The sequence below is a fragment of the Phodopus roborovskii genome, unplaced genomic scaffold (genome assembly GCF_943737965.1).
Source record: "Phodopus roborovskii unplaced genomic scaffold, PHOROB, whole genome shotgun sequence".
NCBI lineage: Eukaryota > Metazoa > Chordata > Mammalia > Rodentia > Cricetidae > Phodopus > Phodopus roborovskii.
The window spans coordinates 216,418-466,054 of NW_026125770.1; the positions used below are offsets into that span (position 1 = coordinate 216,418).

Below are 249,637 nucleotides of genomic sequence, written 5' to 3' on the forward strand. Positions count from 1 at the left end.
AGAGAAAAATATCTGACAATTGTGAACAATCAGTTCAATCACTACAATGTCTCTGTTTTGTTCTCACTTGCAAACTCATGTGGAAAAAAGTCCTGGAAATTTACTGGTAAGGGAACCATGTTTCATGGTAACCCTTGTCTTTATTTACATAAAAACCTCATTCAGATGGATTGTTATCTCTAAGCCCAATCCTTCATACTTACTTTCTTTTACATGAAGCAATTCATGTTGCAGGAAAACTTTGAAGACTTTAGAACCCTCAACACAATGGTTACAGGATTGAGTACTCATTTAGAGAAAATATTCAAATATGGAAATCTGTTTAGAGATTTGATTTAATTTTAATCATATGATTTCAGTGTGTGGGTTTGTGATTGTTCATGGTTTCTCACAAGAAGATTACACACTTGAGCATTCCTGTAGGAGGAACTACAGTATGTTCTCAGAAAACTGACATAGGCCATGGCAATGAACTTGCCATAAATTTGTTCATCCACATTTCTAAACATGTACATATTTTAAATCCTGTTTTGTCATCTTGAAAACAGATAATAGAGAAGAATTCATGGAAGAGGAAACCCACATCATGTAAACAATTTTATGAACATGTTAGACATCATACTTGACTTTAATCTTAATAAATAAAATTTATTCATGTGGATATGGTCCATTAGTAAGTTCACTACACCCAAGAAAAATGATAAATGAGTTATTATTGGGGAACAACTTACACAGATGATAATAAATAACTACGGAGGAGTTCCAGCTTAGAAGGGTCCATTCCCTGCCGTTCTGATTTGATCTGCAACATGGGAGAGCAACGTGAGAGACAGAAAGATGGAAAGGGAGTGAGAAATAGATGGAGGGGGAGTGAGAGAGTTACAGACAGGTTGTGAAGGAGAGAGATCCACCCCAGGGTTCTCCATCTTCTGTTCATATACACAGAACCAAAGGCACTACATAAGAAATAACTTCATGAGATGATCTGAGCAGAAAGCCTGGATTCACAAGAACACCCTCCCCTCTAAATGACCGGTCCACTAGAGGTTCTGATTGGTTCTTATAGCCTAAAGTGACAGGACCAGGCAAGCAGAAGATACACAGCTGCTTGAGAGTGGGATTTCTAACAGGGCAACCAAATAATCCCACCATTTGTATACACATAGAAGCCCACAGGGCTTCCACCTAAATTACCCTGAGACCCTGAGTGTGGGGTCATTGGTCTGTGCCCGGCTTCTTTTTGCTGGCAAGAGACAATGTGGGGTGGACTTTTCAGGTGTTGGTGGACTCAGCAGGAGATGTGTGTTGAGAAGTTTTCTCTTAGCTGCAAGTCTGGAGACCTTAGGCATCTGTTCCTTGAGTAGGTAGATAAGGAGGGTTGAGTGAAGTTTCAGCCATAACAGTGAGTTGCAGGTAACACCATTCTGATCCCCAACCTCAGTGTACCTAATTCAAACCCTCATCTGAACTCACCTCAGTTCAGATTCTGCCCTTAAAAAGCTGCCTTTAGAGGCTCAACCGGGATGTGGAGCAGATGCAAAGGCATCCACTTTTAGATCCACCACCTGATCCCTTGTTTTCTATTCTCCAGGGAAACCCAGGACAGTTATGCTCTGATTAAGTATGGATTCATTATTTCAGTATTATTGAAGCATTGCATCAGAAACTCTGGGTTTCAGTTTTCCTTTCCACTCACCAGGATTATTAAGTTTACAGGGGTCTTTGCTCTTATGCTCCTGCCCACATGACAGAACCAATACAGAATTCTTGTTGCTCCCTGGATTCTTTGACCACACATTTCACTCCAATCAAATAGTCCAGCCCTCCAGATATGAGAGAGCGTTTCCATTGTGTTGTACTTTCCAATTGATTTTCTCACTTCTTTCAATTAGTCACTCAATCTCTCCTGCTCTAAAGAAGCTTTCACCTTTGGAGGTGCCTACCTGCCTCCAATTCCTTTCCACCACTACTCTCTGGAATATATACTCCCAGACACTTCTATGAAGCTCTTTGTCTCTATCCTCCTTAATGTAGGAATGAGCTGCTGAGTCAGATGATTGGTTTCAGCTTGCATCTCTCTCACTGTTAGCACAAGGAGACCCAGAAGATGGAATGAGCTCATGACACAGCAGTTGCTGCTGGCAGTTTAGAAATTAAGTTCATACCTACTTTGCAGCCACTCTGGTGTTTGACTTGGTGTCATTACTTATTGGAAAAATCAATGGCTAGGATTGTTTACTAGATGCAAAATCTTGTTAGCCTCTAATCAACTTGTAAGACTCAGGCATTATGGTAACCTGACTCTGTTACATGGGAGAGTCCACTGAAGAATTTTCTCTGCTCAGCCCAGAGTTCCATGAATACTAGTGTGCCCACAGGACCCAAGATCCCTATAAAGACAGATTTTGCCCACTTACACTCCCTCCCTCTTCTCTCTTTCAGGCTCTTTGTTCTCTTGCTGCTATTTCTTCTCTCTCCCCTCTCATCTCTTTGTGCTCCTGTCTCCCATTCTCTCCTGTCACCTGTCTATGTGTCTGTTTGTCTTTATCTCTTTTTTTGTTTGATTCCATTTTTTCCCCTTACTAATAAAACTTCTCACTCAAGTTCTGGCTGCCTGGCATGTTTGTACCCCACCTTAGTCACCCTCTCCTTCCATGGAATCTGCAGTGGTCCTCCATGCAGGACCACCATTAAGTTTATCTTAATATTGAAGCAAGAGGTCATTGTCATGAGATATTCACCCTACTGGTACCCAAAGATAACTGAGTAGACATAACTGAATTTACATAGTGGTGGTTCAGCTGTAATGTGGGGCAACATATTTCTCCATTATATCTGTCTATTTTAAAAGTCAATTGTTAGTAGAGGGAGGATGTGGGGATTCAACTCTTTGCCTGACTGATATCCAAAGTGCTGACCTGAATTTTAAATTTTCTTTTACTACTTGTGTTGATGCCATGGCTGGTCTGGAACTCCTGGGCATATAGTAGCAAACTTAACTGTCTCATTCCCTGTTGTAGCTGGGATTGCTGGATCATGATTAGCGGTACTCCACTACCCAGTTGTAAGGTGAACTTGTAGAACAGGATGATACTATTCATACGCATGTCATAGTTAGTGTTTCATTTTTTTCTTCAACCTTTTAAAGGATTTTCCTCTATGTGAATGTATATGTTTCTTAAATATGCCTTTCTTGTTTAAAAATGCCCTTGTAGCTTTACTTTTTCAGTCAGAAAATACTCACCAATTTGAAATATTTTTAGTTTTTCAAAGTATGTAGGTTACTGTTTGCTAAATTCTAGTGACTAACTATCGGTATCAAAAATGATACGGTTATGATTTGTTTGTTTTTTTTTTTTTTGCAATATTTGTGCCTCTCTGTGGATGTTTTCCTTCCATATGCAAGATTTCTTATAATGATCACTCATCTTGCGCTCTCTATTTGCAAAAGAGAACCTTGCAGGACTGATAATCCTGCCTCTACCTCCTAAGTGTTGGGTGGGGAGGGGGGGGTAAATGTGTTTCACTTAGCCTCTTACCCTCATTATGTTTTTTAATTTGTATTTGAAAGAGTCTTTCTATTTTGCATAGCCCAGATTCAAAATCTGGCTGTCTCACCATATTACCCATCTGAGTCCTGGATTCACAGGCAGTTTGAACTTGAGAAAAATATGCTGGCTGACCAAGGTTATGTACAAGGAAGAAAACTGGGTGAATAACTCCAAGGTGAACTTCAGACTGTTTTATGTAAAAATTTTATTATTAAAAGAGCTGGAAATAACTCTAGGCTGGAAAATTTTCCCCAGGGTCTATAGCTGTGCAGCCTGTTCCCATTCTTAGTATCTGGAAATCTGATAACCCAGTATGGATTGTCCCTTATGTGCAGAGTTCTTACCTGTTCCACATCTTGGAGTTAACCCCAGTGGTGTCAGGCCTAATGATAACTGGCAGATGGATGTTACTCATGTTCCTTCCTTTGGCCAACTACAATTTGTACATATATCTGTGGATATCCATTCTCAACCCATATTTGCCTCTACTCATACTGGAGAAAGGCTTAAGGATGTTAAGAGCCATTGTTTACATCCATTGCTTATATGGAAATGCCCAGACAATTAAAAACTGATAATGGACCAGCTTATACTCGTCATGGTTTTAACCCTTTTTAAAAAAAAAAAAATTAATCACACATAAGACAGGCATCCCTCAGGGCCAGGCCATGGTAGAGCGTGTACATCGCACAAGTAAAGCCTGTCTATATAAAACAAAAAAAAAAGGGGGGGGGAGTTTACAGGGTATCCTCATAATAACATTTCTTTGGTCCTTTATATTTTAAATTTTTTAACTATTCATGGTGCTGCTCGATCTGCAGCCGACTGGCATTGGCACCCTTGGTCATCTGACTATGGCTCAGTTATCTGGAAGAATGTAACTAAAGGAAAATGGAGTGGCCCCCAACTCAGTTCTAGTATGGGCCCGAGAGTCATTTTGTGTCTTTTCACAAGACAAAGATAACTCTGTTTGGGTGCCTGAGTGGCTGATTCGCCATGTGAGGAGGGAAGGTGATTGTAACAGCCAGAAAGAATGTCCGATGGGTCCTCAAGAATCTACCCATCCTGATGCCTGCATGTCTGAGTAGCTATATGTGGCCTTGCATCCTAACCACTAATTATAGTTTGAATCAAGAGTCTATAAATTTACACATTTATCCAAAGGACAAGAATTTCACCTTCATCTCAGGCACTGTATTCTGGTTCCATTCTTATTGTTGTAAACAATGCTAATAATTTTGGAGAAAGTTTCAATTGTTCTCAGCAGCTCTGCCGACTGTAACAGCTGTCTTGGGGACGTACCCAGGTGTGCAGCAGAGAGGAAAGCATATTCTGGGAACATGGCTTCCAGTGCTGCCTTCACCCCTGAAGCTACAGTTTCTACCATAGCCCTCTGCCAATCGGTAAATACTGCAAGCACAGTGGATCAACTATCAGGTGATTTGGCTTAAGCCTTAGCTACCCAAAGCACACTATATTATCTAGTACAAATTGGCATTTTTAAACTAAATTTACAAACTAATCTCCTGTAGGAACACTTGAATTTTTGTGAGAAACTCATACAGCTTCTTCTTCTGTCTTTCACACATATCTGTGTTAATTCATCATTTTTCTCCAGAAATCCTGGAGTGATGAGTTTTTCAGTTATACACATGCTTTAGCCATGAAGATCATTAACATGTATGAAACATTAATTACACTTGCCAATGCAGAAGGCCTTTTACAAGGACTTCAACTTGTAAGCAGATTATTGGGGGTTTGTAGCCCTTGCATTTGGTCTACTTTGCCACAGCACTAAACAGGCCCAGGCCAACTTTCTAACAAGACAGAATCTGTCTTTGGCTCGAGGTAAAATGCCTCTGCCCACATGAGGCTAACAAACTATTCACCAGGGACAGTAAGGGAGAGGGGGCAAATATCCAACCTAAGAAAGGAAGGTTATGGGCCTGGGTGACCTCTCCAATGACGGGTAAGTAATTATGCTGACGTCTTCTTCCAAATAAGGCAGGTATTAGTTTATATTAAAAGAAAGGGAAAACTGTAAGACCCAAAGAAACTTGAGCAAGCCTGAAGCTGTTGGAGGGAATGCATTGCACCATGGCTGTTGTTGGTATTCTTCCCATTTTGATAACAAACCTAGAGACAACACACTCCTAGAGAGCTAACAAAATGCTATCACCATTCACTAAAATAAATACATAACTAAATAATGAAATCACCACAAGGGGCAATTACCACCAAAAGGTGGATCCAGTCTCCACTCATCCTGGATTAGAAAAAGGCAGATTTGAATAATGAAATAATCAGATAGTTAGATCGTCTGTCACACCTGAGTCATACACGGTGGCACCAAACAAGGGTTCACAGAGTATATGTGGAAATGATTTAATAATTACTTATTTAAAGATGTAAGTCGTTGAACTTTTTTGTCTCATCAATTCCTGGCAGGCGTGCTGGACATGATAAAGTATGCTGTCTTCATTGATTTTTAAAATTCCATAAGATAATAAAGAGATAATTGTACTGTCTTGCCTAATGAACTCTGTTGACCTGACATCACCACCAGCTCCTGAATCTCTGTTGTTCTGTGGCAGGACCTGAGATGATGGGCCCACACCTTGCACAGCAGCATCCCTAGTACTCTGGGTCATGCATAGGTCATCCTGAAACTGCTGAGTCCATGTCTACAACCTTCATATCCTTGTCCCTGATAGAAATTTGCACCCTAAACAGAATCAATGATGTCATTGTCCATCAATTAAATGATTTAAATAATTAAATAAGTCAGTAATAGATAACTGTCACCATAAAGAGGTGACATAGCCTTTAACTGGAAGGAAAGACTGGCCAGACTCCAGTCATGAAAGATGTCATCTTCATCAATTCAAACAATCAGTCATAAAATATGATGATATTGCATTATAACTCCTGAAGAGGGAGCTTTACAGGACTCTTCAAGGAATAGAGGATTATTGGTTTACATAAATATACAAATCTTTACATTATCTTGGGTATTAACAGGATTTGTCAATTTAAATACATTAATTATGTAATTAGATGATCTGCCACACTTGACCCCACTAGGTGGCAACAATCTCCAGGTGTCATGGATGATATAATCATTGTTTTATATAACTAAACCATCAAACAATGAGTTGATGTAACATCATTAACGTCCCTAAGGTGGCTCCAAACCAGACTCGGGAACAACGCTGCCTCAAAAAAGATGGACTGCAATCCAATCATCCCTAAGTCTACTCTAACAAATGTATTATCACCGTCCTAAAGGAAGTTGACAATGGAAAACTCACCTTTTGATGAATAATTGTGAGTCTTATTATCATTTAAACCATTATATTACTTCTTAGGAGAGAGAGACCATTCATAAACAGAAGTCTTTGAACTGTTTCTCCACGGACTATGTTCTCTTATATTAGGTAATCTTGAAATGGGTAACCAGTAAAAAATGTTGGCCAACTTTCAGTGATATGGCTATGACTTACTGAGGCAAATCACATGCCATCATTAAAAAATTTAGGGGATAGTGTTGTTGGGAGATTGTAGTGTGCCATGATAACACTTTATCTAAGCTGCTCTCTGGTCCATGGCCCATGATACCAGGATATAGAATGCAAGCAGGATTTCCAGACAATATTTATGATCAAACATTCTGTCACATTCTAGAGCACTTTCTACATGCTAAAAATAGCATACCCACCCATAGACTAAACTTAACGTCACTCACTGATTTTCTCACAAAAACAAAAACAAAGCTGGATCCTGTTTTTTTTTTTTTTTTTTTTTTTTTTGATTTACACATATTTACGAGTCTCTCAAGCTAAAACCTGCCTATAGTAATATAAGCATGAAAACGAAAGCATCATTATGCCATTCAAGTAAATTGATAAGTATTTCCATCAATTTTTGTGTTTCAATTTTCTCATTTCTAGAATGGAAACAAAACAATGGATTGCCTCTACCATAATCTTCTTCTCTTTATTGAAAATAAAATAAACTCCTCTTCATTCTCTGACCTTTAGAGGAGCTTGATCCCATGGTTTCTCAAAGTTGTTTAGGTTTTTATTTGGCTGATGACTAAGGATTGTGAGCACTGTTTTATTATTCTTTCAGTCATTTTGGATTCCTCAATTGATAGTTCTCTATATAGTCCTGTACCCGCTTTCTAATATGGTTATTTTGAGTTATTTATTGTTGGTGGTGTGCCATGTTATCAGCACGACCTAGTTCATTAGATAAGATTCTCTGATCATGAGATTATCAAATGATTTTTTAAAATCGGTATTGACAGTGTCCTTCATGGGTCACTTCTGTTGCAACCTCTCAGAAAGTTAGGATGCGAAATATTACAGTTTTTTAAAATCGTTTAATCATTCGATCATTAAAAATAATATTATTACATAATCAGTAATCACTAGATAACCCAGTGTCCCTCATTCTCTGGGCACTGCTTCTGGTACCAATCTCCTGTATGTGTCAATCATACACCAGCCAAACCCACAATGGATGACACCATCATTATTTACATAACGAAATAAGTAAATAATTCCATAGTCCTGCATACTTAAATTTCATATGATGGAGCCAAACTCCAGCAATGGTCAAGGAAGTATTACTAAGATAATTAAATATTGCCACACGATTAACTCCCAGGGAGGATGGCCAGACTCCAGTCATGAGGTACAACATCTTCATCGATTTAAATGATTAATATATAAGGATAAATAATTGAACAATGACATGGTGGTGCATACTTAAATCCCACATGGAGAAGTCAGACTCTTCTGTTTGTGGAATAATGATTTATTTTAAAAACTTAAATTGGCAATCAATTAATTGGCCTTTTATGTTAACTCTGACAAGATGGCACCAAACTCTTGAACCTATGGCTGATGTAATTATCTATTTCAATAGCTAAATAATCAAGTAATGAGATGATGTTACATCATCAACTGCTAAAACCGTACTCCAAAAGGCTCTTATGGTCCATAACATCACATTTATATTAAATATGTTAATTAAATGATGGATTATAATTTAACTTCCTAATTTTATAGTTAAATAAGTCAGTGTAGTATTAGATGATGTGATGGTCTGGCATGATTGACTCCCATAAGGATGCTCAAAACTCCAGTGATCACTGAATACATAATGACAGATTTTCATAATAAAATGAATAAAAATTAAACAAGTGGATGGTGTTTTATTCGTGACCCCTATGAGATTGCTCAAAACTGAAGACATCATTGAGTTTTTAATCATAGATTTTAACAAAAAAAAATGAATGAATAATGAGACAAATTTTCATACTTCACCCCTAGAGGGATAACAAAATGATATCACCATAAGTTTAAATAAATAAATAATGAAATCACAGGAGACAATGAACAACAACAAAATGGATCCTGACTCTACTCTTCCTGGAGTAGAAAAGGACAGATTTGAGTAATGAAATAATCAGATAGATAGATCATCTGTGACACTTGAATGATACAAGATGGCAGCAAACTTCAGGGTTCACAATGTATAAAATGAAAGAATATAATAATTACACCTTTACATATGTAAGTTGTTGAAATTTTTTGTATCACCAATTCTTGGGCAGACATACCAGACATGATAAAGTAAGCTGTCATCACAGATTTTTAAAATTCCATACGTTAGCAATCAGACATGATAAAGTAAGTTTTCATCACAGATTTTTAAAATTCCATAAGTCAATAATCAGATAATCATACTGTCTTGCCAGATGAAATATGCTGGCCTCACATCATCACGAGGGTCTGAATCTCGGTTGTGGTACATCAGACCTGAGATGATATGCTTATACCTGGCGTAGCAGTAGTAGCTAAAATGTTGATATCAGCTGAAAAGATGGATGCAGCAGGAACATGACCAGCAGAGCTGAGAAAGAGCAGTTCTTCCATGTTCTGGGCCGTCATCCTTTTGCAAGGTCTTGATGATGGAGCCAACTTCCTTGTGCCACTATTTCGTCTAAGCGTAGATCACACCCAATCTTCAGATATGGAAGAAGAACAGGGAGCCAAACACCCAGACCTCCAGGCCTGCCTTGGTATAGTATTTGTACTTCTCGGAGGGCACCATGGAATCTTCATGACTCAATCATCCACCATCCCTACTACTCTGGGGTATGCATAGATCATTCAGGAACTGCAGTGTCCATGTCTACAATGTTCCTAACCTTGTCCCTGACAGATATTCGCACCCTAATCATAATTGATGATGTCATTGCCTGATGTTTAAATAATTTAAATAATTAGATAAGTCAGTAATAGCTAACTGTCACAATGAAGAGGTGATATAGCATTTAACTGGCAGGGATAAATGTCCAGACTCCAGTCAGGAAGGATGTCATCATCATCTATTGAAACAATTAATCATAAAATGTGATGATATTGCATTTTGACATCCCAAGAGGGAGCTTTACAGGTCTCTTCTTGGAATAGAGGATAATTGGCTTACATATGTATACAAATATTTATATTGTATTGGGTCTTAACATGAACTGTCAATTTATATAATTTAATTATGTAATTAGAGGATCTTTGGCACCAATTCCAGGTGTCATGGATGATATAATCATTGTTTTATATAACTAAATAATCAAATATTGTGTTCATTTCACATCATCCACTTCCCTAAGGTGGCTCCATTCCAGACTCATGAATATTTTTGTCATGATTAATTCAAATATTTTAATTAATTAATATTTAGATGGTCTAAAATACTTGACTCCCACATCGTGGTACCATAATTCCCTGAGCATTGATAGTCAAATGTCCTATTTTTATAATTAAATAATAACATCATCAGTTGATGTAATGGTTTGCCATACTCGACACAATTGTCTCTCCATTGACTCCCACAAGATTGTGTGAAACTCCCCGGTTTATCCCATATTTAACCTTAGAGTTTAGTAGTAAAATGTGTAAATACTGAAATGTCATTGCGCAAGCAGGGTTTTAGATGGTATCACATATTTAATGTTGGACAGCTTCCTCAAAAGAGATGGACTGCAATCCAATAATCCCTAAGTGTACTATAACACATGGATTATTATCATCTTGAAGGAAGTTAGCAATGGAAAACTCATCTTATGATGAGTAAGTGTGAGTCTTATTATCTTTTAATCCACAAGGTGGCATCAAATTTCAGGGATCACTGTTTATATAATGAAACATTTTAATAATTACATCTTAAAATATAAATGTCTTTGAATTTTTTTGTATCATCAATTCCTGGGCAGAAATGCCAGGGATGATAATTGGAAAGTCCTGCATACTTAACTTTCATGAGATGGAACCAAACTCCAGTGATTGTCAAGGAAGTAATACTTAGATACGTAAATAATGCCTACCTGGGAGGAATGGCCAGACTCCAGTCATGAAGGACCACATATTCATCGATTTAAATAATAAATATATAATGAAAAATGATTTTATAATGACATGGTGGTGCATACTTCAGTCCCACATGGAAAAGTCAGACTGAACCCTATCTCGAATAATGATTTATTTTAAAAATTAAATTGATAATTAATTAGTTGGCATTTTATATTAATTCTGACAAGATGACACCAAAGTCGTAAAACTATGGCTGATGTAATGATCTATTTAAATAGCAAAATAATCAAGTAATGAGATGAGGTTACATCGTGAACTCCCAAAATCTGACTCCAAAAGGGACTTATGGACCATAACATCATCTTTATTTTAAATACGCTAATTAAATGATGAATTATTATTTAATTTCCTAATTTTACAGTTAAATAAGTAAGTGTATATCAGATGATGTGATGGTCTGGCATGACTGACTCCCATAAGGAGGCTCAAAACTACAGTGATCGCTGAATTTATAATGACAGATTTTTCATAATTAAATGAATATAATTACACAAGTAGATTGATGGTGTTCTATAGGTGACTCCTAAAATATTGTTCAAAACTTAAGAGATCATTGAGATTTTAATCATATATTTGAACAAACAATGAATGCTGAGAGAATTTCTCCTAATGCAACCCTGGAGAGATAACAAAACGATATCAACATTGATTTAAATAAATAAATAATGAAATCACAAGAGACAATTAACAACAACAAGGTGGATCCAGACTCCACTCTTCCTTGGGTAGAAAAAGACAGATTTGAATAATGAAATAATCTGATAGTTATATCGTCTGTCACACTTGAATCTCACAGGTAGCACCAAAATTCAGGGTTCACAGATTATATAATGAAACAATGTAACAATTACAACTTTAAATATGTAAGTCATTGACCTTTTTTGTGTCATCATTTCCTGGGCAGAAATGCCAGACATGATAAAATATGCTGTCTTCACATATTTTTAAAATTCCATAAGTTAATAATCCGATAACAATACTGTCTTGCCTGATGAACTGTTTTGGCTGACATAATCACCAGGGCCTGAATCTCTGTTGTGGTGCAGCAGGTCCTGAGATGATGGGCCCATACCTGGTGTAGCAGCAGTAGCTAACATGTTGATACCAGCTGAAAAGATGGCCGCAGCAGGGGCATCACCAGCAGAGCTGGGAGAGAGCAGTTCTTCCCTGTTCTGGGTCGTCTTCCTTTTGTGAGGTCTCAGTGATGGTGCTGAACTCCCGGTGCCACTACTTCTTCTCATCTTAGATCACAACTGATGGGAAGATGCGGAGGAGGAGCAGGGAGTCAAACACCCAGACCACCGTGCCTGCCTTGGTGAAGTCTTTGTACTTCTCGGAGGGCACCAAGGGATCTTCTGGACTCAATCATCCAGTATCCCTAGTACTCTAGGTGATGCATAGATCATCAAGAATCCACTCTGAATATACAGCAAACCAACTACCAACATCAAACTGAATGGAGAGAAACTTAAGCCAATTCCTCTAAAATCAGGAACAAGACAAGGCTGTCCTCTCCATATCTCTTCAATATCATACTAGAAGTTCTAGCTAATGCTATAAGACAACAAAAGGAGATCAAGGGCATCCAAATTGGAAAGGAAGAAGTCAAACTGTCTCTATTTGCAGATGATATGATAGTTTACATAAGTGACCCAATAAACTCTACCAGGGAACTCCTACAGCTGATAAACACCTTCAGCAAACTAGCAGGATACAAGATAAACTCAAAAAAATCAGTAGCCCTATTTTTTTCAGGCGACAAAGAGACAGAGAAAGAAATCAGAGAAACATCACCCTTTACAATAGCCACAAGCAACATAAAGTATCTTGGTGTAACGCTTACCAAACAAGTAAAAGATCTATATAATAAGAACTTTGTGACTCTAAAGAAAGAAATTAAAGAAGATACCAGAAAATGGAAAGACTTCCCATGCTCTTGGTTAGGTAGGATAAACATAGTAAAAATGGCAATCTTACCAAAAGCAATCTACAGATTCAGTGCAATCCCCATTAAAATCCCACCACAATTCTTCACCGACCTTGAAAGGATAATAATCAACTTTATATGGAAAAACAAAAGACCCAGGATAGCCAAAACAACCCTATACAATGAAAGAACTTCTGGAGGCATCACCATTCCTGACTTTAAGCTCTACTACAGAGCTATAGTTCTGAAAACAGCCTGGTATTGGCATAACAATAGACAGGTAGACCAATGGAATGGAATTGAAAATCCCGATATTAATCCACACACCTATGAACACCTGATTTTCGACAAAACAGCTAAAATTATACAATGGGGCAAAGGCAGCATCTTCAACAAATGGTGCTGGCACAATTGGATGAGGGTGTGTAGAAGACTGCAAATAGACCCATGTCTGTCGCCATGCACAAAACTCAAGTCCAAATGGATCAAAGACCTCAACATCAATCCAGCCACATTGAACCTCTTAGAAGAGAAAGTAGGAGGTAACCTTGAACAAATTGGTATAGGAGACCGCTTCTTGAACATAACTCTAGGGGCACAGACACTGAAAGAAACAATTAATAAATGGGATCTCTTCAAACTTAGAAGCTTCTGTAAGGCAAAGGACACAGTTGACAAGACCAAACGGCAGCCCACTGACTGGGAAAAGATTTTCACTAATCCTATATCCGACAAAGGGCTGATCTCCAAAATATACAAAGAACTCAAGAAACTAGTCAACAAAACACCAAATAACCCTATTAAAAAATGGGGTACAGAACTGAAGAAAGAATTCTCAATGTAGGAAATCAAAAAGGCTGAAAGACACTTAAGAAAATGCTCCACATCCTTAGCTACCAGGGAAATGCAAATCAAAACAACTTTGAGATACCATCATACCCCTGCCAGAATGGCTAAAATTAGAAACACCAGTGATGACTTATGTTGGAGAGGATGTGGAGAAAGTGGAACACTCCACTGCTGGTGGGAGTGCAAACTCATACAGCCATTTTGGAGATCAGTATGGTGGTTCCTCAGGAAAATGGGAATTAGTTTACCACAGGACCCGGCAATCCCCCTCTTAGGCATATACCCAAAGGATTCACATCAATGCAACAAAGACATCTGTTCAACTATGTTCATAGCAGCACTATTTGTAATAGCAAGAACCTGGAAGCAACCTAGATGCCCCTCAATTGAAGAATGGTTAATGAAGATGTGGCACATCTACACAATGGAATACTACTCTGCAGAAAAAAATATTGGTATCTTGAAATTCGCAGGCAAGTGGATGGCACTTGAAGAAACCATCCTGAATGAGGTAACCCAGTCACAAAAAGAGAAACACAGTATGTACTCACTCATGTATGGATTTTAGAACTAGATCAAATGATCACCAGCCTATAATTCACGTCACCAGAGGAACTAGGATACAAGTTGTATTCTAAGAGATTCATATAAAGTCCCTCACAGAACTGGGAAAGGACAAGTCCTCCAGACCTCAGGTAAAGTGGGGGAGGACAGCTAATGGAGAGAGAAGTAGGAGAAAATGAGGGGGAGGAAAGGAAGGCATGTGCGACCAGGAGGACTGAGCCTGGTTAGGAATGGAAAATAGGAAAGAGAGAGAGAGACAGAGAGAGAGAACATAAAAGAGGGAGCCAATATTGGTTTGAAGACAAAGTTGAACATAAAGAAAGGTCGAGGGAACTACAAGACTGCTCCCAACTAACAATCTCAGCTCCCGTGGAAAGGCTATCATAAATGCCCTTCCCGGAGAGTGAGATCAACAACTAACTTCTCCATGGAGTCCTCAACTAATGCCTGTTGAAAATAGGAGCAAACACCCATACATAAACACTGAGTCGAACTAGAACCCAGAAGCAGATGGAGAGGACCAGACCATGCGGTAGAAACACATAGAGACAGCTTACCTGAACAAGGAGGAGCTAAGGGCCACTAGACTGATAGCTGGGAAGCCAGCAGGGGACTGACTCAGGCCCCCCTGAATATGGGTCTCAGCCAGAAGGTCTGAGCAGTCTAAGAGACCTCAGACAGTGGAGCCAGGATGTATCCCTGGTGCACAAAAGGACTTTGCAAACATATGCCCCATGGAGGGATAACTGCCTTATTCTAGAGATAGGAGAGAAGCCCTAGTCCCTACTTCACAGGACTTGTCAGATCTACATGACCCCAAGTGGATGGCATTCCCCTACATATGGTATTGTGGTGCGGTGTTGGGAGGGGAGGGTGTTTAGAGTGCATGTGAGAGGGCAGAGAGGGCAAAAGGGAGGGAAGGAGGGAGGGAGGACTGGGGGGGAGGGAGGGAGGGAGGGAGAGGGAACTGGGATCGACATGTAAAATAATAAATTAAAAAAAAAAAAAAAAAAACGCTTTGACTCCAAAATTTAAGTTGAAGAACAAGTTACTGGGGAAAAGGATTTCTATTTTTGTTTCCACAGAAAATGAAAAGATGTGGATTCCTTCCAGACTAATGTGGTTTGATCACGCCAGACCGCCTGAAACAGAGTACAAGTTGATCCTACATTCCAAACAGCTGGACAAAACAGCCCTACAGACTACAGTTAGGATATCTGAATCTTCTTCAAATCCCCCAAGACAGCGCCCCTTACCAGCAGGAAGTAGTTTGGAAAGAACGACGCCCAAATTCCCAAATATTGTGTATAAATATTTTTTTTCATTTAATTGGACTTTGTTATATAAAATTAAATAAAAAAATAAAAAAAATATATAAAAAAATCTCATTATCAAGAATTGGTATTTAAAGTATCCTTTCCAATGTTTCTCAGTTTCTTAGTTGTGGTCATCCTTGTAAGACTGAACATTTCTCTAGAATCAATTTTCTCTTCACACCTATAATGTCTCCCTCTATTGTGATATCTCTTTTCTTGCTTTCATCTATTCCACACCTGACTCAACCATCTTGGTCACACATGTTCTCCTTTCCTACCCTTCTCTCCCTTATCTTTCTCTCTACACACTGTCCCCTCATTCTCCTGACATGCTGGGAAGTTGATGATGCTTTCTCCTTCTGTTGGGGACGTTGTAAAATTCCCTTGTATAGTTTCCTCCTTTATCCTAATTTCTATAGTGGTGTGAATTGTAGACTGGTGATACTTTGCTCTATGTCTAAAATCCTCATATGAGTGAGTATATCCCATGTTGAGCTTTTTGTGAGTCAGTTATCTCACTCAGGAATTTCAAGTTTCATTCATTCACTAAAGTATTTCAAAATTCCATTTTTCCTCATTGAGTTTATTCCATTGAGTAAATGTACCATAGCTTCTTCATTTGAGGAGCATCTATATTGCTTCCAGATTCTTGCTATTACAAAAAATGCTGCTATGAAAGTAGTTGAACTGATGTCTTTGCTGATCATTTGGATATATGCCTAAGAGGGGAATTACTGGGTCCTGTGGTAGAATGATTCTGGTTTTTCTGTGGAACTGTCATACTGATCTCCACAATGGCTGTATAATTTTCATTCCCACAAGCAGTGGAGGAGTGTTCCCCTTCCTTGAATCTTTTCCAGCATAAGCTGTTCATGGTGTTTCTGATTTAACCATTCTGACAGGAGTATAGAAAAACATATGAAAACATCAATGAATATTTATTCAAGATTTTGCTGAAAAACACGAGGCCCCTTGAGGAACATTATGGTACAGGTCAATCCCCAGAGGATATTTAACTTAAGAACTCAAACAAAGGTGGGGCATTGGAAGGGGGCTTCTTTTAATATTGAAAGACCTAAAATGTAATGTTAATGATGGACTGACCTGGAAACCAATATCTGTTCCTTGGAATTTGCTAACTTCCTCTCACAAGGCCCTGAGATTAGAAGAATTCACACTGCCCCTTCCTTTCCTGTGAGTCAACAGGTGGTAAGTAGGGTCCTTAGGAAACAAAGAGATAGCTATAACTCTGGTTTGTCCAGACAAGATTAATTAGCACACCCTGAGGCCCTAAGGTCTGCTGACCCTAATAGCAGACCTTCTGGCCTCCAAGGGTCATGGCCTCAATGGACAGAGGGTCCCACCACCTCCATAAGATAGTGGGTTTGCCTTTAAAATCACCTGGGACCAGCGGAGGGGGCTTCTCTCTAGCCTTCCTGCTGGAGGAGCCGGTTTGCGCAAACGTTTCCTGTTCATTAAAGCCTCTTGTGTTTTGCAGCAACTGGACTGGACGTTGAGTTCTTGGGGTATCGACTTGTAGTGAGATAGTCCTTCTGTGGCACTGACCAAGCCCATTGGGGGGTGGAGCCATGGGCGGAAGTGACCTGTGGGAGGAGGTCAGAGGGGACCAGGAAGGCACTCTCTTTCTGGCGTCACGAACAGGAGAGGATCAGGTTGAATTTCCTGGTGTTCATCTGTCTAGGTTGTAAGTTATTTCTCCCTGAATAAACATCAATTTAGCCTATTTGTTTATCCTGATCCTTATTTACCTCAATATCTGGTCAACTGAACCTCGAAGACTCCTCATTCTGACGGTCTTACAATATGAAGGGAAAACAGAGATTACTTCCTCTAATGCTAAAGGCCCTTCATAACTGCATATACTATCTGCCTTCAGTCTCCCAATAGCTGCTCTTACTCCTTTCCTTCAGGGTGTGTGCAAACCTGTCTAGGCCAAATGTATAGTTATTTATATAGGAGACATTTATCATCAAGACACAGGCATCCTGTTCCAGGAAAGGGAATGTCTTAAGGACAATAGGAGTTACCTGACCTCTTTGAACTCATGACAAGTTGGAATGCATACCCATATATGGGTTGAGAAAGTTAGACTGGCAGAATATATTCCAGGACTGCCAAAACCACACAGAAGCCTTGTAAGGAAGTAGATGATGAGATCTACCTTTAAATGCTTGTTGGTGGTGCATATGTTTAATCCAAGGACAAAGGAGGCTGCCTGAATTTCTGAGGCCAGCCAGGTCTACAGAATGAGTTCCAGGGCTGTACAGATAAACTATAATTTGAAAATGAAAAACAAAAAAAAAAAAACAAATGAGATAAAGGAAGCATGAGTTCCACCTTCTAGTGGTAGCCAGCATGTATACAGGGTATTGAAGGAGAAAGCTATCCAGCTTTGGCTGCTAACCCATGATCTAGCTACCAAATTTATTCCTTTAATGCTATCACAGCCTACTTCTTTGGAATTTTGTTGTATAATGGCCAGCTGACACATCCATCCTGATAAACTAAAAAACCTGCTGTACTCCTCAGATTCCTATTGGTAGGGAACCATTGTTAGACTAACTAGATCACAGCTTGTGAGGAAGTCTAATAAATCCACTTTATACATATATGGTGAGATTCATCCTATATTACTTTTCCTGTAGAGAACCTTGAATAATACCGTTGGTTTTTGTTTTGTTTTTTATCTGCTCACTGAAGATGTATTGGCTGCAATAGTGCTCACAAATACATACTTCCTAGTTCAATTCCTCTCTAAATATACAATTTTCCATGAAGAATACTCTTCTCATTATTATGCATTTGCTTAGTGTTTGCTCTGAGTTTCAGGGATAAGAATCTACATCCATGGAGCCATCATCCATCTTACTGACAAGAGAATGACCTATTATCTTTTTTGAGATCTGGTTCCAGCATTTCTTTCCTGATTGTCTGAATATCCCATGACAACAAGGTAAAAAGCAACTTTAGTTCACCTAAACTCAGTGTTAAACCAAATATCAAATATCACTTTTTGTATCCCTAAATCTCTGTGTAGTAAATAAATATTCTGACCCCCACCTTAGAACTTTTTCACCAAGAATAACTCAACCCACTTAAGTAAGGAGAGTTAGCTAGCCACACTTTTCTAGAATGAAGAAAGGAAAATGCCTGTGGAATGCAGGAACATAGCAGAGGTCAGCCATAGGACGAGTGCTATAGAAATGCACATCTCTGCTAATGTATAAAAGTCTTTGACAGGGGTAGAAGGCATTTAGGATCCATTGTAATGTGTCCTTAAGCACTCTGCAAAAATCTGCAAGGTGCTCTTATCACTCAGGCCTTACTAGACAATCAGGCCCCTAGGTGACCTGGCTGTCAGAAGTGCAGGGCCCTTTTGGTCTGGATTTGAAGGGAAACTGGAGCCAGTGGTTTTGTGTACTGTGCTTTGAGGAAGGGAAAATTGGAAATCCACAGCATGGTGAGCGAGGGGCTGATGTTCTCAGATGTGTAGTGGGAGACAGTGAGGTGCTGGATCCAGTGTGGTGGGTATTCTCTGGGTCCAGGTGGGAAGCTATAGCCAGACTACCTGTGTCCTGAGTTGTCATGCAGTCCTTGCAATTCCCAGAAGGAAGAGGCAGGCCTCTAAATAAATGCTCTGTGGGCTCTATCTGCTCTGAGCACTGGGAACAGGAAGGTGTGTGTAGAAGCATCTATTTAGTCAACTTCTACATACTTTTGGTGCACCCACTGAAAGCATGCCAACAAACTTCCAGAGGCCTTTTAGTTCAATACCATACAGAAATTCAGCACTTTGCTTTTTAATTTTATGTGTAAGATCCATTTATTGTTAATTTTCTGCAGGTTGTAAAAGGCACCCCATGTAAGCATAGCACTTCAGTACTGAGCAGTGATGTAGAAGAATAGATGTTGCAACACAAAGGATTTACAATTGCTTTGGAGATAATATGTCTCAAAAAGTAGAATTTAACTGAGGTAGGACTGCTTCTAAAACACACAAAGATACGTATACGCTGACAAGTCCTAATAGAATTTTGAATCCCAAATACACATTTGTTTACCATGATTTTCCTAACATTTGACTCCAAACCATTACAAAGAAGCCACTGCTGTTTTACAACAGCATCTAGTCCTTTGCCTATAACAAGCTGCTCATAGAGATATTGCAGGGTCAAAAGTAATCTTAAGGCCTAGTATGCCATATAGTTGCAATTTTCTTCTCCAGAAAAGCATGGTTCTTCTAGAGTGGCAATTGGACACCAGATTTTAAAAAGTAAACCTATGATATATGAGTGGCCTGGTAATGCAAACCTTTCATTTAGGCTCTCAGGCAGGAAGTGGAACATTCTTGGTAGATAGTAACAGCCTGTGTCCTAGGCCTTGGGAGTTTTTCCTAAGGGCCTTTTGTATTAACCATAAAAGAGAGAACTTTGTCTAAAACCAGCTATTTGCTTGGGAGAGCTGGTAATTGTATGGAACAAAGCCTTTGTGGATAGATTGCTACAGAACAGTAGATCTAAACTGCATAGAGCTATATTTCTCAGTTCCAAGGCCACTGTGGGCTTAGTCAGCAATAATCATGAGATACCCTGTGTTCTCCTTGTGCTGCATTGTTTTATTGGTGTTCTCCTGAGTTTGTCCCAGGTAGTTTTTCAAGGTAGTCTACCCTTTCCTTCCAATTCCTCCCTGGAAGTGGTATACAAAAGTCTATTCTCCTTAAGCTTACTTGTCATGGGACAAATCTCCCCATCCCAGCTTTTTTTTTTTAAATAAATCTTTTCTACCTTCTACATTTCCTATCTATATCATTCCCCAACACCTTCACCTCAGGATCCTATATGTGAAGCAGGTCCCTCTGTTTCAGGTATCTGATGTCCTTAAGAAACAGTACTGGGATCACATTTGCTGTGTAATCCCCCTATCTCCCTAAATAGCTATACTGTCTCCAGTATCTACTGAAATTGTTCAATGCATAAAATGGAGCTTGAACTTAAAAGCCATTTAAGAAGGATAGCATATATGAAATGCAAAATATGTCTTGACTGGCTCCTCTTTGAGTGTTTTCCAGAGATGGATACATGTTATGTTAGATGTATTTGTTTTTGTAGATCTCCTCTGTGGGTGAATTGATTTCTCCCTGGGAAGGCATATTAATGCTAGAACAGATGAATTTTCACCTGTTAGAAGAATATTCATGAGGCAAGTTCTTATGTTGATGCAGGTGGCATTAGTTGCAGTTTGAGTCTCTCCAAAGCAATGGCCTTTCCTGATACTGAGATTGATGACTAACTTATCCACCATCATAAAGCCCTCATCTAGTAACTGTTGGAAACAGAAGCAAACACCCACAACTAAACTCTGAGCCAAAATAGAATCCAGATACATAGAAACAGGACAAGACCAGTTTGCAAGAACACATAGAGACAACTGACCTGAACAAGGAGGAGTTAATAGGCCCCCAGACTGATAGCTGAGAATCCAGCATGGGATTAACTCAGACCCCCCTGAATATGGGTCTGAGCCAGAAGGACTGAGCAGTCTAAGGGACCTCAGACAGTGGAACCAATATGTATTTCTGGTGCACAAAAGGAACTTGTGGGCACATGCCCCATGGAGGTATACTCTTTTAACATAGAGAGAGGACAGAAGTCCTTTTCCCCACTTCAAATGACTTGACAGATTTAGATGACCCCTCCTGGATGGCATCACCCTACATGTGGAGTGAGGGGGGATTGGAGGGGAGTTTGGTCCCAGTGCATGTGAGGGGGGAGAGAGGGAAAAATGGAGGGAGAGAGGGAGGGATGAAGGGAAGAAGGGAGAGTGAACATCGATCAATATGTAAAATAAAAAGAAAAAAGAAAAAGCTCATGTGGAGGTGTTTTTTTTTGAATTAGGGGAAAGTCAATGGGAAATGGGGGAAGGGAGGGGGAGCAACTGGCCTCTGGGGACAGGAGCAGTAGAAAATAAAGGTGGAGGAAGGATAGTAGACAGAGAAACAGACAGAAAAGCAGAGAGAGAGAGGAATATATATATATATATATATATATGTATGTATGTATGTGTGTATATATATATATGTGTATATATGTATGTATATATATATATATATATGTAGGAGAGAAAGAGGAAGGTGGGCAGGACCTTTTATTTATTTATTTTTGTCAGCAGCTGTTTTCTTCTTTTATTATTTTTTATTTAAATTGAAAACAATCTTATTTTACATACCATTCCCGATTCCCTCTCCCTCCTGTCTTCCCATTTCCCTCACCAACTGACACCCATATTCAGGTCACAAAAAAAAAAAATCGATAATAGAAAGCAAAGAGACTAATGCTTAAGAACTTAGCTTACTCTCCCACATCCGCCCACTCCCTGCCCCTTAAACAGCTGAATTTTAGACAGCAGTGTGAAAGCTGAGAAATAAACCAGTTGAATCTGAAAACGCTTCAATACCTAGATCTGAATCTTGGATACAGGGAATGATGGTGTAAAAGAGGAAGCAAATTAATATTCTCTCCATTGCTTCCAGCCAATCAGACTTCTTCTATGACAGACTAAAACAGATGAGTTCTACACTGACAACCTATAGATGGACAGGCTGAGGATAGAGGGATCACAATGAAACTAGGAAAATGAACTGCACACAGCAAGGCAGCATGTTAACAGCAGTGTCTTCAAAATGTGTGTGAATGTCAATGTATTCCAGCAAGAAAACCAAAATTGGTTGTCTGGGCAGGACCTTTTAAAAAAGGAACATAGTGAATGTGCACAGGTGGTGCTCTTGGTGGTTGTCGCTGTGCACATAGCATGTCAGAACCCCAAGAGCTGGTCAGCACAGATGCCCAAATACTAACACTTATAGCAAAAGTACTTAAAAGCTAAAAATTAAAAATGGAATATGAACTTAGGCAGACAGATCAGTCAGTAAATGTCTTGTTGCAGAAGCATGTGGCTCTAAGTACAATCCTATTTATGCAGTGCCACTAAAAGGCAGGGACAATATTGCACATGTGTAATGCCACACTTGGTACGTAGAGATGTTTGGGGCCTGCTTGGCAGCCAGCCAGTGCTTCTAGGCTGGTTGTTTCTTTTTGAGGCTATGTGTCTAGGGAGTTAAAAGATAGATGTTAGATGATTGATAGTTACATAGATAGTTAGATAGATAGATATATACATACATAGGTACATAGATAGTAGAGATAATTGATGATTATAGACAGATGAGTAATAGATGATAGATAGATAGACAGATAGATGATGAAAACTATCCCTATGAGAAAAAATGATTGCCATAGAAGCCTGACAGCTTGAATTAGATTTCTAAAACTCCTGTAAAGATGAGAGGAGAGACTGACTCTTCATAGCTCTCCCCTCCCCTCCAAATGTACCCCCTTCCCTACACACACCCCAGTCACAGTGTAGCAAAGTTTTAGGAAAACAAGGTGATAGCCTGGGCCTAAATACACACACAAACACATGCACGCATGCACACACACACACACACACACACACACACACAGAGAGAGAGAGAGAGAGAGAGAGAGGAGAGAGAGAGAGAGAGAGAAAGAGAGAGAGAGAGAGAGATGTCCACTACATATGGGGACACAAAGTGGATGCCACAGAATACAATTAGGCCAGCAGAAGGGAGGAAGCAGCTGCCTTGGCATTTCAAGGCAGAGAAGGAACATGGATCATCACATATTAAGATAGAAAGTAACCACTCCAAGCAATTAATGGTTAACAGTGGTCATTGTACAACTAGGGTGAAAGAAACAAAAGAGGACAGTTGAGTAATCAGAACTGGGAGAGGGTTCTACAAATACTCAGAAAGTTGAGTTTGTATAAACTTTGCATAATATACATATCAGCTTGGAGGTGTGTTTTGAGACATCTCTGTCTCAGGAAAAAGGCTTCAGCTAGTTACCGGGTTTGCTAAAATGTGTTGGAGTCAGTTATTTAGAGTTGATACCAAGGTTCGAGAATTTTCAGTTCCTCAGTTCAACAAAATCCAGCTGGTCAATGAAATTAACAACTCCCATTGTTCTAAGGCAGACTTTGCTTCTCTCCAAATGATACAACATGAAGTCACAGGCTCTATAGACAACAGCTGCACTTCCAGGACATCCGTTATAATTTGTTACTTTTAAAGAAGTACAATTTTCTTTAAGTGTTTATAGTTTTTTTGAGGGGGGTTAACATGTTAGAAAAAATAGAAATAAGGACGTTTACACTATGATTCACCATTGACTACAGTACATAGCCATTGTTTGTTCATCAACAGATGCAGAATAAAAAAAAATTAATGAGTTTGCTTTTTATTCTTTGAAGAAAGATGAAATGCAGGAAAAATTTTAGATCATTTCAAACAAAGTATGACTGAATATATCATTCATTGCACACTGATTTGTTAACTCAAGTTAGAAATGATCACTATTACAAATATACGCAAAATGTTATCTTAAGTTCTCTAGTACAGAGAGACTTATTCAATTTTAATATGAATTTTTGGGGATAATGGATTATCTTAACCATAGTGTAATTAATTTTTTAATTGAATCTTTAAAGGAATTTCAAATTTAAAGAAGCATTGTGCAGTGAGTTGACTTGGCTCAAATCCTATTAAAAAGGCATTTCAAATTAAATAAAGAAGTCTCTTACACTCTAAACATGTCTTTTCTAGTGCCTCACACCCTACATTTATAGAGAACCCAATATGTAATTTGCTTATTGTGAATTACCATTTACTTTCAGTTAGCCAGCCGGTGGAGCCATCACATGCCTAAAAGAGAAATCATACTGCAAATGTTTTCTTTCCTCAGAGACCAAGTTTGTTTTAGTTTCTTCACTAAAGTCTATAAATAAAGGAAATAAAACCTTCAAAAAAAAAAAAAAAGAAAAAAGAAAAGAAAAAAAAATTTACTGAAACCAAAGCAAAAATAGCTGTTTTATGTGTCTGTAATGTAACTGCAGGTTTTCAGACAATGGCATTTGTCTGTAGACTGGACATCAACTTTGTGGAATCTATCTTGGTAATCATGAAATTCTAATTTCCTGAGGAAACTCATTGTGGAAAAAGATTCATGTCTTCCAAATGAGAACATCTGTATTAAAAAAAAACATTGACTTCTTATCTGACCACATTATAGGAAAAACAGGAACTGAGAATGTGGGAGGGTTTTATGTATGTTTCCCAGGTCAATGAATTTACTTACATCATAATTTGCAAATTAAAACCATACATTAAATGGGCTGTATCACCTCTGCATTTTCAAATTACAATTTTGAGTCCTGTAGTCAACTATCCATTGCAGTTACCAGAAAAGGAATTCTGGTGGAGCATGTCTCCTGCATTCAAATCCAAATAGGAAGACTACTTTCTTGTGTACACTACAGGGGGGAATGGTAGGCAATCAGCAGCTGGACTTACCATGATGGAAAAGGTCCAGAAGGGCGCAGCATTAGTAATTTCATGATAGCCCAAGATTGGGATGGTGGTATTCGGTCCTAAACTCCCTGTGGATTTTGTTCACAATGTTCTTGAGTTATGCTGTATTCCTCTTGTGCATTATTGTCTGATTAGCCTCCTTCAACATTTGTATACCTCCTTTAATAACCAAATCCAGTCATTCACATTAGCAACGGACTTGCTGTTGAATGTGGCACAATTCTGCAACCAATCTGGGATATATCTGAGATAAATCTCTTCTTCCCATGGAAGACGGGTTTTGAAACATGCTATCTTGTAATTTCTGCACACCATGTCCTGTCTCTCATGTCTCAGGAAGATCTGTTAACTAAAGGAAGGATTATTCTCGGAGCCAGGGTTGTGCCTTAATTCCACTGGTTCTAAAGAGTTCTAATATCTGTGTTTTCTGATTCTAAACATCAATACAGGAGACCACCCTAATTGGAAACTGAACACTGAGTAGTGAAAGCTTCCCTCCCTACATTGTACACACACCAATTCTGTGTTTTCATTCACATGGAAGGAATGAATACATGTGGGAAAATAACACAGAAAGCCACTCAACCTGCACCATTATGCCCTTCTTTTAATGGAGACCCATGCATCTCACTGCCTTAAACTACAAGTTGTAATCTCACCATTGCCTAGAGTGTTCTTCCCTGAAGTGTTCTAAAGTTGTGTTGTGCACTTTTCTTTGGGCTTGGATGTGGGTTTTGTGCTTGAAATCCCCACAACCTCCTATGGTAATATATGATCAGCTGTTCCTAGAAGGGAAAGAGTGGCTTGGAAAGGTGTGTGAGATTCCCATGTTACCAGATTGAGAGTTGCAGCAGCTGATGCTGAGACCAGGGAGATGTTCCTCCCCCCAACTGGGTGTGAACCGGCAGCCAGAAACTGGTTGAGCTTGCTTCTTGCCTGGTGCTGTGTGTACTTTATATGCTTGTCCTTTTTCTTCCTTGAAATTCCATTGTGCATGGCAGCAGCCTTTGATCACATCACATTGAGAAATTTGCCGGTTCATAGTGTCATAGCAGAGCATCTGTAGCCAGACTGTGCTTAGAATATGCTGATATTGACATTCCTTTGAATTACTGATACCTGTTTTTCTTGCATTGTCATCATGGAAGACATATGTGCCAACTTCAAAGAGCTCTCATCTCTCTAGTATGTTCCAGAAGTCCTGCACTTTTAATATTGAACATTTACGTTCAGGATTTATCTGGAGTTAATTGTATCGAGCTTGTAACTGGTATCTCATGTGTACAGTAGTAATCCATTACTAAAGTGTTTTGTAGAGAGTATATCTGATGTCATAAAAACATACCATATCTTAGGAGAGAGACATTAAGTCACGTAAAATATAATTTAGCTGATTTAGGGCTGCTTCCTGAATAGCCCATATTTATTTGACCTATATGCTTACCACACCTGTCAGAAATTGATATGGTAAGATGTAAATGATTGTTCATCAGGATTAGCAGGATTTACGCTGCATTTCCATAATGAAAGAGAAAATCCTGATTTTACAACCAGTGAAATGCCAACATAATATAAAAGAACATTACTCTAAATTGCTGTTCAAGGTTCATAACAGGGTCAAACCAAACAATAAATCCTGGTGTAAATGAAAGGTATATTTATTCTATAACAGTTTATCTCCAGCTTTTTTGAAAAACGGGTTCAAGGAAAGGTCTGGTATTTTGACTGATGTCACTTGAACCCTGTCTGTAGCATAACAGGACATTGCCCTCATTATCTTCTTGACTAAACATCCATAATTCTTGGATTGCATGTCTATAGCACCATAGAGTTCTAAAATTATGAGTCTATGCCACATAAGGCTGTGTCAAAGGCCCTGACCCAAAAAAAAAAAAAAAAAGTACATAAAATAAAAAAGGATTTGCATGTGGAGCATGGCTTCTTACTTTAGACCATAAGAAGAAAAATAGTGCACTGTATACACTTCAGAGAAAAACACTCTAGGCAATGGTGAGATTACAACTTGTATTTTAAGGCAGTGATATTGTGGTTAAATAAGGACCAGTATAAACTAATAGACCGAATAGATGTTTATTCAGGGAGAAATAACTTACAACCTAGACAAATGAACACCAGCAATTTCCACCGGATGCTCTCCTGTCCAAGTCTTGCCAGCAAGAAAGCTTTTCCCGGCTCTTCCTCAGACCTCCTTCCACAGGTCATGTCCACCCATGGCTCCACCCCCCAACGGGCGTGGTCAGTGCCAAAGAAGGACTATCTTGCTACACAGTGAGATGCATGGGTCTCCATTAAAAGAAGGGCATATTCTGCAGGTTGAGTGGATTTCTGTGTTATTCCCCTCCCCCCCGTATTCATGCCTTCCATGTGAATGAAAGCACAGAATTGGTGTGTGTACAATATAGGGAGGGAAGCTTTCTCTACTCAGTGTTCAGTTTCTGATTAGGGTGGTCTCCTGTATTGATATTTAGAGTCAAAAAACACAGATATTTATGATTCATAACAGTAACAAAATTATAGTTATGAGGTAGTAGTGAAAGCTATTTTATAATTGTTAGGTCTCTAGAAAAGGAATAACTAACTGCATTACAGTGACACAGCATTAGGAATTTAGGGAACCAGTTGTTTAGATTAATGAGTCCTAGGACTCAGACCAGCCTCACACAATTTAATTGAGGAGTTGTTTGTAATTTTATACAGCTGCTTACTCCTGGGAAGACAGTTTGCATTGCTTCCAGGCAGGACTTTGATTATTCTGTGAAAAGAAAAAAGACCACAGTGAACCTGTTTCTTCCAATCCCTCCAGCTTTTATGGTGGACTTACCCATGAAGATGGACCTGTGTATGAATGACCAAATGTAAGGCAGTAGTGGTAACAGAACAAAATGGGAGGGGTAAGAAGGAGTTCTGATTCCCTGCTTTTATGGTAGTTGGCATTAGCACTGAGAAATGAGGCAATCATTTTTTTTTTATGCCAGAGCCTTTACAGTTGAGTAAATATCATATTATGTAAATGTAACCCATGTCTTTTAAAATCAGGTTTTCAGTTCACGGAATTCGTGGCTCATTCCAGTTTATGGTTATAATGGATAAAACCTTGGTGATCATTGTGGTAGAATGGAAAAAACTTTGGGTTTATGACTAAGGGTGGTATAGCTGGGCATTGACATAAATAGACTCTTAGTTTTCTGAAAAATGATGATACTTATTTCCATAAAGTCTGTAATAAATTGCACTTTTACAAAGAGTGGTGGAGTGTTCTCCTTGCTTACCTTCCTTACCAGCATGAGCTGTCAATTACAAGTTTAATATTTGCCATTCTCAAAGTTCTAAGATGGAATCAAAAGGTAGTTTACATTTGGAATTCTCTAATGGCTAATTGTGTCAAACATTCCTTTAAGTGTTTCTTAGCTACTTGTCATATATCTGCTGAGAACTCTTAGCATATATCCATACCCATTTTTTATTTGGATTATTTAGACTTTTAAATGTAGGCAGGTGTTTTGTTCTACCTGCAGCTCTCCAACAAAGGTACTTAGGCGTATATCAATTATAAATGGCTATGGCTTATTACCAACTAGCTCTTCTAACTTAAATTAACCCATTTCTATTAGTTTATGTGCTGCCCAGGGTTTGTGACATTAGGCTGTTCATCTTCTCTAGCTAACATTCTGTCTGGTTCATGACTTCACTGACTCCACCCTTTTTCCCTAAATTATCCTAGCTTGTTCCGGCCACCAAACTCTTCATGCCCTGCAATAGTATTTTGAGCTTGGTTTTAATGACTGAGCATAAAACAAATTAATATTATACAGAAGACTTTTTCCACAGCATACAACATCTAGATTATTTTAGTTCTTTATATACTTTTAATTTGACTTCTACTGGATATGGAGTTGTTAAAAATTTTCCCCCATTTCTTAAGCTGACCCTTTGCATGATTGAGTGTCCTTGGTCTTACACAATCCTTGAAAGTTTCATGGGGTACCATTTATTAATGGATTTTCTATTCAGAAACTTGTTCTCTTTGCCAGTGTATTCAAGGCTTTTCCACACTTGGGTCTTGTTTCTGCTTCAGTGTGTCTGATTTTCTGTTGGGGACTTTCACACACTTGACTTGAGTGTTGTGCAGGGGGATCTATATGAATCTATTTCAATTCTTCAGGCAAAAATTCATATTCACTGGTACAATTTGTTGAAGGTGCTGTGTTTTTTTCCCCATTTTTTATTTCTGAATTTCCTTATCAGAAATCATGTGTGCACCTGTGTTTTGATTGAGGCTTGAGTCTTTAATTTCATTCCATTGTTGAACATGTCTGTTTTACTGCCAGTGCCATGGTATTCTTTAACTGCTGTTTTACCTATCTTTTTTTGTTATTCATATGAAGTTGCAAACTGTACTTTCTAAGTCTTTGATGAAGTGTGTTGTAATTTTTATGGGTATTGTGGTGAATTACAAATTGTTGTTAGAGGGATGTCCTTTTGACTGTGTTAATGCTACTGATCATGAGTATTGGAAAACTTTCCATCTGTTCATATCTTCTTCAAACTCTTTCTTCCTATACTTAAATGTTTTTATCATACATTGTCTTACTTGTTTGTTAAGAATTTCTTGAACATATGTTATATTGCTTGAGGATGGTGTGATGAGTCCTGTTTTCTTTATTTCTTCCTCAGTCTGTTTGCTGTTTTTATATAGAAAGTCTACAGTTTGTTTGTTTGTTTGGTTTTTGGTTTCATTTTACTCTACTACCCCATCACTTTACTGAAATTGTTTATCACCTGTTCTTTTTCTGCTGAGTTTTTAATACCATTCAAGTGCACCTACAGGCAACAATAGTTTAATATCTTCCTTTCCAAATTATACTCCATTGATATCTTTCAGTTGATTTATTGGTCTAACTAGTAATTCAAGTAATATGATGAGTAGATATAGAGTTTACACCCTTGTCTTGTTTTCCAGATTTTATCAGACTTACTTTAAGTTTCTCTCTGTTTTATTTTATGTTGTCTATAGGCTTGCTGTAAATATTATTAATTATGTGTATATATGCATCTCATATATACATCATAACAGTTTTATAATGTTTGATTTTGTCAAAGGATTTATCATAATGTAATGGGATGTTTAAAAAAACATCAGGTTTTTGGGTCAGTTAACACAATTTACTGGACAAGAGCAAACAGGACCTACTGTACATCTGACAGAGAGCTTATCTCCAAAATATACAGAGAACTCAAGTATCTAGTCACCAAGAAACCAAATAAACCAATTAAAAGTTGTATAAAAAACTGAAGAAATAATTCTCAATAAAGGAATCCAAAATGGCTGAAAGACACCTAAGAAAATGCTCAACATCCTTAGCAATAAGGGAAATGAAAATCAAAACAACTCTGAGGTATCTTACTCCAGCCAGAATGGCTAAAATTAGAAACAACAATGACAACTTATGCTAGAGAGGATGTGGAGAAAGGGGAACATTCCATCACTGCAGGTGGGAATACAAACATGCACCATTTTGGAGAACGGTATGTCACTTCCTCAGGAAAATGGGAATCACTCTACCATAAGACCTAGAAATCCCCCCTCTTAGGAATATAGCCAAATAATCCACATCCATGCAACAAAGACATGAGTTCACATATGTTCAGAGCAGCATTATTTGTGGTAGCAAGAACATTGAAATAACCTAATTGCCTCTCGACTCAAGAATGTATAAAGAAGATGGGGCACATTTCTACAATGGAATAAAATGCTGTGGGACAAAAAAAAAATCATGGAATCTTGAAATCCACAAGAAAATGGATGGAACTTGAAGAAACCATCCTGAGTGAGGTAACCCAGTCAGAAAAAAGGGAACATGGTATGTACTCACTCATATATGGATTTTAGACATAGTGCAAAGATCATCAGTGTATAATTCACTTCACCAGAGAAACTAGGATACAAGGAGGATTCTTAGAAATTTATATAAGGTCCCTCACAGAATAGCAAAGGGACAAGATCTCCTGAGCATGTGGGGAGTTGGTGGGGACAATGAGTACAGAGGGACCTAGGATAAATGAAGAGGAGGAGAGGGAAACCACTGGGAAGATTGAGTCAGGGAAGGAATAGATGAGAGAAAAAAGAGAGAGAGAGAGAGAGAGGGGGGGGGGGGGGGAGAGAGAGAGAGAGAAAGAGGGAGAGAGAGAATGAGAGAGAGAAACCATAAAAGGTGGAGCCATTATAAGTTTAAAGAGAAAACTGAACTGAGAGACATGTCCAGAGATCTACGAGACTGACCCCAACTAACAATTTGAGGAACAGTGTAAAGGCTAGTATAAATGGCCTTCCCTTATAATGGGATTTACGAGTAACTTATTCACCACAATAGAGCCCTCATCTAGTAGCTGATGGAAACAGAAGGAAACATCCAAAACTAAACACTTAGCATAACTGCAATCCAGATGCAGAGAGGGAGGACAAGACCAGGCTGCAGTAACACATAGAGACAGCTTATCTGAACAAAGAGGAGCTAATGGGCCACCAGAGGGATAGCTGGGAATCCGTGATGAGACTGACTCAAATCCACTAAACATGTGTCTATGATAGAAGGCCTGGACATTGTAAGCGGCCTTGGACAGTGGAACCAAGATATATCCCTGGTGCACACAAGGACTTTGGGATCACATCCCCCATGGAGGGATACTCCCTTAACATAGTTACAAAAGAAATTTCTTAGTCCCTACTCCAAATGACTTGAAAGATTTACATGAGCACTCCTGGAAGGCATCCCCCTACATGTGGAGTGTGGAGTGGTAGGAGGGTTGGTTGGTCATGGGGAATGAGAGGGTGGAAGAGAGGAGGGAGGGAGAGGGAACTGGCATCAATATGTAAAATGAAAGAAATACTTATGTTTTTTTTAAGTTTATTTTTATTGTGCATTATATATCTTGATTTTTTGTGTTGTAGTATCACTCCCTCTGTGCAATGGGGTCTCCTTTATTGGTTTGGATGGTCTTTTGTCCTGTTTTGGAATCTCTTCATGAGGATTTTACTGAGTATTTGTTCACCTATATTCACGTGAAAAATTGGTCTCTAATTCTGTTTATAATACCCACAACAAAAGAAGTCCATGTTGTGTAAGGTTAATGATCTCAAGGTCATCAGGCAGAGTGGCTATGATCAATTGAATTCTTGAAATTGGAATCCCCAGAGTCTGTCAACAACCTGTTGCAATAGCTAGATTGTTAAGAGCCAGAAACCCAAATTTCCACTGCACCCTGTATCAGGTTAAAGGTATATGATGTAGTAGTATCTGACATAAAATACGTATGATTATTTGAAAAAAAAAAAAAACCTGACTGTATGGAAATCTATGTACCTGTGTCATCATAAAATAAATTGGGTAAAGTCCCTTGTGTTTTTATATCATGGAATAAGTTCACAAGTAACATTTCCAAAACTTCTTTGAATGACTGGTAAATTCCAATGGTAAAAGAATCTTGCACTCAAATTTTGTTTTTTTATTTGTTTATTTACATACTTACTTATTTTTGTTTGTGAGGCTTGTAATGATTCATTTTATTTCAATATGGTAGATAGGTCTATATTCAAATTGTTCATGTGGTGAAATTTGGTAAGTGGTACATATCAAGATATATACATATATTCATATATACATGTATATATATATTCATCTTTAATATTCCTAATCTCATTGAATGAAGTGATTTTAAAGTATTTCTTATAGTTCTGTGGTTTTCCTTGTTGATTGTTGTTATGTCTCCTTTTAAATTTTCATTTTTTTAATTGTTATATTCTGTCTCTTAGTTTTGATAATGATTTATTTGTCTATATGGTTGATTTTCTCACAAAAATCGAATATGTTTTTCATTCAATAATTTTATTTTACTCTACATCTATTTTAACCATGATTGGATAGTTTCTTCCTGTCTAATCCTCTTGGGTTATGTTTCCTCATTATGTGTTTGGGGCATAGATATTAAGAATTGACATGTCAGATTGGTGTTTTCCTTTGAATATGGATTGTTTTTCCCCATTTCTTTTAATTAATTTTTGTTTGAAGCCTATATTGGTAGATACGAAAAACGCTCAAGAAGCTTACTTGTAAAGACTAATAAATACATATTAGAAATAAATGCTACAAGCAATAGAATCAGCTAGAGATGAGGAGGGTCAAATAGGAGAGTCGTATGGGAAGAAATTAAACAAGGAAAGCACATAATCACAAGTATATAAAGATTCCACAATGAAACCCAATATTCTGTATATAAAGTAACACTAAAACTTAAAATTAATGGTCATTGAGGTATATCATTGGGAAGTGGCACTTTATACCAAACTGTACAAACTGAATTAAATTCCACTCACCAAGTAAAAGAAGCTAGAAGCAACTCCTCAGAGTTTCCTTGGATTGTTAAAATCTCTATAATAGCATATATTTACAGGAATGTGCTTGATCACAAAAAAAAAAACAAAACAAAACAAAACAAACAAAAAAAAAAACCACACACATGTAATTAAATCTACACAAGAAAAAATCTTTTAATTAAAAATTTAAATTGGGAGCAGTAGAGCTAGATCAGAGGCAAAGATTATTTACTGCTATTGTCAAATACCTGTGTTCACATCCGAGTGTCCATGCCTGGTGGCTTATAAATTCCTATAACTCCAGCTCCATGTAATCCAATGCCATTTTATAGCTGCTGCAAGCAGTCACATGCATTGTATACAAAATTCACATAAGGAAAGCAAATATTTGTATTAAAAAGTTATTAAATAATGAACTCAACAAAGTATCAAGATACAGTCAGGCAAGGTTTGAAAGGGTAATGGGTATAAAATCATTTTCAGAGCCAGTCTAGAGGACCTGAGTTAAATGTCTGAGATGCATGTTGGGGAGAACAGGCCCCAAATGTTGTCTTCTGGTCTACAAATATACACACTAAGAAACACACACACACACAGCCTGTGAGGGTGTGAATACACCCTACAAGCTGAAAAAACCTTGAGTGTTGCTTATTAAAGTTTAATAACAATGTGCACCACAAATACTCCTTGTTGGAGAAAAGAATCACCAGTCAGAAAACAGAAAAGCCCATCCCAAAATTGTTGTACATGACAGACATAGTGCAAACAAGTTTTCTCCTGGGAAAAAATTGCAAAAGAATATGGCATTATAGGGTTTCTCTCCAGTATATGTTCCTATATGACTTTTAAGCACATCATGTATTGTGAAAGCTTTACAGCATTATTTACATTCTTAGGGTATCTCTCTCCAGTATGAGTTCTATGATGAGATTGGAGAGTACTGACACATAAAAATGCTCTACCACACTGATTACATATATAGGGTTTCTCTCTAGTATGTGTACTGATGTCTTTTAAGATGACAATTACGTGTACATGCTTTACCACATTGATTACATTTATAGTGTTTCTCTCCAATATGTGTTCTTTTATGACGTACCAGATGGCTGTGTTGTGAAAAAGCTTTACCACATCGATTACATACATAGGGTTTCTCTCCAGTATGTGTTCTTATATGGCATTTAAGGTGACTATTACTTGCAAATGCTTTACCACATTGATTACATTCATAGGGTTTCTCTCCAGTATGTGTTCTTATATGGTATTTAAGCTGACCATTACTTGTAAATGCTTTACCACATTGATTACATTCATAGGGTCTCTCTCCAGTATGTGTTCGTTTATGACATACCAGATGGCTGTGTTGTGAAAAAGCTTTACCACATTGATTACATACATCAGGTTTCTCTCCAGTATGTGTTCTATGATGAGACTGGAGAGTACTGACACATGAAAATGCTCTACCACATTGATTACATACATAGGGTCTCTTTCTAGTATGTGTACTAATATGTCTTTTAAGATGATAATTACTTGCAAATGCTTTACCACATTGATTACATTCATAGTGTTTCACCACAGCATGTGTTCTTTTATGACATACCAGATGGCTGTGCTGTGAACCCAAATCCGCTTTACCACATTGATTACATTCATAGTGTTTCTGTCCAGTATGTGTTCTTATATGTCTTTTAAGCTGACCATTACTTGCAAATGCTTTACCGCACTGATTACATTCATAGGGTCTCTCTCCAGTATGTGTTCTTTTATGACATACCAGATGGCTGTGTTGTGAATAAGCTTTACTACATTGATTACATACATAGGGTTTCTCTCCAGTATGTGTTCTTATATGTCTTTTAAGCTGACCATTACTTGCAAATGCTTTACCACATTGATTACATTCATAGGGTTTCTCTCCAGTATGTGTTCTTTTATGACATAACAGATGGCTGTGTTGTGAAAAAGCTTTACCACATTGATTACATTCATAGGGTTTCTCTCCAGTATGTGTTCTTATATGGCTTTTAAGCTGACCATCCCTTGCAAATGCTTTACCACATTGATTACATACATAGGGTTTCTCTCCAGTATGTGTTCTTATATGGCTTTTAAGCTGACCATCCCTTGCAAATGTTTTACCACATTGATTACATTCATAGGGTTTCTCTCCACTATGTGTTCTTTTATCAATTAAGAGATACCACCAGTGTTGTGAAAGAGCTTTACCACATTCACTACATTCATAGGTTTTCTCTCCAGTATGTGTTCTTTTATGTTTTTTGAGATGATTGCAGAGTGAAAAAACGTTACCACATTGATTACAGTCTTGTGTTCTAATATGTCTTTTAAGCATAGTATGTCTTGCAAATGCTTTACTACATTGACTACATTCATAGTTTTTATCTACCATGTATGTTCTTTCATGGAGCTGGAGGAAACTGAGACATGCAAAAAATTCTTCATACTGAAGACTTCCATACAGTTTCTCTGCAGTTTCAATGTTTGCATGCCTTTGCAGATGTCTGTAACATACAAAGTTTTTCACCCATTCATTGACTATATTAGCAGGATTCGCTCCCTTATGGCTGGTTTCATTCCTGCAAAGATATGTAGCATATGGAAAACTTTACCACATGCATGATACTAAATAAACTTAGTACATGTATAAAAAAATTATAATTTGGACCTAATTGTAAACCAGAATCAGATCTTGAGTTTTACATAATGCTTCCCTCATGAGGTATTGTTGTTTTCATTGAAGATACCTGTGACTCAGAGTAAGAGCCTTTATTTCATGGCTCCCATTTATGGCATCTATTTATATGAGAATTCTCACATAATTGGAAAGAACTGGACAAATTCTGGGCTTTGCCATATTTATTGCATTTATCAGTATTTCCATAGTATTAGTCATACTACATTGGCTAAATATACCAGTACAGATAGAAGTATTCACACATTCCAATGGTCATAGGGATTTACTGCAGTGTGATTTTTTTTTTTTGATATCTTTCAGATGGTGTTGAAATACTGATAAATTTTAAACTTGTTTCTCACTCAAAAAATATACTGAAAATAAGGACTACAAATTATCTTTCATTTCTTCTCATTGTCCGAATAGAGAGACTTAATGTTGATTCTTTCTGTAATCTAAGTTCACCTCACCTGGCTTGCATTTAGAGTAATATATATTCATTTTTTTTTTTTTTTTTATGTTTTGTGATACAGAATGTCTCTTTGTAGACCTGGCTAGTCTGGAATTCATTTTGTATAACAGGCTCATCACAAACTTACCAGGTCTACCTTCCTTTTCGTCATGAATGCTGGAATTAAATGCATGGGCAACAACTACCTGACTCAACACATAATATATTTATTGAAGTAAGATTAACAAATAAAAGGTTACACATTGAATGCACACACTTTAACCTTCTTTTCCTCACAGGCATATGATATAGGGATTAAGGGTTCTCCACAACAACCTTCTTGACACTCATGAACTGACCATTTCAATATCAATGGCAAAGTCACAAATATAAAAGTTATGCCTGCTTAACTATACTTTTTAATTAGAAGGTCTTGGACATATACTTATCACCTCTGAAACATGTAAACTGTTTAAAATATCTGAATATTAATCTAAACAGAATGGTCTATTTGCAGCATAGATCTCAGGGTGCTACAATTCAAAAGGTGGTATTTGTTAAGGCATTGTTTCCTTCTCATTTTAGATGAATGTGTTGCAAACACAGAAGAGCTTCCTTTTACTAGGGTACATGATGTTGTGAGGAAACGGGAACCATCACTATACTTTAAGCTGTGCTTATTTTCACTGTTGTTCTTCTTAATCTTTGTAATTTTTTAAGTGTGGCTCTTCAATAAAATTTCCAGGATACATTAAAATAACTTAAGAGCCAAAATTGCATAAATTTGCACATGAAAATTTACCTTCTGTGTCTTCTAAACATTCGACAATGATCATGCAAATTATGTTTATCCCAAATGTAGCCTGAAATAACAGAAAATGTATGATATACTCTTGCAAATTGTACAGAATTTAATTAATAACTTCAATGAAACTTAGAACGATACCTCACTCACCAATTTTCCAATTTATCAATCAAAATGTCAGAATAGTATCAATAATTAAAAACCAGTAGGTCTCTTATTTTAAAACATGAAGGAAAATTCAATCTTACCTGTAGCTGTGAGGTTCCTGTAGGTGTCCAGCATCACATTTGTGTAGAGACACTTCTGAGAAGGATTTAGCAAAGCCCACTCTTCCTCAGTGAAGTGGATATGCACATCATCATAGGTCACTGCATCCTAAAATAACACATACATGTGTGACAAAGAAGTATAATACTCACATTGTAAATGTAATCTTCATTGACAATATAGTCATATAATTCTTGGTGCTTCCCTCGCTTATTTTCTACATAGACATTATAATGGACTCACCCAGTCACATTAGAATTAAACTTAATAGGAGGTCCACATATATCATTTCTTGGCTGTTTAATTAGCATATAGCCCTGAGAAAGAAATCCCAATAAACAGATATAAAGGGAGAGGCAAGCTACCAGAAGAACACATCAGAAATAAATTGTATGATACGGAGAGCCTATCATAGAAGTAACCCAGGCCCTAGAACCAACATCTGCATTTTTTAGGTTTTCATTGCTGTGTAAAGATACAGCAGGACCAGGGCAACACTTACAAGGAAAATATTTAATTGAAGTGTGACACTTAATATTTCAGAGTTTCTGTTATGACAGGGGCATGTCAGAATGGAGGCTGCTGGAGCCCTCGAGGTTAGAGTCCTTACAGCATGACTCAGAGGCAACAGGGAATTCTGACACACTGGGCAGCATTCACAGAATAACAAACATCTTTGCCTAACCCTACAGTGATGTGCTTCCTGTAACAGGGTAAAGCCCTCTCCAACAAAGCCTCACCACATCTACTGACAGCTGGGAGACCTTCAAGGCAACAAACTGGACCCTCTGAATGTGAGTGACAAGTACGTGACTTGATCTGTTAGGGGGGCCCTGGCAGTGAAACCAGGACCCTTCCTAGTTGCTTGAACAGTGTTTTTGGAGCCCACACACTATAGTTGGATACCTTGCTCAGTCTAGATAAAAGACATAGTGGCTTGCTCCTTCCTCAGCTTTGTATGCCAGACTTTGTTGAGTCCTGAATTAGGACCTTACCCTCTCTTACTATTAAAAGTTGAAGGGAAGGGAGAGAGTTTGGGGAAGAAGATAGGGAGATAAGGGTTGGTATGTAAAATGAAAACTAAATTTTTAAATAAAATTAAAATACAAACAAGTTTTATTAGAATCATGCACACAAAGTGACTGGTTTTGCTCTCATTATTGTTTCCGTAACAGGGATTTTGAGCAAAAATTCATTCCCAGGTTTTATATATTCAAATTGTGTGTGAGAGATGTTTCCCATGTGTACTTATTACATACCATAGTAGAGATTGTCAGATATCCTGCATCTGGAGGTGAGGTTGTATTGAGCCTAGAATTTTAGGTTTTGGGATCTGAACTCAGGTCATCCCCAAGTAGAATATGTGATAAGTCACCTTCCAAGACTCATTGTACTTTTTAGGGTTAGGGTAACTGTGATTTCCAGATTTAAAAACAAGAATAAAACAGAGTACATGAATAAAAAATTAAACAATAATCATTGAGAACATGATGCATTAGTATGCCTATTCTGAATAAGATAAATTTGCAACATGAGTCAAATACAGTGCAACCTAAATTCCTGACAACCTCTAAAATGATATCTGATTACAAAGATTCATGCAAATGGGAACCAGTTAGAATCCCAATAGGATTATGAAAAACATAGTATATATATTGACACAGCATGGCTTCTATACCTGCAACAACCATGCAGTGATTGAGAGGTATACAATATTAGGGAAAGAACAACAGAGAGGAAGAGAAAAAGAAAACAACAATAAGAGTTATATACCATCAACTTTTTCTCAAAAAACCAAGAGAAACTCATCCAGTTAGCTGAGATCTTGTGCAATGTTACTCAGCTACACATGATTCCATGTGTTCAGTACTTAAATACACAGACTCTAACAAAAATAACTCAAAAGGATGCCTCAACTTTTCTGCATCTGACCCTCCATTTACTGATATTTGTTTCAAAGAGAGACACTGTATTGTCTAGATCTCTATGCAAATGGGGTTAATAGTCTGCTGTCGTTCAAAAAATTATATATTCATTTAATGAGCAATGTTACAAATTAATGAGCTATATTTATTAAATATATCCGAAAAAAATAATTGGCATCAACACATAAAGTTTTTGAGAAGTTTGGTCCCAAAAAACCCACTGAGTACATACAGTCACTTAATGTAATAAGGGGTGATCAAGAGGGCATAAGGACATTTCCCACAGACTTAAGAAATTAATAAAGAAATGTGTATGTAATGACAAATTGCATTCATTTCTGGCTAATGTTTAAACAGGAGAAAACCTGCAACAGATGGTTAATTTGGTGTTATTGTTGTTGTTGTTTTTTTTTTTTTTTTTTTGAGGAATTTAATGGGGACAGAATAATGCAAGTTGGGCCAATAAGGCAATATAAGCTTTCAACAGAAAAGATAGCACCATAATTATTTCAATGTGAGACAGCAGGTCACATTTTACTGGCAGGTCCTGAAGGAGAAGTGTCAGAAGATGAGAAAAGAAGGGAAGGCAGAACAAAGAAATGTCGAAAGCTGGAATAGGGATTTATTGCTTAAGCCATATTCTATGTACATTTCTTATGAGGAATTGCTTCTTCATGGGGAAATGGAAGGAAATGGGAGACTCTAGGACATCAACAGGAGTTACCAATCAATGGCACAAACTCAGGAGAAGAATACTCAAAAAGGGCACTACAAGGGGAATACAGGGATTCCCAAAAACATTACCAACTAAGCCCACAATAGCCATGGGACTAATAACCACAGATCCATGTGGTGGGAAGAGTTGTGTTCTCAGGATCTGAAGCAACCCCTCCACAAAGAAACTGGCACCAGACAATTGCATTTTCTCCCAAGCATCTTCCTTGTTTTAAAGAGGAGTTCTACTTTATTTTCGATAGCGCAGGACCTGATGGAAAAATCCTAAAAGCCTAGAAACCCTGGGTGCTATTGGCTCTGGGTTTCAGAAGGAGATATGTTCATTCTCCATGAATGAAGACCTAACCAGAAATTCTTGCTTCCTTTGTCCAGCTCTCAACACATCACTGTTTTCTTTCAAACAGTTGTCACCTGGGATCATCTTGCCCCTATGACAGAGCTATTTCTGTAGAAGAAAATGGATGTTTATGGCAAATCAGCACCTAATTCTCTTTGGAACCCAATAATGAACCCTTGTATAACTTGTAACAGCCCTACTCAAAGTTATGGAGGTGGAACTTGGGGGTTTGTAAACCATTGGTTTCTCCATTGCCATGGTTTGGAGCCAAATGTCTGGAGTATCCTGAGGGAAAAAAAAAATTGTAGTTTATATCCTATTCTGTAACATGCCTTTTTAGCACACAATTCATTTTATTTTTTTTAATATGGGGGCAGCATAATCTCAGGTAAATATTTTTTTGTGACTCACTATATTACAAGAATTGGTAAATCCTTTATATTAACAGTTCCACTCCTCTACATCACAGCTCAGTGGGAGAATGTAATCCAACACAAGAACGCCATTTACAGATGTGTGTATTTTCCCTTTGTTTTAAACTAGCACTTAGGATACAGAGACAGGCAGTTCTCTATGAGATTGGGGCTAGCTTGCTCCACACAGAAAATTCCAGATCATACTGTAACACAAAAATCCACATATATATGTGTGTGTGTGTGTGTGTGTGTGTGTGTGTATTAAATTAAGAAAAAGAATGCCATTTAGAGCATACAGAAAATTAACTACAAGTGTGAATACTCCCTTAGCCTAGAGACAAGGAGGAGGGCCTGTGCCAAACACAAATGTCTTGACAGATTTTGATGAATCCTTCTAAAGAACTCAGCCTCCCAGAGGAATGGATGTGGGATGGGATGGGGAGGTCACTGGGGGAAATAGGACGGGAGGAAGAGGGAACTGGGAATGATATGTAAAATAAGATCATTCTATTCATTTCTTAACAACAGAAGTTAAGTTATTTTGAGGGCAAAAAAAAAAAAAAAAAAAAAAATAGTAACTCCGCATGGATCTGACCCCTAAATGTTAGATGTGAAGGGCAAAGCTTCTGGAAGGCACTGGATAAACTGAACCTCTCCTTCTTTGGTAACTTGCCATCCCTGTGCACCAAAAGCATAATGGAGCTGACTACAAAGAAGTTTATTCACCATGCTGCATAATCGAAATCCTTTCCACTGAAGTAGCCTACAAGGAAAAGTATTCCTGGGCCACACCCTGGTTGGGGAAGCTCCTAGGACCACAATGTACCTAACAGAACACTGAATTTGGCAGCATATTCCAGCTCAGCATCCTCCTGGAAGGCCTGCAGAACAGACATTCATGACTCCCCATCCCACCCTCTGAATCCACTCACTCACCATGCTGCAGCTTCTTTTCTCCTCCATTCCCCACAGCTTCTGTTCTGCTCCATTCCCCACAGCAGTACTCACAGAAAAGCAATCAATCCTCTGGTGCCTGTTCTGATATAAAAGCAAGCCTGCAGCCTAGCTCCAGGAAGTCTCCAACCAGACCTGAGACTGGTGGGTTTGCTCAGTGTACCTGATTGGCTAGTGAGGCTTGATTGACAAGGGCTCTTCCTCAAGGGTTAGAGTGTTCTTAAAGACACACCAAGCCCAGCACCTCCTTTGGCCCTGGCTTTTACTCCAGACCTAGACATTTCAGAGATCTGTACAAACAGGAACCTATTTGGTTTTTGGGGTTTTTTTTTTTTGACAGAATTTCCCTGTGTGGCTCCTGCCATCCTATCCCTTGCTTAGTAAACTGCGCTGGTGAATTCCTTCCTAATTATTAATATTAATCTTGTTGTTGTTTGCCAATAGAATTTTTCATTAACTGTCTAATATTTATTTATTTATTTATTTTTATTTTTGAGACAGAGTTTCACTTTGTGGCCCTACTCTCCTGGAACTTAATCTGTAGACCAGGCTGACCTCTAAATCAGAGAGATCCACTTGCATCTACTTCCTCAGTGCTGGAACCAAAGGCAAAAGCCACCACTGCATACTCAGACATAAATTTCAATATCACTTTCACATGTCATCAGTAGATGACCCAGCTCTTTGCCTGCAGAGGAGAATTTCAAACTCTCTTACTCTCTCCATGCAATGTGCAGAGCTTGCAAAGACCATTACACAATTCAGACTGAAATGATTCTCTTCTTCAACCATAAACATATATAAATAAAAAACAAACTTCCTTTAAGAATAGAATGTGGATCTATGCAGTGGTTAGCCATAGAGGACAGGCCATGGTGGAGTACACCTTTAATCTTAGCACTTGGGAGACATAATCAGGTTCATGTCTGTAATTTCATGGCAACCCCAGGCTGCACCACATTGATCCAGTCTAAAAGAGAAAGAGAGACAAGTGGTGGCTCATTCCTTTATCCCTGAAATTGGGAGGTAGATATGGCTAGGAGGAGAAAGAAATATAAGGAGGAAGAAGACAAAAGTTCATTGTTTTCTGAGGGAAGACTCCTACTATCAGAATTTCCTGCCCCTTTGGTATGAGTACTTCAGTAGAAATAAGAGCTAGGGCTTGGCTGCTCTGCTTCTCTGATCTTTAATCATTAATCGCATATCTGAATCCACGTTTTGATGATTAAGAACAACTAGAAGTAGCTTTACAATTTCCAGTGCTGAGTGTCAAATCTAAACTGTAGTGTACAAGACTAGAATTTATGGCAATAATATTGATAGTACTAATCTTTACCAATTTATCAAGTTTATTGATATATTTTGTATGTATGAGTTTGAGAGAAAATGGTCTGTATAAGTATACAGGTTATGGGATGTAGATAATTATGTGAAGTTGAGTGTAAGTATCTGAACTCTGGTCATCCCCAAAAGATGTGCTGAGTCTCTTGCCAAAATACACAACATGTTTTATCTGATGAACCAAAACTCTTCCACAGATAAAAAATAAAACCAAAATAAATAAAGAATTAAATAATGGTTTTCAGAACATGAAGTATCAGAATTTAAGATACTATACATGGTAAGTTTGTAACAATAAATGAATACAATCCAATGACAATGAACAACAATTAATAACAAAATGCAGATTGCAAAGGCACAGTAACCATTTTTTTTTTTTTTGGAAATACTCAGAATACTCAATGGAATTATGAAAACACAGTACACAAACTGACATAATATGTATTTTATACTTACCACAAAGCAACAACAATCAAAATATGTATAATATGTGTAAAGGAATAAAAGAGATAGAGAGAATAACCCAAGAGCAAAGGTCAAAAAATATCAACTATTAATATAAAGTCCAAAAGAAACTTAGCCAGGAAAAGTGTGATCTTGACCAATGTTATCCAAATACCTATGAATTCATGTGTACAGAGATTAAATAAACACAGACTTCAACACTCCAATTAAATAAACTAAAAGTGACCCTTAGACACTTGTCCATGTAGCTATGGATATCTATTCCAAGGACAGGATATCCCTGTTCTAAAGCTCTCCATGCAAAAGGAGCTGATCTTCTGCTATGGCTCTGTAGACCTTTATGCCCCTTTATGGTTTCAGGTAAACCCAGCAGCACTAATGCACACTCCACAAACAACATGGGAGAATAATTTAAAATCAATTTCCTGCCAAGTGGTTTATGGCCCAAGGTGAAGACCCTGACCTAACTCCCTACCCCAAACCATACACATCTGAGATATCTATGCAGAATAGAGACTCATTTTGTACACCAGAATTTAACGTCAGTTAACACAGTATTGTAACTCTTGGTAGCAGAGAGTTAAAAACATTATATAATCTTGTATTGCTGAGAGACATCCGCATCACCGTTTTTTACTACTTTCTAAAATATTTATAAGGCAAACCTGAAAGTGGAATGGAATATTCAGAACTTCAAGAAATCAGACCTTCAGTTATCCAGCGTCGGCCCCCAATGCACACCAACAGCATTGCATGCATATGCACACTGGACAGTTATATAATAAGCAACACACCCTCCCATGCCAGGGCTGCAGAGTCTCCCCCAAACCAAGAAACACATGGAGAAGAAGGCTCAGAGGACAAGGGTAACTGTCCAGTTCACCACATGGAACAAAAGAACCCCAGTCTGTCTCATGGTCCATACAAATTTTGCAGAAATGACATCTGAGCAGACCTGCTTTGAAAACCCTACACTCAGAATGATGTAACCTGTGTTCTTCCTTACAACTCGATAGAGCATAAGGAAAAGAGAATCATGGAAAGAAGCATTCTCAGAGTTCAGCATTGGCTGGGACCACCCACTTGGACCTAAAATTTTGCAGCCCACTACCAGGGAATCAGAAATCAATGACTCAGATTGCATAGACCTTGTAGCTCTGCACTACCCACCCAGCAGAAAGCGGCCTAATCCAGAAAGTTTGTGTTTTGGTATACATTCTTCTACTGTCCTGGAAGTCAAGCTGCTCATTATGAAAATCACAGTGTCCTTTGTGTGCACATTTTGTTACATACTCATTGTTACTGGCCATAGATGGGAAATACTGCAGCCAAATGTATGACACCTTTCAATATTCACTGTGTTTAATGTGAAACTCCTGTTTAAGAAAAGTAGGTTGTGAATTAGAGAACACTGAGTATTCATGGCAGGGCTTGTGGGCAGAAAAGTGTATGTATGTGAATATGATGTAGTTATAATCTGAAAAAAAATATTTTGAAAAGCTGAAAATAGCTTCATGGCCATGTGCTCCAGAGACTAGCGGTTTCAATTAGAGCACACCAAGGATTCCTCAAACCTTTTCTCTCACACTGTACATCCAAACGAAAAAAAAAAAAAAAAAAATAGTCCTATTACATAGCCCCAAGAGTTCACCCAGACCGGTGGTTTTGGCTAAATACTGTAATTATAGCAATTTGTATACATGATAAGGTCTCTCTTCTATCCAAAGTCTTGATAGCCCTCATCTGTGGAATCCAAGGAACTGCCCACCGAGACAATGATGGATTTTCTAGGAATGATTATCTAATTTCACATTGCTCACCTCAACTACTGTTGAAGGAGGAAATCTCAGCTTCCATCCTGCCTCTCCCTTTCTGCATTGTGACTCCACCAGTATCCAAGTGGGACATGTACATACCCAAATGATCCAAATCCATGCAAACAAGACTTGTGCTCACCTATGTTCATAACAATATTATTTATAATAGTAAGAACCTGGAATCAACTTAGATGCCCCTCAACTGAAGTATAAATAAAGAAGATTTGCCACATTTACACAATGGAATACTACTCTGTGGAGGTGGGCAGAAACAATGGAATCTTGAAACTCACAGACAAGTGGATGGAACTTGAAGAAACCATCCTGAATGAGGTATCCCAAACACAGGAAGAGAAACATGGTATGTATTCACTCATATGTGGATTTTAGACATATTGCAAAGGTTCACCAGCCTACAAATCAAACTGCCAGGGAAACTAGGATAGAAGGAGGATTCTAAGAGTTTCATATAAGGACACTCACAGAAGCAGGAAGGGACAAGGTCCTCAGAGCATATGGGTGGGTATTGGTGGGTAGTGAGTGGAGAGGGACATAGCCCAAGGAAAATGGGAGGAGAGGAAAGATTGTGGGTCTAGAAACATTTGGTCAGGGAAGGAATAGACTTGAGAAGAGAGTGGAAGAGTGGAGAGGAGAACAGAGGAGAGAAAAGAGAGAATGAGACTATAAAAGAGGGAGCCATTATAGGTTAGAAGAGGAAACAGAACCTAGAGAAATGTACAGAGCCCTACAAGAATGACCCCAACTAACAATTTGAGCAACAGTGTAAAGGCTACCATAAATTCTCTTCGCTGACAATGAGATCAATGTCTAACTTATCCACCATCATGGAGACCTCATCTAGTAGCTGATGGAAACAGAAGCAACCTTGGACAACTAAACACTGAGCCAAAATTGAATCCATATGCAGAGATGGAGGACAAGACCACATTGCAGAAACCCATAGACACAGATGACTTGAAAAATGAGGAGCTAATGCGGCCCCATTCATATAGCTGGGAATCCAACATGGGACTGACACAGACCCCTGAACATGGGTCTCAGCTAAGAGGCCTGTACAGTCTAAGGGTCTTCAGAGAGTGGGACCAGGATGTATGCCCATTGCAAAGAGGACATTGGGGGAAAATCCCCATGGAGGGATACTTCATTAACCTTGAGACAGGAGAGGCATTTTATTGTCTACTTAAAATGACTTGAAGGATTTAGATGGCCCCTCTTGGAAGGCATTCACCTATGTGTACAGTGTTGGTTGGATGGGAGGGGAGAGTGGCTGGGGGCCAGGAAAGTTGGGAGGGGCAAAAGGAGGATGGGTGTAAGTTGGAGGGAAGTGGTTTGATAAGTATGATAATTTTTTTTTAAATTAAAAACATTAAAAAGATACCAATGTACTTTTCAAAAAACAAAGTTAACATACTTTAATAATTTAAAATTTTTACCTCTATTAACTTTGAAATATCACACCTCCACAGAACAACATCACTTCCAGCACAGGTTCTAATAGATCTTAATAATAAAAACTCACAGTAATCTAACAGGGAGGGGAAAGTGAAAACTGAAGGATCACAGATTCAGAGCATCTGACTCCTAGCATTGTTATCTCTACCTATTCTCAGACAAGTGATGTATTCCTGTCCTCACACTGCCTCTTCAGATTGACTGCTATAACTTTGATCCCTCAGACTAACCACTCAAACAAAATCATCTCATGTCATGCTCTTCTCGTTCCTCTACGTTATCTTCCTCTCTCTGTCCAGCCATGTCACTCCTATCTCCAAATCCCTACTGCTAGGATTAAAGGCCTGATTCCCAAATCCTGGGATCACCTTAGTGTGAGTCTTTTAGACAGACTTAATATGTATCTAACTAGTGAAATAGTGTGTGTGTCTTACTACAGATTTAGTGTGTGTGGATAACTGGTGACAGTGTTTGTGGCTACCTAGTGACTTAGGTATGTAGCTGACTAAATACATAGACATACAAAGAACTACTATCTTAGTGTGTGGCTGACTATTGCCTTGGGGTTTGTGGCTACCTAGTGAATTAGATGTGTGGCTGACTAGTGACTTATTATGGGTGGGTAAGTAGTGGTATATTATGTGTGGCTAACTAGAGACATAGTGACTGTGGCTAACTAGTAACATAGCTTTGTGGCTAACTAGTGACTTAGACAATGTGGTTAATTACTGCTTAGGCATGTAGCTGAATAGTAACTTAGGGGTGTGACTAACTATTGTCTTAGTGTGGGTGGCTAAGTACTGCTTTATTTGTGTGATGGACTTGTGGCTTAGTTTTTGTGGCTAATTAGTGACTGAGGTATGCGGCTGACTATTGGTTTTGGTGTTTGTCTAACTAGTGACTTCATGTGTGTGTCTAACTAGTGAGTTTAGTATGTGGCTAACAAGTGGCATGGTATGTGTGAGTAACTCGTGAGCTAGTATGTGTGGCTAACTAGTGGGTTTTTTTGTGGCTAACTAGTGACTTACCCTTAACTACATATGTAGCTAAATAGTGACTCCACGTAGTAATCTGATCTTTAGAAATTTGATAGATCACAAAGAAAATATCAGAACATTAACTAAGAAGAGACAGACTGATGCTTCCCATATGCTGTTATTTTGTAATAAGCTGTGTAACCTGACACATAGTTACACTCAATGACCTGCTTCCCAAACCTCTGTCCTGACATTATACTGTGTCATACAGGATTGAATATATCTGCAAACAGAGAGTTACCTATTGGCAAATTCAATATTCATTGGCTCAGAACAACCTTCATAATCTGTACACCTACATACTCTGGCCTGTGTTCAAACACATGACATAGATTAAAACATGCTGGGAAATTACAAAATCACTCCACCTACCACAGTCATATACTTTTTTCATAGTGGTGACTCCAGCACCCGATTGCTTACCCTGAATCCTCCTGCAGTGAAAACAATTTTCCTTATTCTGGTCTGAAGGCAGAAGCAATGCTCCATATGCAAATCCTTTTCCTGTGACTGCACTGGATAGTTGCCTACCTGACTCTAATGGAAAATTTAAGTCTCTGAGGTGTTACAGTAATTTAAGAATTTTGAAGGTATAGTACAGAAGACAGCAAGGCCATTTCTTTGGAGAGCAACGGAATGCAACCAATTCCACTTACATCAACATAAGAGATTGTCTCATAAACCTTCTTCTGACATGATGAAATTGCATATATTCTAGCATTAATATGCCTTCCCAGGGAAAAATCACTTCATCCACAGTGGAGATCTATAAAAACAAATACTTCTAACATAACATGTATCCATCTTAGAAAATACTCGAACAGGAGCCAGCCTAGACATATTTTTGCATTTAATATATTCTATCCTTCTTAAATGGCTTTTTAAGTTCAAGCTCCATTTTAGACATTGAAAAATTTCAGTAGAGACTGGAGACAGCATGTCTAGCTACTTACGGGAGATGAGAGGATTACACAACAAATGTGTTCCCAGTATTGTTCCTAAAGGCCACCAGATACCTGAAACTGAAGGACCTGTTCCACATATAGGATCCTGAGGTGAAGGTGATAGAGAATTAGATAGTAAACGTAGAAATTAGAAAAAAATTTATAAAAAACTGGGATGGGGAGATGTGTCCCATGACAAGCTTCTTAAGGAGAATAGATTCTTGTATACTATTTCCACAGAGGAAATGGAAGCAAAGGGGACACTTATGTGAAGTCAGTAGAAACCCATTCAATGGGACAAACTCAGAAGAACACCACTAAAACAATGCAGTGCTAGGGAAATACAGGGAATCTCATGATCAATGCTGACTATGCCCACAGTGGCCTTGGGACTTAGAAACATAGCTCTATGTAGTTTATATCTACAGATCTGAAGCAACCTGTCCACAAAGGCTTTGTTCCATACAATTACCAGCTCTCCCATGCAAATACCTGGTTTTTGACAAGGTTCTCGATTTTATAGTCAATACACCAGTCCCTTAGTTAAATCTTTCAAGGCCTATTACTACCTCTTCTAACAATGTTTCTCATCACTGCATGAGGACCTAATTGAAAGCTTTGCTTTATCAGGAAACTCATACATCATTGGTTTACTTTTTAAAATCTGGTGTCCTATTGCCACTCTGTTAGAACTATGTTTTTTCTGGAAAAGAAAACTGGAACTATATGATGTAATAAATTTTAAGGTTGCTTGTGACCCTGTAAAATTTCTCTGAGCAGCTTGTTATGGGGCAATTCTATGATAAGGGTAAGGGACTAGATTCTGTTGTAAAACAGGAGTAGCTTCTGTGTAATGGTTTGGAGCCAAATGTCTGGAAAATCATGGTGAACAACTGTGTATCTAGGATTCAAAATTCAAACAGGACTGGTCAGCATAACCTTATCTTTGTGTGTTTTAGAGGCAGTAATACCTATGTTAAATTCTCCTTTATGAGACGTAATATCGCCAAAGCATTTGTAAATCCTTTGTGTTACAAATTCTACTCCTGTACATCACTGCTCAATAGTGAAGTGCTACCCTTACAGGAGATTCCTTTTACAATCTGCAGAAAACTAACAATATATGGATCTTACACATAAAATTAAAATGCAAAGTGCATTTTTTTCTCGGTCTCTCTGTCTCTCTCTCTGTCTATCTCTGTGTCTCTCTTGGGTTGCAGATTACATCAGAAGGGCTGACCAGTTTGTCATTTATCTTGGGTTTAGTGAACTTCGTAAGAACCATGCTCCAAAAAAAAAAAAAAAAAAAAAAAAATTGATTCCTGAAATTAAAGAAAAGTATGATGTCTAAAATCTTCACCAAATTGTTTGCATGATTTTGATTTCCTCTTTCATGAGCTCTTCCCTATCACTTCATATCAAGATGATAGAGGAAGGATAGAGACAGGGTTAGAGATATAGACAAGAAAAATTATGGAACGTTCATTGCCAGGACCTATGTAAGGATTTTGATAAAATTAGGTAGTTCCTGCTACAAGAATAACTCAAGAGGCTAACATTCTTGGGAACAAGAGTGAGCAAACACAAATCCATGCACTGGTATTACATAATTAAAATTAAATCAAATCATTAACCACACATATTTTCACCTGTGAATATACAATATTATGAGCACTCATTCCTGTAACCCAGGTACTTAGGTGTTTAAAGTCTTAACAGTTTCCTCCAATATGAATTGCTTTATGTAATATGAAGCAAATGTGTAGGATTGGATTTAGAAAAAATCAATAATCTCAATGAGGCTTTTTAAATTGTTAAAGTAATGAGTGAAAGGGCCCCCATTGTATGGCCTCTGCTAAAGAGACCTCAGCTGGAGAGTGCCAGGTCCCAGCTAGATCTGCCTATCAGTGCAGAAACATCCAGAGTATCAAGCCAGTATTTGTCATCCATTGCCAGTCCTTGGCTAGAGTCCTCAAATGTATTTCCGGGTCCCTGTCTCCATGGGACCACTCTGAGTTCTTGCAGGGTGGATCCTTGGCCCTCATTGTAGGGCCTCTGCCAAAGAGGCCTCAGCTGGAGAGTGCCAGGCCCAGGCTACATCTGCCTATCTGTAGTGAGATAGTCCTTCTATGGCACTGACCACGCCCATTGGGGGGTGGAGCCATTGGCCGAAGTGACCTGTGGAAGGAGGTCGGAGGGGGCCAGAAAAAACGCTCTCTTTCGGGGGGACTCGGACAGGAGAGGATCGGGTTGAATTTCCTGGTGTTCATCTGTCTAGGTTGTAAGTTATTTCTCCCTGAATAAACATCTATTCGGCCTATTTTTTTTATCCTGATCCTTATTTACCGCAATACCTATCAGCTTAAGGAACATCCTGAGTCCCAGCCTCCAAAATCTTTAACTTGCATTGCCAGTCTTCAGCTGGAAACTGAACTTATAGCCCCAATGCCAGGCCCTGCCTGTGGAGAGAACTCCTACAGAGCTTGGACCACCCAGAGCTACAGACATCAAACTTCTGACCAACCAAAACACACTGGGGAAGAAGCTATGGGAAGATGGAAATACAATAAAACACCTAACAAAAGAATGACAAGAATAACAGCACCAGAATCTATGGAATCTACACCAAATAGACCGGAAAACAACAAAGCAGATGAAGTAGAAGAGAACAAATTAAAAATTACTGCCATAAAAAATGATAGAGGCCCTCAAAGAAGATGTGAGAAAGTACCTTAAAGAAATGGAAGAAAAAAACAAACACAAAATGGAAAAAATGAACAAATTTCTTGAAGAATGTACAGAAAGCCAGAAAAAAACAATTAAGCAAGTGAAGGAAATGGTTCAAGACTTGAAAACGGAAATGGAGACATTAAATAAAATATAAACCGAAGGAATGCTGGAAATAGAAAAACCAGGCAAACGATCGGCAACTACAGATGCAAGCATAACCAACAGAATTCAAGAGATGGAAGAGAGAATCTCAGGCACAGAAGATAAACTAGAGTAAATAGATTCATTAACCAAAGAAAATCAAAAATCAAACAAACCCAAACACAAAACATCCAGGAAATGTGGGAAACTGTGAAAAGGACAATCCTAAGAATAATAGGCATGGAGGAAGGTAAGGAAGCCCAGCTCAAAGGTGCCGAAACATTTTCAACAAAATCACTGTGGAAAACTTTCCCAATCTAAAGAAGGACATGCCCATGAAAGTATAATGAGCATACCAAACACCAAACAAGAACCCTCAAAATATAATAATCAAAACATCTAACATACAAATAAAGAAATTACATTAAGAGCAGTGAAGGAAAAATTCCAGGTAACATATAAAGGCAGACCTATGAAAATTACACCTGACTACTCCATGGAAAGCCTCAAGGTGAGGAGGTCCTGGACAGATGTTGTACAAGTACAAAGAGTACACAGATGTCAACCCAGGCTACTATACCCAGCAAAACTCTCAGTCACTATAGATGGAGAAAACAAAATGTTTAATGACAAAGCCAGATGTTCACAATATGTCTACAAATCCAGCCATACAGAAAGATTTGGAAGGAAAACTGCAACCCAAGGAAGTTAACTATGCTCACAAAGACTTAGGCAAAAGACAATCCACTTCACCACAAATCAAGGGTAAAGCAGGACTAATAAATTCACAACACCACTGCCAACAACAAATCTAAAACAAGCAAGCATTAACAATCCATGGTCCTTACTCTCCCTCAATATTAGTGGTCTTAACTTGCTTGTAAAAAGACACAGGCTAAGAGAGTGGATATGAAGACAGAATCCATCTCACTGCTGCATACAAGAAATGCATCTAAGCTTCAAAGATAGACATTACCTCAGGCTAAGAAAAGATCTTCCAATCAAATGGACGCAAGAAGCAAGCAGGTGCGGCTATCCTAAAATCTAACAAGTTAGACTTCCAACCAAAATTAATCAAAAGAGATGAAAACAGTCATTCCGTATCCATCACAGGAAAAATCCATCAACACAAAGTCTCAATTCTGAACAACTATTCTCCAAATACAAAGGCAACCACATTCATAAAAGAAACACTACTAAAATTCAATCCTCACATAAAACCTCACACACTTATATTGGGAAACTTCAACACACCACTGTCACCACTAGACAGGACCACCAGTCACAAAGTTAACAAAGTAACAAAAGAATTAACAGAAGTTTCATCTCAGTTGGGCTTAACAGACATCTATTGAACATTCCATCCAAACACAAAAGAATATAAGTTCTTCCCTGCTCCACAGGAAACCTTCTCTAAAATTGACCAACTAGTAGGTGGCATAACAAACCTCAACAGATACAAGAGAATTGGAATAGTCCTCTGTATCTTATATGACCAGCATGCTTTAGAAATTGGATTACAACAACAACACAAATCTCAGAAACCCTACAAACTCATGGAAACTGAACAATACCTGCGTCAAAGAAGAAATAAAGAAATTAAGGACCTCCTAAAATTCAACAAGAATGAGGACACAGCATACCCAAACTAATGGGACACCTTGAAAACAGTGGTACCAGAGAAGTTCACTGCACTATGTGCCCATATGAAAAAAAAAAAAAAAAAAAAAAAAAAAAAAAACCAGAGGCTAGTTACAATAGAGAATAAATACCCCAAATGAAAGCATTAGGACAAAAAGAAGCAAACTCACACTGGAGGAGTAGACACCAGAAAATAATAAATTTTAGGGCTGAAATCAATAAAACAGAAACCAGGGAAACAATGCAAAAAATCAATATAACAAAGGGTTGGTTTTTCAAAAAAATCAACAAGCTAGACAAAACTTTACCCAAGCTATTGAAAAAGCAGAGAGAGACCATGCAAATTCACAAAATCAGAAATGAAAATGGGGACATAACAATGGACACAGAGGAAATCCCGGAAACGTTCAGGTCATACTTTGACATACTGTGACCTTAATATTTACAACAAATGTATGGTGATCAAGAAGTATACAATATTTGGGAAAGGATAAAGGGGAGATGCAGAGACAACGACAAGAAAAAACAGTAGAAAATATAATCAACTTTTTATCAAAATTCCAGAGGAATCTCAGCCAGGAAAACCGAGATCTTGAACAATGTTAACCAGCTACACATCATGCTAGTTGTTTAGATCTTAAATAAAAAGAATTCACAACTCCCACAAAATTAATTCAGAAGAATGCTCACTCTCTTTTGCTTCTGTTCCTCCATGTACTGACATTTTTCCCAACAGAGATGTCTCATGGTTTAGAGCTCTCTCTAAAAATGGGGGTAATATCTTTCTATGCTTCTGCAAGGCTCCTTGTGGTTTAAAGCAAAACCAGCCCCATGATGCCCACACAAATATTAATACAGAAGAATGATTTAATTTCTGCTTCTGAACACATGTACAATGCCTATCCACCCACTATACACCATGCACACTTGATAAAACTGCAGATAAGAAATTCCTTTTTCCCAGGAACTCAACTTTCCTGAAACGTGCTATGGTAGCTTGTGAGTGTGGAAAATTAAAAGAGCTGTGATCATGTATTGCTGAAAGATGATTCCAATGACATATTTCCACTGGTTTATAAACTGTGTGTGACACATAAAGATAAACCTGAATGTGGAATGCAATATTCATAAATTCCATAAGCAAACTTTCCATTTTTCCCTTGGATGTTCCCAACACATACCAAAAGAAACCTTGTCATTCACATTGAACACCAATATTTGTTTCCCTTTGGTTTGTTTGTTTTGTTTTGTTTTTTCCTTTGGTTTTCAAAGCAGGGTGTCTCTTTAGGTTTGGGTGGGTCTCTTTATGTTTGGGACCCATGCTAAAACTCTCTTTGAAAATCATACTGGCCTCAAACTCACATAGAGCTTCTTGCCTCTCCCTCTCAAGTGCTTGAATAAAAGTTGTGTGCCACCACAGCCCAGTGTGGATACAGAGATTTCACTCACCCAAGGGAACCTACACTCAGGGAGGATAAGAGGAAAAGGCCCATTGCCCAGGTCAGCACAGGGCACATGTTCCATTCCTGTCCCTGCAGAAATGACACCTAGGCTCTGAAGCTTAAACACTGACCATGCTATTGGGCTGTGGATTTCATTGTTTCTTCTATACGAAAGTCAGCAATTCGGTTTAATTATCACATCAGTACTTTATCAAGATTATTGATTGTCCTTGTCTATGGACACCAAGAAATGGCCAGTCAGACATTGTGTAAACCATCTACAATTGATTATAGGCTCCACACTGATATTTCCTCCAAAGGAAAGCAAGAAATTGCACATGTTCCTTCCTTCTCCCACCTCTTTCTCCACTGTGCATACAACAGCTTCAAAGGTCTTAAATGAGCTCAATTCTTACACATTCCTGTGGTCATTTGCCAGGGGAATTGGAAAATAGTCAATAAGAACATTTATTTCCTTCTTAATGAACACTCAAAGCCTTTTCCTAAAGGAATTGTAGGAGTTTCTTCCCAACACTAGGTAGCAAATTCAGGAGTAGCTGTGATCAATGCAAATCTCAATGACATCACACTATTGGCTACACCCAGCTCAACATAACTTCCAAATTTTATCCCTCAAATCTGGTCTGTCTTCATTCACATGACATGATTCAATACACCCTGAGTGTTTAAAGAAGAAAACCACCGAATATATATTAGTTAGGATTTTTATTGCTGTGTATTGCTGTGTATAAGTTCTAAGACCACCACAACAATTTTTGTTGTTGTTTTTCAAGACAGGGTTTCTCTGTGACTTTTGAGATTGTCTTGGAACTAGCTCTTGTAGAACAGCCTGGTCCCTAACTCACAGAGATCAACCTGTCTCTGCCTCCTCGGTACAACTCTCCCAGTCACAGATTCCAACCCTAGTCTTGCCAGTGACAATCAGGGATGAAGCACTCATCACTCTCCTTGCAAGAAAGAGATCCCCCACAAATTTTATATATAAAAAAAAAAAACACTTAATTGGATTGGCTCACAATGTCAGAAATTGAGTCCATTTTCATCATAGGAGGGAACATGATTTGAAGAAGAATATGGTGCTGGCTACATCTTGATATGCAGGCCTCAGTAAGACATCTTGTATACTTGACCATATCCAAAGCATAGGAAACCCCAAAACCCATGACCAGTGATATTCTTCTTCTCAAAATGCTACAGTCAATGCAACAAAGCTCCTCCTTGTACTACTGCCGTTCCCTACGAGATTATAGGTGCAATCACATTCAAACCATCACAATGCAGCAATCATGGCCATTTTTTATGAAGGATACAGCAACTGATATCTGTAAGGAGTTTGGTTTTTCTGCCTGCTGCCTGGTCTTGTACAGCCACCACCACACCAGCCTCAATTAACACACAGAGACTCTGTATTTGATATAATCCTGTTTGCCAGTTACTAGTTTCTTATCGGCTAGCTCTATCTTAATTATTAACCCATTTCTGCTGATCTATGTATTTCTCTTACCGAGGAGCCGGCCGGCATACTGCTTTTTTCCGACTCTCCATCTTGGCCCCTCCTTCCTCCTTCCTATTTCCTATTTCCTCCTTGTCTCCTAGTCCCACCTACCTTGCTTTCCTATAGGCCAACAGTGCTTTATTCATAAACCAGTATGAGAAACATATACAGCAAGAAATCTCCCATCAGATATCCACCCTGTTTCTCCTTGCAGTGCATGCAATAAACTATTCTTTCTATTCTGGTCTGAAGGCAGCATCCATGCTCCACATGCAAATCTTTTTGCTGTAAGTGCAATGGACAGTCAACTTCATGACTCATATTGACAATTTTAAAACAATGAGGCCATACTTTTTTATCTTGTTGTCATTGAGATCATTTGTGATGTAGAGGTGGATTATATTTTAAATCAATGTATAGTGTTACAGATTAATGAGTTCTGTTTATTAAATATCTCCTTAAAAGTAATTGCTATCCTCAAATTAGGTGTTTAAGATGCTTGGTCCAAAAAACAAAACAAAACAAAACAAAAAAACAAAACAAAACAAAACAAAAAAATACAATCTTTCTACCTTCTGAGGGTATTCTGAGTTGTGTTTAAGATGAAACAATACATTGCCCTGGAAAGCAACATACTGGGATCAAAGCAACCACGGTCAATGAGAAAGCATGTCTCAGAAAATTAATTCTAAAATGCTGGGAGTAAAGCTGTTCTAGACTTTGCCTTTCCAGTGAGAAATAACTCCATAGACTAAAGAGGTAAAAAAAAAAAAAAAAAAAGAAAAGAAAAGGAAAAAAAAAATCTCTGTAATGATAGCATGCAAACTCCATAGACCAAAGAGGTTAAAAAAAAAAAAAAAAAAAAAAAAACAGGAAAGAAAAGAAAAAACAAATCTCTGTAATGATAACATGCAACCATCTCTCACTAATGTTCAAAGAGGAGAAAGCCTACAACAGAAAATTTTTTGACACAGGGTTTCTCGGTTTCCCTGTTCTATAGCCTTAGTTGTAGTGGGGCTAGCTCTATAGAGCACACTAGTCTCAAACTCACAGAAATCTGCCTGCATGTGCAATCTGAGGCCTGGACTAAAGGCATTCATCATCACTGTCTGGCTCATAAAACATATTTTGCATTCCACAATTGCTGCCACTTTTAAGTTCTTCCAGTGTCAGATGCCAGCTGACAAATTGAAGAAATTAAATAGGGTCAGAAAACTGCAAGTCAGGCCAGTAAGGCTATGGAAGACTTCAACAGAAAAGACAGTACCATACCATAATGATTTCATAGTACACCAGTGACATGCAACAGCACGTCACACTTTAATGACAGGTTCTCACACAGATGTGCCAGAAGATGAGGAAGACAGGAAGGGCAGAACAAAGAAAAGATAAAACATGGGGCAAAGAGGTCTTGCTTAACTTATGTCTTATTCTATGTAAACGTCTTATGAAGAATAGACACCTCTTTACTACTTCCAGGAGGAAATGGGAGGAAAGGGGAGAACACTAGAAAGTCAGTAGGAGTAAGAGTTGTGTTCTCAGGATCTGAAATAACACCTACACAAAGGCCCTGGCCCTAGACAACTGCATTCCCTCATAAGCATCTTCCTTGTTTTATAGGAGGAGCTCTATTTTATTCTGCATATCTCAGGGCATGATGGAAAAGTCTTAAGGCAAAGCCCCCTGGTTGTTACTAAGATTTTCTCTAGAAAACTGGCCCTTTCTGGCACAACAGACCCTATGGTTCACTGTGAACAAGCAATGTACCCTGAGCAGCTTCTAAAAGTGTTGTTTTGTCAAAAGGAGATGGGCCTGGGGGATCTTTGTGAATGAGGAGTTTCTCCTTTGTCATGGTCTGTAGCCAAATATCCTGGACAATCCTGGAGATCAAATCTATATTTTAGCACCCTAATCTCTAACAGGCCTTATTAGTACACTACTCATCTTTGAGCTATTTTGTAGGCAGCACTCCCTCAGCTAAATTCTATTTTGTGGGTCTCACTATCCCTACAAATAGGTAAGTCTTTCATATGAACAATTGTACTCTTCCACATTAGTTTAGTATTGGAGTGCAATCCAACACAAGAATGCCATACATGGATATGTTCAGTGTCCCAAGACTATAATATCACTCTCAGGAGTCAGAGGTATGTCCATCTCTATGAATTTGGGACTAGACTGCTATACAGAGCAACTTTCATGCCATGCTCAAATGCTATACCTAGAAAAAAGTTTGTTGCCTTCCTGGAACCAGGATGTATCCCTGGAGCATGAAATGACTTTGGGAGCATATTTCAAACGCAGAGATACTCCCTTAGCCTAGAGGCAGGAGGGAGGGCATAGTCCCTACTCCAAATGACTTGACAGATTTTTGGCTCCATCTGGAAGGCATCACCCTCCCTGTGGAGTAGGGACAGGAATGGGATGGGAGCCGAATTGTGAGGCATGGGAGAGAGGGACTTTGAACTGTGATCAATATGTAAATTAAGAATAAATAATACATATGTAACAATAAAAGGAAAAAGCTATATCAAAAAATCAAAAATAAATAAATATAAGTATGTACAGAAATAAAGAAAATGTCTTTTACAGGATACAGATAAATAACTAAACATGAATCTTGTACCTAAACATTAAATGTGTACTGCATTAGTTGTAGAAGACCCTGGAGGAATTAGCCCTCTCCCAGTTTGGCTACTTGCCTTCCTGTGCACCAAAAGATCTCTGGTGCTGACTATCAATGTCTTTCTACACAGAGCTCTCTGATAGAAATGAAATGCTTTCCACTGTGTGAAGTATTCATACTTCAATACCCGGATATGGGGAGTTGCTAAGACCATACTGTACCTCACAGAACACTGAATTTGGCCAAAGTTTCCCACCAAGCCACCTGGAGGGCCTGGCATCTCAACTCCCATGCCTCCCCATCCCATCCTCCCCATCTGAGCATAGCATCCCCTCACTCACCATATTGTGGCTTCTGTGCTCATCCATGTTCCACTCACAATTTACTACAGTAGCACACCCAGAACAGAAATCAATACACTGGCAGTTGTCCTGCTTAAAATGAAGCCTGAAGCAAGAGTAAAAGCCTACAATGTGGCTACAGGAAGTGTCCTGCAATGCCTGTGACTGGCAGGTCGGCCTGGTTTTGCTGACAGGCTGGTTGAGCTTGCACATGAAGAGCCCTTCCTCAAGAGTTAGAGTGAGCTTAAAAACACATCACAGGGTTCCTTGGCTCTGGCTTCTACTCAAGACCCAGATGTTGTAGACACCTGTAGAGACACAAATCTCAATGTCATTCACCCCTGTCTAAAATAGACAACCACATTTTCTTCCAGTAGTGTGTAGATCATCATCTCCTTTTCCACACAATGTGCAGATGTCGCAGATACAATTACACAATGCAGACTGGAATGATTAACTTATTCAACAGAGAGAAGGGTGCCCAGATTATTAAAAACTTGAGGGAGATGGTAGAGCATATAGCACAGCAGTTGTTTGTTCTGTGGCTTCTTGCTAAGATCAGGGGAACTGGGTGTACATTTTATATAGTAGTCACAGACACTTCAGAAAACCAGGAAAGAAGGGAAGGAGCCGTATCACAAAGAAATTGATATATCTTTCTCCTGTCAGATGCTTGAGTGATAGCTCTAATGCATTTGGGAGTTTTATTCCTGAAATTCTTGTGAAATGAATAATAATAAAAAGTGTTGTCTTCATGGTAATTTGAATACTCTGAGAGAATTGGTCTGGGAAGATTACTTCTACAAGCATTGTGATGACCTGGCACAGCTTCCTCAGGGTACAGGTGAGAAAATATTCAATGTTCTCTTCTTGAACAGTATTGTGTTCAGGTTTCTAAATCAGTGGAGCCATCATCCAGCCTTGAGATTGGAGAAAGACTTATTTTCTTCTTTGAGATCTGGTTCCTGTTTTCTTTTCTTTTGTTGTTCTGTTTTTTGTTTTTTTTTCCTACTTGTCTGAAGCCACAGTGACAACCATGAAATAAGTGGTTTCACTTCATCTGACCTCAGTGGGAAACTACAGAACATGTATCTCCTTTTCTGTGCTGAAATCTCTCACTAGTAATTAGGACAGGGAATAATCACATCATGTGATTGTGTAGTGGCCTATGCAAGCTAGCTAGCTACCTTGTTTTCAGGAGAAAGGAGTGAGTGCAGGAAGAGAGCAGTGTTTGCTATTGGAGTCAAGGCCAGTGCAGTAGAAATGCATATGTCTGCTAACCTAGAAAAGGTATTTTCTGGGTTGGAACTCCAGGTCAGGTATCATTGGGCTGTGTCTTTAAGACAATTCATTCCTATAGAAGGTGCTCTTGTCACTCAGTCATCACAAGTCAACCATACCCTCCTCATGAACTGTCAATCATATAAGGTACAGGGACCTTCCTAATGCTAGATTCAGGCTTTTATCTGAGGGAGAGCTGCCACCTTTCTTCTGTGTGTGCTGTTCTTCTATTACTGCTACAGGAAGTTGATTGTATAGCTTAGAAGAGCTCAGTCATTATACCATGGTGAGTGATGGGCTGTTGTCCCCAGGATGGAGGAGGACATTGTGCAGTATATGAGACATGTGGTGGGTCCTGCCAACATCTGAGTGGGAACATAAAGACAGATTTTCCTTCCTGTGGGTTTTCATCAGATCCATGAAACTCTCTGGAATCAATGATAGGACTCTGACTAAACCTTTGTTGGTTGAATCTTTTCAGGGTATTGAGAGCAGGGAGCCCTGTGTAGAAACATCTTTTTAGTGGACTTCAATGAGCTTTTTGTGCATCCTTGGAAAGACTGCAGTTCTTGGAGATATTTAACAATTTATATTTTACTTTATGTGAAGTGATGGAAAAGTTAAAAATTAGAGCTTATGGCAAGAAGGGAAAACTATAAAAAACAAGAATCTCTCCTAGTAGATAAGTTCCTGACATCAGAGTACAGAGCCCACATGCTAGCTATTTTCAGCAGATAAAGGAAAAAAAATAAAAATAAACAAAACCCAAACCTTGCAGGTGTGCTAATCAATGGTGATGCCCTTGAAATCAAACTTTGTATTCTATGAAATGCTGTAACCTTGAAAACCCTATGAACTGACAGTAGTGGTATCAAGCCTCCCTTTCACTTTTGTTATTAGGTGCCTTAATCTTCCAATATAGTGAAGTCCTAGCATAATTAGTTCTTCCCAATTCAAAACTTTTGATTTTGCATTTGGAAATAACTTCACTGAACATTGAGGAAACCCAGGAGGTACAAAGTTTGTGGGTTTTTGGGTTCATGCCGGATTTCCTCCAGCCACCCAAGACACTTAACCCTGAATAATTTCTACTAGTTCTCTTGAATGTCTGTCTGTCTGAAAAAAAATTTTTTCCCTCGCTCAACAGTGGACATCTCAATCTGTACATAGATCAAAAGCACCTCAGTGGATATAATAAAGGGATGACACCTGGAAAATTTTGAGTACACCTCAAATTTTTATCTAGGCATGGATACATTGGAGGGTTTGACCAATGAGCTATCTGAGTGTGAAGACTTGGTCAAGGACTGAGTTATCCTAATGGAGAGGCCACCTCCCATATGTAAAATATTTGACATTACAGAACCTCCTGTGGAAATGGGAGTAAGGTCATCTGAATCTGAGAGGAGCTAGTGTATGTAAGTCTCTGTGTTGGACCCTCTGTCTCTGATATTTATTTATGTGATGTATTTTTCCATTGTCTCTCCTCTATTGATGCTACCTCAGACAAAAACTAAGATAGGACTGACTTCTTCCTTTTTCTGTGTAAAAACATAAATTATTTTGCCACATCAACTCCCAGGCCAGGCTGGAATATTTTGGGAGTGGCTGTGAACTCAGGAGACCTGTCTACCTAGGTGGGAACATGCCTAATTTCCAACTGCCTGGTCTCTGACACCCACCGCTGGCCCTCTACTGGAGTTCCTGGCCCCTCTCAGAGATCTGCCTATCTCTGCAGGACCAGTTTGAATTCCTCCTGGCAGGATCCTTGACCCCCATCTCAGGGACTCTGCTAAAGAGGGCTCAGGTGGAGAGTGCCAGGCTCAGGCTAGATCTGCCTATAGGCAAAAGGAACATCCTGAGTTCCAGGTTTTTGGGAACTTTGACCCCCATTGACAGTCTGCTAGAGACTGATTGCTGACCCACATCACCGGGACTCTGCCTGTGGAGAGACAACTTAGAGAACTTGGAGCACCCAGAGCTACAGTCACCAAACCTCTGACCCAACTAAGCCCACCAGGGAAGTACCATAGAGAGAGGTAGAGGTCCCAACAAAACCTACTAGAAGGAGCTATGGGAAGAGGGCAATACAAGAAACCAACTAACAATGGAAAGACAAGCACTGCACCACCAGGATCTAGGGAATCTACACCAACTACAACACAACACAACAAAGCAGATGAAACAGAATTAAAAATTTTTCATCATAAAAATGACAGACTATCTCAAAGAAGATGTGAGTAAATCCCTTAAAGAAATGGAAGAAAAAATCCAAAGGGGGAAAAAAGAAAAAAAAAAAAAAAAAAAACAGTGGAAGAAATGAACAAATTTCTTAACAAAAGTAAAAAAAGGTACATAAAACCAAGAAAATACAATAAAATAGGCGAATGAAATGGTTCAAGACTTGAAAACTGAAATAGAGAAAATAAGGCAACAGAAAATGAAGGAATGGTGGAAATTGAAAAACTGGGCAAAAGATCGGAAACTACAGACACAAACAAGCATAACCAACAGACATCAAGAGATGGAAGAGAGAATCTTAGGCACGGAAGATTAACTAAAGGAAATAGATTCATTGACCAAAGAAAATTGTAAATCCAACAAATACTTAACACAAAACATCCAGGAAATGTGGGACACTGTGAAAAAGACCAAACCTAAGAATAATAGGCATAGAGGAATGTGAGGAAGACCAGCTCAATGGTGCCAAAAATATATAAAACAAAATCATCAAGGAAAACTTTCCCAATCTGAGGAAGGACATGCCCATGAAAGCACAGGAAGCATACCGAACACCAAATAGGCTGGACCAAAGAAAAAAGACTCCTCAACATATAATAATCAAAACACCTAGCATACAAAATAAAGAAAAACATTAAGAGCAGCAAAGGCAAAATGACAGGTAACATAAAGGCAGACCTATCAAAATTACACCTGATTCTCCATGGAAACCCTCAAGCCCAGAAGGTCCTGGATACATTTACTGCAAGTACCAAGAGTCCACGAATGCAAGCCCAGGCTACTATAACCAGCAAAACTCTCAATCACTATGGGTGGAGAAAAAAAGATATTTAATGACAAAAACAGATTTTCCCAATAAGTATCTACACATCCAGCACTACAGAAAGTTTTGGAAGGAAAACTCCAATTCAAGAATGTTAACTACGCCAACAAAGTTGTAGGCAACAGATATCACTACACCAGAAACCATGGGTATAAACAAGGTCAAATATATTCACAATATCACTGCCAACAGCAAATCTAAAACAAACTAGCAATATCAATCAATGGTTCTTAGTCACCCTCAACATTAATGGTCTTAACTCACCTATAAAAAGACACAGACTAACAGAATGGATATGAAGACAAAATCCACCCTTCTTCTCCATACAAGAAACACATCTAAGCTTCAAAGATAGATATTACCTCAGGGTAAAAGGTTGAAAAATATCTTCAAATCAACTGGCCACAAGAACCAAGCAGATATGGCTATCCTAATATCTAACAAGTTAGACTTCAAACTAAAAGTAATCAAAAGAGAAGAAGAAGGTCATTCATTGCAGGAAAAATCCATCATCACGAAGTCTCAATTCTGAACATTTATACCCCAAATACAAAGTCACCCACAGTAAACAAACAGCCAACATCAATCTGAAAGGAGAGAAGCTTAAGGCAATTCCTCTAAAATCAGAAACAAGACAAGGCTGCCCTCTCTCTCCATATCACTCCAATATTGTACTTTAAGTTCAAGCTAATGCTATAAGACAAGAAAGAAGATCATAGGATCAAAATTGGAAAGGAAGAAATCCAACTGTCTCTATTTGCTGATGATATGATAGTTTACATAAGCGACCCAATGAACTCTACTAGGGAACTCCCACAGATAATAAACACCTTCAGCAAATCAGCAGGACACAAGATAAACTCAAAAAATTCAGTAACCCTACTTTATTCAGATGACAAAGATGCTGAGAATATAATCAGAGAAACATCACCCTTTACAATACCCACCAACAACAGAAAGTACCTTGGGGTAACCCTTATCAAACAAGTGAAAGTCATATAATAAGAAGTTTGTGGCTCTAAACAAAGAAATTAAAGAATATACCAGAAAATGGAAAGATCTCCCAGGTTATTGGATAGGTAGGATAAATATAACAAAAATAACAATCTTGCCAAAACCAATCCAGAGATTCAATGCAATCCCTATTACAATCTCACCACAATTCTTTACGGACCTTGAAAGGATACTAATCAACATTATATGATAAAACAAAAGATGCGGGATAGCCAAAACAGCCCTGTCAAATAAAAGAACTTCAGGAGGCATTACCATCCCTGACTTTAGATCTACTACAGAGCTATATGCCTGAAAACAGCCTGGAATTGGCACAACATAAGATAGGTAAACCAATGAAATCGAACTGAAAAGCCTGATACAAATCCACACACCTATAAACACCTGACTTTAAACAAAATGGCTAAAAGAATACAATGGGGCGAGGAAAGCATCTTCAACAAATGGTGCTGGCACAATTGGATGAGGGTGTATACAAGACTGAAGATAGACCCATGTCTATCCCCATGCACAAAACTCAAATCCAAATAGATCAAAGACCTCAACATCAATCCACCCAAACTGAACGTCTTAGAAAAGAAAGTAGGAGGTACCCTTGAACAAATTGGTATAGGAGACCGCTTCCTGAACATAACTCCAGGAGCACAGACACTGAGATCAACAATTAATGAATGTGACCTCTTCAAAGTTAGAAGCTTCTGTAAGGCAAAAGACACAGTGGACAAGACCAAAAGGCATCCCACAGTTAGGGAAAAGGTTTTCACCAATACTACATCACACAGAGGGCAGATATCCAAAATACACAAAGAACTCAAGGAACTAGTCAACAAAGCACCAACTAACCCTATTAAAAAATGGGGTATAAAACTGAAAAAGAATTCTCAATAGAGGAAATCAAAAAAGCTGACAGACACTTAATAATGAGTTGAACATCCTTAGCTATCAGGGAAATGGAAATCAAAACAACTTTGAGATGCCATCTTACTCCTGCCAGAATGGCTAAAATTAGAAACACCAATGACAACTCCTGCTGGAAAGCATGTCGAGAAAGGGGAACACTCCTCCACTGCTGGTGGGAGTGCAAACTCATACAGACATTTTGTAGATCAGTATGGCAGTTCATCAGGAAAATGGGAATTAGGTTACCACAGGACCCAGCAAACTCCCTCTTAGGAATATAACCAAATGACCCACATCCATGCAACAAAGACATGTGCTCAACTATGTTCATAGTAGCATTCTTTGTAATATCAAGAACAGGGAAGCAACCTAGATGCCCTTCAATTGAAGAATGGATAAAGAAGATATAGCACATCTACACAATGGAATACTACTCTGCAGAACAAAATAATGGAATCTTGCAACCCGCAGGCAAGTGGATGGCACTTGAAGAAACCATCCTGAATGAGGTAACCCAGTCACAAAAAGATAAACCTAGTATGTACTCGCTCACAATTGGATTTTACACCTAGAGCAAAGGATCTCCAGCTTATAATTCACACCACCAGAGTACCTAGGATACAAGGTGTATTCTGAGAGATTCATATAAAGTACCTCACAGAAGTTGAAAAGGACAAGTCCCCCAGAGCACATGGGAAGTGGGGGGGGAGGTGAATAGAGAGAGAACTAGGAAAAAGCATAGGGGAGGAGAGGGAAGAACGTGTGACTAGAAAGATTGACTCCGGGTAAGAATAGAAGACAGAAGAGAGAGAAAGACTCGGTGTGAGTGAGAAAGAGAGAAAGAGATAGACAGAGAACAAAAAGAGTGAGACATTTGTTTTGAAGAGAAAAATGAACCTAAAGAAAGGTCTAGAGACCTACAAAACTTTGTTACCAACTAACAATTTGAGCAAATGTAGAAAGGCTACCATAAATGCCCTTTCTGGTTATTGAGATCAACAAATAACTTATCCACCATCATGGAGCCCTCATCTACTACCTGTTTGAAAGAGAAGCGAACACCCATACCTAAACAGTGAGTTGAACTAGTACCCAGACCCAGACAGAGCAGACAAGACCAAGTGGCAAAAACACAGAGACAGCTGACCTGAAGAAGGAGGAGCTAAGGGGCCCCCAGGCTGATAGCTGGGAATCCAGCATGGGACTGACTAAGGCTTCCCTGAATATGGGTCTAAGCCAGAAGGGCTAGGGACCTCAGACAGTGGAACCAGTATGTATTCCTGGTACACAAAAGAACCTTGAAGACACATTCACCATGGAGGGATACTGCCTTAACCTAGATACAGGAGAGAAATCCTAGTCCCTACTTCAAATGACAAGACAGATCTAAATGACCCCACCTGGATGGCATTGCCCTACATGTTGAATTGGGGTGGTGGGATGGGAGGGCAGGGTGGTCAGATTGCATGTGAGGTGGCAGAGAGTGTAAGAGGGAGGGATGGAGGGAGGTGTGGAGAGGGAACCAGGATCAACATGTAAAAAAGAATAAATACATAAGAAATTAACAAAAAAAAAAAAAAATCCCATGCCAGGAACTTCCAAGCTTGTGGTAATGCAGAAAACCAGGGTAAACAGCATGCAGCCCCTCCTGGTACAGAAGTCCTAAGCCATGATCTTCCAGGAGCCATGCTGTGTTGCTGATGCCCTAGGTGCATTGTACCAGCTGGTGGGAATTAAGAATGAAGAGGAATTCTGACCTATCTATCAGGGCAAATGACTAATGGTGCCCCTGGCCCTTCCTTCCTCTCCTCAGGAGGCAGTGACTGTGACTGGAGGGACCACAGAGGAGCATGCAGGTACGGGAGGGAGGAAGGGGGGAGAGGATGGGAGGTGGAGGATGATTTGGTTTTGGGGAGAAAAACTATGGTAAAGATTTTTATGTCAACTAAAAAATTACAACTAACAAAATATATGGTAAATAGATGTGATGGCTATGTGCAGACATGGTAAAATCAGTCTGAAGCAAAGAAAACAAAATAAGATAACAGTGGTCTAGTAAACAGTTCAAATGGGCCTGGAGATTTATAGGTCAACGCAACTCATCAAAGTAGCACAAAGAATATCAGAAGGAACTTCAGGTGTTACGAGTATGATCCCACTTCTCTGGGCAATAAAAGGTAGAACAGGAAAAAGGATTTGCCAGATCCAGAAGAGTAGAAAAGAGATAAAAATAAAATTATAATAATGAAAGATAACATAAAAGGAGAGCTGGTGTACCCCACATAATCTGTAAAAGGAGCCAAGTTAAGAGAGCAGAGGGTACAGAGAGGTTCAGGGGAAAGCACCATAGCAAGAAGGTAGAGTCAGGAATTAAATAAATAAGATTTCACTTCAGACATGCACCTCTGAATAAGATTCAGTGATAAGAAAAAGGAAAAAGAAAAACAGAAAAGGAGAGATTTATCTACACTAGGGATGTCTGAGAAAATCAGAGAAAGAGACTAAAGGTAATGTTAAATGATATAGAGGTTCAAAGAAAAGTAGTAAATAGGTCAGAGGAAGATGTAAACTGTTTGCTGTGGGCTCTCATATCTACAAATATAAATTCAAGACTAGTAATATGAGTTAAAAATCTTGACCATACCAGGTTAAGTTCCATTCATTTCTCTCAAGAAAAATATATGTACTTGTCAAAAAGTTCTATCTGTATTTCCAGTTATAAACCTGTTTATTGCAAGAATAGAGCTAAAACAAAAATGGTTTAAACATTTTTGCTGTCCAATGCTAACAGCCCTCAGCCCAAAATTTATCTCTGAGCACTGGTCATTAAATTCAGATTATCCAAAAATTAGATGTCCTTTTAATGTAGATGACATTAATACTGTTTTATGTCTAAAGCTGTTAAAAATTGAAACTAGTTAAACTGTTACAATTAGTAACAATGGAAATTAACATAAACTTAACAGTAACCCAGGTCATAATGGGTTTAAAGACATAAAGGGTGCTTAAATTTGATATTACAAAAAGAAATTACAGGATGTTTAATTGTTTTATAAGACAGTTTTTAAATGTTTAAATTCAGAAAGTTACATTGTATTTGTGCTTCTATTGCAATGTTAATGTTTGTAGTTAAATCAAAGGGCTAAAATTTAAGATCACAGCCATACAGTGTATATACTAACCAAAAGTTGAGATGATCATTTTTTTTATGATACAGAAGGCAATCCATCCTTGTTTTTGCTAAATTTGGAAGTGTAAGTTATTTAGATAAACTGAGTAACACAGCTGTTTTATGTTTCCATAAAAGGTGTTTCAAATTAAAATCACTATTTTTAAAGCTAAAACTGACAATACAAAGTTCTACTTTTAAAAAAGCTGGTAACCTACTATAAAATGTTACGAAACACAAGTTACCTGCCATCCTTATAGATTAACTGTTGGTTATAGTGAAACTAAGTATTAATGATTAATAACAGGAATAAACGTCACTCTGTCTCCTGTACATGTTCTAAAAGTTTAAGCTTAAAACAAGTAACTGAAAACCAAGTTGTCTATTCAGATCTACTTAGAAAGACTTTTAATACTACAGAGATCTGTAGAATAAGGCATTTAAATGCTAACTAAAAAGCTGTAATAATATCAGGCAAAGAATCAGAGAACCTAACAATGACCCAAGGTCTCTAAAGACAATTATGCGGCAGCATGGATTAGGCTGACACTGGCCAGGGAACAAGATGATCAAATACAATGCCTGCTGCCAGATAGGACCCAGCTCAGACTGTGTACAGGCTGCAGGGTACTGGACAATTGTCTGCACCATCTTTGCCTAGACAAAGTAAGGTCAGACTTTTCCAAGTCCCAGTTCCACAGAGAAAGAAAAAAGCAAACAAACCAAAAAAAAAAAAAAAAATTCTCTCACATTATGTACTTGGTGAGTGAAAAACATCTCCCCTGAATGCTATAGATAATTTGTTACAGTTAGTAATGTAAGGAATGGTCCCAGTCATTTTTTTTTAATAGATTCAAAAGTTACACAAAATATATCCTTCTCAGGTCTCTGATGGCTTGACTAAACAAAATTTTGTGAGCTTGGCAGTAAAGGCAGCCTTAATATGGCTCCTAAAATGGAACTAACAATATAAAGACATATAAGCATTTTTGAACATTTATTTATTAATTATGCATACAGTGTTCTGCCTGCATACATGGCTGCATGCCCAAAGAGGGCACCAGATCTCATTATAGATGTTTGAGACACAATGTAGTTGCCTTCTAGAAAAGGACTTCTAGAAAAGCAGCCAGTACTCTTAATCTCTGAGCCATCTGTCTAGCCCAAGACATATATGTCTTAAAGATATAAAAATAATTTACAATATAAAAATTCAGAGATTAACATTTAATTCAGTTCTGTTAAGATATCGAGCAGTGACTCCCAGTTGTTCAGTCACAAGCTCAAGGTTTTATGATTTATTTTGGTTGTCATCTAAGAGTAAATGTGAAGGACTTTTCATCAGGACTATACGTGGATCTCTCTTGACAGAAGAAAAATAAGCTCCTAACCCAAACCTGTATTTTTTGCTAGGACTCAAAGGCATAAATACATTCCTGCTGTTTTACAGATACCCAATATCTACTTTTTCAAAATATAGATTTTGGTACACATTGGTGATGATACTATATCTAAAACATTTATGTTCTTTTATACAACACAGTTTATAAAGGCTTCCGAGGAACAAATGTCGTAAAGCTTGGATACACTTCTTACAAGTCAAAAGGACTGCAAAAATGTACAACTTTCCTGAGGATGGAATTATGTCCCTGGTCTTGCTGTCCATCTTGATCAATACAGAGTTCCAAATATATATATGTGTGTGTGTTTTAACTTATGTTCCCACATTATACCATGACTTAGCAAATGTGTGTTCTAGCAGATGAGCATCAGTTACCGACTACATCCTGCTGCTAAATACTGCTCTGGACTTAGTGTCATAGCTGGTGTGAATCTTTAACAGGGTCTATAAACTAATGCCTCTGATAAATGTTCCATTTCCTGAATACCCCCCTTCTTTTATTTTATTTTATTTTATTTTATTTATTTATTTATTGTCTAGCATTTTACCCTTCTCATGCCCAAGAAACACTGCCGAAGTAAGGAGGAAGTAGTACAAGAAAGAATACATTTCACCTTTTCCCGTGTTCAGATGATATATCAAAAGATAACTCCTATATATAGGGGACAAGATGACTCATGTTTACGCCAAAAAACACCAGAAGTCTGTTACCTATTGGAGGCCAAAAATTTGGGCTTCTAATGTCCATAGCAAAGAGGGAATGTGGTGGAAAAATTAATAACCAAAAGGTATAAAATTAGGGCTTATTGCAAGAATGAAAAAATAAAGAGAACAACAATTTCTTCCAGTAGATAAATCCCTGACTACAGAGTACAGAGCGCACATCCTGTTCTCAGGAGAAGTAAAAACAAAGAAAATCCCCCTACCTTTCAGGTGTGCTCATCAATCTTGCATACATAAATGACAGACACTATTAACTTAGATCCATGATGACCTTGTAAATTAAATTTGTACTCTATGAACTGCCTGTATTTTGGAAACCTTATGAACTGAGACAAATGGTCTCAAGCTTCCCTGTCTGTTCATCCTATTAAAACCCTTCACTATTTTAGGCCACTACCTTACTTTTCCGATAGAGTGAGGTCCCAGCTGGTTTGATTTTTAGCAATAAAAACCTTTTGCTTTTTCAGTCAGGAATCACTTCCTTGGAGGCTAAGGAAACCAGTAAGCTTAATAGTAATAAGCTGCTCAAGGAGGCTTTATAGGCTATACAACTCCAGTTGACAGCTATTTGAAAATCAAAACACTATTTTGTCATGGATATGCCTCTATTACTTCCTGCTTACTTTTACAGTGTTTTCTGAGCTGCAAGTATACTAAAATGCTAGACAATACCAACAAAAGGAAGGTGGATCCAGGAAATTAAACATTTATCAGAGGCATGAGTTTGTAGACCCTGTTGAAAATTCACATCGGCTGTACTGGTTCACCATAAGTCCAGGGAGAGCAATATTGAGGATCAGGCTTTAGTCAGCAACTGATTCTCATCTGCCAGAAGCACAAATCTGCTGAGACATGTTCAAAGTCGGAACAGAAGTTAAATCGTATATATTTAATTGGAACTCTTAGTTCTTTACCTTTGGTGATCAATAAGGACAGCAAGACCGGGGAGAAAATATCATCCTCAGGATAGCTGTACTTATCTGCAGTCCTTTTGACCTGTAAGAAGTGGATCCAAGCTTTATGGCATTTGATCCTCTGAAGGCTATATGAACTGTGTTATAAAAAAAACTCCATAAAAGTTTTAGGTATATTATCATTACCAATCTGTGCTGAAATCCATATTTTAGAAAACAGTAGATATTGGGTATCTATAAAACAGCATGAATGCACCTATGCCTTTGAGACATATATCCAGGCAGAACAATGTATGCATAATTAATAAATAAATGTTCAAAAACGACTTTTATGTCTTTATATTTTGAGATCCAGATTTAGGAGCCATATTAAGGCTGTCTAATACTGACAAGCTGACAAAGTTATAGTTAGCCCAGCCAACAATACTTTCAGATCTGAGAAGGATATATTTAAATAACTGTTCAATCTACTAAAATAAAAAAAAAGTGACAGGGACCAGTCGATATACTCCTAGCCCTAACCAATTGTCTATGGCATTGAGGGCAGAAGTTCTTCACAGAGAGGGTCCATTTTTATTTATTAATTTATTTATTTATTTTTGTTTGTTTGTTTGTTTGTCTTTTCTCTGTGGAAGAGGGGCATGACAATTTCTGACCATATTTTGTCTAGGCCAAGGTGGTGCAAACAATTTTTCAGTACCCTGCAGCCTCTACACAGTCTGAGCTGTGTCCTACCTGTCCGCAGACATTGTATTTGAGCATCTTCCTCCCTGTTCAGTTTCATAACAATCCATACTGCCCTATAATCTTCTTTAGAGGCCTAGGGTCATTGTTACTATCTGTGATTCTTCATCTGATATTATTACAGCTTTTTAGTTAACATTTAAATGCCTTATTCTACATGTCTCTGTACTACTAGAAGTCTGTCTAGGTATATCTAAATAGACAATTTTGTTTCAGTTACTTGTTATAACCTTAATTATATAGAACTTGTATAGATGACAGAGTGAGGTTTATCCCTGTTATTAATCATTAATACTTAGTTTGATTATAACCAAAAGTTAATTGATAAGGATGGCTAGTAACTTGTGTTTCTTAACATTTTATAACAGCTTAAACAGCTTTTATAAAATTAGAACTTTGTATTGTCAGGTTTTCCTTTAAAAATACTGATTTTAATTTGAAACTCCTTTAAGAAAACATGAACCATCTATTTGACTCAATTTATCTAAATAGCTTACACTTAACCTAATTTAACAAAACAAGTATGCATTGCCTTTTGTATCATAAAAATGAGCATCTCAACTTTTGGTTAGTATATAGAGCTTATGGCTGTGACCTTCCATTTTAGACCTTTGATTTAAGTACAGACATTAACAATATAATAAAAGCACCAATATCCTGTCACCTTATAAATTTGAACATTTAAATCTGTTTTTAAAAACAATTACACATTTTGTAATGTCTTTTTTAATATCAAAAATAAAGCATGCTTTATGTCTTCAAACCCATTATGACATGGGTGACAGTTAATTTATGTTAATTTATAGTGTTACTAATTGTAACCTTTTAACTAGTTTGAATTTCTAAAGCTCTAGCCAAAAAGCAGTATTAATATCATCTACATTAAAAGGCCTACTGATTTTCTCATCATCTGAATTTACTGACCAGAGCTCAGAGATAAATTTTGATCTGAGGGCTGTTAGCATTAGAAATATTCTAAAATCTATCCTATCTTTGCCAGTATAAAGTCCTATATGTAACTTTAATCCCAACCAAGGCATACTATAACCTTAACTATCAGTCTTCAACTCTTTCAAAGAACACAGAAGGATAACATATAAACTCTAGAATTGAAAGGGACATCTTGCCTGGTCAGAACCGAAGTTCTTCTGTAATGTTCCATCTTCAGCCTATAGGCCATAGTTTGAGTCTGGCAGAATTCTCAGTAAAGGAAGAAATATAAAAGTGTCCTACCTGTGTTGTCAGGTTGTCAGTAGCTTTTCTCCACATCCATCAGACTGTCTAGCAGACTCTTCCATGAAGAAGGAACCATATAGCAATGTCCATCTTGTATCAGCAGTCAATTTCCTATAGGTCCTGCATGTCCAGTTCATACAGCATAAATCCAAACAGTCCAGGCAAGAACAATATTTTGCCCAAATGGCTGGTGTAGTCATATTGGAGGCAAACTCTAGAACTTTTCAACAAGTACATATAATTGTCTTTAGAGAAATAAATGGAACTTTTAAGCAATTAACCTGGTATGGTCAAAATTTTAACACATATTACTAAACTTAAATTTATATTTGTAGATATGAGTGCCCACAGTAAACAGTTAACATCTTCCTCCAACCTTTTTTGAATTTTCTTTGAACCTGTATACCATTTTACATTACCTTTAGTCTCTTTCTCTGATTTTCTCAGACATCCTTAACATAGGCAACTCTCTCCTTTACTATTTTTCATTTTTCCTCTTATCAGTGACTCTCACTTGGAGGTTTTGTGGCTGAAGTGAACATCTTATTTATTTATTATATCCTGAGTGTACCTTCTTACTGTGGTACCTTCCCCCAAGTGGCTCTGCACCCTCTGCATTCTTAACTCTTGGCTCATTTTTCTGCTCATGTGGGGTATAGCAGCTCTATTTTATTGATACTTAATAAGGATAAGGAAAAACAAATAGGCTGAATTGCTGTTTATTCAGGGAGAAATAACTTATAACATAGAAATAGGAATGCTAGCAGTTCCTGGTCCCAAGGATGCCTCCGGATGTACTCCTGTACCTGTGCTGAAAGCAATAGAGCTCTTTGAGCCCCCTCTTCAGACTTAGTTCCACCAGGTAACTCCTATCTCCACCCCAATTGGCATGGTCTATGCCACAGGTGCAAAAAAAGTGAAGATCTCACCAAAATCCCCATTTTAGTCTAAAGAAAATATTTTGGGCTTGATACAAAAACTATATACAAAACAGTGAATAATAAGTGTGCTCTAAGGAAAGGAAACCTGAGGACATATCAACTTAACACCTAACTATCTAGTATTAGGGTGAAGTCAAAACAGTGTTTATAATAGTGTTGTCCAAACCTGGAAAGCTTAAGTCTACTAAGAAATATATCTACCTAAGAAGAGAGAAAAATACTTGTGATAATTTAATATTCAAACTCATCAAAGACCTGATAAGGAAAATAACAGTACTAGGGTAGGCATGAAGTGAGTGTGGACAACTTCCAAAAGAAGCAGCAAGGACAGAAACAGCTACCTAGATAGTCAAGGTCTCACCTCAAGGTTGGTACAGCCAGTTTTTGCTAAGGCCTAGAGTACCTGACAGACCACAACAAAAGCAAGGAGGTAAAAAGGCTGTCTTACCCTGACTTGGCAGGGTTCAGTAGTCTTCTAAGGACTGAAATCTACTCAGCATTCTTTCTTTGAGTATCTCATCTTGAACCACAAAACTTTCTAGAGACTTCATTGAATCATTAAATCTCTTGCTTTCTCCAACTACAAGTGATTCCATATTTTTAATATTCTCATTCTTAGATATTATCTGAATGGCATGTAAACTGCCTTCCAGAAACAATGTTCTATCTGATAGCTTTCCATTATTGTCAGACATGGAACAAATTCCGCGAGTCTTTCCATCTAATGTACCAGTTTTTTAACCTTATTAGCAGCTTCGTTCAACTAGGAATGAGCTGTTTCTGCCAGCATGTTAATGCAGTGCACTGTTTCTGTTTTGGTTATGGAAGCATTTGACACAGAACAAATTCTGCCTTGTAGTTGGTAATTGTTATGTTCCATGTTTTGTATTCTAGATGTCAGCTCTCTATTTGCATCTCTAATATTCTGAATCTTTTTTTCATCAGGTTGATACCCATTGCCTTTACAAAAAAAAAAAAAAAAAAGTATATATTGGTTAAGCCATGATTTTCTTCTGTTAATTTTCCTTCTCTATATGAAGTAATGGAATTTCTAAATTCTTGCATCATAAGATTATCCACCCTAGGTATGGAACAATTGATGTCATATATTATATCATCTTAAATTGTGAAGAATATTGCATTTACCTTAGGTGTAATTCTGCTGTCCTCGAACTTTGATAGTTTTAGTTGTTGAAATCAGCTTGTGGTGGTAATGCCTGGAGGTGTCCCATCAAATCGCATCTGGGAGCAGACAATCCTTCTGGTCTTGGTCCCTGAAGAAATTTAACAAACTAAGGCAAGCAAAATTTTGTTAAACGAATGAGTGAAAAGAGCCTTGCACAAATTTCTGGGTACCCCAGGGCTAACAGGTACTGCCTCTTACTGGCGCCTTTTGGCTGCAGGAAACAAACCAGCTGGGCAGGCGCCATGTGCACCACAGCTGCAAATGCAAAGTGGGGAATTGGCAAAAGATGAGAAGCAGTGCGAGCTTTCTCAGGGCTGCGGTGGATGTAAAGTTGTAGGGCAGAGGCAAATGTCCCACAGGCTGTGGTATGGCCACCTGATTAGGCAAGGAACCTTGCCCATTCGGGGATGCTGTGGGAAGTGAGGAGCGTCTGCCGCCTTGGTGAAAACCAGGTCCGGTGGAAATCCAGATCCTGCTTCTGACACCAGATATTGATGTTCGATAAGGATTAGGAGAAAAAAAATAGGCTGAATAGATATTTATTCAGGGAGACATAACTTACAATATAGACAGATGAACTCCAGCTGATTCCTGGTCCGAGGAAGTTGTTCCTGTGCTGCAGGCAAGAGAGCTCTCCCAGTATCCTTCTCAAAATTAGTTCCCCCAGGTCACATCCGTCCCTGTCTCCACCCCCAATGGGCGTGGTCTATACCTCAGGCAGGGACAAGGTGATTATCTCACTACAAATACTGAATGATCCATTTAATTCATATGTCAAACTTTAGTCAACCAATGGTGGGGCAATGGCAGAGGTGTTCTATTAATATGTATAAAGAGTAAATAGGAATTGCTTCCCCTAATACTAAAGACACTCCATAACTGCACATATTATCTGCCTTAAGGAACCACATATTTGCACATATTCCCTGCCTGAAGGGTGTCTATAAGCCTGTATGGGCCCAAATATATTGCTTTTAGATAGGAGATATTCACCAAAAAAGGCCCAGACAACCTATGGTAGGAAAGGTAATATATTAGGGATGATAGATGTTATTTGAGCTCTCTGTACCCATGACAAGTTGGAATGGGTTCCCATATAGGATTTCAGACAGGAAAGGCAGGCAGAGTGTGTTCCAGAACTGTCAAAGCCACTCAGAGAAGCTTTATATGGAATTAGATGATGAGATCCATTTTTAACTACTTGGTGGCAGTGCACATGTTTATTATCAGAACTAAGGAGTCTATCAGTAATCAAAAATGAAATACAATAATAAAACAAAACACATAAGGAAGAATCAGACTCACCTTAATAGGAGTTGCACCATCTGGTGGTATCCTGCATGTATAAAGGGAATGGAATGAGTAGGCTCTCCTTCTGTTGCTCCTTGCCCTAGCTATGGCTACCAAGTTTATAACTTTACTAGCTTTAGAGCTTTCTTCTTTGGACTTTTAAGAGTATAACGATGACCAGGTGAGACATGCACCCTGGTGAATTAAACAAGTGCTGTGGTCTTCAGATTCCCATTGCTGGCAGCCATTTTTGGACTACCTGGACCACAGCCTATGAGACATTATAATAAATCAACGTTCTACATATATGGAGACATTCATCCTACCATGCATTTTCATGCAGAGAACCTCGAAAAATGAAGTTACTTTTTGCTTTCTTTTGATTTTAACATGCTACTGAACATGAGTCAACTAACACTATTGCTCACAAATAGAAACTTCCTAGTTCTGTTCCTCTCCAACTATTCAACTTTCTAGGAAGACTACTGTTTCCATTACTATGCATTTTCCTAGCATTTCCTCTGATTTTCAGGGATAAAACTCCTACATTCGTAGAGCCATCATCCAGCTTTCTAGGAGGAAAAAGTGATACTATCTTGTTTGTCATCTGAATTCAGATTCTCTTTCCTGATTTAAGTGCCAGTTATAACCAGGTAAAGAGCAAATGCAGTTCACCTAAACTCAGTGTAAGGTTACATAATAATTATCTTTTTTGTATCCCTAAATCTCTCTGTAGTAGTTTGGCTGCAAATCATGTCAAAGAAGAAACTCCTGATTACAAACAGCCCCTAGGCCCATGCCCATATCATAGAGCAGGTCTTTCACAAGCTGCTTAAGGGGGCATTACTGTAATGGTCTGACAGATGGTCCAGTTTTCTTCAAGAGAAACACATAGTTAAGCCAGATGGGCAAGATTAGCCCAGATGACAACTGTTTGAAAATATAAACACTGTTGTGTTGAGAGGTTGACTGAGCAAGCAAGACATCTGTTTATGTCCTGACTCATAAAGAAGTAACATAGCTCCTTCTCAAACCCATCAATGAGCTTAGCAGATTCATTATCAGCCTGGCGACCTAGACTTAGAACCTCAGGTATTGACAATGAAATAGATTCTGTCTTTTAACATAATGAAGATGCTTAGGAGAAAATGCAATTGTTTAAATCCAGGGCCTTGGTGGAGGTGTTGCTTCATATCTTGTGAACACTACTTTTCCCACCACATGGAGCTGGGGTTATTGGTCCCAAGGGCACTGAGGGCTTATTAGTAAAGTTCCTCAGATGCACTGTGTTCTCCTCATGATACAATGCATGAGTAGCCTTTGCATGATCTGGACAAATTGAAAGATAACCCCTACTGAAGTCCTAAAAGTCTCCCATTTCTTCCATCTCCCCCTGAAAGTAGGGAAATGGAAGCTATTCCTGATAAGAAGCTTACTTAGAATAAGACATAAGTCAAGCAAAACGTCCCTTCCCCAGGTTTTATCTTTTCTTTCTTCTGCCTTTCCTCTTTCACTCATCTTCACACACCTCTACCCCAAGACCTGTCAGTGAAGTGTGAACATCCGTTTCATGTTACACATATACTATTAAATAATTATGGTACTAATTTTTCTGTTGAAGAATTTAATTGCCTTCCTGGTCTTACTTGCTGTTTCTTTCTTTTTTTTTTTTTTTTTAATTTTATATAACAGTCCAATTAAATGAAAACAAACATTTATACGCAATATTTGGGAATTTGGGCATCGTTCTTTCCAAACTACTTCCTGCTGGTAAGGGGAGCTGTCTTGGGGGATTCGAAGAAGATTCAGGTATCCTGGCTGTAGTCTGTAGGGCTGTTTTGTCCAGCTGTTTTGAATGTAGGATCAACTTGTACTCTGTTTCAGGCGGTCTGGCGTGATCAAGTCACATTAGTCTGGAAGGAATCCACATCTTTTCATTTTCTGTGGAAACAAAAATAGAAATCCTTTTCCCCAGTAACTCGTCCTTCAACTTAAATTTTGGAGTCAAAGCATTTTTTTTTAATTTAATTTATAATTTTACATGTCTATCCCAATTCCCTCTCCCTCCCTACCTCCCTCGCTTCTCCTCAGCCCTCCCTCCCTCCTTCCCTCCCTTTTTACCCTCTCTGCCCTCTCACATGCACTCTAAACACCCTCCCCTCCCATCTCCCCACCCCAATTCCATATGTAGGGGAGTGCCATCCAGTTGGGGTCATGTAGATCTGACAGGTCCTGTGAAGTAGGGACTAGGGCTTCTCTCCTGTCTCTAGATTAAGGCAGTTATCCCTCCATGGGGGATATGTTCGCAAAGTTCTTTTGTGAACCAGGGATACATCCTGGCTCCACTGTCTGAGGTCTCTTAGACTGCTCAGACCTTCTGGCTGAGACCCATAATCAGGGGGGCCTGAGTCAGTCCCATGCTGGCTTCCCAGCTATCAGTCTAATGGCCATTAGCTCCTCCTTGTTCAGGTAAGCTGTCTCTATGTGTTTCTGCAGCATGGTCTTGTCCTCTCCATCTGCATCTCGGTTCTAGTTTGACTCAGTGTTTATGTATGGGTGTTTGATCCTGTTTTCAACAGGCATTAGTTGAGGGCTCCATGGAGAAGTTAGTTGTTGATCTCACTTTCCGGGAAAGGCATTTATGATAGCCTTTCCACGTAAGCTCAACTTGTTAGTTGGGAGCAGTCTTATAGTTCTCTAGACCTTTCTTTGTGTTCAATTTTATCTTCAAACCAATATTGGCTCCCTCTTTTATGTTCTCTCTCTGTCTCTGTCTCTCTCTCTCTCTTTCCTATCTTCTATTCCTATCCAGGCTCAATATTACTGGTCGCACATGTTTTCCTTTCCTCCCCCTCATTTTCTCCTACTTCTCTCTCCATTCGCTGTCCTCCCCCACTTTACCTGAGGTCTGGGGGACTTGTCCCTTCCCAGTTCTGTGAGGGACTTTATATGAATCTCTTAGAATACACCTTGTATCCTAGTTCCTCTGGTGGTGTGAATTATAGGCTGGTGATCATTTGATCTAGGTCTAAAATCCATATATGAGTGAGTACATACTGTGTTCCTCTTTTTGTGACTGGGTTACCTCATTCAGGATGGTGTCTTCAAGTGCCATCCACTTGCCTGCAAATTTCAAGATACCATTATTTTTTTTTCTGCAGAGTAGTATTCCATTGTGTAGATGTGCCACATCTTCATTAACCATTCTTCAATTGAAGGGCATCTAGGTTGCTTCCAGGTTCTTGCTATTACAAATAGTGCTGCTATGAACATAGTTGCACAGATGTCTTTGTTGCATGGATGTGAATCCTTTGGGTATATGCCTAAGCGGGTTATTGCCGGGTCTTGTGGCAAACTAATTCCCATTTTCCTGAGGAACCGCCATACTGATCTCCAAAATGGCTGTATGAGTTTGCACTCCCACCAGCAGTGGAGGAGCATTCCACTTTCTCCACATCCTCTCCAACATAAGTCATCACTGGTGTTTCTAATTTTAGCCATTCTGGCAAGGGGTAAGATGGTATCTCAAAGTTGTTTTGATTTGCATTTCCCTGATAGCTAAGAATGTGGAACATTTTCTTAAGTGTCTTTCAGCCTTTTTGATTTCCTCTATTGAGAATTCTTTCTTCAGTTCTGTACCCCATTTTTAATAGGGTTATTTGGTGTTTTGTTGACTAGTTTCTTGAGTTCTTTGTATATTTTGGAGATCAGCCCTTTGTCGGATATAGTATTGGTGAAAATCTTTTCCCAGTTTGTGGGCTGCCGTTTGGTCTTGTCGACTGTGTCCTTTGCCTTACAGAAGCTTCTATTGCTTGCTGTTTCTTATTACTATTTAAATTCTTCAAAGTTTCAGTTGTAATCTGACCCTGAACGAATTTAAAATGGCATTATCTATGTAATGCAAAAATCTGCTTTATGAGCCAGGGTTCTGGCGGTGCTTTCCTTTAACCCCAGTACTCAGGAGACAAAGGCAGCTGATTTCTGTGAGATTGAGACAAGTGTCATAAACACAGCTAGTCTCACTACAACTAAGACTATTGCACAGGGAAACCTTGTCTCAAAATCCTCCAACAAATTTGTTTTATGCTCTGTCCCCTTTGCCCATTAGCCAGAAAAGTATGAGTCCCCAGCACCATCCTCATACAACAGCAAATTGCTTTTACAAGCTGCTCAAGGGGCCATAACTAGGTCACAGTGAACATTAAAGCCTGGTGTGCCATAAAGTTCTAGTTTTTCTCTACAGAAAATTATGTCTGCCAGATGAAAAAGTTGAGACCACGTGACAAGTTTGTGCATCACAGGCTTGCTTTTGGTGTTTTATGGGAACATTCATTGGTAAACTGTAAGTTTTACTTCTGGAATTTATGAACATCTCATTCCACATTCAGGTTTTCTTACATGATTTACACTAAGTTTAGAAACAGGTAAAAAGTGGTGATGGGGATCTTCCTTCAGCAATACGTGATCAGAGTGCTATTAACATTTTCCTAACTTCCAAAACAATGTTATGATTCATGAAAGTAGAGTTCCTGGGAACAAATGGAATTTCTGTTCTACAGAACTTTCTCAGGTGTGCATGATTTTGAATGGGCAGATGCCACATGCTGTGTCATGATACATGTGGCAGGAACAGATATTAAATTATTCTTCTATGATATTTTCCATCTGGGCACCAACCGGTCCATGTTTACCTGAAACAAAAAGGGGACATGAGAGTTTGCAGTAGCAAAGCAAAAGATTAGCCCCATTTGTATGTAGGGTTTTAGACTATGGGACATATCTGTTGGGAAGAAATATCAGTAGCTGGAGGGTCAGAAGCAGAACAGTTTAAGGCTTCTTCTGATTTAAAGTGTTGGGAGTCATGAAGCTTAGTTATTTATTTTGCAAACAAATAAAAACATTGGTAGCTGGGTTACACTTGTCATGACCTCATTTTACCTGGCTGAGTTTCCCTTGGTTTCTTGAGAAAAGCTTTGCTATATTTTCCTCCATTTGTTTTTGTCTTTTTCTCTCCATCCACTTTAATCTTTCCTAAATATTGTATACCTTCTCGATTGCTGTAGAATTGTTGTGTAAAAGTCATACTGTGTCAGTATGCACTATTATTTGTAATCCTGTTGAGAATTACATCTGTTTCCAATTGTCATATAGGTCAGGAATTAGACAAGGTGTTGGGAATTTTATTTATATTCTAATGAATTCATGTTGCAAATTTACCTTCCATGGTATCTTAATGTTGAGGCATACATTTCCCAATGATTATTCATTGAATTCTTTATTTATTTGGTCTTAGCAGATGGCACAGTGCATAATCTTGTAGATGAACTGATTTCAGATCCCAGCAAACAAACTTAGAAGTGCATATATACCTCCTACTCCAGATGAAGGATTTCTAACAACTACTTCTCTGGTGTGTACCATAAACACACAAGGAAAACATTTCTCTTACATAAACTCTATATACAAATTTTGGTGTAAACATTTCTTGTTACTTATGAAAGACCCTCAGAGGGCATGGACCCTCTTGCCTGACTCAGGAAAGGTGCTTGCCCCACCCCCAAATCACTCATGAGATGTGGTCTTGATGCAAAAGCATGAGGTCTTTTATATTCCAGTGCACTGGGTTCCAGAGCCACATTCCACTTGGGGTACAGGACTGGGAACCCTCGTACAGGGTTTAGACCACTTTTATTGGGTTACAACAAAGCCCATGCATCATAAACCAATCATCTCATAGCATCCAGTGCGAACCAATCAATTTGAACTATCCCAGGCTGCGCTTAGCCCAAGAAGTCTGCTTTTTCTACGGCTTCTGGGTGGTGTGTCAAGGCTCATTTCCTGTGTTCAATCACTCACAGGTGCTGTCATAAAAGCCCTGTCATAAACAGTCTAGAATGTGACCCTTTGCCTACTCACTGCTAGTGGGCAGTGTCTAGGGAGCTAAATTTTTCCATCCATATGCTTATAGGGAAATGAGAACAAAACCAGTCGCTTTGTGTGCATGATACAAATAATATACTGCTTATTTTTAAATGTTATTTTAAAAATTTAGTTTTCATTTTAAATAACATCCACGGTTCACTTTCCTCCCCATTTTCCTTCCCCAATATCTTCCCCTTCATAAGCCACATCCAATCCTCACAGGTGATAAGAACTTCCTTTTGGAGTCAACAAATTGTAGCATACCAAGCTGAGGAAGGCTGTAAGCACTCCATCCTGTATTATCACAACAGAACAAGGTGTCTCACCATCGGGTGTAGGTTCCAAACAGCCAGTTCATGCATCTGGGATAGCTCCTGGTTTCACTGCCAGGGTTCCTTGAACAAATCAATACACATAATTATCACAGACATTCACAGGGTTTAGTCTGATGCAAGGAAAGCCCTCCAACTCTCAGTCCACAGTCTGTGAGTGCTACTAAAAGAGTATTAGGGGGTGGGGCATTGTGGGAGTGGGCTTTTCTAGTTAGAAGAAGTATGTCACTGGATGTGGGCGGAGTCAAGCAGTGATGTTTCTTATATACAGGATGCTGGCCAGTGTGTTGGTGAACATCCTGTTGGCTCTGTGTGAAGATTTAAGGCCACTAACCCCCAGTACCACATTCACCTGCAGGCTGCCATGCCCCACCCATAATGATGATTAACTGAATCTTTGAAATATTAAGTGAGACAACTCAATTAAATGTTTTCTTTTTAAGAGTTCCCATGGTATGTAGTATCTCTTCACAGCAATAAAATCCTAACAAAGACAGATGTGGGTACCAGGGGCTAGGATATTGCTGTGAGAGGCTGGCCCTATCATAAAATTTCTTTGATTATTTTTTTATGAGTATAGTTGATCTGCTAGCTTGTGTCTCCCATTATGTCTATTCATTTTGATTTTTTTTTCCTCAGTGCTATAGGCTTTTTAAAGGGCCAAGGAAATGTCTATGTGAACTTCCAATTCAGTTTCCTTCTAAGGAAACTTGATGAATACATTATAATGTCCATGCAATGAAATAATGTGGGAAGCACCAGAATTATATGACTATATTGTCAAAGAAGCAGACATTTACAATGTGTTTATCACACTTCCTGTTTAACACAGTTATGATGTAGGACTCTGCATCGACCCCTGAGAGAACTTGAGCAAGCTTGAAGCTGTTGGCTAGAACTCCTTGCCCCAAGGCTGTTTTGGTACTCCTCCTGTTTTGATAGCACACCTCATGAGAGCACATCTCATGACAACACACACCTCGTAGGGAGGAGCTAAGCCTAAAATTCCTGTAATTTTCCACTGTGCTGTAAATCAGTATTTAAGACCATTCTTTCCCCTCAGTAAACTGCATTTGGCATTTGGTGTTCCATCATTGCCATTGAATGAATGACACTCTGTCTTGTCTTTATTTCAATCTCTAGGCCTTTGCCCGATTTGTGGAACACATCCTGGCACAGGTGCTACAAGTGTAGGTCCCACCAAGATTGGGAAAGAAAGGATCATCTATGAGATCACCCTTGAAGTCTGGCCCGCAAAAGTAAGTGAATGAGGGTGTATTGAAGGATGAGTGCCAGTAAATGTAAGGAAATGCTCAGTGGACTATTAGTGGCCCTATTGAAAGACAGGGCAATAGGACTAAAGCAAGACAGGTAAAGAATTTATTGCAACAATTTAAAAGAAAAAATGGCAGAGATGAATAGGACTTTTGAGGAATTATAAGATTTAGAATCTGAACAATCTATCAGGGGAAAAGAGGGATCCCAACTAAGAGATGATAGTCATGCTGTAACTGATGAAGGGGATACTTTGGAATCAGAAATTGAAGCTGCCAACCACCAAGACACAACCCCTTTTGTGATTCTGATTCTTTTGTAGGTCCTCTGTACCTCGAGTGTTAGAGGAAGAGGCCAAAAATTTAATAACCAAGGTAGAAGCGTAAGAATAGGAAAGAAAAGTGTTTCCAGTGATTGAGACACTGAATCTGGAGGATACCATGGTAAGGGAGCACAGCCCATTAAATTTTAAGGATATAAAACAGCTTAAAGAGGCTTTCACTGTTTATGGGCCCCATGCTCCTTTTATTCAGACAATTTTTGATTCTTTTGCAGCATTAAATTGCACCCTTAGTGATTGGATGCAGTTCTATAGACTTGTGCTGAGTGGGGGTGGCTATTTGCTCTGGAGAGGCGAATTTCAAGAATTTTGCAAGGAAACCACACAAAGTAATGCTGCTACTGGATTTCCTGCTAGGAATTTAGATATGCTCACATGCACTAGGCAATATTATACACTTGCAGCTCAAATTCTGTTTGACACAACAGTCCATGCACAAAATGCTGTTGCTGCTACTAGACCTTGCAAAGCCCTGCCTAATAAGGCTGCAGAAGATCAACTATCTAAGGTATGGCAGGGACTGTGGGAGCCCTATTCAGATTTTTCAGACCACCTCCTACAGCTGCCAGGCCACATATTTGGTGATGTTGGAAATGTTGTGCCCATTGTTAAACAATTCACATTTGAAAATGCAAACAAGTTTTGTAAAGAGGCTTTAAATCCCCATAAGGCCAAAAGTCTTAATGAGTATGTATGCATATGTTGGGACATAGATTGTCATTACATTATGGGCCAGGTTATAGCTTCAGTCATGCAAATAGGTGGGAAGGATGGAGGAGCCAGACAAAAGAATTGCTTTGGATGTGGACAACCAGGATATTTCAAAAGGAATTGCTGTGGCTCCAGAATGTAGTACTCAGTTTCCTAAATGGTCAGCTGATAGACATACAGGTCTTTTTTCAATTTTTGTAATATCTCATAAATCTGTTAATCTTTGGGGAAGAGATGTGCTTTGGCCATGGGAGCAGTTCTTAATACTGAGCCTGTGAAAAATATGCTGGCTGACCAAGGTTATATACAAGGAAGAGGACTGGGTAAATTCCCCCAAGGTGACCCTCAGTCTGATGTATCTAAAAATTTAATTATCAAAAGCGCGTGAGATCGCTCTGAGCTGGGAAATTTTCCCTAGGGGCTATTGCTATGCAGCCTGGTCCCATTTCTATTATCTGAAAAACTGATGACCCAGTATGGGTGGAGCAATGGCCACTATCTATTGAGAAATTACAGGCTGCACATCAACTTCTAAAGGAACAATTAGAGGCAGGACATATTGTTCCTTCTACTTCCCCATTGAATACTCCAATCTTTGTTATAAAGAAAAAATCTGGAAAATGGAGACTCCTACAAGATTTCTGAGCTGTTAATGATTGCATGCAAATTATGGGAGCCACATACCTGGCTTACCATCCCCTGTAGGTATCCTCAAGGTTATCATTTGTTATTTATAGACCTAATAGATTACATTTTTAGCATTGCCTTGCATCCTGAGGGTAGTGAGCGATTTGCATCTGGCATACCTTCTATTAATTTTAAAAAGCCTTATAAGAGATATCAATGGGTGGTGTTGCTTCAATGAATGGCCAATGACCCACAATTTGTCAAATTTATGTATCATTGGCCATTGCCTCCATTACAGAGAAATTTCATTCCCTGTATATTTTACATTATATGGATGATATTCTTTTAGCCAGCCTGGATTCTAAGGAAATGAAAGAGGCTTTTGGAGAAATACAACATAATCTTCAAATAGCTGGCTTAAGAATAGCCCCAGAAAATGTGCAACAAGAATTTCCCTATCAATACCTGGGTCACCAATTGTTATATTCTGGTATCAGTCCTCACAAGATTACTTTAAGCCTGGATAAACTGACCAAAAATTAATCATTTTCAAAAATTATTGTTAGACACAAATTGGGTTTGATCTAGTTTGGCCCTAACCACTGGACAGCTTAGACCCTTATCTGATATTTTACAAGGACTTCTGATCCCACTTCTCCTCACTCCTTAATGCCTGCTGCATGAGAATACATACAATATTTGGCAAATGGATGTTACTCACCTGCCTTAAGCTAGAAAATTGAAATATATGCAAGTTTCTGTGGATACATATTTTAAGGTGTTTTTTTGCATCTCTAACCTGGGGAGAAAAGATTAAAGATGTCATATCTCATTGTTTACAGGCCTTTGCCTATATGGTGTTCCTGATATCTTAAAAACAGACAATGGCCCCACATATGCTAGTCATCGCTTCTTGGCCTTTTGCAAGGAACATCATATCAATCATGCATTTGGCATCCCACACAACTCTATGGGACAAGCTATCGTGAAACACACTCATGCCACACTTAAACAATATTTTAATAAAATAAAAAAGGGGGAATATAGGCTCTCCCCCAATTCTCAATTATCCACTATACTTTATAATTTAAATTTTTTGACTGTAGATAAAAATAACTTGCCTGCCATGGAGAAACATTGGAACAAACCCTCCCAAACATTGGGATGTGTCAGATGGAAAGACATAATTACACGACTATGGCAACCGCCCACCCCCACTATTAGCTAGGGTCTGAGGGGCTGTTTGTGTTTTTCCCCCATAAACAGAGAAACCTATTTGGATACCAGAACAACATGTTCATCCTGTGGATCCTAATCAGGAACTTAATCCTGCTGTACTGGAATCCCTGGCCCATGGAGGAACAAGTGGTTTGGGCCTTGGTGAGGAACCCCACATCCTGATGCCAGTTAGTCAGGAGAGAACATTCCCTGTGACTACTGGTTGCCAATGTGCCAATAGAAACTTCATTACTGAGTAATTTGACCTTCCTGACTCAGGGGAGCCTTGGCTTCCAGAGAGTGCTTAATTTTTCTCAATTGCCCAATGGGTGATTCTTGGTTTTATGCATAGCTTTGAGTAATGCCTCCCTTGCTGATTTTCACCCCAATGCCAGCATGAGCAATTGCTGGGGACTCAGAGGTCCTATAACATAAACTTTCAGCAGGAACAGGAAAATGCTGCTATGTGGCCCCTATATCAGGGCCCCTATGCTGGAAGCTCCCCAGGAAGTTATGGCTTGCATAGGCATTTGCCTTGGAGACACTGTGCTCCACCTTTAAAGGATCCTTGGGGGAGGGAAAAATCTTTCAATAGTTCCTCCACAACCTTCTTCCTGAGCAATTTATGGTCCCTGTGAGACACCAGTACTCTGGTATTTCGAGTTCCTGACCTCGCCCCAATGATAATGGAAGACCGACTTGGAGAAGAAATTATCCTCTACAGCCAAGAAGGGACTTTGATTTCACTGCTGTCATCATTCCTGTCATTGCTGTGTAGGTGATTGTTGCTGTCATTGCAGAGATTGCTGTCGCTCAGTTCGCTGTCAATATAGAGACTGTTAACCAGCTGGCAGGCAGAATCAGTGAAGCCCTAACTGCAGAGAATGCCCCGCTGGAATGCCCCTATTGGATTTGGACTCTCATATTCAGTTTTGACTCTTTGACTTAAATCAGCAAACTGCCTCACTTCAGAAACATTTAGGGGTTTTGGGTTGGTATAGTAGGCCTCCTGCTTTCATTCTGTCATTCCTCTTCTATCACCTTGTTTGGAATGCAAATGTATCTGTAGGGGTCAACAGCCTCAATGCTGGCAGGGCCTTGTCTTTTGTAAATTTTACCAGTGTTTTGGCTGACCAGAGAGTAGAGGTCAATAAGACCTGAATTACTCCTATTTCAGCAGATAGCAGGTGGAATGCCATGGCCCAGATTGGAGGTTGGTCAGAGATTTTGAATGGCACATTGTCTCTCAGCAAGTTTGAGCCAGTAGTGGTTGGGGTAGGGATTCTTGTGCAATGCATGGTCTGACAGTTCTTTTCACAAAAGAAACACAGTCTGGCCCATGGCTCTCCCAATAATCATGAGGTCTGTTAACAGATGCTACAGAAATGAGGTACCCCCATGACAGGCAACTTGCAGTGAAGCCCCCCAGCCTAAAACATGATGTTTCTGGGGCCCCTGAAGACCGGTAAGGGGTGCCACACTCTGTGAGACCTAAGCTAGGGGTCTCTCATAGAAAATAAAAAAGGGGGAATTGTCAGAATTAAGACCTAGACTAAGAATTTACTCCCCCTCCGTCTGCCCTCAGGGCAGGCAGCTGTAAACAGCTGGAAAACAGGAGACATGTTTTGTAATGCAAAATGCTATTGTTCCTTTGGCTTCTGCAACCCTGAATGCACACTAACCTGTTCTTGAAACCTGAGATGACTAACCACAGGCTCTGGTTCCCCCTCCTCCATCTAGTGCTGTGGTATAAAAGCTAGCCCCCAGAATAAAAGGAAAATAATGAAGAACCTTCTTAATATAAAGCAAAAGTCCTGTGTTCTTAACATCTACACAATCCCCAGCTTCTCGGGCTTTGACAGCAGCACAGGCGCCACACAGAGATGTGTCATTAGACAGCTACACACCTGGTTAAGTGCTAAGTCACTAGTTAGCCACACAAATAAGCCATTAGTTAGCCCACCCACACAAAGCCACTACTTACAACATACACTCAGTCACAAGTTAGTCACACACCTAAGACATTAGTTAGCCATACAGGCAGGAAATGAAGTATGCAAGGTCATCCATAAACAGGCAGCAGTGGGACACAGATTTAATCCCACCTCTTAGGAGAAAGATACATGTATCTATTAGCTCAGTGCCACTCTGGCCTATTAGAGAAAAAGCGATTAGAGAAAAAGGGAGAGAGTTAGGGAGATATCTACAGAGAAACATAGGGAGAGGAAGAGGGAAAGCCATTAATAAGGGGTTAGGGTTAGGGTTAGGAGCTTGGCCAAATGATTACCTGTGCATTTATTCATCTGTTTCTATGTGTTTCTGCAAGAGTGTAATTGATTCTCAGTGGTTTTAGATTGTTGGTTGGGTATTATCTACTTTATATCTACTACACACTTATGATTACTGTATATATTATGTATCTTTCTGAATTTTGGGTACTTCTCTTGGTAGTTATTTTGGTTCTGTCCATGTACCTAGAAATTTTAGGATGTTACTGTTTTTGATCACTAAGGAGTATGCCATTGTGTACATACTCCACATTCTCTTTATCTGTTTTTTAGTTAATACTCATATAGGTTGTTTCCAAGATCTGGCTATTATGAAAACTGTGGCTATGAACATAGATAATCAAATGTCTTTGTGGTATAATTGAGCATGCTTTGGGTATACTACTTCACATCCATATATTGTTTACCTAGTCTTGTCCCATTGCCACACAAGCCCCAAATAACACACAGAGACTTTGTATTTTATATAATACAGTTGGCCTGTTACTTGTTTCTTATTGGCTAGCTCTGTCTTAATTATTAACCCATTTCTGTTTATCTAAATATTTCCACATGGTTATCTTACTGAGAGCAGGCTGGCGTCCTGCCCCCCCCCCCCTTTCCTCTCTTGCTCTCCTAGCTGGCCAACAGTGCTTGATTACTTAACCAGTATGAGAAACATGTTTACAGCATGACATGTCCCATCACTGTTGATGTTTTATCTATGTGAAAACCCATATATGAGTGAGTACTTACCATGTTCCTCATTTTTTTTTACAGGGTTACCTCATTCAGGATGTTTTTTTTCAAATTCCCTCCATTTGCCTGTGAACTTCAAGATTCCAATTTTTTCCCCACACAGAAGTATTCCATTGTGTTAATGTGCCACGACTTTGTAATCCATTCTTCAGTTGACGGGCATCTAAGTTGTTTTCAGGTTCTTGCTACAAACATAGTTGAACAGATCTTTTTGTTGTATGGATGTGGTTCATTTAGATATATCCCAACTAGTGGGATATATCCCAATCCAGTAATTGACTGATTTTGATTTTACTGAGCAACCACCATAATTATCTCCAAAATGGCTGTACAAGTTTGCACCCCAACAGCATTCAAGGAGGGTTCCCCTTTCTCTACATCCTCTCCATCATAGGTTGTCATTGGTGTTAATAATTTTAGCAATTCTACCAGGAGTAAGACATTATCTAAGAGTTGTTTTTATTTGCATTTCTCTCATAGCTAAGGATGATGAGCACTGTCTTAAGTGTCTTTCAGCCTTTTCTATTTCCTCTATTGATAATTCTTTATTTAGTTCTGTACCCCGTTTTTTTTAAAATGGTGATTTGGTGTTTTGGTGACTAGCTTCGTGTTTTCTCTGTATATTTTTGGGATCATCCCTCTGTCAGATATAGGGTAATAGAAGACCATTTCCCAGTCTCTGGGCTGCTGTGTGATCTTACCAACTGTGTCCTTTGCCTTACATAAGCTTCTCAGACTTTCTGCAGTCTTATATACACACCAACAGCCAGTTATGCCAGCAACATTTGTTAAAGATGTGATCCTCCTCCCATTGTATACTTTTGGCTGTATTGTTTTGTCAAAAATCAGATGATTGTAGGTGGGTGGGATATTATCAGGGTTTTTGATACAATTCCTTTTGTCTACCTATATATTTTTGTGTCAATACAAAGCTGTTTTCAGAATTATAGTTCTATAGTACAGCTTCAAGTTGACAATGGTGATGCATAATGAAGTTTGTTTATTGTACTTGGTTGTATTGGCTATTCTCAGTCTTTTGTTTTTCCATTTAATATAGGTTATTATACTTTCAAGGTAAGTGGATAATTCTGCTGGGATTTTGGTGGGGATTGCAATGAATTTTTAGATTTCTTTTGGCAAGATTTCTATCTTTACTATATTTATCCTACATATCCATGGCCATGGTAGTTCTTTCTGTTTTATGGTATCTTCTTTATTTTACTTCTTTAAAGTGAAAGACCTAAAAAGTAATGTTAATGATGGACTAACCTAGAAACCAATATCTGTTCCTTGGAATTTGCTAGCTTCCTCTCAAAAGGCCCTGAGATAAGAAGAATTCACACTGCCCCTCCTTTCCTGTGAGTCAACAGGTGGTAAATAGGGTCCTTAGGAAACAAAGAGATAGCTGTAACTCTCTGGTTTGCTCAGACAAGATTAATTAGCACACCTGGGGCCCTAAGGTCTGCTGACCCTAATAGCAGACCATCCGGCCTTCAAGGGTCAGGTCCTCAATGGACAGAGGGTCCCACCCCCTCCCTAAGCTTGTGGGGTTGCCTTTAAAAACACCTGGGCCCAGGGGAGGGGGCTTCTCTTTAGCCTGCATGCTGGAGGAGCCCGTTTGCACAAACGTTTCCTGTTCATTAAAGCCTCTTGCGTTTTGCAGCAACTGGACTGGACATTGAGTTCTTGGGGGTATCGCCCGAACCTGGAAGACTCCTCATTCTGAGGGTCTTACAAAAGACCCAATATTCTTGCTATATAAATCTTTCACATGTTTGGTAAGCATTAGTCAAACATAATTTATGTTGTTTGTGGCTGTTGTAATGGGTAATATTTCTCTGATTTCTATCTGAGCCCCTTTGTCATCTGTATATTGTAGGGCTACTGATTTTTTTGATCTTCTCTTGTATCCTGCTTGTTTGCAGAATGTTTATGTCAGCTGTAGCAGTTCCCTGGTAGAGCTTTTTGTGTCCTTTATGTAAACTGTCATATCATGTGCAAATCATGATAGTTTGACTTCTTACTTTCCAATTTGCATCCGGTTGCTCTCCTATTGTTGTTTGACTCCTTTTGCAAGAACTTCAAGTAAAATATTGAAGAACTATGGACAGAGAACAGGCTTATCTTGTTCCTGATTTTAGAGGAATCACCTTAAGTTTCTCTGCATTCTGTTTGATGTTGGCTGTTGGTTTACTGATTATCCCTGTCTCTCCAAGACCTTTATCATGAAATGGGGTTGAACTTTATCAAAGGCTTTTTCAGCATCCAGTAAGATGATCACATGGATTTTCTTTTTCAGTTTGTTTATATGGTTGATCACATTGATAGATTTTCAAATGATAATGTAGAGAGCTGCGAAGTGCCATGCTTTAAAGATGGCACTGGCTTCCCCCTTCCACCTTCCAGATGGTGAGCGCTCTCTGTCATAAACAAGTCCTTATTTGGCTAAGCCTGTTCAGCATGCCTGCTTCCCTAAAAGAGCTTCCTATCTGCAGGGTCCACATTTCTCACTAGGGTTGGTCAGCACAAGGGGATTTAACTCTGTTTCCCTGGAGTTAGAAGAAAAAGCATGTTCAAGGATCATGATTAAACTGCTAGAAGAAGATCTCCCCTGAGTTGTGTCTTCCTTGTTGATTGAGGTTGGGCGTGACATGATAAACCATCCCTGCAATGCAGGAATGAAGCCTCCTTTGTCATTGTGGATGATTTCCCTGATGTGTGCCAGGATTTTATTTGCTAGTATTTTATTGAGGCTTTTTCATTCGAGTTCATGAGGGATATTAGTCTGTAGTTCTCTTTCTTATTTGTATCTTTTTGTGTCTTTGGTACCTAGGTACTTGTGGCCTCATATAGTTTGGTAATATGCCTTCTGTTCCTATTATGTGGAACTATTGAGGAATATTGGTATTTGCTTTTCTTTGGATTTCTGGTAGAAGTCTGCACTGCAGCCATCTTGCCCAGGGATTCTTTTGGTTGGGAGGGTTTTGATGACTGCTTCAATTGGTGACTCTATTGGTCTGTTATCCAGAGGTTCCTCCCTCCCACATCAGTTGGTGAGACACGGGGAGGCCTGGCTGGGACCCCAGGCCCTGCACCACAGTGCACAATAGGGACAGCCCAAGAGAAGGGACAATGTGCCTTCTATCCAATCCACCAAAACCCACAAAATCTTGGAGAAAGAGAATTTGAGAGAACTTGTGGGAGGGGCGGAGAGAGCTTGAGGATTCCTCTGAGCATGCCCTGCTCTAGGAGCCAGAAATGGAGAGCAGGTCATGAGCAGTGTGCTCATGTTTGATTGGGGGTGGTGCGTGGGGGAAGAGGTTGCAGTTAGGCAGGCAGGGATGGTATGCATGGGCTAATGTGTTTATAGGGTTTTCTAAATGGACTGTCAAAGTGCACTATTAATGGCAAAAGGCTACATTATCGGGCAGGGGAATAAGAGTTGTGAGGTGTGTTGCACATGGCATGGGCCAGTCGGTAGCTCCAGGAGGGCATGGAGGGGGCTTTTAGAGACAAATCAGGTGAAAGGGGAAGCAGATGGAAAGGAAGATGGAGGGGTGGGGGGAGCGATTGAAAGCATGCTTTGCCCATGCTAGCTAGGGCTAGCCACATCAGAGTCTCAAGGATGACAGTGTCTCTGCCCCTTGACATAATGATCTCAAGGCAACGAGATATGGGGAGGCCCCCTGGGACCCTGGGCCCTGTACCACAGTGCACTACAGGGACAGCCCAAGTGAAGTGACAATGTGCCTTCTAACCAATCCACCAAAACCCATACAACCTAGGAGAGAGAGAATTTGAGAGCTCCTGGGGAAGGGGCAGAGAGAGCGTGAGGCTTGCACTAAGCATGCTCTGTTCTAGGATACCAGACAGACCTGAAGCACTGCACCATCCACCACAACCAGAGCAGTACGTAGTAGAGCTGTGCATGAAGTGAAGGTGAGGGTGGCCAGGCCCAAGGGAGGGTACTGCAGAGGGTCTCTTTGCTGGGCTGTGGTGGTGGCCTGGAGCAGTGAACTCACCTAAGCCATGGCTCAGCAGGCAGTGGCAGTGGCAGTAGAGCTGGATGAGTCATCAGTGCGGTTCTGAAAAGATGACGGGGCTGTGAGTGGCCTGCACTTGTGATGGTGTTCCTGAGTTTGGAACCTAGGAATGAGTGGTGGAGCCACTGCTAGCTGGGCCTGTTTTGTGCCCACTCATAGAACCTTGGGCCCGCACATTTTCTCCCAGGTCTCCCTTTTGGGCAGGGGCCTCTTTCCTCCTGCTTGAGGCACAGAATGGACCCCATATATAGCATTGCAAGATTACAGCAGCCACACCCACCACTGCCTAAGCTCTTGGCACTCAACTCCTGCATGGTAGTCCTTATCATACCACTGGCTCTTTGCAGGCACTGCAATGGAGTAAGGGCCCCTGGCTGGAGATATGGGTATTCACCTGGAACCCATCAGGTCCATACTGATGCTCTGCAGCTCCATCCAGAGGTAAATCTGCTGCCAGATATGCTGCTCAAGCCCAGGCCACCAGGTAGCTACAGGGCTAAACCAAGTGCCATTCCAGGCCAGATCATACAATGTGGCCACCTTGGTTGAACTTGAAAGCTGGTTGCTCACTAGTTTCCTCTCTCTTTGGTCTGCAGGACTAAGGGACAGAGGAGGGGCACCGAGGCCCCATGTGTAGGAGGAAGCTTTAGCTTTGCACACTCGCATGGATTTTAGTTGCTTCTTTGGCCAGTGGTTTGGCTCAGATTTCTCCTAATAGTTGTAAACTCGCCATTGTTCCCTGGCTGCTCAGAAACTTGCATCCGGATTTTTTTTTCAACTGAGAGCCATTGGTGTTCAAGTTTTGGCAATGAACCCTGTGAATGCTACTGCTCTCTACATTTCCGCCAGCCGCCTAGTGCTCAACCATGACCCTGGAGACCCCAAGGCATTTCAAGAGATTATCAGTATCCTGCCTTACTTGCGACAGTCCCTCTCTTGCTGTGTTTGTGGACATTTGCTACAAGATCCTATTGCACCCACCAAATCCACCTGTCAACACAATGTCTGCAAAACTTGTAAAGGCAAGAAAATGATGATGAAATCTTCATGTAGCTGGTGCATAGACTATGAGCACTTTGAGGAAAACAAGCAGTTAAGCATCCTAGTAAACTGCTACAAGAAACTATGTGAATATATAACCCAGACAAGACTGGCACAGGACATAAGAGAAGCAGTTGACTGTTCTTCTGATATTTTAGCTTTACTCAATGAAGGATCATTGTTTTGTGAGGACACAGAGAAACCTTCAGACTCATCCTTCACTCTGTGTTTGACACATTCCCCTTTACCTTCAACCTTATAACCCACAGCAGATCCCCATGCTAATTTATCTCCAAAGTCTGAAAGCACCCTCAGCATTGCTATTGACAGTTCTGTTGTCAATGGTTTGCCTAATTACAAAGGACTTTCAATAGATAGATTTGGTATAAATATCTCCTCACCCGAACATCCAAATATGATTGACATGTGTAATACTGTTGATATAAAAACTGAGGACCTGTCTGAGAGCCTGTCACCTGTCTGTGACATGGTAACCACTGATTTGTGCTCCACAGTTATTGATATCTGGAGTTTGAGTGAAGAGACAAAACCTGGTGACTCTTTTTTGCTGAGTGATGAGGAAGTAATCCGCAGTTTGGAGACTGTTTCAAATACAGAAGTTAGATGTCCTAATTTGTATACAAATTTGGAAGCCACTGTATCCAATGAAACTTTTTTGAAGCTTTCTTGCAAGTCTCTTAACCATAATATTTTTATGTCTACCAGCCCTACACCTCATGTGTTAGCAAGTACAGCAGCAACTCCAAAGGTAGCAAAGTTGAATCGAAAAAGAACCAGATCTGAAATTGACAGTGAAAAAGTTCAGCCACTTCCAATTTCTACCATTATCAGAGGCACAACACTTGGGGCTTCTGCTCTTGTGATGGTGAAGCATGAAAGGAAAATCATCCTTCAACTTATAGCTACAGTTTCCAATGGAGGCATAACAACCAAGACCACCAAAAGTGTACTTTTATCTACTAAAAGCATGAAAAATAGTCATGAACATGGATCCTAGAAATCCCACTCTAAACCCAAGCCAGGTATTCTTAAAAAAGACAAGGCAGGAAAGGCAAAGATTCTTAGTCATCATGTCATGCCAGGAAGTCCTACCATGACTGTGTACAAAAAGCCTCAGGGAAAGAAAGGATGTAAATGTGGGCATGATATGCAAAATCCAAGTAATTTTACATGCAGCAGACAGTGCTGCCATTGTTACTCTAACCAGAGAGCCTGCGTACATTGCAGATGTTGTGTCTGTCAGAACTCCTACATGGCCAATGGGGAGAAGAAGCTGGAGGCATTTGCTGTGCCAGCAAAGGCCTTGGAGCAGAGCAGACTCACATTGGGCGTTAATGTGACCAGCAATGCTGTGCGCAACACAAGTACCAGTACCAGTGTACCAATGTCACAGGGACCCCAGTAATGACATTTGATGGGAGATGCCATTATGTAAATATGTTTCTCATACTGGTTAATGAATAAAGCACTGTTGGCCAATAGGGAAGGAAGATAGGAGGGACTAGGAGACAAGGAGGATAGAAGAAGTAGGAAGGAGGAGTCAAGATGGAGAGTCTGGAGAGAACAGAACCGCAGTTCCTCTGCTCTTGGTAAGACGACATGGAAATACATAGAAATGGGTTAACACTTAAGACAGAGCTAGCTGATAAGTAACTAGTAACTGGCCAACAACATAATATCAAATACCGAGTCTCAGTGTGTTAATTGGGGCTGGTGCGGCTGCAGGACAAGACTGGCAGCAGGAGAAAAAAAAACACACTCCTTACGTATGGTGCCCATTTAAAATTTAACAAAAGCTTAAAAAGGTTTTAGAACAGAGACAAGCAAGGTTTTTTGGTAGCAGTGTTTTTCTCGGTTGGACTCTGCTTTGTGAGAGACAATTAGATATTTGCGCGGCTCCTTTAAGGGACGGTTCCTGACTCAGCAAAAGCTGCAAAAAACTGCATGGCTTTATAGAATCACAGCTAACAATGTATTGGTGTGTATGAGAGATGGCAATGGCAGCGACCACATCTCCAAGCCGGCAGCATGCTTGCTGAATGGCAGTGCAGACCAAGGCCGTGGGCACAACTTTCAGTGCTGGCGGTAAAAACACCTGCCGCCATCTTTGGTAAACCACAGCAAGAACAAATATCACTTTCATTTCAGCAATATTGTTGTTTACCAGATAAAAGACTCATGGCCAGAAAAATATAAACATTTACAGTAAAGACAAAATCATATTAAGAAAAACCTCTAAAGGTTTTCATTGTGTTTTAAAATATACATAGACATAGTGAAAAAATTAAATGGTTTTAAAAAGACAAAGAGGAACTGGGTGTGGTGGCACACAACTTTAATCCCAGAATTTGAGAGACAGAGGCAAGCAGATCTCTTGTGATTTCAAAGTAAACCTGGTATGCAGAGTAAATTCCAGGACAGATAAGAGTTACATAGAGAAACCCTTTCTCAAAAAATAAAATGTAAAACAAACAGAGTAATAATAAAGCCACGTAAAGATGAAAAGCTCAGAGAGAATCTGGTTACTATATGGTGTTATATTGTCTTTGTATCTTTTGACTGCTTAGGAAATAACAACTGTTAAAACAAATGGTGCTGGATCAATCCAATTTATATATTTTAAAAATGCGTTGACTCAAAAATTTAAGTTCAAGTACAAGTTACTGGGGAAAAGGATTTCTATTTTTGTTTCCACAGAAAATGAAAAGCTGTGGATTCCTTCCAGACTAATGTGGTTTGAGCAAGCCAGACCCCCTGAAACAGCGTACCAGGTGATCCTTCATTTAAAACAGCTTGAACAAGCCAGCCTTGCAGACTACAGCCAGGATTTCTGTGTCTTCTTAGGATCCCTATGACAGTGCCCCCTATCAGCAGGAAGTAGTTTGGAAAGAACAACGCCCAAATTCCAAAATATTGTTTATAAATGTTTGTTTTCATTTTAATGGGGTTGGTCATAAATGGTTAATGATCACAACCAATATGTCTTTAAAGGCAAAAAGGGGATTATGGTATAGATATGATTACTTTGCTTTGGAATGTATTTTCATTTATTGATACAAATTTAAGGTCAATTTTGTGATATGTATATTTCTCCTCTTGTTTAGGTATTGTGTTTATATAGCTCATTTATAAATGTAATGTATAATGTATGTATAATGTATTACAGATTATAAATAATTTCCTAGGATAGTCAAAGCTTAGAGTTAAGTTAGTTAGGTTTTTCAAGATACACAGAGATGTATTTGAGAGAGATAGGAATTCTTCAAACCTTTCAAAGACCTGCAGAATATGGCATTTAAAATGGTTTAGGGTTAAAGGCAAGCACCACCACAACCTGGATCCTAAAACAGACTTTAGCATTACAAAGTTACTGCCATTTTTAAGTTCTTTCAGGGTCAGATTAAAACTGACACTTTGAAGAATTTAAGTAGTAATAAGAAACAGCAAGTAAGGCCAGGAATACCATTAAAGTTTTCAACAGAAAAATTAGTATAATAATTATTTAATAGTACATGAGTAATAATAAACAGAGGTTCACAATTCACTGACAGTACTTGGAGTATTGGTCCAGAACATGAGGAATAGAGGAAAGGCTGAAAAAAGAAAAGATAAAACTTGGGGAAGGGACATCTTGCTTATCCTTTGTTATATTCTTAGTAAGCTTCTTATGAGGAATAGATTCCTGTTCCCTCCTTTTGGGGGTAGATGGAAGAAATGGGAGGCTTTTAGGAATTCAGTAGGAGTTATCTTTCAATGTGACCAGCTCATGAGCAGCCTACTCAAGCATTGCATCAAGAGGAGAAAACAGTTCATCTGGGGAACTTCAGTGATTAAGCCCACAGTGCCCTTGGGACCGATAACCCCAGCTCCATGTGGTGGGAGTAGTAGTGTGCACAGGACATGAAGCAACCTTGACATGAACCACAAATGCCCTGGATTCAGACAATTGCATTCTCTCCAAAGCATCTTCATTATGTTAAAGGAGGGGATCTATTTCATTCTCAATACCTGAGGGTCGAAGTCTAGGTCGCCAGGCTGATAATGGCTGTACTATGTTCATTTGTGGGTTTGAGAAAGAGCTATGTTCCTTCTTTGTGAGTCAGGACCTAAACACATGTCTTGCTTGCTCAGTCAACCCCTCAACAAAACAGTGTTTACCTTTTCCAACAGTTCTCCTCTGGGCTCATCTTGCCCTTCTGACTGAACTATGATTTTCTCTAGAAGAAAACTTGACCATCTGGCAGACCACTCCAATAATTCCCCCATAAGCAGCCTGAGAGTGACCTCTTCTATGATATGAGGATGGGCCAAGGGGCTGTTTGTAAATCAGGAGTTTCTCCTTTGACATGATTTGCAGCCAAACTCCTACAGAGACATATGCAGATACAAAAAGAGATAATTGTTACATGGCTTAACATTGTGTTTAGGTCAACTGCATTTGCTTTTTACCTGGTTGTCACAGGCACTTAAAATCAAGAAAGAGAAGCAGGATCCAGATGACAAACAAGATAGTAGCTTTTTCCCCTCCTAGAAAGCTGGATGATGGCTCTAAGAATGTAGGAGTTTTATCCCTGAAACTCAGAGCAAGTGCTTCGAAAATGCATAGTAATGAAAACAGTAGACTTCCTAGAAGGTTTACTATTTGGAGAGAAATGAAACTAGGAAGTTTGTATTTGTGAGCAATATTGTTAGTCAACACATGTTCAATAGCAGGTTAAAATCAAAAGAAAGCAAAAACTAACTGCATTATTCGAGGTTCTCTGCATGAACAAGGATGGTAGGATGAATCGCTCCATGAATGTAATGCATGGATTTATTATAATGTCTCATAGGCTGTGGTTCAGGTAGTGCAAAAATGGCTGCCTAACAATGGGCATCTGAAGACTACAGCAGTTGTTTAGTTCATCATGGTACATGTCTTAGCTGGTCATCATTATACTCTTAAAGTCCAAAGGAGAAAGCTCTAAAGCTTGTAAAGTAATAAACTTGGTAGCGGTAGCTAGAGCAAGCAGCAACAGAAGGAGAGCCTCCTCCTTCAATACCCTTTATACATGCAGAATACCACCAGATGGTACAACTCATATTAAGGTGAATCTGATTCTTCCTTATGTGTTTTGTTTTATTATTGTATTTAATTTTTGATTGCTGACAGCCTCCTTAGTTCTGATATTAAACATGTGCACTGCCATCAAGTAGTTAAAGATGGATCTCATCATTTAATTCCACATAAAGCTTCCCTGAGTGGCTTTGACAGTTCTGTAACACATTCTGCCTTTCTGAAATCCTATATGGGAACCCATTCCAACTTGTCATGGATACAGAGATCTCAAATAACAACTATTGTCCCTAAGATATTATTTTTCCTACTATAGGTTGTCTGGGCCTTCTTGGTGAATATCTCCTATCTAAAAGCAATATATCTGGGCATATACAGGCTTATAGACACCCTTCAGGCAGGGAATATGTGAAAGTATGCCATTCTTTAAGGCAGATAATATGTGCAGTTATGGAGTGTCTTTAGTATTAGGGGAAGCAATTCCTATTTGCTCTTTATACATATTAAAAGAACACCTCTGCCATTGCCCTACCATTGGTTGACTAATGTTTGACAAATGAATTAAATGGAGCATTCAGTATTTGTAGTGAGATAATTGCCTTGTCCCTGCCTGCAGCCCAGACCACGCCCATTGGGGGGTGGAGACAGGGCCGGATGTGACCCAGGGGAAATAATTTTGAGGAGCATACTGGGAGAGCTCTCTTCCCTGCAGCACAGGAACAGATTCCTGGGAACAGGAACCTGCTGGAGTTCATCTGTCTATGTTGTAAGTTATTTCTCCCTGAATAAACATCTACTCAGCCTATTTTCTTCTCCTGATCCTTACCAAACGTCGATATCTGGTGTCAGAAGTGGAATTCGGATTTTTACCGGACCTGGTTTTCACCAAGGCAGCAGATGCTGCTCACTTCCCACACCAACCCCGAATGGGCAGGGTTCCTTGCCTAACCAGGTGGATATACCACAGCTTGTGGGACATTTGCCTCTGCCCTACAACTTTATCTCCACAGCGGCCCTGAGAAAGCTTGCACTGCTTCTCATCTTTTACCATTTCCCCACTTTGCATTTGCAGCTGTGGCGCACATGGCACCTGCCCAGCTGGTGTGTTTCCTGCAGCCCAAAGGTGCCAGTAAGAGGCAACACCTGTTAGCGCTGGGGTCCCCGAAATTTGCACAAGGCTCCTTTCACTCATTCATTTAACAAAATTTTGCTTGCCTTAGTTTGTTAAGGGATATTCTACAGGGAACAAGATCAGAAGGATTATCTGCTGCTGGATCCTATTTGGTGGGTCTCCTCCAGGCATTACCACCACAAGTTGAGATCAACAACTAAAACCATCAAAGTTCGAGGACAGCAGAATTACACCTAAGGTAAATGCAATAGTCTTCACAATTTAAGAAGATATAATATATGAGATCATTTGTTCCATACCTAGGTTGGATAATCTTATGATGCAAGACTTTAGAAATCCTTTTACTTCATATATACAAGGAATTTTAAGAGAAGAATATCATGGTTTAAAAAATATATACTTATTTTGGTAGTAGAATGGGTATCAATGTTATGATAGTATAAATGGTTTGATATTAGTGCAAACAATAAGGAAATTTTACAAACCATAAGAGTCTTAGTAACAGGGGTTCAAAATATGGAAAACGACAATAGAGAGCTTAAAAACAAAATGCATAATATTGAAAATAAAAATGAAGAGCTCAAAATTAGAAGGGAAAATACAGAATGCTTAGAGAAAAATTCAGAATATTAGAGAGGCAAATAAAGAGCTTACAGGTAGAATACAAAACATGGAACATAAAAATGACCAACTAGAAAACAGAATTTGTTATATGTTAAATGCTTCAATAACCAAAGCAGAAACAGTGCAATGCAATAACATGCTGGCAGAAACAGCTCGTTCCTTATTGAATGAAGCTGCTAATAAGGTTAAAAAACAGGAACACCAGATGGAAAGTATAGCAGAAGCTGTTCCATGTCTGAGGATAATCAAAACCTAGCAGAAAGAACATTGTTTCTGGAAGGCTGTTTACATGCCATTCAGATAATATATTAGAATGGGAATATGTAGAATATGGAATCATTTGTAGATGGAGCAAGCAAGAGACTTATAGATTCATGAAGTCTCTAGAAAGTTATGTGGCTCAAGATCAGACACTCAAAGAAACAATGCTAAATAGATTTTAGACCTTTGAAGACTGCTGAACCCTGCCAAATCAGAGTAAGACAGGCTTCTTACCTTCCTGCTTTTGTTGTGGTCTGCCAGGTATTCTAGGCCTTAGCCAAAACTGGCTGTACCAACCTTGCTGTGAGACCTTGGGTGACTGCCTAGGTAACATGCTGTTTCAGTCCTTGCTGCACCATTTGGAAGTTGACCATCTACACTTCCTGCCTACCCTAGTATTGTTATTTTCCTTCTCAGGTCTTTCATGAGGTTGAATATTAAATTGTCACTACTATTATTCTGTCTTCCTAGTTAGATATATTACTTACTACACTTAAGCTTTCCAGCTTTGGACAGCACTATTGTAAACCCTGTTTTGTCTTTATGCTAGTACTAGATAGTTAGGTCATAAGTTTATATTTACTCAATTTTCCTTTTCTTAGAGCACACTTCTTATTCACTGTTTTGTATATAGTTTTTGTATCATGCCTAAATCTTTTCTTAGACTTAAAGGGGAACTGTAGTGAGATATTCACTTTTTTCACACCTGCGGCATAGACCAGGGCAATTGGGCTGGAGACAGAGCAGGAGTTACCTGGGGGAACTAAGTCTGAAGAGGGGGCTCTGAGATCTATATTGCTTGCAGCATATAGAATCTCAAGGGAAAGCATCACAGTAAGATTTAAATAAATAAGCAAGATGTTAACTTTAGCCACAAAACCTCTGAGTAAGAGTGATTGATAAGAGAAAAAAATAAAAATAGAAAAGGAGAGAGTTGTTTATGATAAGGATGTCTGATAAAATGAGGGAGAGAATAAAGGTAATATAAAAGGATATAGAGGTTCAAAGAAATTTTGTAAAAAGTTCAGTGAAAGATGTAAACTGTTGGTTGTGGACTCTCATATCTATAAACATAAATTTAAGATTAGTAATATGCATAAAAAATTTTGACCATACCATTCTAATTGTTTAAAAGTTCCATTTATTTCTCTAAAGAAAATTTTATGTACTTGTTAAAAAGTTCTGGAGATTGCCTCCAATATGGCAAGACCAGCCATTTGTGCAAAATACTGTTCTTGTGTGGACTGTTTGACTTTATGCTGTATGAACTGGATATGCAGAACCCACAGGAAAGTGACTGCTGTTACAACATACACTTTGCTACAAGATTCCTGCTTCATGGAAGAGTCTGCTAGACAGTCTAACCAAAAGTTAAGATGCTCATTTTTTATGATACAAAAGGCAATGCGTCCTTCATTTGGTAAGCGTAAGCTATTTAGGTAAATTGAGTCACATAGATGTTTCATATTTCCCTAAAAGGAGTTTCAAATTAATATCAGTATTTTTAAAGCTAAAATGGGCAATACAAAGTTTTCGTTTTATAAAAGCTGTTTCACCTATTATAAAATGATATGAAACACAAGATACTGGCCATCCTTATAAATTAACTGTTGGCTATAATCAAACTAAGTATTAATGATTAATAACAGGGATAAACATCACTCTGTCTCCCATACATGTTCTAAAAGTTTAAGCTTAAAACAAGTAACTCATACAAAGTTGTCTATTTAGATATACCTAGACAGACTTCTAATACTACAGAGATCTGTATAGATAAGGTATTTAAATGTTAACTAAAAAGCTGTAATAATATCAGACAAAGAATCACTGGTAATAAAAATTAACCTAGGCCTGTAAAGAAGATTATGAGGCAGCATGGATTGTTAGGACACTGACCAGGGTGCAAGATGCTCAACTACAATGACTGCTGCCAGGTAGGACCAAGCTTAGGCATTGTAGAGTCTATAGGGTATTGAAAAATTGCTTGTACCAACTTTGCCTAGACAAAATAAGGTCAGAAATTTCCATGTCCCTCTTCCATAGAGGAAAGACAAAAAAAAAAAAAAAAAAAAAAAAAAAAAAAAACAAAAAAAAAACCCTCACATTATGTCCTTGGTGAAGAACTTCTGCCCTCAATGCCATAGACAATTGATTATGGCTAGGAGTATATTGACTGGTCCCTGTCTTTTTTTTTTTTTTTTTTACTATATTGAACAGTTAATTAAATATATCCTTCTCAGATCTGATAGTATTAATGGCTGGGCTAACCATAACATTGTCAGCTTGGCAGTATTAGGCAGCCTTAATATGGCTCCTCAATAAGGATCTAAAAATATAAAGACATATATGTCGTTTTTGAACATTTATTTATTAATTATGCATACAGTGTTCAGCCTGCATATATCAATGGCATAAGTACATTCCTTCTCTTTTACAGATACCCAATATCTACTTTTTCTACAATATGGATTTCAGCTAAGATTGGTAATAGTAATATATCTGAATCTTTTATGTCCTTTTATATAACACAGTTCATATTGGCTTCAGAGGATCAAATGTCATAAAGCTTGGATCCACTTCTTACATGTTAACAGGATTGCAGATAAGTACAGCCTTCCTGAGGATGGAATTTTCTCCCCGGTCTTCCTGTTCTTCACTAAAGGTAAGGAACTAAGATTTCCAATTAAATATATACATTTTAACTTCTGTTCCCACTTTGACCATGTCTCAGCCGATTTGTGCTTCTGGCAGATGAGCATCAGTTGCTGACTACAGCCTGCTCCTCAATATTGCTCTCCCTGGACTTAAGGTGAACCACTCGAGCGGTTGTGAATCTTCAACAGGGTGTAAAAACTAATGCCTTTGATAAATGTTTGATTTTTCTTAATTCCCTTTCCTTTTGATGGTATTGCCAACATTTTAGCATACTTGCAGCTCAGAAAACACTGCAAAAGTAAGCAGGAAGTAATATAGGCATATCTCTGACACATCAGTGTTTTGATTTTCAAACACCTGTCACCTGGAGTTCTGTTGACTATAAAGCCTCCTTGAGCAGATTATTACTATTATGCCTATGGGTTTCCTCAACCTCCAAGGAAACGACTACTGACTGCAAAAGCAAAAGGTTTTTATTGCTAAAAATCAAGCCAGCTGGGACCTCACTCTGTCAGAAAAGTAAGGTAGTGGTTTAAATTTGTGAAGGGTTTTTAGCAGGGTAAACAGAAAGGGAAGTTTGAGACCACTAGTCTCATTTCACAAGGTTTCCAAGATCAGGCAGTTCATAGAGTACAAAGTTCATTTGCAAGGTCATCATGGATCTAAGTTAATAGTATCTCTCACTTGTTTATGTAAGATTGATAAGCACACCTGAAATGTTGTGGGTCTTCCTGTGTTTTTACTTCTTCTGAGAACAGGGTGTGGGCTCTGTACTCTGTAGTCAGGGATTTATCTACTGGTAGAAATTATTTTTCTGTTTATTTTTTCCTTCTTGCAATAAGCCCTAATTTTATACCTTTTAGTTATGAATTTTTCCATCATATTCCCTCTTTGCTATGGACATTAGAGGCCCAATTTTTGTGCCTCCAATAGATAAAAGACTTCTGGTGTTTTTTTGGTGTACAGGTTAGTCACCTAGCCCCCTATGTATAGGAGTTTCCTTTTGATATAGCATCTCAAGCAGGGAAAAGGTGAAATGTATTCTTTCATGTACTACTTCCTGCTTACTTTTGCAGTGTGTTTTCTTGGGCGAGAGAAGGGTAAAATTCTATTCAAAACCAAAATAAAATAAAATAAAATAAAATAAAAAAAAAATGGGTGGGGGATTCAGGAAATGGAAGATTTATCAGAGGCATTAGTTTATAGACCCTGTTGAAGATTCACATTGGCTGTGCTGGTTCACACTAAGTCCAGAGCAGCATTTAGGAACAGGATGTAATCAGTAACTGATGCTCATTTTCCACAAGCAGAGATCTGCTGAGACATGTTTAAACTTGGGAACATAAGTTAAAACATATATATTAAATTGGATCTCTTTAATGATCAAGAAGGATAGCAAGGCCAATCTATACATGGATCTCTCGTGACAGAAGAAAAATGTAGAAGCTTCTAACCCAAATCTGTAGTTTTTGCTAGGACTCAAAGGCATAAGTACATTCCTGCTGTTTTACAGATAACAAATATCTATGTTTTCGATACAGATTGGTGATGATAATATATCTAAAACTTTTATGTCCTTTTATACAACACAGTTTATATAGGATTCAGAGGATCAAATGTCATACAGCTTGGATCCACTTCTTACCGGTAAAAAGGACTGCAGACAAGTATAACTTTCCTGAGGATGGAATTTTCTCCCTGGTCTTGTTGTCCTTCTTGATCACTAAAGGTAAGGAATTAAGAGTTCCAATTAAATGTATATGTTTTAACTTAAATTTCCAATTTAACCATGTCTCAGCAGATTTGTGCTTCTGGCAGATGAGCATCAGTTACTGACTCCAGCCTGCTCATAAATACTGCTCTGGACTTTCTGTGAACCAGCACAGCCAATGTGATTCTTCAACAGGGTCTATAAACTAATGCCTCTGATAAATGTGCATTTTGCTGAATCCCTCCTCCTTTTTCTCCATTTCCTTCTTTTCTTTTCTTTTCTTTTTTTTTTTTTTTTTTTTTTGGTTTTGAATATCATCTGCAAATAGAGTTTAGTTCTTCCTTTCCAATATGGATCCCCTTGATCTCCTTTTGTTGTGGAAGTGTGTAGGGGAGAGTCCACCTGAATTGGTCCCAGAATCTCCTCTAGCCGAGGCCTGGCTATAGGGGACAAAGCCTGGGCTGATACTCAGGATGTTTCTGCATGGATAGCTGGGAATTTTCCCTTTCCGGCTGTTGAATAAGTTAATTATTCTAGTCTGCATTGTGTAATTGTATCTGCAACATCTGCATATTTTGTGGAAGAGGCAGATGATGATCTCACACACTGTAGGAAGAGAGTGGGGTTGTCTATTTTAGACAGGGGTAAGTGACATTGAGATTTGCGTCTCTACAGGTATCTACAACGTCTGAGTCTTGAGTAGAAGCCAGGGCCTAGAAACCCTTTGGTGTGTCTTTAAGCACACTCTAACCCTTGAGGAAGTGCTCTTGCTGTTCAAGCTTAACCAGCCAATCAACAAGAGCTGGCCAACCTGACAGTCACAGGCATTGCAGAACACTTCCTGTAAATACACTGTAACCTTTTACTCTTGCTTCAGGCTTCGTTAAGCAGAACAAGTGCCAGTGCATTGATTTCTGTTCTGGGAGTGCTACTGTAGTAAACTGTGAGTGGACCATGGATGAACACAGAAGCCACAATATGGTGAGTGAGGAGATGCTATCCTCAGATAGGGAGGATGGGATGGGGAGGCCTGGGAGTTGGTGTGGCAGGCCCTCCAGGTTGCTTGGTGGGAAACTTTGGCCACATTCAGTGTTCTGTGAGGTACCATATGGTCCTAGCAACTCCCCAGACCTGGGTGCTGGAGTATGAATACTTCACTCAGTAGAAAGCATTTCATTTCCATCAGAGAGCTTTCTGTAGAAAGGCTTTTATAGTCAGCACCAGAGTTCTTTTTGTGCACAGTAAGACAAAGAGACAAACCTAGAGAGGCCTAATTTCTCCAGTGTCTTCTACAACTTCTGCAGTACACATTTAATGTTTAGGTACAAGATTCATGTTAAATTAATTGTGTGTATCATGTAAAATACATTTTCTTTATTTCTTTACATACTTATATTTATTTATTTTTGATTTTTGAGATAGCTTTTTTCTTTTATTTTTACATATTTATTTTTTTTTCTTATTTTACATATTGATCGAAGGTCCCTCTCCCTCCCTGCCATGCCTCCCAATTCGGCTCCTGTCCTATTTCTGTCCCCACTCCACAGGGAGGGTGATGTCTTCCAGGAGGAGTCAAAAATCTGTCAAATCATTTGGATTAGGGACTATGTCCTCCCTCCTGTCTCTAGGCTAAGGGAGTATCCCTCCATTTGACATGTGCTCCCAAAGTCATTTCATGATCCAGGGATGCATCCTGTTTCCAGGGAGACAACTTTTTTCTATGTATAGCAATGGAGCATGACATGAAAGTTGCACTGTAGAGCAGGCTAGTCCCAAACTCATAGTGACGTACATACTTCTGAATCCTCAGAGTGATATTATAGGCTTGAGACACTGAACATATCCATACATCCATACATGGCATTCTTGTGTTGGATTGCACTCCAATACTAAACTGTGATGTGGAAGAGTAGAATTGTTCATATAAAAGACGTACCAATTCATAGGGATATTGAGACCCACAAAATAGGATTTAGCTGAGGGAGTGCTGCCTATAAAATTACACAAAGATGAGTAGTGTGCTAATAAGGCATGTTAGAGATTAGGATGCTAAAATATACATTTGATCTCTAAGATTGTCCCAGACATTTGGCTCCAAACCATGAAAAGGAGAAACTCCTAATTCACTGAGAGCCCCCAGGCCCATCTCCTTCTAACAAAACAAGACTGTTAAAATCTGATCAGCAGACATTGCTTGGGCACATTGAACATTAGGGCCTGGTGTTCCAGAAAGGGCCAGTTTTCTACAGAAAATCATAGTCATCCCAGATGGGCAAGATAAACTCAAGTGACAACTGTTTGAAAGGGAAAACCCTTTTGTTTTGAGGGTTGGACTGAGCAAGCAAGACTCTCAATCATGGAGATGGATCAATGCTCATTCTCAAAACTTGAAAATTTATTGGCAGAAACAGTAACAACCTGGAATCTTTGCCTTAGGACTGTTCCATCATGCCCTGAGATATGCAGAATAAAATAGAGCTCCTCCTTTAAAACAAGGAAGATGCTTATGAGGGAATGCAATTGTCTGCGGCCAGAGCTTTTGTGTAGGTGTTATTTCAAATACTGAGAACACAACTCTTAGTTCTGCTGACTTTCTAGAATTCTCCCATTTCCTTCCATTTCCCCCTGGAAATCATAAAGAGGAGGCAATTCTTCATAAGATGATTACATAGAATAAGACATAAGTTAAGCAAGACCTCCCTGCCATAGGTTTTATCTTTTCTTTGTTCTGCCTTTCCTATCTTCCCCATCTTCTGGCACATCTGTGTTCAAAACTGTCATTAAAGTGTGACATGAGAGCATGTCACTAGTGTACTCTGAAATAATTATGGTACTATCTTTTCTGTTGAAATCTTTCATTGGCTTACTGGACCGACTTGCAGTTCCCTGACCCTTTTTAAATTTTTCAAAGTCTCAGCTGTCAGGTGACCCTGGAAGAACTTAAAAATGGCAGCATTAATGGAATGCAAATTATGTTTAAGAGCCAGACAATGATGATAAATGTGTTTAACCCCAGCTATCAGATTGCACATACAGGCATATTTCTGTGAGTTTGAGACTAGTGTGCTCTATAGAGCTAGCCCACTACAACTAAGGCTATAGCACAGGGAAACCAAGAAACACTGTCTCAAAAAAATATCTGTTGTAGGCTTTCTCCTATGTGTACATTAGTGAGAGATAGTTAAATGTTATCATTACAGAGACTATTTTTTTTTCTTTTCTTTATTTACCTCTTTTGTCTGTGGAGTTATTTGTTCACTGGAAAGGCAAAATCTAGAACAGCTTTACTCCCAGCATTTTAGAATTAATTTTCTGAGACATGCTTTCTCAATTACAACGATTGCTTTGATCTCAGCTTGTTGCTTTCCAGGGCAATGTACTTTCTGTCCTCTTAAATACACCTCATTAAATTAAGTGACTGTATGCCCTCAGAAGGGAGAAGGATGATTTTTTTTTTGTTTGTTTGTTTTGTTTTGTTTTTTGGACCAAGCATCTTAAGCACCTAATTTGAGGATACCAATTTCTTTTAAGGAAATATTTAATAAACAGAATCTGTAACACTGCACATTCATTTAAAATATAATCCACATCTACATCATAAATGATCTCAGTGAGAACAAGATAAGGAAGTATGACCCCAGTGTTTTAAAATTGTCCACATGAGTCATGAAGTTGACTGTCCATTACACTTGCAACAAAAAGATTTGCATACTTTCATGTGGAGCATGTATGCTGCCTTCAGACCAGAGTAGAAAGAAGAGTTTATTGCGTGCACTGTAAGGAGAACCAGGGTAGGATATCAGCTGCTGTGTCCATCAATAAAAAGGCTGTGATTGCTGCATTGTGATGGTTTGAATGTGATTGCACCTATAATCTCATAGGGAATGGCAGTAGTAGAAGGAGGAGATTTGTTGCAGTGACTTTGGCATTTTGAGAAGAAGAGTATCATTGGTGATGGGTTTTGGGGTTTCCTATGCTTTGGATATGGAAAGTATATAAGATGTCTTACTGAGGCCTGCATATCAAGATGTAGCCAGCACCATATTTTTCTTCAAATCATGCTCCCTGCTATGATGAAAATAGATGGAATTTCTGAAACTGTGAGTCAATCCAATTACAAGTTTTCTTTATAAAATTTGTGGGGGATCTCTTCATTGCAAGTAGAGTGATGAATATTCCACCCCTGATTATCACTGGGGAGTCTAGGGTTGGAATCCCTGATAGGGGGAGCTTTACCCAGGAGGCAGAGACAGGTTGACCTCTGTGAGTTAGGGACCAGGCTGTTCTACAAGAGCTAGTTCCAGGACCACCTTAATGTCACAGAGGAACCCTATCTAAAGAACATCAACAAAAAGATATGTGGTGGTCTTAGAACTTATACACAGCAATAAAAATCCTAACTAATGTAGGTTCAGTGATTTTCTTGTTTAGATACTCAGGGTGTATTGATTCATGTCATGTGAATGAAGACAGACTAGATTTGTTGGATAAAATTTGGAAGTTATATTGAGCTGGGTATAGCCAATGGTATGATGTCATTGAGATTTGCATTGATCACAGCTACTCCAGATTTTGCTACCTAGTGCTGGGAAGAAACTGCTGCAATTTCTTTAGGGAAAGGCTTTGAGTGCTCATTAAGAAGGAAATAAATGTTACTTATTTACACTTTTCCAATTCCCTTGGCTGGTATTGGGAATGAAATGACTACAAGGATATGGTAGAATTGAGTTCATTTAAGATCTTTGAAGCTGGTGTAGGCACAGTGCAGAAAGAGGTGGGAGAAGGAAGGAACAGGAGCAATTTCTTGCTTTCCCTTGGTGGAAATATCAGTGTGGAGCCTATAATCAATTGTAGATGGTTTACAAAATGTCTGACTGGCCATTTCTTGGTGTCCATAGACAAGGACAATCAATAATCTTGATAAAGTACTGATGTGATAATGAAACCAAATTGCTGACTTTTGTGTAGAAGGTGCAATGAAATCAGCCCCACAACATGGTCAGTGTGTAAGCTTCAGAGCAGGAGGAGCAGACCTGCCTAATTGTCATTGCTGCAGGGACAGGAAGGGAACATGTGCCCTGTGCTGACCTGGGCACTGGCCCTTTTCCTCTGAGCCTCGCTGTGTGTAGGTTCCCTTGGGGGAATGAAATCTTTGTGTCCACACTGGGCTGTGATGATGCACAACTTTTTTATTCAAGCACTTGAGAGGCAGAGGCAAGAAGCTCTATGTGAGTTTGAGGCCAGTATGATTTTCAAAGAGAGTTCTAGTGTAGGTCCCAAACATAAAGAGACAGCCTGCCTTAAAAACCAAAAGAAAAACTAAAGGAAATAAAACAAAACAAACAAACCAAAACGAAACTAATATTGGTGTTCAATATGAAAGACAAAGTTTCTTTTAGTATGCGTTGGGAGCATCCAAGGGAAAAACTGAATGTTTGCTTCTGAAATTTATGAATATTGCAATCCACAATCAGACTTTTCTTACATTTGCCACACACAGTTTAGAAAACAGTGGAAAATGGTCATGAGAATCATCTTTCAGCAATACAAGATCACAGCTCTTTTAACTTTCCACACTCACTAGCTACCATAGCATGTCTCAGGAACGTTGAGCTCCTGGAGAAAAAAAGGAATTTCTTATCTGCTCTTTTCTCAAGTGTGCATGGTGTTTAGTGGGTGGACAGGGCAGTTTCCACATGCTGTGGCATTATACATGTGGTTGGAAGTAGAAATTAAATCATTGTTCTGTATTAAATTTTGTGTGGGCATGATGGGGCTGGTTTTGCCTTAAACCACAAGGAGCCTTGAGAGTTTGCAGAAACATAGAAAAAGATTACCACCATTTTTAGAGAGAACTCTAAACCATGAGGCATTTCTGTTGGGAACAATGCCAGTACCTGGAGTGTCAGAAGAAGAGAGCGAGCATTCTTCTGAGTTAATTTTGTGGGAGTTGTGAATTCTTTTTATGTAAGATCTAAATAACTAGCACGATGGGTAGCTGGTTAACATTGGTCAAGATCTCGGTTTTCCTGCCTGAATTTCCTCTGGTGTTTTGATAAAAATTTGATTATATTTTCCAGCTTTTGTTCTTGTCTCTGTCTCTGCATCTTGGCTTTATCCTTTCCCAAACATTGTACACCTTCTTGATCACCATATATTTGTTTTAAATATAAAGGTCACAATATGTCAAAGTATAACCTGAACGTTTCCTGGATTTCCTCTGTGTCCATTGTTATGTCCTCCTTTTCATTTCTGATTTTGTGAATTTGCATGTTCTCTCTCTGAGTTTTCATTAGTTTGGATAGAGGTTTGTCTATCTTGTTGATGTTCTTGAAAACCCAACTCTTTGTTATATTGATTTTTTTGTATTGTTTCCCTGGTTTCTGTTTTATTGATTTCAGCCCTTAAATTGTTTATTTTCTGGCATCTACTCCTCCAGGGTGAGTTTGGTTCTCTCTGTTCTAAGGCTTTCAGTTGCACTGTTAATTCTCTATTGTGACTATCCTCTGTTTATGTTCATATGGGCACATAGTGCAATGAACTTCTCTGGTACCACTGCTTTCAAGGTGTCCCATTAGTTTTGGTATGTTGTGTCCTCATTCTTGTTGAATTTTAGGATGTCCTTAATTTCTTTTTTTTCTTCTTTGACACAGGTATGGTGCAATTGAACTTTGTTGAGTTTGCATGAGTTTGTAGTGTTTCTTCATTTTGTGTTGTTGTTGTATTCCAATTTTAAAGCATGCTGGTCATTTAAGATACAGGGGACTATTCCAATTCTCTTGTAACTCTTGAGGTTTGTTATACCACCTACTATTTGGTTGATTTTAGAGAAGGTTTCATGTGGAGCAGAGAAGAAGTTTGTTCTTTTGTGTTTGGATGGAAAGTTCTATAGATGTCTGTTAAACCCAATTGAAACCAAACTTCTGTTAATTCTTTTCTTACTTTGTTAAGTTTATGACTGGTGGTCTTGCCTATTGATGACATTGGCATGTTGAAGTCTGTCACTATAAGTGTGTGAGGCTTTAGGTGACATTTGAATTTTAGTAGCATATCTTTTATGAATGTAGTTGCCTTTATATTTGGAGCACAGTTAGTCAGAATTGATACTTTGTATTGATGGATTTCTCTTGTGATGAATATGGAATGACTGTTTTCATCTCTTTTGATTAATTTTGGTTTGAAGTCTAACTTGTTAGATATTAGGATAAACACACCTGCTTGTGTTTTGGACCCATTTGATTGGAAGATCTTTTCTTATCCCTTTACCCTGAGTTTATGTCTATCTTTGAAGCTTAGATGCATTTCTTGTATGCAGCAGTGAGATGGATTCTGTCCTCGTATCCACTCTGTTAACCTGTGTCTTTTTACAAGCAAGTTAAGACCATTAATGTTGAGGGAGTGTAAGGAGCATGGAATGTTAATGCTTGTTTGTTTTAGATTTGAATTTGGAAGTGGTATTGTGAATTTATTAGTCTTGCTTTACTCTTGATTTGTGGTGAAGTGGATTATCTGTTGCCTACATATTTGTGAGTATAGTTAACTTCCTTGGCTTGGAGTTTTCCTTCCAAATCTTTTTTATGGCTGGATTTGTAGATACATATTGTGAAAATCTGTCTTTGTCGTTAAATATCTTGTTTTCTCCATCTATAGTGATTAAGAGTTTGCTGGGTATAGTAGCCTGGGCGGGCATCTGTGGACTCTTTCTACTCGTAGGACATCTATCCAGGACCTTCTGGCTTTGAGGCTTTCCATGGAGTAGTCAGGTGTAATTTTGATAGGTCTGCCTTTATATGTTACCTGGAATTTTTCCTTTGCTGCTCGTAATGTAATTTCTTTATTTGTATGTTAGATATTTTGGTTATTATATGTCAAATGGGTCTTTGTTCTTTGGTCCAGTCTATTTGGTGTTTGGTATGCTCATTGTACTTTCATGGGCATGTCCTTCTTCAGAGTGGGAATGTTTTCCTCCATGATTTTGTTGAATATGTTTTCAGCACCTTTGAGCTATGCTTCCTTACTTTCCTATATGCCTACTATTCTTATGATTGGCCTTTTCACTTCCCACACTTCCTTTTTTTGTTAAGAATTTGTAGGATTTATGATTTTCTTTGGCTGATGAATCTATTTCCTTTACTTTGTCTTCTGCACCTGAGATTATCCCTTCCATCTCTTAAATTCTGTTGGTTATGCTTTCATTTGCAGTTCCTGATCATTTGCCCAGTTTTTCTATTTCCAGCATTCCTTCATATTACATTTTATTTATTGGTTCCATTTCAGTTTTCAAGTCTTGAACTGTTTCCTCCACCTGCTTAATAGTTTATTCTAGGTTTCTGTACTTGCTTCAGGACATTTGTTCATTTCTTCTATTTGTTGTATGTTTTTTCTTCCACTTCTTTAAGGGTTTTTCTGATATCCTCTTTGAGGGCCTCTATCATTTTTATGGCTATAATTTTTAATTCATTCTCTTGTACTTTATCTGCTTTGTTGTGTCCGTTCAATTTGGTTTAGCTTCCATAGATTCCGGTGCTGTTATTCTTGTCATTCTGTTGTTAGATGTTTTATTGTATTGCCATCTTCCCATAGCTTCTTCCCCGGTGTGTTTTGGTCAGTGAGAAGTTTGATGTTTATAGCTCTGGGTTGTCCAAGCTCTCTAGGTGGTCTCTCCAACAGGCAGAGGCCCAGCAGTTGGGCTAAAAGTTCAGACTCCAGCAGAAGACTGGCGATGCAAATCAAAGATTTTGAAGGCTGGGACTCAGGATGTCCCTTAAGCCGATAGGCAGATCTAGCCTGGGCCGAGAGAAAGAGAGAGGCAGAGAGAGAGAAATAGAGAGAGACAGAGACACAGAGTGAGAAAGAAAGCATGAGAGAGGGAGAGGGAGAGGAAAGAGAGATAATGGGAGCAAGAGAGACAGCAACCAAAGTTTCTCCACCTTCTGGTTTTATATTCTGTAACACCCAGTCACAAAAAGAGGAACATGTTAATGTACTGCTTCATATATGGATTTTAGACCTAGAGCAAATGATCACCAGCCTATAATTCATACCACCAGAGGAACTAGGATACAAGATGTATTCTAAGAGATTCATCTAAAGTCCCTTACAGAAGGGGGAAGGGACAAGGCCCCCAGATCACATGGGAAGTGGGGGAGCAGTGCCTGGAGAGGGAACTAGGAGAAAGAGAAGGGAAGGAGAGGAAAGCTATTATGACTAGGAAGATTGAGTCAGAGTAGGAATAGAAGACAAGGGGGGGGGGGGGAGAGAAAGAAAGAAAGCATGAGAGAGAAAGAGAGAGGGAGAGGAAAGAGAGATAATGGGAGCAAGAGCGTCATCAACCCAAGCTTCTCTGCCTTCTGGTTTCATAATGTACCAAAGGCACCACATATAAGACTGGGAAGAAACCTCCCCATATGACTGTTGGCTATGCTTGAAGCTCTGATGGGCAATGGAAGCCTGAGTTACAGGACTAAATGAGTAGAAAAGACACAGAACTTGAGGGCAGGTTTGGATCAGGGCTACCAAACATTCTAAACTCTTTGTATAGATACAGAAGCCATTAGGGTTTCCATGCAACAACCCAGCCTCCCTGGGTATGCAGGTGTTGGTTTAAGTATGGCTTCTTCCTCCTTGCCAGGGATGATATGGAGAGGAAGGACTCAGGAGTGGTGGGATCACTTTTTGTGGGAGATGTGGTTTACAAGTTTTCCCTTAGTCACCATCCTGTAGCCCATAGGCACCTGTACCTTGAGAGATGGACAAAGCAGGTTGTGTAAAGCTTCAGCCGTAATATTGAGCTGCAGTTGGAGAGAGGATGGTTTGACTCCTGGCAGTGTTTCGTAGCACAATTACAAGCCCCGCTCTCATGGTGTCAAGGGGGGCCCTGTCCTGGATTAACTTCGCTTCAGACTTTCCCCCTTAAAAGGACTGCTATTGTGTTTCCAGAGTAGTGGAAAGGGACAAGGTCTCCTGAGAAAATTGGGATCATTGTCTGTGGTGAGGGAGAGTTAGCAGAAAGAGAATGGGAGAAGCAGATGCGAGAGGAGGAAAAGAGGATCAAGAAGACTGAATTTTGGAAAGAATAGAGGACAGCAACAAAAGAGATACCATACTAGATAGAGATATTATAGGTTGTAAGAGAAATCTGGCATTAGGAAAATGTCCAGAGATCTACAAGGATGACCCCAAATAAGAATATAAGCAATAGTGGAGAGGTTACCTTAAATGCCCTTCTGTATAATGAGATTGATATCTACCTTATAGGCTATTCTAGAGCCTTCATCCATTAGTTGACAGAAACTGAAGCAGAAACCCACAGCTAAGCACTAAGGAAAACTTCTGGAATCCAGTTGCAGAGAGGGAGGAGTGATAAGTACAGGGGCCAAGACCAGGTTGGAGATGCCCACAGAATCACCTAAGAAAAACAAGGGGGAGCTCATGCATACCAGTCTGATAGTTGGGAAACCATAATATGACTGACCTAAAACCCCTACATGTGCATCTCATTTAGAAGGCCTGGTAAGTCTAAGGGACCTCTGGCAGTGGAATCAGGATGTGGAATCAGGATGTATCACTGGTGTATGAAAGACTTCAGGAGCCCATTCCCCATGGACAGATATATCCATCCACTCTGTATCGCTTAGAAAAGAAAATGGGAGGTACTCTTGAACAAATTGGTACAGGAGACCACTTTTTAGACATAACTCCAGGAGCACAGTCACTGAGATCAACAATTAATGAATGGGACCTCTTCAAACTTAGAAGCTTATGTAAGGCAAAGGACACAGTGGACAAGACCAAACCGCAGCCCACAGACTGTTTTGTGCATGGCAATAGACACAGGTCTAATTTTAGTCTTCTACACTCCCATCATCCAGTTGTACCAGCACCATTTTGATGGGAGATGTCATTCTGAAAATATGTTTCTCATACTGGTTAATGAAGAAAGCACTGTTGGACAATAGGACAAATAGATAGGCGGGACTAGGAGATAAGGAGGAAAGAGGGAGGAGGAAGGAGGAGTCAAGATTGAGAGACTGGGGAAACAAGATGCCTGCCCTCGTTTCCCCGGCAAGAAGAGACACCGTGAAAATACATAGATCAACAGAAATGGGCTAATACTTAAGACAGAGGTAGCCAACAAGAAACTAGTACCTGGCCAACAGCATTATATCGAATACAGAGTCTCTGTATATTAATTGGTGCTGGTGCGGTGGAGGGACAAGACCAGCCCTGGGCTAAAAACCTTACCCACCATTTGTTGAAGAATCTTTCCTCATTCCATTGTACACTTTCAGCTGTTTTGCCAAAAGTCGGGTGTTCGTATGTGTGTGGGTTAATATCAGGATTTTCTATTCGATTTCCTTGAGCTACTTGTCTATTTTTGTGCTAATACCAGGCTGTTTTCAGGACTATAACTCTGTAGTAGATCTTAAAGTCAGGGATAAAGATGCATCCTGAAATTCCTTTATTATACAGGTTGTTGTGGCTCTTCTGATTCTTTTGTTTTTCGATATAAAGTAGATTATTACCCTTTCAAGGTCAGTGAAGAATTGTGCTGGGATTTTAATGGATATTTCATTGAACATGTAGATTGCTATTGGTTAGATTGCCATTTTTACTGTTTTTTCTACCTATCCATGAGATTGGGTGATCTTTACATTTTCTGGTATTTTCTTTAAAGACACAAATTGTTATTATATAGGTCTTTCACTTGTTTGGTAATTGTTACCCCAAGATACTTTATGATGTTTGTTGCTATTCTGCAGGGTGATGTTTCTCTAATTTCTTTATCAGCCCCTTTGTTGACTGAATATGGAATGGCTACAGATTTTTTTTTTTTATTATTTAATCTTGTATCCTCATACTTTGCTGAAGGTATTTTTCAGATGTAGGAGAAACCTGGTAGAGTCTTTTGGTTGCTTATGTAAACTATCATATCATCTGAAAATAAAGTTTGAGTTCTTCCTTACCAATTTGTATCCCCCTTGATCTCCATTTCTTGTCTTATTTCTTTAGCTAGCCTTTCAAGTAAAATAATGAAGAGATATGAAGAGATAAGGCAGCCTAGTCTTTTTCCTGATTTTAGATGAATCGACTTAATCTTCTCTACATTCAGCTTTATATCTGCTCTGGGTTTACTATATATTGTTTTTATTATGTTTACATAAATTCCTGTTATCCCTGATCTCCCCAAGACCTTTAACATAAAGGATGTTGAATATTGTCAAAGGGTTTTTCTGCATCTAAGATCATGTGACTTTTCATTTTCAGTTTGTTTATGTAGTGGTATATTTGATATATTTTCATATGTGAAACCATCTCTACAATCCAAGGATGAAGCATACTTCATCATTGTCAGTGATTTCTCTGATATAATCTTTTTTTTATTTATAATTTTTTTATTTAATTTTATATTACAAAGACCAATTAAATGAAAACAAACATTTATACACAATATTTGGGAATTTGGGCGTCGTTCTTTCCAAACTACTTCCTGCTGGTAAGGGGTGCTGTCTTGGGGGATTCGAAGAAGATTCAGATATCCTAGCTGTAGTCTGTAGGGCTGTTTTGTCCAGCTGTTTTGAATGTAGGATCAGCTTGTACTCTGTTTCAGGCGGTCTGGCGTGATCAAACCACATTAGTCTGGAAGGAATCCACATCTTTTCATTTTCTGTGGAAACAAAAATAGAAATCCTTTTCCCCAGTAACTTGTTCTTCAAGTTAAATTTTGGAGTCAAAGCATTTTTTTTAATTTATTAGTTTACATGTCGATCCCAGTTCCCTGCTCCTCCCTCCCTCCCTCCCTCCCCCCCTCCAGCCCTCCCTCCGTTCTTCCCTCCCTTTTACCCTTTCTACCCTCTCACATGCACTCTAACCACCCTCCCCTCCCATCCCCCACCACAATTCCATATGTATGGGAATGCCATCCAGTTGGGGTCATGTAGATGTGACAGGTCCTGTGAAGTAGGGACTAGGGCTTCTCTCCTGTCTCTAGAATAAGGCAGTTATCCCTCCATGGGGGATATGTTTGCAAAGTCCTTTTGTGCACCAGGGATACATCCTGGCTCCACTGTCTGACATCTCTTAGACTGCTCAGACCTTCTGGCTGAGACCCATATTCAGGGGGGCCCGAGTCAGTCCCCTGCTGGCTTCCCAGCTATCAGTCTAGTGGCCCTTAGCACCTCTTTGTTCAGTTAAGCTGTCTCTATATGCTTCTACCACATGGTCTTGTCCTCTCCATCTTCTTCTGGGTTCTAGTTCGACTCAGTGTTTATGTATGGCTGTTTGCTCCTATTTTCAACAGGCATTAGTTGAGGGCTCCATGGAGAAGTTAGTTGTTGATCCACTCTCCGGGAAGGGCATTTATGATAGCCTTTCCACGGAAGCTGAGATTGTTAGTTGGGAGCAGTATTGTAGTTCTCTCGACCTTTCTTTGTGTTCAACTTTATCTTCAAACCAATATTGGCTCCCTCTTTTATGTTCTCTCCCTCTGTCTCTGTCTCTCTCTCTCTCCTATCTTCCATTCCTAACCAGTCTCAATCCTCCTGGTCGCACATGCCTTCCTCTCCTCCCCCTCATTTTCTCCTACTTCTCTCTCCATTCGCTGTCCTCCCCCACTTCACCTGAGCTCTGGGGGACTTGTACATCACCAGTTCTGTGAGGGACTTTATATGAATCTCTTAGAATACACCTTGTATCCTATTTCCTCTGGTGATGTGAATTATAGGCTGATGATCATTTGATCTAGTTCTAAAATCCATATATGAGTGAGTACATACTGTGTTCCTCTTTTTGTGACTGGGTTACCTCATTCAGGATGGTTTCTTCAAGTGCCATACACTTGCCTGCTAATTTCAAGATACCATTATTTTTTTCTGCAGAGTAGTATTCCATTGTGTAGATGTGCCACATCTTCATTAACCATTCTTCAATTGAGGGGCATCTAGGTTGCTTCCAGGTTCTTGCTATTACAAATAGTGCTGCTATGAACATAGTTGAACAGATATCTTTGTTGCATGGATGTGAATCCTTTGGGTATATGCCTAAGAGGGGGATTGCCAAGTCCTGTGGTAAACTAATTCCCATTTTCCTTAGGAACCGCCATACTGATCTCCAAAATGGCTGTATGAGTTTGCACTCCCACCAGCAGTGGAGGAGTGCACTTTCTCCACATCCTCTCCAACATAAGTCACCACTGGTGTTTCTAATGTTAGACATTCTGGCAGGAGTAAGATGGTATCTCAAAGTTGTTTTGATTTGCATTTCCCTGATAGCTAAGGATGTGGAGCATTTTCTTAAGTGTCTTTCAGCCTTTTTGATTTCCTCCATTGAGAATTCTTTCTTCAGTTCTGTACCCCATTTTTTAATAGGGTTATTTGGTGTTTTGTTGACTAGTTTCCCGAGTTCTTTGTGTATTACGAGATCAGCCCTTTGTCGGATATAGGATTAGTGAAAATCTTTTCCCAGTCAGTGGGCTGCCGTTTGGTCTTGTCAACTATGTCCTTTGCCTTACAGAAGCTTCTAAGTTTGAAGAGGTCCCATTTATTAATTGTTTCTTTCAGTGTCTTTGCCCCTGGAGTTATGTTCAAGACGCGGTTTCCTATACCAATTTGTTCGTGGGTACCTCCTACTTTCTTTTCTAAGAGGTTCAATGTGGCTGGATTGATATTGAGGTCTTTGATCCATTTGGACTTGAGTTTGGTGCATGGCGACAGACATGGGACTATCTGCTGTCTTCTACACACCCTCATCCAATTGTGCCAGCACCATTTGTTGAAGATGCTGTCTTTGCCCCATTGTATAATTTTAGATGTTTTGTCGAAAATCAGGTGTTCATAGGTACGTGGATTAATATCAGAATTTTCAATTTGATTCCATTGGTCTACCTGTCTATTTTTATGCCAATACCAGGCTGTTTTCAGAACTATAGCTCTGTAGTAGAGCTTAAAGTCAGGAATGGTGATGCCTCCTGATGTTCTTTTATTGTAAAGTGTTGTTTTGGCTATCCTGGGTCTTTTGTTTTTCATATAAAGTTGATTATTATCCTTTCAAGGTCGGTGAAGAATTGTGGTGGGATTTTAATGGGGATTGCATTGAATCTGTAGATTGCTTTTGGTAAGATTGCCATTTTTACTATGTTTATTCTATCTAACCAAAAGCATGGGAGATCTTTCCATTTTCTGGTATCTTCTTTAATTTCTTTCTTTAGAGTCACAAAGTTCTTATTATATAGGTCTTTTACTTGTTTGGTAAGCATTACACCAAGATAGTTTATGTTGCTTGTGGCTATTGTAAAGGGTGATGTTTCTCTGATTTCTTTCTCTGTCTCTTTGTCGTCTGAAAAAAATAGGGCTACTGATTTTTTTGAGTTTATCTTGTATCCTGCTAGTTTGCTGAAGGTTTTTATCAGCTGTAGGAGTTCCCTGGTAGAGTTTATTGGGTCGCGTATGTAAACTGTCATATCATCTGCAAATAGAGACAGTTTGACTTCTTCCTTTCCAATTTGCATGCCCTTGATCTCCTTTTGTTGTCTTATAGCATTAACTAGAACTTGTAGTACGATATTGAAGAGATATGGAGAGAGAAGAGAGCCTTGTCTTGTTCCTGATTTTAGAGGAATTGGCTTAAGTTTCTCTCCATTCAGTTTTATGTTGGAAGTTGGTTTGCTGTATATTGCTCTTATTATGTTTACGTATGTTCCTGTTATCCCTGACCTCTCCAATACCTTTATCATGAAAGGGTGTTGAATTTTGTTGAAGGCTTTTTCCACATCTAGGGAGATAATCATATGGTTTTTCTTTTTCAGTTTGTATATATGGTGGATCACGTTGATTGATTTTCGTATGTTAAACCATCCCTGCATTCCAGGGTTGAAGCCTACTTGATCATGGTGGATGATTTCTGTGATGTATTCTTGAATTCGGTTTGCCAGTATTTTAATGAGTATTTTTGCATCGATGTTCATCAGGGATATTGGTCTGTAGTTTTCTTTCTTAGTTGTGTCTTTGTGAGGTTTGGGTACCAAAGTTATTGTGGCCTCATAAAAAGAGTTTGGCAATAAACCTTCTGTTTCTATCTTGTGGAACAGTTTGAGGAGTTGTGGTATTAGTTCTTCCTTGAATGTCTGGTAGAATTCTGCACTGAATCTATCTGGCCCTGGACTTTTTTTTTTTTTTTGGAAGGCTTTTGATGACTGCTTCTATTTCATTGTGGGTTATAGGTCTATTTAAGTTGTTTGTCTGTTCTTGATTTAATTTTGGTAAGTGATAGTTATACAGAAACTTGTCCATTTCCTTTGAATTTTCACTTTTTGTGGAATACAGATTTTCAAAGTATGATCTGAAAATTGTCTGGATTTCCTCTGTATCTGTTGTTATGTTCCCCATTTCGTTTCTGATTTTGTTAATTTGCATGTTCTGTATCTGCTTTTTCGTTAATTTGGATAAATGTTTGTCTATCTTGTTGATTTTCTCAAAAAACCAACTCTTTGTTGCATTGATTTTTTTTGTATTGTTTTCCTGGTTTCTATTTTGTTGATTTCAGCCCTCAAGTTGATTATTTCCTGGCATCTACTCCTGTGGGGTGAATTCACTTCTCTCTGTTCTAAGGTTTTCAGTTGGGCTGTTAATTCTTTTATGTGACTATCCTCTGTTTTCTTCATATGGGCACTTAGTGCAATGAACTTCCCTCGTAGCACTGCTTTCAAGGTGTCCCATAAGTTCGGGTATGTTGTATCCTCATTCTCGTTGAATATTAGAAAGTCTTTAATTTCTTTCTTTATTTCTTCTTTGACTCAGGAGTGGTGCAATTGCACATTGTTACGTTTCCATGAGTTTGCAGGTTTTCTGCTATTTGTGTTGTTGTTGAATTCCAATTTTAAAGCATGGTGGTCCGATAAGATACAGGGGACTATTCCTATTCTCTTGTATCTGTTGAGGTTTGTTATGTCTCCTAGTATGTGGTCGATTTTAGAGAAGGGTCCATGTGGAGCAGAGAAGAGGGTATATTCTTTTGTCTTTGGATGGAATGTTCTATAGATGTCTGTTAACCCCAGTTGAGACATAATTTCTGTTAATTCTTTTGTTTCTTTGTTGAGGTTCTGATTTGTGGTCCTGTCTAGTGTTGAGAGTGGTGTATTGATATCTCCCACTATAAATGTGTGAGGTTTTATATGAGCTTTGAGTTTTAGTAGTGTTTCTTTTACGAATGTGGGTGACTTTGTATTAGGGGCATAGATGTTCAGAATTGAGACTTTTTGTTGATGGATTTCTCCTGAGATGAATATGAAATGACCGTCTTCATCTCTTTTGACTAATTTTGGTTTGAAGTCTAACTTGTTAGATATTAGGATAGCTACGCCTGCTTGCTTCTTATTTCCATTTGATTGGAAAATCTTTCCCAACCCTTTTCCCTGAGGTAATGTCTATCTTTGGAGCTAAGATGTGTTTCTTGAATGCAGCAGAAGGATGGATTCTGTCTTTGTATCCATTCTGTTAGCTTGTGTCTTTTTATAGGTGAGTTAAGACCATTAATGTTGAGGGTGAGTAAGGTCCATTGATTGTTGATGCTTGTTTGATTTAGGTTTGTTGTTGGCAGTGGTATTGTGAATATATTTGTTCTGCTTCACCCTAGGTTTCTGGTGTAGTTGGATTATCTGTTGCCTACATTTTTTGTGGGCATAGTTACCTTTCTTGGGTTGGAGTTTTCCTTCCAGTACTTTCTGTAGGGCTGGATTTGTAGATACATATTTGGAAAATCTGGTTTTGTCATTAAATATCTTGTTCTCTCCATCTATATTGATTGAGAGTTTTGCTGGATATAGGAGCCTAGGCTGGCATCTGTGTTCTCTTAATACTTTTAGAACATCTATCCAGGACCTTCTGGCCTTGAAGGTTTCCATGGAGAAGTCAGGTGTAATTTTGATAGGTCTGCCTTTATATGTTACCTGTCCTTTTTCCTTCGCTGCTCTTAATATTCTTTCTTTATTCTGTATGCTAGGTGTTTTGATTATTATATGTCGAGGGGTCTTTTTTCTTAGGTCCAGCCTATTTGGGGTTCGGTATGCTTCTTGTACTTTCATGGGCATGTCCTTCTTCAGATTTGAAAAGTTTTCCTCTATGATTTTGTTGAATATGTTTTCAGCACCTTTGAGCTGGTCTTCCTCACCTACCATCGGGGAAGTAGCATCGAGAGAGGGAAGAGACACCACCAACACCTACAGGAAGAAACTATGGGAAGAAGGCAATACAAGAGAACACCTAACAACAGAAAGACAAACATGACACCACCAGAATCTAGGGAGTCTATACCAACTAGAATGGAACACAACAACAAAGCAGAGGAAGCAGAAGGGTACGACATAAAAATCACCATCATAAAAATGATAGAGGCCCTCAAAGAAGATGTGAGAAAATCCCTTACAGAAATGGAGGAAAAAACAAACAAAAAAGTGGAAGAAATGAACAAATTCCTTAAGGAAAGTACAGAAAGCCAAGAAAAAACAATTAATCAGGTGAAGGAAACGGTTCAAGACTTGAAAACTGAAATTGGGAAAATAAAGGCAACAAAAATGGAAGGAAGGCTGGAAATTGAAAAGCTGGGCAAAAAATTGGAGACCACGGACACAAGCATAACCAATAGAATTCAAGAGATGGAAGAGAGAATCTCAGGTGCAGAAGATAAACTAGAAGAAATAGATTCATCGACCAAAGAAAATCATAAATCTCTGATATAATCTTGGATTCGGTTTTCCTATATTTTCTTGAGTATTTTCGCATCAATGTGCATGAGGGATATTGGTCTGTAATTTTATCTCTTATTTGTGTCTTTGTGTGGATGGGTATTAAGGTGATTGTAGCCTCATAAAAAGAGTTTGGTAATGAACCTTCTATTGTGTGGAACAATTTCAGGAGTATTAATATAGCTCTTCCATGAATTTTTGGTAGAATTCTTCACTGAAGAAGACATCTGGCTCTGGGATTTTTTATGTTGGAAGGCTTTTCTTTATTACTCCTAATATGTTAGTTGTTATAGGTCAATTTAAGTTGCTTGTCTATTCTTGATTTAATTTTGGTAAGTAATAGTTATCCAGAAATTTGTTCATATACTTTGAATTTTCAAATCTTGTGGAATATAGGTTTTCAATATATGACCTTAAAATTGTTTGGATTTCCTTATTATGTACCACTTTTTGTATCTGATTTTGTTAATTTCCATGTTCTCTCTACGCTTTTTCATTATTTAGGATAAAGGTTTGACTACCTTGTTAATTTTCTTGAAAAACCAACTTTTTCTGGCATTGAATTTTTGGATTGTTTTCCTGTGTTCTACTTTATTGTTTTTTGGAGACCCCATTTCTTTTTGGCTCTGCCGCCTGTCCTACAACTATATCTTGTAGACCAGGCTGGTCTTTAACTCACAGAGATAAGCTTCCATCTGCCTCCTGAGCTCCAGCATTAAATGCATTTGCCACCACCACCCAGCTATTGGTATCTTTTTAAATGTCTTCTTTAAACACATTCCTGCTTTTATCTCTATTTTGCTGCTCTCCTATGTTTCTTAGATTTTATTTATTTCATTCGTTTTCTCAAGTGATGTTGATTATTGATTTCTGTGTAGAGTAAAGTTTCTTCTAACTGTGGCTTGTCTTATGCTGTGTAATTGAGAATTGTTTTGAACTCCTAATCCTGGCTTCACCTGTACAGTGCTGGGAAGAAAATCCTACACTTCGTTCCAGTTGGGCCCTTGCCTGGTCAGGGAGAAGGAAAATAGACCAGAAAATGAGTGAACTCCCAAGATCTCTGATTATTGTGGGGTCTTATAAATGAAGAGGGATTTGTGCAATGACTGAATTCATGTCCCACTTGGATACTGGTGGAGTCACAATGCAGAAAGGGAGAGGCAGGATGGAAGCTGAGGTTTCCTCCTTCAACAGTAGTTGAGGTGAGCAATGTGGAATTAGATAATCATTCCTAGAAAATCCATCATTGTCTCACAGGTCAGTTTCTTGGAATCCACAGATGAGGGCTATCAAGACTTTGGATAGAGGAGAGACCTTATCATGTATACAAATTACTATAATTACAGTATTTAGTAAAACCAGTCTGGATGAACTCTTGTGGACTATGTAACAGGACTATTTTTTTTTTTTTTGTTCGTTTCAATGTACAGTATGAGAGAAAAGGTTTGAGGAATACTTGGTGTGCTCTAACTGAAACCCCTAGTCTCTGGAGCACATGACCATGAAGCTATTTTCAGCTTTTCAAAATTTTTTTTTCAGATCATAGCTACATCATATCCACATATACTTTTCTGCCCATAAGCCCTGCCATGATTACTTGTGTTCTCTAATTCACAGCCTGCTTTTCTTAAACAGGAGTTTCACATTAAACACAGTGAATATTAGAAGGTGTCATACATTTGGCTGCAGTATTTTCCAGCTATGAGGTCAATGGTTACTGGCCAGTAACAATGAGTGTGTAACAAAATGTGCACACAAGGTACAGTGTGATTTTAATAATGAGCAGCTTGACTTCCAGGACAGTAGAAGAATGTATACTAAAACACAAACTTTCTGGATTAGGCCGCTATCTGCTGGGTGGGTATAGTGCAGAGCTACATGGACTATGCAATCTGAGTCATTGATTTCTGATTCTCTGGTAGTGGGCTGCAAAATTTTAGGTCCAACTGGGTGGTCCCAGCCAATGCTGGACTCTGAGAAGCCTTCTTTCCATGATTTTCTTTTCCTTATGCTCTATCGAGTTGTAAGGAAGAACACAGGTTACACTATTCTGAGTGTACGGTTTTCAAAGCAGGTCTGCTCAGATGTCATTTCTGCAAAATTTGTATGGACCATGAGACAGACTGGGGTTCTTTTGGTCCATGTGGTGACCTGGGCAGTTACCCTTGTCCTCTGAGCCTTCCTCTCCATTTGTTTCTTGGTTTGGGGGAGACTCTGCAGCCCTGGCATGGGTGGGTGTGTTGCTTATTATATAACTGTCCAGTGTGCATATGCATGCAATGCTGTTGGTGTGCATTGGGGGCTGACGCTGGATAACTGACGGTCTGATTTCTTGAAGTTCTGAATATTCCATTCCACTTTCAGGTTTGCCTTATATTTTAGAAAGTAGTAAAAAATGGTGACGTGGATGTCTCTCAGCAATACAAGATTATAATGTTTTTAACTCTCTGCTACCAAGAGTTACAATACTGTGTTAACTGACGTTAAATTCCGGTGTACAAAATGATTCTCTATTCTGCAGAGATATCTCAGGTGTGTATGGTTTTGGGTAGGGAGTTAGGTCAGGATCTTCACCTTGGGCCATAAACCACTTGGCAGGAAGTTGATTTTAAATTATTCTCCCATGTTGTCTGTGGAGTGCGCATCAGTGCGGCTAGGTTTACCTGAAACAATAAAGGGGTGTAAAGGTCTACAGAGCCATAGCAGAAGGTCAGCTCCTTTTGCATGGAGAGCTCTAGAACAGGGACATCCTGTCTTTGGAATAAATATCCATAGCTACAGGGTCAAAAGTGTCTAAGGGTCACTTTTAGTTGATTTAATTGGAGTGTTGAAGTCTGTGTTTATTTAATCTCTGTACACATGGATTCATAGATATTTGAATAACATTGGTCAAGATCACACTTTTCTTGGCTAAGATTCTTTTGTACTTTATATTAATAGTTGATATTTTTTGACCTTTGCTCTTGGGTTATTCTCTCTATCTCTTTTATTCTTTTACACATATTATACATATTTTTATTGTTGTTGCTTTGTGGTAAGTATAAAAGTCATATTATGTTAATTTGTGTACTGTGTTTTCATAATTCCATTGAGCATTCTGAGTATTTCCAAAAAAAAAAAATGTTACTGTGCCTTTGCAATCTGCATTTTGTTATTAATTGTTGTTCATTGTCATTGGATTGTATTCATTTCATGTTACAAACTTACCATGTATAGGATCTTAAATTCTGATACTTCATGTTCTGAAACCATTATATAATTCTTTATTTATTTTGGTTTTATTGTTAATCTGTGGAAGAGTTTTGGTTCATCAGATAAAACATGTTGTGTATTTTGGCAAGAGACTCTGCACATCTTTTGGGGTTGACCAGAGATCAGATACTTACACTCAACTTCACATCATTATCTACAATCCATAACCTGTATACTTATACAAACCATTTTTTCTCAAACTCATACATACAAAATATAGCAATAAACTTGAGAAAATGGTAAAGATTAGACTATCAATATTATTGCCATAAATTCTACTCTTGTACACTACAGTTTAGATTTTACACACTGCTCTGGAAATTGTAAAGCTACTTCTAGTTGTTCTTAATAATCAAAACATGGATTCAGATATGTGATTAATGATGAAAGATCAGAGAAGCAGAGCAGCCAAGCCCTAGCTCTTATTACTACTGAAGTACTCATAGCAAAGGGGCGGGCAATTCTGATACTAGGAGTCTTCCCTCAGAAAACAATGAGCTTTTTTCTTCTTCCTCCTTATATTTCTTTCTCCTCCCATCCATATCTACCTCCCAATTTCAGGGATAAAGGAATGAGCCACCACTTGTCTCTCTTTCTCTTTTAGACTGGATCAATGTGGTGTAGCCTGGGGTGGCAATGAAATTACAGACATGCACCTGATTATGTCTCCCAAGTGCTAGGATTAAAGGTGTACTCCACCATGGCCTGTCCTCTATGGCTAACCACTGCATAGCTCCACATTCTATTCTTAAAGCAAGTTTGTTTTTTTGTTTATATATGTTTATGGTTGAAGAAGAGAATAGTTTCAGTATGAATTGTATAATGATATTTGCAAGCTCTTCACATTGTGTGGAGAGAGAAAGAAAGTTTGAAATTCTCCTCTGCAGGAACAGAGCTGGTCCGTCTACTGATGACATGGGAAAGTGACATTGAAATTAATGTCTGACTATGCAGTGTTGGCTTTTGCCTTTGGTTCCAGCACTGAGGAAGTAGATGCAAGTGGATCTCTCTGATTTAGAGGTCAGCCTGGTCTACAGAGTAAGTTCCAGGACAGTAGGGCCACAAAGGGAAACTCTGTCGCAAAAATAAAAATAAATAAATAAATAAATGTATCAATAAATATTAGACAGTTAATGAAAAAACTATTAGAAAACAACAACAACAAGATTCATATTAATAATTAATAAGAAATTCACCAGCACAGTTTACTAAGCAAGGAATAGGATGGCAAGAGCCACACAGGGAAATTCTGTCAAAAAAAAAACCCCAAAAACCAAATAATTTCCTATTTGTGCAGATCTCTGAAATGTCTAGGTCTGGAGTAAAAGCCAGGGTCAAGGGAGGTGCTGGGCCTGGTGTGTCTTTATGAACGCGCTAACCCTTTAGGATGAGCTCTTGTCAATCCAGCCTCACTAGCCAATCAGGGTCACTGAGCCAACCCACAAGTCTCAGGTCTGGAAGGAGACTTCCTGGAGCCATGCTGCAGGCTTGCTTTTATATCAGAACAGGCACCAGAGGAATGATTGCTGCTCTGTGAGTGCTTCTGGGGAATGGAGGAGAACAGAAGCTGCAGCATGGTGAGTGAGTGGATTCAGAGGGTGGTATAGGGAGTCATGAATGTCTGTTTTGCAGGCCTTCTAGGAGGACGCTGGGCTTGAATGTGCTGTCAAATTCAGTGGTCTGTTAGGCCCATTGTGGTCCTAGGAGCTTCCCCAACCAGGGTGTGGCCCAGGAATACTTTTCCTTGTGGGCTGCATCTGTGGAAAGGATTTTGATTATGCAGCAAGGTGAATAAATACTTTGAAGTCAGCTCTATTATGCTTTTGGTGCACAGGGATGGCAAGTTACCAAACAAGGAGAGGTTCAGTTTGTCCAGTGCCTTCCAGAAGCTTTGCCCTTCACATCTAACATTTCGGGGTCAGATACATGCAGAGATATTACCATTTTTTTGCCATCAAAATAACTTAACTTCTGTTGTTAAGAAATAAATAGAAAGATCTTATTTTGCATATCATTCTCACTTCCATCTCCCTCCCTCCTCCAGTGACCTCCCCATCCCATCCCACATACATTTCTCTGGGAGGCTGAGTTCTTTAGGAGGATTCATCAAAACCTGTCAAGACATTTGGGTTTGGGCGGGGCCCTCCTCCTTGTCTCTAGGCTAAGGGAGTATTCACACTTGGAGTTAATTTTGTGTATGCTCTAAATGGCATTCTTTTTCTTAAAAAAAAAAATATATATATATATATATGGATTTTTGTGTTACAGCATGATCTGGAATTTTCTTTTTTTTAATGCTTGTTGTATTTTACTTTTCATCCTTTAATCCATTTGTTTATGCTTACTGATACATCATCGGCAGCGCCTGAATCTCTGTTTGTGGTGTGGCAGGACCTGAGATAATGGGCCCATTCCTGGCATAGCAGTAGTAGCCAAAATGTTGATACCAGCTGAAAAGATGGCTGCAGCATGGGCATTAGCAGCTTTGCTTCTGGACTCTATCATCTAGCATCCCTAGTACAATGTGACATGCATTGATCATTCAGAAAATGCTCTGCCCATGTCTACAACTTTCCTAAACTTCTCCCTGACAGATATTTGCACCCTAATCTTAATCGGTGATGGGTTGGCATTGTCTGTCGTTTAAACAATTCAAAGAATTAAATAAGTCAGTAATAGCTAACTGTCACAATAAAGAGGTGATGTAGCGTTTAACTGGCAGGGAAGTATGGCCAGACTCCAGTCGTGAAGGATGTCATCATCAATTGAAACAGTGAATCATGAAATGTGATGATATTGCACATTACCGCCACAAGAGGGTGCTTTACAGGTCTCTTCCTGGAATGGAAGATTTTGGTTTACATAACTATACAAACATTTACATTATCTTGGGTATTAACAAGAATTGACAATTTAAATACTTTATTTATGTAATTAGATGATCTGTGGCACCAAATTCCAGGTGTCATGGATGATATAATCATTGTTTTATATAATTTAATAGTCAAATAATGAGTACATGTAACATCATCCACTTCCCTAACATGGCTCCAACCAGACTCGTGAACGATCCTGTCGTGATTAATTTTAATATTTTAACTACATAATTAAGACTTAGATGTTCTATAATAATTGACTCCCACATCGTGGAACCAATATCCACTGATCATCGATTATCTAATGTCCTATTTTAATAATCAAATAACAACATAATCAGAGGATGAAATGGTCTGTAATTTCAACTCGACACAGTTGACTCTCACTTGACTCCCACATGTTTCTTTGAAATAACCAGGTTCATCCCTTATTTAATCGCAGAGTTGAGTAGTAAGGGGTTTAAATGCTGATATGTCGTTGCGCATGCAGGGCTTTAGAAGACATCACATATTTAATGTTGGACGGCAGCCTCCAAAGAGATGGCTTCCAATCCAATAATCCCTAGGTCTACTCTAACAAATGGATTATGGCCATCCTGAAGGAAGTTAACAATGGAAAACTCACCTTTTGATGAAAAATTGTGAGTCTTATTATCTTTTGTTCCATAGCTTTACTTCTTAGGATAGAGAACATTCATAAAGAGAAACCTTTGGACTGTTTCTCCCCAGACTATGTTCTCTGAAAATTAGGGAATCTTGAATTTGGTACCCAGTAAAAGCTGTAGGCAAAATTCCAGAGATTTGGCTATGACTTGGTTAGGCGTATCAAATGCTGTCATGAAAAGTTTTAGGAGATAGTTTTCTTGGGAGACTGTAATGTCCCATGATAACACTTTCTCGAAGCTGCTCTCTTGTCCTTGGCCCATGATACCAGGATACAGAAAGCAAGCAGAATTGCCAGGCAACATTCATGATCCAACATTGTGTCACATTCTAGTGCCCCTCCCACATGCTAAAAGTAGCATACCCACCTATGAACTCACCTTACAGCCTCACTGATTTTCGCAGAAAAACAAAGCAGGGCTCTTTCCTTTTAGTTATACATCGTATTTACCAGTCTCTCAAACTACAACATGCCTATAGTGAAATAAGCATGAAAACCAAAGCATCATTATGCCATTCAAGTACATTGATGAGTATTTTAAACCTGTTTTCAATGCTTCAATTTTCTAATTTCTGCAATGGAAACAACACAGTTAATCGCCTCTACCATAATCCTTTTCTCTTTATTGAAAATAAAATAAACTCCTCTGCATTCTCTTACCTTTAGAAGAGCTTGATCCCATGGTTTCTTGAAGTTGTTTCGATTTGCCTTTGGCTGATGACTAAGGATTTTGAGCAGTGTCTTATGTTTCTTTCAGTCATTTTGAATTCCTCAATTGATAGTTCTCTATTAAGTCCTGTACCACGCTTTTTAATATGGTTACTTAGAATTATTTATTGTTGGTGGTGTGTCATGTTCACATCCTGACAGAGTTCATTAGATGAGATTCCCTGATCAAGAGATTATTCAGTTATTCCATTTTTCAAATCGGTCGTGACTTTGTCCTTCATGGGTCAGTTCTGTTGCAATCTCACAGATAATGATGATGTGAACCAATACAGTTTTTTTTTTTTTTGAATCGTGTATTCATTCGATTGTTAACAATCTCCAATTACTCAGTAATCACTGGGTAACACATGTCCCTCATTCTCTGAGCACTTCTTCTGGTACAGATCTCCTGCTGTGTCAGTCCCACAGCAGCCAAATGACAGATGACACCATCATCCATTGAAACCATGAATCATAAACTGTGATGATATTGCATATTAACGCCACAAGAGGGAGCTTTACGGGTCTCTTCATGGAATGGACAATTTTTGGTTTACATAATTCCACACATATTTACATTATCTTGGGGATTAACACAGATTGTCAATATAAATACATTAATTATGTAATTAGGTGATCTGTGGCACCACATTCCAGGTGTCATGAACGATATAAACATTGTTTTATATAACTAAATAATCAAATAATGAGTTCATGTAACATCATCCACTTCCCTAAGGTGGCTCCAAACTAGGCTCATGAACGAAGATGTCGTGATAAATTTAAATATTTTAACTACATAATTGATATTAAGATGGTCAATAATAATTTCCTCCCACATCGTGTCACCACAATCCACTGATCATGGATTATCTAATGTCCTATTTTAATAATCAAATAGCAACATAATCACAGGATGAAATGGTCTGCCACTCTCCACACAATTGTCTCTCAGTTGACTCCCACATGATTGTGGGAAACTCCCAGGTTCATCCCTTACTTAATCACAGAGCACAGTAGGAACATGTTTAAATGCTGAACTGTCATTGTGTATGAAGGGTTTTTAGAAGATATCACATATTTAATGTTGGACGGCTGCCTCAAAAGAGATGGACTGAAATCTAATAATAGATAAGTCTACTCTAACAAACGGATTATCACCTTCCTGAAGGAAGTCAACAATGTCAAACTCACCTTTTTGATGAATAATCATGAGTCTTATTATCTTTTGTTCCATAGCTTTACTTCTGAGGAGAGAGAATATTCATAAACAGAAGACTCTGAACTGTTTCTCCACAGACTATGTCCTCTGATGATTAGGTAATCTTGCATTTGGTAACCAGTAAAAGCTGTAGGCACACTTCCAGAGGTGTGGCTATGACTTGGTTAGGGGAATCAAATGCTGTCATGAAAAGTTTTAGGAGATAGTTATCTTGGCAGACTGTAATGTCCCATGATAACACTTTCTCGAAGCTGCTCTCTCGTCCTTGGCCCATGATACCAGGATACAGAATGCAAGGAGGGTTGCCAGGCAACATTTATGAACCAACATTCTGTCACATTCTAGTGCCCCTCCCACAGGCTTAAAGGAGTATACCCACCGATGAACTAACCCTACAGCCTCACTGAGTTTCTCACAAAAACAAAGCAGGGCTCTTTCTTTTGAGTTCCACATATTTACCCGTCTCTCAAGCTACAACATGCCTATAGTGACATAAGCATGAAAACGAAAGCATCATTGTGCCATTCAAGTACAATGATGAGTATTTTAAACCTGTTTTCTATGCTTCAATTTGCTAATTTCTAGAATGGAAACAATACAGTTAATCGCCTCTCCCATAATCCTTTTCTATTTATTGAAAATAAAATAAACTCCTCTTCATGCTCTTACCATTAGAGGAGCTTGATCCCATGGTTTCTCAGAGTTGTGTAGATTTGCATTAGGCTGATGATGAAGAATTTTTAGCAGTTTCTTATGTTTCTTTCAGTCATTTTGGATTCCTCAATAGACTGTTCTCTATTAAGTCTTGTAACCCGATTTCTAAGATGGTTATTTAGAGATATTTATTGTTGGTGGTATGTCATGTTAACAGCCCGACAGAGTTCATTAGATGAGATTCCATGATCAGGAGATTATTCAGTTATTCCATTTTTAAAATCAGTGGTCACTGTTTCCTTCATGGGTCAGTTCTGTTGCAACCTCTCAGAAACTGATGATGCGAAACAGTACAGTTTTTTCTTTTTTTAAATCGTGTAATCATTCGATTGTTAAAAACCTACTATTGCGTAATCAATAATCACTGTATAAGGCAGCGTCTCCCATTCTCTGACCACTGCTTCTGGTACCGATCTCCTGCTGTGTCAATTCCACAGCAGGCAAATGACAGAAGACACCGTCATTACTTACGAAATCAAATAAGTTAATAATTGGATAGCCCTCCATATTTAACTTTCAAAAGATGGTACCTAACTCCAGTGATTGTCAAGGAAGTAGTAGTTAGATAATTAAATAATGCCACGTGATTAACTCCCATGGAGGTTTGGCCCGACTCCAGTCAAGAAGAACAACATCTTCATCGATTTTAATAATTAATATATAATGAAAAATGATTGAAAAATGACATGGTGGTGCATACTTAAATCCCACATGGAGTAGTCAGACTGATCTCTTCCTGGAATAATGATGTTTTTAAAAAATTAAATTGAAAATTAATTAGTGGGCCTTTCATATTAACACTGTTGAGATGGCACCAAAGTCCTAAACCTATCGCTGATGTAAAGCTCTATTTACATAGCTAAATGATGAAGTAATGAGATGATATTACATCATCAACTCCCAAAATCTGACTCCAAACGGGACTTATGGTCCATAACGTTACCTGTATTTGAAATACGTAAATTAAATGATGAATTATTACTTAATTTCCTAGTTTAACAGTTAAAGAAGTAAGTGTAGTATCAGATGACGTGATGGTCTGGTACAACGTTCTCCCCAAAGGAGGCTCAAAACTCCAGTGATCACTGAATACATAATGACAGATTTTCACAATTAAATGAATAAACATTGAGCAAGTGGATGGTGTTTTATGCATGAAGACTAAATGATTGCTCAATACTGAAGAGACATTGAGTTCTTAATCATAGATTTGAACAAAAAATGAATGAATAAAGAGATAGTTTCTCATAATTCACCCCTAGAGAGATAACAAAATGATATCAACATTGATTTAAATAAAGAAAGGAAGAAGAAAGAAAGAAAGAAAGAATTCACAAGATACAATTTAACACCAACAAGGTGGATACAGACTCCACTCTCCCTGGAGTAGAAAAAGACAGATTTGAATAATGAAATAAGCAGATAGTTAGATGTTCTGTCACACTTGAGTCACACAAGGTGGCGCCAAACTTCAGGGATCACAGATTATATAATGAAAGAATTTAATAATTACATCTTTAAATAAGTAAGCCATTGACATTTTTTTGTATCATCAATTCCTGGGCAGACTTGCCAGGTATGGAACTGTATGCTGTCATCACGCATTTTTAACATGCCATCAGTTAATCGTCAGATAATCATACTGTCTTGCCTGATGAATTCTGTTGGCCTGACATCATCACAAGCGCCTGAATGTCTGTTGTGGTGCGTCAGGACGTGAGATAGTGGGCCCAATCCTGGCATAGGGGTAGTAGCCACAATTTTGATAACAGCTGAAAAGATGGATGCAGCAGGGGCATCAACAGCATAGCTGAGAGAGAGATGTTCTTCCGTGTTCTGAGTCGTCATCCTTTTGCCAGGTCTCGGTGATGGTGCCGACCTCCTAGTGTCACTCCTTCTTCTCATGGTAGATCACAACCGATGTGAAGATGTGGAGGAAGAACAGGTAGTCAACAGCCAGACCACCGTGCCGGCCTTGGTGAAGTCCTTGTACTTCTCAGAGGGCACCGTGCAACCTTCAGGACTCGATCAACCAGCATCCCTCGTACTCTGGAAGATGCATAGATCATTCAGAAAATGCTCTGCCCATGTCTACAACTTTCCTAACCTTGTCCCTGACAGATTTTTGCACCCTAACCGTAATCGGTGATGGCACTGTCTGTCGTTTGCATAATTTAAAGAATTAAATAAGTCACTAATAGCTAATTGTCACAATAAATAGGGGATGTAGCATTCTACTTGCAGGGAAGCATGGCCAGACTCCAGTCATGAAGGATGTCATCATCATCAATTGTGTCAATGAATCATACAATGTGAAGATATTGCATATTATCTCCGCAAGAGGGAGCTTTACAGGTCTCTTCATGGAATGGAGGATTGTTGTTTACATAACTATACAAATATTTACATTATCTTGGGGATTAACACAGATGGTCAATTTAAATTCATTAATTATGTAATTAGATGATCTGTGGCACTAGATTCCAGGTGTCATGGACGATATAATCATTGTTTTATATAATTAAATTATCAAATAATGAGTTCATGTAACATCATCCACTTCCCTAAGGTGGCTCCAAACCAGGCTCATGAACGATGCTGTCGTGATTAATTTAAATATTTTAACTACATAATTGATATTAAGATGGTCTATAATAATTGCCTCCCACATCGCGTCACCACAATCCACTTATCATGGATTATCTAATGTCCTATTTAAATAATCAAATAACAACATAATCAGAGGATGAAATGATCTGCCATACTCCACACAATTGACTCTCTGTTGACTCCCACATAATTGTGGGAAACTCCCAGGTTCATCAGTTATTTAATCGCAGAGCAGAGTAGTAACATGTTTAAATGCTGAACTGTCATTAAGTATGGAGGGTTTTTAGAAGATATCATATATTTAATGTTGGGCGGGTGCCTCAAAAGAGATGGACTGAAATCCAATAATCACAAAGTCTACTCTAACAAGAAGATTATCACCTTCCTGAAGGAAGTCATCAATGCCAAACTCACCTTTTTGATGAATAATCGTGAGTCTTATTTGTCTTTTGTTCCATAGTTTGACTTCTTAGGAGAGAGAGTATTCATAAACAGAAGACTCTGAACTGTTTCTCCACAGACTATGTTTTCTGATGATTAGGTAATCTTGAATCTGGTAACCAGAAAAGCTGTAGGCACACTTCCAGAGGTATGGCTCTGACTTGGTTAGGCGAATCAAATGCTATCATGAAAAGTTTTAGGAGATAGTTATCTTGGCAGACTGTAATGTCCCATGATAACACTTTCTCGAAGCTGCTCTCTCGTCCTTGGCCCATGATACCAGGATACAGAATGCAAGGAGGGTTGCCAGGCAACATTTATGAACCAACATTCTGTCACATTCTAGTGCCCCTCCCACAGGCTTAAAGGAGTATACCCACCGATGAACTAACCCTACAGCCTCACTGAGTTTCTCACAAAAACAAAGCAGGGCTCTTTCTTTTGAGTTCTACATATTTACCCGTCTCTCAAGCTACAACATGCCTATAGTGACATAAGCATGAAAACGAAAGCATCATTGTGCCATTCAAGTACAATGATGAGTATTTTAAACCTGTTTTCTATGCTTCAATTTGCTAATTTCTAGAATGGAAACAATACAGTTAATCGCCTCTACCATAATCCTTTTCTCTTTATTGAAAATAAAATAAACTCCTCTTCATGCTCTTACCATTAGAGGAGCTTGATCCCATGGTTTCTCAGAGTTGTTTAGATTTGCATTAGGCTGATGATTAAGGATTTTGAGCAGTTTCTTCTGGTTCTTTCAGTCAGTTTGGATTCCTCAATAGACTGTTCTCTATTAAGTCCTGTACCCCGCTTTCTAAGATGGTTATTTAGAGTTATTTATTGTTGGTGGTGTGTCATGTTAACAGCCCGACAGAGTTCATTAGATGAGATTCCCTGATCAGGAGATTATACAGTTATTCCATTTTTAAAATCGGTGGTCACTGTTTCCTTCATGGGTCAGTTCTATTGCAACCTCTCAGAAACTGATGATGCGAAACAGTACAGTTTTGTTTTTTAAAATCGTGTAATCATTCGATTGTAAAAAATGTACTACTGCGTAATCAGTAATCACTGTATGAGGCAGTGTCCCCCATTCTCTGGGCACTGCTTCTGGTACCGATCTCCTCCTGTGTCAATCCCACTGCAGCCACATGACGGATGACACCATCATTACTTACGCAATCAAGTAAGTTAATAATTGAATAGTCCTCCATACTCAACATTCATAAGATGGAACCAAACCCCAGTGATTGTCAAAGAAGGAGTACTTAGATGATTAAATACTGCCACTTGATTAACTCCCATGGAGGAATGGCCCTTCTCCAGTCGAGAAGAACAACATCTTCATCGATTCAAATAATTAATATGTAAAGAAAAATAATTGAATAATGTCTTAGTGGTGCATACTTCAGTCCCACATGGAGTAGTCAGACTGACCTCTTCCTGGAATAATGATTTATTTATAAAATTAAATTGATAATTAATTAGCTGGCGTTTTATATTAACACTGACGAGATGGCACCAAAGTCCTAAAACTATCGCTGATGTAATGACCTACTTACAGAGCTAAATGATGAAGTAATGAGATGATGTTACATCGTCTACTCACAAAATCTGACTCCAAAAGGGACTTAGGGTCCATAACATTACCTGTATTTCAAATACGTTAATTAAATGATGAATTATTATTTAATTTCCCAGTTTAACAGGTAAATAAGTAAGTGTACTATTAGATGATGCTATCTATGTTCTGGCACGATGGACTCCCCTAAGGAGGCTAAAATCTTTACTGGTAAGTGAATACATAATGACAGATTTTCATAATTCAATGAATAAACATTAAACTCGTGGATGGTGTTTTAGTGCGAAACCCAAAGATTGATCAATACTGAAGAGTCCTTGAGTTCTTAATCATACATTTGAACAATAAAATGAATGATTGAAAAGATAATTTCTCATAATTCACCCCTAGAGAGATAACAAAATGAGATCAATATTGATTTTAATAAATAAATAATGAAACCACAAGAGACATTTTAACACCAACAAGGGGGCTCCAGACTCCACTCTTCCTGGAGTAGAAAAAGGCAGATTTAAATAATGAAAGCATAAGATTGTTAGATCGTCTGTCACACTTGAGTCACACGAGGTGGCACCACACTTCAGGGTTCACAGATTATATAATGAAACAATTTAATGATTACATCTTTACATATCTAAGTCGTTGAACTTTTTCGTATCATCAATACCTGGGCAGACTTGCCAGATATGAAAACGGATGCTGTCATCTCGGATTTTTTAATATTCCATCAGTTAATCGTCAGATAATCATACTTTCTTGCCTGGTGAATTCTGTTGGCCTGACATCCTCACCGGTGCCTGAATCTCTGTTGTGTTGCGGCAGTACCTGAGGTAATTGGCCCATTCCTGGCATACCAGTAGTAGCCAAAATGTTGATATCAGCTGAAAAGGTGGCTGCAGCAGGGGCATCAACAGCATAGCTGAGAGAGAGATGTTCTTCCGTGTTCTGAGTCGTCATCCTTTTGCCAGGTCTCGGTGATGGCCTCGACCTCCTAGTTCCACTACATCTTCGAGACGTAGACCACAACCGATGTGAAGATGTGGAGGAAGAGCAAGTAGTCAACACCGAGACCACCATGCAGACCTTGGTAAAGTTCTTTTACTTCTCGGAGGGCACCATGCAATCTTCTGGACTCTATTCTCCAGCATTCCTAGTGGTCTGGAAGGCGCATAGACATTCAGAACATGCTCCGCCCATGTCTACAAGTTTCCTAATTTGTCGCTGACAGATATCTGCAACCTAAAAATAATCGGTGATGGCATTGTCTGTCTTTTAAGTAATTTAAAGAACTAAATAAGTCAGTGATAGCTAACTGTCCCAATAAAGACGTGATGTAGCATTTAACTTGCAGGGAGGTATGGCCAGACTCCAGTCATGAAGAATGTCATCATCTTCCTTTGAAACCATGAATCATAAACTGTGATGATATTGCACATTAACGCCACAAGAGGGAGCTTTACGGGTCTCTTCATGGAATGGACAAATTTTGGTTTACATAATTACACTCATATTTACATTATCTTGGGGATTAACACAGGTTGTCAATTTAAATACATTAATTATGTAATTAGGTGATCTGTGGCACCAGATTCCAAGTGTCATTGACGAAATCATTGTTTTATATAACTAAATAATCAAATAATGAGTTCATGTAACATCATCCACTTCCTAAGGTGGCTCCAAACCAGGCTCATGAACGATGCTGTCGTGATTAATTTAAATATTTTAACTATATAATTGATATTAAGATGGTCTATAATAATTGCCTCCCACATCGCGTCACCACAATCCACTGATCATGGATTATCTAATGTCCTATTTTAATAATCAAATAACAACATAATGAGAGGATGAAATGGTCTGCTATGCTCCACACAATTGAGTCTCAGTTGCCTCCCACATGATTGTGGGAAACTCCCAGGTTCATCCCTTATTTAATCGCAGAGCAGAGTAGTACCATGTTTAAATGCTGAACTCTCATTGTGTATGCCGGGTTTTTAGAAGATATCACATATTTAATGTTGGACGGCTGCCTCAAAAGAGATGGACTGGCTCCTGTCTCCGGTCCACTTTGAGAGCACCCTTGGAGCTCTGATACACCCCCACCCATCCCAACCTCCAGCCTACCCCCCCCACCCTGTGCCCTACCCCACCTACGGTCCTGCCGCTCTGGTTGAGCACTGGGACAGAGGGTGGAGCCAACAGTCCACCCTACTTTGGAGACCTCTTGGAGCAACTCCGAACAAAGGAGACCTGACTATCCACGTGGGACCACCTGTAATTTCCACTGGCTTGGTCCCTGACCCCGCCTCCAGTCCTCTGCTGGAGTCCCAGGCCCCTCCCAGAGATCCGCCTATCTCTGCGGGTCCACTTGGAGTTCCTGCAGGCAAGATCCTTGACCCCCAAATCCGGGCCCCTGCCAAAGAACGAGGTCTCAGCTGGAGAGCGCCAGTTTCCAGTGAGATCCCACTACCCTGCAAAACCTTCTCAAGTTCCAGTCCAGCCCTCGTCCTCTTCTGCTGGCTATTGGCTAGAGGTGAGTCTGGGCCCAATCAGGGCTGCCTGTCCCCTTCAACCTCTTTTCCCCCCACCCCGCCTGAACTCCCTGGATTGGCCCCTGATCCTGCTGCTCCTGTCTCCGGTCCCCTTTGAGAGCACCCTTGGAGCTCTGATACACCCCCCACCCATCCCAACCTCCAGCCTACCCCCCCCCACCCTGTGCCCTTCTGATGTAATCTGCAACCCAAGAGAGAGAGAGAGAGAGAGAGAGAGAGAGAGAGAGGCAGAGAGAGAGAAATAGAGAGAGACAGAGACACAGAACAAGAAAGAAAGCATGAGATGAGAGGGAGAGGAAAGAGAGATAATGGGAGCAAGAGAGACATCAACCAAAGTTTCTCCACCTTCTGGTTTCATACTCTGTACACCCAGTCACAAAAAGAGGAACATGTTATGTACTCCTTAATATATGGATTTTAGACCTAGAGCAAATGATCACCAGCCTATAATTCATACCACCAGAGGAACTAGGATACAAGGTGTATTCTAAGAGATTCATCTAAAGTCACTCACAGAAGGGGGAAGGGACAAGGCCCCCAGATCACATGGGAAGTGGGGGAGCAGTGCCTGGAGAGGGAACTAGGAGAAAGAGAAGGGAAGGAGAGGAAAGCTAGTGTGACTAGGAAGATTGAGTCAGAGTAGGAATAGAAGACAAGAGGGGGGGGGGAGAGAAAGAAAGAAAGCATGAGAGAGAAAGAGAGAGGGAGAGGAAAGAGAGATAATGGGAGTAAGAGCATCATCAACCCAAGCTTCTCTGCCTTCTGGTTTCATAATGTACCAAAGGCACCACATATAAGACTGGTAAGAAACCTCCCCTATGACTGTTGGCTATGCTTGAAGCTCTGATGGGCGATGGAAGCCTGAGTTACAGGACTAAATAAGCAGAAAAGACACAGAACTTGAGGGCAGGTTTGGATCAGGGCTACCAAACATTCTAAACTCTTTGTATAGATACAGAAGCCATTAGGGTTTCCACGCAACAACCCAGCTTCCCTGGGTATGAAGGTGTTGGTTTAAGTATGGCTTCTTCCTTCTTGCCAGGGATGATATGGAGAGGAAGGACTCAAGAGTTGGTGGGATCACTTTTTGCGGGAGGTGTGGTTTACAAGGTTTCCCTTAGCCGCCATCCTGTAGCCCATCGGCACCTGTATCTTGAGATGGACAAAGCAGGTTGTGTAAAGCTTCAACCTTAATATTGAGCTGCAATTGGAGAGAGGATGGTTTGACTCCTGGCAGTGTTTGGTAGCACCATTACAAGCCCTGCCCTCATGGTGTCAAGGGGGGCCCTGCCCTGGATTAACCTCACTTCAGACTTCACCCTTAAAAGGACTGCTATTGTGTTTCCAGAGTAGTGGAAAGGGACAAGGTCTCCTGAGAAAACTGGGATCATTGTCTGCAGTGAGGGAGAGTTGGGAGAAAGAGAATGGGAGAAGCAGATGGGAGAGGAGGAAAAGAGGAATCAAGAAGACTGAATTTTGGAAAGAATAGAGGAGAGCAACAAAAGAGATACCATACTAGATAGAGATATTATAGGTTGTAAGAGAAATCTGGCATTAGGAAAATGTCCAGAGATCTACAAGGATGGCCACAAATAAGAATATAAGCAATAGTGGAGAGGTTACCTTAAATGCCCTTCTGTATAATGAGATTGATATCTACTTTATAGGATATTCTAGAGCCTTCATCCATTAGTTGACAGAAACTGAAGCAGAAACCCACAGCTAAGCACTAAGGAAAACTTCTGGAATCCAGTTGCAGAGAGGGAGGAGTGATAAGTACAGGGGCCAAGACCAGGTTGGAGATGCCCACAGAATCACCTAAGAAAAACAAGAGGGAGCTCATGCACACCAGTCTGATAGTTGGGAAACCATAATATGAGTGACCTAAAACCCCTACAAGTGCATCTCATTTAGAAGGCCTGGTAAGTCTAAGGGACCTCTGGCAATGGAATCAGGATGTATCACTGGTGTATGAAAGACTTCAGGAGCCCATTCCCCATGGACAGATATATCCATCCACACTGAATCGCTTAAAAGAAAATGGGAGGTACTCTTGAACAAATTGGTACAGGAGACCACTTTTTAGACATAACTCCAGGAGCACAGAAACTGAGATCAACAATTAATGAATGGGACCTCTTCAAACTTAGAAGCTTATGTAAGGCAAAGGACACAGTAGACAAGACCAAACCGCAGCCCACAGACTGTTTTGTGCATGGCAATAGACACAGGTCTAATTTTGGTCTTCTACACTCCCATCGTCCAGTTGTACCAGCACCATTTTGATGGGAGATGTCATTCTGAAAATATGTTTCTCATACTGGTTAATGAATAAAGCACTGTTGGACAATAGGACAGATAGATAGGCGGGACTAGGAGATAAGGAGGAAAGAGGAAGGAGGAAGGAGGAGTCAAGATGGAGAGACTGGGGAAACGAGATGCCTGCCCTATTCCCCGGCAAGAAGAGACACCGTGAAAATACATAGATCAACAGAAATGGGCTGATACTTATGACAGAGTTAGCCGACAAGAAACTAGTACCTGGCCAACAGCATTATATCAAATACAGAGTCTCTGTATATTAATTGTTCCTGGTGCGGTGGCGGGACAAGACCAGCCCTGGGCGGAAAACCTTACTCACCATTTGTTGAAGATGCTTTCGTCATTCCATTGTACACTTTTAGCTGTTTTGTAAAAAGTCAGGTGTTCCCTATGTGTGTGGGTTAATATCAGGATTTTCTATTCGATATCCTTGAGCTACGTGTCTATTTTTGTGCTAATACCAGGCTGTTTTCAGGACTATAACTCTCTAGTAGATCTTAAAGTCAGGGATAAAGATGCCTCCTGAAATTCCATTATTATACAGGTTGTTTTGGCTCTTCTGGTTCTTTGGTTTTTCAATATAAAGTAGATTATTACCCTTTCAAGGTCAGTGAAGAATTGTGCTGGGATTTTAATGGAGATTGCATTGAACATGTAGATTGCTATTGGTAAGATTGCCAATTTTACTATGTTTTTTCTACCTATCCATGAGATTGGGAGATATTTACATTTTCTGGTATTTTCTTTAAAGACACACATTTTTATTATGTAGGTCTTTCACTTGTTTGGTAATTGTTACCCCAAGATACTTTATGATGTTTGTTGCTATTGTGCAGGGTGATGTTTCTCTGATTTCTTTATCAGCCCCTTTGTTGACTGAATATGGAATGGCTACAGATTTTTTTTATTATTTAATCTTGTATCCTCATACTTTGCTGAAGGTGTTTTTCAGATGTAGGAGAACCTGGTAGAGTTTTTTGGTTGCTTATGTAAACTATCATATCATCTGAAAATAAAGTTTGAGTTCTTCCTTACCAATTTGTATCCCTCTTGATCTTTATTTCTTGTCTCATTTCTTTAGCTAGCCCTTCAAGTAAAATAATGAAGAGATATGGAGAGATAAGGCAGCCTAGTCTTTTTCCTGATTTTAGAGGAATCGCCTTAATCTTCTCTACATTCAGCTTTATATTTGCTCTGGGTTTACTATATATTGCTTTTATTATGTTTACGTAAATTCCTGTTATCCCTGATCTCCCCAAGACCTTTAACATAAAGGATGTTGAATATGTCAAAGGGTTTTTCTGCATCTAGGGAGATGATCATGTGACTTTTCATTTTCAGTTTGTTTATGTAGTGGTATATTTGATGTATTTTCATATGTGAAACCATCTCTACAACCCAAGGATGAAACCTTCTTCATCATGGTCAGTGATTTCCCTGATATAATCTTGGATTTGGTTTTCCTATATTTTCTTGAGTATTTTTGCATCAATATGCATGAGGGATATTGGTCTGTAATTTTATCTCTTATTTGTGTCTTTGTGTGGATAGGTATTAAGGTGATTGTAGCCTCATAAAAAGAGTTTGGTAATGAACCTTCTATTGTGTGGAACAATTTCAGGAGTATTAATATAGCTCTTCCATGAATTTTTGGTAGAATTCTTCACTGAAGAAGACATCTGGCTCTGGGATTTTTTATGTTGGAAGGCTTTTCTTTATTACTTCTACTATGTTAGTTGTTATAGGTCAAATTAAGTTGCTTGTCTATTCTTGATTTAATTTTGGTAAGTAATAGTTATCCAGAAATTTGTTCATATACTTTGAATTTTCAAAGCTTGGATAACATAGGTTTTCAAAATATGACCTTAAAATTGTTTGGATTTACTCATTATGTACCACTTTTTGTTTCTGATTTTGTTAATGTCCATGTTCTCTCTATGCTTTTTCGTTAGTTTGGATAAAGGTTCGACTTCCTTGTTAATTTTCTTGAAAAACCAACTCTTTCTGGCATTGAATTTTTGGATTGTTTTCCTGTGTTCTACTTTATTGTTTTTTGGAGACCCCATTTCTTTTTGGCTCTGCCGCCTGTGCTACAACTATATCTTGTAGACCAGGCTGGTCTTTAACTCACAGAGATAAGCTTCCATCTGCCTCCTGAGCTCCAGCATTAAATGCATTTGCCACCACCACCCAGCTATTGGTATCTTTTTAAATGTCTTCTTTAAACACATTACTGCTTTTATCTCTATTTTGCTGCTCTCCTATGTTTCTTAGATTTTACTTATTTCATTAGTTTTCTCAAGTGATGCTGATTATTGATTTCTGTGTAGAGCAAAGTGTCTTCTAACTGTGGCTTGTCTTATGCTGTGTAATTGAGAATTGTTTTGAACTCCTAATCCTGCTTCTCCTGTACAGTGCTGGGAAGAAAATCTTACACTTCGTTCCACTCAGGCCCTTGCCTTGTCAGTGAGAAGGAAAATAGACCAGAAAATGAATGAACTCCCAAGATCTCTGATTATTTTGGTGTCTTATAAATGGAGAGGGATTTGTGCAATGATTGAGTTCATGTCCCACTTGGATACAGCTGGAGTCACAGTGCAGAAAGATAGAGGCAGGATGGAAGCTGAGATTTCCTCCTTCAACAGTAGTTGAGGTAAGCAATGTGGAATTACGTAATCATTCCTAGATAATCCATAATTGTGGATTGTATACATCCATAGATCCATAATTGTGGGCTGTATCTTGGAATCCACAGATGAGGGCTATCAAGATTCTGGATAGAGGAGAGACCTTATCATGTATACAAATTGTGTTAATTACAGTATTCAGCCAAAACCGGTCTGGGTGTACTCTTGTGGACTATGTAACAGGACTTTTATGTTTACTGGGTTTGGATGTACAATCTGAGAGAAAAGGTTTGAGGAATACTTGGTGTGCTCTAATTGAAACCCCTAGTCTCTGGAGCACATGTCCATGAAGCTATTTTCAGCTTTTCAAAATATTTTTTTTTATTTTAGATCATAACTACATCATATCCACTTACACTTTTCTGCCCACAAGCCCTGCTATGATTACTCAATGTTCTCTAATTCACAGCCTGCTTTTCTTAAACAGGAGTTTCACATTAAACACAGTGAATATTGGAAGGTGGCATACATTTGGCTGCAGTATTTCCTAGCTATTAGGTCAAAGGTTGCTGACCAGGAACAATGAGTATGTAACAATATGTGCACAGAAAGGTCACTGTGATTTTCATAATGAGCTGCTTGACTTACAGGATAGTAGAAGAATGTATACTAAAACACAAACTTTCTGGAATAGGCCACTATCTGCAGGGTGGGTTGTGCAGAGCTACAAGGACTATGCAATCTGAGTCATTGATTTCTGATTCTCTGGTAGTGGGATGCAAAATTTTAGGTCCAACTGGGTGGTCCCAGCCAATGCTGGACTCTGAGAAGCCTTCCTTCCATGATTCTCTTTTCCTTATGCTCTATCGAGTTGTAAGGAAGAACACAGGTTACACTATTCTGAGTGTAGGGTTTGCAAAGCGGATCTGCTCATATGTCATTTCTGCAAAATTTGTATGGACCATGAGACAGACTGGGGTTCTTTTGTTCCATGTGGTGACTTAGGCACTTACCCTTGTCCTCTGAGCCTTCCTCTCCCTGTGTTTCTTGGTTTGGGGGAGACTCTGCAGCCCTGGCATGGGTGGGTGTGTTGCTTATTATATAACTGTCCAGTGTGCATATGCATGCAATGCTGTTGGTGTGCAGTGGGGGCTGACCCTGGATAACTGAAGGTCTGATTTCTTGAAGTTCTAAATATTCCATTCCACTTTCAGGTTTGCCTTATAAATATTTTAGAAAGTAGTAAAAATGGGTGATGTGGATGTCTCTCAGCAATACAAGATTATAATGTTTTTAACTCTCTGCTACCAAGAGTTACAATACTTTGTTAACTGACATTTAATTCCGGTGTACAAAATGAGTCTCTATCCTGCAGAGATATTTCAGGTGTGTATGGTTTTGGGTAGGGAGTTAGGTCAGGATCTTCACCTTGGGCCATAAACCACTTGGCAGGAAGTTGATTTTAAATTATTCTCCCATGTTGTCTGTGGAGTGTGCATCAGTGCGGCTAGGTTTACCTGAAACAATGAAGGGGTATAAAGGTTTACAGAGCCATAGCAGAAGGTCAGCTCCTTTTGCATGGAGAGCTCTAGAACAGGGACATCCTGTCTTTGGAATAGATATCCATAGTTACAGGGTCAAAAGTGTCTAAGGGTCACTTTTAGTTGATTTAATTGGAGTGTTGAGGTCTGTGTTTATTTAATCTCTGTACACATGGATTCATAGATATTTGGATAACATTGGACAAGATCACACTTTTCTTGGCTAAATTTCTTTTATACATTATGTTAATCGTTGATATTTTTTGACCTTTGCTCTTGGGTTATTCTCTCTATCTCTTTTATTCTTTTACACATATTATACATATTTTGATTGTTGTTGCTTTCTGGTAAGTATAAAAGTCATATTATGTTCGTTTGTGTACTGTATTTTCATAATTCCATTGAGCATTCTGAGTATTTCCAAAAAAAAAAAAATGGTTACTGTGCCTTTGCAATAAGCATTTTGTTATTAATTTTTGTTCATTGTCATTGGATTGTATTTATTTCATGTTACAAACTTACCATGTATAGGATCTTAAATTCTGATACTTCATGTTCTGAAACCATTATATAATTCTTTATTTATTTTGGTTTTATTGTTAATCTGTGGAAGAGTTTTGTTGTTGTGTATCTTGGCAAGAGACTCAGCACATCTTTTGGGGATGACCAGAGTTCAGACACGTACACTCAACTTCACATCATTACCTTCATCCCATAACCTGTATACTTATACAAACCATTTTCTCTCAAACTCACACATACAAAATATAGCAATAAACTTGATAAAATGGTAAAGATTAATACTATCAATATCATTAGCATAAATTCTAGTCTTATACACTACAGTTTAGATTTGACACACTGCCCTGGAAATTGTAAAGCTACTTCTAGTTGTTCTTAATAATCAAAACATGGATTCAGATATGCGATTAATGATGAAATATCAGAGAAGCAGAGCAGTCAAGCCCTAGCTCTTATTTCTACTGAAGTACTCATACCAAAGGGGCAGGCAATTCTGATACTTGGAGTCTTCCCTCAGAAAACAATGAGCTTTTGTCTTCTTCCTCCTTATATTTCTTTCTCCCATCCATATCTACCTCCCAATTTCAGGGATAAAGGAATGAGCCACCACTTGTCTCTCTTTTTCTTTTAGACTGGATTAATGTGGTGTAGCCTGGGGTGGGCATGAAATTACAGACATGCACCTGATTTTGTCTCCCAAGTGCTAGGATTAAAGGTGTACTCCACCATGGCCTGTCCTCTATGGCTAACCACTGCATAGCTCCAAATTCTATTCTTAAAGCATGTTTGTTTTTTGTTTATATATGTTTATGGTTGAAGAAGAGAATAGTTTCAGTCTGAATTGTGTAATGGTCTTTGCAAGCTCTGCACATTGCGTGGAGAGAGAAAGAGGGTTTGAAATTCTCCTCTGCAGGAACAGAGCTGGGTCGTCTACTGATGACATGGGAAAGTGACATTGAAATTAAGGTCTGACTATGCAGTGTTGTCTTTTGCCTTTTGTTCCAGCACTGAGGAAGTAGACACAACTGGATCTCCCTGATTTAGAGGTCAGCCTGGTGTACAGAGTAAGTTCCAGGACAGTAGGGCCACATTGTGAAACTCTGTCTCAATAATAAAAAATAAAAATAAATAAATAAATAAATAAATAAATGTATCAATAAATATTAGACAGTTAATGAAAAAAACTATTAGAAAACAACAACAAGTTTAATATTAATAATTAATAAGGAATTCACCAGCGCAGTTTACTAAGCAAGGAATAGGATGGCAGGAGCCACACAGGGAAATTCTGTCAAAAAAACCCAAAAACCAAATAAGTTCCTATTTGTGCAGATCTCTGAAATGTCTAGTCTGGGGTAAAAGCCAGGGCCAAAGGAGGTCCTGGGCCTAGTGTGTCTTTAAGAACACTCTAACCCTTGAGGAAGAGCTCTTGTCAATCAAGCCTCACTAGCCAATCAGGTACACTGAGCCAACCCACCAGTCTCAGGTCTGGAAGGACACTTCCTGGAGCCATGCTGCAGGCTTGCTTTTATATCAGGACAGGCACCAGAGGATTGATTGCTGCTCTGTGAGAGCTGCAGGGGAATGGAGGAGAACAGAAGCTGCAGCATGGTGAGTGAGTGAATAAAGAGGGTGGTATGGGGAGTCATGAATGTCTGTTTTGCAGGCCTTCCAGGAGGACGCTGGGCTTGAATGTGCTGTCAAATTCAGTGTTCTGTTAGGTCCATTGTGGTCCTAGGAGCTTCCCCAACCAGGGTGTGGCCCAGGAATACTTTTCCATGTGGGCTGCATCTGTGGAAAGGATTTCGATTATGCAGCAAGGTGAATAAATTCTTTGAAGTCAGCTCCATTATGCTTTTGGTGCACAGGGATGGCAAGTTACCAAAGAAGGAGAGGTTCAGTTTGTCCAGTGCCTTCCAGAAGCTTTGCCCTTCACATCTAACATTTAGGTGTCAGATACATGAAGAGTTATTACCATTTTTTTTTTTTGCCATCAAAATAACTTAACTTCTGTTGTTAAGAAATGAATAGAAAGATCTTATTTTGCATATCATTCCCAGTTCCCTCTCCCTCCCTTCCCCAGTGACCTCACCATCCCATCCCACATACATTTCTCTGGGAGGCTGAGTTCTTTAGGAGGATTCATCAAAACATGTCAAGACAGTTGGGTTTGGCACGGGCCCTCCTCCTTGTCTCTAGGCTAAGGGCGTATTCACACTTGGAATTAATTTTGTGTATGCTCTAAATGGCATTCTTTTTCTTAATTACACACACACACACACACACACACACACACACACACACACACATATATATATATATATATATATATATATATATATATATATATGGATTTTTGTGTTACAGCATGATCTGGAATTTTTTTATGCTTGTTGTATTTTATTTTTCATCCTTTAATCCATTTGTTTATGCTTACTGATACATGTTAATAGTCAATGATATATAAGTAATATAATCCTTTGAAGCATGTGAAAATTAGGTAATTATCACACTCAGGATAGCCTAGTTTAGTTCTATTTCCCTGAAATTTCAAAATGCTATTGGTTTTTTATTATTATTTTATTTTATATAACAAAGTCCAATTAAATGAAAACAAACATTTATACACAATATTTGGGAATTTGGGAGTCGTTCTTTCCAAACTACTTCCTGCTGGTAAGGGACGCTGTCATGGGGGATTCAAAGAAGATTCAGAAATCCTGGCTGTAGTCTGTAGCCCTGCTTTTTCCAGCTGTTTTGAATTTAGGATCACTTTATACTCTGTTTCAGGCAGTCTGGTGTGATCAAGCCACATTAGTCTGGAAGGAACCCACATCTTTTCATTTTCTGTAGAAACAAAAATAGAAATCCTTTTCCCCAATAACTTGTCCTTCAACTTAAATTTTGGAGTCAAAGCATTTTTTTAAATTTAATTTATTATTTTACATGTCGATCCCAGTTCCCTCTCCTTCTCTCCCTCCCTCCCTCCCTCCCTCCCTCCTTCTCTCCCTTTTACCCTCTCTGCCCTCTCACATGCACCCTAACCATCCTCCCCTCCCATTCCCCCACCCCAATTCCACATGTAGGGGAATGCCATCCAGTTGGGGTCATGTAGAACTGACAGGTCATATGAAGTAGGGACTAGGGCTTCTCTCCTGTCTCTAGATTAAGGCAGTTATCCCTCCATGGGGGATATGTTCGCAAAGTCCTTTTGTGCACCAGGGATACATCCTGGCTCCACTGTCTGAGGTCTTTTAGACTGCTCAGTCCTTCTGGCTGAGACCCATATTCAGGGGGGCCTGAGTCAGTCCCATGCTGGCTTCCCAGCTATCAGTCTAGTGGCTGTTATCTCCTCCTTTTTCAGGTAAGCTGTCTGTATGTATTTCTGCCGGAAGGTCTTGTCCTCTCCATCTGCATCTGGGTTCTAGTTCGACTCAGTGTTTATGTATGGGTGTTTGATCCTGTTTTCAACAGGCATTAGTTGAGGGCTCCATGGATAAGTTAGTTTTGATCTCACTCTCTGGGAAGGGCATTTATGATAGCCTTTCCACGGAAGCTCAAATTGTTAGTTGGGAGCAGTCTTGTAGTTCTCTAGACCTTACTTTGGGTTCAATTTTATCTTCAAAACAATATTGGCTCCCTCTTTATTGTTCTCTCTCTCTCTCTCTCTCTCTCTCTCTCTCTCTCTCTCTCTGTCTGTCTGTCTCTCCTGTCTTCTATTCCTAACAGGGCTCAATCTTCCTAGTCGCACATGTTTTCCTTTCCTCCCCCTCATTTTCTCCTACTTCTCTCTACATTCACTGTCCCCCCACTTCCCCTGTGCTCTGGAGGACTTGTCCTTTCCCGGTTCTGTGAGGGACTTTATATGAATCTCTTAGAATATACCTTGTATCCTAGGTCCTTTGGTGGTGTGGATTATAGAATGGTGATCCTTTCCTCTAGGTCTAAAATCCACTCATGAGTGAGTACATACTATTTTCCTCTTTTTGTGACTGAGTTTCCTCAATCAGGGTGGTTTTTTTCAAGTGCCCTCTACTTGCCTGCGAATTTCAATATACCATTATTTTTTTTCTGCAGAGTAGTAATCCATTGTGTAGATGTGCTACATCTTCATTAAATATTCTTCAATTGAGGGGCACCTAAGTTGCTTCCAGGTTCTTGATATTACAAATAGTGCTTCTATGAACATAGTTGAACAGATGTCTTTGTTGTATGGATGTGAATCCTTTCGGTATATGCCTAAAAGGGGGATTTCCGGGTCTTGTGGTAAACTAATTCCCATTTTCCTGAGGAAAGGCCATACTGATCTCCAAAATGGCTGTATGAGTTTGCACTCCCACCAGCAGTGGAGGAGTGTCCCCCTTTCTCCATATCCTCTCCAAAATGAGTCGTCATTGGTGTTTCTAATTTTAGCCAATCTGGCAGGAGTAAGATGGTATCTTAAAGTTTTTTGATTTGCATTTCCCTGATAGCTAAGGATGTGGAGCATTTTCTTAAGTGTCTTTCCACCTTTTTGATTTCCTCTATTGAGAATTATTTCTTCAGTTCTGTATGCAATTTTTAATTGGGTTATTTGGTGTTTTGTTGACTAGTTTCTTGAGTTCTTTGTATGTTTTGGAGATCAGACCTTTGTCAGATATAGGATTGGTAAAAATCTTTACCCAGTCTGTGGGCGCCTGTTTGGTCTTGTCCACTTTGTCCTTTGCCTTACAGAAGCTTCTAAGTTTGAAGAGGTCCCATTTATTAATTGTTTCTCTCAGTGTCTGTTCCCCTGGAGTTATGTTCAGGAAGCATTGACTAACTAGTTGACATAGGCATGTGGGTGGCTGACTATTGATTTTGGTGTTTGCCTAACTAGTGACTTCATGTGTTTGGCAAATAAGTAACTTAGGTGTGTGTCTAACAGGTGACATAGTGTATGTAGTTAACTAGTGAGTTAGTATGTGTGACTAACTAGTGGGTTAGTTTGTGGCTAACTAATGACTTACACTTAACCAAGTGTGTAGCTAAATAGTGACTCAGCTTAGTAATCTGATCTTCAGAAATTTGATAGATCACAAACAAAATAGAGCAGTAATTAAGAAGAGATAGACTGATACTGCCCATATGCTGTTATTTTGTATTGAGCATGGTAACCTTACACATAGTCAATGATCTTCTCAAACCTCTGAGCTGATATTAGTGTGTCATGCAGGAGTGAACATTTCTCCAAAAAGAGAGTTACCTATTGTCAAATTCAACATTCATTGGCTCAGAACTAGCTTCCCAAACTGTATACCCACATACTCTGGTCTGTGTTCATACACATGGCATGGATTCAAACATGATGGGAAATTACAAAATCACTCCCCCTGCCACAGTCATGTACTTTTTTCATAGTGGTGACTCCAGCACCTGGTTGCTTACCCTGAATCCTCCTTCAGTGTAAATAATTTTGCTTATTCTGATCTGAAAGCAGAGGCAATGCTCCACATGCGAATCCTTTCCCTGTGACTGCACTGGATAGTTCACTACCTGACCCTAGTGGAAATTTTAAATCTCTGAGGTGTTACAGTAATTTAAGAATTTTGAAGGAATAGTACAGAACACAGCAAGGCCATTGTTTGGAGCGCAACAGACTGCAACTCATGCCACCTGCATCAACATAAGAGCTTGCCTCATAAACATTCTTCTAACAGGATGAAAATGCATCTTTTCTAGCCTTAATATGCCTTCCCAGGGAAAAATCATTTCACCCACAGTGGAGATCTATAAAAAACAAATACATCTAACATGTATCTATCTTAGAAAATACTCGAACAGGAGCCAGCCTAGACATATGTTTGCATTTAATATATTCTATCCTTCTTAAATGGCTTTTTAAGTTCAAGCTGCATTTTAGACATTGAACAATTTCAATGTCTAGCTACTAAGCGAGATGAGAGGATTATACAGCAAATGTGTTCAAAACACTATTTCTTAAGGACATCAGATACCTGAAACTGATGGACCTGCTTCACATGTAGGATCCTGAGGTGAAGGTATTGGTAAATGTAGAAGGTAGAAAATATAAAAAAAAAAATGTTGGGATGGGGAGAAGTTTCCCATGCCAAGTAAGCTTCTTAAGGAGAATAGACTGTTCTACACTACTTCCAGGAAGGAAAGGGAAGGAAACAGGAGATTTCCTTGAAGTCTTTCAATGGGAGACACTCAGGAGAAGACCACTAAAACAATGCCACACAAGGGGAACACAGGGTATCTCATGATTATTACTGACTAAGCCCACAGTGACCTTGGGACTGAGAAACATATTTCTATGTAGTTTAGATCTACAGACCTGAAATAACCTGTCCACTAAGGCTTTGTTCCAAACAATCACCAGCTCTCCCCAGCAAATACCTGATTTTGGACAAGATATACTCTTTTATGGTTAATACACCAGGGCCTTAGGGAAAGCTCCCAAGGCCTAGACAAGACTGTTACTATCTCTCCCAAGAATGTTCGTCATGCCTGCCTGAGAGCCTAAATGAAAGCTGTGCTTTATCTGGCTACTCATACATCCTTGGTTTACTTTTTAAAATCTGGTGTCCTATTGCCAATCTGGTAGAATTATGCTTTTCTCGAGAAGAAAACTGCAACTATATGGCATACTGGGCCTAAAGGTTGCTTGTGGACATTTAATATTTCTGTGAGCAGCTGGTTATGGGCCAGTTTTTTTTTTTTTGTTTGTGTGTGTGTGTGTGTGTGTGTGTGTGTGTGCGTGTTTTTTTTTTTTTTTTTTTTTTTTTTTGATATCAGTAAGGGACTACATGCTGTTATAAAACAGGAGTGGCTTCTTGGTAATGGTTTGGAGTCAAATGTCTGGAAAATCATGGTGAACAAATGTGTATTTGGGATTCAAAATTCTATCAGGTCTGGTCAACCTACACTTATCTTTGTGTGTTTTAGAGGCACTACTACCTTAGTTAAATTCTACTTTGTGAGACAAACTATCTCCAAAGCATTTGTAAATCCTTTGTGTTACAAATTTACTCCTGTAGATCACTGCTCAATAGTGAAGTGCTACCCTTACATGAGATGTCTTTTACAACGTGCAGAAAATTAACAATAAATGGATCTTACACATAAAAGTAAAATGCAAAGTGCTGAACTAAAAGATACTTACCTAAAAGGCCTCTGGAAGTTTGTCGCCATGCTTTCAGTGGGTGCACCAAAAGTATGTAGAAGTTGACTAAATAGATGTTTCTACAAACACCTCCCTGCTCCCAGTGCTCAGAGCAGATACAGCCCACAGAACAGTTATTTAGAGGCCTGCCTCTCACTTCTGGGAATTTTATGGACTGTATGACAACTCAGGAAATACCCTCCACACTGGATCCCATACCTCACCATCTCCCACTACCCATCTGAGGACAGCAGACCCTCACTCACCGTGCTGTGGTTTTCCAACTTGCCCTTCCTAAAAGCACAGTACACAAAACCACTGCCTCCAGTTTCTCTTCAAATCCAGGCCAGAATGGCTCTGTACTTCTTCTGACAGGCAGGCCACCTTGGGGTCTGATTGGCTAGTAAGGCCTTAGTTATAAGAGTACCTCACACCTGGATGCAGAGTACTTAAGGGCAAATTACAATGGGTCCTGATTGACTTCTACCACAGACAAAGACTTTTCTATGTCAGCAGAGATGTGCATTTCTATAACACTTGTTCTATAGCTGACCCCTGCTATCTTCCTGCAGTTCACAGGAATTTTCCTTTCTTCCTCCTAGACACAGTGTGGCTAGTTAACTATACTTACTTAAGTGGGTTGAGTTATTCTTGGTGAACAAGTTGGATGGGAGCTCAGAAAATTTATTTACTACACAGAGATGTAGGTATACAAAAATTGATATTTGTTATTTGGTTTAACACTGAATTTATGTGAACTAAAGTAACTTTTTTACCTGGTTTTCTTGGGACCTTCAGACAATCAGGAAAGAAAAGCAGGTACCAGATCTCAAAAAAAAAAAAAAAAAAAAAAAAAAAAAGATAATATGTCTTTCTTCTATCAGATAGCTGGATGATGGCTCCATGGATGTAGAGTTTTATCCCTGAAACTGAGAGCAAACACTTGGCAAATGCATAATAATGAGAAGAGTAGTCTTCATTGAAAATTGAATATTTGGAGAGGAATTGAACTAGGATGTATGTATTTGTGAGCACTATTGTAAGCCAATACATCTTCACTGATAAGATGAAAAAGAAAAGAAAACAAAAACCTACCCCGACCAGAGGTTCCATGTTATTTGTGGGTCGAGGTGGGCTAGAACCTGAAAATAAATGGGTGAAAAAGAAGGAATGAGACCAAGCAATGGATTGTCAAGGTCTCAATTTTATTAGGCCAAAGAGAGGTTTTTAAAGCAAAGCAGGGAGGAAGTGGGGAGGGGTAACTGTGCCCAATCTGGGGCTCTGGTAATGTCCCAGGCCATAAACCTCAGTCCATAAATGTCTGCTTATCTCATTTCCTGCTGTCTGGTTCACCTCAGTTCCTGGGGTTAGTGAAACAGACTGCTTGTTTAAGAAGTTTTCTGTTTTACCAATATAAGGCTCAATTTGAGTTTTAAGGTATAAGTAAATCTGCAAGAGGATGTGACTCAAGGCCGGCTCCCAACAAAAACCAAGTGCATTATTCAATGTTCTCTACAAGAATCAGAATGTATAATGAATCTCACCATATCCGTAGAAAGTGGATTTATTATAATGTATCACAAGCTGTGATCTAGTTAGTCCAACAATGGTTGCCTACCAATGGGAATCTTAGGTGTACAGAGGTTTTTTAGTTTATCAGGATGGATGTCTCAGCTGGTCATTATATACCAAAATTACAAGGACATGGGCTCTGATGGTAGTAAACGAATACATTTGGTAGCCAGTGCAAGGGTTATCAGCCAAAGAGGGAGAGCTTCCTCCTTCAATACCCTGTATACATGCTGGCTACCACTAGAAGGTGGATCTGATTCTTCCTTTATCTAATTTGTTTTGTTTTGTTTTGTTTTTGTTGTCAAAACAGGTTTGTCAGTGCAGCCCTGGAACTCTGAGGCTGACCTCAACTTCAGAAAATCAGGCTGCCTCCTTTGTCCTGGGATTAAACATGTTCACTATCACCAAGCAGTTAAAAGTAGTTCTCATCATCTATATCCTTACATGACTTCTTTGTGCTTTGGCAGTCCTGGAATTTAGTCTGCCAGTCTGATTTTTCTCAACCGGTATATGGGTATGCATTCCAAATTTTCATGAGTTCATTGAGCTCCAATAACTCCTTTTGTCCTTAAGACATTACCTTTTCTGCTACAGGATGCCTGTGTCTTGATGATGATTGTCTCCTATCTAAATAACTATAGATTTGGCCTAGACAGGTTTGCATGCACCCTGAAGGAAGGGACTAAGTGTATCTATGGGGAGCAGGAAGGCAGATAGTATGCACAGTTATGAAGTGCCTTTGGAATTAAAGGAAGTAATTTCTGTTTTCCATTCATACATACCCCTTCCATTGCCCCAACTTTGTTTGACTACTTATTTTAAATATCCTCTGGGGATTGACCTGGCCCATAGTGTTCCTCAAGGGGCCCCCTGTTTTTAAGCAATTTATTGGATAAATATTCATTGATGGTTTCCTATGTTTTTTCTATACTGTGGAAACTACGGCCTCTGAACATGGAGTTAAATATCTTCCCCGAATGTTTAGGCTTTTTAAATCTAGAGACAGAATATATTTATTTCCTCATTGATTACTCATTACAAATATGTCCCAATTAACACTCTTTAATTTCTGCAATCTAATGAAATGTATCTACTATACCAGTGTAAAACTGGGTATGATAGCTTCAATGGGAACTTCAACATCTGACAATGACTGTTCCTAAACATAGATGGGAGACAACAAGAGAGAACCAAAGTACAAAAAGTTCTAGAATTAACTTAGGGATGTAGAGACTGAGAGAAATAATTTTCCTAAAGCTTAGGACTATTTGTTATTGGTGCAATTCTTTTTGTCTAGATAAACTATAACTTCGGTAAAAAGATTCAAATATGCTACTATAGCTTTGTATATTCCTATACTTGCACTTTTATTATCTCTTTTATTAGTAAAGTTTGTTATAAAACCTAATATTTATGTGTTCTTGTGAATATGCAATCTGCATATTCAATGCATTCCGCATAAAATCCCAGCAAGATTCTTCACTGACCTTGAAAGGATAATACTCAACATTATGTGAAAAAAAACAAAAGACCCAGGATAGCCAAAATAACCCTGTGCAATAAAGGTTCTTCAGGAGGCATCACCATCCTCAACTTCATGCTCTACACTAGAGCTATAGGGCTGATAACCACCTAGTATTGGCACAAAAATAGACAGGTATACCAATTTAATCAAATAAAAAATCCTGATATTAACCCTAACACCTACAAACACCTGATTTTTGACAAAACACTGAAAGTATAAAAAGGAAGGAGGAAAGCATCTTCAACAAATGTTGCTAGCACAACTGGATGATGGTGTGTATAAGAGTGCAGATAGACCCATGTCTATAGCCATGCACAAAACTCAAGTCCAAATGGATCGAAGAGCTCAACCTAATTCCAACCAGATGGAACTTCTTAGAATAGAAAGGGGGGTACCATTGAATAACTGGTAGAGGAGACCACTTTCTGAACATAACTCCAGGAGTACATACTATGAGATCGACAATTAATAAGTGGGACTTCTTCAAACTGAATAGGTTCTGCAAGGCAAAGGGCACAGTGGACAAGACCAAACAGCAGCCCACAGACTGGAATTTGATCTTCACAACCCTACATCTGACAGAGGACTGATGTCCAAAATATACAAAGAATTGAAGAAAATAGTCACGAAAATACCATGCATGGCCAAAGAACGTTAGACATGAGCAGTAGACTCCAAGATCCTCCAGTAACACCTGCCCCATTTCCTCATCCCCACACAAAGACACATCTCCATTTGGGTTGAAATGAGAGGATGAAATGAATGGTGCTTCCCCTGACTCTACACAGAATTCCTGTTCCTCCATGGACACCTTGACTTCTGCATTTTATTAAATTCAAAGGAATACAGCCCTCCAACTCCAGGAGAGATTTCCCCTTGTATTGTGGTTTCTAGTTGATTTTCTCCCTTCTGTGTACCAGCCAGATAATCTCTGGTGTCCTAAAAAGCCAACCGCTCTGGAGGTGCCACCTGCTCCAATTCTTTTCCAACAATACTCTCTGGAACACACTCCAAGCCACCACTCTGAAGCACTTTATCCAAGTCCTCATTGATCTCAGAGCAAGCTGCTGAGATCAATGATGGGTTTCAGCTGTCATCTCCCTTACTATTAGCAACAGGAGACACAGCTGACTGTCTCTGAGGTACTAGAGTGTGTGCACCTGGTTCCACCACATCAAGCACTGCTGTCATTTTTGGGGCTAAAGTTTATACCTATTTTGCAGCAGTTTAGAATTTGACTTCAGATTTATACCTGGGGAAGTGCAGTAGTTCCTTTTCGTATTAGAGATGCTACAGATTACTAGTCTGTAATTAACTGAGTATTCATCACTGAATTTAAGCACTGGAGGCTCAGCTATAAAGTGGATTCATGAAGGTGGAATGCATATGGTGTAATATATTTCTCTTATTTTTCTGCATTTGTCTCAAAGTAATTGTGAGTAAATGGAGGATCAACACTTCCATTCTTTGCCTGACTGACAGCAAAGTACTTACCTAAGTTTTTAATTTTGTTTTCATTTCTGTGGAGATGCCATGGCTGGTGTGGAACTCCTGGTTATATGGCTATATGGTAGCCTACTTTACGGTCTCACATTCTGCGATAGCTAAGATTGCTATATCATGGTTACAGGTACCTCACTACTCATCTTTAAAGTGCACGTGGAGAAAGAATGATACTTGATATCTACCTGTTAGGGTTAGGGATTGATATTTGTTTTTAGAGGTGTCCTATGTATGTGAGTGTGTATGTATCCTATGTCTGCTTTTGTTGATGTTCAATGTTGCCCTTGCGAGGTTTTTATTTTTTCAGTTCACAAAATAATCCCAATATTAAAATGTTTTTAAAATAATGAGGATATTGTTTGCAATACTTTGTTGACTAAAAATAGATATTAAAGATGGTAAGGATTTGATTTGATCTGTTGTTTTTTTTTTTTCTTGGTGAAGTTTTTGTGTCAGCCTTTGGGTGTCTTCCTTCCTTATACAAGGTTTCATACAGTGCACATTCATCTTGAGCACTCTATGTACCATAAAGGACCTTGCAGTCCTGATTCTCCGGCCTCTACTTCCTAAGTGCTAGAAGACAACAGTATGCAACTTTGGCTCTCAGAATGTGTGTGTGTGTGTGTGTGTGTGTGTGTGTGTGTGTGTGTGTGTTTGAGAAAGTGGTTTACTATGTTGCCTAGACTGGACTCAAATACTGGCTGCCTCCTTCCCTTAACCCCCTTAGTATTGGAATTACAGGTATTTCAAGGTTGAGGCACCAGACCACTGATGGCCTTGTTTTTAAAAAGGTGTCACACAGGAAGTGTGGAAGTGACCGCCATTGTAGCTAAAGATACTTAATCGTTGTTATACAGAAGTTACATAATTTAGGGCTTTTTTTTTTAATCTACAGGAAAGAAAATGCAAATATAAAAGAATTTAGCAGGGCAGTGGTGTAGCTTGGGGGTCCATGCAGGGCCCTACAGGACCCCCCTTTCTTTTAATATAAACTAACACCTGTCTTAGGTGACAGAGGACATCAGCATAATTCCTTTCCCGTCATTGGAGAGGTCACCCAGGCCTGTAACCTTCCTGGCTTAGGTTGGACATTTGCCCCCTCTGTCTTACCCATCACTGGTGAATAGTTTGTCTGCCACACGTGGGCAGAGGCATTTTCAACATCACCAAAAATGCGGCCTGCCAGCTGTAGGAGGCAGTCTGCAAATTCTGAATAGGTCTCAGATGGTCCCTGCAAGACCTTCAATATCTGATCTCCTGCAGCCTCATTACGAAAGGCTTCCCAAGCTCTAGTAGCAACAGCAGTAATTTGCGCATAGACCTCTAGGTCAAAAAGAATTTGAGTTGCAAGGGTAGCATATTGCCCTCCACTTGTTGCGTTCATGAGCATATCTGAATTCCTAGCAGGAAATCCGGCAACAGCATTACTTTGCGCAGTTTCCTTGCAAAATTCTTGAAATTCGCCTCTCCAGAGCAAATAGTCACCCCCACTCAGCACGGCTCTACAGAGCTGCATACAATCACTAGGGGTACAATTTAACGCTGCAAAAGACACAAAAATTGTCTGAGTAAAAGGACCATGGGCCCATAAGCAGTGACAGCCTCTTTAAGCTGTTTTATATCCTTAAAATCTAATGGGCTGTGCTCCCTAACCCTGTTATCTAAACATCCACTGTCTCTATCACTGGAAACACCTCTCTTTCCTTTTCTAACACTTCTACCTTCTTCTAAATCTTGTACTTCCTCAAAAGTCCTATTCATCTATGCCATTTCTTGTTTTACTTTATGGCAATGAATTCTTTAGCTGTCTTGTTTTAATCCTGGTGCCCTGCCTTTTCAATAGGGCCACTAATTGCCCGCTGAGCTTTTCTTTACAGTTACTGGCACCAATCCTTCAATACACCCTCATTCAATTACTTCTGCCGGCCGGCCTTCGAGGGCGATCTCTTAGGTGATCCTTTCTTTCCCGATCTCAGTGGGACCTCCACTTGTAGCACCCACGCTACCATCTCTACCACGAGTCAGGCAAAGGCCTAGAGATTGAAATAAAGACAAAACAGCGAGTCATTCGTTCAATGGCAAAGTTGGAACACCAAATGCCGAATGCTGTTTATTGAGGGGGACGAACGGGTTTAAATACCGACTTATACCACAGTGGAAAATTACAGGAAGTTTTTGGCTAAGCTCCTCCCTGTGTTGTCCCGAGGTGTACAGGGGTCCGGTGTCACAAGATGTGTTGTCATGAGATGTGTTGTCACCGGAAGAGTACCAACAAAAGCCTTGGGGCAAGGAGTTCCCGCCAACAGCTTCAGGCTAGCTCAAGGTGCCTTGGGGGTCCATACAGGGCCCTACACAGTGGTGGTTCTGAAAGGGTCACACAGTGTCGAATAAGATGGTTTCTCAAAGTTGTTTTGGTTTGCATTTCCCTGATAGCTAAGGATTTAGAGCACTTTCTTAATTGTGTTTCAGCCTTTTTGATTTTATCTATTGAGAGTTCTTTCTTTGATTCTGTACCCCATTTTTACTAGTGTTATTTGGTGTTTTGTTGACTAGTTTCTTGAGTTCTTTGTATATTTTGGAGATCAGCACTTTGTCAGATATAGGATTGGTGAAAATCTATTCCCAGTCTGTGTGCAGCCTTCTGGTCTTCTCCAATGTTTCCTTTGCCTTACAGAAGCTTCTAAGTTTGAAGAGGTCCCCTTTATTAATTGTTGCTATCAGTGTCTGTGCCCCTGGAGTTATGTTCAGGAAGTGGTCTCCTATACCAATTTGTTCTAGGGTAACCCCTAATTTCTCTTCTAAGAAGTTTAATGTGGCTACTTTGCTGTTGAGGTCTATGATCCATTTGGACTTGAGTTTTGTGCATGGTGACGGACATGGGTCTATCTGCAGTCTTCTACACACCATCATCCAATTTTGCCAGCACCATTTGTTGAAGATGCTGTCCTCGACCCATTGTATTCATTTAGCAGCTTTGTCAAAAATCAGGTATTCATAGGTTTGTGGGTTAATTTCAGGAATTTCAATTTGATTCCATTGGTCTACATGTCTATTTTTGTGCCAATACCAGGCTTGTTTCAGAACTATAGCTCTGTAGTAGAGCTTAAAGAAAGGGATGGTGATGCCTCCTGAAGTTTTTTTTTATTGCACAGGGTTGTTTTGGCTATCCTGGGGCTTTTGTTTTTCCATATAAAGTTGAATATGATCCTTTCAAGGTCAGTGAAGAATTGTGGTCAGATTTTAATGGTGTAGTGAGATTATCTGTTGCCTACAATCTTCGTGGGCATAGTTAATTTCCTTGGGTTGGAGTTTTCCTTCCAATACTTTCTGTAGGGCTAGATTTGTAGATACATATTTTGAAAATCTGGTTTTGTCATTAAATAACTTGTTTTCTCCATCTATAGTGACTGAGAGTTTTTTCTAGGTATAGTATCCTGGGCTCGTTTCCGTGGTCTCTTAATACTTGTAGAACATCTATCCAGGACCTTCTGGCATTGATGGTTTCCATGGAGAACTCAGGTGTAATTTTGATAGGTCTACCTTTATATGTTATCTGTCTTTTTCCTTCATTGCTCTTAATATTCTTTCTCTATTCTGTATGCTATGTGTTTGATTATTATAATTCGAGGGTGTAGAGAGCTACGAAGTGCCTTGCCTTAAGATGGCGCAGGCTTCCACCTTCCAGATGGTGAGCGCTCTCTATGGTAAAAAATCCTTATTTGGCCCAGGCTGTTGAGCTTGCTTGCTTCCCTATAAGAGCAGCCTATCTGCAGGGTCCCCGTGGCTCAATGGGGTTTGTCAGCGCAAGGAGATTTAAGCCAGTGCAGGCATTTACCCGGAGTCAGAAAAAGAAGCATGTTCAAGGATCCTGAATAAACTACTTGAAGAAGATCTTGCCCGAGTTGCATCTTCCTTGCAGGCTGAGGTTGGGAGCGACACCTGGTGGCCCTTACCCGGACGGAGATCAGAACTTCTTGCAGTCAGGGCAGCACTGGAAAGTTCCCACGGTAAGGAGGGACAATAAAGACCTCAGAAATAAGTGGCAATAAGGTTCCCTAGGAAGAGTGGGATAATAAGGACCTCAGGGATAAGTGGTAATAAAGTCTCAGGCATTAAGCAAGAGGTTCTAGTGAACCGAAAGTAAAATTTTTAAAAATGGGGACATCTCAGTCTCATCCAATTTTTCTGGCTCTTCAGGATCTACTTTTGTCAAAGAAACTTAAATTAAAGAAAAGCACATTAAAGAGGTTTCTGGGCGAATGTGATGCCATTGCACCTTGGTTTCCCAGTTTCGGGAGATCTTATGTTAGTGTGCTGGGACAAGTTTGGCAGGGATCTTGACTTCCCTTGGGAACAAGGAATGCTAAAGCCTGGAATCAGACCCATTTGGATGTTAATGAATAGCTGCACTGAGAACCAGAAATGCTGTAGAGAGGCAGTGGAAAAGGAACAAGCTGTGATAGAAATGATACAAGAAGAAAGATCAGAAGAGGTTAAGAGCACAGGGGAGTCTGATATGGATGAAACAGACTCTGAGGAGGAATTGCAGGCCCTTGTAGAAAAAGGTTCAGAAACAATCCCTTAGAGAACAGAGAGGGGAAGAGAAGGAGAAATGGCGATATAAGGAGGAGGAGGATCCCCCAGGAATAAAGCCATTGGCGGCTCCCCTTATCAGATGGAGCAAGGGTGGGGCCGAAGGACAGGGCATTCCTTTTCCCTGAGGTGTGGAGAGTAGTGCAAACTGACCTTGGCCTAGCTTTTCCTGTTTTCCAGGATGCCCAATGCAATAGATATGAGGAGCTTTTAGACTTAAAGGTCATCAAGGTTTTGGCTGAGTCTATGAGAACATATGGGATTTCAGCTTCTTTTACTGTAGCCCAAGTTGAAGCCCTGAATAGACATTGCATGACTCCTAGTGTTAAGATGGAAATTTCATGCCTTGAAATGCATCAATTATATGGATGATATATTGTTGGCGGCCAAGGATGAACAAATTTTAGATCAGGCTTATGAAGATTTGGTTAAATTATTGGTAAAGGTTATTTATAGCCCCTGAAAAGGTTCAAAAGGATAAGATTGTTAATTATTTAGGAGCCAAAGTGTATGAAAGACAAATTGTTCCTCAAAAGATTGAGATGAGAAAGGATAATTTGAAAACATTAAATGACTTTCAGAAGTTATTAGGAGATGTTAATTGGATTAGTAGTTATTTAAAGTTGCCAAATTACAAATTAAAGCCATTATGTCATATATTAGTAGGGGATCCAGCTCTTGATTCTCCTAGGCAATTGACTGTTGAAGCGAGAGAAGCCTTATGTAAAGTTGAGGAAAGACTACAAAATGCATTTCTATCTAGATGGAAGGAAGGTCAAGCTATCACATTATGCATTCTCCCTACCTAAAATCAGACTACAGGGTTGTTATGTCAGATCGGATCATTGCTTTGGATTCATCCCAAAATCTCCTCAGCGAAAGCAATAGAACGTTATCCCACAGCAGTCGTTAGTTTGCCTCATAGTGGAATTCAACAAAGCATTCAATTTTTTGGACTGCCCCCAGCGCTACTTGTGGTGCTTTATTACTGTCACCAGGTTAAGATCTTGTGTGGCACTATCGAAAATTGGGCCATATTGCAATGTGGGTTTGAAGGAACGATAGATAATCATTATCAAAAACATCATTTAATGTAGGGCCCTGCAAGGACCCCCAAGGCACCTTGAGCTAGCCTGAAGCTGTTGGAGGGAACTCCTTGTCCCAAGGCTTTTGATGGTACTCTTTCCATGACAATATATCTTGTGACACATATCTCGTGACAACACATCTTGGGACACACACCTTGTGACAACACAGGGAGGAGCTAAGCCAAAAAATTCCTGTAATTTTCCACTGTGTTATAAGTCGGGATTTAAGCCCGTTCTTCCCTTTCAATGAACGGCATTCGGCATTTGGTGTTCCAACTTTGCCATTGAACCAATGACCCGCTGTCTTGTCTTTATTTCAATCTCTAGGCCTTCGCCCAACTCGTGGTAGAGATGGTAGCATGGGCGCTACAAGTGGTGGTCCCACCGAGATCTGAAAGAAAGGATCACCTAAGAGATCGCCCTCGTACGCCGGCCGGCAAAAATAAATGAATGAGGGTGCATTGAAGTATGGATGCCAATAACTATAAGGAAAAGCTCAATGAGCAATTAATGGCCCTATTGAAAAGGCAGGGCACCAGGATTAAAAACAAGACATCTAAAGAATTCATTGCAATAAAATAAAAGAAAAGGTATAGATGAATAGGACATTTAAAGAAATACAAGATTTAGAACAAAATAGAAGCATCAGAAAAGGAAAGACAGATGTTTCCAATGATTGAGACAATGGATCCTCAGATAACAGCGTTAGGGAACACAGCCCATTAAATTTTAAGGATATAAAACAGTATAAACAGGCTGTCACTGCTTATGGGCCCATGGTCCTTTTACTCAATTTTTTGAGTCTTTCCCAGTGTTAAATTGTACCCCTAGTGATTTTATGCAGCTCTGTAGAGCCTTACTAAATGTAGGTGACTATTTGCTCTGGAGAGGCAAATTTCAAGAATTTTACAAAAAACCGCGCAAAATAATGCTGATGCCAGATTTCCTGCTAGGAATTTAGATATACTCACGAATGCTACAAATAGAAGTCAATATGCTACCATTACAGCTCAAATTCTTTTTGACCTAGAGTTCTATGCACAAATTACTGCTGCTGCTACTAGAGCTTGGGAAGCCTTGACTAATAAGGCTGCAAGAGATCAACTATCTAAGATGTTGCAGGGACTGTCTGAGCCCTACTCAGAATTTGCAGACCACCTCCTACAGCTGGCAGGACAAATTTTTGGTGATGTTGAAAATGCCATGCCCATAGTTAAAAAATTAACATTCAAAAGTACAAACAAGTATTGTAAAGAGGCTCTACATCCCCATAAGTCCAAAAGACTTAATGATTATATATGCATATGTCGGGACATAGATGGTCATCACATTATGGGCCAGGTTATAGCTTCAGTTATGAAAAGAGGGGAGAACAATAGAGGAGCCAGACCAAAGAGTAGCTTTGGATGTGAACAGCTAGGACATTTCAAAAGGAACTGCCCCCAGGGTGTGGCAACACAATTGAGCCCTAGGCCAGAGCTTTGCCCACGTTGCAATAAGGGTCATCATTGGAGCAAGGAATGTAATCCTTTACCAGCTCAGGGAAACTGGAAGCGGGGCCAGCCTCAGGCCTCTCAAGCCCAGATGTACGGGGCAATGGATACACCTGTAACCTGCCCAATACAGATGATCCCTCAGAGAAACCCATTTATGTCCAGGACCTTATCAGTGGTACTCCAGGAAGCACAGGATAGGACCTCTGTTCTGCCACCCGAGCAATATTAACACCACAATTGGCACTCAAGCCTTGAGAACAGGAGTCTTTGGGCCTCTTCCCTCAGGAGCAATAGGGCTATTGTTAGGGCGCAGTAATGCCTTGTTGAAAGGGATTAGAGTTATTCCAGGAATAGTAGATTCAGACTTTCAAGGAGAAATAAAAATCATGTTAGGGCAAAAGTGGGGGTATTAATGATACCACAGGATGCTCGGATAGCGCAATTGGTTCTTCTCACTATGTACAAACCAACAACCCCTTTTTAAAGGACATCAGGGAATCTGCTGGTTTTGGCTCCACAGGCTCCATGGGTGCTTTTTGGGTATCAGCTCTTGAACAGTGCCACATGCTCACACTTACCATACAAGGTAGACGATTTTCTGTACTTGGGGACAGGGGAGCAGACTCCTCAAAAATAGCAACAAAACATTGGCCACAAGCATGGCCTCTTCAGCCAGCCTCCACTCATTTAAAAGGAGTAGGAACTACTATGGCTCCAGAATGTAGTACTCAGTTTCTTAAATGGTCAGATGATGAAGGACATACAGGAATTTTTCAGCCTTTTATGTTAAGTCATATACCTGTTAATCTTTGGGGGAGAGATGTGCTTCAGGCCATGGGAGCAGTCCTTACTACTGAGCCTGTTAAAAATATGCTGGCTGACCAAGGTTATATACAAGAAAAAGGACTGGGTAAATTCCTACAAGATGACCCTCGGTCTGTTACATCCAAAAATTTAATTATCAAAAGAGCCGGAGATCGCTCTGGGCTGGGAAATTTTCCCCAGGGGCTATTGCTATACAGCCTGTTCCCATTCCTATTATCTGGAAAACTGATAACCCAATATGGGTGGAGCGATGGCCCTTATCTATTGAGAAGCTAGAGGCTGCACATCAAGTTGTAAAGGAACAATTAGAGACAGGACATATTGTTCCTTACACTTCCCTATGGAATACCCCAATCTTTGTTATAAAGAAAAAATCTGGAAAATGGAGACTCCTACAAGATCTCTGAGCTGTTAATGATTTTATGCAAATTATGGGAGCAACACAACCTGGCTTGCCTTCCCCTGTGGGTATTCCTCAAGGCTATCATTTATTAGTTATAGACCTAAAAGATTGCTTTTTTAGCATTCCTTTACATCCTCAGGATAATGAATGATTTGCATTTAGCATTCCTTCTATTAACTTTAAAGAGCCCTATAAGAGATATCAATGGATGGTGTTACCTCAAGGAATGGCCAATAGTCCCACTATTTGTCAAATTTATGTACCATTGGCCATTGCCCCCGTTAGAGAGAAATTTCAATCCTTATACATTATACATTATATGGATGATATTCTTTCAGCCGGCCTGCATTCCAAGGAAGTGAATGAGGCTTTTGGGGAATTGCAACATAATTTTCGACTAGCTGGCTTAAGATTAGTCCCAGAAAAGGTGCAACAATAATTTCCCTATCAATACCTGGGTCATCAATTGTTATTTTCTGGTATCCATCCTCAAAAGATTACTTTAAGGCTGGATAATCTGACCACCCTTAATGATTTTCAAAAATTATTGGGACACATAAATTGGGTTCAATCTAGTTTGGCCCTAAACACTGGGCAGCTTAGACCATTATTTGATATTTTACAAGGAGATTCTGTTCCCACGTCTCTGCCCACCTTAACATCTGATGCCCGAGAATGTATAAAGCTTGTTCAAAAATGTCTCCAATCTGCACATTTAAATTGTATTGACTATTCTCAGAACTTGATGTTATTAGTCTTTGCTTCAGCGTATTCCCCTACTGCGGTATTTTGGCAAACTGGTAATATATTATGGGTGCATGAACATGCATCCCCAAGAAAGACAGTTAGATCTTATCCTCAGGCAATGCTTTCTGTTATTCAAAAGGCATACAAAATGAGTATTCAAGTTTTTGGCAAGATGCCGGATTTAATTGTTACTCCCTATACTCAACAACAGATACAATGGCTTCAACAGTTTGATAAGGAATGGGCACATTTCTTGTGTTCCACACCCTGCCGCTTAGATAGTCATTTTCCTTCCAGTAAGTTAGCTCATTGTTTTAAAAATAACCCTGTGTGTTTCCCCAAGGTTATTTCCCAATATCCTCTGAAGGGGGCCCATAATGTATTTACAGATGGCTCTTCAAATGGTTGTGCAGTAGTTGTTTCTTTTCCCATTATCAAACGCTCTATACTTAAAGTGAAGTCTGCACAATTTGCAGAACTAGCTGCAGTACAATTAGCCCTTCAGCATTTTTCTCATGAACCATTTAACTTAAACACAGATAGTAAATATGTGTATCATATATTGGCTCCCTTAGCGACTGCTGCTTATATACCTCCAGTGTCTTGTGTACAAGAACATTTAGTAGCCGTACAAAGCCTACTATGGAGGAGCTCTCATCCAATTTTTGTAGGACATCTCCGAGTGCATTCTGATTTGCCCGGCCCTTTAAATGAAGGAAATGCTATTGCTGATTTTAATTATAAAACAGATAATGCCATCATGATGATGAGAGAGTCTGGGTATGAAGCAGCCTGCAAAGCTCATACAATTTTCCACCTTAATGCAGGGTCACTCAAATTCCATTTTAAAATAACTAGAGACCAAGCTATTGATATAGTTAGGAATTTTCCACTATGTGCAGACGTCTTATCATTCGATTGTTAAAAATCAACTATTACGTAATGAGTAATCACTGTATAAGGCACTGGCCCCATTCTCTGGGCAAGGCTTGTGGTACTGATCTCCTTCTTTGTCAATCCCACACAGCCAAATGACAGATGACACCATCATTACTTACCAAATCAAATAACTTAATAATTGGATAGTCCTCCATACGTAAATTTCATAGGATGGAACCAAACTCCAGTGATTGTCAAGGAAGTTATACTTAGATAATTAAATAATGCCAAGTGATTAACACCCATGGAGGAATGGCCAGACTCCAATCAAGAAGAACAACATCTTCATCGATTTCAATAAATAATATATAATGAAATATGATTGAATAATGTCATGGTGTTGCATACTTAAATCCCACATGGAGTAGTCAGACTGATCAATTATTGGAATAATTATGTTTTAAAAAATTAAATTGATAATTAATTAGAGGGCCTTTTATAGTAACACTGACGAGATGAAACCAAAGTTCTAAATTTATCGCTGATGTAAAGATCTATTTACATAGTTAATGATGAAGTAATGAGATGATATTACATCATCAACTACCAAAATCTGACTCCAAACGGACTTATGGTCCATAACATTACCTGTATTTTAAGTACGTAAAATAAATGATGAATTATTACTTAATTTCATGTTTAACAGTTAAAGAAGTATGTGATGCATTAGATGATGTGATGGTCAGGTACAACTGTCTCCCCTAAAGAGGCTCAAAACTCCAGTGATCACTGACTAAATAATGACAGATTTCAATAATTAAATGAATAAAAATTTAACAAGTGGATGGTGTTTTATGCGTGAAGCCTAAATGATTGCTCAATACTGAAGAGCCATTGAGTTCTTAATCATAGATTTGAACAAAAAAATGAATGAATAAAGAGATAATTTTTCATAATTCACCCCTAGAGAGATAACACAATGATATCAACATTGATTAAATAAAGAAAGGAAGACAGACAGACAGAAAGAAAGAAAGAAAATTCATAAGATACAATTTAACACCAAAAAGGTGGATCCAGACTCAACTCTTCCTGGAGTAGAAGAAGACAGATTTGAATAATGAAATAATCAGATAGTTAGATTGTCACACTTGAGTCACACAAGGTGGCGCCAAAATTCAGAGATCACAGATTATATGAGGAAAGAATTTAATAATTACATCTTTCAATATGTAAGCCATTGACCTTTTTATGTATCATCTATTCCTGGGCAGACTTGCCAGGTATGAAAATGTATGCTGTCATCATGCATTTTTAAAATGCCATCAGTTAATCCTCAAATAACCATGCTGTCTAGCCTGATGAATTCTGTTGGCCTGTCATCATCACAAGCACCTGAATCTCTGTTCTGGTGCGGCAGGACATGAGATAATGGGCCCAATCCTGGCGTAGCAGTAGTAGCCACAATGTTGATAACACCTGAAAAGATGGCTGCAGCAGGGGCATTCTCTATTAAGTCCTGTACCCTGCTTTCTAGTATGGTTATTTAGAGTGATTTATTGTTGGTGTTGTGTCATGTTATTAGCCTGACAGAGTTCATTAGATGAGATTCCCTTATCATGAGATTATTCAGTTACTCCATTTTTAAAATCGGTGGTCACTGTGTCCTTCATGGGTCAGTTCTGTTGCAACCTCCCAGAAACCGATGATGCGAAACAGTACAGTTTTTTTTAAAATCGTGTAATCATTCGATTGTTAAAAATCTACTATTACGTAATCAATAATCACCGTATAAGGCAGTGTCCCCCATTCTCTGGGCACTGCTTCTGGTACCGATCTCCTGCTGTGTCGATCCCACAGAAGCCAAATGACGGATGAAACCGTCATTACTTAAGCAATCAAATGAGTTAAAAATTGGATAGTCCTCCATACTTACCTTTCATAAGATGGAACCCAACTCCAGTGATTGCCAAGGAAGTAATACTTAGATAATTAAATAATGCCACATGATTAACTCCCATGGAGGAATGGCACGACTCCAGTCAAGAAGAACAACATCTTCATCGATTTAAATAAAGAAAACATAATGAAAAATGATTGGATAATGTCATGGTGGTGCATACTTAAATGTCACATGGAGTAGTCAGACTGATCTCTTCCTGGAATAATGAGAAATTTAAAAAAATAAATTGTTAATTAATTAGTGGGCCTTTTATCTTAACACTGAGGAGATGGCACCAAATTCCAAAATCTATCGCTGATGTAAAGATCTATTTACATAGCTAAATGGTGAAGTAATGAGATGATATTACATCATCAACTACCAAAATCTGACTCCAAAAGGGACTTATGGTCCATAACATTACCTGTATTTTTAAATACATAATTTAAATGATGAATTATTAATTAATTTCCTAGTTTAACAGTTAAAGAACTAAATGTAGTATTAGATGACGTGACTGTCTGGTACAAAGGTCTCCCGAAAGGAGGCTCAAAACTCCAGTGATCACTGAATACATAAGGACAGATTTTCATAATTAAATGAATAAACATGAAACAATAGGATGGTGTTTTATGCGTGAAGCCTACATGACTGCTCAATACTGAAGAGACATTGAGTTCTTAATCATAGATTTGAACAAAAAAAATGAATGAATAAAGAGATAGTTTCTCATAATTCACCCCTAGAGAGATAACAAAATGATATCAACATAGATTTAAATAAGGGAAGTTAGAAAGGTATAAAACTGTATGCTGTCTTCACGCATTTTTAAAATGCCATCAGTTAATCATCAGATAATCATACTGTCTTGCCTGATGAATTCAATTGGCCTGACATCATCACAAGCACCTGAATCTCTGTTGTGGTGCAGCAGGACATGAGATAATGGGCCCAATCCTGGCGTAGCACTAGTAGCCACAGTGTTGAAAACAGCTGTAAAGATGGGTGCAGCAGTGGCATCAGCAGCATAGCTGAGAGAGAGATGTTCTTCCCTGTTCTGAGTCGTCATCCTTTTGCCAGGTCTCGGTGATGGTGCCGACCTGCTAGTGCCACTCCTTCTTCTCATGGTAGATCACAATCGATGTGAAGATGTGGACAAACAGCAGGTAGTCAACACCCAGACCACTGTGCCGGCCTTGGTGAAGTCCTTGTACTTCTAGGTTGGAACAGTGCAAACTTCTGGACTCAATCATCCAGCATCCCTCGTACTCTGGGAGATGCATTGATCATTCAGAAAATGCTCTGCCCATGTCTACATCTTTCCGAACCTTATTCCTGAAAGATATTTGCACCCTAACCGTAAACGGTGATGTCATTGTCGATCGTTTACATAATTTAAAGAATTTAATAAGTCAGTAATACCTAACTGTCAAAATTAATAGGTCATGTAGCATTTAACTTGCAGGGAAGTATGGTCAGAATCCAGGAAAGAAGGGTGTCATCATCATCAATTGAAAAAATGAATCATAAAATGTGATGATATTGCACATTAACTCCACAAGAGGGAGCTTTACAGGTCTCTTCATGGAATGGTGGATTGTTGTTTACATTACTATACAAATATTTACATTATCTTGGGGATTCACACAGATTGTCAATTTAAGTACATTAATTATGTAATTAGATGATATGTGGCATCAGATTCCAGGTGGCATGGACGATATAATCATTGTTTTATATAATTAAATAATCAAGTAATGAGTTCATGTAACATCATCCACTTCCCTGAGTTGGCTCCAAATCAGGCTCATGAACGATGCTGTCGTGATTAATTTAAATATTTTAACTACGTAATTGACATTAAGATGGTCTGTAATAATTGCCTCCCCACGTCATGTCACCACAATCCACTGATCATGTTTTATCTAATGTCCTACTTTAATAATCAAATAACAATATAATCAGAGGATGAAATGGTCTGCCATACTCCACACAATTGAGTCTCAGTTGACTTCCACATGTTCGAGGGAAACTCCCTGGTTCATCCCTTATTTAATCTCAGAGTTGGGTAGTAACATGCTTAAATGCTGAACTGTCATTGTGTATGCAGGGTTTTTAGAAGATATCACATATTTAATGTTGGGCGGCTGCCTCAAAAGAGATGGACTGAAGTCCAACAATCCCTAAGTCTACTGTAACAAATGGATTATCACCTTCCTGAAGGAAGTCAACAATGGCAAACTCACATTTTGATGAATAATTGTGAGTCTTGTTATCTTTCGTTCCATAGTTTCACTTCTTAGGAGAGAGAGTATTCATAAACGGAAGACTTTGTACTGTTTCTCCACAGACTACGTTCTCTGATGATTATGTAATCTTGAATTTGCTAACCAGTAAAAGCTGTAGGCACACATCTAGAGGTGTGGCTATGACTTGTTTAGGCGAATCAAATGCTGTCATGAAAAGTTTTAGGAGATAGTTATCTTGGTATACTCTAATGTCCCGTGATAACACTTTCTCGAAGCTGCTCTCTGATCCTTGGCCCATGTTACCAGGAAACAGAATGCAAGCAGGGTTGCCAGTCAAAATTTATGAACCAACATTCTGTCACATTCTAGTGCCCCTCCTGCATGCTAAAAAGAGTATACCCACCAATGAACTAACCTTATATCCTCACCGAGTTTCTCACAAAAACAAAGCTGGGCTCTTTCTTTTGAGTTCTACATATTTACCAGTCTCTCAAGCTACAACATGCCTATAGTGACATAGGCACAAAAACGAAAGCATCATTGTGCCATTCGAGTACAATGATGAGTATTTTAAACCTGTTTTCTATGCTTCAATTTTTTAATTTCTAGAACGGAAACAATAGAATTAATCACCTGTACCATAATCGTTTTCCCTTTATTGAAAATAAAATTAACTCCTCTTCATCCTCTTACCTTTAGAGCAGCTTGATCCCATGGGTTCTCAGTGTTGTTTTGATTTGCATTAGGCTGATGATTAAGGATTTTGAGCAGTGCCTTCTGTTTCTTTCAGTCATTTTGGATTCCTCAATTGACTGTTCTCTAGTAAGTCCTGTACCCTGCTTTCTAATATGGTTATTTAGAGTTATTAATTGTTTGTGGTGTGTCTTGTTAACAGCCCAACAGAGTTCATTAGATGAGATTCCCTGATCTGGAGATTATACAGTTATTCCATTATTTAAAATCGGTGGTCACTGTGTCCTTCATGGGTCAGTTCTGTTGCAACCTCTCAGAAACTGATGATGCGAAACAGTACAAAAAAACTTTTCATGACAGCATTTGTTTCGCCTAAACAAGTCATAGCCACACCTCTGGAAGTGTGCCTACAGCTTTTACTGGTTACCAAGTTCAAGATTACATAATCATTAGAAAACCTAGTCTGTCGAGAAACAGTACAAAGTCTTCTGTTTATGAATACTCTCTCTCCTAAGAAGTGAAATTATGGAAGGAAAGAAAGACTCACAATTATTCATCAAAAGGTGAGTTTGCCATTGATGACTTCCTTCAGGAAGGTGAGAATCCATTTGTTACAGTAGACTTAGGGATTGTTAGATTTCAATAAATCTCTTTTGAGTCAGCCGCCCAACATTAATATGTGATATCTTCTAAAAACGCTGCATACACAATGACAGTTCAGCATTTAAAATGTTACTACCCAACTCTGCGATTAAATAAGGGATGAACCTGGGAGTTTCGCACAATCATGTGTGAGTCAACTGAGAGGCAATAGTGTGGAGTATGGCAGATCATTTCATAATCTGATTATGTTGTTATTTGATTATTAAAATAGGACATTAGATAATTCATGATCAGTGGATTCTACGATGTGGGAAGCAATTATTATGGACCATCTATATATCAATTTTGTAGTTAAAATATTTAAATTAATCACGACAGCATCGTTCAAGAGCCTGGTTTTGAGCCACCTTAGGGAAGTGGATGATGTTACATGAACTTATTGTTTGATTATTTAACTATATAAAACAATGATTATATTGTCCATGATATTTGGAACCTGGTGTCACAGATCATCTAATTACATAATTAAAGTATTTAAATTGACATTCTGAGTTCATACCCCATATAATGTAAATATTAATAAAGTTATATAAAACAAAATTCCTCCATTCCATGAAGAGACCTGTAAAGCTTCCTCTTGTGGAGATAATGTGCAATATCAACACATTTTACCATACATTGATTCAGTTGAGGATTATGACATCCTTCATGACTGGAGTCTGGCTATGCTTCCCTGCCAGTGAAATGCTACATCACCTATATATTGTGACAGTTAGCTATTACTGACTTATTTAATTCTTTATATTATGTAAGCGACAGAAAATGCCATAACCGATTATGATTAGTGTGCAAATATCTGTTGGGGACAATGTTAGGAAACATGTAGACATGGGCAGAACATTTTCTGAATGATCTATGCATCTCCCAGGGTATGAGGGATGCTGGATGATTGAGTCCAGATGGTTGCACGGTGCCCTCCGAGAAGTACAAGGACTTCACCAAGGCCGACATCGTGGTCTGGTGTTGACTACCTGCTCTTCCTCCACATCTTCACATCGGTTGTGATCTACAATGAGAAGTAAGGCACTAGGAGGACGGCACCATAACCGAGACCTGGCAAAGGATGACGACTCAGAACACAGAAGAACTTCTCTCTCTCAGCTATGCTGGTGATACATTTGCTGCAGCCAACTTTTCAGCTGTTATAAACACTGTGGCTTCTACAACTACGCCAGGATTGGGCTCATTATCTCACGCCCTGCCGTACCAAAACAGAGATTCAGGCGCTTGTGATGAGGTCAGGCCAACAGAATTCATCAGGCAAGACAGTATGATTATCTGACGAAAAACTGATGGCATTTTAAAAATGCGTGATGACAGCACACAGTTTCATACCTGGCAAGTCTGCCCAGGAATTGATGATACAAAAAAGGTCAATGGCTTACATATTTAAAGATGTAAGTATTCAATTCTTTCATTATATAATCTGTGATCCCTGAAGTTTGGTGCAAACTTGTGTGACTCAAGTGTGACAGAATATCTAACTATCTGATTATTAAATTATTCAAATCTGTCTTATTCTACTCCAGGAATAGTGGAGTATGGATCCACCTTGTTGGTGTTAAATTGCATCCTGTGAATTCTTCCTTCCTTCCTTCCTTTCTTTCTTTCTTTCTTTCTTTCTTTCCTTCTTTCTTTCTTTCCTTATTTAATTCAATGTTGATATCAATTTGTTATCTCTCTAGGGGTGAATTATGAGAAATTATCTCTTTATTCATACATTTTGTGTTCAAATCTATGATTAAGAATTCAATGTCTCTTCAATATTGAGCAATCATTTAGGCTTCCACTTGTTTAAGGTTTTTTCATTTAATTATTAAAATCTGTCAGTATGTATTCAGTGATCACTGGAGGTTTGAGCCTCCTTAGGGGAGACCGTTGTACCAGACCATCACATCATCTAATACTACACAAACTTATTTAACTGTTAAACTAGGAAATTAATTAATAATTCATCATTTAATTTATGTATTTAAAATACAGGTAACGTTATGGACCATAAGTCCCATTTGGAGTCAGATTTTGTTTGTTAATGTTGTAATATCATCTCATTACTTCATCATTTAAATATGTAAATAAATCTTTACATCAGTGATAGGTTTAGGACTTTGGTGCCATCTCATGAGTGTTAATATAAAAGGCCCACTAATTAATTATCAATTTAATTTTTGAAAAACATCATTATTGCAGGAATAGGTCAGTCTGACTACTCCATGTGGGATTTAAGTATGTACCACCATGTCATTATTCAATCATATTTCATTATATATTACTTATTTAAATCGATGAAGATGTTATTCTTTTGACTAGAGTCGGGCCGTTCCTCCAAGGGAGTTAATCACGTGGAATTATTTAATTATCTAAGTACTACTTCCTAGACAATCACTGGAGAAAGTGTTAACATGGGATATTACAGTCTCCCAAGATAACTATCTCCTAAAAATTTAATGACAGCATTTGATTCGCTTAAACAAGTCATAGCCACACCTCTGGAATTGTGCCTACAGCTTTTACTGATTACCAAATTCAAGATTACCTAATCATCAGAGAACGTAGTCTGTGGAGAAACTGTTCAAAGTCTTCTGTTTATGAATACTCTCTCTCCTATGAAGAAAAACTATGGAACAAAAGATAATAAGACTCACAATTATTCATCAAAAGGTGAGTTTGCCCATGTTGACTTCCTCCAGGAAGGTGATAATCCATTTGTTAGAGTAGACTTAGTATTTGTTGGATTTCAGTCCATCTCTTTTGAGGCAGCCGTCCAACATTAAATATGTGATATCTTCTAAAAACCCTGCATACACAATGACAGATCAGCATTAAAACATGTTACTACTCTGCTCTGAGATTAAATAAGGGATGAACCAGGGAGTTTCCCTCGAACATGTGGAAGTCAACTGAGACTCAATTGTGTGGAGTATGGCAGACCATTTCATCCTCTGATTGTGTTGTTATTTGATTATTAAAGTAGGACATTAGATAAAACATGATCAGTGGATTGTGGTGACATGACGTGGGAGGCAATTATTACAGACCATCTTAATGTCAATTACGTAGTTAAAATATTTAAATTAATCACGACAGCATCGTTCATGAGCCTGGTTTGGAGCCAACTCAGGGAAGTGGATGATGTTACATGAACTCATTATTTGATTATTTAATTATATAAAACAATGATTATATCGTCCATGAAACCTGGTATGTGGTGCCACAGATCATCTAATTACATAATTAATGAATTTAAATTGACAATCTGTGTGAATCCCCAAGATAATGTAAATATTTGTATAGTTATGTAACCAAAAATCCTCCATTCCATGAAGAGACGTGTAAAGCTCCCTCTTGTGGAGTTAATGTGCAATATCTTCACATTTTATGATTCATTGACACAATTGATGATGATGACATCCTTCATGACTGGAGTCTGGCCATGCTTCCCTGACAGTAGAATGCTACATCCCCTAATTATTGTGTCAGTTAGCTATTACTGACTTATTTAATTCTTTAAAATATGTAAATGACAGTCAGTGCCATCACCGAATACGGTTAGCATGCAAAAATCTGTCAGGGACAATGTTAGGAAAGTTGTAGACATTGGCAGAGCATTTTCTGAATGATCTATGCATCTCCCGAGTACGGGGGATGCTGGGTGATTGAGTTCTGAAGGTTGCACAGTGCCCTCTGAGAAGTACAAGGACTTCACCAAGGCCGGCATGGTGGTCTGGCTGTTGACTACCTGTTCTTGCTCCACATCTTCACATCGGTTGTGATCTACCATGAGAAGAAGGAGTGGCACTAGGAGGTCGGCACCATCACCGAGACCTGGCAAAAGGATGACGACTCAGCACACGGAAGAACATCTCTCTCTCAGCTATGCTATTGATGCCCCTGCTGCAGCCATCTTTTCAGCTGTTATCAACATTGTGGCTACTACTGCTACGCCAGGATTGGGCCCACTATCTCACGTCCTCCCGTACCACAACAGACATTCAGGCGCTTGTGATTTGGTCAGGCCAACAGAATTCATCAGGCAAGACAGTATGATTATCTGACGATTAACTGATGGCATTTCAAAAATGCGTGATGACAGCATACAGTTTCATATCTGGCAAGTCTGCCCAGGAATTGATGCTACAAAAAGAGGTCAATGGCTTATATATTTAAAGATGTAATTATTAAATTCTTTCATTATGTAATCTGTGATCCCTGAAGTTTGATGCCACCTTGTGTGACTCAAGTGTGACAGACGATCTAACTATCTGATTATTTCATTTTTCAAATCTGTCTGTTTCTATTCCAGGAAGAGTGGAGTCTGGATCCACCTTGTTGGTGTTAAATTGTATCTTGTGAATTATTTCTTCCTTCCTTCCTTTCTTTCTTTCTTTCTTCCTTTCTTTATTTAAGTCAATGTTGATATCATCTCATTATCTCTCTAGGGGTGAATTGTGTGAAATTATCTCTTTATTCATTCATTTTTTTTGTTCAAATCTATGATTAAGAACTCAATGACTCTTCAGTATTCAGTAATCATTTAGGCTTCACACATAAAACACCATCCACTTGTTTAATGTGTATTCATTTAATTATGAAAATCTGTCATTATGTATTCAGTGATCACAGGAGTCTTGATACTCCTTAGGGGAGACCGTTTTACCAGACCATCACATCATCTAATACTACACTTACTTCTTTAACTGTTAAACTAGGAAATTAAGTAATAATTCATCATTTAATTTACATATTTAAAATACAGGTAATGTTATGGACCATAAGTCCCTTTTGGAGTCAGATTGTGGGAGGTGATGATGCAATATCATCTCATTACTTCATTATTTAGCTATGAAAATAAATCTTTACATCAGCGATAGGTTTAGGACTTTTGTGCCATCTCATCAGTGTTACTATAAAAGGCCCACTAATTAATTATCAATTTAATTTTTTTAAAACATCATTATTCCAGGAAGAGATCAGTCTGACTATTCCATGTGGGATTTAAGTATGCACCAGTCATTATTCAATCATTTTTCATTATATATTAATTATTTAAATCGATGAAGATGTTGTTCTTCTTGACTGAGGTCAGGCCATTACTCCATCGGAGTTAATCACGTGGCATTACTTAATTATCTAAGTAGTACTTCCTTGACAATCACTGGAGTTTGGTTCCATCTTCTGATAGTTAAGTATGGAGGACCATCCAATTATTAACTTATTTGATTGCATAAGCAATGATGTCATCCGTCATTTGGCTGCTGTGGGATTGACACAGCAGGAGATCGGTACCAGAAGCAGTGCCCAGAGAATGGGGGACACTGCTTTATACAGTGATTAGTGATTACGCAATAGAAGTTTTTTAACAATCGAATGATTACACGATTTTAAAATACTATACTGTTTCGCATCATCAGTTTCTGAGAGGTTGCAATAGAACTGACCCATGAAGGACACATTGACCACCGATTTTAAAAATGTAATAACTGAATAATCTCCTAATCAGGGAATCTCATCTAATGAACCCTGTCGGGCTCATAAGTTAATACACCACCAACAATAAATCTCTCTAAATGACCATATTAGAAAGCAGGGTACAGGACTTAATAGAGAACAGTCAATTGAGGAATCCAAAATGACTGAAAGAAACATAAGACACTGCTCAAAATCCTTAATCATTAGCCTAATGCAAATCTAAACAACTCTGAGAAACCATGGGATCAAGCTCCTCTAAAGGTAAGAGAAGGAAGAGGAGTTTATTTTATTTTCAATAAAGGGAAAATGATTATAGTAGAGGCGATTAATTGTATTGTTTCCTTATAGAAATTAGAAAATTGAAGCATAGAAAACAGGTTTAAAGTACTCATCATTGTACTTGAATGGCACAATGATGCTTTCATTTTCATGCTTACGTCACTATAGGCATGTTGTAGCTTGAGAGAATGGTAAATATGAAGAACTCAAAGAAAGAGCACTGCTTTGTTTTTGTGAGAAGCTCAGTGATGCTGTAAGGTTAGTTCATAGGTGGGTATACTCCTTTTAGCATGGGGGAGTGGTACTAGAATGTGACAGAATGTTGGTTCATAAATGTTGCCTGGAAACCCGGCTTGCATTCTCTATCCTGGTATCATGGGCCAAGGACCAGAGAGAAGTTTCAAGAATTGGTTAACATGGGACATTACAGTCTCCCAAGATAACTATTTCCTAAAAATTTAAGGACAGCATTTGATTCCCCTAAAAAAGTCATAGCCACACCTCTGGAAGTGTGCCTACAGTTTTACTGGTTACCAAATTCAAGATTACCTAATCATCACTGAACGTAGTCTGTGGAGAAACTGTCCAAAGTCTTCTGTTTATGAATACTCTCTCTCCTAAGAAGAAAAACTATGGAACAAAAGATAATGAGACTCACAATTATTCATCAAAAGGTGAGTTTGACATTGTTGACTTCCTTCAGGAAGGTGATAATCTGTTTGTTACAGTAGACTTAGTGATTGTTGGATTTCAGTCCATCTCTTTTTAGGTAGCCGTCCAACATTAAATATGTGATATCTTCTAAAAACCCTCATACACAATGATAGTTTAGCATTTAAACACGTTACTACTCTGCTCTGCGATTAAATAAGGGATGAACCTGGGAGTTTCTCACAATCATGTGGGAGTCAACTGAGAGTCAATTGTGTGGAGTATAGCAGACCATTTCATCCACCATGATCGGTGGATTGTGGTGACGAGAAGTGGCAGGCAGTTAATATAGACCATCTTAATATCAATTATGTTGGTAAAATATTTAAATTTATCACAACAGCATCGTTCATGAGCCTGGTTTGGAGACACCTTAGGGAAGTGGGTGATGTTACATGAACTCATTATTTGATTATTCAATTATATAAAACAATGATTACATCGTAAATTACAACTGGAATCTGGTGCCACAGACCATCTAATAACATAATTAATGTATTTAAATTGACAATCTGTGTTAATCCCCAAGATAATGTAAATATTTGTATAGTTATGTAAACAACAGTCCTCCATTCCAAGAAGAGACCTTTAAATTCCCACTTCTGGAGTTAATGTGCAATATCATCACATTTTATGATTCATTTTTTCTATTGATGATGATGACATCCTTCATGACTGGAGTCTGGCTATGCCTCCCGGCAGGTATAATTCTACATGCTCTAATTATTGTGACAGTTAGCTATTACTGACTTATTTATTTTAATTCTTTAAATTATGTAAACGACAGACAGTGCCATCACCGATTACGGTTAGGGTACAAAAATCGATCAGGGACAAGGTTAGGAAAGTTGTAGACATGGGCAGAGCATTTTCTGAATGATCTATGCATCTTCCAGAGTATGAGGGATGCTGGGTGATTGAGGCCAGAAGGTTGCACGGTGCCCTCTGAGAAGTACAAGGACTTCACCAAGGCCGGCACGGTGGTCTGGGTGTTGACTACCTGCTCTTTCTCCACATCTTCACATCGGTTGTGATCTACCATGGGAAGAAGGAGTGGCACAAGGAGGTCGGCACCATCACCGAGACCTGGCAAAAGGATGACGGCTCAGAACACGGAAGAACATCTCTCTCAGCTATGCTGGGGATGACCCTGCTGTAGCCATCTTTTCAGCTGTTATCAACATTTTGGCTACTACTGCTATGCCAGGATTGGGTCCATTATCTCACGTCCTGCCGCACTGCAACAGAGATTCAGGAGCTTGGGATGGTGTCAGGCTAACAGAATTCATCAGGCAAGACAGTATGATTATCTGAGGATTAACTGATGGCATTTTAAAAATGCGTAATCACAGCATACAATTTCATATCTGGCAAGTCTGCCCAGGTATTGATGATACAAAAAAGGTCAACAGCTTACTTATTTAAAGAGATAATTATTAAATTATTTCAGTATATAATCTGTGATCCCTGAATTTTCTAGCCATCTTGTGTGACTTAAGTGTGACAGACGATCTAATTATCTGATTATTTCATTATTCAAATCTGTCTTTTTCTACTCAGGAAGAGTGGAGTCTGGATCCACCTTGCTGGTGTTAAACTGTATCATGTGAACCTTCTCACTTTCTTTCTTTCTTTCTTTCTTTCTTTCTTTCTTCCTCTTTCTTTCTTTCTTTCTTTCTTCCTGTCTTTATTTCAATCAATTTTGACATCATTTTGTTATCTCTCTAGGGGTGAATTATGAGAAACTATCTCTTTATTCATTCATGTCTTGTTCAAATCTATAATTAAGAACTCAATATCTCTTCAGTATTCAGCAATCTTTTAGGCTTCACGCATAAAACACCATCCACTTGTTTAATGTTTATTCATTTAATTATGAAAATCTGTAATTATGTATTCAGTGATCACTGGAGTTTTGAGCTTCCTTAGGGTAGACCGTTGTACCAGACCGTCACGTCATCTAATACTACACTTACTTCTTTAACTGTTAAACTAGGAAATTAAGTAATAATTCATCATTTAATTGACGTATTTAAAATACAGGTAGTGTTATGGAACATACGTCCCTTTTGGAGTCAGATTTTCGGAGTTGATTTAATATCATCTCATTACTTCATCAGTTAGCTATGTAAATAGATCTTTACATCAGCGATAGGTTTAGGACTTTGGTGCCATCCCGTCAGTGTTAATATAAAAGGCCCACTAATTAATTATCAATTTAATTTTTTAAAAACATCACTATTCCAGGTAGAGATCATTCTGACTACTCCATGTGGGATTTAAGTATGCACCACCATGTCATTTTTCAAACACTTTTCATTATATATATATATATTATTTAAATCGATGAAGATGTTGCTCTTCTTGACTGGAGTCGGGCCATACCTCCATTGGTGTTAATCACGTGGCATTACTTAATTATCTATGCACTACTTCCTTGATAATCACTGGAGTTTGGTTCCATCTTTTGAAAGTTCAGTATGGAGGACCATCCAATTAGTAACATATTTGATTGTGTAAGTAATGATGGTGTAATCCATCATTGGCTGCTGTGGGATTGACACAGGAGGAGATCGGTACCAGAAGCAGTGCCCAGAGAATGGGGGACACTGCCTTATACAGCGATTACTGATTACGTAATAGTAGATTTTTAACAATCGAATGATTACATGATTTTAAATAAAACTGTACTGTTTCGCATCATCAGTTTCTGAGAGGTTGCAACAGAACTGACCCATGAAGGACACAGTGACCACAACTTTTTAAAATGGAATAACTGAATAATCTCCTGATCAGTGAATCTCATCTAATGAATCTGTCGGGATGATAACATGACACACCACCAACAATAAATCACTCTAAATAACCATATTAGAAAGCAGGGTACAGGACTTAATAGAGAACAGTCAAATGAGGAATCCAAAATGACTGAAAGAAACATAAGACACTGCTCAAAATGCTTAATCGTCAGCCTAATGCAAATCTAAACAACTCTGAGAAACCATGGGATCAAGCTCCTCTAAAGGAAAGAGGATGCAGAGGAGTTAATTTTATTTTCAATGAAGGGAAAAGGATTATGGTACAGGTGATTAATTGTATTGTTTCCGTTCTAGAAATTAGAAAATTGAAGCATAGAAATCAGGTTTAAAATACTCATCATTGTACTTGAATGTCACAATGATGCATTTGTTTTCATGCTTATGTCACTATAGGCATGTTGTAGCTTGAGAGACTGGTAAATATGTAGAACTCAAAAGAAAGAGCCCTGCTTTGTTTTTGTGAGAAACTCAGTGAGGGTGTAAGGTTAGTTCATCGGTGGGTATACTCCTTTAGGCATGGGGGAGGGGTACTAGAATGTGACAGAATGTTGGTACATAAATGTTGCCTGGCAACCCGGCTTGCATTCTGTACCCTGGTATCATGGGCCAAGGACCAGAGAGAAGCTTCGAGAATGGGTTAACATGGGACATTACAGTCTCCCAAGATAACTATCTCCTAAATATTTAATGACAGCATTTGATTCGCCTAAATGAGTCAGAGCCACACCTCTGGACGTGTGTCTACAGCTTTTACTGGTTACCAAATTCAAGATTACCTAATCATCAGAGAACGTAGTCTGTGGAGAAACTGTTCAAAGTCTTCTGTTTTTGAATCCTCTCTCTCCTAAGAAGAAAAACTATGGAACAAAAGATAATAAGACTCACAATTATTCATCAAAAGGTGAGTTTGCCATTGATGACTTCCTTCTGGAAGGTGATAATCCATTTGTTAGAGTAGACTTTGTGATTATTGGATTTCAGTCCATCTCTTTTGAGGCAGCCGCCCGACATTAATTATGTGATATGTTCTAAAAACCCTGCATCCACAATGACAGTTCAGCATTTAAACATGTTACTACTCTGCTCTGCGATTAAATAACTGATGAACCTGGGAGTTTCCCACAATCATGTGGGAGTTAACAGAGAGTCAATTGTGTGGAGTATTGCAGACCATTTCATCCTCTGATTATGTTGTTATTTGATTATTAAAGTAGGACATTAGATTTTCCATGATCAGTGGATTGTGGTGACCCGATGTGGGAGGCAATTATTATAGACCATCTTAATATCAATTATGTAGTTACAATATTTAAATTTATCACGACAGCATCGTTCATGAGCCTGGTTTGGAGCCACCTTAGGGAAGTGGATGATGTTACATGAATTCGTTATTTGATTATTTAATTATATAAAACAATGATTATATCATCCATGACACCAGGAATCTGGTGCCACACATCATCTAATTACATAATTAATGAATTTAAATTGACAATCTGTGTTAATCCCCCAGATAATGTAAATATTTGTATAGTTATGTAAAGTTATGAAGAGACCTGTAGAGCTCCCTCTTGTGGAGATAATGTGCAATATCTTCACATTGTATGATTCTTTGACTCAATTGATGATGATGACAGCCTTCATGACTGGAATCTGGCCATGCTTCCCTGCCAGTAGAATGCTACATGCCCTATTTATTGTGACAGCTATTAGTGACTTATGTAATTCTTTAAATTATGTAAACGACAGACAGTGCCATCAATGATTACGGTTAGGGTGCAAAGATATGTCAGGGACAAGGTTAGGAAAGTTGTTGACATGGTCAGAGCATTTTCTGAATGATCTATGCATCCTCCAGAGTACGAGGGATGCTGGGTGATTGAGTCCTGAAGGTTGCACGGTGCCCTCTGAGAAGGGCAAGGACTTCACCAAGGCCGGCACGGTGGTCTGGCTGTTGACTACCTGTTCTTCCTCCACATCTTCACATCGGTTGTGATCTACCATGAGAAGAAGAAGTGGCACTAGGAGGTCGGCACCATCACCGAGACCTGGCAAAAGGATGACGACTCAGAACACGGAAGGACATCTCTCTCTTAGCTATGCTATTGATGCCCATGCTGGAGCCATCTTTTCAGTTGTTATCAACATTGTGGCTACTACTGCTACGCCAGGATTGGGCCCACTATCTCATGTCCTGCCGCACCAGAACAAACATTCAGGTGCTTGTGATGAGGTCAGGCCAACAGTATTCATCAGGCAAGACAGTATGATTATCTGACGATTAAGTGATGGCATGTTAAAAATGCGTGATGACAGCATACAGGTTCATACCTGGCCAAGTCTGCCCAGGTATTGATGATACAAAAAAAAATGTCAACGGCTTACATATTTAAAGATGTAATTATTAAATTCTTTCATTATATAATCTGTGATCCCTGAAGTTTGGCGCCACCTTGTGTGACTCAAGTGTGACAGACCATCTAACTATCTGATTATTTCATTATTCAAATCTGTCTTTTTAAACTCCAGGGAGAGTGGAGTCTGTATCCACCTTGTTGGTGTTAAATTGTATCTTGTGAATTCTTTCTTTCTTTCTTTTTTCTTTATTTCATTCTTTCTTACTTACTTTGTTTATTTAAATCAATGTTGATATCATTTTGTTATCTCTCTAGGGGTGAATTATGAGAAACTATCTCTTTATTCATTCATTTTTTATTCAAATGTATGATTAAGTACTCAATATCTCTTCAATTTTGAGCAATCATTTAGGCTTCACGCATAAAACACCATCCACTTGTTTAATGTTTATTCATTTAATTTTGAAAATCTGTCATTATGTATTCAGTGATCACTGGAGTTTTGAGGCTCCTTTGGGGAGTCCGTTCTACCATACCATCACGCCATCTAATACTACACTTACTTCTTTAACTGTTAAACTAGGAAATTAAGTAATAATTCATCATTTAATTTACGTATTTAAAATACAGGTAATGTTATGGATCATAACTCCCTTTTGGAGTCAGATCTTCAGGGTTGATGATGTAATATCATCTCATTACTTCGTCATTTACCTATGCAAATAGATCTTTACATCAGCGATAGGTTTAGGACTTTGGTGCCATCTCGTCAGTGTTAATATAAAAGGCCCACTAATTAATTATCAATTTAATTTTTTAAATTCCTCCTTATTCCAGGAAGAGATTAGTCAGACAACACCATGTGCGATTTAAGTATGCACCACCATGTCATTATTCAATCACTTTTCATTATATATTAATTATTTAAATCGATGCAGATGTTGTTCTTCTTGACTGGAGTAGGGCCATTCCTCCATGGGTGTTAATCACGTGGCATTATTTAATTATCTAAGTACTTCTTCCTTGACAATCACTGGAGTTTGGTTCCATCTTCTGAAAGTTAAGTATGGAGGACTATCCAATTATTAACTTATTTGATTGCGTAAGTAATGATGGTGTAATCCGTCATTTGGCTGCTGTGGCATTGACACAGCAGGAGATTGGTTCCAGAAGAAGTGCCCAGAGAATGGGGGACACTGCCTTATACAGCGATTACTGATTATGTAATAGTAGATTTTTAACAATCGAATGATTACACGATTTTAAATAAAACTGTACTGTTTTGCATCATCAGTTTCTGAGAGGTTGCAACAGAACTGACCCATGAAGGACACAGTGACCACAACTTTTTAAAATGGAATAACTGAATAATCTCCTGATCAGTGAATCTCATCTAATGAATCTGTCGGGATGATAACATGACACACCACCAACAATAAATCACTCTAAATAACCATATTAGAAAGCAGGGTACAGGACTTAATAGAGAACAGTCAAATGAGGAATCCAAAATGACTGAAAGAAACATAAGACACTGCTCAAAATGCTTAATCGTCAGCCTAATGCAAATCTAAACAACTCTGAGAAACCATGGGATCAAGCTCCTCTAAAGGAAAGAGGATGCAGAGGAGTTAATTTTATTTTCAATGGAGGGAAAAGGATAATGGTACAGGTGATTAATTGTATTGTTTCCGTTCTAGAAATTAGAAAATTGAAGCATAGAAATCAGGTTTAAAATACTCATCATTGTACTTGAATGTCACAATGATGCATTCGTTTTCATGCTTATGTCACTATAGGCATGTTGTAGCTTGAGAGACTGGTAAATATGTAGAACTCAAAAGAAAGAGCCCTGCTTTGTTTTTGTGAGAAACTCAGTGAGGCTGTAAGGTTAGTTCATTGGTGGGTATACTCCTTTAGGCATGGGGGAGGGGTACTAGAATGTGACAGAATGTTGGTACATAAATGTTGCCTGGCAACCCGGCTTGCATTCTGTACCCTGGTATCATGGGCCAAGGACCAGAGAGAAGCTTCGAGAATGGGTTAACATGGGACATTACAGTCTCCCAAGGTAACTATCTCCTAAATATTTAATGACAGCATTTGATTCGCCTAAACGAGTCAGAGCCACACCTCTGGACGTGTGTCTACAGCTTTTACTGGTTACCAAATTCAAGATTACCTAATCATCAGAGAACGTAGTCTGTGGAGAAACTGTTCAAAGTCTTCTGTTTTTGAATCCTCTCTCTCCTAAGAAGAAAAACTATGGAACAAAAGATAATAAGACTCACAATTATTCATCAAAAGGTGAGTTTGCCATTGATGACTTCCTTCTGGAAGGTGATAATCCATTTGTTAGAGTAGACTTTGTGATTATTGGATTTCAGTCCATCTCTTTTGAGGCAGCTGCCCGACATTAATTATGTGATATGTTCTAAAAACCCTGCATCCACAATGACAGTTCAGCATTTAAACATGTTACTACTCTGCTCTGCGATTAAATAACTGATGAACCTGGGAGTTTCCCACAATCATGTGGGAGTTAACAGAGAGTCAATTGTGTGGAGTATTGCAGACCATTTCATCCTCTGATTATGTTGTTATTTGATTATTAAAGTAGGACATTAGATTTTCCATGATCAGTGGATTGTGGTGACCCGATGTGGGAGGCAATTATTATAGACCATCTTAATATCAATTATGTAGTTACAATATTTAAATTTATCACGACAGCATCGTTCATGAGCCTGGTTTGGAGCCACCTTAGGGAAGTGGATGATGTTACATGAATTCGTTATTTGATTATTTAATTATATAAAACAATGATTATATCATCCATGACACCTGGAATCTGGTGCCACAGATCAGCTAATTACATAATTAATGTATTTAAAATGGACAATCTTTGTCAATCCCCAAGATAATGTAAATATTTGTATATTTATGTAAACAACAATCCTCCATTCCATGAAGAGACCTGTAAAGCTCCCTCTTGTGGAGATAATGTGCAATATCTTCACATTGTATGATTCATTGACTCAATTGATGATGATGACATCCTTCATGACTGGAGTCTGACCATGCTTCCCTGCCAGTAGAATGCTACATCCCCTATTTATTGTGACAGTTACCTATTAGTGACTTATGTAATTTTTTAAATTATGTAAACGACAGACAGTGCCATCAATGATTACGGTTAGGGTGCAAAGATATGTCAGGGACAAGGTTAGGAAAGTTGTAGACATGGGCAGAGCATTTTCTGAATGATCTATGCATCTTCCAGAGTTCGAGGGATGCTGGGTGATTGAGTCCTGAAGGTTGCACGGTGCCCTCTGAGAAGTAAAAGGACTTCACCAAGGCCGGCACGGTGGTCTGGCTGTCGACTACCTGTTCTTCCTCCATATCTTCACATCGGTTGTGATCTACCATGAGAAGAAGGAGTGGCACTAGGAGGTCGGCACCATCACCGAGACCTGGCAAAAGCATGACGACTCAGAACACGGAAGAACATCTCTCTCTCTGCTATGCTATTGATGCCCCTGCTGCAGCCATCTTTTCAGCTGATATCAACATTGTGGCTACTACTGCTACGCCAGGATTGGGCCCACTATCTCACGTCCTGCCGCATCATAACAGACATTCAGGCGCTTGTGATGAGGTCAGGCCAACAGAATTCATCAGGCAAGACAGTATGATTATCTGACGATTAACTGATGGTATGTTAAAAATGCGTGATGACAGCATACAGTTTCATACCTGGCAAGTCTGCCCAGGAATTGATGATACAAAAAATGTCAACGGCTTACATATTTAAAGACGTAATTATTAAAATTTTTCATTATATAATCTGTGATCCCTGAAGTTTGGCGCCACCTTTGTGTGACTCTAGTGTGACAGACCATCTAACTATCTGATTATTTCATTATTGAAATCTGTCTTTTTCTACTGCAGGGAGAGTGGAGTCTGTATCCACCTTGTTGGTTTTAAATTGTATCTTGTGAATTCTTTCTTTCTTTCTTTATTTCATTCTTTCTTTCTCCCTTTCTTTATTTAAATCAATGTTGATATCACTTTGTTTTCTCTCTAGGGTTGTATAACGTGTACTGTTTTTCTACCCGCCGCTGCTGGTCTGGTCCCGCTGCCACGCTGCCAGGCCCAAATAATGCACAGAGACTCTGTATTAGATATTATACTGTTGGCCCGTTACTACTTTCTTATTGGCTAGCTTTGACTTAAGTATTAACACATTTCTGCTGATCTATGTATTTTCACATGGCCTTCTCTTACCGGGGAGGTGGCTGGCGTCCAGCTCTCTCCAGACTCTCCATCTTGATTCCTCCTTACTACTTCCTATTTCCTCCTTGTCTCCTAGTCCCTCCTATCTTCCTTTCCTATTGGCCAACAGTGCTTTATTATTAACCAGTATGAGAAACATATACAGAATGACATCTCCCATCATCTCCTCTTTTCTGTCTAAATAAAAACAAGGGTTTTAACCTTAACATCGCAAAATATATTATACAATAGTTATCAAGTAAGAATCACAGTTAACAATATTTAGTCCATTAACATTTAGCAAGATTAAAAGAAACTATTATATCATCTATCCTATATTTGTGAGTCCAAAGTCCTATACGTAACTTATCTGTAAGCCTAACTAAGGAAAACTATAACCACAACTATCTGTCTTCAACTCCTTCAAAGACCACAGAAGGATAATATATAAACTCTAGAAATGAAAGAGACATCTTGCCTTTGTCAGTCACCTGAATTTCTTCTGTAATCTTCCATCTTCAGCCCATAGGCCATAGTGTGTCTGGCAGACCCTTCAGCAAAGCAGGAAACTTTAAACTGTCTTCTTGTATTGGCAGTTTGTTAGTCACTTTCCTCTGTGTCCTGCAGACTGTCTGGCAGACTCTTCCATGAAGCAGGAACTCTATAGCAATGTCCATCTTGAATCAGCAATCACTTTTCTATGGGTCCTGCATGTCCAATCTATATAGCACAAAGTCAAACAGTCCAGACAAGAGCAGTATTTTGTCCAAATGGCTAGTCTGGCCATATTGGAAGCAAACTCCATAATGAGTTTCTTCATTGTCCATCTTCCTTTCTGGTGCAGGTGGTATTACCAAGAGCAATTATGTCTCACTGTCACGAAAACCCTAAACCATTTTAAATGCCATATTCTGTAGGTCTTTGAAAGGTTTGAAGAATGCCTATCTATCTCAAATACATCTCTGTGTATCTTGAAAAACCTAACAACTCTAAGCTTTGACTATCACAGGTAATTATCTATAATCTGTAGTACATTGTACAATATGTTTCTGAATGAAATATATAAAACAATACCTAAACAAAAGGAGAAATATATACATCACAAAATTGACCTTAAATTGTATCAATAAATGAAAATCCATTCCAATACAAAGTATCCATATCTATACCATACTTCCCTTTTTACCTTTAAAAAGAATATTGGTTGTTATCATTACCACATCTCCCATCAGGGTTGAATTATGAGAAACTATCTCTTTATTCATTCATTTTTGGTTCAAATCTATGATTAAGAACTCAATGTATCTTCAGTATTGAGAAATCATTTAGGCTTCACGCATAAAACACCATCCACTTGTTTGATGTTTATTCATTTAATTATGAAAATCTGTCATTATGTATTCAGTGATCACTGGAGTTTTGAGCTTCCTTGGGGAGACCGTTGTACCAGACCATCATGTCATCTAATACTACACTTACTTCTTTAACTGTTAAAATAGGAAATTAAGTAATAATTCATCATTTAATTTACGTATTTAAAATACAGGTAACGTTATGGATCATAAGTCCCGTTTGGAGTCAGATTTTGGGAGTTGATGATGTAATATCATCTCATTACTTCATCATTTAGCTATGTAAATAGATCTTTACATCAGGGATAGGTTTAGGACTTTGGTGCCATCTCATCAGGGTTGATATAAAAGGCCCACTAATTAATTTTCAATTTAATTTTTTAAAAACTTCATTATTCCAGTAAGAGATCAGTATGACTACTCCATGTGGGATTTAAGAATGCACCACCATGACATTATTCAATCATTTTTCCTTATATAATAATTAATAAAATCAATGAAGATGTTGTTCTTCTTGACTGGAGCCAGGCCAAACCTCCAAGGGAGTAAATCACGTGGCATTACTTAATTATCTAAGTACTACTTCCTTGACAATCACTGGAGTTTGGTTCCATCTTTTGAAACTTAAATATGGAGGACTATCCAATTATTAACTTATTTGATTGAGTAAGTAATGATGGTGTCATCCGTCATTTGGCTGCTGTGGCATTGACACAGCAGGAGATCGGTACCAGAAGCAGTGGCCAGAGAATGGGAGACACTGCCTTATACAGTGATTACTAGTTACGCAATAGTAGATTTTTAACAATCGAATGATTACACGATTAAAAAAAAAAAAAAAAACTACTGTTTCGCATCATCAGTTTCTGAGAGGTTGCAACAGAACTGACCCATGAAGGACACAGTGACCACCGATTTTAAAAAATGGAATAACTGAATAATCTCCTGATCAGGGAATCTCATCTAATGAACTCTGTCAGGCTGTTATCATGACACACCACCAACAATAAATAACTCTAAATAACCATATTAGAAAGCAGGGAACAGGACTTAATAGAGAACAGTCAATTGAGGAATCCAAAATTACTGAAAGAAACAGAAGACACTGCTCAAAATCCTTAATCATCAGCCTAATGCAAATCTAAACAACTCTGAAAAACCATGAGATCAAGCTCCTCTAAAGGAAAGAGGATGCAGAGGAGTTAATTTCATTTTCCATGAAGGGAAAGGGATTATGGTACAGGCGATTAATTGTATTGTTTCCCTTCTAGAAATTAGTAAACTGAAGCATAGAAAACAGGTATAAAATACTAATCATTGTACTTGAATGGCACAATGATGCTTTCGTTTTCATGCTTATGTCACTATAGGCAAGTTGTAGCTTGAGACACTGGTAAATATGTAGAACTCAAAAGAAAGAGCCCTGCTTTGTTTTTGTGAGAAACTCAGTGAGGCTGTAAGGTAAGTCCATCGGTGGGTATACTCCTTTAAGCATGTGGGAGGGGCACTATTATGTGACAGAATTTTGGTTCATAAATGTTGCCTGGCAACCCTGTTGCATTCTGTATCCTGGTATCATGGGCCAGAGAGCAGCTTCGAGAATGTGTTATCATGGGACATTACAGTCTCCCAAGGTAACTATCTCCTAAAACTTTTAATGACAACATTTGATTCGCCTAAACAAGTCATAGCCACATGTCTGGAGGTGTGCCTACAGCTTTTACTGGTTACCAAATTCAAGATTAACTAATCATCAGAGAACGTAGTCTGTGGAGAAACAGTTCAAAGTCTTCTGTTTATGAATACTCTCTCTCCTAAGAAGGCACACTATGGAACAAAAGACAAATAACACTCACAATTATTCATCAAAAGGTGAGTTTGCCATTGATGACTTCCTTCAGGAAGGTGATAATCCATTTGTTAGAGTAGACTTTGTGATTATTGGATTTCAGTCCATCTCTTTTGAGGCAGCCGCCCAACATTAATTATGTGATATGTTCTAAAAACCCTGCATCCACAATGACAGTTCAGCATTTAAACATGTTAATACTCTGCTCTGTGATTAAATAACTGATGAACCTGGGAGTTTCCCACAATCATGTGGGAGTCAACAGAGAGTCAATTGTATGGAGTATGGCAGACCATTTCATCCTCTGATTATGTTGTTATTTGATTATTAAAATAGGACATTAGATAATCCATGATCAGTGGATTGTGGTTACGCGATGTGGGAGGCAATTATTATAGACCATCTTAATATCAATTATGTAGTTAAAATATTTAAATTTATCACGACAGCATTGTTCATGGGCCTGGTTTGGAGCCACCTTAGGGAAGTGGATGATGTTACATGAATTCGTTATTTGAATATTTAATTATATAAAACAATGATTATATCATCCATGACACCTGGAATCTGGTGCCACAGATCATCTAATTACATAACTAATGAATTTAAATTGACAATCTGCGTTAATCCCAAAGATAATGTAAATATTTGTATAGTTATGTAAACAACAATCCTCCATTCCATGAAGAGAACTGTAAAGCTCCCTCTTGTGGAGATAATGTGCAATATCTTCACATTGACTCAATTGATGATTATGACATCCTTCATGACTGGAGTCTGACCATGCTTCCCAGCCAGTAGAATGCTACATCCCCTATTTATTGTGACAGTTAGCTATTAGTGACTTATTTAATTCTTTAAATTATGTAAACGACAGACAGTGTCATCACCGATTACGGTTAGGGTGCAAAAATCTGTCAGGGACAAGATTAGGAAAGTTGTAGACATGGGCAGAGCATTTTCTGAATGATCTATGCATCTTCCAGAGTACGAGGGATGCTGGGTGATTGAGTCATGAAGGTTGCACGGTGCCCTCTGAGAAGTACAAGGACTTCACCAAGGCCGGCACGGTGGCCTGCCTGTTGACTACCTGTTCTTCCTCCATATCTTCACATCGGTTGTGATCTACCATGAGAAGAAGGAGTGGCACTAGGAGGTCGAACCATCACCGAGACCTGGCAAAAGGATGACGACTCAGAACACGGAAGAACATCTCTCTCTCTCAGCTATGCTATTGATGCCCCTGCTGCAGCCATCTTTTCAGCTGTTATCAACATTGTGGCTACTACTGCTACGCCAGGATTGGGCCCACTATCTCACGTCCTGCAGCACCACAACAGACATTCAGGTGCTTGTGATGAGGTCAGGCCAACAGAATTCATCAGGCAAGACAGTATGATTATCTGACTATTAACTGATGGCATGTTAAAAATGCGTGATGACAGCATACAGTTTCATACCTGGCAAGTCTGCCCAGGTATTGATGATACAAAAAAATGTCAACGGCTTACATATTTAAAGACCTAATTATTAAATTCTTTCATTATATAATCTGTGATCCCTGAAGTTTGGCGCCACCTTTGTGTGACTCAAGTGTTACAGACCATCTAACTGTCTGATTATTTCATTATTCAAATCTGTCTTTTTCTACTCCAGGGAGAGAGGAGTCTGGATCCACCTTGTTGGTGTTAAATTGTATCTTGTGAATTCTTTCTTTCTTTCTTTCTTTCTTTCTTTCTTTCTCTCTCTCTCTCTGTCTCTCTCTCTATTTCTTTCTTTCTTTCTATCTTCCTTTCTTTATTTAAATCAATGTTGATATCATTCTGTTATCTCTCTAGGGGTGAATTATGACAAACTATCTCTTTATTCATTCATTTCTTTATTCAAATCTATGATTAAGAACTCAATGTCTCTTCAGTATTGAGCAGTCATTTAGGCTTCACGCATAAAACACCATCCACTTGTATAATGTTTATTCATTTAATTATGAAAATCTGTCATCATGTATTCAGTGATCACTGGAGTTTTCAGCCTCCTTAGGGGTGACCGTTTTACCAGACCATCACGTCATCTAATACTACACTTACTTCTTTAACTGTTAAACTAGGAAATTAAATAATAATTCATCATTTAATTTAAGTATTTAAAATACAGGTAACGTTATGGAACATAAGTCCCTTTTGGAGTCAGATTTTGGTAGTTGATGATGTAATATCATCTCATTACTTCACCATTTTACGATGTAAATAGATCTTTACATCAGCAATAGATTTAGGACTTTGGTGCCATCTCCTAAGTGTTAATATAAAAGGTCCACTAATTATTTATCAATTTAATTTTTCAATTTTCTCATTATTCCAGGAAGAGATCAGTCTGACTACTCCATGTGGGATTTAAGTATGCACCACCATGACATTATTCAATCATTTTTCATTATATGTTCATTATTTAAATCGATGAAAATGTTGTTCTTCTTGACTGGAGTCGGGCCATTCCTCCATGGGAGTTAATCACGTGGCATTATTTGATTATCTAAGTACTACTTCCTTGGAAATCACTGGAGTTTGGTTCCATCTTATGAAAGTTCAGTATGGAGATCTATCCAATTATTAACTCATTTGATTGCATAAGTAATGATGGTGTCATCCGTCATTTGGCTTCTGTGGGATTGACACAGCAGGAGATCGGTACCAGAAGCAGTGGCCAGAGAATGAGAGACACTGCCTTATACAGTGATTACTGATTATGCAATAGTAGATTTTTAACAATCGAATGATTACACGATTAAAAAAAAAACTGTACTGTTTCACATCATCAGTTTCTGAGATGTTGCAACTGAACTGACCCATGAAGGACACAGTGACCACCGATTTTAAAAATGGAATAACTGAATAATCTCCTGATCAGGGAATGTCATCTAATGAACTCTGTCAGGATGTTAACATGACACACCACCAACAATAAATAACTCTAAATAACCATATTAGAAAGCAGGGTACAGGACTTAATAAAGAACAGTCAATTGAGGAATCCAAAATGACTGAAAGAACCAGAAGACACTGCTGAAAATCCGTAATCATCAGCCTAAATCAAATCTAAGCAACTCTGAGAAACCATGGGATCAAGCTCCTCTAAAGGTAAGAGGATGCAGAGGAGTTAATTTTCTTTTCAATAAATGGAAAAGGATTATGGTAGAGGCGATTAATTGTATTGTTTCCGTTCAAGAAATTAGAAAACTGAAGCATAGAAAACAGGTTTAAAATACTAATCATTGTACTTGAATGGCACAATGTTGCTTTCGTTTCCATGCTTATGTCACTAAAGGCAAGTTGTAGCTTGAGTGACTGGTAGATATGTAGAACTCAAAAGAAAGGGCCCTGCTTTGTTTTTGTGAGAAACTCAGTGAGGCTGTAAGTTTAGTTCATCGGTGGGTTTACTCCTTTAAGCATGTGGGAGGGGCGGTAGAATGTGACAGAATGTTGGTTCATAAATGTTGCCTGGCAACCCTGTTGCATTCTGTATCCTGGTATCATGGGCCAAGGACCAGAGAGCAGCTTCGAGAAAGTGTTATCATGGGACATTACAGTCTCCCAAGGTAACTATCTCCTAAAACTTTTAATGACTACATTTGATTCGCCTAAACAAGTCATAGGCCCACCTCTTGAAGTGTGTCTACAGCTTTTACTGGGTACCAAATTCAAGATAACCTAATCATCAGAGAACATAGTCTATGGAGAAACAGTTCTAAGTCTTCTGTTTATGAATACTCTCTCTCCTAAGAAGTCACACTATGGAACAAAAGACAAATAAGACTCAAAATTATTCATCAAAAGGTGAGTTTGCCATTGATGACTTCCTTCAGGAAGGGGAAAATCCATTTGTTAGAGTGGACTTTGTGATTATTGGATTTCAGTCCATCTGTTTTGAGGCAGCCGCCCAACATTAAATATGTGCTATCTTCTAAAAACCCTGCATACACAATTACAGTTCAGTATTTAACCATGTTAGTATTCTGCTCTGCGATTAAAAAACTGATGAACCTGAGAGTTTCCCACAATCATGTGGGAGTCAACAGAGAGCCAATTGTGTGGAGCTTGGCAGACCATTTCATCCTCTTATTTGTGTTATTTGATTATTAAAATAGGACATAAGATAATCCATGATCAGTGGATTGTGGTGACGAGATTTGGGAGGCAATTATTATAGACTAACCTAATATCAATTATGTAGTTAAAATATTTAAATTTATCACGACAGCATCGTTCATGAGCCTGGTTTGGAGCCACCTTAGGGAAGTGGATGATGTTACATGAACACATTATTTGATTATTTAATTATATAAAACAATGATTATATCGTCCATGACACCTGGAATCTGGTGCCACAGATCATCTAATTACATAATTAATGAATTTAAATTGACAATCTGTGTTAATCCCCAAGATAATGTAAATATTTGTATAGTTATGTAAACAACAATCCTCCATTCCATGAAGAGACCTCTAAAGCTCCCTCTTGTGGAGATAATGTGCAATATCTTTTCACATTGTATGATTCATTGACTCAATTGATGATGATGACATCCTTCATGACTGGAGACTGGCCATGCTTCCCTGCCAGTAGAATGCTACATCCCCTATTTATTGTGACAGTTAGCTATTAGTGACTTATTTAATTCTTTAAATTATGTAAATGACAGACACTGCCATCACCGATTCCGGTTAGGTTGCAAATATCTGTCAGGGACAAGGTTAGGAAAGTTGTAGACATGGGCAGAGCATTTTCTGAATGATCTATGCATCTTCCAGAATACGAGGGATGCTGTGTGATTGAGTCCTGAAGGTTGCACGGTAAGAGATCAGTCTGAATACTCCATGTGGGATTTAAGTATGCACCACCATGTCATTTTTCAATCATTTTTCATTATATATTAATTATTAAAATCGATGAAGGTGTTGTTATTCTTGGCTTGAGTCGGGCCAATCCTCCATTGGAGTTAATCACGTGTCATTATTTAATTATCTAAGTACTACTTTCTTGACAATTACTTGCACCAGATTGCAGGTGTCTTGAATGAAATAATCATTGTTTTGTATAGTTAAATAATAAAACAATGAGTTCATGTAACATCATTCACTTCCTTAAGGTGGCTCCAAACCATGCTCTTGAACGATGCTGTTATGATTAATTTAAATATTTTAACTACAAAATTGATATTTAGATGGTCCATAATAATTGTTTCCCACATCATGGAATCCACTGTTCATGGATTATCTAATGTCCTATTTTAATAATCAAACAACAACATAATCAGATGATGAAATGGTCCACCATACTCGACACAATTGACTCTCACTGACTCCCACTTGATTGTGGGAAACTCCCAGGTTCATCTCTTATTTAATCGGAGAGCAGAGTCGTGAAATGTTTAAATGCTGAAATGTCATTGTGTATGCAGGTTTTTAGAAGATCCTACATATTTCATGTTGGATGGCTGCCTCAAAAGAGATGGACTGCAATACAATAATCACTAAGTCTACTCTAACAAAAGGATTATCACCATCCTGGAGGAAGTTAACAATGACAAACTCACCTATTGATGAATAATTGTGAGTCTTATTATTTTTGTTTCCATAGTATTAATTCTTAGGAGAGAGAGAATTCATAAACAGAAGAAATTGAATGTTCTCTGATAATTAGGTAATCTAGAATTTGGTGACCAGTAAAAGCTGTAGGCTAACTTCCAGAGATTTGGCTATGACTTGGTTAGGGAATCAAATGCTGTCATTGAAAGTTTTAGGAGCTAGTTATCTTGGGAGATTGTAATGTCCCATGATAACACTTTCTCGAAGCTGTTCTCTGGTACTTGGCCCATGATAACAGAATAGAGAATGCAAGCAGGTTTGCCAGGAAACATTTATGAACCAATATTCTGTCATATTCTAGTGCCCATCCCACATGCTAAAAGGAGCATACCTAAAGATGAAGTAACCTTACAGACTCACTTTGTTTCTCACAAAAACATAGCAGGGCTCTTTCTTTTGGGTCCTACATATTTACCCGTCTCTCAAGCTAGAACATGTCTATTGTGCCATAAGCATGAAAACGAAAGCATCATAATGCCCTTCAAGTACAATGATGAGTATTTTAAACCGTTTTTCTATGCTTCAATTTTCTAATTCCTAGAATGTATACAATGCAATTAGTCGCCTCTACCATACCTGTTCACTTTTTCGAAAATAAAATAATCCCTCTTAATTCTCTGCCCTTTAGAGGAGCTTGATCCCATGGTTTTTCGTCATTTTTTAGATTTGCAATGGTCCAGAACTGCCAGGGCCGGGTCCGGGGCCGAGGCCGGAGCCGGGTACAAAATTAAATTGATAATAAATTAAATTGATAATAAATGTATAGGCATTTTATATTAACACTGATGAGATGGCATGAAAGTCCTTAACATATCGCTGATGTAAAGATCTCTTTATATAGCAAAATGATGAAGTAATGAGATGATGTTACATCAACTCCCAAAATCTGACTCCAAAATGGACTTATGATTCATCACATTACTTGTATTTTAAATTCATTAATTAAGGGATGAATTATCATGTAATTTCCTAGCTTAACAGTTAAGGAATTAAACGTAGTATTCGATGATGAGATAGTCTGGCAAAATTTACTCCCCTAAGGAGGCTCAAATCTCCAGTGATCACTGAATACATAATGACAGATTTTTGTATTTAAATGAATAAACTTTAAACCAGTGAATGGTGTTTTATGCCTGAAGCCTAAATGATTGCTCAATACTGAAGGGTCATTGAGTACTTAATCATAGATATGAACAAAAAAATGAATGAATAAAGAGATAATTTCTCATAATTAACCCCTAGAGAGATAACAAATCGATATCAACATTGATTTAAGGAAAGAAAGGAAGGAAGGAAGAAAGAAATCACAAGAGACAATTTAACACCAACAAGGTGGATACAGACTCCACTCTTCCTGGAGTAGAAAAAGGCAGATTTGTATAATGAAATAATCAGTTAATTAGATCGTCTGTCACACTTGAGTCACACAAGGTGGCACCAAACTTCAGGGATCACAGATTATATAATGAAGGAATTTAATAATTACATCTTTAAATATGTAAGTCGTTGAGCTATTTTTTTGTATCTTCAAATCCTGAGCAGACTTGACAGATATGGAAATGTAAGCTGTCATCAAGGATTTTTAAAATGCCATAAGTTAATCGTCAGATAATCATACTGTCTTGCATGATGAATTCTGTTGGCCTGACATCATCGCCAGCATCTGAATCTGTTGTGGTGCTGCAGGATCTGAGATAATGGGCCCCTTCCTGGCTTAGAAGTAGTAACCAAGATGTTGCTATCAGCTGAACAGATGGCTGCAGCTGAGGCAAAGCCAGCATATCTGAGAGATGTTCTTCCGTGTCTTGGGTCCTCATCCTTTTGCCAGGTCTCGGAGATGGTGACGACCTCCTAGTGCAACTCCTTCTTCTCATGGTAGATCACAACCGATGTGAAGATGTGGAGGAACAGCAGGTAGTCAACACGCAGACCACCATGCCGGCCTTGGTGTAGTCCTTGTACTTCTCGAAAGGCCCCGAGCAATCTTCTGGACTCAATCATCCAGCATCCTTTTTATTATGGGCAATGCATAGATCATTCAGAAAATGCCCTGCCCATATCTACATCTTTCCTAAACTTGTCCCTGACAGATATTTGCACACTAATCGTAATCGGTGTTGGCATTGTCTGTCGCTTACATAATTTAAAGAATTAAATAAGTCAGTAATAGCTAACTGTCACAATAAATAGGGGATGTAGCATTTTACTGGCAGGGAAGCATGGCCAGACTCCAGTCATGAAGGATGTCATCATCTTTAATTGAATAAATGTATTGTAAAATGTGATGATATTGCACATTATCTCCACAAGAGGAATCTTTACAGGTCTGTTCATGGAATGGACGATTTTTGGTTTTCATAACTTTATATATATTTACATTATCTTTGGTATTAACACAGACTGTCAATTTTAATACTTTAATTATGTATTTATATGATCTGCGGTAACAGATTCCAGGTGTCATGGATGATATAATCATTGTTTTTTATAGCAAAATAATCAAACAATGAGTTCATGTAACATCATCCACTTACCTAAGGTGGCTCCAAACCAGGCTCTTCAATGATGCTGTCGTGATCAATTTAAATATTTTAACTACAAAATTGATATTTACATGGTCCATAATAATTGCTTCCCACATCGTAGAATTCACTGATCATGGATTATCTAATGTCCTATTTTAACAATCAAATAGCAACATAATCAGATGATGAAATGGTCTGCCAAACTCGACACAATTGACTCTCACTGACTCCTACATGATTGTGGGAAACTCCCAGGTTCATCCCTCATTTAATCGGAGAGCAGAGTCATAAAATGTTTAAATGCTGAAAAATCATTGTGTATGTATGGTTTTTAGAAGATCCTAAATATTTCATGTTGGACGGCTGCCTCAAAGGAGATGGACTGCAATCCAAAAATCCCTAAGTCTACTCTAACAAATGGATTATCACCTTCCTGAAGGAAGTCAACAATGGCAAACTCACCTTTTGATGAATATTTGTGAGTCTTATTATCTTTGTTTCCATAGTATTAATTCTTAGGAGAGAGAGAATTCATAAAGGGAAGAAATTGAATGTTCCCATCTGATAATTAGGTAATCTAGATTTGGTGACCAGTAAAAGCTGTAGGCAATCTTCCAGAGGTGAGGCTATGACTTGGTTAGGGGAATCAATCGCTGTCATTGAAAGTTTAAGGAGATAATTATCTTGGGAGACTGTAATGTCCCATGATAACACTTTCTCAAAGCTGCTCTCTGGTCTTGGCCCATGACACCAGGATACAGAATGCAACAGGGTTGCCAGGCAACATGTATGCACCAACATTCTGTCACATTCTAGTGCCCCTCCCACGTGCTAAAAGGAGAATACCTAAAGAAGACCTAACCTTACAGCCTCACTGATTTTCTCACAAAAACGATGCAGGGCACTTTCTTTTGGGTTCTACATATTTAACTGTCTCTCAAGCTACAACTTGCCTATAGTTGACTTAAGCATGAAAATGCATGCATCATAATTCTATTCAAGTACAATGATGAGTATTTTAAACCTTTTTTCAATGCTTCAATTTTCTAATTCCTAGAACGGATACAATACAATTAGTCAACTCTATCATAAACCTTTTCACTTTTTTGAAAATAAAATAATCCCTCTTAATTCTCTGCCCTTTAGAGGATATTGATCCCATGGTTTCTCGGCATTGTTTAGATTTGCATTGGTTCAGAACAGCCAGGGCCAGGGCCAGGGCCAGGGCCCAGGGGCCAGGGCCAGGGCCAGGGCCAGGGCCAGGGCCAGGGCCAGGGCCAGGGCCAGGGCCAGGGCCAGGGCCAGGGCCAGGGCCAGGCCCTGGCCAATTCTCTCCACCATGAAACTCACACATTTAACCTTGTTCCCCTAGACGTTACATTGATATTGGTTTTATCCCTATTACCTTTCCTAACCTAGCATGATGTTTCCTTGATTCTTTGTTTTGTTCATTTTTTAATGAAATTTTACTACAAACATTTGTTTTCATAATGTGAATTGTGTCTGTATCAATGTGTAAAATTCATGTGCCTGCCTGCAGAAGCCAGAAATGGGCACTATATATTTGGAGCGAGAGTTAAATGTTGTAAAAACCACTTTCCATGGATACTGAGAAATGAACTCAGGACTTTGGGAAGAGAGAAAAGCATCCTAGCCTTGACCTAGTTCTAAATACCCAGATTTAAATTTACAATTAAAATAATTTCTATTTCTTGAGGAATTTAGTTGAATGTGTTCTTTGTGATCAAGCACATGCCTGTGCACATGTGCTACCCCTCAACATTAGCAAACCATGGATAATTTTCAGGAGCTGGTTCTGGCTTCTTAAATTTTAGTTCCCTTGAATTGAACTCAATTGGGAAATGACTTTCAATGTAAGTGACATTTCCCTTTGATTTACCTCAATGGATCTTAATTTTAAATATATTTTTTAGTTCAAAATACATAGTACAGTGTTTCATCATTTCATCTTCACATACTTTTGATTCTGTGCTTTTCTTGTTTTCTTCCCACACTGAATTCCAATTTGACCCTCACCATCTGAAGCTGATTCTTTTCTTCTCCCAATTAGTTCTAAAATTTATTTACTAGTGACCCGGTTTAGCCATTTTGTATCTACCAAAATAGACTTCAAACAAAAGTCAATCAAATGTGTGTTTGAAGAACAATCCATACTCAAAGGACAACACCACCAATATGATATTTCAATTCTTAATATCTGTGTCCCAAGCACAGATTAGATTAGAAATTATACACAAAGGAGTAAACAGGAAGACATTATTAAATGAGTGTTAAATTAACAAAATATAAATAAACAAAAATAAATGTATTTAATGGAAAACATATGTGGGAACCTTGACCCTGCTGGCCACACAGCTGGTGGAAAGCCCTTGCACAGAGAATGTCCTAGAACCCCTCCAACACACCACAACTTCCTGGATTTGCTCTGAGCATCCTGGAACCACCTATCAATGAAGATCCACCTTGAGCCTGTGCTCACCTTATCTTTGAGATCCATTGCTTTCCCTCCACCAGAGTTGAGTGTGGAACCAGGCCTGGGTAACCCCCCCCAATTGTTCCCTGAGTTAATTCTGCACCTCCAACCCCCCCCATATCATTGGCCTGAGTGGATCAGTCCTGGAATTCTAGTACATGTACCACCCAGAAACTGACTTCCCCTCAACCATGGTCCTTCTGGTTCACTGATGATGATGAGCATTGGTCCAATAAACTGTCCTTCTCCTTGGAACTTCGTGGGTTTTCTGTGAGCATACTGGATGCTCTTATGCACCCATGATTTTCTTGACACTGCCATCATTCTATGTTTGGTCTCCTCTTCCTACAATCTGCCTGAGGTTCCACTCTGAGCATATTGAATCCACCAATCCAAGCAGGAACACCTTAAGATTACATTCACCTGATTTTTGGCCCTATCGCGTTTAATCTGCCTCTGGTGAGTCTGGCAGCAGGCCTAGTTGAATCTCCCCATATCCTTCCCTGTGAAATACTGGGATAGCTCTGCATTTCTCTCCCCCTATAAACTTGACCTAAGTGTTTTAGTCCTGGTATTTAGTTTCCATTAGCCACCCACATAATGCCTTCCTGGGGACACTGCTCAAGATAAGTGTTTAGCCCCAGTGGTCCCAATATTAAATCCATCTCCTTAGAACTTCCTGGGTGGGGTCTGAACATAATGGAAATGCCTACCCATGCAGGACCACATTGAGCCTATACTCACCTGATCTTTGATCCCCATCATTTGCACTCTCCCTGAATTCTGGAGACCATCCTGAGTCTGCCTACTCCATATCATTAGATCTTCTGTGGCCTCTGGTTGAGAGACCTCCAAGAGAGCTCATATTATCCAGAGTTACAGATAGGAAACTGTTTACCCAGATATACACACCAAGACAGGAGGACAGAGAAAAAGATAGACTCCAAGTGCACCCACTGGAAGAAGAAATGGTGGATGGCAATAAAAAGTAGATTCAACAATACAAAGACCAGTATGTTATCACCAGAACCTAAGTACTCTACACAAACTAGACATGGAAATAACAAAATAGATGAAGCAGAAGATAACAACCTAAAAAACAACTTCATAAAACTGATAGAGGAACTCAAGGAGGATATGAGAAAATTCACTAAAATAATGGAAGAAAAAACAAAAAATAATTGAAAGAAATACAGGAAAACAACAAGAAAAATGCAAGAAATGAACAAATATCTTAAATAAAATAAGAAAGCCAAGAAAAAACAATCAAACAGATGAAGGAAACCATTCAAACAGTTCAAGACCTGAAAAGTGAAATAGGGACAATAAACACACACACACACACACACACACACACACACACACCACACACACACACACGCACACTGACACACACACACTGAGAGAATATTGGAGACTGGAAAATTGATTAAAGTGTAAAGAACTACAAATGCAAGCATAACCAACAGAATACAGGAGATCAAAGTGGGAATCTCAGGCATTGAAGATAATATGGAGGAAATCAATTAACAGAGGAAAGAAAATTTAAATCGAACAAATCCTTAGCACAAAATATATAGGAAATATGGCACACAGTGAAAAGACCAAATCTAACAATAATAGACATACAAGAACGTGAAGAAGCACAGATCAAAGGGGCAGAAAGCATATTCAACAAATTCCTTGAAGTAATCATTTCCAGTCAGAAGTACATGCCAATGAAAGTACTAGAAGCACACTAAACACAAATAGACTTAAATATTAAAAGGCACTTAATTATCAAAACACCTATCATACATAATGACAACAGAACATTAAGAGCAAAACAATAAGACCTAGTAACATATAGAGGCAGACCTATCAAAATTGCAACTGAATTCTCCATGGAATCTCACAAGGCCAGATGGTCCTGGATAGATTATGAACAAATAATGAGAGTCCTCAGATGCCAGCCCAGGCTAAAATAATGTGCAAAAACAAGATATTTAATGTCAAAGCCAGATTTCCTAACCATATTTCCATAAATCCAGTCCTACAGAAAATTCTGGAAAGAAATTCTAACCAAGCAAGCTAACTACAATAATGAAGACATAGCCAAAGTTAATATTAGGTTACAAGAACCAAAAAGAAAAAGTGGGCGAGTATACTCACAATACCACCACCAACAACAATGAAACAAACAAGAATTAGCAATCTATGGTCTTTAATTTCCCAAAATATTAACGGTCTTATTGCCTATAAAAACACACAGGCTAACAGAGTGTATATTAAGACAGATTTCATCCTTCTAGTGCATTCAAGAAATGCATCTAAGATTCAAAGACAGACATTACCTCAGTGTAAAAGGTTTGCAAAATATCTTCCAATCAAAGTAACTCAAGAAGGAAGAAGGTGTAGGTGTCTAAATATTAAGAAGTTTAATTTCAAACCAAAATCACTCAAGAGATGAAGAAGGTCATTTAATAATCAGCATAGGAGAAATCCATCAATATAAAGTCTCAATTCTGAACATCTCTGAACCAAATTAAAAGGTACCCATATTCTTAAGAGAAACACTAGTAAAACTCAAAGCTCACATAAAACCTTACTCACTCATAGTGGGAGATTTCACCACCCCATTCTGAACACTAATCAGGATTACCAAACTTAAGTTTCACAAATAAACACAGGAACTAACAAAAGTTTTGTCCCATTTGGTTTTAGTATTCATTTATAGAACATCCAATCCAAACACAGAAGAATATACATTCTCCTCAGCTACACATTGAACCTTCTGTAAAACTGACTACATACAAGGCAACATAACAAACCTCAACAGATAAAAAATAAAATAAAATTGAATAGCTCCCTATATCTTATCAGATTACCATGATTTTGAGTTGGAATTCTACAAGAATACAAACTGCAGACACCCTACAAATTCATAGAAACTGAATAATGAGTAAATTACCACTCCCTGGTCCAGGAAGAAATAATGAAATAAATAAAAGTTTTGTAGAATTCAATGAAAATGAAGACAGAACATACCTGAACTTATGGGACACTTTTAAAGCAGTTATACAAGGAAAGTTCACTGCAATCAGTGCTCATGTGAAGTAAACAGATGATAGTCAAATTATATAATTAAGAGCTCAACTGAAAGACATAGACCAAAAAGAAACAAACTTACCCCGGAGGAGTACCTGAATAATCAATTTGAGGGCTGTAATCGATAAAGTAGGAACATGGAAACCAATACAAAAAATGAATATAACAAAAAGTTGGTTCTTTGAAAAATAAACAAGATAGACAAACCTTAGGGGCAAACAAATCAAGAAGCAGAGAGAGAACATGCAAACCAGCAAAATCTGAAAAGAAAATGGGAATATACGAACAAACACTGAGGAAACCCAGAGACATTTCAGGTCATACTTTGAAAACATGTACTATACTAAAGTAAAAAATCTAAGGGAAATGGACAGATTTCTGGATTGTTATCACTTATCAAATTCAAAACAAGGATAAATAAGCAATTTAAATAGATTTAGATCACATACTGAAATAGAAATAGTCATGAAACTCCACACAAGCCCCCCCCCCAAAAAAAAAAACAAACCCATAGACACAAGGCCAAAGGACTTCAGTGCAGAATTCTACAAATATTTCATAGAAGTGCTAATACCAATACTCCTCAAATTGTCTCGCACAATAGAAGCAAAAGGTTCATTACCATTTTTTTAATTAGTTTACAATTACCTTGATATGCAAGCCTCACAAAGACACAACTAAGAAACAGAATTACAGGCAGATATCCCTCATGAACATTCATGCAAAAGTATTCAATTAAATACTGGAAAATCGATTACATGAACACATCAAATAAGTCCTCTACCATGACCAAGTAGGCTTCATGTCACAGATGCAGGGATGGTTCAACATATGAAAATCTATCAATTTGATCCACCATATACATAAAGTAAAACAGAAAAATCACATTATCATCTCACTAAATGCTGAAAATGCCACTGTCAAAATCAAACACCCTTTTATGATAAAGTCCTTGGAAAGAACAGGGATAACAGAAACCTACCTAAACATAATAAAAGCCATATACAGTAAAACAACATAGAACATTAACCTATGTTTAGAGAAGCTTAAGACAATTCCTCTAAAATAAGGAACAAGACAGCTGTCCATTCTCTCCATAAATCTTCAATATTGTGCTTGAAGTTCTAGCTACAGAAAGAAAACAAAGAAGATCAAAGGGACACAAATTGGAAAGTAATAAATCAATTTGTTACTATTAGCAGATGATATGATAGTTTACATAAGTGACCCAAAAAACTCTACCAATGAACTCCTACAGATGATAAACACCTTTCAAACAGTGACAGTACACAAGACTAATAAAAACAAAAAAAAAAAATCAGTAGTGTTACTATATACAGAAGATAAACGGGATGAGAGTCACCACCCTTTACAATAGGAAAAACAACAAATAACATCTTGGGGTAACTATAACCAAACTAGTAGAAGGCCTATATTGCATGGTCTTGTGTCTTTAAAGAAGGAAATTAAAGAAGATACTAGAAAATGGAAAGATCACCCATGCTCTTGAATTGGTAAGATAAATATCGTAAAAACTCCAATTTTGCCAAAAGCAATCTACAGATTCAAAGCATTCCCGGTAAAAATCCTAGCACATTTATTTCTTCACTGACCTTGAAAAACAATACTCAACAGTATATGGAACGACAAAAGAGTCACAATAGTCAAAACAATGCTGTATAATAAAGGAACTTCAGAAAGCATCACATTCTCCGACTTCAAGCCCTAAGCTCTATTATAGAGCTAAAGTACCAAAAAAAAAGCACTTGGTATTGGCACACATATAGAAAGGTAGACCAATGGAACTGACAATCCTGATATCAACCAACACACCTACAAACTCCTGAGTTTTGATGAAACAGGAAAAATAATACAATGGAAGGAGGCAATCATTTTCAACAAATGGTTCTGGCAAAACTGGATGATGATATGTAGAAGACTACAAAGAGACCTATGTGAATCGCTATACACAAAACTTAGAACAAATTGATCAAAGACCTAAACATTAACCCAGCTGCCCTAAACCTCTTAGAAGAGAAAGTTCGAGGTACTCTTGAAGGAATTTTTACAGGACAGTGTCGCCTCTACTTTGACCAGCAAAGAAAACACAACATTCAGACTCTTCTTTAAGCAGTTTATTCAGGAAACTTGTATAATCTTCTGACCCAGGGGGCAGCCCAGCCCACAGCTTAAAAGCCCTTGGGCAGTCAACCCCAGAATGCCATATGGTGAAAAACAAAAAAAGACAGGTCCATATACACAGAAGCAAGACAGATTCTCAGCTTTTAGCCAAATATGGAATTGTTTAATACAGAGAGTACTCACCATCGGGAAGGTGGAGGGCAGAAGCCAGCGCCATCTGTAAGGTGGGGCACTTCACAGCTCTCTACAGGAGAGTTATTCCTAGTCATAATACCAAACAGTGAGATCAATAATTAATAAATGGAACCTACTGAAACTGAGAGCCATATGTAAGGCAAAAAACACAGTGGACAACACTGTGGACAGCACAAAGAGTGAGAACAGATTTTCACCAACCCCTTATCTGACAGAATGTGCAAAGAACTCAGAAACTAATCAACACAACATCAAATAATGAAAATTAAAGGTGGGGTACTGAATACACAATTCTCAATAGAGGAAATAAAAATGGTTGAAATACATTTACGAAAGTGCTCAACATCCTTAGTCATCAGGGAAATGCAAACAAAAACAACTCTGAAAAAAATTTTTACTCCTGTTAGAATGGTTAAATCAGAAACACCATGAACAGCTTATGCTGGAAAAGATTCAAGGAAGGGGAACACTCCTCCACTGCATTTGGGAGTGAAAATTATACAGCCATTTTGGAGATCAGTATGACAGTTCCACAGAAAAACCAGAATCATTCTACCACAGGACCCAGTAATTCCCCTCTTAGGCATACACCCAAATGATCAGCAAAGACATCAGTTCAACTACTTTCATAGCAGCATTATTTGTAATAGCAAGAATCTGGAAGCAATATAGATGCTCCTCAAATGAAGAATGAATGAAGAAGCTATGGTACATTTACTCAACGGAATAAATTCAATGAGGAAAAATGGAATTTTGAAATACTTTAGTGAATGAATGAAACTTGAAATTCCTGAGTGAGATAACTGACTCACAAAAGGCTCAACATGGATGTACTCACTCATATGTGGATTTTAGACATAGAGCAAAGTATCACCAGTCTACAATTCACACCACTATAGAAATTAGGATAAAAGGAGGAAACTATACAAGGGAATTTTACAAGGTCCCCAACAGAAGGAGAAAGCATCATCAACTTCCCAGCATGTCAGGAGCATGAAGGGACAGTGAGTAGAGAGAAAGATAAGGGAGAGAAGGGTAGGAAAGGAGAACATGTGTGACCAAGATGATTGAGTCAGGTGTGGAATAGAGGAAAGCAAGAAAAGAGATATCATAATAGAGGGAGACATTATAGGTGTGAAGAGAAAATTGATTCTAGAGAAATGTTCAGTCTTACAAGGATGACCACAACTAAGAATCTGAGAAACACTGTGATGCTGAGTAGAAGCAGCCGGAGTATGGTGGGGACTGAAGAATTCCCCAAACAATTCAGTCAGTCCTGTGGGTACAATCCAAGCCAGGCAAGGTTTCACTGACTTTGCCTGCTCCAGCAGGCTTCATCTCTGCTAAACAGTTCACCCAAGTATGTGGCCCAATGTGCATTTTCTTAAGTAGCTCACCATCCCTTAAATACAGGAAGAGCCCCAAGGTCAAAGATAGAAAATTTCATTGTCCTGCTCTGCCCTGTACAATACTTAAAGAACTTTATGAAATCAACACTAGGGGTCTCTATCTGTATCTCTACTCTGTCTCTCTCTTTGGTTGGGTTTTTGTATGGGTTTATTCTTTGTGTGTTCCCTGGACAGGAAGCTACTTCTTGGAGAGCACATAAACAGTCTCAAAGAGATAAGGATGTGTCAAATATATGGTGGTAAAATAAGAGCTGTATGGGATGACGAGTTTGCATGTAGGGGAAACCTTATAGGACTCCTTTAGTGCTATCTCAGGTTGGGATAATGTGTGGTGAGGTCTTTTCCTTCACATGCGTCATCCACGTGCGTGCATGAGTGTGTGTGTGTGTGTGTGTGTGTGTGTGTGTGTGTGTATGTGTGTGTGTCTGTACTTGTGGCTAGCTGGATCAGTCTATTTTGTGGGAAACATATGGGAGGATTCAAGATTAAACTTTCCAGTGGCCACTCTGGCACATCTCTGAACTCAGAGTTCCACATTACATGCCCAGGTATCTCCCTTTGTAATATTGGAGCAAATGCCTCCAGGAGAATTGTTGGAGAAAGCAATATAAGGAGAAAATATAATCTGAGAGCCTTTTACTCAGAAGATCCATTTCATCTGAGCAGAGGTGAGATCTATGGGCTGGCTTGGCTCTTCTGCTTCTCTGATTTGCATCTTGAAAACTGAACCCCAATATCTGTCTCTGGTCCTTTTATTTTTATTTTTTGTGCTACATGCTACAGAGTGGGAGATAGCTCAGAATGGTTGCATGGTGATGCTTAGAAGATGACTAGGGTGTGGGCACAGGGCAAAGGCCTGGGAAAAAAAGTGGAAAAGTTGGATTGAATGTTTATTCTTTCCTTGTACTCTTAATACCACATCAAGCTCCGTAGTGACCTGCCTCCTGGGAAGAGGCCAAGGATGTCACAGTTACCTTAGTGGGATAATATGGCAGATACTAACAGATAATTAGCTGATAATACAGCATAGCATCCAATTGAATGTAGATGGCTTGGTACTGTGAGCATGAAGGCCAAGGTATTTGTGGCCTGTATCCTTTTTTTTTTTTTTTTTTTTTTTTCAGAAAAATCACACCCATGGGACCCTTGTTCTTTAAAACTGGATCCATCACATATTCTCACAGCCCCTGCTCTTTGCCCTATGTCCAGCATGGAAATGACATCTGCCAAATGAAAAGTCAGTTCTGGTGTTTGGGCCGTATTTACTTGAGTGATCCTAACCCATATGTCATCTGCCTAACTTCTTTTGTGCCCTGTGATTTAGAACACCACCATCCTGCTGCCCTATCCATCCTGGCGAATACTGGGAGGCCTCTTTTGGTCTGGATTCTTTGACAATGAACATTTATTTGCTCAGTTTGCAAGAAGCCAACATACACAATACCACCCTGGATGCTGAAGTAGGAAGGAGGTCAGTGTTCCATCATGGAATATGGTGGGAGGTGGACATCAGAGAAACTTGATGGGGCAGTTAGGGGAAAACACACAGCCCCCAGTTTCTAAGTCCATAAATTTGGTTCTGAAGGGGAGCACCTGTTTGAGGTTTAGGTCATCTTGTGTGAGATGGTGTTTTTGCATGCAAGTTTTTGGGCTGAAATCCTCTGTCTGTTGCATACTTGTTTCTGTTGCATGGATGTAGAACCCTGTGGGAAAATGATTAAGGCCCCATGAGGGTTTCCTGTGATGACTCCTGGATCGTTTTCTGAAGTCACTGAGGACAGGGGTGAGTTTGTTCTGCAGTTAACATGGTGTGCAAAGCATGAATTGCTTATTCTACCTCAGTTTCTATGTTACCTTTCCTCATTCCACTTCAATCTCTTCAGAAACCCCTGAGTCCATTGAGGGCTAATCTATAGGTCAATGACTCAAAAAAAATTCCATCTTGAGGGAGACTTACAGACTTGGAGAAATGAAAGACAAATTTCCTGAATGTTTCCTGGTTAGTGGTGGTGGTGCAAGGCTGTGGGCTGGAGATAGACTGTGAGAGTGCTGCAGGTAGCTCAAATTGGTTGCCTTGTGATGCTTAGGAAGTGATGAGGTTTGTGGTTTGGGTGCAGGCTCTGGTTGGCAAAGGGGCATATTAGATGTAATGTTTATTCTTTTGATGTTTCATTGTATCAACATCTAGGAAACTGGGGCAGGGCTGCTTCCTCGGAAGCGGTCATGGATGTCACCTTCCCCTTGGTGGCCCCTGATGCATATCATGTAGTACAGCTTCCACCTTAACTCAGAGAGAGGGGTAACTTTAGCTGTAGTATCAAGGATCCCACTGGCTTTTCACTTTATCTTCTAAATATCAGACCCATGGGAATGTTGTCCCTGAAATCTCAACTCCTCATAAGTGCACACAGTTGTCTACTCTTTGACTTGTGTCTATACTAATCTGACCTTCTGCCAGGTGTGATGTCAGTGCTTGGAATAAGACCCTATTGATGTGGCTTGTCCTCACAACTGTTTTCATCTGCCCATCTCCTGTGCCCTGAGCTCAGTGACACCACCATCTCACTGCCTTACCAGCACTGGGTCAGCCTGAGAGGCTGCTACTTGGCTGGCTGTCTTCACATGGCTGCATTGTTTTGGTTGGGAGCAAGATTGCAGCAGAACTAAAGCAGGCCTAACAGTTGGAGTGGTCAAGTTGGTGGCCAGGTTCAAGTAGATAGCTGTTGGACAATAGGAAAGCAAGATAGGCAGGACTAGGAGACAAGTTGAAAAGAGAAAGTAGTAAGGAGGGATCAACATGGAGAGGCTGGGGAGATATGATGCCTGAACCACTCCCCGGTAAGGTGAAAAGGTGAAACTACGTGTAAACAGATAGGATAACAGAAATGGGTTAATACTTAAGACAGAGCTAGCCAATAAGAGACAAGTAATTGGCCAACAGCATTATATCAAATACAGAGTCTCTGTGTGTTAATTGGGGCTGGCACGGTGGCAGGACAAGACCAGCAGCAGGAGGAAAAACCTTACTCCTTACAGATAGCTGCTGGATTTCTGAAGGTTTTGGGGTGGCTGTCAGACAAGGCTGGGTGAACACTTAGCCACTAGCACCCAAGGCCATGATTTAGGTTCTAAAGCTTCTCCATTATGTTTCAGATTGGTGTGAGATTTCTGAGGATTTAACAGTGAGCCCCTCTGTGCTCTCACAAGGAGCAACGTCTTGACTTTCACAGGGCTGGCAGGGACCCAAATCTGACTGTCTAGGGACTATAAAGTCGAGGACCCTTTGAGGTCTGTGACCCCATTCACCTCACCACACTGCACCTTCCCAAACACCTGGAATCCATCCAATGCTGCAGGCCTAGAGACCCAACTCTGGCAAGTCTTGGCCTTAAAGCTTGTTTGTTTCCCATCTTTGGAGCTTCGTGCCAATGGATATATTTTCTTTGGAAAGGCCAGAGGAAGAGCACCTATGACGTATTGAAACTGGTATTCTCTGTGCACTACTACCAATAAGCCAAATGCTTTTGTGAATCAGGCCAACACTTCCCCATGGTTGTCTGTACATTTGTTGGCTGACTAGAGAAAGGCTTTCTGTAATGGCCCCAAAGGGATGAACCCATTCGGACGCCCTGGTCTTCCACTAATTCTGAAGGACTTGTGAGAAATGCCTGTAAAAAAGGTTCCTAAACCTCTACTCCTATACCCAATTCTAAATTCTGCAATAACTCCTCTCTAATGAACTTGTACTGAGGAAGTCCCCTTAATTCCAAGAGTTCTGAAATTCTATTAGCCAAATAGGTCTCTGATATACCACAATGCCCATGGAGGTATGCCTTTCTGCACATTAGGAATACACACATCTCATCAAGGATGCGAGTGTTACCATTGCCCCAAAGTTTTAACCTTCTCCCTTAGACTACTCTATATCCCCAATCTCTGTCCAAGCTTCCCTAATGTTTCCTTCTCATCAAGGAGATGTCATACTTTCTGTTCTGGCTGCTGTGATAAAAGGATACAAAAACTCAACATTTCTGTACAAGATATAATTTTCTGCTCTAATTTGGACAAGCAACACCTAGTATTACCAACTATCTGGAAACAAATCTACTGCTCTCAATTATGTTTTCAAATACATAGCATTCATTTTATTTGGAATCTACTGATAAGCATTGTGGCTACTTCCTGGAATCCAGTTGTAGAGAGGGAGGAGTGATGAGCAAACAGATCAAGACCATCCGACGAAAGCCATTGAAATTTCTGATGTGAACAAGGGGAAGTGCATGGATACCAGATTGACTACTTAGAAACCAGCAAAGGACAGAAATGGTCTTCCTGCATATAGGAGGCCTCAGCAGTCTATAGGGCCTCTGGTAAAGGAACACCATTTATACCTACTGCATGAATAGATAATGGAAGCCCATTCCTCATACAGGAAAATTTTCTTTGCCTAGACCCATGGTGGAGGCAATATGACCTGCAAGAAATGATGTGAAAGTCCTGGAAGAGTGCCCCACAGAAAGCCTCGCCCTTTCTATGGAGAAAAGGAGGAATGATATAGGTGACACTGGGCAACATGGAGAAATGGTAGGTATAAAGAACTCAGATTGATATGTAAAATAAGATTGTATTGTTTCTTATTTTAATAAAAATATGAAAAAATAAAGAAAACCATGTGGACAACAGCTATAAGTCATCTGAATGACTTTGTTACTGGTGATAATGGTGATAACACAAAGAAGTTAGACATGCATGGAGATTAGTTGTCAAGAAGAAAAGGTTTCATGGATTATGTTTGTTACAGTGGGAGATGAGGATGTCTTCACATCAGAAAATAAGATACTTTTGTGGAATATTGAAAAAAAACCTCACCAATAATAATATTTCTTCTATAGTTAAATTAATTAGGAATGCAGAGAATTATTTTATGGTATTAAAATAATTTCCCAACCAAAATTAGCAAATTACTGGTAATCTACAGAAAACTATCTGCTCTGTGATGGGAGATGTTATTCTGTATATGTTTCTCATACTGATTAATGAATAAAGCACTGTTGGCCAATAGGAAAGGAGGAGGGACTAAGAGACAAGGAGGAAAGGAGAAGAAGAAAGGAAGAGCCAAGATGGAGAGTCTGGAGAAAGCAGTTTGCTGGCCGGCTCCCCGGTAAAGAAATACATAGATCAGCAGAAATGGGTTAATAATTAAGACAGAGCTAGCCGATAAGAAACTAGCACCTGGCCATCAGTATAATATCAAATACAGAGTCTCCCTGTGTTATTTGTGGCTGGCGCGGCGGCGGCGGGAAAAGACCGGGCGGTGGGTGGAAAAAGCATACTCTTACAGCTCTGGTTACTTGTGACAAGGAATCTCTGTGAGAGTGACTTTTGTGAACAGAGTTGTCATTTATCTTTGCATTGTGCATTGGGGGAAAATTTAAAGTGTGTGTGTTTTTTTTTATATTTCTCTTTGTGTATCTCTTGCGAAAAAATTAATTACTCACCTACATACTACACATAGTTAGTCATTGGCCATGGGGTGCTGTTTACTTTGGGAAAACAAGATGAAGAAACTTTATATTCTTTGTGTGTTTTGGACATCAGCCCTCTGTCAGATGTAGGGTTGGTGAAGATCTTTTCCCAGTCTGTAGGCTACATTTTGTTTTTGTCAACTATGGCCATTGCCTTACAGAAGCTTCTTAGTACCAGGAGGTCCCATTTATAAATTGTCAATCTTGGTGTCTGTGCTACTGGTGCTATGTTCAGGAAGCAGTCTCCTGTACCATTTCCTTCAAGAATACCTACCATGTACTCTTCTCAGAGGTTCACTGTAGCTGGACTTATGTTGAAGTCTTTGATCCATTCGGACTTAAGTTTTATGCATGGGGATAGACATGAGTCTGTAGCCTTTTGCATACTACCACCCTGTTGTGCCAGCACCATTTGTTGAAGGTGTTTTCCTCCTCCCAGTGTACACTGTTAGCTGTTTAATCAAAAATCAGGTGTTCATATGTGAGGGGTTTAATATCAGTATTTCAATTCCATTCCATTGGACTGTCTACTTTTATGTAAATACCACGCTGTTTTCAGGACTATAGCTCTATAGTAGAATTTGAAGTCAGGAATGGTCATGCCTGCTAAAGTTCCTTTATTTTATAGGGTTGTTTTGGCTATTCTGGGTCTTTTTTTTCATATAAAGTTGAGTATTATCTTTTATAGTCAGTGAAGATGTGAGCTGGGATTTTGATGGCAAATGCTTTGAATGTCTAGATTGCTTTTGGCAAGATTGCTATTTTTAGTATGTTTATCCTACCTATCCAAGAGCATGGGAGATCTTTCTATTTTCTGGTGTTTTCTTTAAATTCTTTCTTTAAAGACACAAAATTCTTACTATATAGATATTTCACTTGTTTAGTTAGAATTACCCCCAAGATATTTTATGTTGTTTGTGGCTATTGTAAAGGGTAATGTTTCTTTGATTTTTTTCTCAGTATTTTTAATGTCTTTATATATTAGAGCTATGGATTTCTTTAGTTAATCTTGTATCCTGCTAATTGGCTTAAGGTGTTTATCAGCCATAGGACTTCTCTGGTATAGTTTTTCAAGACACTTTTGAAAACTATCATATCATTTGAAAATAGTGTAAGATTGACTAATTTTTCCAATTTGTATCTCCTTGAAATCCTTTTGTTGTTTTATTACTCTAGCTAAAACTGCAAGTACAATATTGAAGAGCTGTGGAGAGAATTGGCAAACTTGTCTTGTTCTCGATTTTAGAATAATACAAAGAATTGAGGAAACTAATCACATAAACACCATATAACTTTATTTTAAAAAAAGTGGGGTACACAACTGAATAGAGACTTCTCAATAGAGGAATCCAAATTGGCTGAAAGACATTTAAGAGAGTGCTCATCATCCTCAGCCATTAGGGTAATGAAAATCAAAACAACTCTGAGATACCATCTTATTCTTGTCAGAATGGCTAAAATTAGAAACACCAATGACAACTTATCTTGCAGAGGATGTGGAGAGAAATGGACACTCCTCCACATATGGTGGGAGTGCAAATATGTACAGCCATTTTGGAGATCAGTATGGTGGTTTTTCAGGAATATGGGTATCTCCAAATTGGCTGTACATATTTGCACTCCCACTAGCTATGGATGGCTGTTCCCCTTTATCCACATCCTCTCCATCATAAGCTGTCATTCATGTTTTAGATTTTAGTCATCTCGCTTGAGTATCATGGTATCGAAGAGTTGTTTTGGTTTGCATTTCCCTGATGACAAAGCGTGTTGAGCACATTCTTAAGTGTCTTTCCACCATTTTTGATTCCTCTATTGAGAATTCTCTATTCAGTTCTGGACCCCAGTTTTTAATAGGGTTATTTGGCGTTTTGGTGACTAATTTCCCAAGATCTTTGATTTTGGAGATCAGCCCTCTGTCATATGTGGGGTTGGTGAAGATTTTTTTCCACTCTGTGGGCTGCTGTTATGTCTTGTTGACTGTGTCCTTTGCCTTACAGAAGCTTCTTAGTTTCAGGAGGCCCCAGTTATTAATTGTGGATCTCACTTTTTATGCAACTGGTATTATGTTCAAGAAGTGGTCTCTTGTAACAATTCATCCAAGTGTACCTCCTACTTTCTTTTCTATGTGGTTCAGTGTGGCTGGATATATGTTGATGTCTTTGATCCATTTGGACTTAAGTTTTTGCATGGCAATAGACATTACTCTATCTCTAGTCTTCTACACACCACCATCCAGTTATATCAGCACAAATTTTTGAAGAGGCTTTCTTTTTTCACATTGTATAACTTCAGCTTCTTTTTTAAAAATGAGGTTTTCATAGGTGTGTGGGTTAATACCAGGGTTTTCAATTTGATTCCATTGGTCTTCTGTGTACTTTTGTGCCAATACCAACTGTTTTCAGGACTATAGTTCTGTAATAAAGCTTGACATTTGGAATTGTGATGCCTCCTTAAGTTCGTTTATTGCACAGGGTTGTTTTGGCTGTCTTGTGTCTTTTGTATTTCTATATAAAGTTGAGCATGAGCAGGATTGAAGGGAGCAGCTTTGCCATCGGATGCCTGTGATGGACATGGACAGGTGACATTGGGTGCAGGGTCAGGGGAGGCCCCATCCCCTGCCAGCACTCTGATTTGCATATTCAAATGCTGCCTGGAGACTCAGAAGACATCAAGAAAGTACAGAAACTGCCTGGGTTAATTTGCATAGCCACACCACCAAAAGAGATAACCTGCATATATGTGCATGTCAAAATCCCAAACAGCTGGGATAACTTGCATGCATTTGCATAGCAAAAGCATGTAAAGAACCATAAATTTGCATATTAAAGTGCATTCCCACAACTCGGGTTTTTTCATTTGCATATCCAAATGTGAACCCCAATCAGTCTCACAGATTTGCATGCACTGTGCTCATTTGCATAATCTCAATTACTAGTGCCTCCTTTGCATAACACCAGTCTCATTTACATATTTAAATGGGCGACAGGGTTTTAAGTTGATCCAGACTGCTCAGCATCAGGCCCACCCATTAGCTGCAGCCCTGACCAAGCTCGCCTGCCCCCTGCAGGTCCGAGGTCACAGTCAATGACCCACTCTGGGCCTCACCCTCACCTACAGCAGTGCCAGCCCCTCCTTCCTGTCCTCCAGCCATTGCAAGGCAGCTCCCAGGTAAGGAGGTGCGAGAGCTGGAAGCACAGATTCAGGATAGGCGGGCCCCCGAGTGTGTGGCTGAAGTATGGGTGTGGCCTCTGTGGTGGACAGGTCTTGGTCCGGACCGTGTACTCACAGGAAATGGTGACCGGGAGCAGGAGGTGACCTCCCGCCCACCCCTCACCATTTTCATCCCCAGGTGGGCGTGGCAGGAGTCTCCTACCACACTCTGAGGTCAACAAGCAGCAATGCTAGGGCCCACAGGGCAGCGGCCCTGGAGGTCGTGGCAGTGCAGGTCATGACAGTAAAACCCCTGGGGATGCAGGGTGTGGCCCCAGTGAAATCACAGACCTTGGCCAGGTCTCCCCCCCTCCTGATCCTTCTGCTGTTAATCACTGCAAGCCACGCCCCTCTCTGTCAATCACTGCAGGCCCCGCCCCATGCCAGGAGGAGTGCAGGACGACTGGGCGGGGGCCATGTCTGCCATCTTCATAGGTGGAGAAGGGGGGCCCCAAGCCTATGGCAGGACTTCCTGGCAAGGGAAACCCGGCAGCGGAGACTCACGCCAATCTTCGTGGGTGGGGCAGGACTTCCGCTCGCAGATTGCAGCCAAAGCCGACCTTAGCCGAGGCCATCAGGAACTTTTGTAACTGCTGTGGCCAGGACTGCATTACCCAGCATCCTATGCGGCCGCTCTCTGCTTCGCTGCCCAGAGACTTCCGGGTTTGGACGTTCAGGCCAGGGACTGCATTTCCTGGCATTCTGTGGGGTCGATTCCTGCCTATAAGCCCAGGGACTTCCGGTTTTCATGTGTTGAGGCACGGGACTGCATTCCCCAAGGTGCTTGAGGTGGCTTCCTGATTTTCAGCATGAAACTTCCGGTTTTAGTTCGTGGAGGCTGCCCAGAGACTTCTGGGTTTGGACGTTCAGCCCTGATTGCATTTACCAGCATCCTTTGTGGCTGCTCCCTGCTTCTCTGCCCAGGGACTTGTTTTCATCTTTGGCAGCCCAAGGATGCTTTGAGGCTGCATCCTGCTTTCCTACCAATGGACTAACGATTGCAATCTTTGACGGTCCGGGATTGCAGTTCCCAGCATGCTGTGTGGCCATATCTTTCTTTTCGACCTTCGACTTCCAGTTCTGGACTTCGAGCCCCCCCCCCCCCCCCGAACTACAGTTCCCATCAGGAACCAAGCTTGTTTCGATCTTTTCAGTTCCTAAACTTCTGTGCTCCGAGGATCCAGGACTCCATTTCCCAGCATCCTGTGTAGGCACTTCCTGCTTTTCTGCAAGGAACTTCTGGTTTTGCTCTGAGTGGCCAGGACTCCATTTCCCAGCATCCGCCAAGTACACTTCCTGCTTTTGTGCCACAGAAATTCCAGTGTAAAAAACCGCTTATTATTATTATTTTTAAAGTTTCTCGCTTTCTGTTTGTTTGATTTTGTTCTGGGGTTTTTTGAGCCAGGGTTTCCTGTGTGTCCCATGCTGCCCCAATGGCCAATGCCGGGCTCCCGGTGTGAGATTCCCGGGGGAGGCGGTGACTGACAGAGTTGTGTTTATTATTATTTTTATTATTATTATTACTACTAATCCTGTTATCATCATCATTGTTATTAATATTTATCATTGTTGTTGTCATTTATATTACCGTTAATAATTATTTATCAGTCTTGTTATTCTTGCTATTGTTATTACTATTATTAATAGTGAAAGACCAAAAAGTGAAGTTAAATGAAGGACAGTTTGACCTGGAAAGCTAACCAATATCTGTTTCTTGGAATTTGCTAGCTTCCTCTCACCAGGCCATGAGATGACTAGAATTCACACTGCCCCTCCTTTCTGCCCCTCCTTTCCTGTGAGTCAACTGGTGGTGAATAGGGTCCTTAGGAAACAAAGAGATAGCTGCAGCTGGTTTGCCCAGACAAAATTAATTAGCACACCCTGAGGCCCTAAGGTCGGCTGACTCTAATAGCGAGACCATCCTACATCCAAGGGTCACATACTCAGTGAACAGAGGGTCCCACCCCCCTCCCTAAGCTAGTGGGTTTGCCTTTAAAAACACCTGGGCCCAGGGGAGGGGGCTTCTCCCTAGCCAGCATGCTGGAGGAGCCCATTTGCGCAAACGTTTCCTATTCAGTGAAGTCTCTTGCGTTTTGCAACAACTGGACTGGATATTGAGTTCTTGGGGTATCGACTGAACCTGGAAGACTCCTCATTCTGAGGGTTATTATTATTACCATTTTAATTATCGTTATCGTTATTTTTGGTATTCTATCATTGCTGCTGCTGTTGTTATTATTATTTTTTATTATCATTATCAGTGTCACTATTATTTTGTTATTATTATCATCATCGTTATTATTAGTACTGTCATTATTAATTTATTATTGTTGTTCCTTTGCTGTAGCTAATACCTATAAAACACATAAACGAGACTTAGCGCCCACGTTGAGTTTATTGAGAGAGGGGAGAGAAAGGGGGTACTTCCCTGATTGCATATCCAATACCACATGTTCAGTGCTCAACCATATATACAAAACCAGTAGAATTGTACTCAATTGGTTTTATTGGCATGTTTTTGCATACAAATCCATTCATACATGCTTAACAAGAAAGGAATTTCAAGTGAAGAATATGCAAAGGAATGGAGAAAAGACATGAAGGGGTAAATTGGTGAAATACAGTTTAAATAAAAGGCATGAGAATAAATTTTAAATAATGAAGCTGACTAGAAATATAGCTTAGCAGTCAACAGCACTGGTTGTTGTTACAGAGGACACATGTTCCATTATCAGAAACCATGACAGCCAGCCATCTTCTGTAACTTGAGTTAAAGGGAGATGGTACCCTGTCCTACCCTTTGCAGGTACTTTGCTTATGTGGCTTCAGACAAACATCCTGTTATGAGTGGTTTTTCTGTTCTCACTGCTGCACCAGCCCCCAGGTAACACACAGAGGCATTGTATTAGATGTAAAGTTGTTAGCCTGTTACTACCATTTCTTATTGGTTAGCTGTGTCTTAATATTAAACCATTTCTATTAATCTAATTATTTCCATATGGCCTTATCTTAGCAGAGTGAGGGGCCAGCACTCTGCTTTCTTTGTTTCTTACATCTTGAATCTCCTCCCTACTTCTCCCTCTGTCCTCCTTGTCTCCAATCTCACCTACCTTGCTTTGGTATTAGCCAACAGTGCTTTATTCATTAACCAATTAAAGAACCATATTTACAGAATGACATCTTCCACCCCTTCTTTGCAGGTACCGTGCACAAATGCATAGGAGCAGACAGTCATATACATTACTTAAAGCTTAAAAAGGGAGTTATCTACAGTGATTTCACAGCCCTGTCCTAGACATCAGGAAGACCTAGTTTAGATGAACTCCTGGTCCTGCACAGAAGCAAATATGGCTTTCTGTGAGGCATAATGCTCAGAGATAAAAATCAGCCATAATCTGAAGTTAAAATAACTCAAAAGGAATTTTGGTCTAAGGACATGGTATAGACATGTGACTTGTCCTTAATGTTTTCTGTATTTGTGTCTTTCATCCTTTGTATGTGTGCAATTCACAGGCTCTGATACATCTTTAGAATGTATTGAGACACCTCTATACTGTAGGTCACAATTTAAGGTCGAAAAGATAGATTTTTTTTTTTCTCTGTAAGTCTTCAACCGTCTTAGTGGCTGCACTTAAATACTTCTGTCCCTTTTTAAATTGTTAGAAATATATCCTTTGGACTGAACCTAATAAAGGATTAAGGATGATATCATACTTGGGATGGAAAATCGATTCTAGACTGTCTTATTTTGTGATTTTTGCAATTCAGACTTTTGGGAGGGATCCCCATCCTGCTTCCAAATAAATAACACACTGGAGCTTATTCTTACTTGTGAATGCCTGTACTTGCTTACCTTGGCTTTTTTTTTTTTTTTTTTTTTTTTTTTTTTTTTGCTGAATTTTGTAACTTTAAGTTACCCCATCCACCTTTGGCCTCTGTGATTTTTTTCATTCCTTACTTCTGTGTATCTTATTTTTATTTACTCTTGCTCTGTCTTAAGATACTTATATGTGCTTTCCTTGCCCCTTCATCTCTTCTGCTGGATTTCTCATATTCATTGTGTGCTGCACTTCTCATATTTATTTATTCTATCTGCCTTGCATCCCTGCCTATCCTTTCTTCTGTCTTGTTCTTGGTCAGTCAGCACTTCATTAGACGAACAGGATGCTCTAGACATTCAAATAACCACAGCTTCCTAGAGCTAAATAAACTCAACATCACATCACCTTTCCCACTATCATTTAAAATATGTTCATAGGCATAAAGAGATTAACATATATTAAAATAAAATTGCACAACATCACCTCTTTGAGATTAGCCAGAGTTTGATGCTCAGAGTTCTTAAAGATATTTGCGTTTGTTACTCATTTAAATATGTGGAGTGAATTCTGCTTTGGAAGACATATTAAAGCTGTATCTCCATAATTATACAAAATGTTTCTGAGACAGCACTCTTTTGACAGCTCAGGTGACTTTTGTTCCCATCCTTTTATTCTCCAGATCAATGAACTTACTTCCCTCTTATTTTACAAACTAAATACTTAAATTAATGGACTGTACCATCTCTGAGTTTTCAAATTACAAATTTGAGTCCAGTAGTCATATATCCATTGCAGTTACCAGAAAAGGAATTCTGTGTGGAACATGTCTCCAGCATTCAAATCAAAATAGAAGGAATAGTTTCTAGTGTACATTGAAGGGGGAAATGGTAGGCAATCAGCTGCTGGAGTTACCATAATGGAAAAGGCCCAGAATACAGCAGAGTTGTGATTTCATAATTTCCAAGTATTGGGATTGTGGTTGTCTGTACCAAGGCCACTGTGGATTTGTTTACAATGTTTTTTAGTTGTTCTGCATTCCTCTTGTGATTTATTGTCTGATTATCCTCCTTCAACATTTGTATACTTCCTTTAATAACTAAATCCATTGGTTCACATTAGCAAGGGATTTGCTGTTGAGTGTGGCACAAATCTCCAGCCAAAATGGAATAAGTTTCTTCTTCTTCACATGTAGCACATGACTTTGAACAATGCTGTCTTATAATTTCTTCTCACTATTCACTGTCACTCATGTCTCCTTACCAGCATGCAGTCATTTTTTTCCATGTGAATGAAAACTGACAGAATTGATGTGTGCACAGTTTATGGTGGGATGTTTAAACTACTCAGTATTCACTTTCCAATTAGGATGGACTTCCATATAGATGTTTAGAATCAGAAAACACAGATATATATGATTCATTATAGTAGCAGTTATGAGGTAGTAGTAAAAGCAATTTTATAGTTGTGTTGTTGCCAGAACAGGAAGAACCAACTGTATTACCGTGACACAGCATTAGGATACTTAGGAACAAGTTGTTTATACTAATGAGTCCTGTGGCTCAGGCTTGCCTGACACTATTTAATTGATGAGTTGTTTGTAATTTTAATCCAGACTCTGGTGCTTTGTCGTGGGTAGACAGTTTTGCATTGCTTTCAGGCAGGACACTCATTGTTTTGTGAAATAGAAAATACCACAGGAGATGTATTTCTTCTAATCCCTCTGATTTTATGAGGGACTTACCCATGAAGAGGGACCTGTATATGAACTGAGTTCACTGACCAATACAATGGTGGTCACAGTACAAAAAGGGAGGGGGAAAGAAGGAGTTTTGTTCCCTGCTTTTATTGTAGTTGGCATTAGCACTAGGAACTGCGGAAATCATTTTTTTTTTTTCATGATGCCATTGCTTCACAGTTAAGTGTCCTTGGTCTTACACAATCCTTGCAGTTTTATGAGGTCCCATTTATTAATTGTTGGTCTGTTCAGGAAGTTGTCTCCTTTGCCAGTTTTCCACACTTGGTCTTGTTTTTGTTTTAGTGTGTCTGATTTTCTGTTGGGAAAATTAACACACTTGGCCTTGAGTCTTGTGCCGGTGGATGTAAATGAATCTATTTCAATTCATATAAAAATTCAGTTTTACCTGCACCATTTTTGAAGGTGCTATTGTTTTGTTTTTCCATTTTTTATTTCTGAATTTCCTCATCAGAATTCAAATGTCCACCTGTGTTTTGATTATATGCCATGATCTTTAATTCATTCCATTTTTGAACATGTTTGTTTTCTGTACAGAGCCATGCTATTCTTTTACAGTTGAGTTGTTTTACCTATGCTTTTTGTTTTTCATATGAAGGTACAAACTGTATTTTCTAAGTTTTTAATGAAGTTTGTTGTAATTTTTATGGGTATTGTGGTGAATCTGTAAATTGTTGTTAGAGGAATGGCCTTTTGACTGGGTTAATGCTACTGATCATGAGCACTAGAAATCTTTACATCTGCTCATATCTTCTTCAAACTCTTTGTTCATATACTTAAAGGTGTTTCACATGCATTCTTTCACTTGCTTTATTGGAATTACTTGACATATTTTATATTATTTGAGGCTGTTGTGATGACTGCTGTTTCCTTTATGTCTTGCTTAGGCTGTTTGTTGTTTTTACATGGAAGTACTACTATTTGTTTGTTGTTTGGTTGATTGGTTGTTTTATTATTACTGTGCTACCCAGTCAATTTATTGAAAGTGTTTATCACCTGTTCTTCCCTTGCTGAGTTTTAATGTCGTTGATGTGTACCTGTAAGTAATAATAGTCCAGCATCTTCCTTTCCAAATTATATTCCATTGATATCTTTTAATGATTCATTGCTCTAACTAGTACTTCAATTAGAATATTGAGTAGATATAGAGTTTACAACCTTGCCTTGTTGTCCAGGTTTATCAGCCTTTGAATTTATCTCTCTTTCCTCTTTTATAGAGGATTATATTTACTGTTTTTTTTTTTTGTAGATGTACTATTACACCCTATGTCAAATGAGGCCTCCTTTATTGGATTGCATGACCTTTTTATAGTGTTCTTGGAATCTGTTTGTAAGGGGTTTTATTTGTTCACCTATGCTTATGAGAGAAATTTGTCTCTAATTATCTTTATATTTCCCACAGTTCTGGACATTTGTGCTGAGTTTGGTTAATGATCTCAAGGTCATCAGGCAGAATTGCTATGGATTTTTGAAATTGGAATCCCCAGAAACTGTCTACCTGGTTGAAATATTCAAATTGTTAAGGTCTATCCAGAAACACAAATATCCACTGTACCATGCATTAGGTTCAAGATATATGGTGTAGTAGCATCTGACATAAATTATCTATGATTATTTGAAAAAAAGAGCCTGAACACATGGATATTTGTGTACCTGTTGCATCATAAAATAAATTGGGCAAAGTTTCATTTGTTTTTATATCATGGGATACGTTGAGGAGTACCATTTGTAACTCTTCTTTGAGTCTGGTAAAATCCAATGGTAAAACAAACTTGCACTCAGCTTTTCTTTATTTATTTACTTATGTATTTATTTATTTATTTATTTATTTATTTATTTATTTATTTTTAGTTGAGAGGCTTGTAATGATTCATTTTGTTTCTTTATGGGTAATAGGTCTCTATTTAATTTCTCCATGCTGTTTTCTTTGCACTTTGACATGTGGTACCTACCAAGAAAAATATGTATTTCTTTACTTTTCCCACCTTGGGTGAATGAGGTGTTTTTAAAGTATTTTCTATGGTGTTGTTGATTACTGTTATGTCCCCTTTTAATTTCTGAATTTATTAATTTTTATATTATCTCTGTATCTCTAAGTTAATTTTGATAATGTTTTGTCCATCCTGTTGATTTTTCAAAAAAATATGTTTTTCTTTGAATAATTTTATTTTTCTTTGATTCTATTTTCTTAATTTTAACCCTGATTTAATAGCTTCTTGCTGTCTAATCCTCTTGGGTATATTTCCCGATCTTGTGTTTGGGGCAATATCAAATGTCATATTGGTGGAGTTTTTCTTTGAATAGGAATTGTTCTTCCCCATCTCATTTGATTAATTTTACTTTGAAGCCTATTTTGATAGATACAAAAATCTCTCAACAAGCTTACTTGCAAACTTGCAAAGTTTACTTGAAAAAAAAAGTAAATAGATTTTAAAAGTACATGGGAGAAGAAATGGAATCACTTAGAGATGGGAAGGGTCAAAAAGGAGAGTATTGTGGGAAGAAAACAAACAAGGAAGCACATAATCACACATATATAAAGATGCCACGATGAAACCCTATACTCTGTATTTAAACTGAACCAAAATTTAAAATTATTGGCCTTTAAGGTAGATCATTGGGAAATGGCACTTCTCACAAAACTGGACAACCTGAGTTAAATTCCAGTGACCCAAAGTGAAAGAAGCTATAACCATCTCCAGAGAGTTTCTTTGGATTGTTAAAGTCTGTGTGGTAGCACATGTGCACAGGAATGTGCTTGACAACAAAAACAAAACAAAAATAAAAACCATGTAATTAAAATTATAGAAGAAAAAACATTTTAATTACAAATATGAATTAGGAATAGTACAGCTAGGTCTGAGGCAAAGAGTACTTACTGCTATTGTCAAATACCTGTGTTCATTTCCCAGTATCCATGTCTATTGACTTATAACAGCCTATAACTCCAGCTCTATGTAATCCAGTGCTCTTTTGTGTCTTCTTCAGGCAGTCATAGGCATTGTATACATTCATGCAGACACAATTCACAAAACAAAAGCAAATATTTTTATTAAAAGTTATGAAAGAATAAACTCAACAAAGTATCAAGATGCAAACAGGCCAGATTAGAAAGGGAAATTGGGATAAAATCATTTTCAGAATCCAGTCTAGAAGATGTGAGTTAAATGTGTGAGATTCATGCTGGGGAAAATAGTCCCCAAAAGTTGTCTTCTGTTCTACAACACACACACACACACACACACACACACACACACACACACACACACTTGCATGCATGCACCTGCATGCTTGCACACACACTCTCTCTCTCTCACACACACACACACACACACACAGACATACACACCATGTGGGAATGTCAATACACACAACAAGGTGAGAAAGACTTAAGCGATGCTTATTAAAGTTTAATAACACTGTGCACCAGAAACACGCCTTGGTGGAGAAAAGAATAATCAGCCAGGAAATAGGAAATCCCATGCAAAAATTATTGTACATGACAGACACAATGCAAACATTTTCCCCCACTGGCAAAAATTGCAAACAAAAAAAATCCTTAGGGCAAGGCTTGAAGAGTAGGAAGACAATTAGGACACATGGGATATTTTGTTCATCATTTTGAGGGATACATAAAATGATGTTTGTTGCAGTGGTTTTTTGTTTGCTTTTCCAGACTTGTTTTCTCTCTGAATCTCAGGCTGTCCTGAAGATCATTTTGTTGACCAAACTAGCCTCAAATAGAAAGAATTCCCTCTGCCTCCTGAGTGCTGGAATTAAAAGGCCTGTGTCACCACACTTAACAGCTAGTGTCCTTTATAACATTTTATAATATGAATGTTTTGTAAATAACAGGGGAAATGATAACACACAGAAAAATATGTGCTGCCTAATAATGATTGATTTATTGGATTCTCCCTCCCCCTATGCAACCTGGCCCTATTCCTACTCCCAATATCTCCTCTTCCTGCCCTGGTGGTTTCTCCTTAGCACCTGACTGTCACTCCATACAAGTCCTCTCCAGGGCCAGTATCTTCTTCTTATGAAACCTTTCCAGGTCACAGGCCTCTCTAAAGCTCAGGTTCCTTCCAAGCCCTGGAATCGATCTTCTCTGCTGAACTGAGGTGAATCCAGGGGAGTGCCCCCCTTGACACCCTGAAGGTAGGGCTTGGAACAGTGCTCCAAACACTGCCAGGACTCGAACATCCTCTCTCCAACTGCAGCTCAATATTAAGGCTGAAGCTTTGCACAACCTGCTTTGTCCATCTCTCAAGGAACAGTTGACGATGGTCTACAGGATGGTGACTAAGTGAAACCTTGTAAACCACATCAACTGCTAAAAGTGATCCCACCATCTCCTGAATCCTTCCTCTCCATATCATCCCTGGGAAGAAGGAAGAAGCCATACTTGAACCAAGATACGCAAAACCAGGGTGGCTGGATTGTTGCATGGAAATCCTAATGGCTTCTGTATCTATACAAAGAGTTTAGAATGTTTGGTACTCCTGGTCCAAACCTGACCTCAAGTTCTGTGTCTTTTCTGCTCATTTAATCTTGTAACTCAGGATTTGTTAGCCAATCAGAGCTTCAAGCAGAGACACCAGTCATAAGGGAGGTTTCTTCCCAGTCTTATATGAGGTGCCTTTGGTACAGAGTGTGAAAACAGAAGGTGGAGAAGCTTGGGTTGACGTCTCTCTTGCTCCCATTATCTCTTTCCTCTCCCTTTCTCCCTCATGCTGTCTTTCTTTCTCTCTCTGTCTATCTGTCTGTCTCTGTCTGTCTCTGTCTCTGTCTCTGTCTCTCTCTCTCTCTCAGGTTGCAGATTATATCAGAAGGGCTGACCTGTTTGTCAGTTTGTCATTTATCTTGGGAGGGGTGTAGTGAACTTAGTAAGAACCGAGCTTCACAAAAAAAAAAAAAAAAAAATTGATTATTGAAATTAAAGAAAAGTATGATGAATAAAATCTTCACCAAATTGTTTGTATGATTTTGATTTCCTCTTTCACGACCTCTCCCCTATCACTTCATATCAAGATGATAAAGAAATGATAGAGACAGGTTTAGAGATATGAATGAGAAAAATTATGGAACGTTCATTGCCATGACCTATGTCAGGATTTTGACAAAATTGTGTAGTTCCTGCTTCAAGAAACTCAAAAGGTTAACATTCTTGGGAACAAGTGTGAGCAAACAAAAATCCATGCACTGGCACTACGTAATAAAAATTAAAGCAAATCTTTAACCAAACATATTTTAACTTGTGAATACACAATATTGTGAGCACTCATTCCTGTAACACAGGTACTTAGGTGTTTAAAGTCTTAACGGTTTCCTCCAATATGATTTGCTTTATATAATACAAAGCAAATGTGTAGGATTGGAATTAGAGAAATCAAACTTCCCAACGAGGCCTATAAGATTGTTAAAATCATGAGTGAAAGTCATGAGTGAAAGTCATGGCCCTGGCCCTGGCCCTGGCCCCCAGGCCCTGGCCCCCTGGCCCTGGCCCTGACCCCCTGGCCATGGACCTGGCCCCCTGGCCCTGGCCCCCTGGCCCCTGGCACCCTGGCCCTGGCACTCTGGCCTTGGCCCTGGCCCCCTAGCCTTGGCCCTGGACCCCTGGCCCTGGCCCTGGAACACTGGTCCTGGCCCTGGCCCCCTGGCCCTGACAACCTGGCCCTGGCCCTGGCCCCCTGTTCCTGGTCCCTGGCCCTGGCCACCTGGCCCTGGCCACCTGGCCCCCTGGCACTGGACCTGACCCTGGCCCCCTGGCCCTGTGTCAGGCCACCTGGCCCTGGCCCTGGCCCCCTGGCCCCCTGGCCCCCTGGCCCTGGCCCCTGGCCCTGGCCCCCTGGCCCTGCCCCCTGGCCCTGGCTCTGGCACTGGCCCTGGTTCTGGCTCTTCCAGAGCAATGAAAATCTAAACAATACCTAGAAACCATGGGATCAAGCTCCTCTAAATGGCAGAGAATGAAGAGGTATTATTTTATTATCAGGAAAGGAAAAAGGTTTGTGGTAGGGGAGATTAATTTTATTTTATCCGTTCTAGGAATTAGAAAATTGATGCATGGAAAAAAGGTTGAAAATACTCATCATTGTACTTGAATGGCATTATGATGCTTTCATTTTCATGCTTATGTCACTATAGGCATGATGTTGCTTGAGAGACAGGTAAATATGTAGAACCCAAAAGAAAGAGCCCTGCTTTGTTTTTGTGAGAAACTCAGTGAGGCTGTAAGGATAGTTCATTGGTGGATATACTCCTTTTAGCATGTGGGAGGGCCACTAAATTGTGACAGAATTTTGGTTCATAAATGTTGCCTGGCAACCCTGCTCACATTCTGTATTCTGTTATCATGGGCCAAGGACCAGAGAGAAGCTTCGAGAAAATGATATCATGGGACATTACAGTCTCCCAAGATAACTATCTCCTAAAACTTTCAATGACAGCATTTGATTTCCCTAAGCAAGTCATAGTCAAATCTCTGGACGTTTGCCTAAAGCTTTTACTAGTCACCAAATTCTAGATTACCTAATCATTAGAGAACATTCAATTTCTTCTGTTTATGAATTCTCTCTCTCCTAAGAATTAATACTATGGAAACAAAGATAATAAGACTCACAATTATTCATCAAAAGGTGAATTTGTCATTATTAATTTCCTTCAGGATGGTGATAATCCATTTGTTAGAGTAGACTTAGGGATTATTGGATTACAGTCCATCTCTTTTGAGGCAGGGGTCCAACATGTAATATTTAGGATTTTCTAAAAACCCTGCATACACAATGACATTTCAGCATTTAAACATTTCACGACTCTGCTCTCCGATTAAATAAGGGATGAACCTGGGAGTTTCCCACAATCATGTGGGAGTCAGGGAGAGTCAGTTGTGTCTAGTATGGCAGACCATTTCATCATCTGATTATGTTGTTATTTGATTATTAAAATAGGACATTAGATAATACATGATCAGTGGATTCCACGATGTGGGAAACTATTATTATGGAACATCTAAATATCAATTTTGTACTTAAAATATTTAAATTAATCACGACAGCTTTGTTCAAGACCAAGGTTTGGAGCCACATTAGGGAATTGGATGATGTTACATGAACTCATTGTTTGATTATTTAACTATATAAAACAATGATTATATCATCCATGACACCAGGAATCTGGTGCCACAGATAATCTAATTACATAATGAATTTATTTAAATGGACAGTCTGTGTTAATACCCGAGATAATGTAAATATTAAGTTATGTAAACCAAAATCCTCCATTCCATGAAGAGACCTGAAAAGCTTCCTCTTGTGGAAACAAAGAAAGAAAGAATTCAAAAGATACTATTTTTTGTATCACCAATTCCTGGACAGATTTGCCAGGTATGAAACTGTAGGCTGTCATCATGCATTTTTAAAATGCCATCAGTTAATCATCAGATAATCATACTGTCTTGCCTGATGAATTCTGTTGGCCTGACATCATCACAAGCGCCTGAATCTCCTTTGTGGTGAGGCAGGATATGAGATAATGGGATTAATCCTGGCGTAGCAGTAGTAGCCACAGTGTTGCTAACAGGTGAAAAGATGGCTACAGCAGGGGCACCACCAGCATAGCTGAGAGAGAGAGGTTCTTCCGTGTTCTGAGTCGTCATCCTTTTGCCAGGTCTCGGTGATGGTGCCGACCACCTAGTGCCACTCCTTCTTCTCATGGTAGATCACAACTGATGTGAAGATGTGGTGGAACAGCAGGTAGTCAACACCCAGACCATTGTGCCCGCCTTGGTGAAGTCCTTGTACTTCTCGGAGGGCACCATGCAACCTTCTGGATTCAATCACCCAGCATCCCTCGTACTCTGGGGGATGCATAGATCATTCAGAAAATGCTCTGCCCATGTCTACATCTTTCCTAACCTTGTCCCTGACAGATTTTTGCACCCTGACCTTAATCGGTGATGGCACTCTCTGTCGTTTACATAATTTAGAGAATTAAATAAGTCACTAATAGCTAACTGTCACAATAAATAGGGGATATAGCATTCTACTGGCAGGGAAGCATGGCCAGACTCCAGTCATGAAGGATGTCATCATCATCATCAATTGAGTCAATGAATCATACAATGTGAAGATATTGCACATTATCTCTACAAGGGGGGAGCTTTACAGGTCTCTTCATGGAATGGAGGAATGTTGTTTACATAACTATACAAATATTTACATTACCTTGGGGATTAACACAGATTGTCAATTTAAATTCATTAATTAGGTAATTTGAAGATCCGTGGCACCAGATTCTAGGTGTCATGGATGATATAACCATTGTTTTATATAATTAAATAATCAAATAATGAGTTCATGTAACATCATCCAGTTCCCTAAGGTAGCTCCAAACCAGGCTCATGAACCATGCTGTCTTGATTAATTTAAATATTTTAACTACATAATTGATATTAAGATGATCTATAATAATTGCCTCCCACATTGGGTCAGCAAAATCCACTGATCATGAATTATCTAATGTCTTATTTTAATAATCAAATAACGACATAATCTGAGGATGAAATGGTCTGCCTGACCCCACACAATTGACTCTCAGTTGACTCCCACATGATTGTGGGAAATCCCAGGTTCATCAGTTATTTAATCGCAGAGCAGAGTAGTTGCTGCATGTTGAAATGCTGAACTGTCATTGTGTATGAAGGTTTTTAGAAGATATCACATATTTAATGGTGGGCGGCTCCCTCAAAAGAGATGGACTGAAATCCAATAAACACTAAGTCTACTCTATCAAATGGATTATCGCCTTCCTGAAGGAAGTCACCAATGGAAAACTCACCTGTTGATAAATAATTGTGAGACTTATTGTCTTTTGTTCCATAGTTTGACTTCTTAGGAGAGAGAGTATTCATAAACAGAAGACTTTGAACTGTTTCTCCACAGACTACATTCTCTGATGATTAGGTAATCTTGAATTTGGTAACCAGTAAAAGCTGTAGGCACGCTTCCAGAGCTGTAGCTATGACTTGTTTAGGTGAATCAAATGCTGTCATTAAAAGTTTTAGGAGATAGTTATCTTGGGAGACTGTAATGTCCCCATGATAACACTTTCTCGAAGCTGCTCTCTGGTCCTTGGTCCATGATACCAGGATACAGAATGCAAGCAGGGTTGCCACGCAACATTTATGAACCAACACTCTGTCACATTCTCGTGCCACTCCCACATGCTAAAAGGAGCATACCCACCGATGAACTAACTTTACAGCCTCACTGAGTTTCTCACAAAAACAAAGCAGGGCTCTTTCTTGTGAGTTCTACATATTTACCAGTCTCTCAAGCTACAACTTGCCTATAGAGACATAAGCATGAAAACAAAAGCATCATTGTGCCATTCAAGTACAATGATGAGTATTTTAAACCTGTTTTCTATGCTTCAATTTTCTAATTTCTAGAACGGAAACAATGCAATTAATCGCCTCTAACATTTCCCTCTATTGAAAATAAAATTAATTCCTCTTCATCCTCTTACATATAGAGGAGCTTGACCCATGGTTTCTCAGAGTTGTTTAGATTTGCATTAGGCTGATGATTAAGGATTTTGAGCAGTGTCTTATGTTTCTTTCAGTCATTTTAGATTCCTCAATTGACTGTTCTCTATTAATTCCTGTACCCTGCTTTCTAATATGGTTATTTAGAGTGATTTATTTTTGGTGGTGTGTCATTTTATCAGCCCGACAGAGTTCATTAGATGAAATTCCCTGATCAGGAGATTATTCAGTTATTCCATTTTTAAAATCGGTGGTCACTGTGTCCTTCATGGGTCAGTACTGTTGCAACCTTTCAGATCCTGATGATGCGAAACAGTACAATTGTTTTAAAATCGTGTAATCATTCGATTGTTAAAAATCTACTATTACGTCATCAGTAATCACTGCATAAGGCAGTGTCCCCCATTCTCTGGGCACTGCTTCTGGTACCAATCTCCTGCTGTGTCAATCCCTCAGCAGCCAAATGACGGATGACACCATCATTACTTACGTAATCAAATAACTTAATAATTGGATAGGCCTCCATAATTAACTTTCATAAGATGGAACAAAACTCCAGTGATTGTCAAGGAAGTAGTACTTAGATAATTAAATTATACCACAAGATAAACTCCCATGGAGAATGGCCTAACTCCAGTCAAGAAGAACAACATCTTCATCGATTTAAATAAATAATATATAATCAAAAATGATTGAATAATGACATGGTGGTGTATACTTAAATCCCACATGGAGTAGTCAGACTGATTTCTTCCTGGAATACTGAAGTTTTTAAAAATTAAATTGATAATTAATTAGTGGGCTTTTATAGTAACTCTGACTAGATGGCACCAAAGTCCTAAACCTATCGCTGATGTAAAGATCTATTTACATAGCTAAATGGCAAAGTAATGTGATGATATTACATCATAAACTACCAAAATCTGACTCCAAAAGGGACTTATGGTCCATAACATTACCTGTATTTTAAATACGTAAATGAAATGATGTATTATTACATACTTTAATAGTTTAACAGTTAAAGAAGTATGTGTAGCATTAGATGATGTGATGGTCTAGTACAATGGTCTCCCCTAAGGAGGCTCAAACTCCAGTGATCATAGAATACATAATGACAGATTTCCATAATTAAATGAATAAGCATTAAACAAGTGGATGGTGTTTTATGCGTGAAGCCTAAATGATTGCTCAATATTGAGGAGACATTGAGTCTTAATCATAGATTTGAACAAAAAATGAATGAATAGAGATAGTTTCTCATAAATCACCCCTATAGAGATAACAAAATGATATCAACATTGATTAAAATAAAGAAAGGAAGAAATAAAAAAGAATTCACAAGATATAATTTAACACCAACAAGGTGGATTCAGACTTCACTCTTCCTTGTGTAGAAAAAGACAGATTTGAATAATGAAATAATCAGATATTTAGATCGTCTGTGGCAATAGATTCCAGCTGTCATGGATGATATAATCACTGTTTTATGTAATTAAATAATCAAACAATGAGTTCATGCAACATCATCCATTTCCCTAAGGTTGCTCCAAACCAGGCTCATGAACGATGCTGTCGTGTTTAATTTAAATATTTTATCGACATAATTGACATTAAGATGGTCTATAATAATTGCCTCCCACATCACCTAACCTCAGTCCACTGAAATCCAAAAATCAATAAGTCTACTCTAACAAATGGATTATCACCTTCCTCAAGTAAGTCAACAATGGCAAACTCACCTTTTGATAAATAATTGTGAGTCTTACTATCTTTTATTCCCTAGTTTCACATCTTAGGAGAGAGAGTATTCATAAACGGAAGATATTGTACTGTTTCTCTACAGACTACGTTTTCTGATGATTAGGTAATCTTGAATTTGGTAACCAGTAAAAGATGTAGGCACACTTCCAGAGATATGGATATGACTTATTTAGGCGAATCAAATGCTGTCATGAAAAGTTTTAGGAGATAGTTATGTTGGGAGACTGTAATGTCCCATGACAACACTTTCTCGAATCTGCTCTCTGGTCCTTGGCCCATGTTACCAGGATACAGAATGCAAGCAGGGTTGCTAGGCAACATTTATGAACCAACATTCTGTCACATTCTAGTGCCCCTCCCGCATGCTAAAAGGAGTATACCCACCAATGAACTAACCTTACATCCTCTCCTAGATTCTCACAAAAACAGAGCAGGGCTCTTTCTTTTGAGTTACAAATATTTACCAGTCTCTCAAGCTACAATATGCCTATAGTGACATAAGCACAAAAACGAAAGCATCATTGTGCCATTCAAGTACAATGATGAGTATTTTAAACCTGTTTTCTATGCTTCAATTTTCTAATTTCTAGAACAGAAACAATAGAATTAGTCGTCTCTACCATTATCCTTTTCTCTTTATTGAAAATAAAATAAACCCCTCTTCATTCTCTTACCTTTAGAGGAGGTTGATGCCATGGTTTCTCAAAGTGGTTTAGATTTGCAATAGGCTGACGATTAAGGATTTTGAGCAGTGTCTTATGTTTCTTTCAGTCATTTTGGATTCCTCAATTGACTGTTCTCTATTAAGTCCTGTACTCAGCTTTCTAATATGGTTATTTAGAGTGATTTATTTTTGGTGGTGTGTCATGTTATCAGTCCGACAGATTTCATTAGATGAGATTCCCTGATCAGGAGATTATTCAGTTATTCCATTTTTAAAATCGGTGGGCACTGTGTCCTTCATGGGTAGGTTCTGTTGCATCCTCTCAGAAACCGATGATGCGAAACAGTACAGTTTTTTGAAAATCGTGTAATCATTTGATTGTTAAAAACCAGTAATCACCGTATAATGCAGTGTCCCCCATTCTCTGGGCACTGCTTCTGGTACCGTTCTCCTTCTGTGTCGATCCCACAGAAGCCATATGACAGATGACACCATCATTACTTATGCAATCAAATGAGTCAATATTTGGATAGTCCTCCATAGTTAACTTTCAAAAGATGGAACCCAACTCCAGTGATTGCCAAGGAAGTAGTACTTAGATAATAAAATAATGCCACGTGATTAACTCCCATGGAAGAATGGCCCGACTCCAGTCAAGAAGAACAACATCTTCATCGATTTAAATAATGAATACATAATGAAAAATGATTGAATAATGTCATGGTGGTGCATACTTAAATCTCACATGGAGTAGTCATACTGTTCTCTTCCTGGAATAATGAGGAATTTAAAAAATTAAATTGATAATTAATTAGTGGACCTTTTATATTAACACTGATGAGATGGCACCAAAGTCTTAAACTTATCGCAGCTGTAAAGATCTATTTACATAGCTGAATGGTGAAGTAATGAGATGATATTACATCATCAAGTACCAAAATCTGTCTCCAAAAGGGACTTCTGGTCCATAACATTACCTGTATTTTTAAATACGTAATTTAAATGATGAATTATTAATTAATTACCTAGTTTAACAGTTAAAGAACTAAGTGTAGTATTAGATGATTGATGGTCAGGTACAACGGTCTCCACTAAGGAGGCTCAAAACTCCAGTGATCACTGAATAAATGATGACAGATTTTCAAATTTAAACGTATAAACATTAAACAAGTTGATGGTGTTTTATGCGTGTAGCCTAAATGACTGCTCAATACTGAAGAGACATTGAGTTCTTAATGATAGATTTGAACAAAAAAAAATGAATGAATGAAGAGATAGTTTCTCATAATTCACCCATAGAGGGATAACAAAATGATATCAAACTAGATTTAAATAAAGGAAGGAAATAAGAAAGAAATAAAGGAAGGAAGGAAGGAAGGAAGGAAGAAAGAAAGATAGAAAGAATTCACAAGATACAATTTAACACCAACAAGGTGGATCCAAGACTCCACTCTACCTGGAGTAGAAAAAGACAGATTTGAATAATGAAATAATCAGATAGTTAGATCATCTGTCATTCTTGAGTGTGAGGCAAGGTGGCGCCAAACTTCAGGGATCACAGATTATATAATGAAAGAATTTAATAATTACATCTTTAAATAAGTAAGCCATTGACATTTTTTTTGTATCATCAATTCCTGGGCAGACTTGCCAGGTATGAAACTGTATGCAGTCATCACGCATTTTTAAAATGCCATCAGTTAATCATCAGAGAATCATACTGTCTTCCCTGATGAATTCAATTGGCCTGACATCATCACAAGCACCTGAATCTCTGTTGTGGTGCGGCAGGACGTGAGATAATGGTCCCAATCCTGGCGTAGCAGTAGTAGCCACAATGTTGATAACAGCTGTAAAGATGGGTGCAGCAGCGGCATCAACAGCAGAGCTGAGAGAGAGATGTTCTTCCATGTTCTGAGTCGTCATCCTTTTGCCAGGTCTTGGTGATGGTGCCGACCTGCTAGTGCCACTCCTTCCTCTCATGGTAGATCACAACCAATGTGAAGATGTGGACAAACAGCAGGTAGTCAACAGCCAGACCACTGTGCCAGCCTTGGTGAAGTCCTTGTACTTCTTGGTTGGCACCGTGCAACCTTCTGGACTCAATCATCCAGCATCCCTCGTACTCTGGGGGATGCTTAGATCATTCAGAAAATGCTCTGCCCATGTCTACATCTTTCCTAACCTTGTCCCTGAAAGATATTTGCACCCTAACCGTAAACGGTGATGTCATTGTCGGTCGTTTACATAATTTAAAGAATTTAATAAGTCAGTAATACCTAACTGTCACAATACATAGATGATGTAGCATTTTACTGGCAGGGAAGCATGGTCAGAATCCAGGCATGAAGGATGTCATCATCATCACTTGAAAAAATGAATCGTAAAATGTGATGATATTGCACATTAACTCCACAAGTGAGAGCTTTACAGGTCTCTTCATGGAATGGTGGATTATTGTTTACATTACTATACAAATATTTACATTATCTTGGGGATTAACACAGATTGTCAATTTAAATACATTAATTATGTAATTAGATGATGTGTGGCACCAGATTCCAGGGGTCATGGACGTTATAATCTTTGTTTTATATAATTAAATAATCAAATAATGAGTCCATGTAACATCATCCACTTCCCTTAGGTGGCTCCAAACCAGGCTCATGAACCATGCTGTCTTGATTAATTTAAATATTTTAACTACATAATTGACATTGAGATGGTCTATAATAATTGCCTCCCACATCGCGTCATGGATTATCTAATGTCCTATTTTAATAATCAAATACCAATATAATCAGAGGATGAAATGGTCTGCCATACCCCACACAATTGAGCCTCAGTTGACTCCCACATGATTGTGGAAAACTCCCAGGTTAATCCCTTTTTTAATCACAGAGTTGGGTAGTAACATGTTTAAATGCTGAACTGTCATTGGGTATGCAGCCTTTTTAGAAGATATCACATATTTAATGTTGGACGGCTGCCTCAAAAGAGATGGACTGAAATCCAACAATCCCTAAGTCTACTCTAACAAATGGATTATCACCTTACTGAAGGAAGTCAACAATGGCAAACTCACCTTTTGATGAATAATTGTGAGTCTTATTATCTATCGTTCCATAGTTTCACTTCTTAGGAGAGAGAGTATTCACAAACAGAAGACTTTGAAATGTTTCTTCACAGACTACCTTCTCTGATGATTAGGTATCTTAAATTTGGTAACCAGTAAAACCTGTAGGCACACTTCCAGACGTGTGGATATGACTTGTTTAGGCGAATCAATTGCTGTCATTAAAAGTTTTAGGTGATAGTTATCTTGGGAGACTGTAATGTCTCATGATAACACTTTCTCGTTGCTGCTCTCTGGTTCTTGGCCCATGTTACCAGGATACAGAATGCAAGCAGGGTTGCCAGGCAACATTTATGAACCAACATTCTGTCACACTCTAGTGCCCCGCCCGCATGCTAAAAGGAGTATACCCACCAATGAACTAACCTTACATGCTCACCGAGTTTCTCACAGAAACAAAGCAGGGCTCTTTCTTTTGATTTCTACATATTTACCAGTCTCTCGAGCTATAACATGCCTATAGTGACATAAGCACAAAACGAAAGCATCATTGTGCCATTCAAGTACAATGATGAGTATTTAAACCTGTTTTCTATGCTTCAATTTTCCAATTTCTAGAATGGAAATAATAGAATGAATCGCCTCTACCATAATCCTTTTCTCTTTATTGAAAATAAAATAAAATCCTCTTCATTCTCTTACCTTTAGAGGAGCTTGATCCCATGGTTTCTCAGAGTGGTTTAGATTTACATTAAGCTGATGATTAAGGGTTTTGAGCAGTGTCTTCTGTTTCTTTCAGTCATTTTGGATTCCTCAATTGACTGTTCTCTATTTAGTGCTGTACCCTGCTTTCTAATATGGTTATTTAGAGTGATTTATTGTTGGTGGTGTGTCATGTTATCAGCCCGACAGAGTTCATTAGATGAGATTCCCTGATCAGGAGATTATACAGTTATTCCATTTTTAAAATCGGTGGGCACTGTGTCCTTCATTGGTCAGTTCTGATGCAACCTCTCAGAAACCAATGATGCGAAACAGTACAGTTTTCTAAAATCGTGTAATCATTCGATTGTTAAAAATCTATTACGTAATCAGTAATCACCGTCTAAGGCAGTGTCCCCCATTCTCTGGGCACTGCTTCTGGTACCGTTCTCCTGCTGTGTCAATCCCACAGAAGCCAAATGACAGATGACACCATCATTACTTATGCAATCACATGAGTTAATAATTGGATAGTCCTCCATACTTAACTTTCATAAGATGGAACCCAACTCCAGTGATTGCCAAGGAAGTAGTACTTAGATAGTAAAATAATGCCACGTGATTAACTCTCATGGAGGAATGGCCCGACTCCAGTCAAGGAGAACAACATCTTCATCGATTTAAATAATGAATATATAATGAAAAATGATTGAATGATGTCATGGTGGTACATACTTAAATCTCACATGGATTAGTCAGACTGATCTCTTCCTGGAATAATGAGGAATTTACAAAATTAATTGATCATTAATTAGAGGGTCTTTTATATTAACAATGATGAGATGGCACCAAAGTCCTAAACCTATCGCTGATGTAAAGATCTATTTACATAGCCAAATGATGAAGTAATGAGAAGATATTACATCATCACCTCCAAAAATCTGACTCCAAACGGGACTTATGGTCCATAACATTACCTGAATTTAAATACGTCAATTAAATGAAGAATTATCACTTAATTTCCTAGTTTAACAGTTAAAGAAGTAAATGTAGTGTTACATGACGTGATGGTCAGGTACAATGGTCTCCCTAGAGGAGGCTCAAAACTCCAATGATCACTGAATACATAATGACAGAATTTCAGAATTAAATAAATAAACAGGAAAAAAATTGGATGGTGTTTTATGCATGAAGCCTAAATGATTGCTCAATACTGAAGAGACATTGAGTTCTTAATCATAGATTTGAACAAACAATGAATGAATAAAGACATAGTTTCTCATAATTCACCCCTAGAGATATAACAAAATGATACCAACATTGATTTAAATTAAGAAAGGAAGAAAGAAAGAATGAAATAAAGAAAGAAAGAAAGAATTCACAAGATACAATTTAACACCAACAAGGTGGATCCAGACTCCACTCTCCCTGGAGTGGTAAAAGACAGATTTGAATAATGAAATAATCACATAGTTAGATGGTATGTCACACTTGAGTCACACAAGGTGGCGCCAAACTTCAGGGATCACAAATTATATAATGAAATAATTTAATAATTAAATCTTTAAATATGTAAGCCGTTGACATTTTTTTGTATCATCAATTCCTGGGCAGACTTGCCAGATAAGAAAATGGATGATATCATAACGCATTTATACCATGCCATCAGTTAATCGTCAGATAATCATACTGTCTTCGCTGATGAATTCTGTTGGCCTGACCTCATCACAAGCGCCTGAATCTCTGTTGTGGTGCGGCAGGACGTGAGATAGTGGGTCCAATCCTGGCGTAGCAGTAGTAGCCACAATGTTGATAACAGCTGAAAAGATGGCTGCAGTAGGGGCATCAATAGCATAGCTGAGAGAGACATGTTCTTCGTGTTCTGAGTCATCATCCTTTTGCCAGGTCTCGGTGATGGTGCCGACCTCCTAGTGACACTCCTTCTTCTCATGGTAGATCACAACAGATGTGAAGATATGGAGGAAGAACAGCCAGACCACCGTGCCGGCCTTGGTGAAGTCCTTGTACTTCTCAGAGGGCACCGTGCAACATTCAGGACTCAATCACCCACAATCCCTCGTACTCTGTAAGATGCATAGATCATTCAGAAAATGCTCTGTCCATGTCAACAACTTTCCTAACCTTGTCAATGACGGATTTTTGCAACCTAACCGTAATCAGTGATGGCACTGTCTGTCGTTTACATAATTTAAAGACTTAAATAAGTCACTAATAGCTAACTGTCACAATAAATAGGGGATGTAGCATTCTACTGGAAGGGAATCTTGACCAGACTCCAGTCATGAAGGATGCCATCATCATCAATTGAGTCAATGAATCATACAATGTGAAGATATTGCACATTACCTCCACAAGAGGGAGCTTTACAGGTCTCTTCATGGAATGGAGGATTGTTGTTTACATAACTATACAGATATTTACATTACCTTGGGGAATAACACAGATTGTCAAATCAAATTCATTAATTATGTAATTAGATGATCTGTGACACCAGATTCCAGGTGTCATGGATGATATAATCGTAGTTTTATATAATTAAATAATCAAATAATGAGTTCATGTAACATCATCCACTTCCCTAAGGTGGCTCCAAACCAGGCTCATGAACGATGCTGTCGTGATAAATTTAAATATTTTAACTATATAATTGATATTAAGATGGTCTATAATAATTGCCTCTCACATGGCGTCACCAGAGTCCACTGATCATGGATTATCTAATGTCCTATTTTAATAATCAAATAACAACATAATCAGAGGATGAAATGGTCTGCCATACTCCACACAATTGACTCTCTGTTGACTCCCACATGATTGTGGGAAACTCCCAGTTTCATCAGTTATTTAATCGCAGAGCAGAGTAGTAACATGTTTAAATGCTGAACTGTCATTGTGGATGCAGGGTTTTTAGAAGATATCACATATTTAATGTTGGGGAGCTGCCTCAAAAGAGATGGCCTGAAATCCAATAATCACAAAGTCTACTCTAACAAATGGATTAACACCTTCCTGAAGGAAGTCATCAATGGAAAACTCACCTTTTGATGAGTAATTGTGAGTCTTATTTGTCTTTTGTTCCATAGTGTGACTTCTTAGGAGAGAGAGTATTCATAAACAGAAGACTTTGAACTGTTTCTCCACAGAATACGTTCTCTGATGATTAGGTAATCTTGAATTTGGTAACCAGTAAAAGCTGTAGGCACACCTCCAGAGGTGTGGCTATGACTTGTTTAGGCGAGTCAAATGTTGTCATTAAAAGTTTTAGGAGATAGTTATCTTGGGAGACTGTAATGCCCCATGATAACACTTTTTCGAAGCTGCTCTCTGGTCCTTGGTCCATGATACCGTGATACAGAATGCAAGAGGGTTGTCAGGCAACATTTATGAACCAACATTCTGTCACATTCTAGTGCCCCTCCCACATGTTTAAAGTAGTATAACCACCGATGAGCTAACCTTACAGCCTCACTGAGTTTCTCACAAAAACAAAGCAGGGCTCTTTCTTTTGAGTTCTACATATTTACCATTCTCTCAACCTTCAACTTGCCTATAGTGACATAAGCATGAAAACGAAAGCATCATTGTGCCATTCACGTATAATGATGAGTATTTTAAACCTGTTTTCTATGCTCCAGTTTTCTAATTTCTAGAACAGAAATAATACAATTAATCGCCTGTACCATAATCCTTTTCCCTTTATTAAAAATAAAATTAACTCCTCTGCATCCTCTTACTTTTAGAGGATCTTGATCCCATGGTTTCTCAGAGTTTTTTAGATTTGCATTAGGCTGACGATTGAGGATTTTGAACAGTGTCTTCTGTTTCTTTCAGTCATTTTGGATTCCTCAATTTACTGTTCTCTATTAAGTCCTGTACCCTGCTTTCTAATATGGTTATTTAGAGTTATTTATTGTTTATGGTGTGTCATGTTCACAGCCCAACAGAGTTCATTAGATAAGATTCCCTGATCAGGAGATTATTCACTTATTCCATTTTTAAAATCGGTGGTCACTGTGTCCTTCATGGGTCAGTTCTGTTGCAACCTCTCAGAAACTGATGATTCGAAACAGTACAGTTTTTTTTTTTTTAAATCGTATAATCATTCGATTGTTAAAAATCTACTATTATGTAATCAGTAATCACTGTATAATGCTGTGTCCCCCATTCTCTGGCCACTGCTTCTGGTACCGATCTCCTGCTGTGTCAATCCCACAGCAGCCAAATGACAGATGAAACCATCATTACTTACACAATCAAATAAGTTAATAATTGGATAGTCCTTCATACTTAACTTTCATAATATGGAACAAAATCCAGTGATTGTCAAGGAAGTAGTACTTAGATAATTAAATAATGCCACGTGATTAACTCCCATGGAGGAATGGCCCTACTCCAATCAAGAAGAACAACCTCTGCATCGATTTAAGTAATTAATATATAATGAAAAATGATTGAAAAATGACATGGTGGTGCATACTTAAATCCCACATGGAGTAGTCAGACTGATCTCTTCCTGGAATAATGATGTTTTAAAAAATTAAATTGAAAATTAATTAGTCGGCCTTTTATATTAACATTGATGAGATGGCACCAAAGTCCTATACCTATCGCTGATATAAAGATCTATTTTCATAGTTAAATGATGAAGTAATGTGGTGATATTACATCATCAACTCCCTAATTCTGACTCCAAAAGGGACTCATGGACTATAACATTACCTGTATTATACATGCGTAAATTAAATGATGAATTATTACATATTTACCTAGATTAACAGTTAAAGAAGTAAGGGTAGTATTAGATGATGTGATCCTCTAAGGAGGATCAAAACTCCAGTGATCACTGAATACATAATGACAGATTTTCATAATTAAATGAATAACCATTAAACAAGTGGATGATGTTTTATGCATGAATCCTAAATGATTGCTCAATACTGAAGAGACATTGAGTTCTTAATCATAGATTTGAACAAAAAATGAATGAATAAACAGATAATTTCTCTTAATTCACCCCTAGAGAGAAAAAAAAAAATATCAACATTGATTTAAATAAAGAAAGGAAGAAACAGAGAATGAAAGAATAAAGAATTCACAAGATACAATTTAACACCAACAAGGTGGATACAGACTCCACTCTCCCTGGAGTAGAAAAAGACAGATTTGAATAATGAAATAATCAGATAGTTCGATGGTCTGTCACACTTGTGTCACACAAGGTGGCACCAAACTTCAGGGATCACAGATTATATAATGACAGATTTTAATAATTACATCTTTAAATATGTAAGCCGTTGACTTTTTTTTTTTGTATCATCAGTTCCTGTGCAGACTTGCCAGATATGAAAATGGATGATATCATCATGCACTTCTAAAATGTCTTCGGTTAATCGTCAGATAATCATACTGTCTTGCCTGATGAAATCTGTTGGCCTGACATCATCACAAGCACCTGAATCTCTGTTGTGTTGAGGCAGGAAGTGAGATAATGGGCCCAATCCTGGCGTAGCAGTAGTAGCCACAATGTTGATAACAGCTGAAAAGATGGCTGCAGCAGGTGTATCCCCAGCATAGCCCTGAGAGAGATATGTTCTTTTGTGTTCTGAGTCATCCTCCTTTTGCCAGGTCTCGGTGATGGTGCCGACCTCTAGTGCCACTCCTTCTCATGTTAGATCACAACTGATGTGAAGATGTGGAGGAAGAGCAGGTAGTCAACACCAGACCACGGTGCGGCCTTGGTGAGAGTACTTGTACTTTGGGAGGGCACCGTGCAGCCTTCTG

The 249,637-nt window shown here is 38.8% G+C and overlaps 1 protein-coding gene across 1 annotated transcript; it reads left to right on the forward strand.

Annotated features, from left to right (window-relative positions):
• The first annotated feature begins 95,775 nt into the window (after positions 1 to 95,775).
• Positions 95,776 to 223,101, forward strand: LOC127217639 (E3 ubiquitin-protein ligase MSL2-like). The gene is given in 4 exon segments (XM_051178624.1): positions 95,776 to 97,408; positions 97,411 to 97,452; positions 222,563 to 222,650; positions 222,882 to 223,101. Coding segments are annotated over 4 exon segments (1,983 nt in total).
• The last annotated feature ends 26,536 nt before the right edge of the window (positions 223,102 to 249,637 follow it).